The 283,096-nt window shown below is 45.6% G+C and overlaps 12 protein-coding genes, 1 long non-coding RNA gene and 1 pseudogene across 31 annotated transcripts in view; 5 read left to right on the forward strand and 9 right to left on the reverse strand.

The window, feature by feature from the left end:
- PI16 (peptidase inhibitor 16) overlaps positions 1 to 5,210 on the reverse strand; it is an 8,951-nt gene extending 3,741 nt beyond the window's left edge. The window contains exons 1-4 of one of the 2 annotated variants that reach the window (XM_090026302.1): positions 4,654 to 5,210; positions 1,059 to 1,277; positions 369 to 478; positions 1 to 53 (exon numbers count right to left, since the gene is read on the reverse strand). The exon at positions 1 to 53 is cut by the window's left edge and continues 36 nt beyond it. In XM_090026302.1, the coding sequence (XP_089882428.1) occupies positions 1 to 53; positions 369 to 478; positions 1,059 to 1,277; positions 4,654 to 4,809 (538 nt within the window). In that variant the 5' untranslated portion in view covers positions 4,810 to 5,210. The remainder of the gene's footprint in view (positions 54 to 368; positions 479 to 1,058; positions 1,278 to 4,653) is intronic. The other variant, XM_090026300.1, reaches the window with a different exon arrangement.
- A 2,711-nt stretch (positions 5,211 to 7,921) lies between these two features.
- C13H6orf89 (chromosome 13 C6orf89 homolog) lies at positions 7,922 to 39,668 on the reverse strand. Of its 5 annotated transcripts, XM_090026456.1 has the most exons (9): positions 39,577 to 39,654; positions 38,790 to 38,836; positions 35,920 to 36,127; positions 32,317 to 32,482; positions 17,305 to 17,459; positions 16,866 to 17,005; positions 15,401 to 15,515; positions 14,553 to 14,676; positions 7,922 to 13,580 (listed from the first exon to the last, which is right to left on the reverse strand). In XM_090026456.1, exons 3-9 carry the CDS (start codon positions 36,106 to 36,108, stop codon positions 13,495 to 13,497), a joined length of 975 nt encoding a protein of 324 aa, XP_089882582.1. In that variant the 5' UTR covers positions 36,109 to 36,127; positions 38,790 to 38,836; positions 39,577 to 39,654; the 3' UTR covers positions 7,922 to 13,494. The 5 variants fall into 5 exon arrangements, with proteins under 5 accessions (XP_089882582.1, XP_089882581.1, XP_089882583.1 ...); XM_090026455.1 differs by lacking the exon at positions 38,790 to 38,836 and having other exon boundaries at positions 39,577 to 39,668; XM_090026457.1 differs by lacking the exon at positions 39,577 to 39,654 and having other exon boundaries at positions 38,790 to 39,508.
- A 31-nt stretch (positions 39,669 to 39,699) lies between these two features.
- On the forward strand, positions 39,700 to 103,786 carry LOC149853869 (uncharacterized). 3 transcript variants are annotated; one of them, XR_016439030.1, is made up of 3 exons: positions 39,700 to 40,317; positions 41,745 to 41,858; positions 97,524 to 103,786. It is a non-coding gene; the product is annotated as an uncharacterized LOC149853869 (long non-coding RNA). The 3 variants fall into 3 exon arrangements; XR_016439031.1 differs by having other exon boundaries at positions 39,700 to 39,965; XR_016439032.1 differs by lacking the exon at positions 97,524 to 103,786 and adding an exon at positions 42,692 to 43,123.
- Positions 43,962 to 79,122, reverse strand: RAB44 (RAB44, member RAS oncogene family). The gene is made up of 15 exons (XM_090026311.1): positions 78,915 to 79,122; positions 74,481 to 74,708; positions 72,949 to 73,063; positions 71,896 to 72,067; positions 70,554 to 70,700; positions 69,849 to 69,939; positions 62,380 to 62,567; positions 61,905 to 61,953; positions 60,545 to 60,636; positions 51,102 to 59,620; positions 50,043 to 50,124; positions 49,183 to 49,297; positions 47,768 to 47,869; positions 46,584 to 46,660; positions 43,962 to 45,330 (listed from the first exon to the last, which is right to left on the reverse strand). Exons 2-15 carry the CDS (start codon positions 74,682 to 74,684, stop codon positions 45,243 to 45,245), a joined length of 10,041 nt encoding a protein of 3,346 aa, XP_089882437.1. The 5' UTR covers positions 74,685 to 74,708; positions 78,915 to 79,122; the 3' UTR covers positions 43,962 to 45,242.
- Positions 83,566 to 90,764, reverse strand: CDKN1A (cyclin dependent kinase inhibitor 1A). 2 transcript variants are annotated; one of them, XM_090026202.1, is made up of 3 exons: positions 90,636 to 90,764; positions 86,319 to 86,732; positions 83,566 to 85,380 (listed from the first exon to the last, which is right to left on the reverse strand). In XM_090026202.1, exons 1-3 carry the CDS (start codon positions 90,688 to 90,690, stop codon positions 85,331 to 85,333), a joined length of 519 nt encoding a protein of 172 aa, XP_089882328.1. In that variant the 5' UTR covers positions 90,691 to 90,764; the 3' UTR covers positions 83,566 to 85,330. The 2 variants fall into 2 exon arrangements, with proteins under 2 accessions (XP_089882328.1, XP_089882329.1); XM_090026203.1 differs by lacking the exon at positions 90,636 to 90,764 and adding an exon at positions 89,675 to 90,089.
- Positions 103,349 to 109,697, reverse strand: SRSF3 (serine and arginine rich splicing factor 3). Its single transcript, XM_090026459.1, has 6 exons — positions 109,553 to 109,697; positions 108,344 to 108,551; positions 107,416 to 107,550; positions 105,244 to 105,282; positions 104,546 to 104,632; positions 103,349 to 104,246 (listed from the first exon to the last, which is right to left on the reverse strand). The coding sequence occupies exons 2-6, from the start codon at positions 108,547 to 108,549 to the stop codon at positions 104,219 to 104,221; spliced, it is 495 nt and encodes a 164-aa protein (XP_089882585.1). The 5' UTR covers positions 108,550 to 108,551; positions 109,553 to 109,697; the 3' UTR covers positions 103,349 to 104,218.
- Positions 109,698 to 116,097: 6,400 nt separating this feature from the next.
- Positions 116,098 to 124,643, forward strand: LOC149853873 (uncharacterized). Of its 2 annotated transcripts, none has more exons than XM_090025539.1 (3): positions 116,098 to 120,261; positions 121,651 to 121,759; positions 122,977 to 124,643. In XM_090025539.1, exons 2-3 carry the CDS (start codon positions 121,671 to 121,673, stop codon positions 123,386 to 123,388), a joined length of 501 nt encoding a protein of 166 aa, XP_089881665.1. In that variant the 5' UTR covers positions 116,098 to 120,261; positions 121,651 to 121,670; the 3' UTR covers positions 123,389 to 124,643. The 2 variants fall into 2 exon arrangements, with proteins under 2 accessions (XP_089881665.1, XP_089881664.1); XM_090025538.1 differs by having other exon boundaries at positions 121,654 to 121,759.
- A 2,859-nt stretch (positions 124,644 to 127,502) lies between these two features.
- STK38 (serine/threonine kinase 38) lies at positions 127,503 to 151,078 on the forward strand. Of its 3 annotated transcripts, none has more exons than XM_090025924.1 (14): positions 127,503 to 127,643; positions 129,653 to 129,785; positions 132,365 to 132,416; positions 132,568 to 132,690; positions 133,634 to 133,717; positions 136,244 to 136,367; positions 139,517 to 139,671; positions 140,811 to 140,913; positions 143,492 to 143,553; positions 144,319 to 144,436; positions 144,765 to 144,888; positions 146,084 to 146,179; positions 146,500 to 146,594; positions 147,520 to 151,078. In XM_090025924.1, exons 2-14 carry the CDS (start codon positions 129,655 to 129,657, stop codon positions 147,648 to 147,650), a joined length of 1,398 nt encoding a protein of 465 aa, XP_089882050.1. In that variant the 5' UTR covers positions 127,503 to 127,643; positions 129,653 to 129,654; the 3' UTR covers positions 147,651 to 151,078. The 3 variants fall into 3 exon arrangements, with proteins under 3 accessions (XP_089882050.1, XP_089882052.1, XP_089882051.1); XM_090025926.1 differs by having other exon boundaries at positions 147,523 to 151,078; XM_090025925.1 differs by having other exon boundaries at positions 127,504 to 127,643; positions 129,650 to 129,785.
- Positions 151,079 to 154,074: 2,996 nt separating this feature from the next.
- KCTD20 (potassium channel tetramerization domain containing 20) lies at positions 154,075 to 176,933 on the reverse strand. Of its 3 annotated transcripts, XM_090025785.1 has the most exons (9): positions 176,570 to 176,932; positions 176,215 to 176,353; positions 166,067 to 166,266; positions 164,113 to 164,377; positions 163,019 to 163,121; positions 162,509 to 162,629; positions 159,618 to 159,815; positions 157,563 to 157,673; positions 154,075 to 157,275 (listed from the first exon to the last, which is right to left on the reverse strand). In XM_090025785.1, the coding sequence occupies exons 2-9, from the start codon at positions 176,220 to 176,222 to the stop codon at positions 156,983 to 156,985; spliced, it is 1,299 nt and encodes a 432-aa protein (XP_089881911.1). In that variant the 5' UTR covers positions 176,223 to 176,353; positions 176,570 to 176,932; the 3' UTR covers positions 154,075 to 156,982. The 3 variants fall into 3 exon arrangements, with proteins under 3 accessions (XP_089881911.1, XP_089881910.1, XP_089881912.1); XM_090025784.1 differs by lacking the exon at positions 176,215 to 176,353 and having other exon boundaries at positions 176,570 to 176,930; XM_090025786.1 differs by lacking the exons at positions 157,563 to 157,673; positions 176,215 to 176,353 and having other exon boundaries at positions 176,570 to 176,933.
- A 3,034-nt stretch (positions 176,934 to 179,967) lies between these two features.
- On the forward strand, positions 179,968 to 205,155 carry ETV7 (ETS variant transcription factor 7). Of its 6 annotated transcripts, none has more exons than XM_090026103.1 (9): positions 179,968 to 180,335; positions 180,562 to 180,641; positions 192,064 to 192,196; positions 194,130 to 194,294; positions 196,007 to 196,129; positions 196,867 to 197,082; positions 197,904 to 198,046; positions 198,770 to 198,870; positions 199,936 to 205,155. In XM_090026103.1, exons 3-9 carry the CDS (start codon positions 192,073 to 192,075, stop codon positions 200,051 to 200,053), a joined length of 990 nt encoding a protein of 329 aa, XP_089882229.1. In that variant the 5' UTR covers positions 179,968 to 180,335; positions 180,562 to 180,641; positions 192,064 to 192,072; the 3' UTR covers positions 200,054 to 205,155. The 6 variants fall into 6 exon arrangements, with proteins under 6 accessions (XP_089882229.1, XP_089882228.1, XP_089882227.1 ...); XM_090026101.1 differs by lacking the exons at positions 179,968 to 180,335; positions 180,562 to 180,641 and adding exons at positions 189,400 to 189,443; positions 189,784 to 189,861; XM_090026107.1 differs by lacking the exons at positions 179,968 to 180,335; positions 180,562 to 180,641 and adding exons at positions 189,632 to 189,670; positions 189,784 to 189,861.
- A 14,521-nt stretch (positions 205,156 to 219,676) lies between these two features.
- Positions 219,677 to 230,064, forward strand: BNIP5 (BCL2 interacting protein 5). The gene is made up of 6 exons (XM_090026100.1): positions 219,677 to 219,793; positions 222,687 to 223,420; positions 224,619 to 224,753; positions 226,657 to 226,718; positions 227,360 to 227,623; positions 229,901 to 230,064. Exons 2-6 carry the CDS (start codon positions 222,688 to 222,690, stop codon positions 229,943 to 229,945), a joined length of 1,239 nt encoding a protein of 412 aa, XP_089882226.1. The 5' UTR covers positions 219,677 to 219,793; position 222,687; the 3' UTR covers positions 229,946 to 230,064.
- Positions 230,065 to 237,261: 7,197 nt separating this feature from the next.
- On the reverse strand, positions 237,262 to 245,401 carry LOC149853878 (omega-hydroxyceramide transacylase-like). Its single transcript, XM_090026344.1, has 5 exons — positions 245,206 to 245,401; positions 240,248 to 240,480; positions 239,262 to 239,327; positions 238,033 to 238,144; positions 237,262 to 237,434 (listed from the first exon to the last, which is right to left on the reverse strand). Exons 1-5 carry the CDS (start codon positions 245,399 to 245,401, stop codon positions 237,262 to 237,264), a joined length of 780 nt encoding a protein of 259 aa, XP_089882470.1.
- A 2,462-nt stretch (positions 245,402 to 247,863) lies between these two features.
- Positions 247,864 to 251,925, reverse strand: LOC149853879 (omega-hydroxyceramide transacylase-like; annotated as a pseudogene).
- Positions 251,926 to 259,087: 7,162 nt separating this feature from the next.
- LOC149853880 (omega-hydroxyceramide transacylase-like) lies at positions 259,088 to 264,333 on the reverse strand. Its single transcript, XM_090026345.1, has 6 exons — positions 264,138 to 264,333; positions 262,883 to 263,115; positions 261,750 to 261,815; positions 260,888 to 261,094; positions 260,730 to 260,790; positions 259,088 to 259,317 (listed from the first exon to the last, which is right to left on the reverse strand). Exons 1-6 carry the CDS (start codon positions 264,331 to 264,333, stop codon positions 259,088 to 259,090), a joined length of 993 nt encoding a protein of 330 aa, XP_089882471.1.
- Positions 264,334 to 283,096: the final 18,763 nt, after the last annotated feature.

Below are 283,096 nucleotides of genomic sequence, written 5' to 3' on the forward strand. Positions count from 1 at the left end.
ACAAAGAACAGGGGGATCCTTCCCTGTATGGTTTTCGTCCCCTTATGTTACCACTAGAAGCAGAACAGGCAGATAAAAATGAGACTGAGTTTGTAACAACAGAGAGGGTAAAATTCCAACCCCCAGCCCACAACAGTCAGTGGATGTCTATCCATGCAAAGACCCTTAATAAGGATTAGAAATGATCAAAAACGGCAACCACTTTTACTGAACACTTCATCGTCTTATTTGCTGGCCCAGGGATTTCTTCGCCTTGGCTTCCCCCAGTTACTGGATAGCAAAGGCCAAGCTTGGGGGAGGATGTTTAGAGTAAATAGATGCGATCAGTCAAGATACAGTCACAGCTGCTCTTGTGAGTGCAAACTCACGGGGGCTCATAGTTGCAAACCAGCAGGTGCATGTCACGTTCCTCAATGCCCTCCACAGTCTCACAAAAGTGTGCCCCACAGCCGATACGCAAGGTGTTTGCCCAGACCACCTGAAGCAACACGGAAAAAGAGGAGGGTTAGGCCTACTGGCGCAAGGTAAGGAGAGCACACAGGTGAATCAGAAGGAAGGGAGACCACAAGATGAGCCTGCCTGGGCAACCCAGATGCCCCGATCTCTGGTGCTGCTCAGACTCCACAACTGTTTTCTGCACGAGAAGACCCCGTTTGCATAATCAACTGAAGGAAAAACCCAGATCTAAACAGGTCTGGGGACCCAGGCCCCTGTGTCCTGACGCCTGCTCTCATCCCTAATGGTGTGGGCTCAGTTGATACCAAAGTGTTCTGAGTGACCAGAGGGCTGCATTTGAATACATTGGTTGCTTTAAAGGCTCGTCATCCCAAGGGCTCCTATCCACCAGATCTCTAATGAGAATCTGTTCACTATACCCCATAACTATGTCATTTGTGCTTAGCATCGTCCATCTCTCTTCTGTTCTGGTGAGATCCGTATGCTGTGCCCGCTGCCCTGGCATCTGAGACCATTCACTAAGACTCTAGGGGGGATCGAGTCCCAGGGACAGCTCCTGCCCCAACCCCACAAGGGCCCTCAGATGCCCTGAATCCAGGTACCTGGGTGTAGTGGCCACACATGTGCCCCATGGCACACTTGGTGGTGGTGAGGTTGTAGTACTGGTACTCGCCATGCCAGTCCTCCATGGCCAGCTGCAGGTCCAGCTCCTCCATCATGATAAAGAGGTTCTCACCTCGCCGGCCACGGTCTTTGTTGTGGTCCCAGATGCACTTCTCTGCATAGGCCTTGGCAAAGGCGCCTAGGTCTGGGTCCCAGCTCTGAAACAAGCCCGAAGTCACCATCAGGATGTTGGAAGACAGGAATAGGAGTCCTTAGATGGGATCCAGTCACTGGGAGCATGGATTGGGCCCTTGGACACGCACACACTCTTCCACTCATCCCCATCAGCGGCACAAGTAGGGCAGGAGGGGTGGGACCAGTGGAGTCTAGTTGCAGGATTGAGGCCTTTAAAATGCTGTATGCAGGGATTTCCAGATGTGCCTAGAAGCATGCAGTGCCCGCACTCCACTGACATTCACGGGGACCAACATGAATGGGACCTGGGTAAAATCCTGATTGCCAACAGACAACAATCAAATAGCAACAGCCTGACAGGCACTTCCAGCGTTGGCTCCAAAGCATTTCTGGCCAGTCAGGAGATAACCCTGTTGAACAGAGGAGGAAGCTGAGGTACAGAGAAGGGAAGTAGCTTGTTGGGAAGGAGGGCAGCAGTCCCAAGACCTCTGCTTAAACTGGTAACTAGGCTGACTGGGAGGGAGAGGACAAACCAGAGGCAGGCCCAGTTTCATGGCTGTGCAAGGCCCTGCGGTGCATGGGCTGGAGCGGAGATTCAGCCCGACAGCTCCCTGCCAAGAAAGCGCTCCAGTGCCTCCACTGAGAGCAGCGTCTTGCCCAGCTGAGCTCCATCCTGTGAAGCAGGTTACTAGGAAAGAAAGGGAGATGTTTTCATGCAGGGGAGGGATGAAGGGGACCCTGCGAGGCAGCTGCTTGCTCCATTCTCACAGCATTAAAAAGAGGCAGCGGTTTCTCTGAAGTCCAACCAGGAGGCAGGGCATGGCAGGCAGGAACGCTACCCAGGCATGCAAAATGGACTTAGGGGTCTTGCCATCCCATGGCCGAGGAGCGAGCTAGAGGCTGCTGAAAGAAAAGGAAGATGGTAGTCTCCATTTAGGACCAAAAGCACTTGGTAGGGCCACGATCGGGGCCCAGTGGGGAGGGTAGTAACTAGTTGGCATGATGATGCTATAACCCAGTCCCTGTTTCCTATGCATCAGAGCCCAAGCAGAGGAGGGAGGTTTGGAGAAGAGGCACCCACTGTGCTACCCAGATCCCCATCAGATCTTCAGGGCAGGTGGTGGGGTGAAAGAGGGACAGTAGACTGAGGGGGCTCCTTTTTCTTTATGTAGCACAGTCGGGTCTGAGCCAGGCCTGTCAGAAGGAGAAGAGGGGACAGATTTAAAGCATGGGAATGATTGCTCCCCACCGCGTCGGCACAGAGCCGGTCTGTGGTGCTGGCTGCAGACCGGACTTCAGGGCTGTGCTATCCCTCCCTCCCTGTTGCTCGGGGCTCGGTTCCACAGGCAGAAAACTAAACTTCTGCGTTAGTTGCTTCATCCAAAAATATGGTTTTGGCCTGCGCATGCCCATTGAATAGCTATTTCCATGGCAACCAGCTCTGCTGTCCCAAACAGAAGCAGAGGGTGACTTTGGCGGGGGGGGGTTGGCTACAGAAGCAGGTGAACTCAGGCACAGATCTTATTTCTCCAAGGGAAAAAGAGCCGTAAGAATCCAGATGGAGGCAAGCGCCGTGTAGAAACAAGGTATTTATAGGGGACTGCCAGGACTGTTTCTAGGCCAAGTGGCTTACATATACTCCCTGTGCTACAGAAAAAAACTCAGCTACTGACCAGCAGCAGGTCACAAGGATTTTACCCTTACATTTTACAGCACAAATTGCAGGGCTGGCTCGTGCACTGCACAGCCCCCAGTTACATTCAGGCCAGAAACACAACTCGGAGTAAGCCTAGAATCCAGAACAATCAGTTTTTCATCTTAACTAAAATCTCTGCCTCTGCCCTGAAAACTGGCTTGCAACTAGGTTTTTTTTTCAACAAACAGGACTGCATTTAAAGGTCCTTGTTGTTATGCAGATGGGCATCACAAACAATAGAAAACATGCTTCATTAAGCACCTGGCAGGGAAATGATCAACATCACTCTCAGTTGCTCAGGAACCTAAGGCTCATTGTTTCTTAAGTGCCTAAGTCCCTTGTGAAAGGGAGACAGGTCAGGGGACCTGAGCCCTCAGAGGTTTTTAGGCTCCTAACCCCTACTGAGCTCATCCCACTGGGTTAGGTGCCCGAATACGCTTGAGGATGTGGACCCCACAAGCCTACCTTTTCAAAAATGGGATGGGGGTCCTTAAATCATTTGGGGGCTTTTCGAACCTTTATCCCTGAACTACAAGCGGTGAGAAATTAACTTGGGTTTTGTTTGCACACAAAAGCGGAGTTAACTCAGGGTAACTTGGGTGTTGGCAGGATCTAGAAGAGTCAAATTATGATAATGAACCAGCTGCAGGGGGAAAGTGTTGCAGACATCAGCAGCCAGCACCCTCCACCTTCAAAGCCTGGTGCAAGCACTAATTCACCAGTTGCCATTGTCTTAATGGAATCAAGGATTCGGACCCAAGTGGCAGCACCCTCTAGCGGTTAGAGCAGGGGCCTGCAAGACGTACTTCCCGTTCCCCGTTCAATTGCCGCCGTGACTTTCTGTGCACAATTTCAAGCCTGCCTTTGAGACGCAAGCCCCACTCTATGGTTCCTGCTCTACGTTTCACCACAAGTGCTAGCAGGTGGTGGGGCTTGGCTCTCAGTGCCAGTCTCAGATCACAGCAGAGGTCGTAACGATTATACACCCTGTGCAACCCGGGATAAGTGACGTCTTCATGCCTCGGTTTCCCTATTGTGAAACGGGATGATCTTGTTGAGTTGAACCCATGCGTCAGGAGTATTGTGAGAGCGGCACCTAGTATTAAGAAGAACCCACTAGAGACAAAATCAAGTAAGAAATTTGGTGCTTAGGGTTCAGTTTTATATTTCAGTCTCTGGAGAACAGAGTCTATTCATGATCGAAAGCATTTAATAGTGATGTGTGCTGGATTGCACAACGCGCTGCTACCAGATCTCAGGCAGGATTTCATCTCTCCAGCCACTGAATTGAAAGTTCAGTCATTTGCTTCTTGCAATTTCTTTACTGAAGCAATTTCCATTAACTGTGCACCCTACGTAGCTCAGCCAGGCAGTTCTAGTGGAAAAAGAAATGCCATCATGCCCTGGACCTCTAGTTAATTCAATTACATGTGTGAACCCAAAGGCATCTTTAAAATTACATTTTCAAAAGACAAAGGAGACTCTTATTTTAAAAGGAAATTCAGGAAACACCCCCAAATCCCACTGACATCAAATGCTATAGAGAAGATCTCCTTCCATCCCACTGTAATAATATACAAGATTTCGTTTCAACATAGAAGAGACCCTTCATAGCCAGTTGCAAAAGGTTTCTCTTAGCACCATACAGAAGACCATCACTACCCCGGTGCAGGAAGACCCCAAGGTTTCCACGGGACACTTACCAACTTCTGCATGTCTGCAGCAGGTGGGGAGACCTGAGAGCGGTAGAGATTGTGCATCTGCAAAATCATCCTCTCGTCTTCATCACTAAGGGACCCCCAGCTCAGCTCCACGGCCGTGAGCAGCAGCAGAACGCGAGGAAGGTCTGAGCTCAGCATTGTGGCAGTCAGTCTCTGGCTTTAGCAGTCCATGTCTCTGGCAGAGAGATTTAAAGCACTTCCCAAAACAAGGAACACCCAAAGGCTGAGATTAGGGGGAGGAAATTTATCTCTTTATTAGAATACGTTTCAGAGCCACGGGGAACACACCCATTCCATGTAATGTCACTGATGGAAGGGGAATGTTGCTTCAGGGACTGATGAGTAAGCTGTGCCCAGTCCTTGAGACTGACCTTGAGAGTGAAATCCCTTTAATTTCTCCACAATCACAGGAGCTCCCTCTCTTGGTCCTGCCGCTGCTGGTGATTTCAGACCTAAAACATGGCCGTGATCTTACAGGAGACCCTGTGACTATTTACTTCCATGCCCCTTCCAAAAGATACCTGAACACTTTCCAAACAAACCCCAAATGGACACGTAGCACATTGCACCTGCTACCAGCCCACAGCCGCAGCTAGGGAGGAACCAACCAGCCATTGAACAGCAAGCAGAAGCACTGGGTTACGATTCCTAACATCAGACCTGCCAGACAGAGCCTGGCATGGGTCGTGCTCACGATGCACGATGGGATCTGGGTGGGACATTGCAGTTGTCCCCGCTGCTCGTCTCGTCTCCAGAACTCGGCACAGGCTCTATGAGGGAAGGGCCGTGTCTCATGCTACGCTCCGACATCACAAGTGCCCCCATAGCTAATAATAATGAGGTGTCAGCAAAGGGCTCCCCAGATCCCATAACAGCGGAGAGCACATCTTTCTGGAGAGCCTGCCAGGCGGAGAACTCCCGCCCCATCTGCAATCGCTGCACATGTGATTGCGATGCATCCCCATCGCAGCCCCTTCTGCTGCCTTTGGGGAACAACAGGCTCAGGGTCAGGGTACTGCTAACTTTTTCTCATGCTGTAAGTGAATCCCAAGGTCTGCTTATATCCTGTCTGTGCTGTCCTGCGCCCTCTTGCCTCCCCAGCCCCCAATCCACCTCTGCTTCTAATCACAAAGGTACAATGGTTAGCAGAAGACAGCAAGCAGACCCACGTAACAACGGATTACATGGGGGGCACTGGTAGGTTGCTTCAGTCATCGCCTGGTAGACCCGTGTGCCTCATTGCAAGGGGGTTCTGCTCCACTCATCCCCTTGAGCCTTCACACACATTTACACCCGCTTTATTTTACCTACATTTCTCTTTTCACCATCAGGACCTGCTGTATCGTCCTAATTATCCAATCATTTTCTGACCGTGTTTACTTCCTGAATGATGGAGTTGTTTATCACCTTGGGAATTTTCGCTCCACTCCAACATGGTCTAAGTAGCATCTTCCTCTGGATCACAGCATTTTGGGGAGGACCACCCTTACCAATGAAAACAGTTCTGCAGACACACAATTACCGTTTTATGCAAGACTAAAGTATAGCTGCTTTTCTTGCCCTGAACACCCAAGTACGACAGAGTCCTGTCCATTTTGAGCAGAACTATGTCTCAGACAACTCAAACATCCTCTCAGCTTTTTGTGTCCACAGGACACAGTTGAGAAGATGTCTGAACTTAAACAACCCTTTTCCTCTGGGAGTCGCACACCCAAAATGTGGTGCCTGTTTCCTCTCACCTACTGGGGGAGTCACCGCCATGGAGCTAGCTCTTCCTTTACAATAAAGGACCTGGAAACCTGTGGAAACGGCTAGCAAAGCGGAAGAACTGGAGCCATCTCTCTGTGGACCAAGACAGGGGCTTGGGACCACTGCAGAAGTCCCCAACCTGCAAGCAGATCTCTCTAAACCTGGTCTAGAGATAAAGGTTGGAATTAGGAAACTGGTAAGGACCATTTGCATTCTGTGTCTATATAGCACCTAGCACAAAAAGGCGATGGTCGGGGCTCCTAAGTGCTCCTGCCATACAAACAAGTCATTATAATGATGGGAATAGCACATGATGTGCTCATTAGGTAAAATATTAATTGTTGGGGAGGGAGTTGAGTGACTGGGAAAGGGAGATGGGTGAACAAGTGGGAGGCGCAGTACCAGTCAGGATGTCATCAAACAGATCTTGAGCCCCAGATATGCCATCCCATTGGGTCTCCCTGGCTGCAGGATCCTTCGGGATTCAGAACGAGCCCTTCTCCTGTGCACCTGCCCCCAAGCTCAACCAGTGTCCAGCCTACCTAGGCCACGGGCAGTAGGGAAAGTGTCCAAAACTGCCGAATGCTTTGGGACGGCGGGAACCAGAGAAATGATGCCACGTAGCTTCCTATTAACCACAAGGTAAGGATCTTGGGATGTGGCCTCATAAAGGCAGGGAGAAAAGGGGGGAAGACATCCTCATTCTTGTTAAAAAATTCAGACCCTGGAGGGTCTTTCAACACAAACAAGCTTGCTCCCTCCGCCTGCCCAGGTTTGGAGCATGCCAGCTTGCTGCCTTGCCTCCGGGCATCTGTACACGGCTGCAGGTTTGGCAGTGCTGTATGTATGGCCCCAACTGCACGCCCTCAGCAAATGTCAACCTTGTGCAGAGCTAACAGCACAAAATAGCTGGTAATAGTCAAGTGTTCAGCAAAGTCACTCACAGCTGCTGGCAACTCTGAAGCTCTTTGAAGGCAGTTTCTCAACTCTGGGCCCCCGCCCACAATTGTTTTCTTTGGAACCTGTTTCTACAGCATAAAGACATTAAAAAAAAACCAAACGAGGGCCAACCCCTCCACCCATGTGCAGAGAAGCTTGTGTCCAGTCCAGCAGGCTCCGTTAGGTAACGGCATAAGGAATGTGGCTTTTGTTTGTTCAACTGCTCTGCTCCGCGGCGGCGACGTACAGCCCATCTGCATTAACTAGGATATACAACTTGGTTACATAACATGTTATACACTGGCACGTGGGGACATGTGTGAGCCTGACACAGCTTCAGTGCACGGGGGGAGGTGGGTGGGGGACAAAAGACACAAGAAAAACTGGGAGGAGGAGAAGAGAGAGTTGTCAGCCAAGTCTAATCTTTGCTTTGTGCCATTTGCAAAATGAAATTAAAGTGCATTTTTGTTTCGGAGAGGACCTCAAAGGAGGGAACAAATGGAGAAAATAATCCCCAAACAGACAACTGAATCTGCGACACGGGTTTTCTTTAATTGCCGGGGGGGGGGGGGGGGGGGGGGGGAGGAGGGAGTGCCTCAACATTTGTATTTCATTGCAAAAAGTAAAAACATCTTTTTTTATTTGTACATACAAATCTGAGTTACTTACACTTTTTACAGCCCCCCCAGCCAACTATTTACAAAGTTTGCAATATATTAAATTATAACCATCCATAAAATTCTGCATTTGTTGCATATTTACATTAACAGCTACTCAAGTGTACAGATACATAATTCAAAACAGTCTTAATGTATTTTTATATAGATATTTCTATAGATATCTATATCTACAGATACCCATCTGTATCTATCTACAGATATCTATAGAGATATATATAGATATAGCTCTATATATATAGGATTGTTTCCCCAGCACAGCCCTGAGCCTTTGTAATATGTTACAATTAACCATAATATCCCCTATTTCCCCCCTACACAAAGATGATGCTAACAATACACTATCATTTGTTCGAGTCTCAAAAACAAAGGGAAAAAGCCAGTTATCTCCCAGATCTGGCTTAGTACAACAGTAGATCTACACTTTACAAGACTTATGGTCAGCAGCCCTGAAGAGCAAAGTAAGTACGTAGCTTTATGTAGAAAATAGGTGAAGAGAAGAAAGTAGAAGCCTCTGAGAGACTTATTTTCTGGTCATGGGTGCAAGGCTGCTGCAGCTGCTCCATACTTGTGGCCCGAATCTCCCTGCCTTCCACTGAATCACATGGAGCAGAGGGCATTCAGCATGCTGCAAGGAGAGGCGTGATCCTGCAACCCATCTTCACAGTGGCAGGCCACTCACTACAGCACTGCTTGTGAGAAACGGCTGTAGGATCCCCTTTGAACCCAATTTTTTCTTATCATTCACAGCCCTTTTCACTTGATTTTCTCTTCAGCTACTCCATGGCTTTGTCTTTGCTGGAAAAATCAGGGAAAAAAAGGCAGGGGAGGGGAGCAGAGTTTTTACCAGGGTATAACTAATGTGCATTAGGTGTCCTTGTACAATCAAGGCCCTGTAGCTTTGGCATCAAACTAGGAGAAGCCATCAGAGGGGGAAGCACAGCATTAACTGAACCTAGGTAAATCCTATCAAAACTAGAGATGCCTCACCTGCCCTGGGGTTTCATAGCAGGGTCAATGTAAATTAGTTATCCCCCTACATATCAGCAACCACCTGCCCCTTGGCTCCACACCTTATGGGCAATGAGACAGCCTAAGACCTAGTCAACATTGCAGGTGTAGCCAATATCCCATCCCTGGTTCCTTGCTGGAGGGCATCTGCTTTGCAACAGCTGCTGAGAAAGGGGCTAAGTGCAGTGAAAACTATGTGACCTAGTGGGCTCTTCCCCTGGAAAAACTCTCTGGGGTTTTGCAGAGCAAGTTCAAGGCTGAGAGCTGTAAAGCTGCCTGGGGGATTTCCATGTGCAAGCCCTATTAAAAATCATCAGGACTTGGCAGCCCCAGTGCCCTGGGGGAAGCTGGAATATTTCCTGGTGTTGAAAGAATGGACGTAACAAGATTCCTTTTCTCCTGCCTTCGATTATCCTGAGTTCAGAAACCAGGGAGAGAGGGATCATCAGTGTCTCCTGTTATCAGAGGTCGGCCTTAATCCAACCTCTCCAAGATGCTCCCTACTGACTCACCTGGAGCAGGTGATCTTCCCACACTGGCAAGCAAAATATTCTGTGACCCTGGGCCATTAGGGTAATGGGTTAGGGAGTCAGCTTCAGCTGGTGGATTTTCACAGCAGGTCGCAAGCCCCTGGCATTTCAGTGATCACAAGTCGAGGTCCGGGCTGGCATTGAAGCTGGCAGAGAAGTTCAGGAGAGGGGGTGAATCTGCGTGGAAGGTGTTAATAGGCACCTTGAAGAAGCCAGTGAAGGAGAGACAAAACAAGGAAACTTGGTGCGCACAAAGATTGTCTCAAGACACCGGGAAGGAAGGAAACAGGGCCCACAAATACCCAGGTGATGTTTGAGGTGGTAGAAACACACGACAGAATATACAGCATCAATGAGCTGATCCAGCCATGTTCACTGCTAAGGTGGCTCTGTTACCCGAGAGGACGGCCGTTCTGTTACAGCCTCCACAGATTCCTGGGAAACGGCTGGCTGGGACAAGGTTTAAACACATTTTCTGTCAGGTCCTAGGTCACAACCTGCCACAGCCTTTGGAAATGGCTTTCTTGGGTGACTGTGTGAAGTTGTGACCTCAAAACACAAACTCAGCAGGGGAGAGAGGGACTGGACTTGCCTGCAGCCTTTCGCCTCTCTAGCCTGGACAGCACATGTGGTAGCAGGAGCTGACGTTTCACTTTGGCGCACACAATCTCAATCTCAGTATTATTTGAGCAAGAGCTCAAATCCTGACAGCTAAGGCCACATTAAAGAAGTTATGCTGTTTGCCCAGCTGCTCAGGACAAGGATAGGCTTGAAATCTGGCTATAGACCAGGGCTTGGCACTGGTTCACACAGCACCAAATCTGATTCTTAAGTGCGGGGGGGGAAAAGATTAGTAGACTCAGGCCCTCCTGTTCTAGTTCAGCAGTTAATGCTGCCTTTAATTCCTTATAGCTCTCGGAAGAGGACAAGAAAAAAACACTTCAAGTTCAAAAACAAATGATGAACGCTCCAAGGGGAGAGAGGCTGGGACGTATGCAGTGCAATCGCCCAGACACAGATCTGGAAACTCATGCAGAGCCCATAAATTGCACTTGGAAAGTGAATCTGCAATCAGGACAGATTTACCATCTTCTGTCCAACCAGCTGCAAATGCTCTGCTAAGATCTCTCTGTGCCGGGGAGAAGCCATTGGCAGGAAAGCTCTTCTAGCAGGCACACACTGGCTTCAAAATCTACTGCTTGCTAGAGAGCCAGAAACCCGATTGTACTGTTGATCAACTGATCTCCTCTGCTTCCAAAAAGCAACCAGGGAGCTGTACTGACGTGGTCCACAAAACACAGCCATTTCAACCACAACTGAGAACTGTCTCTGCAACTTCCTGCAAGTTACATTCAAGGACACTTAGAAACAACATTATCACTAAACCACCCACACTCTTAACGCCCGGTCCATTATATTCTCTGCACGCATCTCCCATTTAAAACTTTATATAAATGGGACTAGGCACAGAAAAGCCAAGTGACTGCAGTAACCTCGTTAACCTCCGAGCTTGACTTGAGAAGCTGCCAAAATAGAAGTAGCAAGTCACTAGTTCATGTTTCTAGTGCCTGGTCCTGCTGTTATTAAAGTGCAGGGTAAAATTCCCATTAACTTAGTAGAAACCAGAGCTAAAGGGGGGCATCTGTGGATACAGCAATGCATGTAAAATCATTAGGCTAAACCACACCAAAAACCGAAATACTGGAAGTTTTACTAACCTAACTCCAGGTGACACTTTGCTGCCAATTAAGTTGGCCCTTTACAGTGCATGAACATCCCCCTTTATGTTCTGTTCTGCTTATGCTGTGTGTCTGTTTAGGGGCCAACCCTGCAAGCACAGACACACATTAGTCTCACCAGACTCAGTAGCAGTAACTCGAGTGATGCATATGCACAATGTCAGTAGGATCAAACCCTCAGACTGAATATTCTTTGGAGCTGGAGCTGTCTTTCTCTGTGCTGATTACTGAACAGGGATCAAACCAAGGCACTGAACCTGCCTAGGTCTTTTGATCATCGTCGTAACAAATAATAAATAAGTGCACCCTTTGTTTCTCGCCTCTTGCTAAAAACCAGCAAGGGATGGAGAGAAATCTTCCCAGCCTGTTAGTTTAAACAGACCTAAAAATATTTACAAATGAAGAAAGTCTCGCTTCTCCTAACATGATTAACTTGCTTTCAAACGTAAACACCGTAACTCCTCGCATCCTGCATTAACAAGCATGAGTTTATGTCCTGAACCACAGCCCTGGACTCTGACTTCAGTCTGACACATCTGTAAGTGATCTTCCACAGCAGAAACACAGACCCAAAGGATCAGACTTGGGAGGAACCGCTGCACATGCTGAAACCGATCCTCTCTTAAGGCACTGGACAAAGGAGCGCACAAGCAACAGGAAACATGTAGAGGCAGCTTGGAAGGGCTCAGGAAAAATATCAACGGTCATTCTGGAGGGAAATGGAGCATTGAGGTACAGAAGAAGGCAATACAAAAACGACAAGGGAAGAAGGACCTTTCAGATGAAGCAAACCCTAAGAGGCTGCCCTCCTTAAAATCCTGCCTACACTAGCTGGGGAAATTGCATCAGCACTTCCCAAACAAGTGCAGTGCGATACCCAAGCAAAGTCTGTGATTAAGGCTTCCTTGGCCACTGTTAGATTGGAGCCAAATTTTCAAGAGAAGACTATAATGGCTTTAGGCAGCCATCTTAGGACACTTTAAACGGGCTTGGCAGGAGGGTAACTTTTGGTTTTTGGGGGTTTTTTTGAGGATTTTGAGTTCCCAAGTTTGTGAGTCAAAATCTCCCATCACTGAACGGAGGGGTCAAAGCGAGACTGGACCCAGCAGAGGAACTAGTAGGAGAGCGGATCTGATGCAAAGACCTGGCAGGAGAACCTCACGCAGCACTTCCCTGCACCAAAGATGGGCTCCACCCAAAGCCGCCATACCCTCAGAGTCACAACTGCCCCATTCCTGCCAACCATTCTGGACACAGGGAAAATATAGTGACCATTCACTGGCTTCAGCCACTGCTGTTGGGAAAATGCAGAAGAGCGTTCACAGCCAGACAAAAGGAGTCAGTGGCTAGACATTTGGCAGAGGAATGCTGCTGGGTGGCAGCCTCTGAACCCAGGCTGGAAGGCCTGTTTTATCCCTGTGGCACAGAGCCCAAACTGGGTTGGGGGAGAGGGGGGGTTATATTATCATCTTTCTGGGGCACACAGTGATGCATGTTATGAGGGGCAAAAGACAGGGCAGGGTGGCACCTCAGAGACTGGCTCAGAGAGACTTGAGCTTTTGTAGGCAACAATTTACTTGGTCAGATGTAGGCACTTGATGAAGTAGGCTGTCACCTATGAAAGCTCATGTCTCTGAACCAAGCTGCCACCATGACTTCAGGCTAGCATAGGTAACCACCTAAGTGTTATGAGGGGGAAAGCACATGACATTTTTCAGTAACTTGTCTCCGTGGCAAACCAACCCCCTTAGTAGGCCCCAAATTACACCTTTGGGGTGACAACTTTTATTCACAATTTTCTTGCAGTCTGCAGCTTCCTGTGAAATTTCGAAAGCACAGTATTCACAAGTGACACAAGGCAAGTCTCATCCTGAGAAACCCCCGTGCTTGCTCTCAGGGAAACACCTGCAGTGCAAATCCATGGCTTACCTGAGGGTCAGATCATTTCAGCTCTAGTTTCTCCAAGGCATTTCTGAGAAAAGGCAAACACTACCTCAGAAATCAGGAATACAGTTATTTTAAGTGCAAGGTCCCCTGCGTTATAAATGTGTAGGGTTGGCAAACCTGCCTTCTCTGACATTTCAGCTGCACCAGCCTTAGCGTGTTTATACACAGTCTCTTTGTCCCCAGTGCTGCAATGTCCCTGCACTGAAGCAAGCTTCATTACCCCCACAGCTCTTAGCTAGCGGATCCATCGCAAACCACAACAGGTTCTGCTCCTTTGGAGTGAAAGCTCAGTGTCCAGTGCTCCTCGCTAGCATAGCCTTCAGGAAACACAAAGGAAAGGCGGTCTCAGACAGACATACAACTAGACATTGTTTATGCACAAATGTGATGGACATGGGTCTAGGACAGAGTAGGATCAGGGGCCCTGGTTTACAACTCCTTCCCAAAGGCACCTTCTTCAGGCTGTAGCACCACAGCAGGGCACTGATCAGCAATCACTCCGAGGACAAGGAGCCACTTAATGACAAGTGCCATTACCCGCAGCACTTTGCCCATGCTTGTATGGTTTCCACTCCAAGCACTGATGGACCCTGACCTGGACAGACATAAATGCTGAGACAACAGCCATTTGGTGAGTGCAGATAAGAAGTTCCTTTGTGCTCGGGACCTCATATAATCCTGGGAACTTAGTGGGGATTTTAGAAAAGAGGAAAGGATCAGGCCACTGGCCTTGTTTACACATGCCTTCCTCCTCCACCAAAAGACAGCCACCACTGCCAAGCTGCTGAAGCACATGCCTATCCAATCATTTGGGGTGGTCCCCGTGCAGCTTCTCAACAGCTGTGCTGCCAGATTGCCAACTACATTCTGGGAAGGCACCAGTGGCTGAAGGGACTGTGGCAGCCAGAAGACGGTTGAGGGAGTGTCTCTATGCACCTTCAGCCAGCTGCTTTACTTCACTCAGCAGAGCTGGAGTAACTCTGTTGGCAACTGGAGGGCTTTGCCGACGCAGAGGACACTTGGGTGTGGATACGCTCAACGCTGTGCTGGCAGAACTCCAGTGCAGACCAGACCTCAGACACAAAGCTGCATGTACTATCATTAGGAGTCACATGGCTTATGCTCCACAGGGGCTGGGGTTTAACTCTTCTCTTTTGCTATGTGGAAGTGTTGCCTAGTATGTAGAAGCAATTATTTGGTGCTAGAAGCTGATTCTCACTCCTGTCGGAGGTAGTGGGAGTAAGACCGAGCTGGGAAAAGGGGTCTGGAGCTGCAGCACTGATACTCACCAAAATCCCCAGCTTCTAGCTCCACCTTCAGTGGCTTGCAGTGTTCTCTGCACTTGTCAGAAGGCATGATGCTCAAGGTCAACTGGCCATTTCCGACAGCAAACACACTGTGCAGTCTGTGGGTCTACAACACAAGGGAGAGCGAGACATGGAGAGCACTGCATCAGAATTCCTCCTTGTCCTCAAAAAGCCAGAATCCAACTGCAATCTTCTGCAAGGCTGATGTGGGCAGGTGGCTGCTGCACAGACAACTACTACTTATGTGTTTAGCAAAACACAATCACATCAAAGCCCTGACTGCACTGTACGTGTGCTCCTTCACTCACTATTTCTCCAAAATCCAACATCCCAACAGATAAAAAAAAATGGAGAAGGGGGGATAACGTGGGACTCCAAGGGAAAAGAAGACAGAGAACAAGTGGGCAGACAGTGGGACAGTCGGGAATTCCTCTCCCCCAATCTATCACACAAAATGACTATAAGCAGTTGTGCTAAACCAGCACCATAATCTTCTTCAGTAGAAGCTGAGCCTTGTTCCCATTGTTCAGATAAGAAAACTGAGGCCCTCAAGGTCCTACAGCAAGTTGGGGACAGAAACAGGGACAAAACTTAGGTATCCTCACTTGTGTTTCCCAACTTAAACAGTTGGATGGAGTGTCTGCTGCCAACTGCACTACAAGGGAATGACATCAGCTCTGTGCTGAACATAGGTACAAGGCCTTACTCTCTTCATGGCTTAGGTGACACACAAGGATCCCCTGAGGAGTCCCTGCCAGACCTGCAGCCTGTGCAGACAGCGTGCCCGGCACACACATAGGAGGAAAGCATTGCTGCAATGGATTTCTCACCTTATTCTGTAACTCTGGATGGTGGATGAGAAAGCAGCTTTCCAGGGAGACTACCTGGAGGAGGGGCAGCAGGGAGAAAGCAGGAAAGAGTTCCTGGAGAATCTGAGTTTTGTTCCTGGAAAACATTTTAAAGGCTAACATTACTGTAACAGCAAGCACTTACAAGGCTGCATCCTGTGACAGAGTGCTTTACAGACATTCATTCTCCACACCACTGTGGGCTTGGCAGATGCATATTGATCGCCCCACCTTAGACAAGACAACTGGGGCTCAGGCAGGTTAAGAAACTTCTTCATGTGGAGTCACTGTCAGAGCTGGATTAGAACCCACGGCTCCCTGGCTTCTAGCCCTGTGCACTGGTTTCATTTCTCACTGATGGAGCAAGGCACCTTCGAACAGGGGGTAGAGCATGATCATTTGGGAACAAAGGGTTTATTCCTCATTGCAGAGATCTTTGAAGAGTACCTCTTCCTCTCCTTTCCCTTCGCATCTGACATCATTAATCAAACAAAGTCATTACAAAAAAATGTGGAGGTGGCATTTTGTATGACACTAACTGAAACCACATGGATAATGTGCAGAGCATCCAAGTCTATTCATGAGGCCAGAAAATACAGGATAGAGTTAGGGTGAGGCATGTCATTTTTAAATTGCTGCCTGATGGGATGACAGTGTTAATACATCTGTGTCAATATACAGATCATCCACCTGCCATTACCGATGACTGTTAATGAATGCTGCGTCTTCCACTTAAAGAGCCCTGTTTAACCACTGACCAACATACAGAATCCATTGTACCCTTGCTGAGCTTCACCACACTCCTTTGCTCACACCTGCCCTTTTTGAGAAAAGCAGCTTTAAGTATGGCCCCAACCACTCACATAAGTGCCAGGGGGACTTGTACAAAATAGACTGGCCCCGCAGTGACAGGCAAAATGGAAAGATTTAACATACTGTTGCTCTGTGCAGACTGGGACCTTACAGGGCTTTCAAACTGTGCCAAAGCCTTAGACATACTACAAGTTTTAGCACAGATCAAAGAAGGGTCAGCCCCCTTCTATACTTCAAGAACAAACAGTTTCAACTGAAAAAAATGGGGTCCTTTCAAATCTGCTTCTTCCAATTGAGACCAGATGGTCCAAAGAAAGCCCAAGAAGTCATACAAGAATGCCTTGACCTTTAATATGAAGAACAGCCCACACAGACTGCAGAGACCCGCATGCAATTCTCCATCTTGAGCAGAACTGTCCACTTAGATCAAACCAAAGCATTACACATCAGAGCCAATGGTCTCCACAGACTACACCTCTGCTAGGAAGAAGGGAGGTTGCAACTGCCTCTCCTTTCTTCTCCCATCAGATGGAGCTCTCTGGCCCAGGGCAATCATCTGAACTGACCAAAGACTGGGCCCTCCTGGGGTAAAGTGGTGTACAACTTCCACCACTCCAGCTTGCCTTGAACTCACCGAGGGAAGGCAAAAGGGAACTCATCTCTTGGTTGGCAGCTCCAGAGTTCAGCTGCATTTTCTTCTATTGTAACCTCTGCCAATTCTGGGTACTGGGACTGAAAATGCTTCAGCTCTTCGTATGACAGATACTGCCCTGTCTTAAACAAACATAAGAAAAAGATTAAGGGCATGTACCTGGGCTATTTTATCTCCCATTTCCACACCTTGAAGAATACTGACAGCTATGCAGACTGTTATGTTTAACAATGAGGGTTATTAACCACTGAAACAGTTTACTTAGGGAACGAATGGCTTTCTAAAACATATGCTCTAGCTCAAACAGAAGTTATGGATTTGAATAAGGCGTTACTGAGCAGGTTTTTCTGCCTGGTGCTATGCAGGATTTCAGATTAGAGAATCATAACAGTCCCTTCTAGCCTCCAAATACATGCTTTACCTTGATTAGGAGAGGCTGACACTTGTGGAGTTTCTCTGGTAACTGTCCCAGGTCTGTCGTTATCTGGAGACTGTCTACAGCAGAACAGCAAATGCAGTCAGGAGGAACTTTAGAGTCATTATGTCTGCAAGCGAGTCCCCACCAGTCATGGCACTCTGTGGAGATTAAGAAAGAAAGAAGGAACAAGGTTTGTATCATGAGGAACTAAATGGAAAGATACAAGATTTCAGATCACAACCTCACCACCTCCCAGCCCAATATGGTGAGGATTACCAATGTCTTCCAAAGTTTATTACCTATTAACAAGGAATCATCAGGCAAGCTGTGTTAGGGTAACTCGTGTAGCTCTTACTGGCATCTTCTTCCTTGGGCATTATATAAGAAAAAGGGGTGCAGATTTTGGAGGCAGAATCTTGGACGGCAATTACTCTTTGTCAATAAATGTTGGAGGACGGCAGGGTGGATTATGCCCCGGCCGGATGTCAATACTAGGAAGTTAGGGGAAATGCCAGTGACCACTTATTGTGCAACTAACCTGAAATAAATACACAAACTATGGAGCAATTCAAATATTTAACTTAGGAGCCATCTAGATTTATGGAAGGAAGTTGACAGTTAAAAATAGTTTCTTTTCAAGTGTCCTTCCCACTGTCATTAACTCCACCTGTGAATTATTAAAGCTAATTTCCTTTTTACCCCTTAACACTATCTCTGCTTCCTGTCCACCATTCACCATGGGCAGGTTTCCTTTGTACCCTGAGCTGGGTTCCTGCATGTGGTAGCACTGGTGGGTTGGGGCATCAGATGCCTCAGGGGAATGGTTTGGATTTGCACAAGAAACTTGGTGAAATACAAACTTTTACATCTTCAAAATTTCTGCCCGATTCTGTGAATGTTTTGTGCCTATAGCCTGTTCTTGAGCAGTGAGCAGATTCTTTGGTGGAACGAGGTAAGAGTTAAAAGGGGTTTCTGTAAAGCTTTGAATCATCAGACAAAGCACAGTTAATGATTAATGCCATGCTGGCTCCAATGCTCAGAGGCCAGCAGGAGTCCACCCACCAGCTGTAAGTTGCAGGAGCAGGATCTAACCTCATAACAGCCCTACAAACTTGAGCCTTATGCCCCCAAGGCGTCCCAGTGATGTCAACAGCACTGCACATAGGTGCCTGGGTTTGCCCACCCAGATCAGATGGCAAGACTGAATTAAAGCAATGCAGAGCCCACACAGGGCCCCCAGAACCTGCTCCCATGCAACAGTCCCTAGGAGAGGGTACTAGCACACTAAAGTGGAGCAGCTCACATCTGAGGGTTATTTCCAGCTCTTTACCAGACTCAGGGCTTGCCCTCACAAGCTGGTTATTTTGTCCTAAATCAAGTTGCCTCAAGATAAAAGATCTGCATACTCAGAATACACTTCCTTACTATAAAGATGGACGTGGGTTACATTCATAACAAACTTTCAAGATTTTCTTCTGTATTCACAAAGGCTAGAAACATGGTTTTAAATGAAAGTGGAGATGCTGATCTTCTCCTCTGCTGCCAGGAGCCAAAAGCTCAATGTATGGGCATATAGGATCTATGTCTTCCCCTGAACCTGGAATCACAGCCTTCAGCTTGCAGTTCTCAAAACTATCTAGGGGAACTTGAGGGCTAGCAATTAGGCATCTAAGTTCTTTAGGTAGTTTTGCCAATCACAGCCTGAACTCCAAAATGCTAATGTATACCTAAGTCATTAGGTATAATGAGTTATACCAAACAGGCATCGTGCAACAGGAAAGTGGTTTATTTTCCTTACTCCCCAACAGATAGGGATCACCACTGTAGAGGATTATGGTTCATTGATTGATTGATTGAGTGCGAGTATGCGTGCACACGCGCGCGCGTGTGTGTGTCCTTCCACATCCTGTTCAATTCCTCATTACGCATCGACTTGCAAAGCTTGGTTTCATGTACTACTGCTGGGATTCAAACTAAAGAGGACCAGGACATCATTCCTGTTCCTTATGAGAAAAACACAAATAAATAAAAGTGCTGTTTTTAAGAAACAGATATCAACTGCAACATTTTTATTCCAAGCAAAAGGTCAATTCCACTCCAAGCACCCGAACAGTTTTTCAATAGCTTTAAGAAACTGCTGCGGTGTGCTTTTCCCATCCTCCCTACTTACGAGAGAGCAAAAAAGAAAATCTTTGTTTCAGCCACTGTAAGGAGTTGGAATTTGCAAAAAAACAAGCAAAACCCCGCAGTTAGTCAATGATGGGAAACAAAAGCCTGAAAGAGCTCACCAGACTAACCCCAGATAACATTAGTCCAGCAAGAAAACATATCCTAAGACTAGACCGTGGTAATTCACAATCAAGAGAGGGACACTGAGATGATCGTGTCTGGTGAAATTCTCCGAACGTAGGTCTTGCAATTCTATACAGCGACCGGCGTAGCTGTCTGATGCGTGGCCCTACAGACCCGGGCCCGAATTCTCTTTTGAACTAGTGTGAGATGCCTGCATTCTCAAAATCGCTTGATTCAGGAGGTTATTTATTTTCACTGTGAATAACCCATCCAAAGAGCATTCGAGAAGCATTATAAATGGGGCATGAGGGGCTGGTGGAGTTTTAATTAATCTTTTAGATTTATTGTGGAGGTTGGTATCAGAATGTGTGTGACTGGCATGAAAAGTGCGATGGGAGAGGAGGGCTGGGGCTCTATGTGGAAGGAGGGAGTGATGGAGGGAGAATAGATTGTGTGTAGCAGGGAGGATGATGTACGTACAAGCGCACACCGGGGACTGGAGCAGGCGCCTCGCAGTGTATTCCTTTCCTCCTTTTTGATTACACCCCTACATTCCTTTTACATTATCACCCTGCCCAGACACCCTGGGGGACTATTTGGGCTTGCAGTGTAGCATGCTGCGTGTGTGATCAGTTTGTAGATTTAGGAGGGTAAGCTTTCAGAGCAACACAGCCGTTACTACTACGCTACATCCATTTGTATTAAAATGTAATGCTATAGGCATTGCCTTAATTCATTCCTGTACAGCCTGATGACAAGGGAGAGCAGTTGTAGTATCAGTGTGTACAAACACACATTACATTTTGGGGTGCTGGTTCAGTTGTAACTAGCTTCCCCCAGCACCATGTTCACATGGCCTTCTTTTCATAGAATGGCAACCAGCATGCCGTGCCCACCACCTATCATGGTAGGTACATCAGGCCCCTGGGTCCACGACTTAACTCCAAGATCCTACTGTAGAATAGACAAATATATGGGCATTTCCCTTTAAATGTTTCAATGATTAAGTATAAGGGTTTAGGGCCATAATTTCCACTATGTGAAACAAATATTTTTCCTGTTATGATCAGCTTAAAATGACCTCCCCTCCCTTTTGACGTTTTCACAATCTCCAATTTTTGTCTGCCCTTTTGCTACTACAAATAACTGCCTTTAAACCCACAGGTGCATCTGAGTGTGCAAACTGTCAAGTGCTGGTTTGCAGACAGCTGGATTGGAAACTAGAAAAGGGAGTTAATAGGCCTTGGCTCTGCTGTTGCTGTCACAGAATCATACAGAAGTAGGGCTGGAAGGGACTTTCAGGGGTCATCTAGTTCAACTCCCTGCCTGAGACCAGATCATCCCTATCCAAACCATGCTATAGAAATCTGTAATATGTAGAACTATCATCAACCCTGACACCATGCAAGATGTAATACCCTAACCAGCCACAGGTAAAGCAGAGGAACAGCTGGATCTGAATGTCAAGCCCTGCCCCTGTCCCAAGCCAACAAAGCTAGTGGGAGCCTGCTGACACTAACCTGACAGAAAGAGCAGGATCTCCCTCATCAAGACATCCTATTCAGCAAAGGCCCCATGCTGATTAGCAAGAGCAGGCGGTGATGCTCAAGGTAAGTCATCAAGCCCAGGCACCCTGCAAAGCACCTGCTCTCCCCCAAGACTTGGAGAGATGCAGACAACCCTCATTTCCAGTATACTGCTGAAAATGTGTGTGAAGTGGAACTAGCTCATTATACCCCAGATGCTTAAGTGCTGAAGAATTTAAATATTCTAGGTGCATAAAATGTTAAAAGGCTGACACACTTCACTGGCTGACCTCTACACCAGCTTGCCTCAAAGAGCTTCTATGAAATGCACAAGGATCTTGGCAGCAAGACTCGGGGGACAGACAGGCAGATAATGTTTATGGTGTAATCAATGTTATTCCAGTACAAGGAATAGACAGATTACACCAACCCCTAAATCAGGGTTACGCCGTTCAATACAGTAGAGAATTACTCCTGAAATAGTTACAAGTGTCCATCTCATTTGATGAAAGCAAACAGGAAATTACAGACTTCCTCCCCATCTATTAGCGAGGTGCAGTAATAGCTGCCTGCCTATCCCAGGATAACTGGCAGTCTATCCATTCCTGAGCTCCATGTAATTTATACCAGTAGATAAAAAAGTGTACATTACACCAGGGTACAGAGATGTCCATCCCCACACCCCGCCAACAATACTAGTGACCGTTTTCTAAAACCTGTTCCAGAGTCGATGGAAAGATTCCCAGAGACTGCAATGGGCTTCGCATCACATCCTGGCTCTCCAAAGTCACTGACAGTTTCCTTTAGGGCTAAGACATCAGGCAGGCTTAACTGTGAAAACTTAAAGAAGAAAATCCTCACAACCTGGTATACGTTTCCTGCCTCTTCTCCCTGAACAGGGTTGGAGTGGTCAAGGAAGTGTGCAAGCAGCAAGAAGTTTTTGGGAATATATTTTATTGGACCAACTGTATAGTTGGGAGAGATGTTAGACAAGCTTTTGGACACAAGGCCGGGTCCAGATGAGTGCAGACATTTGGTTCCTTGGGGACAAGTAGCAGCGGTGCACCATGCGCTGCAGCTACATGCCCTGGGGAATGTCCGTGCCACGTGCACGTTTGGTACGTGGAGAGTTACCCTGGGGGCAGAGGGGGAGGCCTTAACTGGGGCTCTGGGGGCTTCCCAGGGCTGCAGCAACAGTGATCCTGCTTCAGACCTTCAATGCGTTTAGCTGGTAACCGCGGTGCGGCTCTGGGAAGCCTGGTACTGGTGTTCAGCAGCGCACGTTGCCCGTGTGCTGCTCTGTTGGTTTTTTCCCTATGGGTTTTTTTTTGATCCCTGGATATTTACTCATACCCAAGGAAGAATACTCTGTACCTAAAAGCTTGTCAAACATCTCTCCCAACTGTACAATTGGTCCAATAAAATATATAATCAAAAACCCTTTGCCTCTCTCCCTCTGAAGAAGTCCTAAGTAGACTAGAACGTCTTCACCAGTAAGTGTCCCCAAGTGCACTCGAGGAGCAGTACTGGGAATACTGGAGTCAATAGGGAGATTTGCTGACATCACTGAGCTTTAGATCAGACTTTTAAAGGACTCTTTAGTGCCCTACGCAGAGGTACTCCATTTCCCCAATTGCAATGATCAGTCTGACTGCAAATGTTTCCACTAACTGCCATCCAATGTTGCCTTTTATTTTTATATCCACCGGATATTTAATGCATTGTCAAAAAGCACCAGAACAGTTCTCATCTGGGCGGATCATCAGATTAACATCAGAGATCTGAGTCTGGGCTGAGCGTGACTAATTTTTCCCCAAGACAATTCAAAGGTGAAATCAGATTCAAGGCAGAACTTACAGGCACAGCAGTGACTCATCTAGCCTGCAGCCGCGATAGTCAAATAAGAATTTATAGATTTTTAGGCACAAATGAGATGGAGAAGAAGAAATCACGTAGGTTTAATGCCTGTGTAGAGGTATACATCTGTTTAAATTACAGCCCCTTAAAAACAGCCTTACAGAGAACCCTGGACAAGGGGGAATATTTCAAACAGTCTTTAATAGATACCTTGAGGTTGCTACTAACTCTTATTCACATCTTCAGTCCCTTTCCACATTGGGCTTTTCACTGAAGTCAGTGGAAAGGTTTATTAAGAAAGGGATACAGGTTCTGGCCATAAACTTCAAAGGCCAGAAGACCACTGTGGTCATGCCATTTGATCAAGTAACGCCTGCCAGAATTTCAGTTGTAACTCTTGCAGCGATTCTAAAAAAACGCATTGAAGGTCTGAAGCAGATCTTTTAATAAGACACCCGATCAATCAGCATGCTGCAAAACTACGTCTACGCTGACCGTTAGGGCTGACCCTGAAGATGTCCTCAAGCCTCTGTGCACTGACCAACTATATTCTAAAGCCCAGCACTCGACCCTTGGCCTACCCCAACCCTGGGAGCTGTCCCATACCTCTGCATGCTGAGTTCTGCACCCCTTTCTGTAGCAATTAGCAGCGTATACACATTTTGCAGGGCTCGAGCACAGGAAGCATGCTAGCAGCAATCCCATGATTTTTCATTCTCGCCTTCCAGCCCATCAGCACCTCTCCTCCCCTCTCTATTGCACGGATATGGTCATGCAGTATTTAATCCCATTAACTCTTTATTTACCTCAAGGTCCACCCAGGTGGGAGTTGAGTGCCAACCCTAGCAACCACCACAAAAAATGTGGCTTCTTGATGCACTGTTAATAAGCGAACACACATCTGAGTAAGCATGTAGAACGATCACACCAAAATTCAGGACTCTGGTCACCTCTCTCTCTCTCATACACACGCAGACCTCACCACTGCAGTGCTATTTCTCAGAGCCTGGCAAAACTGCTATGGTTCCGTGCAAGGGTGCTTAACCCCCGGCCCACAGAGCTATGTCATCCAGCCCCATTGTCCGAAAATTTGGTGACAGGGGAGCAGCGGTAGCATTCATTGCTGCTCCCCTGCTGCCAAATGGTCAAAGTCTTTTATAATCAGGCTGCTTTATCTGGGGCAGGCTACTAAGTTAAACAACAGCTTCATTAAGTCAGCTGAAGACCTTGTCTTGGTGTTGCTAGGCACCCCACTTCTGGGCCAAGACTAAGCAAGGCTGAACAAAAAAACCGTCTCTTGGTTCCTTTAACCAGCCCCGACAGCACTTGATTGCATTTGGCTTCTGTTTGACAGACATTGTAGTCTCATCTTCCATCTGCTGTTGCTTCCGAGATGGGACCAAGCAACTGCCATGTTAGATGGTTGCAATTATTCCTACCCCCAAGTAGCTCACTTGCTTTTTATTACTATTTGTTAGTGGTGTTTTTATTGTGCTGTCTCTTCACGTGATGCAAAACAGGATGGGGCTTGCCCACAAAGTGCTTTGGGATCCAGCTAGATGTAAACGAGCTATAAAAAAAAAGGTAAGAAAGAAAAAGGTCCAGGAATCTCCCAGTGCTTTGTAGACATTAATTAACAAATGTAGGCTTGGAGATAAGAAAAGGTTCTCACTCCTGAAAACTAAAACCAGTGAGCTGAAACAACATGTTCAAAATCACCCATGATATGGGCAGGACTGTGGCCAGTATTCTTCCCTAGGTAAAAACACCTACATTGCAATTACTATTTTTCCTCAATCAGGTGAGTAAGCACCTTATTCATGTATAACATCATCTCAAAACAAGAATATGTACTATGCTGCTGTTTGAGACTTTGGATGAGTTCAGAGCAGTCCATAAACACTGCTGTGAATGTTATGGTAGCAGTATTTTTATTCTGGTGGCACCAATCAAGGACCAGGATCCTGATGTGCTAGTCACTATACAGACGCACAGAAAAGATGCTCCTCGCCCTAACACACACAATCCTCTCCCCTCTCTCTCATCCACTACCCCTACTGTTTGGGGTAAGTGGGACTTATTTAAACTTGAAAGAAGAAGCATCTTCAAAGCTGTTTTCATAGCATCAACCATGGGGAAACTGCTTGTCATGGGCAGAATTCACTGCTATGAGCCATCGCCAGCTTGCACATTTTAGTAATGGGGAACGGCTGGTCAAGTAACTGCAGTATGACTTTCACCTTTAGAGAGAGAGAACGGATAATCATTCTGATCCAACTAAAAGTGGAGAAATAAAGTCTCTGACTTAACATGAATAGTGAAATCATTATTCAAGTTAAGAAACGACCCTAATACCCTGAGTAAATCTACACTGACCGATCCGCTGACAGGTGGGCATCTGGTTGGCTGGAAGACCTTTCACGAAACCTGCACCTACAATTATAAGCAGATGCCCTCCAAGGTGAGCGGCACAATTCTGATGCCCAACACAAACAGGATGCCAGCACTGGGCACTTCTGCTACATCTAGGGATCCCAAAATATGTGTTAAGCTTAACGTCCTCAAGAGGTGGGTGTTATGTATAGGTGTGGCACATCTGTGGCTTTCCATGAAAACCTTCGGCAATGAATGCACAAATTGCTGGCTCTGAAGGAAGAGAGAAAATACACACACACACACACACACACTCTGGAGTCTTCAAAATGCAAAAAACAAAGAAAGTTTTCTGCATTCCAGGTTCCCACAATTATCTGGAGCTAGTTTACTGTCAGCAATTTCAAATAAACAAACCACTGCCTGAATGTGAGCCAAAGCAAAGCTGCAAAGCTTTGTATAAAACCCAATCTACACCGCCCTTCCCCACTAAGCCAGACTGACTTTTTTGTCTTTACATGAGCCAACATGTGCATCTGTTATTAGGTCTCAGGTTATACTGCGCAAGGGTTGTTTACAATGAAGTTCAGATCAACTGGCAGCTACAACAGGATTCAGAGGGGACCTTGTGTACAGCCCTATGGTTCCTGCTAATCTCGTCTAATAGCTTATCTTCCTGTTATGAAGCGGCAAAGAAAAAGGGTCCCTATGCAGCAGACGCTTTTTGCTGGGGGTCAAAAGGAAAATCATCACTCTCTCTCTCACCAAGTTGTGGGAGATGGTAGAGAGGAAGGACAATCCAGGGGGTAGAGCAGGACAGTTCGGAGGCCTGGGCCAAGGGAGACTAGGGTTCAAGTCCTGATTCACTTCAGATATGTAGGCAAGTGAACTGAAACTGTATTTCTTAACCAAAGGGCTGCAGAAATGCCTGAGAGGGCAGAAGGGTAGGAGGAAGAGAAAGGCTCACTGCTCTCTCACCCCAGGACATTCCCACAGCACCACAGAAGTCTGTTGCTCCACGACACTAACTCCTTATGTAAGTATTGCTCCTCCTCCTAATCTGGGCAGAATCCCCTTCACATCTGATGCACCAAAAACAGGATTAGGAGGTTATTTTACCGTGATAGCAGCAATGCAGGACTTCCCTCTTATTTCAAGGGAGGCTGCTTTACCATCACATGACACGTAGATACAAGATCTGTTAAAAGGAGTAGCTGGTGGTGAACCTGCTGATAAATGAGTAAAACTAGCCTCCCCATTACTTTGAACACAGATAATAACCCCTGAGATTTTCAATAGCAATTTCCTGAGGCTTAGAATTTGAAACAGGAAAAAAAAAAAGAAAACACTCTTTGGCCGTGTCAAAATAATTCAGGAAAAAAACCTGATGGTTCTTAAGGGAAAAAGAAAGGACTGGAAATAAGCACTGCACTTTACATTTTAGTGTGATGATCAAAATGTAAAGCAGGAAATACATGCCCAGACATAAAGCTGTCATGGCAAACTGGGTGGCTTTGGAGACAGAATGCAGGTGATAGACTCTCACCCTTCCAGTTTACTAGTTCAAATCCAGCCATGGCAAGTTGTGATGGAAAGCTTGTAACACATGAACGGTGTCCGGAGCTCAATGTGAAGTGAGTTTCTAGGGTCTCAGCCCACTTCTCAGAGGTCCATGTCATTAAAATGTTGACCCTAACTAGCCCTCTCGTTGGCAACCTCAGTAGAGTGACCAAGGACAGAGTAGGCCATGGATGAGGGGCTATCCAGTTCCCCTGGGAGTGTTCCCTCCAGGGCAGACATGAGGCTAGTGTGCAGAAAGCAGGTATTGCCATTGCCTGTTCTACATCTCTTTACTGGCAGGAGTTAAGCTATTCAGGGCTGTCAGTCTGCTACTTAAATTCACATTTAAAGAATAGGAATGCCAGAAACATGCATTTATTTTGATGGGAATAGAGGAAAGGATCCAAAGGAGATCCAGCTGGTCAGTCTGTCTAGCTACTTGATATCATATTCTTCATAGTGACATTGGGGCCAAAAAGTCCCTGTGCAAAGCAGCTTTCTGTTTAGAGTACATACATGGCCCCGGTAAAATCTGACCGCCCCACAGCCTTCACCACATTTATCTTCATAACGCTCTTGCAAAACAGGGCAGTGCTCTTCAATATGAGAAGACAGTTTAAGAAACCTGCTCAAGGTGACACAAGAAACCTATTACAGAGCAAGGATCATAAGGCAGTCAAGGTCTGGTCCAGCACCCTACCTACCTACAATCTTTCCCCTTTGAAATGGACTAACCCCCCTCACCCACCATGTACGTAGCTGCCCTTTACCCCGTATGATTTTTTTTTTCTTCACATTATTTGGTCTCAATACAGATAACAAAACAACCCAGGCCCTAGAGCTCTCCTGTCAAGCTCCTGAGAACATGTGCTACATAGGGGTCCTGAGCCAAGTCTACCCAATCGATCCAGCCGTCTTGTGCTGGGCAGACTTCTTCTTTGCTTCACGGGAAGTGCAATGTGACCAAGGGCCGGTACTCGCTCGCTCGCACATTTGCTGTATAAACCCGTTGGCTCAATTAGAGAAAATGCAAAACACATTTCTGCAGAACTTTTACCCAACCAATGGGACTTCAGCTGCCAACACTGGGAAAACATCTTTGAGTAAGTCAGACAGACATAAGTTAAGGAGGGTGAGGACATAACTTGGGACTTGAGGGTGTGGGGTGGTGAGGAAAGGGTACACATGAAAAGGAAACTTAAATTTGCGTCCAGCCCTGCAAACAACCCATCAGGCACTGTCATGTGTCTGTGCACTCAGTCTCATTTTTGGTAGACAAATGCAGACCCTACCATCCTCACAGGCACCATCATGGGTGGCCTCTGTATTGAAATTAAAGGTTACACAGGATAGGAAGTGCTGCTGTGTTTACTACGCTGCTGGAGTTGATGCTGCTCTTCACAGTAATAAACACCGGCATTACTCTGTAATAAACTTACTCTATGGTAATGAGCAGACACATGATCAGCTCACACAACCCAGCTGCTTGATTGCTGGGTGGTAGAAGAACTGGTTTACATTAAGCAAACAGCTGCCCACCAAGGTGAGGGTGACTAGGGATGCAGACACCCAACTAGTACAGAAATGAAGTTTACACTGGTGTACAGTCAGCCCTTGCTTTCTGAAGGTAACTTTATCACAGTGACTCACGGTGGAGTAAAGCTGTGGATTGTAAGTCTGCCCTGTTTTTAACCTAAAGTCAAATTAATCCAAAGTAAACATGTCGTGTCCATGCAGGAGACAGTCATACCTGCCTTGGATCAGTGAAGGACTGCTTTCAGACATCGACATGTGGGATTTGAGCCCGTGTCCAGGCAAGAAGGGCTCTGCATGTCATTAGTAGTCTTCTCGGAAATGAACTCACTCTACCCACCTTTACATTAAAGAAGGAAGCTGGCTTTGCAGAACTGGGCCCTTGTTTGGTTTCTGTCTCTCTTGCTTTCAACATTTTTTTTTTGCTGTCTCTCCACATAACTTCTCCTTTTATACCACTCTGCAGCAAACACCTTATTTTTGCCTTTAAGACCATCATAATTTACAGTCACAAAAACAAGTGGCACAACAAACTCAGCACTATGACCGCTTGCAGGATGCAGGGTGATAAAGTTGGAACAGTGAGAACATGGTGTTTGTCATCAGGACATGTTGCAAGTCTAACCTGTAAGACATCCAACAGCCTTCCAAACCAGAAAACTGGCAGGGAAAAGAACCACTGGCTTATCTGCTGCACCACCAAATTATTATTTCAGTAGCCCAAAGGTGTCAAACACACAGCCCCACAGCCTACTGCCCCGCCACTGCCAGAGCGTATGGTCACTTGGTCTGAGACCACCAGTCCTGCTGCTACTGTTGCTGGCCCCACAGATCCAGCACAGGGTATGGGATGAGTTTGATAGCCCTGGAATAGCACCTAGAGGTCCTAATGAAGAGGTCCACTGTAACAGGCAGTGGACACACCCATACTAAGACACATTGCCAACCTAAACAGCCTGCAAGCAAAAAAGACAAGACAGGCAAAGGGTGGAGATGATTATCCCCAGTTTGAGACAGGGGAACTTGGCCCACGGGAATAAGTGCGTTGCCTGAGATAACACAAGGAAACCATGGCACAGCCAGCAACCAAACCCAGATCCCTTCACCCCACCAAAGCCTACTCCAGTGCATAAAACACTGAGCCTTCCTTCCTCCTTTGCCAGTGCAAAGCCTGCACAGTATGTCCTAGTATGTCAACAAGTCTAGTGATAAATGTTAAGGGAAACTACTTCCACTGCTGTGCTGGGTGATCTCTCAGTTTGACAGCTCTCATGGCATTTCCTCATATGTAGCTTGTATCCCCTCCCATTCTTCAAGTTCGTGCCACGTAATGACCCTAAATGATTCCTCTTCCTTGGCACTAGTATGCTTCAGATTCACACATACTGCTACTCTCCCTCTCCTGGCTGCTCTTCTACTTGTTAAGTCAAGCAATCCATAAGAAATGAGGTTTAAGAGGGCTGCTAGTCATTTCTGTAATGTACTGAAGTTATGAAGCAATAAAAACATCAAATGAAAGGATTTCCCAGACACTGGGGCTCCCTGTGGAAGTGCCTGACAGGAATATTTTAGGTAATGCAGTGGGTTTCCTCTTGGTCAAACCAGGGTAAATGTTATACTTTTTTTTCTCCAGTTTTGGTGCATCCTGGGCTCTGTTTGCAGCCCAGATGCTGACACAGCAGCAGCCTTCACTCCCTGTTATTATGGGTCCTATTTAGATGGTATAGAGATCATGACTAAGACAACAGTGAACTATGTTATTAAAAGAACAACTGAGCAGGAAAGTGGAAGCTGGGAATGTTTAAGTGATCCAGATCCCAGGCAGCAGTGAGTCAGCACCTCTCAGGCAGGGAGGAGTCAGAGCGGGTCCCGCAGCACCGCTCTTCTTGCAGGCCATGAAACTGGGTGCTATGACATTTAAAAAAAAAAAAAGCCTCCAAAAAGGCACCAGTCCCACCATGCTCCAAATCCACAAAGCCACAAGGGTTCACCCCCAATCTTTACTTCCTTCCTCTCCCCACATCTACACTCTGGCTTCTCCCCACCCCAAGTTCCTGAAATCCATAGAGAGTTGGGGCAATGTATAAGAACTGAGCAACCTTCTCTCCCACCTTCACAGACCCAGATATTTCCTATTCCCCTTGGATACTTCCCAACCTCCTCCCATTCAGCCCTCTCTCACATTAAGACTGTGGACCTGAAGCCAATTGCTGTTGACTTCAACAGGAACCAAACTGAAGCTGCTCCTCTTCCTTCAAGACTTTTCACAATCCCAGCAATGGGAAAGGCTCCTCAGTAGCCTTTCCCCACTCGAGAAAACCTGTGATGCACAAGTTGCATGTTTACAAAATACTGTGGCATCTTACTAACTAGATCATTTTAAGCAGAAAGCAGGGTAGTATAAAACTAACTAGGTTCAGAGAGGCATGAGCTTTCATAGGCTACAGCCTATGTCATCATAGCTCACACCTCTCTGAACAAGTTAACCTATAAGGTGCCACGCTGCCATGACTTCTGCCTAACACAACTAACTACTTTTCTCTAGACCATGTTAAAATATTAGAAGTGCAGAATTATCTGCTGTGGACATTTTACCACAGAAAGGAAGAGACATGTTTTATTAGCACCAATGGCATTTTAGTGACTTGTGTACACCACCCCCATCAATACCAAATGTAAATCAGGGCCTCTCCTCTACCCAGGTTTATTATTTTTGGCCCAAGAAATCTTAGTTTGCAAGCCAGGAAGTGAACAAAGGGGATACCCTGATCCACCCAAGTGTGCTTAGATCATAGTGCTCAAGCCAGTGGAACAAAGGGAGACACTCTGAGAAAACACAAGAAGGGAGCTAGCATTTCAACAGTGACCTTTTTAGCTGCCACAGGAAAAGTCAAAGCCTGAACAAGGAACTCTGACACAATGAAGCCCTGAAACTAAATATAAACTAGACTGCAGCAAGGACCTAAGTATTTGTTTTATGCTGGGTGGAGAGATGATCGATATCATGCCACCTTCTTCAACAGAAGAATTAAAAACGTTCGTATCACCATTACCAAAGTCTCAGGAAACAGTTTATCAACATTAGCACAGGAACCCACGCTATTTCCCACCTATTAGTTTGGGTTTGTGTACACCAACCTGCTTCTATTCTGGTAAGAACCCAGCACAAACTTTTCCATTGCTGTTCTTTCTGCCCCAGCATCACCATGGGATCAGGGCTCCAGCTACCCCATGCAAGGAGCTCTAAGTGACTTCAGTGAGAACACTACATGCAAAAACTACAGTGTTCTTCCAGAGTCTGTTCCCAGTGCGTCACTAAGGTAAGCTTCCTTTTTCTAAGTCAATCAGAATCACGTGCTGAAATTTCAAAACTCTTCCCACAACTGGCCTTTGACTCACAAAGTTACCCCCCCCTTCCTTAATCAAGAGTGAAAAGGCAGTATTTACAAAGAAATCTATCACGCTCCTCATTGTCCCCCTATCCTTGGCAACATAGGAGAACTTTACTCAGACGCTTAAAAAAGGGACATTGCTTCTTCAATCTGAACTTTTGTCCCACAGGGTTAAACGCCAGAAAGAGAGAACATGCAAGAAGGGATATGTGATTAAAAAGTAATAGAGAAAAATACACCCCAGTCTGTGCCTGTAAACTGGAAATTGCTTGTGGGTATTTCATTGGGGCTAATTTCATGCTCTAGCTGAAATGAAGGAAGTGATAAGACCAATTTTGGTGTCTCCATAGTAAAACATCTGTTAATTTGGGGGCAAGAGAAAGATTCAACCAGTATACACAGTTAAGTGTTTAACTTAGTGTTCACTGTCTTTCCTGTTTCAACGTATCTGGCATGTTACAGCAAAGAAATTATTTTCTTACTCTCCAGCATGTACTTCTTGGCAATGGGCAAAGACAGGAGCCGGATATGAACGATGAGGGAGCCCCAAGCTTGGGCTCTGGAGAGAGTGGTTTCAGGTGGCAAAGGGGTATATGGCTGGATTATGAAGTACACAATTAGCAAGACTAGCCCCAGGATAAGCAGGCCCTGTGAAAGAAAACAGACATGATTAATTATGCTATTATAAGCAAGCACATCTTCAGGATCACTTAAACAGTGATGCTAGTAACTCAGGGAACTAGAGCTTCTTCATTAATTGGAACTATATGAAAGTGAAACTAATCTACCTTCAAACAAAAATATTGGCAGACAGAAGGTTGTATTTTTAAAACACAACAATAGAGATATCCTATGCCAGGGGGCTGAGAAATATCTGAAAACAGTCCTGACCTGAATTCCTGCTGCCTAGCTAAATAATAAACTTGCATTTCCACAGCACCCCTTAGGCATGGCTTTTTAAAGTGCTTTGCAAACATTATCCAAGCCTCAAAACACTGGGGGAGTAGGCATGAGATACCTCAGCTGTGTTAAGCTCTAAATAAACCAGAGAGATTAGGTGACTTTTTTTAGAAGTCACGGTGAATCAAGAACCCAGCAACGGAAACTGGAATTCCCAATGCTCCGCTCTAACCATGAGACCGCCTGCCTAACTACACAGCATTTGTGCATTTCTAGGAGTGACAAACCTTGCCTCTCTTTGTCAAAAGAGAGTGGTTCAAAGAGAGTTGCAGAAGCAGTATTAAAATATTGCTGCATATAATTTGAATGGGAAATCTCTCATCATAAACATCTTGACCTCACCTATGGAATATTGCCCACAGTCCAGTAATATATTGTACCTATACTGCTGCTTTCAATCAAGGATCTTAAAGCGCTTTCCCAGCTTTAAGCAAAGAATCATAGAAAATGAGGCTTGGAAGGGACCTCAGGTGGTCACACCTAGTCCAACCCCCTGCTCCAAGCAGGATCAGCCCCAACTAGATTATCCCAGCTTTGTCTAGCTGGATCTTAAGAACCTCCAAGGATGGAGATTTCTGGGTTACCTGTTCCAGTGCTTTACTATCCTCTTAGTGAGAGAGTTTTTTCTAATATCCAACTTAAACTTCCCTTCCTGCAACTTCAGACCTTTGCTCCTTCCTTGTTCTGTCCTCTGCCACCACTGAGAAAAGTCTCGCTCCATCTTCTTTGGAACCACCCTTCAGGTAGCTGAAGGCTGCTATTAAACCCCCTCTCAGTCTTCTCTTGTCTAGACTAGATAAGCCCAGTTCCCTCAACCTCTCCTCACAAGTCATGTCCCCTAGCCCCTGAACCATTTTTGTTACCCTTTGCTAGACTCTCTCCAACTTAACCACATCCTTTCTGTAGCGGGGAGCACAAAACTTGACATAGTACTCCAGATGTGGCCTCACCAGTGCCTAATAGAGGGGAATAATCACTTCTCTTGACCTGCTGGCAACATACCTATCAATGCAGCCCAATATGCCATTAGCCTTCTTGGCAACAAGGGCACACTGTTGGCTCATATTCAACTTATTGTCCACTGTAACCCCCAGGTCCTTTTCTGCAGAGCTGCTCCCCAGCCAGTCAGCCCCCAGCCTGTACTGGTGCACGGGATTGTTCTGTCCCAAGTGCAGGACTCTGAACCTTATTGAACCCCATGAGATCCCTTTTGGTCCAGTCCTCCAATTTGTCTAGGTCTCTCTGAATCCTAACCCTACCCTCCAGCATATGTACTACTCCCCACAACTTGGTGTCATCTGATAACTTGCTGAGGGTGCACTCTATGCCATCTTCCAGGTCTTTGATGAAGACACTGAACAAAACTGGCCCTGGGTCTTCCACTCCACTTGATACTGCCTGCCTACTAGACATTAAGCCATTGACTATTACCCTCTGAGTCCAGTGATCCAGCCAGTTTTCTATCCACCTTACAGTCCATTTATCCACCCCATACTTCCTTAGCTTGCCTTCAAGAACGTTGTGGGAGACCGTATCAAAAACCTTGCTAAAGTCAAGGTATATCACATCCACTGATCTCCCCACATCTACAGAGCCAGTCATCTAGTCACAGAAGGCAATCAGGTTGGTCAGGCATGACTTGGTGAATCCATGCTGGCTGTTCCTAATCACCTTTTCCTCCAAGTGCTTAGAAATGGATTCCTTGAGAATGTGATCCATGATTGTTCCAGGGACTGAGATGAGGCTGATGGGTCTGTAGTTCCCTGGATCCCCCTTTTTCCCTTTCTTAAATATGGGCGCTAGATTAACCCTTTTCCAGTCATCCAGGATCTCTCCCAATCCCCATAAGCTTTCAAAAATGATAGCCAGAGGCTCTGCAATCATGTCAACCAACTCCTTTAGCACCCTCAGGTGCATCCCATCCAACCCCATGGATCTGTGTATGTCCAGCTTTTCTAAATAGTCCCTAACCTGGGTTTTTGGGTTTTTTTTTTTTTAACCAGTTGGCTGCTCACCTCCTCCCCAGACTGTGCTGCCTGGTACAGCAGTCTGGAAGCTGACCTTATCTGTGAAGACTTGAGGTGTACTGGGCACTTCAGCCTGCTCTGCATCCTCTGTTACTAGGTTGTTTCCCCCATTCAGTAAGGGACCCACACTTTTCCTCGTCCTCCTCTTGTTACTCACATACTTGTGGAAACCCTTCTTGTTACCCTTTACATCCCTTGCTAACCACAAGTCCAACTGTGCTCTGGCCTTTCTGACTTCATTCCTGCATGACTGAGCAATACTCTTATACTCCTCCCTAGTTGTTTGTCCAAGTTTCCACTTCTTATAAGCTTCTTTTTTGTGATTTAGTTTACTGAAGGAATCCCTGCTAAGCTAAGCTGAGCTGGTCTTCTGCCATACTTGCTAGTCTTCCTGCACATCGGGATGGCTTGTTCCTGCATTCTTAGCAAGGTTTCTTTAAATTACAGCCAGCTGTCTTGGACTCCTCTCCCCCTTAGACTGGCTTCCCAGAGGATCCTACCCATGGGTACCTTGAGCGAGTCAGAGTCTGTTTTTCTGAAGTCCACGTCCTTGCTTTGCTGCTCTCCTTCCCTCCTTTCCTCAAGAGCCTGAAATCAAGGATCCTGGCAGCACACCCATTCCACAGGCTTGAAGACAGATGCAGGGAGCTATAACTTGATATCAGGGATCTGTGACAGAGCCAGGCACAGAACCCAGATCTCTCAATTCTCATTCATGATCTTTGACCCAAGGCTGCCCTTCCTTGCTATTAAATCATGCTGGGACATCAGAGGTTCATTGCAAGTGCTGACAGGGTTGAGTCTTAACCTTGAGAACTAGCCCCACATTCTGTTAAACATTTTAAGGGGAAGCTCATCTTTCAATTCACTGGGACAGAGCCAAAGTGCAGGCAACTTATCTTTTTGTTTAAACATTCTCACTGGGGAATAGGTGCAGGAAGATACAAGTGGCCATTTATAGTAAAATCAGACAGACTCATCAAGAAAATCATGGATAAATACACCATCAGGTAGTGGAAGAACTTCAAGCCCTCCAAAGGTACAGAGGGCAAAAAACACCCGTGTCATCCACCCGTGCATGTGTGAAAGACATTTTACCTTGCAAAGACCCATCAAATGAGGGTACCGTGGGGGTCCCCTTTGTGGCTCATTTTTCTCCAAGAGCTGCTTGACAAACTTCTCGATAGCTTTTTCTGACATTCCACATTGGTATCCAGTCTGTCTCACCAGGTCGATGGTCTCTGATAGCTTGTCATAAATGCTGGGTTCGCTGGCTGAAAGCTCCATGGCTTCCAGGGAACAATCCCTGTGGAAAGAATCAACAGTTAGGACCTCCACCTTTTAAAAGCCTCATGTGGGTAGCCCAAGGTTATCACTTCCAGAAAATCACAAGAGTTTATACCTCAAGGTGAAGAAGGAGGTTTCTTTTCAGCAGAGCTCTAAGGCTTATTGCTGCCAAAGAGCTAGTCTATTCAAACACAGAAGAACTAAATCTGGAAAATTAGCTGCAGCCCTTATCTTCTCAGTTGCTTCTACATCTCCTAGTGACCAGATGAGAAAAGCAGCTCTATCCCCATTGACATTAAAGGACACTAGGCAGATAATAAAGGAAAACAGCTAGGATTTTAAGCTGGTATAAATGGATACCAATTTACTGAAATCAATATATTACATCCAGTTACCTCAGTTGAAAATCTGGCCCTTAAAAGCTCATTGGGAGTTATCACCAACAATACACAAGCCAGAGAGCGTGTGTACTCTTTTCATGGGTTATAGCTTTTGAATCATTCACTTTAACAAGGTTCATCTTTTGTTCAGTACATTCCTTATCCTTCTTGGTTATTTCTAAAAAGACGTGTGAGTGGGAAACTGGGGGGGGGAGGCGGGCGGGGGGGGCGGTGTCAAGATTTGATACTTTAAATGCTTGCAATGTAATGTCAAGGCCAGCTGACTGCTGGGTACCGGCAATGTGAAAGCAAGCTGCAAGCATGAGAGGCTTTTAGTGTTAAGCTTCAAGTTGGCTTCCAGGTTGTTAGCATACAGCAACCCAACACAACTAAGTACCGCACTGAGACACATGTCATAAATACCAGACAGACACAGTATGGCTTTTGCTGGCAACTTATTTCCCCCTGTGCAGTTTCAATGGGGAAGCTTGTGACAACAGATCTGTGTAACATAAGCTATGATTAGCATCAGGATGCGAGGCAGTAAGTTTATTCCTCCACACCCCACCAGTTTCTCATCAGGGAAAATTCTTGCAACTTAAACATGTTATGGTTAGAGAAAGATGCAAGGAAGCAAAAAGGCAGCTGGAATGATGAAAGTCCCATCATTACAGAGATACCAGGAACTAGATGGGACAAATCAGTGGCAAATACCTTGCACTGGTTAGGGAAGAGAATGAATGTGAGATTTTCCCTTACCTCTTGCTTTTGAGCTGTAGATAAAAGGATTTTCCCCAAGCTGAGACAACCAAAAGCCTTTTTAGAGAGAAAATGCAATTACACCCAGCCCCGCATGCAGGCTCCTGACCTGCATGTAAAAATCTAGCCTGCTGCATCCAACCCAAGGCTGAAAATGGAAACTAGAGCAAAAGCAAGGCTGGTGTGCAAACGCTACTCAACAGCAAGCGCAGATCAAGCACACTGCCTGCTAAATTCCTCCTTTGATTCTGCTCAGTCTATTACAGTGAGAAGAGTACACACAGCTATTATACATGAACTCTCTGCACCAGTCTGTCAACACATCCAGTCTGCTAAAAGCACAGATAAGTTTGCTCCCTCAAGGACAGGCTGCCAAAGGGCTGTATAACATACAAACGTAACATCTAATATCAACTCATTTCAATTACACCTCCCCTATCAAAAACAGCAGCAACCATAAATCAAGAAATCATGCTTTCGTGTTAAAATCCTGTAGGCTCTTCAACAATTAACCTGCAAACTAGTTTGTTAGCTTTTGAGATTAACTAGACTCAACAACCCTAATTAGAAATACTAACCAGAGTAACATCAATTAAAAAATAAGAGCAAACCGATGGAATGAGGTATGCACTATGGCTGTACTGCCAGGTTGCTTTCCTTCCCCTCACATTACAACCGCCATCCTTTATCTATTTATGGCCTGATCATGCAGACTCACTGCTAGCCGCACATCTTCCTATCAGAGTCCTACTGTTGAGAAGCAAGCACGCACACCGTCGGATTGAAGACTACAAACTCTCTAAGGCAGGTACCTTTTACAAAACAAGAGAGCACTTGGCACACACAAGACTTCAGAAAATTAGGATGCTTTACCAACTCTCTTATGCACATGATAGAGTGATTCAGGGGTTGGCAATGTTTTTGGGCAGAGTGTCAAAAACACCCACAACCTCAACTTGTAGGATGTTAGTGTGCTGGGGCAGATGGCCGGGGAGCCACCAGGGGCCTGATCCTTGTTGGGGCAGTGCAGCTCCGACCCCTTCCCTGCTGTCTCTTCTGATGCACATGTGCGAAGCAAAATGCCTTTGTGTGCCACACTGGCACCAGTGCCAGGGTCTGCCTACGCCTGCACTGATTCATAAAGTAAGCAAGAGGCAGTAGTGGATTGGTTTTGCACCAACTTTAACGATGGTCTGTTTGCCTGGCTGGATCCTCAATGACAGGCTGGCTAAAGAGACTGAAAAGTTACCTAGCTTCTCAGTAACTCAAGCTTGAGTCTCTCTCATGCAGGACTCCAGGAGTTTGATGCAAAGGTCTGTAACCTCAAGGGCTTATTCTAGCAGCTGCTTACAGCCATTCCACTTACAACAGCCAGAGCAACACGACCACACACAAGCCACTTTCCCCCTTGCCCTAGCAGCAGCAGCAGCAGCTTGCTAGTGCCCAGTGCAATTTCTCTCCAGCCCCATCTGGATTGCTAGACAGCTCTCATAGCCGTGGCACTCGAAGGGAACCCCTTGAATCACAAACACCTCTTTTTACCTCTACAGGCTTGGCCACGTGAAGCCTATGAGATGTACTCCAGGCACCTATAGAAACACAAGGGGAAAAATGAATCTGCTGGAAGATAAAAGCCTTTCCCCATGTGATTATTTTCTTTTTTTGTTTCAGGGGCAAAAAACCCCACCTTTCTAGAAAGCAACTAATCCTTGGCCTGCACATGGGCGCAACGGACCAGTCGCTTAGGAAAGGAGAAACATTTACTCTTTCCCCTTATGCCTGAAGAGGTGTCTACAGATGAATGCTGCAGACACCAAGTCTTCAGTGGCTCAAGCGCTACTTTGAGGGCAGACGGGCTCTTCCTTTTCATGGCTGGACAGCCACGCGTCTGCCATGACTCAGCTGGTGGGGCCTGTCTACATTCATGGTGCCATGCGATCATGCTATAAATGGGTTTTCATGGCTTGGCAACTATTAACTTGGCAGGTGCGCCCCAGTTACACGCATGGAACTATCTGATTGTGCTAAAATGGGTTTTCATGGCTAGACAGCCACGGACTCGGCAGGTGCACCCTGTCTACATTTATAGCGTGACTGGACGGCGCTATGAATGACTTTTCCTGGCCCGACAGCTACGTGGCTGCCCCCACTCGGCAGGTGCGGCCCGTCTACATTCACAGCGCCACCCGACCGCGCTGTAAATGTAACGTGTGCCGGGGGGGTGTCATACAGCCCCGGGGTCGGCACCAGTCGAGGCCTGCGGGGAGGCTGCTCCGCCCTCCTGCCCCCAGGCCCTGCCCCGGCCCGCCCGCGGCCGCCGCCCCCTCACCCATCCACGCCGCACAGCGGCCGCGTCCGCCGCCTCCTCCTGCCCCCGCGGCCGGGCGGGGCGCGGCGCGGCGCGGCGCTTCCTGCTTCCGGGCCCAGGCCCCGCCCCCCGCCGAGCGCCCGGGGCCCGCCTCCCCCCCGTCGCGCCGTGTAGGCAGCTCGCGGCCCGGCTGGGGGAGAGGCGGGGCCCGCCGCGAGTGTCAGTAACGGCAAGGGAGCTGCATTAAAGATAAATACATGCCTAAAAAAACCTCTCAGGCCCCGGACGCGCGTGCACTACACACCGGTGTCATCGCGGGAAAGCTGACGGGGCCCCGCGCCGCGGCGGCAGGACGTTACAGTCGTGTGGAGAGTCGGTCTGAGAGGGTCAGCGCCCCGGGACGTGTTTCTGTGCGTCACATGAGCTTTTACATCGCATCCCCGGGAACTTTTCGGAAGGATTATAGGAGATATGTACATGAATGTGTATGCACACACCCTATAATCCTTACGACGTGTGTGTATGTATATATGCACGTGTCTGTGTATAGCTAGAGACATATGTATGTATAGATACACGTGTGTCTATATATGTATGTATATATACAGGCATACCTCGCTTTATTGCGCTTCGCAGATACTGCGTTTTTTACAAATTGAAGGTTTGTGGCAACCCTGCGTCGAGCAAGTCTATCGGCGCCATTTTTCCAACAGCATTTGCTCACTTCGCATTTTTTAAGCAATAAAGTATTTTTTAATTAAGGTATGTACATTTTTTTTTAGACATAATGCTATTGCACACTTAATAGACTATAGTATAAACATAACTTTTATATGCACTGGGAAACCAAAAAGTTTGTGTGACTCGCCTTATTGCGATATTTGCTTTATTGCGGTGGTCTGGAACCAAACCCGCGATATCTCTGAGGTATGCCTGTACGTGTGTATAGATATGTATGTACGTGTGTGTATGTGTGTATATCTATATGTGTGTGTACACACTTTTCAGAAGGATTATAGGGTGTGTGTATAGATATCTATAGATTGATATCTATATATTCTATCTATATATACACACACACTTTTCAGAAGGATTATAGAGTGTCCTCAGCCCACCTCACCCCGTCCTCATAATTCAGGGGAAGTGTGTATGAAGCTTCTGTCGCCCGCACTCTGCTTTTTGGCAGGTGCAGTCGCCCCACAGCTTTATTGGTCACCAGCCCTCTGGTCAGCACAAACTACTTTTGCTATCCCTATCTATACAGCATCCAGTTTTTATCGCTCCTAGTCTACGTAGCCCCTGAGCTCCCTCCTTGCTGTGATTTGGCAGTGCCCACCAGCTTCCCTTATCTGCTGCTTAAAACTCTCAGGGAATTGGCTACACCTACAAGTTGGAAAATCACAGCCTGCGTGAATCTCTTTTGCTTGTGATTCATGAGGAGGGTACCATAATTGGATCAGCCAGATGAGCCCTTGTGATGAATTACTTCCAGTCCATAATCAAAAATTAATTCTGAGTATATAGCTTTCTGTATAAAAGCACAGCCTGCAATGTCCGTTAATACCACACAAGTGCTAAGGGTGGTAGTCTGGTCGTTCTCTGTCCTATTGATACAAAACCCGGTGCCTTTATGGCCTCTATTTTTCTCTTGAAGAAAAAAACAGAGGCCATAAAAGCGCCAGGTTTCATATCAATAGAGGACAGAGTAGCAGAAAACGGGAATGTCCTCTGTGATGGCCACCCTAACAGGTGCAGAGGGCTGGTACTCACAGATTATTTGGTGTGCCTGCTGGTTAAATCTTTTAAAATTATATGGGATCTGATAGACTGGATGAGAGTTGAGCCTGGCTTTGTGTCTCAGATGGTGGCCAGCACCAGCTGCTTAGAGGAAGATATAAGGATGCTGCAGTGGGTAAACGTCACAATCTGTGTCCCACAGGTCTCATCCTGATTTATCATGGAGATTAGCAGGACCCATAATCATTAAATTAAATGTACTGTAATTTTTTTTTTTTTGCTGCCATTATTGAGGTCTTGGATTAACTCGATAGTCCAGGTATTTATACAATTATCCAATCATTTTTTAAGCTTGTTAAATTCTTTGCCTCAATTTCTGTGGGAGTGAGTTCTACAGTTTATGCTTTGTGAGAGGAAAGTATTTTATTGGTTTTGGATTTCCCTTCTTTTAGGGCCCCCACTTACGACATATGCAGAGAACTCTCTGTGGCCCCAAAGCAGAGCTCTCTGCACTGGCATTCAGGAGATCTCAGTTCCAAGTCACAGCTCTGCTAACAGCCTGCTGGGTAAGTCATGGCACCTCTTTTGTGCCTCAGCTGCACAACCTGTGAAATTGGCACTGTGATATCAAGCTGTTTTGTAATGCTGTTTTGAGTTTTCCAGACGCTATTTTAGAATTAGGCACTATTATTAGTTTGGCTTATATTTAATCAGCAAATGACAAGCTCACGTTAAATGGCAAAAGAGAGAAAATGTGGAAATCTGAGGTTAGATAGCTTTTATGTGATGATTGGTTAAAACATGTCAGGATCTATGCACTCTTTAGTCTGGTTGGGCTTCGCTTTGAAGGCCCGACCAACACAATCCTCTGGCTTTCAGGCACTCAACTACCTTATTCTGGCATTCTAAGATTTTTTGCATTGCTAAGAAATGGAATTTCATGTAGGAAGTTCCTTTATTACTGGTGACATCCCTGTAATAATTCTCCAAACAGTTGAGCATATGCATAACTTTATGCCACTGAGCAGTCCCGTTGGCTTTAATAGGATTACATAGGTATGTAAATGCATGCAAGATTGGGGCATTAAAAGTGAGAGATTTAAAAAAAATGCAACTCACTTGCCATTATTTACAGTCATTACAGACTTAGCATTTCTCTCAGCTGGGCAGTGTAATAAATCTATTTTGTGTTTATTTATAATTGAATGTGCTTTCAGGTTTAGTGCTATCAAGTTTGGGTTGCAAACAAACTACTCTTTAACTGGAATTTATCCCATTGGAACCAATAGGAATAAAATAGAACAGCTGCTTCTTGTCTGCCTTTTCATTAAAAGAAAGAAGAAAAAAGCCTATCTACATTTTGAGTCCAATACAAGTTAACTGTGTGCCATTTTTACAGCTACAACAGTTTGCTTTTGGCTGTTACTGGTGTATTTGCTACCATCTAATGGAAGAACTGAAAAATAGCAACCTTAAATGCTTGCAAGAGGAAATGAAATCAAATAAAAAGTTGCTGACCAGTAATAGGACTGAAGAAAGAAAAAGCGCCATCTTCTGTGCATAGTGCAAACACAATTTAGGATGAGGGAAAGCTCTGGTGGATCGCTTTTAGCTGTGTGTAGCTGCACAGCTCTCCACAGAGTGTAGAATACAAATATGCAGCCTTAAGGGTTCTGTGAATTGAATGGCTGGTCTGTTTTGGTTGATGTATTTATTGAGGACTTGTTGCTTTCATTGCTGAATGGGATTTCAAGTCTATTTAAGTCTACACTGTAGGAGGCAGTGGTAATCTATTATTATATACCTGTAATTTTAAATAAATTAGAATCGTGATTAACCCAAATGTGTCAATGAACTTGTCAGTGAAATCACTAAAACACCAGAGCTCTTAGCATGAAAGATCTGATTCTTAGTCTTCTACCATTTTAATTTTAAAGTTGTGCCATAGCTTGCAAACTGTACTACCTCAGCTATCACTTCTTATGATTTCATATCATTACTTCCTTTCGTGATCTGCCTTTGTCTTCATTTGCTGGTCAGCTCTAGGTGAGATATTTCTGGTCTTGTTCTGTCCTTGAAGTTCTGGTCTGGTTCTGTCACGGTTGTTCTTTCCCAAGGATAAGAAAGCAAACTACTGGGCTTTGAGAACCTGAAGAACTCAGTCCAAGTCACTGGGCAAAGGACAACCCCACTCATACTACTGCCAGAACATTACCTATGGTCAGCGGGGGCTGGTTTATATACCATTTTTGTATCACTGGGCATGTCTACATGTGCATTTATGCCGGCTTAAAGTTACTATGCAGTAAGCAGGAATAGGCCAGTGTCTACATGTGCAGGCATTGAAGTGCATTAATTAGTCTCAAGTCAGTCCACACACACAGCATTACTGTGCAGTAAGACATCTACATGTGCATTGCTGTGCAGTAAGTAATCAGGCATAAATTTGATACCTGCATCATGCAGGTATCAAATTTACACTCAAGTTGGAGCAAGTTGCCATATTTACTGTGTAGTACAGGTGTACACATGTAGCTGAACCCATACTGTGCAGTAATTTTGGTTTCTGCGCAGTAAATGTGCATGTTTAGATGTGCCTGCTGTAAATATATTGGCTGTGTTCCCCAATAGCGACAACAAATGCATGAATCCAATTAATTCCTCCCCACCCAATGTGCAAAGCGGACATCATTCACCGGGTTGGTAGAGTTATGAATAGCACACGTGCTCCAATCAAAAGAGAGAAGTAGAACCAGACTCATATTGAAATACACCTTATTTATGGTGGTGTTGAAATATTACTCGTGACTATCTATCTTCCTTCAGCTGCACAATGAACCCACACCTAGCTAAATCATCTAGGCTGCACCACAATAGAAACATGAAACAGCAATAACAAAAACATACCCATCTGAGCTAGATCATTTCCCACAGTCTCAGGCACTGAAATTGTAACTTCCAGCCCTTCACCGGCCTTTACTTAAAGACATATTTTTAAAAACAAAGATCAACAAGTACAAAACACACTTCACAAATAAAAACAAAGCAAGGGTGTTTATACACGCAGTTTACAACACCTTAATTTCCCTTTCCCTGGCTTGTTATAAAGGCATAAGCCATTGCTTCTTAGAGTGCACTTCATTCAAAATAATTCAGCTGCTCTTCATCCCAAAGTACTTTTATTATTTATCCTGTGATTTCTATCAATTTTTCTGTGCATTTCTTATTGTAGTTTTTAATAGCGATTTTGTACAGAGGAAGTGATCCTTTCTTACTTGCAGGCATAGTATAACATGAAAGGCAGGCAAAAACAAAATTAGATGTACAGGTGAAGAAATTTAAACTGATAGTATACTTTAGAAAGTGCAATTTGAAGAGAAATGACTGTAAAATGAGTTCATGGTCTGCTGTACATTCTCTGTCTATTGATTTGGAATCACATTTTCTCAGTTTACAAATTGAGAGTGAAACTTGCCACCAGACAGAGGGCTAAGCACCATTAACCACTATTCTCCAGCTCCTGGTGATAACACAGGCCTTGTGTTGGCCCTTTGTGCTGAGTTGAATTTCACCCTCAAAGGTTTTTGCTCTTTGCTGATTCCAGTAACTCATCTAAGGCTCTGAAAAATTGGCTAGGTCCTTTGTGCTTTTTGCATCATCAGTTGCAGAGAAGGATCACAGTTTTGATCTCTTAATGAAAGAACTGATGTTTCCTAATTAACACATTAAGCACTTAGATACTCTGGAGATGGGCAATAATAGCAATTGATTAGACATGAATCAGACAGATTCAGAACAGATTGCAGCCCACTCCCTCATAACTGCTTTTGCTCTGCAGTGCCTGAGGGGAAATCAGTAAGGTCAGACACAGAGATGGTGGTTAAGATGAAGCTATTTTTATGCTTTCTGGTTGTAATAGTATGCATAGACCACGGTGGGGATCCTGTTGATTACCTACAACAGCCTCTTTTTTTCTGGGGAGGTGCTGGTACCTCCGCTGCCTCATTTTTTAATCTGTCTTCTTGATCTTTTAGCAACCTAGGATAATAAATACGAAACAAATTAGCCTGTTAATTGTTCAGCATTATTGTCTACATGTGACTTGATACAAGTTGGTCTTTACAATGCGCCCACATGGAGTTAGGTGCCCAAATCCTTTGAACAAGCCAGGCATTGTCATCCATCTCTGAAAATGCTGATAGAGTGTAGGGCTAAGATAGGGGTCAGCAACCCCCAGCACGCGTGCCGAGCATGGCACCCAAGGCCATTTTGCTCGGCACACCACCGCCAGTCCAGGCTCTAAGCAGCTGCTGCCAGCCACGGAGCCCAGGTTGCTCCCAGCAGGCAACTTGGAGGCTGCAAGCAGACTGGGCTCTTTGGGCTGGCTACAGCCGGGAGGCTGCAAACAGCTGCTCCGGGCCCTGGCATGTCGGCACTTTGGTACCTTCCAAGGTAGACGTTGTGGGGTTTTTTGGCACTCCGGCTAAAAAACGTTGCCTACCTCTTGTGCTAAGGTGTTCAAAGGGGCTGAAGAGAGTTGGCTGGAGAATGTGTAAGATATGGCCACTGAGGGAAGGAATTTGGGTGAGAAATCCAACCTAAATCAAACCACATCCAGAACGAATCTGGCCTCCTTGATCAAGCCATAGCAAAATTAGCAGCATCCTGTAGATTGAGGCCTAAGATCAGAGGGGCATGGAACAAAGCATAATATCCAACAGTGGTAGGTACAGTAATGCCTGATTTACAGTTCCCAACTTATCTGAGAGAAGAACAAATAGCTGACGTCTTTGGCACCCTCCCACAGTCCTAATCTATGGTGAGGGGAAGCAGATTGGGCTGGCAACATCTGGAAGATCCACTGGAAGTTTCTAGTAGCCAGTCCTAAAGCTAATGTGGATCTAGGCCCAGTATGCTCTGTTCTACACCACCATCCAATAATTTGTTCTCAGCAGAAGCTACACTATTGCTTCAGAGCTATGATGCTAGATGTTCAAGGTATGTGTTGTGTGCTGCCATTTCATAGACGTGCCCATTCATGATGTTTGATCTCTGAACTTGTAGCCAATTCTTAGCTGGTAAGAATGGGCATAGTCCCAGTTTTGACTGACATCAGCAAGGTATGTGCATGGTGGGGGGGGTGGGAGGGTGCTGAGTTTTCTACAGAATGTGGAGCCAAGCAGCTTTCAGCTGTAGGTGAACTGTCAGCATTCACAAGTTGAAGACGTGTGAAAAGTGTGAGCAGCCCATTCACTTCTGCACAGTTGACAAGCCCAAAGCACACTGCTCACCTGGCTAAGGCAACCATGGATTCACAGACATTGTGGCCTGAGGCAGCACTGCATTCATAGAACGAGAGACGATTTTCCTGAAGGATACAAGAGGCCATGCACAAATTAACTTGCCATATACATCTATTTGATAGTTTCAAACCACAGGTTGGATAGATGTAAAACAACCTGAGCATTTCTCTCTCTCCTATTAAGCATGAAAAGAGAAAGAAGACAGTGCATTTGGAAAGATAACATGATTTAAATGGGACTAAAAAGGCACAGATTTCATGGGCAAAGGACTAATAATTACACAAAGGCAGACGGTGATGGAAATGTAGTTGGAAATGCATGGCCTGGAAGGTGCTGCTGCTACTGTGGAGGAGAATTTATACATGAATAAAAGTCTGTGTCAAGAGCCTATTAGCTTATAGGACAGTTGAGAATACAACTAGCTTCCTCAGCAGCTACAACGCTAGTCTTTCACTGCAGGGAAGAGATGTTTAGCATGAAGCAGACATACATAGAAAGAGGCAGCATGGTTAGACCACTGGACATCGGAGTTTTCAGCTAAAAATTCCCAAATTCTATTTCTGGTTCTGATAGTGACTTGCTCTGCATCCTTGAACCCTTCTGCCCCATTCTGCCCACCTACAAAATGGGGAGAAGGACACTTGCCTGTTCTACGGACTGTCACCAGAAAGAATGCTTGGGACAGCACCCTGACAATATAAAGCAGTAAGTTCCCTGTAAAATATCCTGAACTGGTATTGCTTGAGGTTTCTATTATGCCTCTGGCAGTGAGACAAGCATGATGCCTTACAGTGGGAAGAAGCACAGATTCCTTGTGTCAAGACTTTTACCACCTAGGGCCCCATCTGGGGCTCAAGGTAGGAGCCTCATATTGCAGCTTGTAGAATCAGGGCCTAAGTTAACAATGAGAACAGCAAGAAGCGATAAACGCACAAGCAGGGGAAGGCGACAATATTATATGGTCAGTTCCTGGCAAATGATGAATAATGCATTAAAGGTTTTCTGCTTTGCCACAGCTCCCAGCTGGTCGTAAAATGTTTAGAAACACTCATCCCTTCAGCCATCCTTGCTTAATTATAGCCTTGGGTTTGCTTTATTCTTTTAACCATTAAACTAAGTATGAAGAAGGAATTTAAATTGATGGCAAACTCTTAACAAGCCCACGCACATACCTTTGCCAAGCTTTGACCTTGTTCAGTAGACACTTGTCTGTCTGCAGTACAGTCTATTTTGTTACCAAGTAGAAGGATAACAACCTTATCTTCCGCACCTTCCTGTAAAGGAGGACACATGGGTTGAAATCTTGGCTCCAGAGAAGTCAACAGAATTTTTTTCACTGATTCCAATAGGCCAGTTTCATCCATTGTCTGTTCAAATGATAACTAAGAAACAATGTCTAAATATGTTCAGAAAATGCTTAGCGTGACCCCAGTGTCTTCCATGGATTTAAGCAATAGTATAAATAGATTCATGGTTTTTAAGGCCAGAAGAGGGACCATTAGATCATCTGGTTTAATCTCCTGTATAGCACAGACCAGAGGATTTCACCTAGGTATTCTGCAGGAAGCCAAATAACTTGTTTTACTGAAGTTCATCTTCCAAAAAGGCATCTGGTCTTGATATGAAGATGTCACACCTTGAGAAATTTGTTTCCCTTTTTGGTTTGATCTTAGTAGTATAATACTAACTGTAGAGTTGGCTGAAATTTTTGTTTAAAAAAAAGCTTACCAAAACAATTAATTTATTTCCATTTTTCAGGGTTTAATGCAGAAATGTTTTATTTTTTTGAATTTAGGCCTTGTGTTCAAATAATCTTGAAATTATTTCCCAATTCTTTTTATTTCCCTAACACATTTGTGATAAAGAAAAAATATTGATAACTCTGTTGATAATGTTTTCAATGAACAATATTAGAAACTGGTGTGAAAAAAATAAAAATGACTAAAAGGTTGATTATTTTTGCCAAAAGTAATTATAAACCAAAATGCAATGAAAAAAAATTTGAGACATCCCTACTTGTTCTAATTGTAGCCAGTTCTATACAAAAGTAAGGCTCTGACCCCACTTCACTATTAAAGGCCCTTTTCTTCAGAAGAATAAGGGTATTAACAGTTTAATTCTATAGAGAACACTTACCTCACATCCTCTGTATCTTCTCCAGAAAAAAACAAAGTCAGTTTGGCCCTTAGATTCACCAACCTGTTTTCTACCAGTTCCAATAGTAGCAGTAAATAGATATCTAAAGGCAAAATGTAGCTGATGCTTTTTTAGTATTGTGGTGTGATGCCTACAGTAATGATCAGACACCGAGGAGACAAGGGTTCTATTCCCAGTTCCAGCACTAATCCTCTGGGTAACTTAGGATATTACCTCTCTTTGCCTCAGTTTCCACACTTGTAAAATGGGGATAATGGTAATTTCAGGGGAGCAGTTATGTTGAATGATGGTTGCAATGTGCTTCGTAATCTTCAGGGAGAAGGAACTAATAAAGGGCAAAGACTTACTGGATGAAATCCTGGTTGCTTTGTAGTCAGTGAGACTTCAGAACCGATTTTAATAAAACCAAGATTTCACTCGCTTCACCTACCTGGATACAATTCAGCCAGTACCGCACATCTGCAAAGGAGTATTCTGAAGTGACATCATACATCAATACCACTCCATCAGCTTTTCTGTAGAACTGCTTGGTGATGCTATGATACCTGTTATAAAGCACTCTTAGTTTTTATGCTGCTCTGTGGACATCTTTTGCAACATTTAAGACAGAAAAATGGAAGTTGAAAAAAGCAGCAAACATATTTCATGTAGGACTGTGCAATATCAATTACAGTAGCAAAATAAAAAATGCAAATGTGCATAAATATGCAAATACTCATGTTTGCAAGGTCTTGAAACAAAATTAGATGTTGCAAATTTGGCAATGGTAAAATTTAGGAGTGTCATGTACACATGAACCCTTGAGGCTGTGCATGAACATATAGATTGACAATTTTTTTTTTTATATATGTCTGTCTGTACATGTACCTATATTAATACACATACATGCATGTCTGGGTATGTATGTGTATACAGAAGTACCTGTATAAAATACTTTTATTTATACCACATACATGCACAAACACATATATTATACATATCAGCATGTTTGGGATTAAGTCCTGACCTCTCCGACGTGAACAGGTGTTTGCTTTTATTTCAGTGATGCATAGATTTGGCAGTTAGTACTCATTTGAAGCATCATATTGACAACTCTGTGTTTTATCTGATCCGTCTCCTGTCAGTTGTCTCATGTAAGCATCTATTCTTTTTATGTGCAACTTCCTTCATTCACAGTATCCCATGAGGATATTGTGAATGAAGAGGGTTAAATAACAGGAAATTTATATAAGAAAAGGACATTTTTTTTACCATACGTAACTTTTTCATACATATAGCATTGGACCTTACCTTTCTTGACCAGCCGAGTCCCACAGGCGCAGAGCAAAGCACTTCTCATCCACAAAAAGGTTTTTCACCCGATAATCCAGTCCTAGTACATGCAATGAAGTTATTTGTAAAGCAGCAGAATCCAAATGAAATAGAGTATGCAGGTCTATAAGATCTACAGAGTCCACCAAACTACACACTTTGCCATAGCTATCCAGCTAAAGGTAGGAAGAGATTACTTCCCTTTTCCCCCTTCCCAGCACAAGCTATGCTGACAAGTACTTTTGTTGCCTTTTCTTATATGGTTCTCCAGTGGGTATACCAGCAGAGAGAAAACACCCTTCTGCTGGCATTTGCTGCATCTCCACTAGAGGTCTCTGCCAACATGGCAATAACACAGAGGCTCTTTAGTATGGACAGTCCCTGGGTGCAGAAATCTCAGAGTGAAATTCCCTGGTCTGTGGTGATCACAATGGTTCACCTGCCTTGCAGTTGAATTGTGAGTGGGTTTTAGCAACTGCTTCATTCTATGGTGATAAAACAGGTCCAATCATTAAGATAATACAGGCAGTTTGAGGAAGTGGGTCATTGGAACACAGCCTATAGAACTAGAGCAGACCAGCCATGCCATAATCCTGTTGATAAATTTATCAAGCTCCATTTTAAAACCAGGTAGGATTTTTGTTCTTGCTGGCCCTACTGGAATAGACTTGCTTCCTTTTGTGAACTGGCGCACAAACCCAAATTATTATCCCTCTTCTCAGCATGCCATAATGGGCCAGACATTATATATGAATTATTTATTTAGGCCCCAATCCTGTGGTCTGGTCCAGACTGACGGGACCTCACATGAAGAGCAGCTTCAGGACTTGAGGTTGTTAGAAAAAATACACCTAAATTCAAGGCATATCTATAAAAATCTATTTTAAAATACATAGGGGCTGGTGGTCTCTCACCTGCCTTTCAAGCAGTGTTAGCCACTGCAAGATTAGATCTGGTAGAGCATTTCCTGTGTCCCCATACAGTTTACATCCCATGATGGACAGTATGTGTTCTTATTGGAAGCTGAGAGATTCCTACCTACGGTAGCAGTCAGGCGTGGATTGAAGAAATCATCATGTAGCCGGTACAGAAAGGAAGTTTTGCCAACATTGGAGTCCCCGACAAACAATACATTATAAAGATGGTCTGGATCAGGGCCAGAGTCTTTGATGAAGTCTTTTGCTGGACTCTTTTGGGACTCTCCTGGTTCAGGGCTCGCTGCCTTGTTCACATCAACACTGAGTTCTTGTTTTCTTTCCATTGTATCTTCTTTGGTTTCTTCTGCTTTAGGTTTCCTAGGGCTGTGGGACAGACTCTTAGCCATGTGTGCGTCCCCAAACAGGCTGTCTCTGAGAATCCTTTGTTCAAGGTTAGTCTCAATGTGTTCCATGTGTAGAATCTCCATGAGAGAGGAATAGTTTTGTGGAACCTCCTGTTTCTCTGGCTCTTTATGCTCAAGGGTCATGTTCTCCAGTACCTTTGTTGTGGGAGGATTCTCCTCTGGCACTGCCTGCTCAGAACTAGCAGCTGTCTTCACATCTGGAACAAGCCCATCCTTCTGCATTGGTGCCTGCTTCTGAACTTCCTCTTGTATCGCCTGGTCTGAAACATCAGGAGGCCGCACATCTGGAATGAGAACATCCTCTTGCATCAGTAGTCCTTCCTGAAGCATGCTGGCTTGCAGGGGCGGCTCTGAAGCAGCAGGGGCCTGCACATCTGTGTCAACAATCTTTCCCTGCATGAGATCTAGTGCCTGCACCTCACATGGGGGCAGTACATTTGCATTAGAGGTCTTCCCCAGCATTAATTCTAGTATCTCAGCTTCAGACCAGAGATACGCATCTGCTTCATGCTGAGCTCTGTGCATTATATCTAATAAAGGCTCCTCATCCAAGCACTTCATACCCACACTGATGCTCTCTCCTTGTGCTAGTTCTGGTGCTTCAGCCCTATCCAGGTGCTGCACATGTGCATCAGCACTCTTGCCCTGTGCTGTTTCAAGTTCTTGAGCCTCCTCTGCCCATGGCTCATCTACATCAGCTTCCTCATCCTTCCTCACTTCAAGTATCTTGGTCTTATCCAGGGACCACACCTCTACACCAGTACTCTCCCCTTTCATTGCTCTTAGTACCAGAGCCTCATCTTGGGGCCACAGTTGTGCCATAACAAGACCTCCTTGAGATACTTTTAGTACCTGTGCCTTATCCAGATGCTGCACATCTGCATTGTCTCCCTCTCTCAGGTGCTCTTTGTCTATATCAACTCTCTCTCCCTGCATTGATTCTACTGTTTCTGTCTCAGCCAAGTGTATCATGTCTATAGCCATGTTTTGTCCATCTGTATCAACACCCTCTCCCTGTGCTACTGCTACTAATTGGGCCTCAGCCAGATGTTCCATATCTACCTTAGGACTTCCTGCCTGTGTTGCTTCTAACAGTTGCACTGCCTCCAGGTGCTGCTTATCTGCATCAGCACCCTTGCCATGCATGGCTTTAAGGTCTTGAGGCTCTACCAGGTGCAGCCTCCTCTCATCAACTCCCTCACCCTTCACCACTTCCAGTATCTCAGCCTTATCCAGGGACCACACCTCTGTGTCAGTGGTCTCCCCCTGCATTTGTCCTAGTACCAGAGCCTCATCCTGGGGCCACAGTTGTGCCATAACAAGATCTCCCTGTGATTCTTCTGATACCTGAGCCTTAACCAGGTGCTGCACATTTTTATCATCTCTCTCTCCCTTGGTCACACCTAGTGTTAGAAAGTCATTCAGGTGCTTTTTGTCTGTATCAGCTCTCTCTCCCTGCATTGATCCTGCTGTTTCTGTCTCAGCCAGGTGTGGCATGTCTACATCCCCTCGCTCCCCGGTAGTTATTTCTAGTGACTTATCTGTGTCAGCATGCTCCCCCTGGGTTACTTCTAGGAGCTGAGCCTCATCAAAGATTTGCATACCTGCATCCTCTCTCTCTCTGGGAATAACACCAAACTTTATACCCTCTTCAAGCTGTTGCATAACTGCATGCTCTCTCCCACCTGCTGTTATTTCTACTATCATATCTTCACCCAGATGCTCTGTGTCTGCACCCCTTGTTTCTTGTTGTTCCAGATTTTCATTGTAGGGCAGGATATCTGCTTTCACACCCTCCTGCTGGGCTCCTCTAAATGCCTGTGCCTCTTCCAGGAACTGCACATCTCTTTCTGTGTCTGCAATTTCCTCCTGTGTAACTCGTAATAGTCGTGCCTCACTCAGGGTCTGCACAGCTGCACTAATGCCCTCTCCCAGTGATACTGTCAATGACCAGGCCTCATCCAGATGTTCCAGATCTGCATCAATCTCCTCTCCCTCTTGTACATCTAACATTTGGGCCTTATCCAAACATGGCAGATCTGAATCAGCAGTTTCTCCCTTTGGTATTTCTACTGTCTCAGCCCTATCCAGGTGTTGTCCATCTGTATCAACACCCTCTGCCTGTGGTACTGCCACTAACTTGGCCTCATCCATATGTTCCATGTATACCTTAGAGCTCCCTGCCTGTGTTATGTCTAACATTGCCGCTGCCTCCTGGTGCTGCACATCTTCATCAGTACCCTTACCCTGCAGTGTTTCAGGTTCTTGAGGCTCCATCAGTTGCTGCCTCCCCTCATCACCCTCACCCTTCATCACTTTCACTGTCTCAGCCTTATCCAGGGACCACACCTCTGCACCAGTGATCTCCCCATGCATTGCTTCTAGTAGCAGAGCCTCATTCCGGTCCCACAACTCTGCCATAACAAGATCTCCCTGCGATACTTCTGGTACATGAGCCTTATCCAGATACTGCACATCTGCACCATCTCTCTTTTCCTTTGCCATGCCTAGTGCTACAACTGCATCCAGGTGCTCCGCTTCTATATCAACAGTCTCTCCTGGCATTGCTTCTACTGTCTCTGTCTCATCCTGGTGTGGGATGTCTGTATCCTTTCGCTCCCCTTTCATTACCTCTAGTAACTCAGCCTCATCCAAGTGTTGCACATCTGTCTCAACATGCTCCCCCAGTGATCCTTCTAGGACCTGAGCCTCATCAAGGGCCTGCATCCCTGCATCCTCTGTCTCTCTGGGAATCACGTGAAGCTTGTTAGCTTCTCCCAGCTGTTGCATAACTGCGTGCTCTCTCTCTCCTGTTGTTACTTCTACCATCACAACTTCACCCAGATGCTCTGGGTCCACACCCCTTGTTTCTTTTCGTTCCTGATACTCATTGTAGGGCAGCATATCTGCCGCTACTCTCTCCTCCTGGGCTCCTTTGAATGCCTGCCCCTCCTCCAGGAACTGTGCATCTCTTTCTGCACCTGCACTTTCCTCCTCTATAACTTGTAATAGCTGAGCCTCACTCAGGGTCTGCATAGATGTACTAATGCCCTCTCCCTGTTGTACTGTCAATGACCAGGCCTCATCCAGATGTTCAGTCTCCTTTCTGTCTTGTATGTCTAACATATGGGCCTTATTCAAGGATGGCAGATCTGCATCAGTAATTTTTCTCTTTGGTATTTCTACTGTCTCAGCCATAACCGGGTGTTGCCCACCTCTATCTAAACCATTCCCCTGTGCTACTGCCACTAATTGGGCCTCATCTAGATACTCTATGTCTACCTCACCTCTCTCTGCCTGTGTTACTGCTAACATTTGCATTGCTTCTAGGTGCTCCACGTCTGCATCAGCATGTTTGCCATGCACAGCTTCAAGTTCTGGAGGCTGCGCCAGGTGCTGCCTCCCCTTATCAGCTCCCTTACCCTTCATCACTTCCAGTGTTTCAGCCTTATCCAGGAACCACACCGCTGCACCAATGATCTCCCCCTGCACTGCTCCTAGTACCAGAGCCTCATCCTGGGGCCGCAGTTCTGCTGTAACAAGCTCTCCCTGTGATACATCTGGTACCTGAGCCTTATCTAGATGCTGCACTTCTGCATCATCTCTCTCTCCCTTTGTCACAACCAGTGTCAGAACCTTATCCAGGTGCTCTGTGTCTACATCAACTATCTCTCCTTGCCCTGATTCTACAGCTTCTGTCTCATTCAGGTTTGGTACATCTGCTTTCTCTAGCTCTCCTTTCATTACCTCTAGTGACTCAGCCTCATCCAGGTGTTGCACATCTGTCTCAACATGCTCCCCCAGTGATCCTTCTAGGACCTGAGCCTCATCAAGGGCCTGCATCCCTGCATCCTCTGTCTCTCTAGGAATCATATCAAGGTTTTTAGCTTCTCCCAGCTGTTGCATAACTGCACCCTTTCTCTCTCCTGTTGTTACTTCTACTGTCACAACCTCATCCAGACACTCCCTGTCTGCAACCCCAGTATTGCCCTGTGTTTCTTCTTGTTCCTGGCCCCCATCACAAAGCAGAATATCTGCTTCTAAAGTCTCCTCCTGGGCTCCTCTTAATGCCTGTGCCTCCTCCAGGAACTGCACATCTCTTTCTGTGTCTGCAATTTCCTCCTGTGTAACTCGTAATAGTTGTGCCTCACTCAGGGTCTGCACAGCTGCACTAATGCCCTCTCCCAGTGATACTGTCAATGAAAAGGCCTCATCCTGATGTTCCATATCTGCATCAGTCTCCACTTGTATTTCTAACATTTGGGCCTTATCCGAGCATGACAGATCTGTATCACCAGTTTCTCCCTTTAGTATATCTACTGTCTCAGCCCTATCCAGGTGTTGTCCATCTGTATCAACACCCTCCCCCAGGGCTGCTGCCACTATCTGGGCCTCATCCAGATGTTCCATGTCTACCTCAGGACTCCCTGCCTCTGTTATGTCTGATACTTGCGCTGCCTCCAGGTGCTGCTCATCTGCATCAGTGCCCTTGCCATGCGTGGTTTTAGGGTCTTGAGGCTGCACCAAGTTCTGCCTCCCCATATCTGCTCCCTCACCCTTTTTCACTTCCAGTGTCTCAGCCTTATCCAGGGACTGCACCTCTGCATCAGTGCTCTCCTCCTGCATTGCTCCTTGTACCAGAGCCTCATCTTGGGACCACAGTTCCACCATGACAAGATCTCCCTGGGATACTTTCGGTACATGAGCCTTAACCAGGTGCTGCACATCTTCATCATTTCCCTCTCCCTTTTTCACATCTAGTGCCACAGCCTCATCCAAGAGTTTCTTAGATGCATCAATACTGTCTCCTGGCATTGCTTCTACTGTCTGTGCCTCATCCAGGTGTTGTATGTCTGTCTCAACATACTCCCCCTGTATTACTTCCAGGACCTGAACCTCATGCAGGGCCTGCATAACTGCATCCTCTCTCTCTCTAGGAATCTCATCAGGCTTTTTAGCTTCTTCCAGCTTTTGCACAGATGCATCCTCTCTCTCTACTGTTAGGTCTGCCATCACAACCTCACTTGGAAGCTCCCCGTCTGCACTGCCCATTTTACCTGCTGTTCCTTCTTCTTCCTGATCCTCACTGCAGAGCAGAATATCTGCCCCCACACTCTCCTCCAGGGCTCCTTTTAATGCCTGTGCCTCCTCCAGGGACTGCACATGTCTTTCTGTGTCTGCAGTTTTCTCCTGTGTAACTTTTAATAGCTGAGCCTCAATCAGGGTCTGCTCAGCTATACTAATGCCCTCTGCCAGGGGTACTCTTAATGACCAGGCATCGTCCAAATGTTCCAGATCTGCATCAGTCTTCTTTTCTATTTCTAATATTTGGGCCCTACCTAAGTGTGGCAGATCTGTACCAGCAGTTCCTCCCTTTGGTATTTCTACTGTCTCTGCCCTATCCAGATGTTGTCCATCTATATCAACACCCTCCCCCTGTGCTCCTGTCACTAGCTGGGCCTCATCCAGATGTTCCATATCTACCTCAGCACTTCCTGCCTGTGTTACTTCTAACAGTTGCACTGCCTCCAGGTGCTGCACATCTACATCAGCACCCTTGCCATGTGTGGTTTCAAGGTCTTGAGGCTCCACCAGGTGCTGCGTCCCCTCATCAACTCCCTCACCCTTCATCACTTCCAGCATCTCAGCCTTATCCAGAGACCACACCTCTGTGTCAGTGGTCTCCCCCTGCACTTCTCCTAGTACCAGAGCCTCATCCTGGGGCCACAGTTTTGCTGTAACAAGATCTCCCTGCAATTCTTCTGGTACCTGAATCATAACCAGGTGCTGCACATTTTCATCGTCTCTCTCTCCCTTTGTCATGCCTAGTGTCAGAAAGTCATTCACATGCTCTGTGTCTATATCAACTCTCTCTCCCTGCATTGATCCTACTGCTTCTGTCTCAGTCAAGTGTGGCACATCTACATCCTCTCTTTCTCCTGTCATTGTTTTTAGTGACTCACCTTTGTGAACATGCTCCCCCTGGGTTCTTTCTAGGACCTGAGCCTCATCAAGGATCTGCGTACATGCATCTTCTCTCTCTCTGGGAATCACACCAAGCTTTTTAGCCTCTTCAAGGTGTTGCATAACTGGAAGCTCTCTTCCTCCTGTTGTTACTTCTACCATCACAACTTTACCCAGATGCTTTGGGTCTGCACCCCTTGTTTCTTCTTGTTCCTGATTCTCATTGTAGGGCAGCATATCTGCCACTACTCTCTCCTCTTGGGCTCCTTTTAATGCCTGCCCCTCCTCCAGGGACTGCACATCTCTTTCTGTGTCTGCACTTTCCTCCTGTGTAACTCGTAACAGCTGAGCCTCGCTCAGGGTCTGCATAGCTGCACTAATGCCCTCTCTCTGTGTCAGTGGCCAGGCGTCATCCAGATGTTCCATAACTGCATCAATCTCCTCTCCCTCTCGTACATCTAACATTTGGGCCTTGTCCAAGCATGGCAGATCTGCATCAGTACTTTTTCCTTTTGGCATTTCTACTGTCTCAGCCATATCTATGTTTTGTCCATCTGTATCAACATCCTCTCCCTGTGCTACTGCCACTAACTGGGCTTCATTCAGATGTTCCTTATCTACCTCAGCACTCCCTGCCTGTGTTACTTCTAACATTTGCACTGCCTCCAGGTCCTGCTCATCTGTATCAGCACTCTTGCCATGAGTGGTTTCAAGTCCTTGAGACTCTGCCAGTTGCTGCCTCTCCTCATCAGCTACCTCACTCTTCATCACTTCCAATGTCTCAGCCTTATCCAGGGACCACACCTCTGCACTAGTGATCTCTCCCTGCATTGCTCCTAGTACGAGAGCCTCATCCCGGGACCACAGTTCTGCCATAACAAGATCTCCCTGCAATACTCTTGGTACCTGAACCTTATCCAGATGCTTCCTATCCACATTATTTCTCTCTCCCTTTGTCATACCTAGTGTAAGAATCTCATCCAGGTGCTCCTCGTCTACATCAGCACTCTCTCCTTCCATTGATTCTACAGCCTCTGCCTCATCCCCGTGTGGCACATCTACATCCTCTCTCTCTCCTTTCCTTATTTCTAGTGTCTCAGTCCCATCCGGGAATGGGATCTCTGCATCCTCGCTCCCTCCCTGCAGTGCTTCTATTGCCTCCTCCTCATCCAGTTGTTGCACATTTGCATATCTCTCTCCCTGCATACATTCAACTGTTGCAACCTCACCCATGCCCTCCCTGCCTGCCCCATTTTCTCTCCATAGTCCTTCAAGCTCCTCAGCCCTATCCAGGAGCTGCACATCTGCACTTCCGTTCTCTTCCTGGACTGCTCTTGAGCCCTGTCCCTCCATACTATCACTGTGCCCTGTTCCTATTGCCAGAGCCTCTGCAAGGGGCTGTACTTCTGCATCTGCACTTTGCCCCTGCACTACTTCTAATAGCTGAGCCTCAGTCAGGGTCTCCATTGTTGCATTAAGACCCTCTCCTTGTGGTACTGCCAACCATTGGTCCTCATCCAGATATTTCATCCTTGTACCAACCCTGTCTCCTTGTCTGTCGTCTGCGGTCTCACCCGTATCCAGGTGTTGCACGTCTATGACAGCATGCTCCCCTTGGGTTTCTTCTAGGACCTGTGCCCTAGCAGGATGCTGCAGAGCTGCATCCTCTCTCCCCTCCTTCATTATTTCTAGTGTCTCTGCCTCACCTAGGAGCTGCACATCTGCCTTGGTGCTCACTCCCTGTGTTACTGCCAATGTGTGAATTGGATCGGGCCCTGCTGGCTGAGAAGCACCAGCCTGCTCTGCTTCCTGAGCATGAAGTTCTGCTTGGGATGGTCCCTTGGTCCGAGGCTCTCCTCGTAAGGTGGCCTGATTGGCGAATACTGCCAGTGCCCCCTCCAAGACCTTGGCTTCTGCGTCATTTCTCCACTGTGCCTCCTGTTCTGCCTCTTTTACCTGCTCAGTTCCTTGCCCAGAATCCCCACCTTGTCTGCCCAGCTGTAAAGAACCATCTCTTTGTGGGAGGAGCTCATCTCTCCGTATTTCTGGCCCTCCTTTCAGAGTTGCTATTGCATCATTCAGTTCTCGCAGCAGAGAGCTTTGGCCTGTAAGCTCTTGTGAGAAACACTGTTGTCCCTCCATGAACTCTAAGACAGGATCCTCTTCTATGGAGATCACTCTTTTCCAGGGGCCTGAATCACTCCCAGCAGCAATGGAAATGTTTTCTTCTTCTGGCCCTTTTTGTGGTGCCCTGCAAAGAAGCATAGATGATGGCATGCCATGTGCACAGGAACAATGTGTGCAAACATGCTCCACTGCCTCCAACACCCTTGAGCTGTGCTAGTGCTGTGACAGCCTTGCCATAGTGCTGGTGTGGTAACATAACACAGACAGCACCTGTTTCAAGGGGCTGTTGTTTAACCCTTTGCACATGGGGTGAGACTAAAAAGCATTCAAAACACCTCCAATTAGTGAATCAGTAAAACAAGAGGAAAGTTTGATCCAAATATGAAACAGTGATACAGGATGATCCAGGTCATCAAGCTGAAATAACAGATCTAATTATTTCAGGAGGCCTGAAGAAGGGTGGACAATACCTGACAGCTTGACTGTAACTATACCAATACCAACCATGCTCTTAGTTCAATAAAAGACATCACCCACAAGAATTCTTGCACTTTGTAAAAGGAAGAAAAAGTGGGGGAGAGATTGCATGCAGGAAAGGGGCAGCACCACTGGAACTAGACGGCCAGTGGTGGCCAGCGGAGCAGTAGAACAATGTTCTACTGCTTGGGCTGAAGAAGTAATGCCATTGCCTAATAGCAAACAGAAGAGATGACTGCTCGCTTAGCCGACAGGCTAGACAAGGTAATGCTGAAATTACAAACACACTAATAGACATTCATTGAGCAAAACGCCCCTACAGAGCTGCTCCAAGTAGCAGGGCTATCCAGTCAAGCTGCCCTTCCCACGATGTGCCGAACATGAGCTATGCCTCCCACCAGGTGCTAATCGCATTACAGCGTCCCACTGGGGTTTCAGCAGAGCATAGGAGCAGAGAACCAGCAGTGTAACAGCCTCAGAGACAGAGCAAGGTGCTAACAGGAGGGCAAGGAGTTGTCACTTCTTTGATCCTGCCCCAGACAAACCAGCTGGTCATGTTCCTGGCACTTACAGCTGAGGGGTGCCCTCTGGTTCCTGATGCCTGAGCTGGGATCCAAGCCTGATCCACATTTCAGAGTGGGGCATTTCCTTATTCAGCATTTCCTGAAAAGGAAGAGGGGAAGAGGGATCAATAACGGACTTTCCAAAGAAATACAAGATACCTCTGCCCATATAATGCCAACTTCTTTTTCTCAGAACAGTGAAGTCCCTTATCCCCATTTCTGGTTTATTTCAATTTCAGTTTCCATTTCAGTGAAATTACATCAACATCTTTCCACCAACCGGGCTTCAGAGTGCTTTGCAAATGGATTAGGATTGTCATCCATATTTTACTGATCTGGAAGTTGAAAGGCAGAGGAGGGAAGTGACTCAGGTCAGTGACCTGGGCCCATATCTCACAGCTTGCGGAGTGGGGGCTTAGAGCCATGAGATCATCCCCACACCCTGTGAAGGCTGCACCCATTCTTCACATTGTCCAAGCGTTGTGCTGGTGTCCGGCGTACTAACATTTGTTGCAGGAAGCACATGGCTGGCCGTGGGAACTGTGTGGCTGACTGGATATTGTGCCCTGTGGGCTGATTAAAATTTGACTCACTTCTTTTGTAAGGGGGCTGCCCAAATTTGAGTTGGTCTCCCAGCCTAAATGAGCAAGGAAAAATGGGGCAGATCTGTAGCTGGGGTCAAAGGGAATTGCTCCACTGAAACCAAAAGAGCGCCACTAATTTATTCTAGCTGAAAAGCTGGCTCCAGATGGTTTCTATTCTTTAGCTACAAGCAGCTCCACTGATATCCTCAAGAAACTCTTAAGTCTGATGATATTCCATCTATGCTGCATTGGGGCATCCAGAAGTATTGAGCCTGTGTAGAAACCATGAGCTCTGCTTACCATAGCAAATCTGAATACAATGAGGCTCCAGGACAGACTAAAGGGGAACAGTCCCAGTGACCCTCTGTATCATCTCTGCAGCAGCTCTACCATGCCTGGTCCCCAGTAGTAGCTCAAAAGGGCCATTGCAAGAGGCATAAATGAGAGCAACCTTAGGGCTACTCTGACATACACTGGATCAGATGCTGGTGAATCCAGCCTAGTATGTGACAGCAAAAGGTGACTTAGAAACACAGAAAGATTAAGGTGCAATAAGATTCTAGCACTAGCATACCCCAGAGGGCATTGCTAGAGCTGCGCTTATTGTCTTTTGGAGGTGCTAGGGTCAGTGAAGTTAGGCAACTCCTCTCTGAAGGGATAGCGCCAAAGGGCGGGAAGGCAGTTATATTGCAAGGGAAGGCAAAGATAATGTGAAAGTCTCCCCAGAGTTATGAGAACAGAAGCAATCCCATCACCGCGACCTGTCCCCACTCAGACAAAATACCTGGGAAGGCGAAGGAATCTCAAAGGACATGTCAGCCAGTGGTCTGTCCCTGCAAACAGAAAGAGGCAACAGTGATTTTACAGCTGCTGTGTATGATGCCATACATGTCATGCCTTCACCAAGGTCCCTCAGCTGCAGGATGCTGCTATCCTTACTGAGCACAGTGGGGGATCCCATCAAGGGACAGCTGATGAGATTGAGGTAGAGAAGAAAGGGGTTATTTAAAGAGTGGAAAAAGGCTGTTGTGCAGAAAGTACTGTGTGCATTCAGGCTGGTGACAGGTGGCAGAACTCTGTCCATGGAGCAGGGATGGCCGGGGGAGCAGTAGAGCAAGCTTCCCTCCAGCATAGATCCTGGCTCCTGCCTCACCCTTGACCTGGGGGTTCCTCTCTGGGAGAGAGGCTGACCTTTAGACAACCCAAAGCCTTTTCTCCAGCCTGTGGTGTCCCATAGTGACCACCTGAGGAGTACTTGCCTTGTTTCTTCACTTTGCAGCTGGGATACCCTGCTTTTCATAGCACCCAGGTGCTCTTGGGTCTCTTGGAGCTGCTGGTGGATTTGGTGTAGCTGGGTCTCCAGGTCCTGGTTGGTTTGTTTCAGCTGCTGGTTTTCAGAGCTGGCAGCCTGCTGGTTGGTCTGGAGGCTATGAAATTCAGTCTCAAGCTGTGAGGAGGAAAGAGGTGGTGAATTCAAGGACCCAGAGAGGAGCTGGGGAGGGGGCTGTTAGACTTACCAGCAACACACACAAACCCATGAATAATGAGCTAATCAGATCCTGGGCCTGGGGCTAAGCTTCCTTGTAGGCCAGCTCCAGTGCACTTGTGTGCTCTTCAGAAAATGCACTGCCTTCTGCTTCACACAGGGCTTGAAGCCTGGATCCCAAACTAACGACACAAAGGAGTAGCCCCATCTTCCACCTGCTCCCAGGAGACTGTGCCCTGCTTGGCTAGGATTAGTGGGGCTGACTGATGGCCTGGCTTTGAATCACTACTTTGAAATATCCAGACAACCTAGCATTTTACTCTCCTCAGTAAGATCTTGCCAGTGCAATGGAAGAGTTGTCGTTGTAGAAGGCAGGGTAGATTTTTCACCTTATAGACTAACCAAAGTAGAGATATATACAGCACAAGCTTTCGTGAGTTGGAGCTCACTTCATCAGATGCTGTGAAAAGATGTGCAAAAAGCTGAGTAAAAGGAGGAGAGAGAAAATAGAATCAGCTCCGTCAGCAATTGGCTCTTCATAACTGCAGCCTACTCAGCCTTGGTTCTGGGGGTGGGACTTCCATGAGTGGAACAAGTGAACGAGCATGCAGCAGAGATCTGTGCTATTAGGCAATACACGCTGCATTCACCATCACACCAGATTCCTACCGCCCACTCAAGTCTGCAACACTTCAAAGCACAACAGTTGCCTTTGTCCAGGCGTGCCAGCTAAATCAAGCATCGCAGCAGGTGCTTTGCACTTGGGTGTACCCAACCCACCCAGAAGCAGAACACATGCTACAGGGACAATGTTATCAGCACAACAAAATAAACTCATTGCGTTTGTATACAGCTGAGACATCCAAGCGACAAGCAACAGGTTAATAGGATAAGAGATTCTGTTTTGGCCAGAAACCAGAACCTGTGGGGAAAAAAAGAAGGATGGGGAATAGGATTTGATTGGCAGTGCTAGTTCATGGGAGGCCCAGCTATAAGGTTTGTGGCATGGTATATGAGATGCTTTCAGTGGAGTGATTCAGCTGGCATCGATACAAAGCAGTGCCCAGTCTGGTGCCTGAAGGAGCCTCCCATGGATGCTTCGCCCAGCCACACACCTAAGTATTTCTGCCACTAGGTCCAAGTCCTCCCCACACACAGCTCATTGTTGGGAGGACACAGACCATCTCACCTCCTTTTGGGTCAATACGAGGTTCTGCACTTCCCTCTCCTTGATGGCCAGTGCTCTCTGCATCTCCGTGCTCTGCAAGTGACTTCTAGCCTTGCTCTGGATTCGAGAGAAGACGTTAATGCTAGCTTCTTCAAATGAGCTGCCTGTCCCTTGATGCCACCCAGAGTGACAAATTCTTCCCTTGCTGCACTGCACTCAGGGCTGAGTAGCTAAAGCTGAGGGCAGATGTTCACAGTCTGGCCCATGATTTCAGCTGGAACGTAACACAGCTTCCATTGACCAAACAGAAGGCAGACTACAGACCTTGGCTCCTTCCAGCCTGGAGACCCAGACGAAATGGCTCCAACTGGATGTCCAAGCACACACCGAGGAGCAACTCTGAGCGACACCTTTAGCACTATGAATGACTCGTGACCCACGTGTGTCTGAGGGCAGAGATCAAAACACCCACTAGCAATAGGAACAGAGTATGTCCAGAGTAGGGTTGGGTATTTGACTGGTCATATAAAGTTCAGTCAATTGACCAGTGAAATATCAGTCAAAAATTGTAAAAAATTGCCAATAGGTTTGAATAACAACAGAAAAAGACACATTTTCCATTAGGAAAAGTGTCAAAAAACAACAAAAATCATATTTCTGTCACGAAAACTCTAAAAATGTAGCTTTTTAAAATAAAATTGCTATAATCTTTGACCAGTCAAAAAACATGCAGTCAATTAACAATATTTGGTTGGTCAATTGACTGGCATGCCAGCCCTAATCCAAAGACAGGTACAGCACACCTGCTGGTGCAAAGGACTGAGAAAAAAACTGGCTTGAGCTGGGGCCCTGAAAACAAATTGCCTTCATGAAAGAGAAGAGAAGGGATGGTCCTGCAGACAAAGAACTTGATTGGACAGCTAGACCCCCTGGGATTGAGTCCTGGCCCTGCCTATTTGATCTTGTGCAAGTCACTTAACCTCTTTGGTCACTGGTGAGGAGATAATATCACTTCCTTTTTCCTGCTAGTATGGGTAGCCTGAAAGTTTTCTGAACCAGAAGCATGTCGTCACAAACTTGCAATATTTTGAGAGGTTTATCGAATATCATATGTGTTTTCTTGAGTTGGTTTTATTGATACAGCATGTGTAGTCTCTATGTATAGGTAGCCTCAAGCTGTATTTACCATTATCATTATTATGTCGGTATGAATTGTGGTATTTGATGTGAATGTAATTTTTTTTGTTTCATATTTTGGCCAAGATTATTTAGTTGGGCAGTGTTTCACTTAAGTGTTCCTGACCTATTCACACTTGAGAGAAGTCATTGGTAAGAATAAGCATCCGACATGGGTATGTTTAACGGCCAGTTAAATAGAACTTGTGGACGTGATATCTGGCACTCGAGCCAGGCCCTTCTAGACAGCATTGAATTTATATTTAAATACAGACCTGTAACAATAACACTTGAGAACAGGCTATTCGGGTAAGGACATTTCTCACAGTGGAGAAATTAAGTGAGAGACAGTATCTTCAGGATATTGGATTAGTCATCCTTATGTCTGAAAGGCTGCAAATGTTTCCTGGTCATCATTGGAGCAGGAAAGATTTCTCAGTCACTGGTAAACAATTACACCCCTGGGGGCAGGAAGTTATATGCATAGTATAAGCTCCTTAAGAATGCAATGGATATTGTATGTAAATGGCCAGATAAGAAACCATATGTAAGTCTTGCCACCAGATCAAGTGTTTGCCTTTAGTTTTTTTTGAGCGTAGGGAATGATTTTAGGCCCTCAGCCAGCTGGGTGAGTGAAGCAGGATGATGGGAGAAGTTGCAGGGAGCCCTGGCAGGAAGGACAGAGGCAGAAATTGCTTTCTAATCTCCTACGCTGAGTAGGAGCTGCATTATTAGGTTTAAAAGGCAGGGTAAAATCAGATTATTGTTCTGAAATGTTCTGTCATTTGTTTATTTAAGTATCATTTGCTTTGCTTGTTTATTGTTGTAACATTTTAATTGTATGTGTGTGCTTATTGATATATAGGAACAGGCTACCTAGAGAAATTGTGGAGTGTCCATCCTTGGAAGTTTTCAAGAGCAGGTTAGACAGACACTTGACTGGGCTGGTTTAGTCAGGGATGCTCCTACCTTGAGCAGAGGCCCAAATTAGATGATGTTGGGAGATCCTTTCCAGCTCTACTTTCCTGTGACTGTTTATTATAAGTTCATACAATGCCTTGTACAGTGGACTCCAATCTCAGGTGTCCACAATGGGCACTGCTGGGATACAATCAGCTGAGGAAGCTTTGGCCTTGCGTGTACTATCTCTGGCCTGGGTGAATGAAATCCATGGGTATCCTGTGTGTCAAGCAGACCAAGGAGGCCTGGCCTGAGTCTGTATGTTCTCATTTTTTCTCCAAGAAGAAATCAGCCCCGGTCTAGAAATCCCAAGTTTTCTTCCCACTTCCCAGAACCCAGGTGACAGAGAAACATTGACAAAAATTACATTTATGGTCATAGGTAAGTGTGTGCATGCACACAAGTAACCAAAAAATTGAATCCCACCACTTCCTTCAACCCTATGTTGAACTTGCTTACTCACTGTGACAGCAAAATGTGCATATTTTCCCTAACTAATGACCATGATCTGACAAGTTCACTTTATAAATAGCTTCCCCTCCGCTATGAATTCAGGCACAGCTACTGGGGTAGACAGAAGGGGGAACAGGTATGTGTTTTTAAGGTGTGTGTAGGAATGCTTATGTGGGATATTGTGTGTGTATGTATATTTTTTTCCAAAAAAGTCTGTAAATCTAAGTGAAAAAGGAAGGGAGTGAAGGAGAAAACTTATGGTAGGGAAGACAGCAAAGGCAAGGGCATCCTAGATTTAGAGGTCAGACCTGGAACATGGAGTATGGATGGTTCTGCCAGGATTATTTAATTGATCCCTTATCCAAGCCCTACATGGATCAAGATTCAAAGGTGGCTTTTTATACCAGCTGGGTGAAGAAGCATTTCTGGGACTTGGATGAGAGGGGAAGATGATACATCAGGGAATGCATTCAGACCTTAAAGGGCAAGTAGCCAGGGAAGCCCAGGGTTCAAAATACAGGGGGGGCTTGGAGAAGGTTGAGCCTCCCCCATAAGAGATGAGAGCGCCCCCATAAGAGAGAGATTCATAGATACTAGGGTCAGAAGGGACCTCAACAGATCACTGAGTCCGACCCCCTGCCTAGGCAGGAAAGAGCGCTGGGGTCAGATGCCTCAGCCAGGTGCCTATCCAGCCTTCACTTAAAGACCCCCAAGGTACGGGGGAGAACCACCTCCCTTGGAAGCCCATTCCAAATTTTGGCCACCCTTACCGTGAAGAAGTTTTTCCTGATGTCTAACCTAAATCTGCTCTCTGTCAGTTTGTAACCATTGTTCCTTGTTACCCCAAGAGGCACCCTGATGAACAGAGCATCTCCGATCCCTTGCTGCACCCCCCCTAATGAATTTGTAGGCGGCCACAAGATCACCTCACAGCCTTCTCTTGCAGAGGCTGAAGAGGTCCAGGTCCCTCAGTCTCTCCTCATAGGGGAAACCCATAACCATGCAAGCAGCCCTCCTCTGGACCCTCTCAAGTTTATCTACGTCCTTCTTAAAGTATGGCACCCAAAACTGGACACACTACAGGCAGTCCTCGACTTACAGTGTTTCGAGTTACGGCATTTCGCACTTACAACATTTATACATTGACACCCTGTTTCAACTTTATGACATCAGTTTTGACTTTACAATGCTTGATCTGATGCAACACCACGCCAGCAAACAAGTTTGCTGCGTCGCTCATCTCCCTGGAGAACATTTGTCCAAACTTCCTTGGACACTTTCTTTAAGAAAACAGATGAGACTCCAGAAAAACCTGCAGCTGAGACTCCCAAGAAGAGTCTAGCCACGAACCCTTCAAAAAGTCCAACCAAGAGCCTTTCAAAAAGTCCAGCAAAGTCACCTCAAAGAAGTCCTTCCAAATCAGTATGATTGCTATTTACAATATAAATACATTAATGTAGCTATATTACTCATTTATAATTGATCAACTACAAAATTCTAGGGTATTTTTGGTGAAAATAGGGTATTGGGCCTTGGTTCCGGAACCAATCCCCCTTTATAACATTGTTTCTTATGAGAAAATTGGTTCTGAATTACAGTGTTTTGACTTAAGATGTGGTTTTCAGGAACCAATTGTGTCAAAAGTCTGAAGACTGCCTGTACTCCAACTGCGGTCTGACCAATGCTGCATAGAGGAGAAGTATCACCTCCTTGGATCTATTTGTCATGCATCTGCTGATGCATGATAGCGTGCGGTTAGCTTTGCTGATGATTTCATCACACTGATGACTCACGTTCATCTTGGAGTCCACTATAACTTATATCCCTTTCCACTTCTGTGCTGCTGAGAGGGTCACTTCCCAACCAGTAGGTGTGATGGATATTTTTACGCCTTAGGTGCAGCACTCTGCACCTGTCCTTGTACTGCATCCTATTGTGTTCTGCCCACTTTTCCAACCTGTCCAGGTCTGCCTGCAATCATTCCCTACCCTCTGGAGTGTGCACTTCTCCCCACAATTTCGTATCATCTGCAAGCTTGGATAAAGTGCACTTCACACCCACATCCAAGTCACTGATGAAGACATTGAAGAGTACAGGTCCAAGGACTGAGCCCTGTGGGACCCCACTACCCCCATCCTTTCAGGTCTGTACCAATCCGTCTGCTACCACTCTCTGGGTGTGACCCCCAAGCCAATTTGCCACCAACCGGACTGTGTAATCATCTAAGTCACAGCCTCTTAATTTATTTATGAGAATGGGATGATATACCATATCGAAGGCCTTCCTAAAATCCAAGTAAATGACATTCACCTCTATTCCTGCATCTGAGCATTTTGTGACCTGGTCATAAAATGAAACCAGATTACTCAGGCATGATCTACCTGCTACAAATCCAATCTGGTTGCTCTGCTGCATTTTTTTTTTCCCCCTGGTAGACTCACACAAATATGATCCTTAATCTTTTCAAAGACTTTTCCAAGGATGGAGGTGAGGTTGACTGGCCTATTATTACTCAAGTCCTCCTTCCTCCCCTTCTTGAAAATAGGGACCACGTTGGCCCTTTTCCAGTCCTCCGGGACCTGACCCAAGCACTCAAACAGCTGTGCCAGTGACTCTGCTATGATGAGAAGCCCCCAGCCAACCCCGTACCTTTCTGACCAGCTCAGGCAGCAGCAGTGGCTCCTTCCAGCTGCCACAGCCGCAGACCCCCAAGAGCCTGTGTGTAATATGAACCCTGAGGAAGCCCTAATAGACCAGGCAGGATGTGAAGGTGGATATGGAACAACAAAACTGAGAGGGGAAAAATCCCATCCTTCCTGCTAGGAGTAAAATGGACATTCATATGTGTACAAGACATTGTGAAGACGATGGTGATCAATTGTCCTCCATGTGCACCAGGGGTAGGGCAAGAAAGAACTGGCTGGATCTGAAATGAAGATGACTAGGGTTAGAGCTGCTAGGTACCGGTCACTGAAACAAGCTATTTGAGAAGGAGATTTTCAAGCACAGATTAACAGACTTCAGTTGGAGATGGTCTAGGAAGACTTGATCCTGCCTTAGCATGGGAGAGGGTGAGACACCCCCGTGAGGTCCCTTTTTGGCCCTGTGTCACATAGGCCATCACTGTGAATGACCAGGAAGTGTGCGGTCCAGAGATAAACAGCTGCAGAACTAGCGACTTCCTGTTGCTCATTTGCACCTGGGTGGCTCCTGTACTTCTGTTTGCTTGCTCCTTTCCCCTGGCTGAACACCAGGCAGAAGCAAAGCTGCCAAGCTCCCCATGTCCCACCCTGCAGGCCCAGCTCCTCTGTGGCTCTTTACGGTTCTTCCCAGCCCACCTCCCAGAGGTCAGAGAGGCAGCGAGTTCTGGGTCCAAACGAAGCCTTCCTGCCTGGGAAAGGAGAACCGCCTCTCTCCCCTCACGTGAGCACCCTACCACACATGGGAGTTGGAGGTGATCAGATATGCATGGGACTTGAACCCACCTCATGTTGCAGCTGCTGCTTCTCCTGGTGGATTTGCTGTTCCATTTCTTCATACAGATGCTGCACCTCCCTGTTGCGTTCAGCGACTTGTCTGGCACAGCAAAAGGAGGGACAGCTTGAGCATGGGTCTAATCGCACCAGACTGAGCCCTTTGACCACAGATAATGCTGGGGAAAGGAGACTGATTGATAGCCCTGGAGAGGCTTCTCCCCCAACAGAGCAGGCAGCAGCTAAACAAGTTTCTGCTCCGCATTGCCCTACCCATATGACCTGACCTGCCCAGGCCATTCACAGAAGCAAGAGTGGTGCTGGGCTCATGATACTGGGCCTGATCTGGCACACATCTAACTCATTTGGAGTCCCTCCAGTCAGTGGAGGTTGGCTTATGCTCTGAGCCCTGTGTCTCACTGCTGTGACCACCCTTCTGCAGTGGTGGTTTTGTGATGTGGACCCCTCCCTGCAATTCCTCTGGGCCAACAGAGACCTTGGTGACATTTGGTTTGAACTGGGCTGGATCAGATCATGTAACATGGACATCAAATGCTTCCAGCTGTTAAGCAACCCCCTAAGCCACCCATTGCCCTACAGATGGAAATGATGAAAGCCTCCCTTAGGTCCTTCTCCATCATTCCTATTTTTCACTCATCTCCCTTCTGTAGGGCTAGGTTTGTGAGATCCCCAGCCCAGTCCTGCAGTGTAACTCACTTGGTTAAGGTCAGCTCCAGGGTTGCCTTTTCACTCTTTACTTCCTTAATCCGATTTGTCATCTTGGCCAGGAACTCCTCCAAGTTGCCCACCAAGTGTGGCTCATCCTGACGCAGTTTCACCCACAGCTTCCAAATCTCCGACTGGCTGGAGAGAGAGATATGGATGTATTCAGGTGAGCAGCTTGCAGATTCCAGTGGCCTACTTCCATCTGTTTGCAGTGGAAGGGAGGATCCTTGCCATCTGGTCTCGTTACTGGTTAGACTCGGGGAAAAGCTCTCTGAGAATACTTGTTGTTCCAGAGAGTCTCTGCAGGGCTTGAGACCTTCCCCATAGCAGTCTGAATGCCAGTGAGTCTGTAGGAACATGAATGAAAGGGCTTTTCAAGTAATTCTGGGTTTATAGAGAGGGACAACGAGCTGGGAGTGGGGGTAGGGGTGTTAGGACTCATTGAGAAAAAAAAAAAGTGGGGGAAATTATTTTCTGCCAATTAAAAATAAAAAAAGGAAAATCATTGGTCTCATTCAAAGTTTGTCCTGAACGTATCCAACGTTGACTGAAAGGAAACACAAATTTTTGTACAGTTGAAAAAAAGGGGAAAAGTAAAATGTCAGGCTTTTTGTATGGAACAAAGGTGGTGGCTGAGGAGATGTTTTGGAGTGGAAAGTGTTTTATCAAAAAGCTTTTAGTGGGCCCTAGTGATAGTCTAGGGCAGTGGTCTCCAAACTTTTGATCACGCACCCCTATCGGTAAAACATTTTTGAGCGCACACCCCCAATATATGTACGTTTATATAAATAGAAGTTCTAATATTTTTTTCCCGCACCCCACTTTGGAGACCACTGGTCTAGAGCCTGGGAATGGAAGGGAATGGAAGCATTTCAGAGCACCATGTTAGAAGGAGGCTTGCCGTTCAGTGAGGATTTCTTTGCAAGGCAGGTGGCTAGCTCCACGACCAGCCAACCCTCTAGGAGGTGGACCAGGAAAGACCCTTGAGTTTGCCACAGCCCCAGTGCTAACAGCCATTCTTTAGCTCAAGGAACAGCAACTCATGCCTGATGACTAAAAAGCTCCCTCTCAAAGAAAGGGCCACCAATAAGACTGCAGGCAAGCATAACTTGACTCGCAACTCCTGTGCCTCTGCCCTTGGAGCAGGCATAGGAAGCATGGGGCAAAGGCGTCTTAAAGCTATTCCTTTGCTCCCTACCATCTTGCTCCTGGTGGCCTGTATGGGGGATAGGTCTTGGCCTGGATGTCCCATATAGATTCACAACCCCAACCCAGGCTTGCATGGGTGCCAATCACCGGGCACTACATGAAAACATGGTTGATGGGCTTTTACTCTTCAAAGATGTTCTCTGCATCCAGTTGGTCCATGAAGTCTGTGAAGCATTTCCTTTCCTCACTATCCACATCTTCCAGAGACAGGTCAGCAGACATCATGTGCACCCTCCGGGAAGCTGTTTTCCTCCTCCGATGCTCTCTGGTTGCAGTCTGTGAGCTCAGGAACTGCCCTGCCATTACATAAACAAAGATACTTCAGTGGCCTGGTGGTACAGAACAGTAAAGTCCCAGGCCAAGATTTTCTAAGTTGGGGGCTCAGTGTTAGACTCTGATACAAATACACACCCAAATAAAGTGGTTTTTAGGCTCTCTGAGCACATGCAGCTATTTGATTTTCTGGATACTCAACACCTCTCTTTAGAAGCCTGGGGCTAAGCATCCAGGATGTCATTCCAGGAGGGTGCTAGGAAGGAACTGGACAAGCAAATGTTTGATAAACTAGAATGTCCATGCTACCTTCCCCGTGCGAGAGAGGGAGGAACCAGCCTGAGGAACAACCCCTGGCTTCCTATTGCACTCACAGCTGGACTGGAGTTTATTATTGGAAATGGTGCAGTTTGGAGAGACAGAAGCCTGGGTGGGTAAGCCACGCTGGGCATTACAGATACCTGGGCAGCAGGTGGACAATGCCAGGTAGTCCAGCCACCTGGAGCATGTCAAGCACCTGGAGCAGGAAGAAGGCTGTGCAGCAGCCTGGGCACATGAGGCAGCCTGTGGGCCATTCAGGCCATATGGCAGAGTTGGAGGGCTGTGCTAAGGGAAAAGCCAGTTTTTCTGAAAAAAGAGAAGTGGAAGTGGCAGATATTCTCAGTGGACTAATCAAACCATGCAGCAAGCATTGCCCTGCTACAGTGAATGAATCCACACTCTTCTCTGGGCTGAAAGATCAGGAGAGATGGCCATGTGTTTGCACATACTCTGAAATCACCACACAAGCCTTCATTGTGCTATAAATGTTGGGATGCCCCCTTCCTCACTGGGGCTCTACCACAACTGCTGCGTTTATTCAGTGGCAACACTGACTCCTTGAAGGCAGCAAAGTGGCACCTACGCAGCCCCGTGGTGAATTCCTCTGTTGTTAGAGATCCATTCTTATCAGTATCGAGAGTATCGAAGATGAACTCCAGCTCCTCGGCGCTGCATGGGAGATCCCTCATCTTCAGGTTCTAAAAACAATGCAAATGTCTGAGTGTGACTAACCCCTTGCAGTAGTTGGAGGAGAGGGGAAAGGAGCTGTTCACCCACCAGGAAAACACTTTGCTTAAGCAACAAGGGTAACTTGCCCCAACTTTGCCCTAATCTGTTGTATTTCTTGCACCTGATCCCATCTTCACACAATACAAGTGATGTGACTCCTCTCATTTCTACAGAAGCAGCAACTGGGTCTCAGACAACCTGGGTTTTGCTTCTGTTTCTGCCCCCAGGGGACCTTGGACAGGGCACGTCACTGCTTTGTGCCTGTTTCCCCTTGTTCATTGTGGGCGGTCAGTCTTTCTTAGGGGTAGGTCTGAGCTTCAGGCATCTGCACTGTAGATGTACCCTAGCCACCGTGTACTGGTCAGTCTAGCTGCAGCAGCATGGAACTAATTCACTCTGCTTCTCAGAAGCGTGGCCCACTTTTGTGGCACGGTGAATTTGCCCATACTGAGCCTTTCCCTGGTTGTGGTGCAGAGAGACCCCGTACAGGATCTACAATGCCTCAAACACAGGCAGCATAATACAAAACAACACTCTTGATTTGCACTGCTGAAAGGAGAATCAGATGCACAGAGATCCTATCCACCTACTCCTACCTCCAAACACCCTGCTGGGACTACCAAGTCCTTCCCAACTCACTATGCTGAAAATCGTCTACTCCAGAGACTTGGCAGGATCAGATCCAAAACTTAATAGCAACCTGTGATTTGTGATTTTGCCCTAGTCTAGAAACATCCATGCCAGGTATCTATTAATGTGGACTCGATGATCTAATAAGTCCCTCCCGACCCTAGAAATCTATGATTCACCTCTAGGGAGCAGAGAAGAATGTTCAGACCTGTTTTACAGAGGGGAAAACTGAGGCAGGAAACAACGTGATTTATCAGAACCATGTGGTGAGTCACAGGCAGCCCCATGAGCTGACCACAAGCCAGCCCACCCACTTTTGCTCATGACATGTTTGGTTTGGCTTTTCATTGGGCAATTTTCAGAGCACGGGCTTGATGCTGTGGGGTGAATGGGGCAGAGCTCTTCTGAGCTTCAGACCTTAGAGACTGACTAGCTTCATATTCATCTATTTGCAAATACAGTTATAGTACTTAGCCATGAAATAGCACTTGTCAGCCCTAGGTCTCAGTGTGGTTGATGAAGGGAAGTGAATAGCATTTTCCCATTTTACAAAGCATGAAACCGAGGCACAGTGAGCTGTGACTTCCCCATGGTCACACAGGAGACAAGGGGCAGACTGAGGAGCAGGATCACAGGTCTCCTGAGTGCCATTCCCATGATCTGTCCCCAGGTCTAGTGCTTTTGTCAAGTCCCAGCCCTTGGTTCTAGGAGGCAGAATTCAGCTCACCCAGGGCAATGCTTCAGCCTGCTATTTACCTGCATGTCGGCACGTGCGATGAATCCTTTCTGGTCCTTGTCGCATTCCTGGAAGAAATCCCGGACCTTTTCCATTATTTCGGACGCCACCGGCTCCTCCTCTAGGATCGAGGATTCCTTTGCCTGGTCACTCATGTCTCTTAGTTGCTTCCGTCGGCTGGAACCCAGCCGCCTGCCTTTGGCTGGAGTCCTCTTCCGCTCCATAGCCTTTGAACATACGGCTCAGCCCTTTGAAGAGGGAAATAAGAGGGCACCATGCTCTCCTTCCTCCCCTCAGTGTATCTAAGTAATAGGTTTTTAACTGGGTTAGTTCTCTGGGTCACAGGCCTGTCACACTGAGGAGGTACAGACAGTTTCACTATTCCTAGCCCCTGCTGGGCACATGGCTACATCCCTGCAGCTGACAAACTGACACCTAAAGGAGCTCCCTGTGGCTACATAGGGAATTCACATAAGAGCCAAGAGAATTAGAGATGGACCTCCTACTCCTCAGGCCCAGTGGCTTGGCCCCGACACCATCCTGCTGCTCAGCCAACACAGAGGGAGAGAAAAGCATCCCAAAATTGATCCCTCTGCCCAAACCAAAGCCACTCTCTGGCATTTTTTTTCAAAACACCGGGTGTTAATAGCCACAAGTAAAGGAGTTAAGCCAGGTGTACTGAGGGTTTGAACTGGGAGGGGGCTTGGGTTTGAATGAGCGGAAGCAGCATTGCAGATACCAAGAGTCAAGCCTCAAGCAAAAGCACCTGACAGATACGGTGAATGGCAGCAGATCAGCATCCTGGATTTGAATCACTAAAGGTCTGAACAAGAGGTCCGGTTTGCATTTATACCCACTCCAGCAGCAGACCATGCTGTACAGGAAGCAGTGGCAGGCTGGGGTAAGGGCTCTGTACTAGACTTGCTGCTAGCTTCTGCCATCAGGAGGTGGGTTGCAGGCACCACATTAGAGCTAGTCTTTTCTTCCCAGGGCTCACAAAGGAAGATCCTCGGAGGCAGAGCATAGGTTAAAGTAGTCTTGGGGTAACTCTAGCTTACTTGGCATCGTTGCAGATTACAAGACGCACAAAATGTTTAAAGCCCGTTTTGTTCCCTTATCCCTTATGCTAAGGGCAGGAAAGGCAGGTCCTGGGAATGCTCATGGTCTTACTTCTGCTCTTCCTTTATAAATGGTGTCTGAGGCTGAACTCAGCAGGACAGGGACAGTGCCACTGCAGTGTAAAATGCCTTACTCATTCTGAGCGCCTGATCTGTGATGGGGCCGGGGAGAGAGATCTGGTAAAGGAGATACCATGATCATGATTTTCATCCCTGGTGGCTTTACTTACCTGGCAAGGGAGATCCCCTTCTTCTCAGGCTTGAATGACTTGGTATAGTTCGAGGGTAGAGACCTGTCCCTACTCCCTTGCACTGCAGATGGGCACCTGGGCAAGAGTCTACTAAGGCTTCCCAATGGGAGGATCTCGGCTACACAATTTATGATGATGGGGGATTGCTCTCCAGCTTTCTCTCTAACTTGCTCCTTCAGCCTTTTGGCACAGGGCAAGCAAGATGAGGGAGCATCTGAATGCCAATACCTCTGGGTTTGGGGCCTGCATGTAGGATGCCTGCCATGGATTTTGGAGTATCTGAAGCCTGAGGCTTCAGTAGGACACTTGCTGGTGGTAGCACCACACAGACTTGAACAATTGAAGTGTGCTCAATCAATAGAATTTGGAACTGATTTGGCCCCAGACACAACATTTAAAAAAAGATCCTGTGAATGGCAGCAGCAGATCAGCCTCCTGGATCAGCTTTGACTTTCCTTTTCAAAGGAAACTCAGCCCCCTAGGATAGCAGCAAACTCAAATTTGGGGAACTGAAGCCAAAGGCCATGTGGGTTTCACTGTACTACTCTTACAATTCTACCACCCAACTTGGAATATTTGGCATTTTTCTTAAAGCCTCAGTTCCTGGAGTCCTAGGATTAGCTACAGTCTCTGCTTTTGGTTTTGAAAGTTCACTCCAGGAAAAGAAAATGATAGGCTAGGGTAGGATATATGTTATAAATCATCAGGTATCAGTGAATTTGGGGTTCTCCTGGCAGCAGCTAGGATCAAGTCTGGTGCAGAGCCCTGACCCAGCCATAGGCTATCAGAGGAGCAGGTTGAGATTTCAGTGTAAAAGCAAACCAGGCTTCTTACTAAGCCCTTTAGCAGATCCACTAATTTTTGCTGGTTTTTATTTATAGCACTTTTTAAATCCTTCCCAACAGGCTGCAAAGTTTGGAGTCATCCCAGATGGGGGCTTTTAGGTGCTGCTGGTAAAAACCACGAAGAGAATCCCTTTGAGGCTCCAGTCTGCAGTCTTACGCCTGCATTTCACAGTAAGCCCCAGCTCTGTCTACTCGTCTCTCCCAGGTCCTCCGGCTCCCTTCCCTGCAAGCTCAGAGCACCACTGGGTCTTTAATGCGTGTCCTCACCACACCCCCGTGCAGCAGGGCATGGCTCTTATCCTGATGCTGCAGCTGGGGGACTGAGAAGCAGAGAAGCGAAGGGCTGGATCAACAAAGGGGCCAAGATCCCAGAGGTGGGGGTGTAAATTCACAAACTTGTGCCAGACAACAAAACTCCTAGTCAGTGACTGGGCAAAGTTAGAAACCCTGGGAGTGGCATTCACTACAACCAGTATGGAGAGCAGGGAGATACCCAAACCAGCCAACAAGAGTTGCTGAAAGAAGGGGGGTGTCTGAAAACCAACCTCTCCCCTGGCATTGCCTGTAGTCTTGGGTGAGGCCCCTGGGGGTTCATAGTACAAAACACCTTCCAAACTCAATGCCTGGGGTTTTTGTGTGGGTACATGCAGCCTTTTTAATACAGGAGGAGGTGATGATGAGACGGTGCTTTCCTACTGTATAATTCCTATTATACAGCAACTCCTGTTGTGTAACAGCCCCCTGGCCAGAACATTTGCCCTGTGTTCAATGCCCTACTCACCCTTGGGGGCTTCAAAGCCACATCTTCCCTTACCCCACTCCTGAGAGCACCCTAGCCACCAGCTGTGGCCTACTCTGCTTGGGGACTGCCTCCACTCCTCCACTCTGCAGCCAAGAATGCAAGGTTCACAGGGCCAGAGGGAGGGCAACAGTAAAAAGAAACTGTCTCTGCAGCCCTGTGATAAGAGCTCTCAGCTGGGAAGGGAGAGTCCTGGGTTCTGGTCCTACTCCCAACACACTGTGCCTGCTTTTCATCCAATAACTTTTCATTGCAAAAAATACATAAGCATGAGGTCACACAGGGAGTCTCTTGCAGAGCAGGGAGTTTATCAGGGGTGACCACCAGGATCTGGGGGAACGTCTGTTCACCAGAGCGCCCCAAGGGATGACGAGGTCGAACGGTCACAAACTCCTGCAAGACCGTTTCAGGCTGGACATAAGGAAGAATTTCTTTACTGTCCGAGCCCCCAAGGTCTGGAACAGTCTGCCAGCGGAGGTGGTTCAAGCACCTACATTGAACACCTTCAAGAGTAAATTGGATGCTTATCTTGCTGGGATCCTATGACCCCAGCTGACTTCCTGCCCTTTGGGCAGGGGGCTGGACTCGATGATCTCCCGAGGTCCCTTCCAGCCCTAGTGTCTATGAAATCTATGAACTCTTCCTCTTAAGTGCAGGCCAGCACCCTCACCACTGTCCCCTCTTGCCACCACACATGGCATGAGACTCTTTTCTATTCCATTTAAACAAATGGCATTTCGATATGAACTACAGAGATTAGCCATGACACTGTTTGCGGGGGTGAGAGGGCTGATGAGTAAGCAGAGTTCACTACAGTGTGCTGTAAGGTTAGCAACGGTTACAAGAGGTGCTGATAAGGATCCAGCCTACGCAGGAAGCCAGCAAGCAGACCATTTGAAGCCTCCACTGGGCTTCAAAATAAAGATAACCCAAGTAGGAGCCTTGGGTCCCCATCATATTTCTGCTCTGACTCAACCCATTGGCTTAAGCATAAGGTGACCACATGGGATAATAGGAAGTCTGGGACACTGCCCATCCCCCAGTCCAATCTTACTGGTGCATCCTTGTACCAAGAGCAGGATGGCCTTGTGGCTCGGCTCATCACAGAGCAGAGCCAGTGGGTCCAGCTGAAGGATCCCACCCAGCTGAGATGAATAGGCTGGAGTCTCCTTGATTCTACATGGCCTTGTACTCACAACAGTTCATGCAGATCACAGCCACCTGCACAACCCCCTTAAATATCAGCATCAAAGCATTTCTGCTTCTGCTGCAAATCCAGCCCTGATGATTATACAAAGCCAGGAGTCAAACGATTCTGAAGGAGCAAAAAGGAGCTGTTTCTTCACCTGGAAGCATAGCAGTAACCCTGATGCTCAGGTGTCTGCAGCAGGTCCCAGGCTAAGCCAGCCTCAGGAATAAAAGAGCAGCCCATCTGCCTTACCTTCTAGTAGTGCTTCAGGGAGGGTTTCAGCTTTTCCGGAGCGCAGGGCACCTGCTTGTTGTGTGAGAGGGTTCCCAAGCTCTCAGGGAAGTTAGTGCAGTAAGAATGCAGAGGAGGGATATTGCCGTTACAAGTTATCCGCCCAACTGAGGCCTGAGTCGTCACTGTCTTTCTTGCTTAACTCAGTTTTCCGCGGTCGAGTGAGACCTACCTCCCAGCATTTCCTGTTCTCAGATGCTGCCTTGTAACCTTAACTTGTGAAAACAATATTTAAAGGGACACCATCGCTGTAAAATAGCGAGGTACATGGACAAGTCCCAGCTGCTATGAGGACCAATTAAGAATCCACCTCCTCCCTCAGAACAAGCTACTGGACTTGTAACCATCGGGTCCATTGGTGATAAGCTCTTTGGTCCAGTGACATATTTTAAACAGGCACAGATGCCTTTGGAAGCTATGTAAACAACACGAGTGTCAATGCCCTTAGCCTCCCATGCTAATAACACCCCCATGGCACAGAGACCTGTCTGCGTAATTCTGATCTAGATCCAGAGTTTTGAACTCCTGCAAGCCTCCCATTTCTTTGGATCTTGAGTTTTGGTTCAGTCTCAGTTTGCACATTTTGGATGGACATCGCAAAGGAACCTAAAGGATTCAGGCACTCCAACTCAGGGCATCATTCCCTCCTGCCCCTTTGAAATGCCCACTCTGTTATTCATCCAACTTTTAGAAATCTCACTCGGTATTCACTCTTGGGTTGTTTAGTTATTGTATTTATCGCAAGGGGACAATGCACCTGGACTTGTTGCTTTCTTTCTGCTTTGGTTCTCCTCACTGCCAAAGCCCCATTAGATACAGCATGTCAAAATGGCCTCCTAGATTTCACCAGGGATTTGGGTACCGAGTAGAGTTATTCATTACCTGTAGAGAGGTGCCCAGCATTGATCCTTGCTCACCAAAGCTGAGATTAGCTCTGGTTACACTTGCCTGCTCCCTTCAGGTGCATCATGGGGGGTGAGTGCAAATATCCCCGAGAGCATTCTACATCCCTGCAAACAGATCCTATCTGCCTCCCCATTTAGGAAATCAAAGCCAAGCTCACTTAGAATTACAGGAAGGCTGATACTGTCAACCCCCCTGGGCCTGTGTTTTGAAGTAAAACCTGTTTGGCAAGCACTTGTGTGTTACTATGGGCTAACAATCAGCTGCGGGGAGTTTAACATCAGGACAGCTGTCACAAGTATTGTGGCTTTACAGCTATTAGCAGAACTCAAGGCAAGTGCATTTGGGAGGGGCTGATTTACTAGTGTGAGGGCAACACAGAGTAGGGAAAGTGAATAGAGGAGGAGTTTGATCTTGTTCCTTGCTTCCCGAATAAGAAGCCCTCTCTTGGTATTGTTCATAGAAGGCTACAGGATTTGGGAGGTGATCCCATTAATATGACAGGGCAGGCAGGGCTCATGGTCCACAGAGCCCCCATTTCTTTGAAGCGCATTCTAGCAGCAGCTGCAAGGTGCTTTTTGGCCCTACCAAAGCAAGTGTGTGATCAGTGATGGTGACTGAAACGCGTGAAACAGCGGGGAACCGATGCAACTTCAGTCCTCTGTTTCTATTTGCATGTCTCCTCAGTACGCCGTGGTGAAGTGTATAAACACTGATGCTGGTGGGGAAGGACAAACAACACTTCCCAAACCACTGTTTAGATACTTCCCTGACAGCCACCCTAAATGCTCTTTCACCTGAACTACATTGGTTCACAGAGATTTAGTGTTTTGATGGAGTTTTCCCCTGGGAACTTCTGCTCCTGGGTGGACTGCCTGGACCCAGCAAAGTCATTTCAGGATGAGAGTTTTTCTAACTATTTGAGTTGGTTTAATAAGATATTATATCCACCCAAATAACCTTGTCTGCCTATGTCCTTAGATGAACACTGCTACAATCTACACCGGGGTGGGCAAAATGCAGCCCGCAGGCCACATATGGCCCACTAGGCTATTCTATCCCGCCCATGGGGCCCGTAAAAAATTTAGAAAATTAATATTTATCTGCCCCTGGCTGCCTGTCATGTGGCCTTTGATGGCTTGCCAAAACTCAGTAAGCAGCCCTGCACCCAAAATAATTGCCCGCCCCTGACCTACACCCTAGAAGTGAGGGCACTTGCCCGAGGAAAGATTTAGACCTCATTTTTACACGGTCCATGCACATGCACCCCAATTACTGGGCTATTTGGTGGTAGGAGAGGCAGGGTGTTTTATGCTTTGCACACACACCACACACACACAGGTTCTCCTTTTGTTTCATCCTGCTGCTTTGTGTTTGTGCATTGCTCTCTGAGCAACCCTAGAACTGTGCCCAGCTCATCATCTTGAGAGCAGCACAGATTTCCAGAGCGGTTCATCGGTGACCTGTTTACTTGCTCCATCTCCTTCTCCTACTGGCAGCCTGGAGGGGATTGCAGGGGAGCGGCCATCACTGGAGGGGTTGGCCAGATTGACATAAGAAGCAAGATTAGAAAGGCTAAATCTGTAGAGCTTGGCTCAGCCGCAGCAAAGGGATAGCACAATAACACTGGAAATATCTGCAGGGTGTTAACACCTCCAGGGAGGCATAGAGGTCTAGATTAACAAAGGCAAGGCTCCTGGCTCAGGAGATGCAAGACTTGGTCCTTTACTCCCTTGGAAGCTAGGGAAAGCACCACAGCATTTCTTGGGTGAAAAGGCCCAAGCTATTTTAGAGCAGCAGAGAAAGGGACTTGATGGGTAAGTCAGCTGCAGTCCAGCATAGCTCCACAAGTCACATCTAACAACTGAACCATTCCCAAATGGCCCTGATTGGGAACCCATTCACAGTGTGTGAAGTGCTGCGACTCCCAACACCAGGGGGGTAAGAGCCAGCATGCTTCTCAGCCAGTGAGTGTGGGAAGTGCTTGCACCTATGGCTTTGGGGGTCCTAGGGGATGGGTGGCCTTGGGTTGGGGGCCTTTTCACTTCTGTGTTCTAGTCTCTCCTAAATGTGAGTTCAATAAACTTGAATAGCCCACAAATGACTGAAGCTTGTAGTGTGCTTCACTGCTCTGGGGGGAAAGGGGAAGAATGCTTAGATCCAGGCTGTTGGGTTCCTTGGAGCTGGGGAAGGCACGGGGGACTGGAGTCCAGTAGGGAGTGAGGACACAGCTGGTTGTTAGTGAACAAGCAAGAGAAACAGAGAGATTGGGGTACCAGAGCTGGGTACCACAGCAGGTAATTGCCGCGGAGTGTCAAGGGGAGCGGGGCGCCCAAAAGGAACAATGCAGTATGGGATGGACATGCCTGGAGGACCAACCAGAGCAGGGTCCTAGAACATGGGGCATTCACACCTAACAAGTGAGCCAGTTAAAAAAGTATATTACTTGATTTTCCAGGTGTACTTCTGAACCATTCCTGGTAGCTGTAGCCATTTAAATAGGCTTGTAGGTTGGCCCAGTTCCAGTTTAAACTGTTCTAAGTGGTGGTCCTGTCTGCGCCCTAATGCAAGGGGGGCCAAGCAACCCCCCAGTGGCACAGCGTGTGGCATAGGGAGTCAGGTAGCAGAAAGCAGAGCAGAAGACTAGACAAACGGGATGAGACTGGCAACCAAGGAAGGGGCAAGGCCATCATGTAGCACACTTGTCAAAGAGGTTGGTCTATGCTGCCCCAACCTATGTTGATTTACATGAATGTAAGGGCTGCAAAAGCAGATCCATTTGTGTGAAAGGACACGAGTGGTCAGAGGGTTTTGCTCCAGAGAAATAAGGGTGCAGACAGAAGTGCAGCTCTCCACTGTAACTGAAAACCCTTTGTGGGAGTTACAACATTCCCCCCCAGACCAAACAGAAACTCACTCCTGGTTCTAGGGGGAGGGGAATCTAGCTGCCAGGCTGCAGGCTGCTTCCCCTAGCAATGCCCCCCACCCCCAGCCTGTGCTGTGTTCAGAATGGGAGGGGGAAGGGAGCAGAGGGAGCTCTTCTAAGGGGTCCCCACCTCAGGGGGGCTCCAGGACACCTGTCCCACCCTCCAGCACCAGCTGAAAAAAACCCAGACTGAACTCCCTCTGTTTCCTTTTCCCCTGCTCCATTCTCAAAACCGTGAGAGGTTGGCAGGCTGCACAGACACAAGTTATAGAAGAAGCTCGGTTTTGAAACACTCACGCAATGAGGGGGTGAGGTTTCTGATCGGCCATTTTTGAAGCAGTCTGCAACCATACACTTGTGTTTGGTCACGGCTATAGAGCACTTTATGTGGCCAGATAAGGCAAAAATTGCCTGCATCTAAGTGTCATCTTGCAGCCTCCAGATGTGTGCAACCAAGTCAGCCGTGGAAGACTGAGTTGGGGGGAGGAAAGTGGGGGTGCAAGTGTGACATGGCTGCAGTATACTCAGAGAGTGGCACAATGCAGCTTCCAATAAGAGTCCCTCCCATCTCTAAACACATTTTCTTTGCAACCCTCCCCTGAAAGGGCAGTGCCCATTCCATTTGGGGATTGGGTTAATGATGTATAGGGTAAAGTAGCAACAGAATGCGTAGCAGAGCAAGAAACCCAAGTGTTAAGGGCATGTGGAAATCCAGAAATAAAAATGCATTACTTCCACTAATAAAGGCGTGGAAGCTTATGTTCAACAGAAGACATGAAACAGTTTCAGTTATACACCAAGATGTTTTTAATTCATAAGTTATATTTTAAACCATCTTTTCTAGTTGATTTTGCAATTTATTCGTAAATAAGATCCTATTAGTGCTAAGAGTTTGCCAGCATTACTCTGACACCAAAGTGCATTAAAGATGAGAAGTGGACAAGACTGAGTCCATCCAAGGCAGGGGCTTGCTTTGTCTATGTTCAGCAGTCCAAGGTCAGTAGGATGAGATAAAAGTATCTCAGGATTTCTGACAAGGCTTCAGACCAAATCTCTAACAAAAGCATATGCACAGATGGTCCTGTCCAACACCTGAAGATACCCAGTAGCATAAACTGGATTTTTTTTTCCCAGTTCCAGTTAGACCAGCTAAAGCCAAGTGGTTGTGCTACAGCAAGCCACAACATCACCCTGCTTTCCACTGGAGGAGTTGCTCTGCTTCTATTATGGAAGTCCAGCCTAGCTACTGGGAAACTATATCCTCTGTAGAGCATGTTCTGGGTCAGCCTGTGCTAGAAGCCACTTAGATGTAGCATTAGTGTGTGGGGGAGAGGGGGAGGAAATTATGAAAAGCAAGCCTTCAGGGCCCATTCTGATCTCATACAAGTGTGGAAAGACCAAAGCAGTACATTAGCCTGTTAAAAGGCAAGATGGACCAGCATGCTTGGTGCTGCCTGCCAAGTGGACTCCTCCACCCCTGTCCAGGCTTCCTGCACAACTCACAAAACACTTGCCACTAATACAGAAACAAGACACACTTTAGAGCTACATGATAATTCTCTTGTTAAGTTCAGTTCGGTGTGGAAGTAGTCTGAATGAGGAACAGCACCCGACCTGAGTTACAGGGGAGATGCTAGGAGTCTCTTCCCCATGATGCTCCACCCCAAACTGATTTCAGATCAGCAAGTCAGTGCAGCAGTGGTGTTTGCTGCATAGCCCATGGCCTCTCTTTCCTCCTCAACAGACTATTCTTTTCCTTCTAAGAGCGGTAACCTCCACTGGACTGACACACTGCCACCAAGGCAGACACAGTGCATGCATGGCTTTCTCCTTCCAGTGCAAGTTCAATGCATGTGAAGCTGCTCCACAGCAGTGAGGCTTAATGAGGAGACACAAATAAATGGCTCTAAAGTTGATCCCATGAGCTAGAAGCTGTTGCTCCTTTTAAAGTGAGGTACAGCTACCTAAAGATGAAGATCCCTCTCCACCTTCTTTTTGCATCCTGGGCTCAAGGAAGTGGGCAGGAGGAGAGGGAAGAAGGTGGTTCCAGGAGCTTGAGACTCACGTTCTAGGTGGGAATACTTTCATCTGTCCCTTGTACCCTTTGCTGCACTCCTTATACCATCACACCAGCCTCTGGGGCCCACTCTTCAGCCTCTGTCATCCCCTCTTTTCCACAGTCCCAAGAACTTAACCAAGCATAGTCCAAGTCTAGTTACAATACACATTGCACATGGGTGGGTCACTAGGTACCCAGAACTAAATCATAAATAGGGCACTATAAACACTATACCACTTAAACACACAGATCAAGGAAGAAGCTTATACAGTACAGAGAGAGGATGGAAGCCAAGGCCCATGGGCAGCTTCAGGAAAGTCCCCACACAGATTCAGTCCAACATGAAAGGCAACTCCTCCATGTTCTTTTACAGAGGAGGCTTTTCACAGGGCAACACAGCTCCATTAAAATGTTAGGTGGGGGAAAAAAAAACAGATCCCAGTGATGGTGCCCAAGACAAAGGCACAGACAGTAGCGTTCATTCTGAGCTCAGGGATTTGGCTTGCTGGATGAGATCTTCCGCTTTGAACTGTAGAAATCTACAGGGGAGAAAAAAAGTGGAGACTATTGTATTAATTCTCATTTGATGCAGTTTCAAATCTCAGTCTCATCAAATAAAAGTCGCCTAGAGAAACATTAGGAGCAAGTGTCTGAATTGAAGTACAGCAAGGGTGAGCAGGAGTCCTGCTTCAAGTCATCAGGAAGATCTCAACCGTGTAGAGCAGGATGTCCAGGGTAGGTACAGCTTCACTGGGCAAGAGTGCAGCACTGGGAGCAAGGTCTGGCTCTTGGAGTATCCTGTGCTGCAGCAATAGGAAATTGAAGAGGTCACATTTCCCTCAAGGGGCTGACCCCAGAATCTAAGAGCCATGGTTTTGGCCAGGCAAGACTGACCATCTCCCTGCACACCTACATGACAGGTGTTGTGGGACATTTGGATCAAGATCACTTTGACCCCTGCTGCAGAAACCCATCCCAGTATTAGTCCTTTGTGCCACATTAGGGCTGTCTTCCCCAACTTCACCAAGAGGGAAAGCAGTAGGGGCATCTCGCCTTCCCATGCTCCCACTCCCACCTTGAGGAAGGGAAACTCCAGGGGTTTCTAACCCTCTTCCCTTTCTCAGGTACCGCAGGGAGGGAAGAGTCATCCCACTGCTTGCCTGAAACCAAGGGGAGCAGGGCCCTCCTGCATTCCTGGATTCTCATGCAAGGATGGAGCTGCTTCATGGGAGGGAAGGGAGCTAAACCCATTTCCTTCAGCAGCCCCCACTGGCTGCTCTTTCCCACAGGGCAGGCAAGTTGATCCAGAGCTGCTGCCCTGCCTGGGGAAGACTCCTGAGTGGTCATGAACTTTGCTCCAGCTCCCACAACTCAGAAAGTGCGAAATAAGTAACGCCAACTGTGGCCATTGACGCACCCCTTGCAGGATACTCAGTGGGGTACTCTTATTCAAAAATCACAAGCATCACAGCCTTACCTTTAATGGTGGTCTGTGTGCGTTTCACACGCCTTGGAGAGCTGGCCCGATTAGCCTCAGAGCCCTGTTGTATGGTTTCACCCGAGAAGGGCCGATTAAGGAGATCTTTTGTGGGAATCTTGAGGGTGGAAGTGGTCCAACTCTCCTCTCCAGAGACTTTGGAGTGGCTGCAGAGGTACTCGGAAGACACGTCTGGGAACAGGACCCTCTCCCACTGGAAGGCACCTTCCAGCGGCGTTTCAGTTTCAAAGTCAAAATTCCACTTGTGCTGGGCTTCTTCCAGGCTTTTCCTCATCGAGTCCTGAAAGTCGCTCTGGAGCTGCTCATGATCCACTGGGCCAAAGAGGTTTCTGCAGATCTTCCTGCTGCAGGGGGTCTGCCGGAGGTTGCTCTGTGACAGAGGCATGTTCCCAGCTGAAGGAAAAGGAAGGAGTGCTGTTACAGCAGAAAGCAACATCATACAGATGGACCACAGTTACTGCCTCCTTGTTCCAAGGGGCTGGGGGCTGCCTTGAGCTCCCCGTGCTTGGCTACCTGCTAATATAATCCATAGGAGAGTATCTGGTCCACGTGAAGGCCAAGTCTCCCAGAAGCAAGAGGTACTCCTGGTGCTCACCTGGGAGAATGCTAAAGGTCTTGGCTGCAAGCCCTGTTTTCAGACAAGTGTAGTCAGTTAGACCAACACCGAGTTATTGGTTCATGCCACACTTCTGGCAAGTCTCATCAGCCACCTCTGCCTTATTCCAACAGGAGGCATGGAGTTGCCTCCATCCCAGCCAGTGGAAGGGGCCTGGGAATTAAGTCCCATGGACTGACTGAGCAGTGATTGAACACAGCTTCCGGCCTCCCTCAAAATTGAGATCATAAAAATCCAGAATTGAATCTCAAAATTCATACAAGACTTTTGTCAGCAGATGAGGCAACAGGAAACTTTAGCAGGATTTCTTAAACTCAAGAACCAGACCTCAGTGGCAAGGAAGCTTTGAAGCAAGCTGCAGAGGACAAGCTGCAAGCTTTTCCACGTTGTTAACCTGTTTATCTGTAATAAGCTGTTGGGCAACTACTGACAAAACCTCCATGTGCAGATAGTGGCAATGAGGAACCAGCCTTATAATCCAGAAGCAGGACCCGGACTTCAGGGAAAGTCAAAGCAGCAGCTCTGCCACAGGGGTATAATTTTCCCCTTTCCCTTCCTATGGGCATGCATGGGGTTAATGGCCTCCCTTTGCAGCCTGCAGGTGCTCAAGGAGACTCCTTTGCCTGAGGGCAAGAATTATCTGTACATACAGCATCTGGCACAGCGAGACCTTAAGATTATTCTCATAGGCTTGATGGAAAGGTGTGCCAAGTATCTGGTTACACCAGGGGCAGGCAACTATTTTTGAGGGAGGGCAGTTTGCTGAGTTTTGGTAAGCCATTGAGGGCTGCATGACAGGCAGCCCAGGGCAGATTAATATTAGTTTTCCAAGTTTTTTTTGGTTGTTTTTTTCAGGGGCCCCACAGGCTGGATAGAATCGCCTGGTGGGTTGCATCCAGCCCCCAGGCCACGTTTTGCCCACCCCTGGGTTATACGCATTACTTACCACGGGAATCAGACATGCTAAAGAACACATACCAAGTACATGTCCATGACCAGAAAGAGCTCAAGTCAAATCTCTAAGCAAAAGGGTCTGTGGCCAGCTCTGCAACCCTTACACCCCCGTCACAAAAGAGCCACAAGCTTCCCACATTATTCAATCCCAAGTACCCTGGGAGTTTACACAGGCCCACGTCCAAAGGGCACATCCAGCTTGCACATCTTCACCCTTGACCATTAGTGGTCCAATTGCCACTAGCGTATTGATCCAACCCATCCTGTTCCTGCCTTTCAGCCCCAACTGGAGAAGTTCAGATTAAAAATAGAACTGAAACTTCATATCTCCCGGCCGCTCACACCCTTGTGAACAGCTTCAGGGAATGACATCATGGTGAGTCAGGCAAGTTTCAGCATGTCCAAACAAGCACTGGCAGGTAACTAGGGCTTAGGACAAGTTTGAACTTGATGCTTATAAAAGCAAACAAGATTCCTCCTCCCCTCCAGACAGGCAGAACCGAGCCATACAAGCGCCCAATCCCTAGGTGCCGAACACTGTGTACCTCCCACCGATTTCGACACTAGTGGCAGCTCCTCAGGCAGCGATCTGGCACAACTAGATGTTTAGAGACTCGATGCCTTGTCTTTCCAACACCATCACATGATGGCGGAAGCTACCGAGCGCTAAGGACACCGAGCTGGATGCTCTTCAGTATTAGAACAAGGACATTTAAGTTTCCTTCCTTTTGTCGGACAAGCCTGCAGCTGATGCACGTTATCAGCTGGCCCCAAGGAAGCGCACGGAGCCAAATCTGGTGCACTTCTCTTAAGAAAACCAGCCAAGCATATGACCAGCTCTGCTCACTACAAGCACTGGCAGGGAATAGTCCTGTTCCTACACTTAGCAAGATTTCAGCAGGACAAGAGCAGCATGCTCCATTCAGTTCAAAAGCAAGCCAGCTCGATGATCCTCGGCAGTCATCCCCGCTCCCCCAGTCCTCACCACCCGTCCCCCTCCAGGCAGCCTCTTCTCTCCCTTGCACCAAGCCGGGAAAGAAGACAGTCCTGGTCTGCGCCAGCGAAGCCCACCGCAGCGAGGAGACCGCAAGGAAGCTTTGCAGCTCACCTGGCTGCGTCTCCTTAGCCTGGGACACCCCAGTCGTGCAAGCGTGCCACTTCCAGGCAAGGTGTGCATGGGAGGTGGCAGCTTTACATTCATGAGTCAGTCCGTAGCCCGCGATCTTCGCAGATAGAGGAGGTTCATGGGGCAGGCAGGGCAGGGCAGGGCAGGGAGCAGAAAGCAGAGCAGCAGGGGAGAGGGGATCAGAGCAGCACTTGGGGAAGGACAGGGCTAGTTTTTAGGGTTTTTTAAACCAGGAAGGTCCCCCCTAACCCTAACCCAAACCCAAACCCCTGCTTCGGCCAAAGCGGCCACTTCAGTGCGGCTCCTCGCCCAGCAGGTGGAGCCCGTGCTCAACCCGCGCTCTCACGACGTCATCCCGGGGCTCCTCCGCCGTCACCTGCCCCGCGGGGTGATGTCACGGGGCGCCCCGCGGAATGAGGCCCGCGGCCAGGGGCGTCAGCCCGACATCACAGCGGGGCCCTGCGTCACCACACCGGCGGAGCGGAGCGGTCCGCGCCCGGCCCCGGCCCCGGCCCCGGCCCCGGCCCCCCGCGGCTGCGGCAGGCAGGCAGGCAGCGCCCGGGGCCGGGGTCGTGCCCGTGCCCGTGCCCGTGCCCGTGCCCGCCGCCCCGAGCCGGCAGCCGCTCCCAGCGCGCTCACCTCGCCCTCGCCCTCGCCCTCGTCCTCGCCCGCGCCCGCGCCCCCGCTCCGGCCCCGCTGCCGCCGCGGACTGCCGGCGCCCGGCGCCGCCGCCGTATATGTACAGCGAGGGCGGGCCCAGGCCGGCCCCGCCCGGGGCTGTGTCGGGGCATGCCCCGCCGCCCGGACAGCCGGCTCCCGGCACAGCGCCGCGCCGGGCCGCTCGCGGAGGGAGGCGAGCCAGCGCCGGGGCAGCGAGGGGCTTGCTCGTTAATGCGCCCTGATGACTGCACGCTTAGTTCCGTGCGTGTCTAATGACGTCTTACCGACACGCCCGGTAGTGCCGGCGCGCTTTCTGTGCTGCGTTTGGTGCGGTGCTGACTGCCGCCGCCGCGCGGGAGGCGTTCCCTCGCCGCCAGGCCACTACTGCGCCGTGTCACTAGCCGGGATCCTGGTTTCCCCCGAGTTGCGAAAAAAGAAATCCCCAATTTTCTGTTTAAAAAAGTTAAACCCACAAGCCACGTTTTTTCCGCGATTGACACCAAACGCCATTGATACAGAGATGTATGTTTCGCGGTGTTGCGTTGGAATCGTGCAAAAAGGGGGATTTGGGGGTTACTTTTTTTTAAACTGAAAATTAGGGAGGGGGAGGTTCAACGGGAGAATCCCTGGTTATTAGGCGAATGCACAGTCAGCGTCTCGCATGCACGCGCCCAACCTGAGGGGCCGGTCGCAGGGAGAAGCCTGGTGCCGCCCGCCTTGCCGGGGTCGTCTGATCCCCGCGGTCTTTCCGGGGGCTGGACCCGGTGATCTTTAAGGTCCCTTCCAGCCCCGACCCTCCATGAAACCACAAGGGACCCCCCAGAAACACTTGGCATTACCAGCCTCGAAGGCACACGGCTGTTGCCAAGAAGTCTTTCACTACCTACGTGCTGTTTAGAAAAGGCACCCAAATAAAATCAAGAGCACAGGCTGATCGGACCTGGTGACGTCTTCCACTGGCGCGGGGCCGGTGAAAGCCACGTCTCCTTTACCATGGCACAGCACACCTGGGGACCTCTTTGCCAGGAGATGCTGCGGCAGACCAGAGCAGAGCAGAGCAGTCGACAAGGCAGTTCGTCGTCTCCGCAGAGGGTGGGAAGTCCCACAGCTGGAAGGAAAAGCTGAGAAACGATGGGTCATCTCCAGAGGTATGAGCCGACCAGAGCAGCTAGGCAGGGGGTTTCCCTCTGAGTACGTGACTGCACTGTTGAGGACTGGAGAGGTTTTTTTCACTCATGACTCCAGAATCGAATGCCGGCCTGCGCCACAGACGGGCTGGGCTGCTGGCTGGGGGATCCCACGGCTCTGAGCCAGCCAGACGGGTCTCCTGCTCCCGCGGGACACCAGCTGGGAGCTGCTGCTTTCAGTAGAAGGCGGAAATCTGCCCAACCCCACGCCGTGCGGGCGCCCCTGCTTCTTGTGTTTAATAACCTCACAAATCCTATTCCGCGACCTGTTCCTTCTCCGATTCTGCGGAGTTCACCCCTGGCACAGGGCCCCGTGGAAAACAGCTCCCTTGTTATGCCTGGCCCTCGCACGGCCCAACAGAGCGGGGATGAGCGTGCGGCAGAGGGCACGCATTCTGCGGTGTGCTAATTCGATGCTGCATGGTGCCAGTGAACGCTTCCGGATGAAGGGAGTCAGCAGCACTTGGGTGCGCGTGAACGCATTGCAAGGGAGGACTCTTGGAGCTCAGTGTTGCAGCTGCCAGATAACAGGGTCAGATTTCCCAACGAACTCGGCACTCGCAACTGAGACCGCATCTTCAGGGGTATTCAGACAGCCTTGGCCCTGGAGAGGACGCAGTTGGCTGCCGAGCAGCTTTGCTTCCTAACGTGCCCGGCTCACTGTGGGGCTGTGCTGCTCTCCCTGCCAGCCACTGTGGAAGGGGTTCAAACCTAAAGCGTTTCTGTTTGTCCAGCGTATTGATGCCCTTTACTTCAGTAGCTCCCATTTCTTTTTATAACAAAAAATACCCATGCTGTGAAACCACTGGCAGAGTCCCATTAAATTTGAACTTAGGGCCTTGGCTGACAGAAGCAAAGGCTTTTAACTCTAAGCTACCCAGCTCATGGGAACTTGTTACCTGCTTCTCTGCTGGTATTTGTGGGCACGCTTTCCTGAGTTTATATATAGACAGGCCATTCAGAGGGGCAGAGGTGCCCTATTTTTGCTGTTTGGATGCAGTCACAACTCTAATTTGGCTTTCTCTTGAAATGTTACCATAATCCTCTTACTAACTGATGTTCTTACCATCCAACCCCCCCGTCATCAGTGTGATTATATGTGAAGCTCAGCTTTCTTTTAAAAGAGAGTTTCCCATTATCAAAATTGGTGGGGTGAGAAGCTTGGAAACACAATCCAGAAACAATTAAAAAAAACCCCCGCTTTTATTACTAAGATTTTGAAGTTTGTTTAATGAATGCGATTCTGAGGAGTTTCTAATACCTGAGTTTTGACTTCTTACTGCTGCCAATGTTGTACATGCCCGCTGGATAAAAAAGCAATCTCTACTCTTGAAACCTTTTCACTTACACTCTGTTTATTAGCTCAGAACTTAGTTTCAGCACATATATTTGGCCTCCAGCTGATAACGTGATTGGAGTCACTCCAGATCTGTATGCAAATAAATATGCCTGACACTTAATTATACCAAGTAGTATCTGTTGCACCAGTAAGTCTGAGTCACTTATGCCTCAGCGGCGAGGCTGCGCTCAACTCATACTAGCCAGAGAGACAGTCGTCTCCAGGACAAGTCCAAACATATTTCCTCTAAATCTCAGTTTTGTTCCTTTCCAAGGATTTGGCTATTTGTCATTTGTGACAGGCTCAGAAGCATTCATCATGAGTGGATGGGAATTCCAGTAACACTGAACGGTCAACTAGTGTGCATGTGACGCCGGCGGGAGGGTTAGGGAGGAAGGACTAGTTCAGAGCCTATAAAGTTAAAGCGCGGGATTCAAACACCTTAAGTTTCAGGCGGATTTAAGGCTCTTTGTTCAACCTGCCTATGAGAGGAAAGCTGGAATGTGCATGTGAATCTCTTACTGCTTTACATCTGGGCAAAGTGAGCATCCCAAATTGCAGTTGGAAGGCCAGACTCTCAGCTGATGCAGATCAGGGTGGCTCAGTTTAGGGCAGTGCTCCTAAAGCAGAATGATCTGCCCCTTAGCTGCTGATGAATGACGACACCTGGGGAAAGCAGACACAATCACACCCTATAGATAGGCTCCCACCTGGGCTGCAGCAACAGCCATTTCTCCAATGCACACATCCTACGTTTGAACATTGCAGGGCTGATTTTTTTTTTAAACCTTCAATTCATCATGAATATGCTGGCACCATCTGGCCAGCACTGAGTGTAAAACTCAAACCATCCTCCAATCCCCTTGCAAGGAAACCTCCATCAGTGGGGTTTCACATGTGAGCAAGAACGGCAGCCTGGGGCTCTCATGTAGCAGCAGAGACTAGGAAAGGAGGAAAAGGACACAGCTTTTAGCAAGCTTTCCTTGCCAGAGTTTGCTAAGAGGGTGTGAGAGCCTGTCAGATCGGGACAGTGTTTGACGTGCACTTTGCACAGGTAGAAAGGGCTGTGCAAGGGACAAACCATGATTATTCAGCAAGATTATGAGCATTAGAAACTCTGTACAACAAGCTTAAGATTGCCAAAGATTTTTTTTTTTTTTAATCTCTAATGAGCTCATGAAAAAAAAAAAAAGTAGCAAACGTGAACGCTCTTAATGAAACTCTCATGCTCCAGCAAAAGTCTAAATGAATCCAGTGTTCAGCTGAATGGCGCTTATATCTGAGCACAGGCTGTTTTCCCATCAACTCTTTGAAGTGCCCTATTAAGTGATTTTATACTAATAGGATTTTCCCAGGAAAGAAAGACAAGAATGACAAAACGCTGAATGCTTGATTAACTCTGCCCCTAAAAGAACTTGGATCGTGTTAATTGACTCTTTCCCTGCCATATTCAGGCATTGTTTGCTCCATTTATGAAGGGCACGGTTGATGAGACTCTGGGCCCAGCAGAGTGTAAAGAGAATCCTGCCAAGCACAAATGGTTGGATGAAGCATTCTTTAAAACACGGCCTTTGGGTTACTGGAAATATTGCTGGATCCCGGGAGCCCAGAGCATGAATTGTTTGTTTCATTCACTCCCCTGCGCTCATTTTCATCTGCGGTTGTTGTTGGTGGGCTAGTTTATAGTCATTAACATAATTGCTTCGGGAACTTTCCATGAGCAGCTTGTGGGGCTTTTTTGGGGCTGGCAGAAAAGAGCCTCATTATTGCAGCATGGTGAAACAAGGCAGGTGGAAGTGAGAGCCAATATTTTATTTCCTGATCCCTGTCGCTCTAGTCAGAGAGGAACTTGTGACTATGCAAAAGGCACTGCATCTGCCGAGGGTGTGGCTCGGCGCAGTCGCAGGTTTGTCGATCCTTTGGCCTCCAGGTCATTACCTGTGCTTATCGGATCCAGGCAGGGCAGGTGCTCTGCACCCCGGGCTCTCACTGGGCTCAAGAGGCAGGCACTCAGGAAACTAGGTCTTAAAGCACTGTTGTGAAGCTGGTGCCTCATCCCAGGGTTTGCTCATTGTTTTAAATGGACTGACTCCTAATGAACTCAAGCGTAAGTGAAGAAGGGTCTGGCTCCCAGTCATAGGAAGAGTTCTGCTGTTTGCAAGTCAAAGCGGTGCATCCACTGAAAGACAACAAACGTTTCCTAGAGGGGCTAGATTTCCAGCTATTTAGTTCATTAGTTAGTACTTAGCAGGGTTTTCCAAAGTGCCTGAGCTGGTTTGACATCTCTAAGTGAGAGTCAATGGAGCTGGCTGCCAAACCTGCTTAGGCCCTTTTGTAAATCCAGTCTCTAATCGCCCACACCACATTTGAACTGACAACCTAGTGACAAGGGTACACTTCCTCTTTTGGCTTCAGAGAGAAGAAATCCAGTCCCATCATCCGTCACACATTAAAGAAGTAAACCCCACCTGCTGTACCTCGCCTACATAAGGAAATACATAGGCTCGATACTTTTGGGGCCACTCTGCCCCCATTACTACCCACATAGGATCAGAATAGTAGAGCTGGAATGGACCTCAAGAGGTCATCTAGTCAAGGCAGGATCATCTCTGACTAATCAACCCAGTCAAGCATTTGTACAACCTACTCTTAAAAATATCCAGGGATAGAGAGAGTCCACAACTTCCCTGGGTAGCCTATTACGATGCTTAACCACCCTCTGAGTGAGAGAGTTCTTCCCAATATCCAACTTAAATTTCCATGCTGCAATTTAAGTCTTGGTCCTTGACCTCGTGCAGCCTCAGAGGATAGTCCAGTACTACTTTAAGTAGGACCTTACTTGAACAATCCCTTCGCTTTCACATATGGTCCCTTTGCTTTCACTAGGGAGGCTGTGAATTGGAGCGCATGCCCAGATAGGGAATTGAGGACAGGGGGAGGCAGCCAGCCATGGTTTATCCAGATTTTGCCAAGGCGGAACTAAGTGTACCCAATTATTTCCCCCATGGAGCAGCTTAGTGGAGTTGAATTGGTGTAAGGGAACTTGCAATTTACTTAACTTACTGAAGAAGTAGGACGAGTCAGCATCATCATGGAGCAAGAAGGAACTTGTGCCTTTTGCAGCTGCTTCTGGGTTGCTGCAGTTTCTACCTGGCCCGCTCCTAACTCTGTAGTCTAGCCCAGTGGTGCTACTTGAGATCTACAGTACAGAGAGCAAGAGGATCCAGCCCTTCGTATTTTATACAGGCACAGGCTATCCCTGGGTGAGCTGCTGACTCACACCTGATCATTATTTGTAATGTAAAATTAACCACTGATGAAATGATGCATCTGGGCCCTGCCTGGTTAGATAAAGGTATGAGTAGGTGGAATACAAGTCACTCCACTACTGTTTACAAAACAAGCTCGATGCCTACATGCAAACCTGGCCATAAAACTAAGATGTGTCCAATGCTTGGAGAAATACAGAGCCCAGCACTGGGTTTAAACTTTGTCTTCTATTGCCTTTACCCATTGTAAAGGGGCCTGTTCTTACAAAGGAGCTGTGTACCTCTTGTACGTCACCATAGGGGAGAAGGATCCTTCTCATTGCATGGAGGCAGCAGAATGCAGGACAATTTCATAGGCTGAACAAGATACAATTAACCTGAGTGCAAGGGCTGTTTGACCCACATAAGCTCTGTATCAGGTTTGTACAGAGGAATAATACACAGTTGAGCCTATGGCCCCCTCAAAGTGCCTCACAGAATCAGCACTCCAGGCCACGCTAGAGGAGGATAGCAGTGGGCTGGGAAGGGACGCAGATCTTAGTACTCATTAGCATTGGTATAACTGGCACAGAGGGGATGCCCATGGCTTGAAATGGCATCTGCTGGAGTGGGGTGAACAGTGGTTACCACCTAGGCCCATGACTGGAAGACTAATTTCTTCCTCCCTTTTGCATGCCACCCAAAAACGGCTGGAAGAGCTGGGCTTTAAGAGGGTGGAGTGGCTTTCACCTGTAATGAACTAATGACTTCCTTTATATTAGTATCTCTGAGCACAAATGTAAAACTGTGCCAGAGCCTCAGCTGGTACAAACTGACATGGGCTCATTTCCTTCAAAGTTGCTACGCCAGTTTCCAGTAGCTAGTCAGGAGTCAGTGCAAACATTTTTTTTTCTTTTGGTTTCATTCTTCCACATCTATTCCCAGACTCTTTCCTATAATTATGTATTTGGACTTTAGGCAGGGTGTTGTCAAAGCATAGTATAGATGCTGATCAGGTCATTCAATGATTTCTTTACTAGACCTTTTCCAGGCAGGAAAGTCACTTCCTCTATTTAATACATCTAGAAAATGCAGCCTACAGGGTCAGGCTAAGATTTGAAAGCATCTACTTTCTGGGTGAGGCACTCGCAATGACAGCCCAGAGGAGAACACAGGAGTTCTGGTGAGCCAGTGCCAGGTGTATGCCATTAATTCACATCTCTCCCTGTGATGCAAGGCACCCATCTGCTTGTTTATAACATTTTTCCTTTATCAGTATACATACAGGAAACTGAATACGAGAATAGGAAGCCTAGTTTTACATAAAGAGATAAATTAGGCCATCAGTTACAGCTGTGCAGCCCGCAGTCTATCACAAGCATGCTAACTCTCATCTCATCCCGCAAGCAAAATCCATGGGAATTCTGCCATTGATCTCAAAGGCAGCAGGCTCTGGCACTGCATACATAAGATCCTATTTTTATTAACTCCTGGTGCTTACAGAAGTTGTGAATAAACATTAGATCCAAACATTACAAGCCCTGGTAGCCTTGGAAGTATTTAGGTGGTATAAATGTTATCAGGCTTTGAATGCCACTGTTTTATTAAGGGAACTGCAGACTGTTTAAAGAGCAGAGTGCATGTGAAAACAATGTTACCAGCTGTAATATTTTAATTACAGCTGGTTACAGTAATCTTCCACCCAGTTGGAAAGTGACATCCATGGTGACACGCCATCCCGCCCTGCTACTGCTGCCACACCCTGATACCAGGGCGGCTGCTGACCTATCTCCAAGCGCCGTAGGCATTTCATGTGCAATGAACATCTCTTCTCTGAATAGGACAACTAAACGTAATATTTATAAAAGAAAAACACTCTTTCCTGTTGATTATGCGCCTAGCTGATCATTTTGGCAGTCAGCACAAGGGCTTGCAATCTCTCCAGGCCACATTCTGTTTCTCATTTACAGTCTTCACTTGGGTTGCATGGGTCTGAATAAAAACTGAATTTCTGGGAGCTAATTTTAATGAGATTTTCTTCTGTGTACTACTAGGAATCACTCTGCTGACTGCATCGCCTGCGAAGGCAACCTGGAAGGTCAAAAACAAACGTGATGGGACAAACGGGACACGAATATATGCGAGTGCTCTGAACTGCGGACTATGGAGCACTTGCTGGTTTGCTGACTGCTTGGTGAGACACCTTGGTGTACGAAGGAGGACCTCGCTGCAGCAATAGAAAGAGCCATCACTTATGCGTGATAATGGAAAAATATTTTGTTTATGACAAGGATGCGAGAAGATGAACTCTTCTGACTTCTATGCTGGTGTAAATTTGACACTTACTAGTGGATTATGTCCAGGCAGGAGTCAGAATAAGATCGTCTCATGCAAAGAATGATGGCAGCCAAAATTGCTCTAAGACCAGATCCAGAGCTAACACCAATGGAAATAATGCCATTGATTTCTAAGTGATTTAAGGGCTGAGGATCCTGTGAGGACACCTGCCTTGTCAGGACCTACTTAATAAAATAGCTGTACAAAGCACAAAGGTACATTTTCCCCCAAGGTTTTCTTAATTCTTTATTTGCCTAGAACTGATGTGGATTCAGACTGATTCTAAAACAGGCATATTTGTTTGAACAGCAATCAAATAAACCTAATACCTCGTAATCAATGTCCCTATATGGTAATAGGGGCACATGCTGCTGCTTAACTGGTCTTTCAGATGAAGCACACGGACTGCTTGCATTCAGTAAAGCTGTCAAGGCACTTTTTGCAAAGGTTTGGATGCCTTGGCCTTGGCGCCCTGCTCAAATTCCAAGTTAAGTAAATGCAATACCAGCAGTTTTGATAGGAAAATCTTTTTTTTTTTTTGGTCCCCCAGTTTCTTGTTCAGTATCTCTGTGCTAGATTCAACACTGATGTTTCACCTGAGCTAGCTGCATTTTAATTATAGGTTAAGTTTTCCCTGAGTATAATTGTACCATGGACCTTTGAAATCCTTTATAGCAAATCCAACACAGCACTCAGAACAACAGCTGGTGAGCCACCTTCTCATAATGTATCAGTGTGAGGCATGAATGGACATGTCTTAATTTGAGGTTTTCTAGTCTGAATCTTTGAGAAGCCTGGATTATGATAGCAGTATTTTTTTTATCTACCCTGTGCTGTTGTTAATACTAAACCTCAGTTGGTGGAATCAGTTTTGTCTCAAATATATACCTGTTTTTTATGTTCTTAAATTGTCTGATCTCCCATAGCTTTAGTGCGGGAGCTGGACTACTGTGGAAGCTGTCTGAATGTGTATTTTCCACAAAGGACTGACAGTTCAACTCAGCCATTTTATTTTTTTTATTTCCAATAAAGCTTCCTAGGGATGTTACCTTATAAACTAAGCAGCATTTCACCGAGTCTGGATTTGAACAAGAAACCTCATACGGGCAACAGTGACTCATTAGGATACAGTACACTGCAATTGCATCATTACAAGGAGGGTCGTGCGTTTCAACATGGGTCTGGAAAAAGGAATTAAATCAAATTACCGTGAACAGGAAGGGAGCGTTCAAACATTATAGCAGCTTTCATTACAAGTCTTGATGGCATATAGTGTTCAGGCATTAAATCTCATGGCGATGGGACAGCAGAGAAGGAAAAGGGGATGGTAAGAAATGTGTCTAAAGTGCCACTGAGTACCATCAGTGCTTCCTACTGCTATTTTTATCAGGAGAGGAAACTGAACACTGGGGTATAGATTTTAAAATAAACACGAGTGACAGCACTTTCAAAGACTGGTACAGACAATACAATGTGTCCGGAGCATGGCAGGAGGCAAGCTAAATTGCCCCCAGCTGGCCCTGATTACTTGAGTGATCCTGGCTGTCCATAATCTAACTACACCCAGCTGGTCCAGCTGCACCCCCACCAGGGGTATGGTTGCCTGCTTGTAAGCAACAGCTTTTTCAGAGTCAACAGGCAATTTAAGAGGACAGAGGCCTTTCTGGCCAGCCGTGGGCTCATGACTAGTTCCTTGGGTCCTACTACTTGGTTTTTAGTTTCCTGCGTCCCGCTTGTTGGCTGTCTGACTATAACATTGTTCCTGCCTGCAGACTTTTTGTTTCGGATTCTAGCTTTGGACCCTTATTTCAGACTGCTTTGCTGGCTCTTTTACGTCATCTTCTAGCATTCCCCCATGCTCCTAACTCTGCCATTTAATGCAGTATCTGTGGAACCAAGTCCCACAGGGACAAAGGAGCATCACAACTTTTTCCACCTTTTGCTGAAGTGCTAGATACATTTCTTTGAACTTGCTTCTCTAACATGAATGCAAAATGGTGCACTTAAAAAAAAATAAACCTACCTTAACAAAACACTCCATTACACACACAATTCTCACTCTGGGGAGAGGATGTGAGAAAGCACAAACCACAGGGACAGATGTTAGTCGTCACTGAATATGCTCCTTCCTGAATAGTGCTCAGATAGTTACTGAAATGTGTGGTACAAGAATGTGAACAATTTCAGAACTCTCTGACCTACCTAATAAACTCAGAACAAGTCACATGGGCTATAGGTTGACATAAGAAAAATTTGGACTGGAGATACAACAGAGCTTTTTAGATTGAACTCCATGCAGTTCACAATTGAAAAAGCATCCCATTAGATGGGATATTCTCCATAACGTGTGAAATCAGAAGCTTGCAATGCATTTCCCCTCTCTAGTATTGCTGGAATTTTCATAGATCTATATGTTCACAGAATTATGTTAGATTTTTTTTTTGCCACTGTGCTTGGCAATCAATAGGTTTGGCTGCCAAATCCAAGCCAGGGTCTTGCCCTGGTTACATGTAACCAGCTCTAAATGCAAGCTTTGCTTTAGATCCATATGTCAGCTGCAGCTGTAGAATGGGAATTTTATTCCTTTTCTCACAGCTCTGCATTAATACTTGCCAGTTGATTCCAAAGCTGGAGTTTGTAGCCCTACATCTATGCTTAGCTACCAGATCATTATCCAACTTTTCCATTCCTGGATCACTGATGTAACATCCACAAAGCCACTGTTGGCATATCACCAGGCTTTTTAGAACAATTTGAGACCTTGACAGTGATCCTTGAATGAACGCTAATTTTACACGCAGCTGCCCTCAGCGGATTGGGCCTTAAGAACATTCCCCATCAGAAGTTTGAGACATTTCAGCATAACATTTGAAAATCAATGTTTGACATATGAAGTGCAAGCTTAGTTAAATTGGCTTGAGGAGTGTTGTTTACAGGGGGGGTGTATAAAGCAGTTTCATTCCTGCAAGTCTAGACAGAGCCTGTACAAACCCAGCATCTCTTCTTTAAAAACTTCCTATTAACCAAATGGCAAGTTGACTGACCCAAAACTTGCCTCCAAAGGGCAGAATAAAGACGAGACCAGGAAAATATTGAGGATACTGTGCTATGTATTGCCCAAGTTCACTAATCATTTGATAAGTGGAAAAAAACTGAAAGGCAGTTGGGGGCTGCTTTCCTTTTTTTAATCCACAGAAACTTCCAAAATAACAGGGGAAAGGATGAACAGCCACCAGGGAAATTGCTTCCCAGAAAGTCTCTATCACTGCAGAAGCAATGTGATCTCTTAACTGAGTATGCAGAAGATACTAGAAGCACGCAACTTGTCAACACTTGCATTCATTAATTTTAAACCACAGTTTATTTTTCTGCTTTACATTTAGTATAGCCAATGAACAACCTACTCCACTATAAGACCAAGGAAAAGATTTCCACATACAGCTAATTCCAAAGGGAGTGTGTGGAGCTTTTCTTATTTAATAGGAGGTACACCAAGCTCAGAATCCACAACTGGTTTAAATTCTCACTCTTGGTTCAGTCTGTTATAGTATTGTAAAAATGAGCTGAAAAGCTTACATTGAAGACATGCAGTTACATAAGGAGTAAGAGACCCAAGAACTGTTATCTTAGACATATTCAGCTTTTCCTTAAGTATATGTTTTTCAGCTTTCCACTGGAGAATTTATTAGCTAGAGCCAGTGGACTGATGCAATGGCAGATCCTAGCTAAATAACATCAGATTTGCTTCTGATCATCATGAGTAATGAAAAAAAGAAACAAAATTAAAACTGGAAGTCTGGACATGAGAAAATCCCTAACTTTTGCACTCTTAGTGATGTAGAAAACTTATCATACTTCCTGTAGTACACTACCTCTGGCATATCAGAGAATTGTTCCCCCACCCCTTAAGTTGAACATTTGTTTATACTACTGGAAGATTGCTAGTTCCCCTCCGCACCCCACAAGCTTAGCCAAAAGAGGAATCAACCTGTAACCAGGAAGGCTAATCTCCCAGGGAGCTGTGGGAAAGCTTGGCTATTCCATGCCTGTCAATCCACAAGAGCACAAGGAAGAGGGAGCAGGATGATTAGGAACTATTACTGTCCAGGTCCCATGCAAAGAGGCTGATGGCTGCTTTTCCAGTTTAGATGGATCCAAAAATGCAACATTAAATTTAAAAGGAGAAAATGAAATCTGTACCAAGAGCTGAGTTTCATATCCATAACCCATCCCCTTCTTGCTATCCCTGAAATGATACATGGTGACCTCTGCTGGCTAGGAGATGTATGTGCACATCTGCCAAAAGCACTGACAATTTTCTTGCCATTTTCCAGTTGGCCTTTAAGGTATCATTTCGGAACCAAAAGTTCTAGTTTTTTGTATGTTTTCTAGCTTGAGTATACACCTAGATGAGACTTCTGGGACCTGACCTAAGCGTCAGCCCTAAAATACAGAACTACTGTGTGCTACCACTCTTGAAAGCAGCCTGACCCAATCAAGCTGATGAACTGAGGATCCCAGATCCTATTAAGCTGTACAAGGACTAACTTTACCAGGTGTTTATAAAGTCATAAGCAAGCCCCATTACATCTGAGGGGAAATGCATCATTGGTTTACATTTAACCATATAGTGCAATGTCGTGTATTGTGAATAACTATTTAGTTAATACTACTTGCCTGTATATTCTTTGTGAAACAGAACAGCCCTGGAGTAGCACTGATAACTATTCCTTCACAATTATTTAGTCCAAGCCTCATACAATAGTCCCTGACCACCCCCATACTAAGTATGACAGTGAAGGAAATTAAACCACAAAGCTGTTTAGTATGATTGATTTAATCTAGATATACAAGATCAGAAAATGTGATTTTGCCTATTTTCCTGGATACAGGAAGAAAAGGATCCATTATGAAGTCTGGAACTACTTACATTTGAGCCATGCCAGAAATTTGTTTTCAATGCTGGGGTGCAATCTCCATGCAAGACTTCAGTTTACAGATAGAAGCAATTTTAAAACCTCATTGACAAAATGGAAAGCCAAGTTTAAAGTGAACAGTTTGTTTTAAGCTTATTACCAATGAAATCCTAGGATACAGGAAACAATAAGCTCTCTTTGCTTGTTTTTGGTTTGTTTTTTTAGACAACCATTACTGAAGCCCAACAGCAGGCATAGAATTCAAAGCTGAATCTGCTAGACTGTCTAGTCAGAAGGCTAGTTTGTGTCAGGAAGAGTAGTATTGTAAACCAGCTATAGATTTAGTGACCTCATCACTCGAAGTGTGAAATGTTATGGAGCACAATCAACTATTTCCAAGCAGCAGGTGGTTTCAACTTAACCACACTAATAACCTGCATCTTGCAACTAAACATATTCCATATGGTTAAATTTACTGTTGAAGAGGTATTAAGATGACACGAATGGCTTCAATTTGGACTGTAATACTTTGGAACAGTGTTCTATTTGAGGTGAATTATGCCAAACCATCCAGATTTGAGTGTGTTCTGCATGGAAATGTATGGTAGGTATTCAAAGTTAAATACTTACAACGATTTGTAACCAAAACTTTAATCCCAAGAATCTCACAAAAAACATTTTACAAGTGACATGAAAATTCTTGTACAGTAAAGAAATGTTATTTCTCACACTTACAATGTACCATTACACACTGAAACCATCCACTCCAGTTGTCAGTTTTATTGTATAATTTGGTCTGCTTCAACACTCTGGACTGGATGGTTAGACAATCGTCTATTAAAAGCAGTGCTCTAATCGCAGGAAATACAGAATTTACTGACCCATGGGATTAAAAAACTACATTTCACATAGTGGCAAATAGCTGTTCCAGCTAATACAAAGTTACAACTTAAGGAGCTTTGGATAACACCAACTGGAATTCACTCATTCCCTTAATCTTTTATTGGTTTGCATCTCCATCTCTTCCCCCACCAGGCTGGAAAGCAGACACTTCTTGTTCTGCATAGACTGAATTCAGTTTGGTTAGAAAAAAAATGCTGCAATGAATATTAAAATGTTTTCACTGCAAGTTTCAAAACTTAGATTCCCAGCAAAGAGATTCCAAAATGCACTAGAGACCAGAAACATTCTTCCATCTATGCGGTACAAACCAAGTACCATTCTAAGCAACTAGAAATTATGCATAAGGGTACATTGTAAAGCACTAAGTTTAGTAGTATTACAAATCATATGATCTCTTCAGAACCATATACAGATTCACATCTTTACATCTGTCACCTGTTACAAGATACAAGAAACAAAGCAAGTTTAACAGCTAAAATGTTTTTAAAATGCTCTGAGCTTTGTGAAGTCTCAAACAAAACAGTGTTCTGTACATACTCTTCCTCTTCCTGTCCTCAGATCTGACTTCCTGTACACAGCTTCTCCCGAAAGTCCTATTTCCTCTCATTTGACCTAGAGCGACTAAATAAGATAAATAATGTTAGAGGTGCAACAATGTATTATTTCACCTATACATTTCTGAATTTAATTCTTAAATTAAGCAATTAAGAGTTATGCACTTTAACTATTTTTTACAGATCTCAATTTTAATCTCTTTAACAAGTTTGTAATGAATGATTTGCCTGAAAAACTAGACATATGGCTTTTAACCTGTAAGTGACACAGCATGAATACGCCTCAAAACAATTAGGAAAATTAATGGAATTGAATTATACAAGTCTTGCATTCATACTTCTTTTGGAGACATGTTAAATACTTACCTACGAGACCTGGAAAAGGAACGAGAAGGCTTGTGATTTCTTTCCCGGGACAGCGATCTCTCTCTTCTTCTGTCTCTGGAGAGGGACCTGTAACAAGGATATGACTATCTAGCATCAATACAAAATTACATGGATTATGTTACCATAATACAAGACACTGCTTGATTGTTACTGAGGTACCTAGAAATCCCCAGCCTTTTAACCTTTGCACTACAGGCAGGTTCAATATGAAGCATCAGTAACTTCTTCAAATATAACTATCCTGTATCTCACTATCCAGGAAAAGCAGCACATAAGCCAAGAAACCACGATAATCAAAGAATTTGCAAGGCACATTGTAGATTTCTACTGAAGTGCCTAAGTTTTGGGTTTTTTTCCAGTATGTCAATTCTAATTGGTACCTCCACTCCCACAAAGGAGCAGCTAGTTAAGACTGGAAAAAAGCGAACACTAATGCATTATTTGCCATGTAGGCAATGTTGTTAAAAATGTAATTAAGCTGAAGCAAGCCTATGGCATAATATAAATATTTGAAATATTTCATACCTGCCTAGAACTTGTTACCTTGTATTAGCAGAACTAGTCCAAATATGCCATTTTTAGGCAAATAAAACAGGAATTTACCAAAAAAAAAAAAAAAAAAAAGATACCTCCTAAGGCCTCTCAAATAATGTCTTATTTAATCGATACTTGCTTACCTGCTGCGGCTACGAGAAAAGCTTCTCCTTCGCGGTGATCTAAAAATCAGAAAGGGAAAAGTGAGGCTTTTTTCCTATTTTTTTAGCATTAACGGGGCGAGGCATTTCCCAACTTGTCAAACTCACTGCTGGGCCCAGGGAACGTGCCAAGAAAAATAGGCATCCATCATCCAGTAAAACGCATGGAAAGATTAAGGCAATAAAACAAAGCTCAGTGTGAACAGCACGTTTCCAACCAGAAATTCACTTTAAACTAATGCTTCATAGCAGACTTGTCCAATGTAACGTTTCCATATCAACTAAATCTCTGCCCAGAACACCACACCAAAGTCCCACAAGTGGTTCCAAAAGTAACATAAACCAATGTTTTGGAACCCATGCAAGCCAAAAGGATCCATGACAAGACATAAGAGATACCAAGTGGAAAAAGTGAAAATGCGCTCTGTGTAAATATTGATAATGCCATTAAAGTGCTACATTAGAACTGCATATTTGTGATTGTCATTTTTAAAATGCCAGTGTGTTTAGACTTTAAAAAAAATAACCTTAGCTCGGCCCAGTTCATCCCAAAAAAGTAATTGTTTTAAGTTTTGAAAACTGTTAGTAAAACCATTTAAAGGTGATAGGATTTTCTGCAGGAAAAAGCTAAGTTTGTTAGAGCTTTATTAATTTAGTTTCGCACATCACATGCATATACACTGCCTCTTTACTTTTTGCTCTATTTCAATATGTAAAGTTTCCTTATCACCCTTAAAAGTTTTTCAAGCAACATATGTACGTTACCACTCAATTATGCACAGCCAGCCTTTGATTGAGAAAAGTAATTACTTATAAGCCGCTTACTCCTTATTTTAACCAGCAGTAAACTGTATAAGCAGGAAAAACTTACTAGTTTTTGGTTTCAACAAGCTAGAAATGGTGAGGTGAGGCTGCCGGACTGACTGCCAAGAAGAATTTGCTGAAAAGGTTTTGCCAGATGTTGCGTTGTATTTAGTTGGTTGGCGAAGGGGGTGTTGTGGATTTTTCCTGCTTTTTTGTTAGCCGAAGGCTGCTGCTGTAGTTGTTGTGAAGACATTTGGTAAATAAACAGCTGAGCTGATTGGCCGGGAATGTGTGGGCGGTCGAGGTGGCTGCTGCCGATTTGGTTAAGGTTGGAGAGAAGGCTGAGAGAAAACAGCATGCTCGGGAACCAAAGGGCGGTGCAACCTGACGACTGGCCATGCCTGGGTCATGTGAAACGACACCAGCCAAGCTGAATGGGGCGCGCTGGTCACATGACGCTGAAAGGGCTAGTTGACTGGCTAATGCAGACTCAGAGGGTGGTGAGAAGAGACATGATGGTGACTCTGTAACGGGTTCATTTTTATTAATAGATGGACCAAAAAGCATAAAAAAATGAAAAACAAGCCATCAGTACAACCATCTATTAGCTAACAAATACTCCTATCGTGTTATTTTAAAAAAAAAAAAAAACAGCGAGAGGGATAAGCTTGAAACCTTGCCTTGTGAGGACTTCACTCACCTGCAATAGGTAATTCAGTCCTGTAAAAACCATGCTGTAGATTTGATGGAAGTGCACAGTTATTAACATCCAGACAAGTTAGCCTGGATCCAAGAGTGTGCCCTATTTTAGAACTGGGTTCACAAAACAAGTGACAGATTTGCCACATTTATGTTCTAAATGCTTCAGTCAGAAATTTTAAGTTATATTTAAAATGATTGTTGTACATTTAAAGTAGGCTTTCTTTATGAATAAAGTTGCCTACTTGGCAAGTATTTAATATTGTGCAAAACAAAGTGGAGAATACGTTAGCTTGGAAAAGCCTAGGTTGCTGTATGTAATGTTTGCCATTATGGAGTAAAGGAAAGGACATATCCTAAGTTGAAGTAAGGGCAAGAAAGGGAAAGTGCGACTAGAAGATGAATAGATCTTAGGACGAAAGAGGATAAAATCCAGGAGAGAGGGCGCTGACTATCAACCTGCACACAGTGACCTAAGGACAAAAGCCAACATTCAACACAACTTGTATTCACCTCTTTTTAGAGTGTTTGGAATCTCCAAATTAAGAGCAGATGCATGTTTCCCATCAACATGCTTTAAAAAAAGCCTGCTTCTATGATGCTAAGTGGTAACAATGCCAACAACTATGTATGTACTCTGACCCAGCATACCTGCGGCGAGGAGGAGGACTTCTTCTGCGATAATCATCTCGAGGACGCCTACCCCATGATGGAGGCGGACCACGGTTCCGACTCCGTTTTTCACCGTTGGACAGCTCCACCCTGACGCGGCACCCACACAGGGTTCTGAAATAAACATCAGCACTTATAAAAGCTTATAGGAACAAGTTTGTCTACACACAAAAAACCTAGTAAGATTAAAAACCCATCTGAATCTCTTATTTACATGATGAATATCTGAAAGTCAGATAACTATAGCAGTCTGAAGTTAGAAGGTAGAGTGGCACCTTATAGACTAACTTGTTCTGAGGGATCTGTGCTTCTATAGGCAACAGCCTACAAGATTATGCCCCTGAACAAATCAGTCTTTAAAGGTGCCATCTCCCCTTACCTTCATTTGAAAGCCTTTATAATCTATGCACATCAAATTTGAGCTAGCTGAAATCAAGATACTACCATTTAGGAATATTTCCGAAACTGCATTGTTAACTGTTAAGAGAAATAAAACACTGTTTTACAGACTTTTTAATACTTCAGGATTCAGCTGCATACTAGCTAGCTCTGTAACGCACACTATGTAGTGATCTGTTTTTGAAGCTATTTTAAGATTAGATCCCTGTTGCAAGGATGACAGAAACACAGCTTAGTGTTTTAAAGCATCCAAAGCTTATTTTCCCTAAACTGAAAGTTCCCTTCACTCAAATTAGCAATTAGGTATCAGTTTCATGCCAGATGTGCAAACTGCGAGAAGCTACCTATAGAACAAGATCAATTAAAACATGCACCATAAAAGTTAAGCTCCTATGTTATAAGCTGTTTAATCACAAGATTTCTGCATCCCTAATTGTCTGGTTGCTTTTACCAATACAGGATGTTGAACACAAACTGAGATTTTTAGTTTTAAGTTCAGATATTTTACCTTCCATCTAGCTCTCTTACTGCATCAGCTGCATCTCGTGGATCTTCAAATTCCACGAAAGCAAAGCCAGGAGGGTTTCTTGCCACCCACACACTCCGCAGTGGCCCATAGTAGCCGAAAGCTCGCTCCAATTCAGTTTTGTTGCCATTGTTGCCAAGGTTACCAACATAAACCTTGCAGTCCAGCGGACACGAGTCACGATGCATCACTACAATAAAAACATTTCAGGTCAGGTATTGTTTCTTTCTCTTTGCAGCTATAAAAGTGCAACCGTTACATGCTTGTGGGCAAGGAGAACACTATGTGATCTTACGCAAACTGCGAGCAGACCCTGCTTCACCTACATGCCTGTTAAGTGGGCCCCTACTTCATCCCACTTGCAGCCTTGAAAACATGTGGCATTCTTACACATGCAAGTACCACAGTGGTCGGAGCTGTGAAAAGCACTCAGCGCCGCAACACTTGCAGGTGTACAAGCAGAAAAAACACACATCAGTGCTGAGAAAACAGCAGCAGCACTTATGAAGTGAGGCACCTCCGGTGTGTTTTAGTTCAGAAGTACATTGCTGCTGCTTTCTGTGCACTGATGTCCATTTTGCACACGCCACAGTTTGCCTCTGCTGCCGTGTGGAGCAGACTCGATTGAGCATCCTCTGAAGCGAGGGATCTCCAGTGCATGAGGGGAGGGGAACAAAGTAGCAGACATTTACGCACTGACTAGGTCCCATTTGGAAACGCTCCACTAGCTTCACTGGGAAGCGCAGCGAGCAAGAAAGCCAGACATCCCACCTTCTCCCAGGAATTCACACAGGAATAAGGGAAAGGGCTTAGCAGAGGAGGGAAGCTCAGCTGCCCACCCCAGCCAGCGCTGCGCATGCGCACACGGCCAAACTGGAGTACGAGAGAGGCGCCAATAGGGGGCGCATGCCTCCACTCGTGCGCATGCGCGGAAGCCTCCATTGTTCCCGCGCGTCGAGGGGGGAGGGGCAGGACGGCGCCATCCCCAGCGATAGCAGCGCCCACCAGGCCCGCAGGCCGAGACGCCCTCTAGCCGGGGAGCGCCGGCGCAAAACACCCGCCCCCCGCACTCTTTCTCCCCCCGCGCGGTCGGGTCCCGCCGCCCGCACAAAATGGCGGCAGGCCTTTGTCTGCCGCCGGGCCCGGCGCCTACGTCCGCTCCGCCTGGGGGAGCCCCGAGGAGGGCCTCACCGATTCTGGGGGAGAGCGCGAGAGGGGATCGCGCGCGCGCTGCTACTTCTTCGCCGCCGCCTCGATCCCGCGCGGGTCCACGCTCCCCTCGTCCTCCCTGGACAAAATGGCGGCCGTCGCCTGCCCCGCCCGCCCTTATATAGCTTCGGCCGCGCCCCACGTGACGCCGCGGCGCTCCAATCACGGCGCGCGCTTCGAGTGACGGACGGCGCCGTGGAACCCGCCCAGCCGGGCCTTCCCCCCCACCCAGGCCTGCACCATTCTCCTGTACCTGCACTCCCGCGCGCCTGCCACACGGCTGCCACGAAGGCCAACGTTACTGCATCCAGAAACAGGGCACAGGCCTCACTGACCCAAGCAAACGGGGCAACTAAAACAGCCCAATCAATCTGAAGCAAGTTTTGATTTTTTGGAGGGGGCTGCTCTAACTTTTGGCCTGAAATTAACTTTTCCATCTGGGAAAACGTATATGGCTGTTTGGCTATGTTCTAAATGGACGCCCGGTTCCGCTTGGCGCTTGGGTTTCGTTATAACCCAAGGGAGTCGCCAACTCGGGTCGTTGTAAACGCTCGCGGTCGCCATCTTGGGTTGGTTTCGCTCAATGCTGGGTTTTTCTGGAAACGATCAGGAGCGCTACAAGGGGGGTTGCCTGGACCACCCTCCACCGCTCCTGTGCAAGATGAAGTTTTATTTCTACCTGGGAGCAACGTTACAATCTTTGCATCCTCTTTTGCCTGAGGAAGGGCACAGGAACCTGAAAGCTTGCAAATAAAGCAAATGTTTTTTGCAGTCATTTAGTTGGTCTCATAAAAAGAGCCCGGCTATCCCACACTGACTGCTTTTGCCTTTAGATCAACATGGCTCCAACCTTTATCCCTGAACCACGATGTTCAGCTTTCTTCCCCCTCCTACCCCATCCATAAGATTTAAAAATGTACTTTTTAAATTAAATTGGAGATGCTGATATAACCCTGGGCCTTCAGAAGCTGGTGCCTTACAGAACACCACAAATACTGAGGAAAAATCACAAGAGGAGGGAACTAATTGAATCTCATATCCTTTGGTAGAGATTGTAAAGCATCTTGCCCTCAAAGCAGAAAAGAGAGAGTGGAGGGAGAAAAAGAAGAGAAATCCTAGCCTTCGGCCTACTCTCTGCCCTGTGGAAAGACCTGCAACATCTGTGGATGGCTCTGTGGCTCAAGGATTGGACTCTTAAGTCCCCTTATGACCCACCTGTGGACTGTAATAGAGATCACCCTCAAATTGAGGGTTTGCCAGCGACCTTTGGTAGGCTGTATTATTTCCTTTGCTTTACTACGGGGGCAACTGAGGCAGAGAGAGGTGCAGTGATGCATGCAGATCCTTTAGCCCAGGGGTGGACAAAATGCAGTCCACAGGCCAGATGCGGCCTGCCGGCCATTCTATCCGGCCCGCGGGGCCCCTAAAAAATTCAGAAAATCAATATTTATCTGCCCCCGGCTGCCTGTCATGCAGCCCTCAATGGCTTGCCAAAACTCACTAAGTGGCCCTCCACCTGAAATAACTGTCCGCCCCTGCTTTAGCCCAAGAAAATGTGCTACAGAAAAATGACACTATGCTTGGCAATGTGAATAGAAGCAACACTGACATGGTCCCAATCGTCAGTGACATAGTCCCAATCCTTACACAGCTCAACTACCTAGGGCAGCGGTTCCCAATCTGTGTTATGGGTACCACCAGTGGTAGACAACCTGTCAGTGGTACTTGTTAACAGATTTATTATAATTACATGACAAAAATTTACTTAAGGTTGAACTGAAAAATTCGCTGGTGATACTTGAGGTTGTATCGTTTTAAATTGGCAGTGCGTATTCTGTCAGAGTTTGGGACCCGATGACCTAGGGTGTATAGGAAATCTCCCATCCAAATATAGATCCTACTTAGTTTTTATGAGCTAATGAGAACCCAATCTGCAATAAAAACAGGGCAGGTGATGATCAGAACCGCCTCATGTTCTAAAGCGCTGATTCTCATCTGGGGTGCTGCAGTAACGCCAGGGTGCTGTGAAATCCTTTTAAGGGTGCCACAGGGTGTCACCCAATATTAACACTGTTCAGTCTGCAAATACCTACACATGATTCATTAAATAAACCTAAAGATTACAAATAGGAAACCATAGTTCAAAAACATTCTGACCTGTTTTGGTTTTTCTGAGTTCTTTGCAACAGAAGAATTGCTGTATTATTTTTCAAAAAAAAAGTGAGGTGGAGGGTTGCCACAAGTTTAAAAGATTGAGAACCCGTTTTCTAAAGGTTTCTCAATGGAGGGGGAAATACCACTTGATCCAGCTAGAAGTCTCATGGTCTACATTAATTAGACATTTCTGTCTAATTTATTATATACTGCATTCTTTTGAATGCTCACAGGGCAGCTAGTCTGGATTTTTTTAAGGAACTTTTTCATGTTCCAAGCCAATTCAGCCAAATCAAGTCCAAATTCATGAGTTGGTCCAGAACTATAGTGGCCCTACTATAACCGGCAAACATCCTGCAACCCCACCAGGGGCTTCAGATATTTCCAATGTCTTTGGCAGGCATCCTATGTGCAGGGCTAAACCCAGAGGCTTGGGGTTTGGATGCCCCCAGGTTTTGCTTGCCCTCAGCCATATGGCCGCAGGAGCACGCTAGGGAGGAAACTCCCATTTCCATAAAATGGGCATTAAGCCCCAACACCTTGGTGGGTACTAAACCATGCCAGAAGAACAGTTATTCCCCAGGGGCTTAAGAAAAACTGCCTTCTTGGACCCAGATACAGGGCAGGTATTCTGGATCAATAAGCTGAATATAAGCCAAAAGTGTGCTTTTGTTGCTAAGAAGGCTAATGGCATCCTGGGTTGCATTAGTAGAAGCATAGCCACAGATCAAGGGAAGTGATTATTCCTCTCTACTGGACACTGGGGAGGCCACATCTGGAGTACTGTGTCCCGTTTTGGGCTCCCACTACGGAAAGGATGTGGACAATTTGGAGAGTCCAGTGGAGGGCAATGAAAATGATTAATGGGCTGGGGCACATGACTTATGAGGAGAGGCTGAGGGAACTGAGCTTATTTAGTCTGGAGAAGAGAAGACTGAGAGGGGATTTAATAGGAGATTCAACTACCTGATGGGTGATTATTACAAAGAGGATGACACTAGTCTGTTCTCGGTGGTGGCAGATGACAGAACAAGGAGCAACGGTCTCAAGTTACAGCAAAGGAAGTTTAGGTTGGATATTAGGAAAAACTTTCTCACTAGGAGGGTAGTAAAGACCTGGAACTGGTTACCCAGAGAAGAGGTGGAATCTCCATCCTTGGAGGTTTTTAAAACCTGGCTAGACAAAGCCTTGGCTGGGATGATCTAGTTGGGGCTGGTCCTGCTTTGAGCAGGGGGTTGAACTAGATGTGACCTCTTGAGTCCCTTCCAACCCTCATTTTCTGTGATTCTACAATCTGGTGCGTGGTGAGATTTAGTGGCCCAGTCATGGATCTAGGATTCAGGGAGTTACACTCATACAAAGTAATACCATTTGCAGCTTTGGATTGTTTACTTGGTCCCTGATTTTCAGAAGTACTGAGCATCTAGAAAACTTATTATACTGGAGTTGCTAGTGCTTAGCATCTCTGATAATCTGGTGTCAAAAGGAAGATTATAATATTCCTTTAGCCTGATTTACCACTTCTCTACTTCAATTTTAGACTAAGGGAATTAGTCTGTTAAGGGAAAGCAGACGGGAAGGGTTCTTTCTGGGGCATTATAATAGGATTTGGGGTTAGGTTTCCAGGCCCCAGGATTTAATTATTCACAGGACCCAGAAATTATTTTAGTGTCCTTCCCAACATAATAATTGTATGTGATTCTTTCCTTATTGCTTTTCTGGACCATACAACCATCCCCAAAGCTTCTACTCAGGAGAGCACAGAAAACACCACCAGCCTCTCCCTATGCTGGAAGAAGGGTGCTTGTCCCTGAAAGCTTGCAAAGAGCAATTTTTCAAACTATTCACTTGGTCTAATAAAAGAGATCACATCTACCCAAAGAACCTTGTCTGAGATGTATGCGGGGTGATATAAGTAACTCACAGCCCAAATTGTGGCATCCTCATACAAAAAATGTAGTACTTGGGTTATGTGGTTGGGTGTGGTGGTGTGAGATTCTTTGTAGCCTTAGGGCTTACTGTGAGGTACCTCTGATCTCTCAGTCAGGATGGGGAGGGGAAAGTGGGGGAAAGGAAAGCAGCAATGCAATGCTTTAGCAGTTGCTTCACAATCAACAAAGGGAAATGGACTCTATTTTACCACCCATGTGTGGTCAAACAGTTTCCTCTCAACAGGGCGGGTGTTTTCTGTCTCTCTTGCTCTTCTTTTTTCTATGTGCACTCACTGTAGGATCAACTGCAGAAGTTAAAATCATTTCGTCATCAGTCTTCAAACATACATACAAAACCCCCATGAACCCAGTGGGATTCCTGCCACAGACATGCCAAGAGAAATTTCCCCCAGATGCCAAGAGAAATTGAATCCTCCCTGAAAATAGCATCTTAAGGAATCATTTCTCCCATTAACCCATCTCCTCTCCCTCCTTCCCCAGTAAAAGCCGGATAAAACTTGTGAGGCGTGATAATTTATTTTCCATCAAGGTCAAGTCCAGACTCTGGCAGATCAGGGAGGAGAAGAGAGTGGAAGAAGTAGAAAATGGAAGTTGGAAGAACTGTGATGAATTTGTCTTAAGTGGCAAGACACAGGCAGGCTTCAGGGTTCATAAGATGGGAAGCATGGTCTAGTAGGTAGAATATTAGCTTGGACTTGAGAAAAATTGTTCTGTTCTATGCTCTACCAGACTTTCTATGTGAGCGAATTAAGCATTATTTGCTTAGGCATGGTAAAGGTTGCAAGATGTTCAGATACCACGGTGATGACTGATAAGCACTGCATGGGTACCTAAGACAAAGCAAGATCTGAGCAGTCTTGGTAGTGTTTTTAGACCTCTGCCCTCCAATGAGAAACACAAGTTAACCCATTCTCCCATATGAAACTCCATGATTATAGTGGGCTCTAATAGGGATGTACCTGAGTGCACCTAACTGGTGGGTCTAGACCATATGTGTTTAATGAATCTGGAAGAGAAAGCAAAAGTTTACCAAGTGCTAGTTTAATACTGATAAGAATTGATGCTCTTCTAGAAATATGTGACTCATATCTGAAGTCCATGTTTCTCATAGCAGGACCAAGGGCTAGACTTGCTGTCTTAGGTACTCATGCAATGCTCATCACCATGGTATCTGAGCATCTCAAACCTTTAACGTACTGAAGCAGATAATGCTTGATGTGAAAGGACTCTATGGTTTCTTTCCTATTTGCCCAAGTCTGATATTAACCTGTGACTAACCTATCTTGCTTAGGCTCAACATGCAATGTAATGTTACTTTTTTGGAGAATTTCCACTTCATTTTCTTCTGCTCAGTAGCATTCTCATTGCCTTTTGATTCCCCATTCCGTAACGTTCAAACACTTGCATGTTTCAAACCTTGGTGCACTAAGGTCCAACAGGAGCAGAAGTCCAAGACGGAAAGAAAACCTTAAAACCAAAACAAAATTTGACACAAGAACAAGAAATCATGGCATTCATAACCCAGTTGCAAACCATCAGCTGTTTACTCCTTGCAGGTCCTGTTCCTTCCTCCTGACTTATCTATTTATACCACAGGGAAAAAGCAATCTTTTATTCAATGGGCCTGATGCCATCAGTGCTTACACAGGTGCTTACTTTTTGTACCATGAGTAGTCTTATGGTCCCCTTCAGAGCACATTTGAGTATTTTGTCCACTTCAGTTTTAAAAGTCCTAAATGATGAGCCTTCTATTGCTTCTTTAAGGAGGCTATTTACATCTGTTCTCATATCATTCCTCTACAACCCTTTCCCCCCTTAAACTGGGCCTCCATCCTTTTTTCTTTCCTTTTTCTGTTATGCTCTGTGGCAGCCCTATTCACTTCCTCACACCACCTGGGTCCCTGGGGCCTGGATCACAAAGCAAAACAAAAGAATGGTTCACAGGAGAAACCCTAATTCTCTTTCCCCAGCATACAATGATCCTCATTCAAATGCACTACATTGAAAATAGGTTATTGTGCAGTTAGCGCCCCATCCTATTTGAAGTTTTGCCATTAGCTCTACTGGGAACAAGAGCAGGCCCTAAGCCAATGGAAAACTAAGGCCCTGATGTAAAGACTCTTGGAGTCAAAGATAAGACTCCTTTAATTTTATGCTTTGAAAGAGGCCATAGGTTGGCTGAAACTAGTGGTCCTCCCATCACGTGAGAACTGGTCCTAGCCTAAGTTCTTTAAAAGACTTGCCAGAATAGTAAACTGTCCTCATGGAGATGCAAAACAGGCCTTTCACTAATGTAGTTTATAATATTTTCCAGGAAAATAAACTATACTTTTTATTTTATTCAGCTGCATCTATATTGGAGTTTTTTGCTAGCATACCTATGCCACTTAGGGATGTGTTTTTAACTCTTAATATAGATCAGGCCCAACTCCAAATATATCACCAGGGCAGTTACTGTAAAATTAACTTGTACCCAGACACTCCTTTGTCCTCCCTCACATTCAGATTCAGTTACTAGCTATAGATGTCCATGAACACTTACAATCTGTGTTTCCATTTCCACCTGCGGATAATGTGTATCATTTGTTCCTGGTAGTGGATGGGGTTTGCACTTTGGGTGAATGCACATGGCGGTAAGCAGCCAGCATCATGGAAATGACTTCGGTAATGTTTGTGCACCAGTGGTACAGCTGTGTTAACAGAGAGCTTTATTCATCATTTCAGAAGTGCTGTAAGTGATAAGCAAGAAACCCTGATGGCATCTAAAGTTGGTGATAGTAACAGTGAGTAATTGTTTCTGATGGCATTCCTTTTACAGTAACTTGGTACCAGTACAGCAGTATTAACTTCTCTGGAGCAAATCTAATTTATACCTCTCAAAATGAAGTTGAAAGGAAAAAGTTAGCTTTTGTTGAAAGTGGTGCAGTTATGTGCATTGTGCTGTGTACTTCTGATTTCAGGTATGCCCTTACCTAACCAAGCCAGAAAGCTCAATATAGATAGTGGGAAATCATGCCCTGAATCTTGTTTAATACCACATCTTTGAAAACTGAGTCACAAAGGACATTTTCTGACTTTTGTCCTCTGGTTCTTAAGTGGAAAGTAGTACACAGTGGAGCAGAGTAGCTAGGGCAATGGTCTGTGACCATGACAGAATGCCTCAAGTGCTTATTTAATGGTCATGTTTCAGTTTTCCTGACCTGCCTGCAGTTGCTCAGATGAATGCAATTTTAATTCTTAGGATGAAGATGGTAGTAATTGCACTCGGTGAATATGCCTTAAACAAAGGAGATGATAAAAAGTCAGGGAAGAATTAAACCAGATGTTTTGGACTTGACTTTGGCTAATGCTTATTAGTTTCTGAAGTTGTAACTAGGAAGTTCTGTCTCATGGAGAGATACTTCAGTATAACTTCAGGCTACCATGGAAACTAAAAAAAGAAATAGGCTTTTATTTTAGTGACATCTTTTAAAATTATTTTTTAATTGGTGAGAGGCTTTGTCCTCTTTAACAAGTGGCTCTCACACCAGCAATCAGAACTCAAGTAATGAAGTCAGAAATCCCTGTTTGATTGCTGTGAAACATGGCTCAAAATAAGCTGTTGTGAGCAATATATAAAATGCAATTAGATTTCAGCAATGCTATTAGTAGGAACTAGATGACTTTGTGAACTGGCATGGCTCCTTTTATCATTAAGTTACCAGTTTGCATCCAGCCATGGCTGACAGCAATGGCAATGTATGTTATGTGATGGCTGATCTGAAAGTAATTTGTGGTTCATGTTTCCACTAAGCAGCTGTCTTTTTCTTCAAGCTTTCCAGGGGCCTAGTCCTCAGCAATGACAAATAGTGTTACTTTAGAAAATAAGACTTGCCCCTCTAGAATAGACCGATGGTTTGTCTGAGCATTTAAAGGATAGTTGCCATCATTGCAGCTGGAACTTCTTACCATATCTCACTGGTGCCCTCATTTAGGAGGTCAAAGCCTTCATTCCCTTCTTTCTTCTGTCAGCTGTTGCTTCTAGGGTCCTGAACCAAACTCTTGGAAGTCAGTAGGAGGCTTTTCATTGCCTTCAGTAGGCTCAGGTCAAGCCTTAGGTCAGAAATGGGGACACACTGGCTGCATCTACACGAGACGCTGACTGTGCAGTTGTTACTCTGCAGTCATTTAGTAGTTGCATACCCAAATACTAACCAGTAACCAGCAGTACCGTCCCCACACCATCCCCAGCTTTTTTCAGAAGCTACTGCTAAGTAGCTCATTTCTACTGCACAGTAGCTTGTTACTTCTATGCAGTAGTGTCGTGTCATGCTTCATGCCATGTGACACTACTGAGCAGTAGTAATGAGCTGCTGTGCAGTCAGTGTCTCGTGTGGACATAGCCACTGACAACAGGCACTGTAGGGTGTTGAACACCTTCTAGCAAAGACGTAGGCAATTTTAATACCTAGTTCAATCAATTCAGCTCACTCTCTACCCTCAACAGAACAAAATGACTCTTGAATTTTAAGCATAAATCAAAAGTTCCTAATGCTTTACAGCCAGTACATGTAGTTTGGGAAACAATGGAATCAAATCAGAGCAGACTTCAGACATGAGTTGCAAATACCTAGAAGAGCTTTAATTTTTATCAGCGTTAAATTAGCACTTGGGAAACTTTTGCTTTCTCTTCATTAAATTCATTAAATATATAGGGCCTAGATCCATTGGGTAGGTGCACTCAGGTGCACCCCTGTGTACAGCCCACTATAATCATGGAGTTTCATATGGGAGAGTGGGTTAACTTGTGTTTCTCACTGAAGGACCAAGGTGTAAAAAGACTATCAAGATTACTCAGATTCTGTGCTGAACCAAAGCTCTTTCCTTCTAGCTTCCTTGTTTCTCCATGCTGGGGTGGGGGATCTAACCTTACAGCTGCTCTGCTCTGAATTAAATAGGTGTGGTGGGCCACACAAGGCTATTATGTACCAAAGCACATAGTGTGCCTTCTCATTATCATCCTTCAAGGCCCCCTGTTAAACTGAGGCACAGGAATAGCCATATGAGCATAAAAAACATCACTTCCTCCATGCCATGCAGAACTCTTAACCAGTTGTTTAAACTCTCTTTTCTGTCCCTTTTCCTCTCTTCCAAGAGTGGCATGAGAGGTTTAGAATCTGGTACCTGTTGTTTGATCAAATCACACAGAGACTCAGGCATATGAAGCTGCATTTTCAAATAGCCACTGATTTGGGGTGCTCCACTTATTACCTGCTTAGTGTGAGGCAATTTTAGTCTGATTTCAGGAAGCATACAGTCAGACCTCTTGTGGAAGAATGCCTAGTAGTTAGTGCCTCTTCCTCCCCTCCAGATTTGTGAGAACCAGGTTCAGGTCAAGGTTGTGGCACAGGCCTCTTGTGGGACCTTAGCAAGTCACACTCTTGGCCTCAGCTTTCTCTTCCTAGAAAACGGGATGTAGCACATTCCTACTTCAGAGGGCTGTTGAGGGGATAAAGATGGTGGAGATTGTTAGACGCCTGGATGTTACGATACTTGAAGCTACATAATCCCCTAGATAGATTTATGTCAAATGGTGTAATGGGTGCTTAGTATGTCTGAAAATTGCTAAGCATTTCCCCTGAATGGACAGACTCAATTCACATACAAAACTGCCAACCTTCATTTTGTCATGGGTGTCCAGATTCAGGTAAAACGTCATATGAATGCAGTTTCTGATGCATGTGATGAAATACATACCACATTCACTTGTTTAGCCTCAAAGACTGCCTCAAGGCACATCCAAATGTTGCCTCTTGTCTAATACTCAATGCAGCACCACTTTAATACTTAAATCATCCTTTATTTCGAGAGCTACAGCTTGCCTTTATGGTAATATGAATTTAATGATGTCCTGAGTTTGTTTCCATTTCAACCTGACTTCCAGGATCCCAGATGAATAGATGTGTTTGTTGAACAGCCAGTAGGCCTAAGCAGAGTTCTTGCTGAACACTGATATTCAGTGCTGTTGATCTTTACAAATGTTTCAGATAATTTTTTTTTCTGTGAATAACTGTCCTGCTTTGCTAGCTTTGTGATAAACAGCACCATTACTGATAAACAGCACTATTACTGATCCAGATACCTACTTTAGAAAATCTGTACCATTACTGATAGGACTGGATGGGATGAGATATCTGGAGGTCTTCTCTTTAATCAATGGAATTCCAAATGTTATCATGCAAGGTTAATTATCTTTGGAAATAAAAAGCTGGCAGATTTCATTAACAGCAATACTTTGATTGGACTGGGACAACAGCAAAGGGCTGAGCCGTTTTTCACCTGCTGGAGGTCTCCAGTGAGACAGCAGATTCTCTCGTCCAAGATTTATTATCTTTGGAAGTAGGAAGATTTCACTAACATGCAAGGAAAGGTCTTAGTCACAGAAGGTGCTGTACAGCTCATATCTATTGTTTGTGTGGTGTCTGAGCGGCTATAAAAGAAGCTGAGACATACATGCTCTCATTGCAACTGGACCTTCACTAGAGGACTAGCACTGAGACAGATCTGTGCTGATCAGCCTTTGCCGTGAACTCTATACGATCAACCGTAAGTGTATCATATGTTAATATTATACTTTTTTGTTTTAAAGATACTCCTTTATTGATATGTAGGACTAGGATAGATCATATGCAAAGACATAACACATCTATTACCCACAATGAGGGTAAATAGATCTCATATAGCCTAGAACAGCATAAGATAGATGATTTATAACATATTTAAAAATCATAAACAATAGCCTTTTGTTCTCCAACATATTTTATTTTCAAGTATGTTTTCCATTGACTTTAGTCTAAAATAAGTGAAAAATATATGTAAAGTTGGAGGTTAAGTTCTGCTCTTCAGCTATGTGGTATAGTTTTGCCTAATGTAAGAAAAAAGAAACAAGTGTTTCCAGGCTGGTACTACCAACCTATTACCTAAATAACTAGGAAGGAAACCCATTTTTACAAGCTGTCTAACACAGGCTGAAATGTGTTACCCAAAATACATTTCTAATTGTTTTTCTTTTTGACCAAACTCTTTTGAATCTAAGCTAAATTGATAGCCACCTCCTAAACATATGTAAAAACAGCAAATCTTGTTCTTTCTCATATATATGTATTTATGTTGCCTTTTAAAGTTGTGTTTGCCACAATCAATATAGAAGGCATCTTACTGACTAACCAAAATATGTGTGTATGTGTGTATACACATATACATTACTATACGTACATTCATACATACATATATACATACATATACACACACTATGTGTGTATATGTATGTATGTGTGAGTATATACACACACACACATATATATACATATATATGTATGTATGTGTTACACACATATAGCATATGCTTCTGTGAGCTGAAGCTCATTTCATCAGAGAATTCTTGCTAATTCTCACTTACCTGGTTCAGAACCAAGGTTAGGTCACCCCTGCACTCCTCACTTCCACTCTTCCACCGAAAAAAAATATTTTTAACAGTATAATTCCACTTTTTTAGTGAAGATTTAATACTAGAACTGAGTGGTCTTACATCATTGGCACACTGTGTCAGTCTTGGGTCACAGTTACATTGCTTACAATTCCATTCAAGGGAGGGTTTACAACAGCATGATGAGAACAATAGTTCATGTTCCATATATTTACTGCTAAGAAGAAATGGATGGTCACAGAACCAAATTCCAGAATTCTTACTCCAATCCACTTTCCAAGGAAGTCAGTGGTAAATCTCTTACAACTGAGCTCTTTGCTAAGTTTCTATTCAGTCTTTACTAGGCAAACCTCTGACTGGTTTCAGGTACTGTGATGTGCTGTGCTTGCAAATGTACAGTGTTGGGAACTAAAATGCCTGTGGGTTGAAAATGCACCTGACAGAATGAAATAAATGAAATGAAAGAAAAAAGTTTGGTAATAATGTCAGTCCTTTCTTGTCTTGTTTAGCAGATCCAAAGAAGTTAAAGATGCTTCTGTCCCAGAGATCTCTGCAGATGGTTATATTTCTGGCCATCTTTTTTCTTGCTTGTTTTGCAGCATCTCAAGAAGTGGAAAAGTAAGAACACTTACATTTGTACCAAATATTGTTGGAAAATTGCTTGCACTTGAATTAGCGGATTGAATTGTCCGCTGTCTTGCACATATGTAGTCATTTACTTCCTTGAAAAGTAAAGGTAAAAAGTAATAGTCTCTCTGATGAGCTAACAATTTACAGGCATACCTTGTTTTATTGCGCTTCGCTTTATTGCACTTCGCAGATATTGTGTTTTTTACAAATTGAAGGTTTGTGGCAACCCTGCGTTGAGCAAGTCTATTGGCGCCATTTTTCCATGATGTTAGCATTTTTTAGCAATAAAGTATTTTTTAATTAAAGCATGCACATTTTTTTTAGACGTAATGCTATTGCACACTTAATAGACTACAGTATAATGTAAACATAACTTTTATATGCACTGAGAAACCAAAAAATTCATGTGACTCACTTTATTGCAATATTCGCTTTATTGCGGTGGTCTGGAACCGAACCCGCAATATCTCCGAGGTATGCCTGTATACCTATTTTGTCCTCACTTCACAAAGCAGAGAATCAGGCCCACTGCATTTTATTTTTACTTTTTGTATCATATTAATGAAGTTTAGGTGCCACTATTAAATACCACAAATTAGACAAAGCAAAGACGAATTGACACAAATATGAAGGAAGTCACGAAGAAGAAAGCCAAGAGTATGAACAAGCTGTATGTTTTCAAAAATGGTTCTAATCAGCCTTCCAGATCTGAGTGCTGAGTTAGATAGAAATTTGCAGCTTGAACCTGTTGCTGTAATTGTTGAAATGTAATATTGCTTAGATTTGTATGCAGATATTTAATGTCCCAATTAATAATGTTTGGATTAAAAGTTTTGGTGTGGCTCAGTGCAGAGATAATAGAGCATCATTCTCCTTACATATGCTGCTGACTTAATTTGAGGTATGGTGTTTGTGATATGTTATACACCTATGTAAGCAAAAAACACCCCAAACCATATGAAGTTGAGATCTCAAGTTGGGGATTTGTACATCTGTATTGCTATATATAGATGACTGGACAGTCACGTCACCTCTTTATGCCTCAGTTTTTCCATTTCTGAAAAAGGGCAGGTAATCATATGTACCCGGGTTTCAGAGCACTCTGAGATCTATGGATGAAAATCAGCCAGGATTAAAAAAGGGAGAGCAGACCTGCATGGGTTTCTGCTTCCTACCCTTAACTGAACTTTCCTTTTACGTTTCAGTAAAAGAGCAGTGACAGAACACCAGTACATGCATGATAAAGGGAGGGCGCTTCAAGGGCTCAAGCGCCTGATGTGGCTGTCTAATGTCATGGGTGGTGTGCATACAGCCAGCAGCAGAGATGTTCCGCTTTCAAATGCAATGTGGGATCTGCAAAAGAGCGATGATCTCCCTGGCCTTTATGACAGCATCAGCAATGATGAGACTCCAAATATAGTGAAGCACCTGCTGCTGGGCTTGATGGAGAAGGAACAAACCTTTCCTATGCTGAAGAAAATGGATTTGCTGCAGTATATAAAGAATGCAAAGGGTAGCTGGAACCTGCAGTACCTTCCTGACACATTTCAAGTCAAAGATCCTGGCAGCAAAAGAAGTCCCAGTGCTCAACCAAATAACATTCCCCACTCAATCTGAACCCCTTGCAGTCTGTCCATTGCTTTAGACACGTGATGTTGTTTTGGGGAAATGCTCTAATGCAAAGGTGAACTGCAAAAGAAAAAATAACATTTACTTGTACCCTTTATTATTCCTCGATATTGCACAAAGACAGTCCCGTAAAGGGACAGACCACTATCCTAGCACAAAGCCTGAACAAGTGATTTGTGCTCTGGGGAGGTCTGCAGGAGTCAGAATTTTCCCTTCAACATGATGGGAGCACTCCCTAACTGGTTCTGAAGCTTTGGGGTTTCTTGGGTGGTTTGGTTGGAGAAGCTGTTTATTTATAGATTCCTTGATTCTCAAAGTCCCATACATTTCTATGGGTCTGCTGCTGGACTACCTCCCTGTTGTGTATCAGTTTTGCATCTGCATAGTTGCATTCATGGCCTTTCATAGTCATGAACCAGGCTGCAGCACTAGGCCCAAAGGTTTTTGCTTTATTTTGTTTGTTAAAAATACAAATTCCCATCTGTCAGGTTTTCCTTGAGGATGCTGGCTTTCATAGATTCATAGATTGTAGAGTTGGAAGGGTCCCTGAAGGATCATCGTGTTCGACCCCCTGCCCCAGGCTTTGGTAGGTACAAAAGCTGGAGTTTGAAAGTAACCAGCAGCTCTTCTAGTTGCAGACTCAGATCATTGTCCCACATTAGTTGGTGGGAGGGGAAGGATGCAGATCAGCTCCCAAACTGCATGTTTGATATCATGTTTCAGGATCTCTTAAAGTTTCCCTGAAGCCTCCAAACAAAAAGTTGAGAACAGCTAGAGCGACAAGTATTTTCTGGGGTAAATATAGATTTCATGAGGCCATCCTGATCTATCCCAAAGGAACAATAAATGGCACAAAGAAATTTGAATTTTATTTTGCCATTCACCTTTACTGCCATATTTGCCAATTATGTCTTAAGCAAAGCAACATCCAGTACAAGTGCAAAATAAATATTTTGGATATTATATTTCTCCCATTCATGTTACCAGTCTAGCAACATTTCCATCACCTGTGGATGACATATATTACTTGAATTCTTGAAAACTGGCTGTTGGTAATAGTAGAATTCAGCTGTATGTTCAGAGGGCAAAAGAACATTTTGCATTTAACACAGTGGTACCATTTAAACAACAGTCCTTGCTGTTTCATTAAAATGAAAAGATTTTTCACATGTGGCATAGATATAACTGTTGTACTCAAATAAACTGTAGAACTATAAATAAAATAAAGCAAGATTATCTTTTACTAATATCTCTACATATTTGTGATTAACACAGAATCCCAATGGTTTTCCTTTAAAAATGTACAGAGAAGTATGAGAGAAGTGGATGGCTCAGGGTTGAGACTTGGAATTGATGGGGGCTTCTCAATTCTTGGTTCAGCCCAGGAATGGTAACAATCAAAAGTCATGCTCGGAGACATATGGGAAATTAACTGGTGTTCCCTGTTTGTTTGTTATGCTAACAGCTGTGTTACATTGCCATTTCACAGCGCTTTCTGTTAGAGGATCTCAAATTACTTCTGAAACATTCATCAAACACAGTGAATGTCACAAGATCCCTGTGATGTAGAGGTTTTTAAATCCATTTTGCACACAAGGAAGCTAAGGCTTAAAATAGTGAATGTGTCCAAGCAGTTTGTAAATGTGAGAGCCAAAACATAGGAATCATGACTCCCCCACACAAATCACCAGACTACAATAAAGTCCAGAAACTCTGAATCGCATGTTATAATCACTAGACATATACTTTCCCTCACTTACACATGCCTGGTGGCTTGTATGAAATGAGCTAGCAGATTCCAGTCCCAGTCTACACCTTTCTTACGCTATGGTTGTTTTTGTTGCGTCCCCCTTGGGTTCTGTTTCTGTCACATTCCCAAAGGCCCACCTGGCACAATGACTATTTCCTCTTATCAATACAGTAATCTTGACCTTTATTTATTCAGTCCCTAAAATAGGAAATAGTGATAGAAACCTCATAAAAGTTTTGAGTATAAGACAGACAGTGGGATATTGTGGCCCCGGGGAACTCATCTGTGGGATTTCATCTTTTCAAAGAATTTTCTTAATCTCTTCTCCCTTTTCTTCCACCAATTTTTGTTTCTGTTTACCTCCATCTGCTAACATCAGTAGAACCCATTATCCCAGGTTAACTCCATCAATATTGTTCCAAAGACTGCAGTTGTCCTTCAGGTTGGGAATACCCAGCTCTGCATAGATCAAGAAACCTAGTGAGTCATGATACTTGCTACTCTCAGTATGTTGAGAGTAGAGGCAAAATCTACTCTCAGTGTGTTGGTGTAAGGACACAATGACTCCACTACTTCATGCTGAGATATCCTTGGGCCAGACTCTGCCTAAATGTCACTGCATTGTCTCATGATGTCATACCATAATTATACTGCATGAATGCTTGTTTGTTTTTTTCCTGAAAGCTTCAGCTCTTGCCATTATAGGGATATAGGACTGAAAGGAATCTTCTGTGCCATCAAGTTCAGTGCCCTGTGTTCAAAGGCAACAGTTTACTCCCAAACTCTTAAATACTGTCATCTGAAACCCTTACACACATCAGGCACAAACCAGAAACACCAAGAACAACCTACAGCGTATCACAGGTAAAGCAAGGGTGACATCTGACAGCGTACCACAGGTAAAGCAGGTGTGGCGAGGAAGATTCACAGAAGTTTCGGGCTGGAAGAGACCTCCTTGTGAGATCATCAGGTCCAGCCCCCCTGCTCTAGGCAGGAATGACGGCTGGGGTCAAATAACCCCAGCAAAATGTCCTTAGAAATAAGGCAATATCAAGGTGAAAAATTAGATTCATGGAGAGATGCTGATCTTTTCAGAGTTAAGCCAATAGCAAAATTGCTATCAGAAGTCCAGTTTTACCATCTTCCTTTTAATTTTGCTAAACTAAACCATCTATCTGAAATTTCACATACCAGGACCCCAGCTTCCAATATTTTAAAGAGGCATTTTTCCAGTGTTGCCAACTCTAATATTTCTACTGAGTGCTGTGACGTTTCAATTTGTTAACATCCGCTCTCACAGTCAAGCTTGCGAACTTTATTCTTTTAATGTGCATTTCTAGCCCTCCAGTTTGCACTGATAAACTTGAGGCCCAACTAGGACTTGTCTCCTTCCAGCTGTGCTCATGAAGTAGGCCGCTGCCGACAAAAGCCCATGACTTTCAGCACCAGTTAGTCTCTAGGGTGCCAACCTGTTCTACCCTGTGCTCCACTTCAGAGTAACACAGCTAACGGCTCCCGCGATGTGTGCTATACCCATCGCCTACTGGGGTGTAGGTTGTGGCCGTGTTGGTCTAAGGCAGGGGTGGGCAATTATTTTGGGTGGAGGGCTGCTTACTGAGGTTTTTTTATTAACACATTTGTGATCTTTCAGATTTGGGTACAAATGAGAGTGCAGAGCATCTGATCTAAGATGAGCAGGAGTTTCATGCTTTTCCAGTGTCTGGGTTCTTACAAGTCTTTCACTCCACGCCAGGGGCAGGCAATTATTTTGGGTGGAGGGCCACTTACTGAGTTTTGGCAAGCCATCGAGGGCCGCATGACAGGCAGCCAGGAGCAGATAAATATTGATTTTCTAAATTTTTTAGGGGTCCCATGGGCCTGATAGAATAGCCTTGCAGGCCGCATCCAACCTACAGGCTGCATTTTGCCTGCCCCTGGTCTAAGGACATCGGCAGACAAGGGTTTTTGAATGCATCTGATCTCTTTTAGATAGTTGGAAAAAAATTTGTGTTGGTCTACTAAAAGATCAGATGCACCCACAGACCCTTGTCTGACTGTAACCTCTGGGGATAGGAGGTGACCCCTGCTCTGTGCATGTGCTATTCCTGGTTGGCCCTCATAGGAGACATGATTCATTACATTTTTTTTTAAGAAACTCATGCATTTATCTATGCAAACCCTCCACAGGACGCCAGCCTCCCACGCCTGCTGGGGCTGCCAGGTTAAATCAACCTGAGCGGCCCTGCCCCGCACAGCGCCGCACTTCCGCATCCAGCTCCGGAGACCGGAGGCGCGTGCGCATGCGCGGGGCAGCCCCCCCCCCACCCGGGAAGGGGCCGTCTCCCAGCGGCGCATGCGCGCGGTGCTCGGGTGCTGGGGGCGCTTGTCCCGCGCGGGTCGCCGTCCGTGCCGGCTGCGGGCGCGTGCGGGCCCGGCGCGAGGGGACGCGTCTTCCGTCGTGTGAGGGGCGAGTGCGGCCGCCCTCCCGCTGAGGTAAGTCCCCCCTTTCCCCCCGGCCTCTGCTGTCCTCTGGGGAGCTCTCCGTGTGCCCCGGCCCGGACAGGGCCCTGCCCCCCAGGAGTACTCCCCGGGACAGGGCCCTTGCTCGCGCCCCCCATCCTGTTTTGCCTCCCTTCGTTTTTTTTCCTTTAAAGGAGAATCCCTTGTTAAAGCTTGTTTCATGCATTTTTGCACACCGATTTTTGCACCCCACTTTTGGGTTGCGACCCACAGTCTAGTCCACCCCCCTGCCTGAGGCAGGACCGTCCCTCTCCGAACCGCCCTCTAAACTGTACTGGCGACGACCGCTGACCATCTGTCCCAGGACATCCGCGCGGTCATCCCGATTGAATCGATGTCAGACAGGCAGCCGTGCGCTTGGCCGCTCGCTTCATCCCTGATGGGCAGAGTGCCGCGTGGACGCCCTGATCCCGGGGTGTTTTTGTACCGAGATTGACGCGGTCAAATGCAACCTCTGCCACTGGCCTGTTTGGGGCACGCTCGTTTTCTTGCTTTCTGAAGGTAGCATCTGTCAAGAACGTGGCATTAGCTAACGAGGACTTCTGCCAAATTTGCCATCGGCATCGTTGCAGTTGTATGAGTTACTTGCCTGTCTCCCCTCCCCCCCTTTCTTTTCATGCCTCCTGGCACCTGCTTTTCCCTGGGTGGTTTTTGTACCCTCTTCTCTGGGAAATGGGAACTAGCTGCATAACTAATGAGCAGGATTTAAATGTGCTTACAGCACATGGATACCTGATCTGTCGGCTCTTGTATTGTCCTGTAAGGGGAGAATCTGCCATGACTAACTCATGCAGTGTCACTTGGAGGTGTTGTTTTCTTAAATAAAATGCTTAGCTTCGCAAATACGGCTAACACTTCTCAACAGTGTTCAGGTGGCCTCTTCTCTTCGGGGAAAAAAGATGCACAGAAACGTGTTAGATGTTAAATGGCTCTTTGTAGCAAAGGTGCCCTATTCAAAAAGGCTCTTGGGAAGGTAGCAAATAATGATGTACTACAATCTTGTCAGTGCCAAGTGATATAAATGGGCAAGTATATCTGAATTGTGTCTCTCAGTTCTTCTCCGATTCTGAGTGATACGTACCAGCCACTTGAATGTTGTTCTTGTGGGTTTTATTATCACCAGAAACCCTTAATATAAATACAGTTTTGCATGTTGTATGCTTTGCATTTTATGAAGCGCCATACAACAGGCAAATTGAGGTGATGTAGATCTGTCCTGAATTTGAGCCAGAATATGGAATTGCCTCGCCTTCATGTACGTCTTAATTTTCAGAGAGCATTCAAACCATGGTTTAGGGAAATTAAACTTTCTGGTATCCTTGTTTTAAGTTCAGATGTATTTTAAAACGAATCCATATGGTTTTTGGCAGGCTGTCTTGGGCAAATTTCCATTAAAATGGAAGACAATAAATACAATTAAGGAAAGTTGCTTTCCTTCAGATATTCTACAAGCTCGTTTGTTAACAGCTTGGCTCCTACTACATTTCATAGTAGGGAAGAGCAGCATGTAACAAATCTCAAGGTATCCTCTTATCCTCTTTCTGTACAGGTCAAAGGAAGGAGGGCTCTTGGATTAAGTATCTTGGCAGATTCTATCGTTCTTAGCATTTATAAAAGGCAGTGAGATGTTTTGGGAGTAGTACAAAACATCTGCAATACTGCCTCAAAATGTGGTTTTCAGGCATAATGTTTGTCAAGTTTCCTTCCCTCTTGTTTCAGTTCATTGTTCAAAAACAGGAAGTTTGACATGTACCTTTTAATTTTGTACTATTTTTCCCTGCTCTGTCTCTCTTGCTGATGTTTCCTGGTGACAGATCATTTGTCTAGCTCCTTTAATTATTCTGTTAACGCTTTATATCATATTAATATCTCCACTCAATCTCAATTCTTAGTTCCAACTTCTAATGTAGTGAAACATCTTTACAAATGCACATTCAATTTAAAGCATATTTTGCCTCTCACTCTTTTTCCCTTCCTAGTAGCAATGGCAATGACGGGTCCAACACCCTGCTCATCCATGAGTAACCACACCAAGGAACGAGTTACGATGACAAAAGTGACGTTAGAAAACTTCTATAGCAATCTCATTGCACAGCACGAAGAACGGGAAATGAGGTAAAATCTGTTTTAGGGTGGAGGAGATAAGTGCGTTTCTATAGAAGGGAGAGGATATTATTAGTGGAATTGTTTAATGGGAGCTTCCCTGTAAACATTTATTCTCCTACATTGTGGCTTAAATGCAACTTACTTTAGTATTATCATAACCATGGTGATATTTTAGGGGCTCTGATGAGCAAAGTACTTGCTGAAAGGGCTCAAAATTAAACAGTGCAAAAATGTTTAGCTGGAGAACATTATAAATTAAAACAGAGTATCCTTGCAATTCTGCATATTTTGTCTTAAATCCAGCAGTTTGTTAGACCAGGTTTTATAAAAAAGCCATATGGTTGAGGCTAAATTGAGGAAAAATGGGGGTAAGGCATCTTTTTAAAACTAAATGATATTAAAAAATTCATGTAAGTAGTAAAGAACAACTTCAGCCCCTAAAAATACACCATCTACTTTTGATCTTGATTTTTTTTTTTTTAATTCCCCTTGTAAAACCTTTGTAGCTTTAAGAGATCATAGTGACCAAGTTTCATTTTATGTCATAAAATGTGACTTAAATACTGATAATCAAAGGGTATTAATCTCTTCAGAGGTGCTCAGAAGCCACAGAAAAAGTTTAGCTTGTTTTGTAGCATTTTAAATGTGTATGCAAAAGGAGTCTAAAAAGAGCTGTTAAGTAATGAGTGATGAACTATTCATTAATAATCTTCAGAAATCCTGATCCTCCAAGATGCTGAGTACCCTCAGCTATCATTGGTTGCAGTGGCACGTGTAAAATGCAGCCTTTTGGCAAAAAAGGGTTCTCTAACTATAACTTTCAGAAAGGCTGAGGATTCCCTCACTTGTAATTTAATGACAGAAAAAGCTAACTTAATCATTATGAAATGCTCAATGACAAAAGTAAAACAGGTACTGACCCCCCCCCCCCGGAAATATTGAGGTAATAAAGGCTGGGTTATCTATGAGCTTTTTAGTGCCAGTAATGAATAATTTTTAGATTCAGTCTAAATCAGGAGTTTCAGTGGCTTTGCTCACATTTCATGTGTGATTCCTTCTGCTTTGTGTTATCTACCCTACTTCCAAAGCCTTGCTATAAAGCGGCCTTCTCTCTGTAAGATGAAGATTTGTGTGCATACACATTCATTAGATTTGCATTGTGAACGTGATTATTTATGATTGCACACTTAAATCTGAATTCCATGTCCTATCAGAATGAGATGGAAGGAAAAACTCACCTTTGGGTATAAAGTAGAACTGCGTCAACACTGTTTGATCTATGAGTTACTTCATGTGAACTGCCTGTATGTGAAGGATGGTAGGCAAATAACGGGAAAGCAGTTTCAGTAGGGGTGATATAGACATGTTGGCCTAAAATGTTATCATAACTCAGCAGTTTCTTAGTGGTACTGGAAGCAGGAGGAGGATCTTGCAAAGAATGACTTGCAAAAAATGACAGAAGTTCTTTATTGAATCAACAGTATACGCACTGAAAAATTCATAAAGAAATTTGCAATGTGCTTTGTTCTGGGAACTCTCCTTGGCATCTGTAATGTCTAAATCTGAACAAAAGTAGGCTACAGCCTCCTTTGCCCTGAGAAGTCAGGTGGAATTCAAGTTGTAAATGCATATGAATACAGTAAGGTGGGGAGAATCACTAATACCAATTCAGGCAGGATGCATTCCACCTCCCTAGTATCTCAGCATCTTGCAAAAATAAATGAATTTATCCTTTCTGGTAGGGAATCTATTTTATGCCTTTTATTGATGGCAAACTGCAGCACGGAGAAGGCAAGACCCAGATCCATGAAGGAGTTTAGGTTCTGAACTCCTTTTTAAATCGGTGAGGGACCGATTTAAGTAACTTTGTGTAGTTGAGGAGGGTAACTTCTTTCTCAATAATAAACCAAATCTAGGCCTAAGTGTGTTCCTCATGTGATGCAAGAAATCATTGGCAGAGCTAGAAATTGAGCTCATACCTCTGGAATCTTGGTTAAGGATAACCATAGATCACCTTTGATAAATTAAGGTATGTGAAATTTCAGATAGATGGTTTAGTTTAGCAAAATCAGAGGGAAGATGGTGAAATTGGACTTCTGATAGTAATTTTGCTATTGGCTTAACTCTGAAAAGCATCTGTAAATCTATTTTTTTCACTTTGATATTGCCTTATTTCAAGGGACATTTTTTGGAGACTGGACGCACACCTTGCTGGAGTTATTTGACTCCGGGTGACTTTCCTGCTCAGAGCGGGGGGGGCTGGACTTGATGATCTCGCAAGGTCCCTTCCAGCCCTAAACTTCTGTGAGTCTGTGAATGTGCAATAGACGTCAGTTGTCTACACATCTGTAATCTATATAAATACACCCTTTTATGTATGAATGGGTAAACTGAAGCAGAGAGGTTGGAATTTCATGATTGGTTTGATGCTGGGTAAGTTAGGAACAGAACATGAGGATCCAGACTTCCAAACTCTTAGCTTTTTGTTCAAGATAACACTCCCATGTTAAAAGTATATGTGCTTTTTTTTTTTTTTTTAGCATTGTTGAAGAACTGAACATTCCTTATAATTGTGTTTCCTGTTTCAGACAAAAGAAACTAGAACAGTTGATGGATGAGGAAGGTTTAAAGGATGAAGAGGTAATGACTTCAAGAAAACAAGCTTTCTGATCGAGAACTAATGATTATAGTAGTTTTAATTTGTTTATGAAGATCGGTGGGGGTGTTCACGGAAGAAACTTAGACTAACCATGTGACTCTCATTCTCTTTCTCTTTGTAAACAAAATCTAGAAGAGACTTAGGAGATCAGCACATGCCCAAAAGGAAACCGAGTTCCTTCGCCTAAAGAGAACAAGGCTCGGCTTGGAAGATTTTGAGTCTTTAAAAGTAATAGGCAGAGGAGCATTTGGAGAGGTAAAAACAGGAAAAACATGACTGCTGTATAAAAGTACTAGCATAATAAGGACTAGAATGCATTGAAAGGCCTTAAATCAGTATACGCAGTTTGAAGGCAAATGACATGAAAATAGCTGCTGATGGTTTAGAATTTGACATGCATTGAGTCTGCTTTTATGCCATTTTTAAGTCGGTGCTTATGTATATTTTAAAAGCATATAATTCTAGTAATGGTTGACAAACCTGTATGTTAAAGTTCTATCTACAGAAGAGGTAGATAGATAGCAGCCTGCCAGGTTCTTCATGTGGTATTGCTGAAATACCTTAACCCTAGATTTGTAGGGCTAGTGTGGAGGGTGCAATGATAGCTGAGGGGCTAGTTATACTGCACTTAAATGCTGGAGAAAATTGCCTGCCAAACAGCATTTAGACCATCCAGTTCATTTCATATAGGCTGCCAAATGCCATCAGAAGGAATCAGCCTTATTACAATGATCTGTTGTCCTAGAACTAGTGTGCTCTGTATTTCATTACCGTACCATGAGCCATCAGATGCTCTTTTCTGCATCTGATGCTACTTTTCAAAACAAAACTGAACCGTTTGTTTTACGGGTATAGGTCATAGCCGTGTTTATCTAAGGACACAGGCAGTCAAGGTTTTTTGGGTAAATCTGATATCTTGTATTAGACCAATTCAGATAGTTGGAAAAATCCTTCTTTGCAAGCGTTTGGGTACGAATACTCTTTGAAAGATATTTGTACCTGGAAGCTTGCGAAGAAGGATTTTTTTTCAACTGTTTGAGTTGGTCTAATACAAGATATTGGATTTGCCCAAAGAACTTTGTCTCTGTTGAGCATTTAGTACTCGGAATGCTCTGAAAACAACACTGGGGAGGGGGCAGGAGGAAGTTTCCATAGGAAGGATATATTCGTGTCTTTTTTTTTTTTTCACAACGTATAGGTACGGCTTGTCCAGAAGAAAGACACAGGGCACGTGTATGCAATGAAAATACTACGCAAGGCGGACATGCTTGAAAAAGAGCAGGTGAATGATATTATTAAGTAGTGTTGCATTTTTCCTCCTTCAAATCTTTTTCTGTTCCATTTGTAAATTTTAATTACTGCATGACAATAGTGGGTCTAAATTTAAGGGGTAATTGCAATATAGTTTTGCAAGCTAAAAATTGTGTTCATTTTCTTCTTCTAACACTGCCACCCTCACAGACTTTTCAGGTTACACTGGAGATTTGAATGCCCAGTTTTCCCTAGGCTGCCTTTGAACATTTTAGCCTTTTGATTTAAACTTTACAGCTTGTCCAAGTCTCCCCCCACCTCATTTTCATCTTTAAAAAATTCTGATAATGTTTATGGGGATGTGGGGGAAGTAAATAATTATAATGTTGGTGATTGATTATATAGATGTACTAATATCTGTATTTATTAAAATATACATGTACTTAGTTTAGATTTGTTTATATGCTTAAAACAACTTAAGCTGTCATTTAATGGATGCTACAATTGTATTAGCTTTTCCCAAAAAGCATTTCATTCTGATGTGGAATAAGACTGGAAATTGGGCTTTAAAGTAACGGTTTCCCCACTTTGAAGGGGACATAGGAGTAACTGTAACTTAGTATAGTGAGGTAGCAGAAGGCAGAGTAGAAATGCACATGATAGACTAACTATAAGCTTTCATGATCAAGAGCTTACTTCCTGATTATAACAGATTATATTCTTTTTTACTACATCCTGTGATACTGCACATCTCTCTTTACCATCAAGTGTGTGAGCACATCGATAAAATCTTCAGATTAAGCCGGAAGTCAGTCCTTGTTCAGCACCAACAGCAAATTCTCCTTGTGGGCTCAGTGCTAGGAACATTACCATAAATTGCCAGTAAGGCCAGTGGTCATGTGTTGACCTTCTTGCTCAGTTACTCATGTGGGTAGTTCCATTGGAGTCGGTGGAACTAGTCACATAAGTAGCAAGAATAAATGAGCTGTTCAGGGTAGTTCAGTGTTAACAGGTGAAGAGTCTGTGCTTTTCTGCTATACCTTTTTCTAAAAGCAATTGTAGACCAGACATTAAAAGGATGCACTCAGGTTAGAAAGTTACTTTTCCCTCTGTTTTAACTATGAGTTACAATTAACACAGGAAATTACCATAACTGAAAGAGATTGAAAGGGTGGGGAATCTTACTCTTGTTTACTTCTGTGCTTTCAGTGAGACTAGTCTTCTTTCCCCTCCCGCAAGTAGTATTTTTTTTTTCTGTTTCTTTCATACCCAGATCAGAAAGTTTGTTTCATTTTTTAAAATGAGGAAAGGTTAGGATGAAAATTGTCCAGGAATCTGGAGATACTTTATTCCATGTTAAAATGATTAGATTTCAATATGATGTTGTTCCAAGATTTTTTTTTTAAAGACAAAATGTTTAAACTTCATTTTTTTTTTAATACAATTCTAGTTAAAGATGCTTTTAGCATGGGTTGGTTGTGGTTATGCAGGCTTGCTAAACTGTTAGGAATCATTTTAGCTGGACTCACATTTTAGAGCTCAAAACAAAGTTCCTTAGCTTGGATGAGTGCTAAATTATAGACCTGAGTTTTTCCCCCTTTTTTTCTAGTTAAAGGAGTCATAGCTAGTGTCTTATGTAAGTACTGTCTATAGAACCATTCTAACCTAAATCACCCTGTGGCTTATCTGCACAGGGAAGCTTTCTGGCACAGCTCATCTAATGTAATTTTACTTCTTTAAGTCTTACTGATATAACTCCTTGTGTAGACACTCATGCAATACAAACAGCACAAGAATTTATGATAACAGCAGTATTTTTTCCTATTAAGTCAGGGTCTTATTTAATTCCAGAAACATTTGCATATCTAAAACAATCCACAAAGAGAACTCTTAAGTATTCCAGTGTCATTGGAGCATCATTGAGGCTAATAGATATTTTGCACCTGAAAAACTTTCTGTAATTCTTAAAGGAAAATCCTCCTGTAGATTTCTCGCAATGGAAGTCTTAGAATAGAAATAGTTTGCAAATCTGTGTGCTGAGGAGTCAGCCAGTGGTCTAAGGTAGGGGTTCCCAACCCCCAGGCCGGTTGGCTTGACTGCCAGTCCGGAAGTGACTGCCATACTGCGGACTGGCAGCCAACCCCCTTTTTCTTTTTTTTTTTTTTCCCCATACTGAGTATATAAAAGGGTTGGCTGCCTGCCCACAGTATGCTGATCACTTCCAGTCAACAGTTTGTTCGTCCACAACATAAAAAAGGTTGGGAACCCCTGGTCTAAGGAATTCAGTAAGTATCTTAAAAAAGAAAGTGGATGAATGGCAGTGGCCTATATTCAAGGATTCTGGCTCTTTCTTTTAAGCTTGATGCAGTATTTTCTACCTAAAAATATTGAGGTGCAATGATGTTTCAATTTCTGCTGTTGGAAATTTGACAGTTTTTTGGTGGGGGGTTGGTATTTTGCATTTTCTCTTTTGGAATAATTTACTTTTGTGTGGAGAGAAAAAAATTCATCAGATAAAATGTAAGGCTTATAACTAATTGAATTCATGCATTTCCAGGTGGGCCATATCCGTGCAGAACGGGATATTCTAGTGGAAGCAGACAGTTTGTGGGTTGTGAAAATGTTCTATAGTTTTCAAGATAAGCTGAACCTCTACCTTATCATGGAGTTTCTGCCTGGAGGTAATTAGTTGAGAACAAAAGGTCACTTTGACTTTTGTTCTTTGTCTCTTCTTCCTCAATAACCAACCTTGTCTGTCTTTGTTACTGATATTTGTACATGTAACTGCTGCCTATCTTGGGCTATATTGTGTAAGGAACTGAGCCGTTCTTAAGGCCTCCTGGCTTTGGGGAATTGATCTACTTGGTACCTTGAAGGACCTGGCCCATGGTTATGGGTTTATTCTCTGTGTGCCCTCTTTCACAATTGTGCTAGCTGCAGATGTTTGAGAACTGGGTCAAACATCTGCTAATTCTTAGACTTTTACATCTAACAACTATTAGAATCATAATGTACTTTCTGTTTTCTAACCTTTTGCTTTTAGTAGGCTGGCAGCAGCAATAACCATTAGGGGATCTTCTTTTGGGAACTGAGAATAGGTTGACTTTTTAAAAAGTCAAAATTACTATAGTGTACAGAGTATGTGAATGTTCGAGTCTTGCAAGTTTTCATTCTAATGATGTATTACGTGATTACTAAAAAAGAAAGCTTTCTGACTTGACATTGTGCCATAACACAGTTTGTTCTAGATAAGAATTCTGTAACCACAAATGTTTATGTAAGATTCAGATTCATAGATTGCGAGGCTGGAAGGGACCTCAGAAGATCATCAGGTCCAGCCCCCTACACTAGGCAGGAAAGACAGCTGGGGCCAGGTGACTGCCCAGTCTCCTCTTGAAGATTTCTAGGGTAGCCGATTGCACCACCTCTAGAGGGAGCTTATTCCACAGTCTGGACACCCTAACTGTGAAGAAGTTTTTCCTAATGTTGAGCCTGAAATGGTCTTCTAGGAGTTTGTGGCTATTACTCCTGGTTTTTCCCAAGGGTGCCCTGGTGAATAATTGTTCACTGAGCCCTTCATGTACTGCATATGCAATTGTAAGTGGCTGTCCGCTTTGGTTTGAGGGGCATTTCTCTGTACACAACTGAACTTTATGGTAATTGAGTGGTGTGTGTCTAGGACAGCTGTAATACAATTTTCTAATTTGATGGGAGTGAAATATGGAAGAAGCTTACTAAATTGCAGTTGCAAAAACTGTACGATGTGACTGGATGCATCTACACAAGATGCTGTTGTGCAGTAGCAACAAGCTACTGCGTAATAGTGTTGGCCGTAGTAGTAGAATGAGCTACTGTGCAGTAGTGTCTGAAAAAAAGCCATGAGGGGACGGTACTGCGAAGTCATTTAGTCAATTGCTTATGCAATGACGGCACGGTAACAACTGTGCAGTCTGCTGCTTGTGTACATGTGGCCACAGTGTGTAATCTCTCCAGTAATTCCTTTTCTTCTGGCGAAGCAGTAGCTGACTGTTGCAAGGTTTCCTATATCTGTTACTCTTATGTCATCTGATATGGTATCTGATGTTGATGAAAACTAAACTAAATGAATCCAAATATCATAGGACTATAAAAGGTTAAAGTTGAAAGGGACCTCAGAGGTCACATCCAGTTCAACCCCCTACTCAAAGCAGGACCAGCCCCAGCTAGATCATCCCAGCCAAAGTATTTGTCTAGCTGGGTTTTGAAACCCCCTAGAATGGAGCTTCCACCACCTCTCTGGCTAAGCGCCTGTCCCAGTGCTTTACTACCTAACTGATGGATGAATGATATTCTTCCTAATATCTAACTTAAACTTCCCTTGCTGCAAGGGAATGGTTGCTTGTTCTGTCATGTGCCACCACTGAGAATAGCCTAGCTCCATCTTCTTTCGAACCCTCCTTTAGTCTCTTCTCTTTTAAGTCTCTTCTCAGTCTCCTCTTCTCTAGACTAAAGAAGCCCAGTTCCCTTAGTCTATCTTCATAAGTCCTATCCCCCGCCTCCAAACCATTTTGTTGTCCTCTGCTGGACTCCAATTTGTCCATGTCCTTTTTGTAGTGGGGGGCCCCAAAACTGAACGCAATACTCCAGATGTGAACTTGTTTTGACATACCTCTTAAATTTCCATAACTGATTAATTCTCCAAATGTAGTATTTAGCAGATGGTCTCTCGGTGATTAATGCAAACTATTTGGCATCTGTTGCGTTCATTTCTTTTTAATTGGATGTCTTCATACGTTAAAAAATTGCTGCTTAAAACTTTTTGCTAAGTACAGAGGGTCGAAAAGGCTAAGGCTGAATCGATTCAATCTTCTCAGGTTAGTCTCAGCTGGGTAGACTGAACTGATAAGGAACTGAACAGACATTCACTTTTGATTCTGGGAATGCAGCCAGATGCCTGCAGTGGTCCAGGCCAGGGAGCTCTAGAGCATGCCTCCCTGCTTGCTGGAACAGACAGCTTGGGCCAGGCTAGCCTGCCCACCCCACAAAGGGGGTTGGGGCATGTTTGGGGAGGTGGAAAGCATGCTGGGGGGCTGAGGGTTACCTTGAATCTGGAGGAGATCTGGGACAGAACTTCAGTAAACCGATTTAACCTAAATCAGTTGAGTCCATCTACATCCCTCCAGGCTTATCTTAAACCAGTTTCGGCCATTTTGAAAGTGGTTTATGTGCACTGACCTTCTGTTGTGTTCAAGATATGAACTGGTTTCCAGCCACTTATACTGGTTTGTGTAATTTCTGTCCCTAGGTTTATGTCACTAAACCAATTTCTAACTCTTATTTGCTGTTGAGGCCAGTTGATGGCCTGTGGTCACTGTATTTTTTTTGACTGTCATGTGGAAGAAAAGCTGGGTGATAACTATGTTATGTTAAAGAGAGAACCTGTATTAACTAGCTTTTAAATTATTTATTTGCATTGTGCTGAGGTCTCGCATCAGGTCAGCATTGGACTGTACTTGTATACAGGTAGTTTTGGCCTCTGCCCCAAATTCTCTGAAGCCTGTTAAGCTTTATATTCATTGTCTCATTGCTAAATGCTTTTAACTAAAGAGATGACTGAGTTTGAATATAAATATGCAAATGACTACTACTCGTGTGTTACCAGATGCATTTCTTGAGTCCTTGAATTTGTATTACTTGGATTGCATTTGCTTCTTTGTAAACTCAGCCTAAATTTAATGAAAAGGAAAATAGTGGCATTAGTTTAATGGTATATATCTTCAAAATTAGTAGGAAGCTAGAGCTGAATCTGTTTATATTTACTTTATGCTAATTGGTGGTGGGCTTTTTTTAGGTGATATGATGACACTGCTGATGAAAAAAGATACCCTAACAGAAGAAGAGACTCAGTTTTATATAGCGGAGACTGTACTGGCCATTGACTCCATCCATCAGCTGGGCTTTATCCATCGGGATATAAAGCCAGACAACCTTCTCTTGGACAGTAAGGTACAAAATATTAACTACTAGATGATGTTTGGGTAGCAGTAAAGAGACTGTAAATCTTAATCTCCCTCTTAAATTCAATATGCAGTACTGTGATATAGGGTACTACCACTTAATCTCTTCAAGGTCACGCAAAATTGATGTTTTACTTCCCCCAAGCACATTAAAGATAATGACAGAAGTCGGCTCAGCCTCGAGTTCTCAGTACCTTATTTTGAGTGATTCTCTGTGGCAGTTATTTTGAACTATTTTTGGTTATTCTGAGTACAGTTTTAAAGCACGCTTTCAGTTTCGTTTCTCCCTCCTTAGTCCAATATACTTCCTTTATGATCTGACATCTGCTGGGCCACTGCTTGCCAAATATTGAGTAGTGCGATTTACATTTAAATGTGGAGTTGTAACTGATCCGTTAGCTTTTCACTCTTGCTAGATCTTATCTCTGGTAGAACCAGGGCATCTTTCTTCAGGGTGGTCAGGTTACTCGGTTACTTCTAGGTGTTTGCAGCAGGTAATACCTGGGGAGTTTGGGTATTTCAACACCCTCCTATTGCTAAGTAAAACTAAGTATTTAATTTGTGTGGAAGGAGTTTACCAGCAATAAATATTTACTGCCTAGTTAATTCTAAAACAAGGTAAAACTAATTAATATTTGGTATTGAACGTAGCCTCGTGGGCATAAGGGAGTGCGTATACATCTACAAAGTCAGGATTTAGATTTTTAGAAAATATTTGCAATGCTTTCTACTTGTGGCGGACTTTTGAATCTATTATGGAGTACCATAACACGTAACCCCTTCATTTTTGTGGCACAGGAGGGACTAGAACTTCCTTTGGAGACTGCCGTTTGTTTTATTAAACAGCATGATGCCTTCCTTCAAGGTATTATGGGTCTAATCCTGCAAGATGCAAGGTGCCCTTGGCGCACTCAGGAGTAAATGGTCAATAGGACTGTGACCAGGCATTGACTTGTCTGCTATGTATTATTATTATTAAGCTGTTTCAACATCTTCAGTTATACTAGAACAGGACATAGTACATAAGCCAAGAAGAATTTTGGCATCTGAAATAATTGGAAAGAAACAGCTTTGTTCTTTGGATCTGTGTCTTAAATTGTTTCTACATTTTTGGGTCTCCATCTCCAGGGTCATGTGAAGCTATCAGATTTTGGTCTGTGCACTGGACTGAAGAAGGCTCACAGAACAGAATTCTACAGAAACCTGAACCACAGTCTTCCTAGTGACTTCAGTAAGTTCTCTGAAATGAGTACCAGTATTTTATATTCTTTCATCCTATGATGATTGACTTCTATTGCAAAATACCGCAGGTGTGTAGAACCTTGTTGTGGATTAGAAGGTGACTAGTGAATTGGGTAGACTGCAAAAACAAACCTGGCTACTGTGTTCTCCCAAACCTTGGTGATCAGTAGTAGAAGGAAAAAGATGCTAGTTACCTTTATTTTGCGTTACTTAGACTTTGCTGTTCTGTATGATGGCTCATTGCATTTAATGCACCCTGATTTAAATCACCAGGGTAAGAAGAGTCGAAGATACCTTGATTGGAATGAATGAGTCTAATCTTGTTTTGCATTTGTACTGATTCCCCTAAAAAGGTTGCATTTCATTAGTTTGTAACTGTTAAGATGTTGACTAGCAAACGGTGCCTTCAGTGCTAAATTTAGTACTTTTTTTCTGCTAACCAGAAGGATGCAAGTAAATAGATACTTATTTACACATTTCTATAGTTTAACATATGTTTAGTCATATTCTTAATTTTTTTGTATATTAGATTAATATCTTACGTCTTGTGTCAAGCTGCTGTCGGACAGAAATTAGACTCTGGTTAAGATCGTGAAACACAGCATTTTGAAAGTTGTTTTAATTTACTGAGGATGTTTAAATATGTTAGCTCTATGAGAGAGATTACCAAACCATGCTTTGTTGAACAAAGCAGCTAGTTCTAAATGAAAGGTAGCATGTAATATAATTGTTTCCGGTGCTCATCTCCTTTAAGACGTTAGACCTGATAGATCTTAGGCTCTCATGTTTACTTTTATAGATTGGAAGAGGAAAATGAGGTTTTCCTGCTTTTTTTCCAACTCTGAGTTGGTTTCTCCACTTTTAGTTCAGTTCAATAATTAGGTCAAAGTGAAAGAAGAAGAAATAAAATTCTTCTCTGCCCTTGCAGAAGAGGTTACAGCTGTCAAATGCTATTTTATCATTTTGGCTTTAGGTGTTTAGCCAGTGACTTCCCCCAGCTCAGTAGAGGTTTTTTTTTGCCTGCCTTTTAGACCTCAGCAGTGAGCATGTACTGCTTGAATAATTAATATAAATGATTTGAGTAGATTACCATAAACTGTTTTTAAGGCATAAGCATATTATAGCTTCAAATTTTAACTTTATGTTGGTTTATTTTTAAAAAAGAAACATTATTTAAATTTACTTTTTTTTCTTTTATTTTACCTACCTGCGTACCTATGTACCTGCATGCCGGGGTAATAGGGCAAACCCTGCCATGCCTCATTTGAGTGATGGCTTAACTTTTGGAATATGTGTTCTTACACATCAGCCTTTCAAATAGGTTTTCATCTCAAGAAGGGCTGCAGCATGGCAGCTGAGCAAACGGTTCGTCATTGTGGCTGTAGTTACTAGATAGTTACATGTGTTGTTTAAAGTAGGGAAGGCTGATGCTTTCCGTTCTGTCTCCATGGTGTGGAAGCTTTAACTGGACCTTCAGTGTGTTAATTCCTGGGGCTTTAATCTAAACAGATCCTCCTGATTTTAGGCCCTGAATCCTACTTTAATGTTTATGAACAGTAGTCAGTCTTGACTATATCAAAACACTTTAATTCAAGTGATCAGGACAGTTGTGTGACTTTGGCTGCCATCCAGTTCCAACTGAAAGGGAGCACCCATTCCAAAAAGTTCACCCGTACAGGTAGTATTGACTGGCTCTTTGATAATCTGTTTTTCACTTCTCAGCTGTAGAAGCTGAACACCTTTCACCTCTGCAGGTAGTGCCTTCAGATCAGGGTTGAGGTGTGCTAGAAAGACTGGTAATACGTCTTTCTTGCTACTTTATCTGCTTTCATTTCTGTGGATAGTGAAGCCTTTGTTCTCTTGGGCTCTGAGTCTGACTTCTCACTTGAATTTTATTTGCAACAAGTATATCTGAGGGAAAGGGTTGTCCTGTATTGGGTCTCTTGCTGCTGTCGTGCTCTGCAGCTTCAGCACTTGCACCGTAAAATTACTGTACATTTGGCTATACCCAATATATATTACTTTTATAGAAGGCGTTTTTCAAAGCACTTGAGATCTTAGTATCCAATTTGGGCTGTCCTCTGTGTCTGTATGGCAATTACAAAACCTTGAAATGTCAATTTTTTATGTAGTTCTATGAAAGGACTGGATCTTTTTGGAAATTTACAGGAGTGAGACTGAAGGATGGATTTTGAGCGTATGTTGTTGTAAAGCTTATGTTGTGCTTGGGATTTATTGCAGATTTATGGGGGTATAACTGAGCTCAGAATTTATCTTTGTTTTAAAAATGCCTTCACTCCCTGAAGAGAGTATTTTGATTGTGGAATTAATGCTTCTGAAAGCTGGGTTTCTTATGGAAGGGCCAGTTGCATGCTGAGCACAACAGCTAGAATGCTGCAGTGTGGGGCACTTGGGAGTCGAAATGATAGGATCTGCAAGCTGTTGATGAGCTAGGAGTAACTCTACCTGTCTGTTGGACTTTGAGGATATATGACTTGGGCAGAAATTGGAGGAGGAGGAAAAAAAATTAAGCAGTAGTGACATTCATGTGTCCTGGTCTCCTTTAGCTTTCCAGAACATGAATTCTAAAAGGAAAGCAGAAACTTGGAAGAGAAATAGACGTCAGTTGGTAAGTACAGTTCATCTGGCTGGAAAGACACAGCTGTGAGCTCTGAAATGGAAACAACTTGGCTTTTTAATATTAAATATGGTTGTCATTAACCCAGTAGTGCATTTTAAAACTCTTTAAGCCATACTTGGAAGGTGTGTGTGTATAATGCACTTAACTTAGTGAATCCCCTGGCTTGATGGTTTTATGGTGCCACTATGGCTAAAAATAGCAAAGTTCTTGGCCACTTTCGACATAACATTGCCTTTTGGGAACCTGCTATCCCAACCTGAGACTGATGCTTCCTGAGAAATGGGGGGATGGGTGGACCAGCACTGTTGTTTGCATCCTCCTGCATGTAGTGGTGACTATCAAGAAGAATTAATGAAAAAGAGCATGTGTTCATATGTAGCTGAAACTATCAGAAAAAACCCAGAGGAGGAATTTCCAGCTGTTTGTGTTCAGTGGCAATGCAAATGTTAGAGATGGACGTAAGCCATGCCTTCAGGTCTGAGCAAGGCTTTCCTGTGACCACCTTAGAATTTGTCCCATTCCAGGGGAAACAAGGGCTGTTAGGCTCCAAGGCTTCTAATGTCGAAGGCAAATAAAAGCATTAATATCTTCACACATCTAAAATAAATGGCCACAAACAGCTTTGCTTTGCAGATTCCTGTATAGATATTCCTTTTGGAAAGACCCTTATGTCTTTTTTTTGTTTAGCATAAATACCCATTGTTGTAGAAAAGAAATCTCCAAAAGTATGTAACTGAAACCATTCATTTTCAGGCCTTTTCCACAGTGGGTACTCCAGATTACATTGCTCCTGAAGTATTTATGCAGACAGGATACAACAAGCTTTGTGACTGGTGGTCGCTTGGAGTCATTATGTATGAGATGTTAATTGGTAAGAAGCAATGTCTGGTCTGCTAATAACTACTTTTCCGCGTGGCTTTGGTTATGTATTTTGTTACGTTAGACATTTAGAGCTTTTAGAATCTAGGCTTCTTAGCACACGTACGTTGGAGGATCTAGGGCTCCATGCACACTTTCACATTAAGCAATTTTACTTTCTGCTGTTCACCTTCACTTTACTCGAAATTTTTATCTCGTAAATATCCCATGTGCGGTCACTGGGTCTGTCCTCCTGCACACCTTCCTGAGTATAGATTTCAGTAGCCACAAACCATTCTTTACCTTGCAGGACAGCAATTCCTCTCTCTCTCCGTCTCCAGGTTATCCTCCTTTCTGTTCTGAGACCCCTCAAGAAACATACAAGAAGGTGATGAACTGGAAAGAGACTCTCACCTTTCCTCCAGAAGTTCCAATATCTGATAAAGCCAAGGATCTTATTCTAAGGTACCAGCCAGGCAGTAGTTATCACATGACTAGCTTAACCAATACTATTTATTAAATATTACTAACTCCTTATCTCACCTGAATGTATGAAAGACTTATAACACGCCTAATAGAGAGGGTCTGTGCTTAAAGCTGTTGCTTAATTCAAGGAGATGTGTTTTTTATGGTTTTATAACAATTGGCAAACAGCAACCAAACTTCTCCTCAAGTTCATAACTGTTACTGGCTTTCTTCAGTTTGCATCTCTTAAAGGATTACATTATTGAAACTCCTTCGTAAAGTAAGGATGTTTCATATGTCCAAAATGCTACAAGATTCATACTCCCAATGCCTTAATTCTATTTTCTGCATCTCTGAATTTTGCAGAAACTTGACTTTTATAATTCTAAGAAATAAAGAATGAGGATAATTTAACTGCCTGTATATAGACCACTTTCTCTTTGCAATGGCAAAGGATGTTTCTGAAACAGGCAAGGTTCTTACTTAATTTGAATTGTTGGTTTTTCATCAAGTGTTTTTGAAACATTTGCGAGTGGTGGGACAGTTATAGGTGATCCAGATAAGCTCATGTCTCAAAATGGGATTTGCCCACTGTGCTTTTACACACTGCCTTTATGAAGGACATGATAATTCTCTTTCGCTCTTTGCCAACATTCATGTTTTCTGTGAGAGCCATTCACCAACACCAAGATGTTCCTTCCTGATCTAGATCAAGATAGATGTATGCAATAAAATTTGGACAGAGTTTAGGGAATATACATTCTGTCCTACAAACTTCCCGGAAATGCTTTTCTTCAGACTTGGCTGTGGGGTGCAGCTGATAGTGTATTTAGAGCATAGTTTATGCACAAGTTCTACTGTGCGCCAGGTTGTTTGTGAAAGACTATGCAGTTGCTTGCCTCTGTCATAATCACATACCTAACGTTTCTAATAATTTTTAATCTATGATCAATACTTAGTAATAGTTGTACAGTTTGTTGGTGTACTGTTGCCCTCTACTGGCCTACATTTTATTAAAACTTAAATAGCCTACACTTCCATCTCAGCTTTTACGTTCCTTAGAGTTTGTATTTTGCTTTTAACGTGAGAACTCTTATAATTAAGTATCTCTAATTATAACTTCTTAAATATAGATAAATGCCTTGCATTTTCTAAACGGAACACTTCACTATTTTCACGATTCCTTTTTATACAGGTTTTGCTGTGAATGGGAGCACAGAATTGGTGCACCTGGTGTTGAGGAAATCAAAACTAACCTTTTCTTTGAAGGGGTTGATTGGGAACATATCAGGTAAGATATTGCTGGGCAGTATCCTTTCAGAAATCTTAGTCCTTGTTTAACTTTCTGGCCGGTAATCTAATCACAGTAGACTTGTTGCCAGTATTCCTTTATTGGTTTAAAAAAAACCCAAAAAACAGTGCTAACTCAGATGTACAGGGAAGTAGGTCTTTGTAATAACCAAGCATGGGAGAGAGAAGTGGAATACAGAACTTGATCTGAAATTCCCTGAAATTTGGGCCTTGTTCTTGAGACCCTCCCAAAATGTAGTGTATTCATTGCCTGCCATGTGTTGCCTTAAAATCTAATACTGAGTGTGTTGTTTTTGGCAGAGAGAGGCCTGCTGCAATACCTATAGAAATTAAAAGCATTGATGACACCTCAAACTTCGATGAATTTCCAGAATCTGATATCCTTAAGCCAACAGGTAAATACCTGACTGCAGCCTGTAGTTACCTATTATATACAATAATATAGTGTTTCCTGTTGAAGTTAGATGTGCAAAAATGGCTTAAACTAGCAAGTTTATGGTAAGAATGCTTTTAATACTTACAGATGATTCTAAATGGTAACTTATGAGCTCAGTCCTGCCAGTTGCTCCATGCACTGGACTTTGAGTAAACTGTAGCCAGTAACAGGGATAGACCTTGAAAAGTTGGTGGAAGGATTCATTATGTCTAATTACGGGAATCTGTATGAAGCAAGGCCTTGTGGAAGCAGGCTTTTTTTACTGTAATATCTAGATAGAGGTGGTGTTAAGGAGAACTTCGGACTTAAACCCACAAACGAAAGGAAAACTTGTATTTATCAGACTTATCTTCCTTGTGTAATATGTATTGTGGCAGTGTTACAGCCAAAAGTCCCTTATGGTGGTGACACTGATGCCCTTGCCTGCTTTTTTTTTATATATATATATGAGACACTTCACAATTATACACACCCAAAATCATGATTGTCCCTATGCTGTTACTAATGACTGTTTGTAAATGTGTAGGTGGAATCTGGTGGTCCTCTGGGCACGTGAGGGTGAGGTTTAACATATGCAGATTTACCATGTGGTAGATTTAATGTTGTCATTGGAGTGGGTCTGCTTTAATCAAAGACTGCTTGACAAAACATTTTTGAATGACCATTGGTAGATCTTTTAGAGCGTTTTAGTGAGTGGTTTTTAAAAACCCCATAGACTCCAGTGCTTCTCTTGGATTGCAGCTAAGGAATAGAACTGGGCAACAGCATTTTTTTCAACTTGGGGATGTGATGGGTTTTTAAAGACAGTTGTGTCTAATATTCTGTAGAATAAGTACCATTTAATGTCTGAAGAAATTAAATCCTTTATCTCCTTGTCTCTTAAGTAGCCACAAGTAATCATCCAGAGACTGACTACAAGAATAAAGACTGGGTTTTCATCAATTACACGTACAAACGTTTTGAGGGCCTGACAGCCCGAGGAGCGATACCATCCTATATGAAAGCAGGAAAGTAGTGTCTTGACCTGGGACTATTTCTGAGCCTTGGATTTTACTTCTCTGTACTGAGATTGTACCCTTCAAAGAAAACCTTACCTGGGGGCTAGAGCTCTTGGAAAAGATGTTCAGCTCAGTATATTGCACACCATTGTTGTTAACCTGGATTTCTTTTTCTGCTCCATTGAAAAGTCTACAAAACGCTCTCACCACCTCTGCTGCAAACAACATTTTGCTGCTTCTGGAGAGAGTGACTCTGATTTCGTGTTTGGTTCCTTACCAGATTGTTCAGTCCATCAGAGACAGAGAGAGAGCACGAGAGCGAGCCTTTCTGTTGTGACACCACGAAGCTTATGGCATTTACACAGGCTGTTTTAGCAGTCCTCCATTGTGTGACATACTTAACTTGCCAATTCTGCCAGCAGTGTTTCTCTCATGGTTAAGAGCTGTAGTACAGAGGAACTAAAGCAATAATTAAAGCTTAAGGTAGACAACTCCAGTAAATCACCGTGTAGTATAATGACAAAACTTGTATTGCCTTAACCTTAGTTTGTAGTTCTGTTTTTTATAGTGCTTCTCAGAAGCATCTTCAATAGCATTTTTCAGCTCTTTCTCAATTGCCTCAAGTTGTGGTGCACTTTACTTTTGGTACTAAGACAGAGACAGTGACCCTCAATCCATTAATTTTTTTTAGAACTATGAATTTGTGTAAGGCTTTGCTTTTTCTGAGCAGTGACAGGAGAAACAGTCTACTCGTCTTTGGTACAGCCTATCCATGGAAACGAGCTGAATCTTCAACTGCTGTGAGGAAGAAGCATACATGTAATCAATGTGGGTAATAGAAGAGATTAGTGAACCATAGGAAGTAACAGGAGCAGGCCTTGAGTAACAGGTGGGATGGGGAGAAAGGAAGCATATCCATTTATTTTGAACATTGCTATACATTCCTATGTACAATAGGACAAACCTTGGGGCTTCCTGTTATTGCTGCTGTCCTCTCTTCACAGCTTCTAATATCTGCCTAGTCTTGGTCAGCTTCAAAGATAAGGATGATGATGTAAACTTTTGTGGCCTTTAAGCTGTTAGCAGGATGTAACAGCAGTGTCTAGGCAGCAGTGAGTTATGGCAGAAAGCATCAAATTCTTCCAGGTGTTCATTTAAAAATCCTTGTCCAGTGACCTCCCCTTTCCATTTGTGTGTTGTTTCTGTACCATGGCTGAAGTCTTGCAGGGAGATGACCTCTTACCCCACATCATCAGAAAGTCCTAGTACATGGAACCTAATCCCCCTCTTTTACTATTGTAGTTTATGGAAGCACATTCCTTTATGATCAGGATGCTCTCTGTGAGAGCCCCAAAGTGCCTTCCCTTGCCTAAACACCTCTCGGAGCTCTCTAACTTGATCAGACTCATTTGGGAGATTCTGCATCAATGAGCACTCTTTTTTGCACCAGTTTGGGAGCTGTTGTTGCACTCATGGTATGCAAAATGAATTTATAGGTCCACAGCTGTGTGGAGCTGTTTTTTAATTTGTCAAAGCATTTAAATTAATGAAGTTGTTTTTTTAAGTACATATCAACTTAAACTGTTGAAATTCCTGTTGCATCCTATTTTTGGTGCTGAATGCTAGCATATAATAACTCCCATGTTTAGAAGGTAGAGCAATGCCTCAGGGTATTCCAAGGGCTATTGGCTGTATTGTATCCTAGGTTTTTAGACTAGCAAAAGGAAGATAATGGGATTTTGATGTAGCTTTTTTTTTTTTTATGAGAGCATTGTGGAATATTCCCAGAATAGTCTTTTTAATTGAAGTGCCACAGAGTAAATGTTGAATGGAGGGTGGATCTGAATGCAGGTGTTGTGCTTGACGGAAATGCTAGTTAAGACTGTGGTGACATCTTGTTAACATCCTCTGTCTAAAAACTTTAACTATTAAAGCTTTCCAGAATGCTGCACACTCTGATTTTCCTACTTTGCTGTAGTAGGAATTGTCTCATTCCATTGCCATAAGCAGGTTAAATAAAGTTGGGTTCTGCAGATCCTGAAGTCAGGAGTTGTTTTTACTCGGGCAATGGCATTTTGTCGACAATGGGAATATTCATGTCGGTTGAGGTTCTCATAAGTAAAGGTTTGTAGGATCAGACTGTTTAGCCAGTTCTTTCTTTTCCTGCCCTTGACAGGTTTTTTTTTTTTTTTTTTTTTTTTACTAATTGATGCTTACGTCTCAGATGTGGAAGTTGCTGTGTCCTATTATAATCCATTTTCCTTTAATCCTCATTTCAAAATATGTAGCTAAAGGCCAAGTACAGACATTTGGGGAGGTTAAGTTGGGTTCAAAATGGCCACCTGATTTAAACTTAGCTGATTCCTGTGCTGACCTTACACTTAGACCTGGTCTCAGGGACCAGCAGTCAGTCTGAACCTGTAACTGCACAAGTTCCATGCATACAAACTGGTCTAAAAATTGCAGAACCCATTTTAAGATAAACTTGGATCTATGCAGTATCAAACTCGCTTAATTTAGGTCAAACCGGTGCATGGGACTTCTGTATGCTTTCCCCAAGTAGCTCCAAGGCCAGAAAAGCCCAGCCCTGGGGTTGCTCTTTTCACTGCCCCCCCCCCCCCCCAATTGAACAGCCAGCCCTCTCAGCCACTGTCCTACAAGCCACTTGGGGTAAAATTGCTTTTATCAGTGTTAGCTGCTGCTGGAGCTGATCAAGGAAGTCCTGGTGGGAGGTAGGGCAGGAGGCACGGGGATATAGGTTTGCTTGTGGGGGAGTGGACCCCACCCCACCCACAGGTCATGCCTGTCACTCCCACCCCTTGTGGGTCACGGCTCCCCCCCGCAACTACCCCCACTAGTGTTCCCCCCCCAATCCTGACTTAATTGACACTGGACAGCCATTTTGAATGAATTTAACCTCCCCCGAATGCCCCTGGATGTCTACTTAGCCTAAGTGGTATGTGCAAATGAACTACTTAACGAAGGGGAGCGAGGCTTTGCTGCACATCGGCTTCTCCATGGTAACTGTCCATGTGGATGCTCTTACCTCCCTGTAGGTGAAAACTAAACTGGTGTAGCTCTACCTTCTGTGAACTAGGAGCGTCATGGCTTAGCTCCTTTTACTGTGGGGTAAAGCATGCATGTGGACAGTTATTGCAAAGAAGCTGATCCACAGTGAGTTCCTGTTCTCTAGCTGCCTGCACATACTCATAAACAGTTGGAAAGGTAAGAGCTGTTACCAGTTTCTTATTTAAGCCTTTTTATTGCAATCTTATTTAAGCCTTTTTATTGCAATTCCTAACAGCTGCTTTGCCTATGTTAAAACTTTTAAGTTGAAAACCCTCCTGAGCTGTTACAAGTTTGAGAGTAAAAGATATTGAAACAGTAGTTGTATTAGAAGCCCTTTCATTGAAGGGACTAGTGTATTTTTTTTTTTTATTTTTTTTTATATATACCAAAGACAAGGGAGAATCTGTACATCTTGAGCTCATGCTGATTTGCTGTGAAAATCACTATACAGTACTGTGTATTAGCTATCTCTTGTGTATATTTAATTTCTGAATGTGTTTTGAAACCATATACAGTTTGTGTTTTATTGCTTTTGAAATTAAAGATGGATTTTTTCCAAAGCACTAGGGGTAGTTCAGCCACCCGACTTCTGTAGGCTTTTAATAGCAGTTTGGTGCCTTTGAAAATCTTCCCCCTAACACTGTACCTGTTGGTCATCCCCTTCCAGTAACAGGTTTTCCCTTAAAGATACCTACATACATTTGTTTTCTACTACATGTGGTTTCTTAGCGACACTAGAGGGGGGGAAAGTGTGTTATTTCCAGGATCCATGCATTACTGCTATCAAAATAAGAGTTTTTATGTTTGCTAGCCAAAGTTTTTTTGTTTTTTTTTTTTAATAACTTGTTACTGACTTTGTATATTCTCTTACTAGCTGCTAAACTGAAGTCATTACCAATGCCTTCTAGCTTTTTTACCCCCCCTTTTTTCTTTTAAGTTGCAGACATGAGTCTTGCATGAGGCAATCTCCTTTTTTTTTCCCCAACTAGACGTTCAGCAGTAATTCCAGTCTTGTAATATCCTAATGGGAGTGAACATGAGTTATACTGCTAATTTCTCTTTGTATCAGGCCGAACACCAAATTGCACTTAGACGTCACTTATCACTGTGCACTGACTCTGCCTTAAATTGTCAGTCGAAAGTGTTGTGTAGATACTGAAATGTGTTACAAAAACCCAACTGTAAAATTTGGCAAACTTGTTCCGCGTGCTGCTGGGGCCTCAGCAAAGGGCTCCTCAACTTTGTATGGGATGAACTTTTACATTCTGTTGAACTGTGTAAATAAAAAGAAAACTCCTCTTCAATAAACATTAGTTTTGTTAACGTGCGTGGGGTCTTTTTATAAACTGAAATTCCTCTTGCAGATCTCTGAGATTTTATCACAGAAAGTGTTGTTATTGTTTTAAATTAGGACCCTCAGCAGAGCTCTGTTCAACTTGGGCACATTTCAGTTTGCTTTAGAGGCTGAAGAATCCACATCTAATTTTACAGATCACTCAACAACTCCTTAATCCACTGCAGCTGGCTCGGTTGGACTATGGGGCGACAGAAAACACTGACTGTGAAGGGAATGAGATGCCGTAGGTGAAAAAGATGGTTTGAATGGAGTCAGAGTGCTGAAGCATATGCGTGTGGGCAAAGGATAAACAGTATTTCTGCTTTAACCTGCTTAAGCTAAAGGCTGTATTGCATGAATATGTCATTTCTTGATCTTGGCAGTTTGCAGCTGCTGTCCCTGTATGAGGGCACAATCTGATGCTTGTAACAAACCTTGCTTGAAGGATTGTAGGGGAGAGGGGGGGAAGTAAAGTTTTGTGGATGCTTTGAGAAATAATATAGTGTTACTGAGTTTTAGATTCTGGGCTGAGTCTCCAGCTGGCACAAATCAACATTAGCTCTGCTTTTTGCAGCAGAGCACTGCCAGCTCCTACCAGCTGAGCACTGTTACTATGATATCTGGGATCCTGGTTTTCTCTGTTTTAAAAATGGCAAAATCCACAATTAAAATGAAACATCGTTCTATATCTATATATAGATGTAGATATTGTAACTATATCAATAAAACATTGTGTTCAACTGAACAGTGTGTGTGTGTGTCTGTGTGTGTGTGTGTGTGTGCGCGCATCAGTTGAATACAATGTTTTATTAATATAGTTTTAAAGTAGTTTGGAAGCCTACCACTGCCTCAATCACTATAATAAAATAAATTCTAAATACCTATAATTTTGGGGGTTTTTATCATGGAAAATCAGAGCTCCCCCTGCCACCTTTGCTCACCAGGATGCAGGTCCAGTCCAGCTGTGGTTGAGAGCCACTTACCCCTGCAACTTGCCAGTTTTTGAATATTGGCAAATGGTTAGACTCCAAATTCATTTATCAAAACCTTTTAATGAGACTTTCAGTGGTTGACATTTCCTTGCAGAAGTTTCCATAACTGGCATCAACTTTACCTCTTCATTCCCCTTTAGCCTACACTTAGGAATGTATGTCTGGGCCAGTCTTTGGCACAGAGACAGAGCATGAGTGTTTGACTTCCCCGATGCCAGCTAGCAGATCAGAGCTTTCTCATTGGAGCGGTTTGATTAACATCAGCTGAGCTCCGAGTAGGATGGTATTGAGTACTTTGTGAACTTCAGCCAGAAGGTGCTATGAAACAGTAAAGCTTTTTTGAGATCCTGGTTCATAACTCGGTGCTAAACACACTGGTGCTGTGTTCGCTTTGAGTTCTGTGGCATTTTTTGATTGTAGATGAATATATGCACATTTTTCTAACCTAAAGGGAGGAGGAGAAATTAAAATCGTATCTACAAGCTTTTTGAAGCTCTTTAGGCTTCTCTTTCGCATTGCTCCAGAAATGTTGACTGTTGCTATTCTTGCATCTTTTTGTGAGCATCACATACTCCTCTTACTCTTGTTGAGTATTTGATAACTCACTTGGAGAAAGGAACCTTGTCCTTTGTTACATGAACACAATGACCAACAGACTGTGGTCTTCATCTTTTTGTGGGTCCTCTAATCATTGTAGTGCCTAGGGCTATCTCTGGATTTAGGTGAAAAGGGCAGGGTGTGTGAATGTCACTTTTCCTATTCTGTGGAAATACTGTGAGAAATCTGTGCTTCCTTGTCTCAAATGATTTTTACCCAGCTTGGTGCACAGCCAGAACATCCTTTTCTTGGAGCTGTCCAGCCTAATGTCTCTGGGAGGGAGACGTGCCAGGAAGGAAGCATAAGACCAGAGCTGTGGCACTGGAATATGTACAGAGAGGATCAGAAAATAAAATGGGAATCCCTTTTAGGTGCAACATTTGAACAGCTATCATTCACCATCCTTTACAGCACTCTTTCTGTTCAATAAAGGAAATGCCAGCAGCATTACATTTTAACACTTTATTATAGAAGTGAAACCGTACAACTGTAGGGTCTTGTAAACACCACAAGTAACATCAAACTAAGTAAAAAGTAACATAAGACCATTGCCTTGTACCTGAATGATGGATAACAGTAAAAAAAAAAAAAGTGAATGGAGATATTTAAAAAACTCTTCAGTTGAGTTTGCTCTAGAATAATAATAGTAATAAAAAAATCCCAGTTATCCTTAATTAGCTACAAAACTAGATAAAACTACTTTTGGGGGGTTAGCAAAGTGGTGGATGTAAACTGTTTTGTCACTGAATGTGTCCCCAGTGCATCCAAGGTGGTTCGACTGTATGAGCTGTTAAAGGATTCACATGAGGTGCTGGGTGCCCTCAACTCCCCAAATATCCAATGCTATGAGAAGCTCAAGGCCTGTGCACTGATGTTGGTGACAGTACAAGACACTGAGCGGCACCTGAAGCCTTGCAGTGGACAAGGAGACTTTAGGGGTATTCAGTGTCCTGCAGGTTCAGGCCCTTAACATACAAAGAAATGTAAACTCAAATATCAAGCCAGCTACTCAATATTACACATTAATTAAACATCTAAAGTGATGCAGTAATAAATACACAACATAATGCTCATGGGCAGCTTGCAAGCCCCGTATGTTGGTGAGTAATCATCCCACAAGGTCTACTTGTGTCACCAGTATAAGGAAGGGATCCAAACTGGCCTTAAGCCAGGAAGATTGCCGTTCCATGTAGTCTTCCAATACAATACAAAGAAACAGAAATAATGGAAAGTGTGGTGTGTGTATCATCTGCCTGCAAATGCTTAAGGACACTTCTTTGTCCTGCTCTGAGAGGATTTAGAAGCAGATTTTCAAAAGTGTCTAATGGCATCTGAGCTCCTCAATTCCTTCTACTTTCAGTGCTTGAAAATCTGCTTCTCACAGGCACTTACAGGAAGAGGAAAGGTTTTGTTACGCTTCTGAAACCAGGAACAAACCTCTGCGGAAAAGAAGCTATTTTAGGGATGGTTAAACTCGGATACAAATGGAAACTAGAGCCACTAGCAGGTTCTGTTTTTTGTGTTTTTTTGGCCTACAGCAGCATTCACAAGTCTAAGATATTTTGTACTTATTGTCACTTTTATATATGTGAGGAAAGAAAAAACATTCCTATAGCAGCAAAAAAAAGTCTTTGGTAAGAGCCTAGTTTACAGGTAGAAAATAATGAAAGGCTGCTTGGAAGAATGCCTGTTTCTCACTCGTGGGGAGTGGAGAAGCAGCATTGCTGAAAACAGGTGCTTAGTTGGGTGTTTCAGGGCTGATTCTGAGACCCCTTCCTCCAACTATAAACACAGAAATCAAACAGCCGCTGTGCTCGGAGTTTCCATCCAAACTGGCTGCAGCTGCATTTTTTTTTGCTCCTTTTACAAGAGGAAATGAAGAGCCTGTGTTGCCTTTGCACCAGGATGGGAGCTACAGCTATTGTGAACGTGGAATACGTCTGCACTGATTGCAGCATAACGCAGGCTGTCCTTAACCTAGCAGGAAAACTATGGCAGCCCTTGCTAGACTCCATGCTAAATTACCCTGGTGAGAAGCCAGGCAAACTAACCCCTGCTGAATTATGGGCTGCTGTGGTCAAGTCACATCTGGAACCCATGCCTGCTAGTTGAAACCTAGCTTGGCTATCTGTGTGCAGATACCCTCCTGGATTCAACATGGTCTGGGTCTCAAACACAACCTACTGCAATGAGCCAAAGGCAGGAGAAGTTATTTATACTATTTTTCCCAGGTGCACAGCTACTCTTTACAAGGCTGTTCTTACTGTAGTAATACCAGATCTGCTAATGTTATTCTACCCTACATCCTTTACAGGTCAGACAGAATAAAGTCATGCCATTGCTTTCAAACTGGAGGGACGTAGCCAGCCCTGCAAGCTACAAAGCAGCCCAAATTCTACCGTCAGCTGCTCCTGGGGAGTTCACGTTGCCTTCAGGATCCCCGTTGAACGTACATCTGAGGTTGGTGCGTGAGCCTGATGCAACTGATCGTTGAATCATTTTACTGTCTGCACGGCTGTACGGGGAGTTGCCTTCTCTGCTTTTTTTTCTTAATGTGGGGATTCGGGAAGAATCTACGGCTCTCTAGGGTGCAAAGATATCTCTGATAGGCGACTTAGTGACATTCGCTCCTTTGGTAAGACATCATCGAGCTTTATTTCCACTCTGTGATATCTGCTACTCTCATTGAGATCAACAGAAATAAAGTCTTCCCTTAATAAAGAGTGATTCTGTCTTCAGGAGAACTGTAAGCGAGCAGTTGCAGGTGAACATCCGGAGGCCTCTTGGAACACTAGCTCCATCGTTCTCAAGTACAGTAGTATACATTCTGGATGCAAAACCTGTTGGTAGTACACAGTGTTACACAGTCAGTCACAAGTGTGCTATATTTGTACTTGTTGTACGGAAGGGTGGAATCGGTCTTGCTCTGATGTTTGGTCCTCTTGCAACTGATTATCGTTATAGCAGTGGGAAGCATCTAAAATTGAAACAGCTTTTTAATATTCATGGAATTGCCTCTCTCCAAACAAGAGGCTTCTAACACTTCTGTTCTTCTTTCACAGGTCTAGGTGAGGATTCAACCTCCATCTCTCTCTAGGTACTCCCAAAGCTGTCAGCAGTGGAGGAAAGAACACCATCTCTTCCTTTTCAAGGAGACATTGCTTGCAATCCTGCCTTTCGACTGAGGGAACATAGCTCGTTATTCACATACTTGTCATAGTACACCATAATATAAGCAATTATAAGGAGGAAGCACCTTGCAAGGTGGCGTGTTCCACATCCTGGGATGAAACGAAGCTGAGGAGTCCCCAGGTGCCAGAGAACAACTGGAAGGGGACTTGACCCTGAGCCAGTACTAATCGGGAAGATCATTAGCAGCCACATGAGAGAAAGGTGCATTTAACCTATCCAGTTCATCCACCTGGGGTGGGTGATGCAATAAAATTTCCTGGTCTTCAGAAGCATCATCACCCACAGCAACCAGGTTCGTTAGAGATTTGCTTCTCACGCACTGGAAGTCGACATGGCGGCTCTTTCCTTCTTCCTTCTCCCAAGACATCTGGATGAATGGGCGCTGCACATAGTTGTAGATAACTTCTGAGCGGCCTCCTGGCCTCCTTTTCACCTTCTCTTTACATGTGGGATAACCTGAAACATAATAAGCTTGTCAAAATCCACCTCTCTGAGCAGTGCTGCCACCCTACGGACCGCAGTGAGTCCCTGCAAGACTACTGGCAGGGTGAGATCTCGCCTCCAGCGCTCTGTAGACAGAGGCTCATATTCCATATTTAGTCACGGTGGGACGTGAGCCAGGCTCACCGTACAAAGCATCTGACTGTAGGTTCCCATAGACAACGTGTTCCCAGCAAGGGGGCTGGGGTCTAAGAGCATTTGCTGGATTGTTTGTGCTTGCTTTGTTTAGGATTTGTTTTTACCTTCAATGCCAATTCGAATATTTTTCAGCCCACGCTCTTTTAACACGGCCTTTGCAACATCACGGTTTTCAATATACTTGAAGAATCTGTACAGCTTGGAACTGTAAAGGACTTGAGAAACAAAATGGATAATTCAGTATAAGAAATGCATCACTTTCTAGCACTCAGCATTAGTTTACCTGTTGAAATATTCAGCCTCTGGCAACTCCTAGCAAGCTGGGTGTTGACAATGTTGGCCTTAGCTTTTCAGAATTGGTTTTTATTACCTATGAACATACCTCATCAAGGATTTTTGGCTTCTCTGATGTAAGTAGTAATACAAGTTACATAATTTGGGGAAAATGGGTCTGAGAATAGTTGTACAGGTTAAGTGGAAAGTCATGTAACTAGTACCCATCTAGCATTGGATGGGTTTATCACATATATTACTTACTCTTTGGGCTGAAAGGTGAGAAGAGCAAAGCAAATGAATAAACCAGTGCAAGTTACTGTGCATATGTGATTGCTCTTTACCATTGGTTTTACCCCCAGTATGTAAGATAAGCTTACGTGATGCAGCTTCATAGTTGAGGGACTCTGTCTTTCACTGTGAAAAATCCCCCAATATACTGTAGTTTGGTTTAAGCTAAGATCCCTATGCATGGTTTTAGTAATCACTCCTCCTTAGTGTTGCCAAATATTAGAGTTATGTTATTTTTAAGCAAATGCTTTCTCTTTTCCCCTCACAGCCCATCTGCTGTGCACAGTGGAGGCTGCTTAATGCTCAGTTGTGATTCTCAGTCTGAGACGGAGCAGCCATTTCCGTGGTATCAAGCTATGATGCCACTGACAAAAGATTATAAGCACTCAGCAGAAGAGACTGATCCATGAGGTGCTGATTTCAATGGGAGCTGAAGAGTGCCAAGCAAATGTAAGACGCATAGGTAAGGAAGGAAGCTCTTATTCCACTGCATTTATGAGCACTGTTGTGCAGTCCTTTCACAGGCAAAACTCCAATTAATACTGACAAAAGCTTTGCTTAGACTAGGGGTATATATCATAGCATTGGAAGAAGAGGAAAAATTATTTTCTTCCACCCAAGCTTTACATCATGTCAGCAGCATGACTGGATATTAATGAAAAAGAAGGCTTGAAAATCAATTGACATAATTTTTGGATAAAATATCAGACTTCACAGCAATCCACTTCCTCAGCTACTGAAACGTCAACAGAAAGAATCAGGCAGCCTAAAAAAAACCCAGTGTGGTTCCAAGTCTTTGCATTGTCCAGCCAAAAGGGGTTACAAGCCCCACAGAAATTCAACTACAGTACTTGGTAGGCCTGTGTGAAGCAGCTACTATTTGCTTTGGATTCAGATTTGGCCGATTCAGGGGACAGTGATTAGATTCGGCAATTCGAATCACGGGCCCAATTCGATGCGGTCAACATCCCTCCTGAAGTGAGGCGCCCAGAACTGGACGCAGTACTCCAGCTGCGGCCTGACCAGTGCCGCATAGAGGGGGAGGATCACCTCCTTGGACCTGCTCGAGATGCATCTGTGGATGCAGGACAAGGTGCAGTTGGCCTTCCTGACTGCGTCCTCACATTGTCGGCCCATGTTCATCTTGGAGTCTATAATGACCCCAAGATCCTTTTCTGCCTCTGTGCTGATGAGAAGGGAGTTCCCCAGCCTTTGAATCAATTTGGACCTTTAAATTGGTACCCTGATTCGATTCGGATACGGAGATTCAGCTGCCAAATCGGGCCGAATCTCCTCCGAATTGAATTACCACCTGAAACTTCATGCAGCCCTAGTACTTGGTTTTGGATGTACAAAAAGACTGGAAACTGCTGATCTGCTCCAGCTGACTTTAGTGGGAGATGCCCATGTTTGCATTTCTGAAGATGAGGTCCCTGCTGTGTTTTCAATATGCAGTTTCTCATCTAAAACAAACCCACATGCAGGGAAACCTCCTTCCCCCTTCGTCACAGACAGTTCTTCAGAAAGCCATTCACTGGCAACAGTCTTTCTCCTAACACAGCGTGTGGTTTTTGGAACCAATTGCCTGTTCTTACTTTGTGAATATTCCTCTCCCATTGGAGGTGGGTGGTCTTCATCCCAGTCCACGGTGTCTTCATCTGTCAATACTACAATGTGGCATTCACGTTCTCCTTTCTTGGCACTGTCCACCATGATAGGCAGAATTAACTCTTCCAGGAAGCTATCAAACTGCTTGTGAGCGCCATCATTGGAGAGTTCATGCAACAAAGCACCTAGGTGGAGGTAAGTCAAATCAAAATCCTTCACAGAGCTAGAAGAACTTAGCAATTTATTTATGTTTTATGCCAAGCTGATGCTGTCAAGCTAAAATGGGACCTGTGCTTTGGCAGGTTTCAGATGCATCTTATGGAATCAAATAAAAACACTTGCCTTCCTCTAGCACCGTGGTTCTCAACCAGGGTGCCATGGATCCTTTGAAGGGTGTTGGGATGTGTGAGGAATTAAGTGAAGTGTGAGAAGATAAGCAGATAAATGCAACCTCAGTCTTGTCCCTGCCTGGCCAGTCCCATACTTCTAATGCCCAATTCCTCTGCAAGCAGTGAGCACTGTGGTGTATAAATTAGTTGTTTTTTTTTAAATGGGGTGCCACTACATTCACAAAAGCTATGGAGGGGAGCACAAGTCCAAAGTGTTGGAGAGCCATTTCCCAAGCACTTTGTCTGATGCTCTTGAATACCTGATGAACATGAGTGAATCCAGCCTCAGAAACTCCCTGCAAAGTAAATATTTTCCCCACTTTGCAGATGTGAAACTGCAAATGGGGAGCTGGGGGGAGAAAGGGTGGGAATCAACATCATGTGTCAGAAATATGAGGCTCTTAGTGAAAATTTCTATTTAGGAACCCAAGAGCTTCTAGCGTAATTGCCACAGGTCCTGGGCATACACAACTCTAATCCTCCTGGTGGCAATGAATATTTAGGCCACTTATAAATATACCTACTCAATACGGTTAGGACAGACTCCTGTTACCTTTGGTGCGCCAAAATGGCACTTACCCAGCTGTGTTAGTGGTTTATGACAACCGCTGCTTGTGATCCTGTTACTCCTGCCATGTGGATATGTGAGCATGTGTACTAGGCACATGCACCAAGTTATGCACTGGCCAGGCAGGACCATGGCTATACACACACACGTATTTGGTGCAAGTCCTAAGAACAGCCACACTGCATCAGGCCAAGGGTTTATGTAGCCCAGTCTCCTGTCTTTGACACTGGCAGAAGTGAAGGCTACACAGGAAGAGCACCAAACCGGGTATCTGTAGAGTGATCTATCCCCCATTTCAATTCCCTCTCTGGCATCCACCATTTATTGGCTTAGCAAAGTCAGAGGAAACATCTCTAACCAGTCTGTGCAATAACCATCAATCGATCTATTATCCATGAATATATCCAGTCCCTTTTTGGACCTAGCCATGGTATTTGCCTCCACCACAACCTGTGGCAAGAAGCCAGGGGGACAGTCTTAGGGTACTCGCCCAAGAAGCAGGAAACTCAGGTTCTAGGCCCTTCTTACACAGAGGGGGCTTGAAGTTGGATCCCTCCAGTTTCCCAGCACAGTGCTCAAACCACCAGGGCACAGGTGAGGCATCAGTCAAGTCCCTTCCTCTGGATGGTAAGCCATGGCCACTTGCATTTAATATTCATTGGGGGAAATGGATGGAAAGCAGTGTAGGGGGAGTTTCTGCCTCAGTGAGAAGCAAGGGCTCAGGCTGGAACCTAGAGCCTGTTTCCAGGCAGAGCACCATGAGCCGCAGCCCTCTTTAGCCTGTTCTCTTCCTCCTGGCCCCAAATATCTCCCTTTCTTGGTTCCCCAGGGGTCCAACTTCAAACACCACACTGGAGAAGGGCCCAGGTAATATCTGACCTGTGGCATGGGAGCCAGAGCACTGTGCTGAGTCCTGCTTCCTGGGCAACTACCCTAAGCATCCTGCTACAGGAGCTAAAACAGAGGAGGAACCTCTTTTGTCCTACTCTTGACCCAGTGATTTGCACATGTACCTTGCGTGTGCGTATGTAGCCACATACCTGCCTGGCCAGAGCCTAGGTACAACCCAGTAGTACGCTTCTGTGTCCACAAGGAATGAGTAATGGGAGAATAAAAGAATCACAAAACGTAAGTGTGAAAAACACCACTTCTGCATCAGGAAAACTGGCACTGAAGTGCACAAAGGGTAACAATGCCACCCACGCAGCAGGAACTTCCTTTGCAGCACCTGCGCTTGAGAAGTCTGGACCAAGTGGCTTGTCCATGCTCACAGAACAAGTCGCTAGGAAATCAAAGAATAGAAGCTGCAAGTTCCCCTCCCTCTCTCTAGCCCCACCACCACCTTGCTAGTTCATTGATCATGTACTTAACTGTAGGCTATATCTACAACAAGAGTGCCCCTCCAAAGGCCATATGCACCTCTGATCACTTCCTTAACAACCTGTCTCTATCCTCCAGCTGGCAGCATTAGCCAACCTAAAAATAAGATAAGCTTTAACTTGGATGAAATGCAAATGTTAAGATCATTACAAGGAACATTTTTAAGAGCCCAGATCCAGTCAATGCAGTAAAAAGCATAATGGATTATTATGAATTCTTAATGTAAACTTAATCTGTGCATCACTTCCAGCAATAGCCTGTCAGCGTGTCAACTCTGCAGTCGTTCCATTTTTGCTTTGAGTTGTGAACGCTGCGAAGACTAAGAGCTTGGGTTTTGCAGGACATTAAAGCTCTGTCCCTGGTTCAGCAAAGCAATTAAGAACAGCCTTAGCTTTAAGCATGCAAATAGTCCCAGGGGAGTAAACAGCACTGATCAGATGCTTAACATACAACACTTCATAACGAGCTTTGCCCAGTCAGGGCCAGACTGCTGCTCAGCACATTTCAGGTCCGAGCCCCACCGGACAGGGCTCTCACTTACTGAGGTCTTGACATTTGATCGTGTTAAAGTCAAAGTTGATACAGAGGTAATCGCAAGTGTCTCTGAGATCAGGGATAGATATCCCATCTGGACAGTTAATGGTTCCAGTTTTGTAGTAATCCTGCAAATAAAAGAAGGAAAAAGATGGTGTTTGGAAATGTTTTAGAAAAGTCTATTTCTTGTTGTGTCAGCCAGTGCTCATGTGCAACGTCCTAAGATATGAGAAAAACAGGTGAATGAAGCAGTTTTGCCACATTAAAAAGAATTATTCAGGCCATTTACATAGGCAGAAATGGGGTGAGAGCAGAGCCGAGAAGCGCAAACGGTGTCAGTGAGGCAAGAGAGCCGGCAACACAAGAAGCAAAAAGATTCCACGTTGATTCATGTGAGAGAGGGGAAATGATCAGCTGTAATCACAACGTAAGATTTTTGAAGCGAGTGGATGGGAAGGAAGCTCTGCTTTGCAAGCATTACAAAGGGTTGTTTCTACTGCTAGACATGTCTCCTCACCAGGACTGTATGAAACACTGTGGAGCTGATTCCTTCTGCAATTTCATATTCTCCCTTTTCATTTGGCCGCGTGAAGTTATATTCTCTTCCTGGTCCAAACATTCTGGAATATAGGTGCACAACACATGTACAAGCGCATTCAATAAAGCCATAATACAAGCCCTCACCAGGGCACGGCTATAACTCTTATAGTGCAGGCGATGGCTGGTAATCCCATACTTCGGGACTTTTGCTGCTCACCAGTTGGGGCTAGGAAGAACTTTTTCTCTCCCTGTGCACCCCATGAATGCTACTTGTTTCTGGGGCTTTTTCTACCTCCATCCAAAGCCATGCGATGTTAGCCACATCTAAGGCTGAGGTTTTTGACTGGGGTGTGTTGCTGATGGTACCCAAAGGTCCCTGGCTATGGTCAAGATGTTTTTTCCCCACTGATCAGATCGGTTTGAACTGTGGGGCTTTTTGGCCTTCCTCTCTTGCATAGGTCATATGAAGGACAAAGGCTTAGTTTGTCAGCAGCTTGGCAGTAATCGTCCATGTGCTTGCTCTTACCCCCCACTAAATGAAAGCTAAACCACAGCACTTCAGGGGAGGTGAGGGGTTACCATAAGTTTTGCTTTCATTTACCATGGGGTAAGAGCATGCACGGCGGCAATTATTGAAGAGCTGCAGATGACCCATATAGTTTTTTGGTGCCTGCAAGTGTGAACACTTCCAATGGAGGAGAATGCAAGTGGCAGCTGGATATGCATCTGCAGATCCTACAGCAGTGCAGGGGGTCCCTCATCATCTTCTCCTAGCCTGTGACTCTAGAATCTCTGCTACCTTATCCAAAAAACAGAGCCCTGGTTGCACAGCACCCCTGGATGCTGCTTCAGCGTTGGTTCAGATAGAAAACCACTGTCAGCTGCTTACTAGCCTTCCTTCCCCTCTATCTATGTGTCTCCCAGCCAACGTCCATGCCAGCTCTGAGCCGGCTTGATCCTGCTTAGCTGGTGCAAACTGACAGGATCAGAGCACAAGCTATGAAGTTCAGTTCCTTTGCAGAAAGGGCCCAAACCATTTGAAACCTCTTGAAAGTTACTAAAATCACCTACCTTGCCAGCATGGTGTCTGGATGAGCTGTGAAAATCTGTGGATTCACAACAAATCGAGTGCCGTCTACAACTAGAGTCACTTTTTCGGGGGCCTGCATCTGTAAATTGTTGGAGCCTGCAGTGCTGCTCCCGTACCATTCTTGAGAAGTGAAATGTTCTGGCTGTCTTTTACTGCCGTCCTGGAAATTAGAGCCACTTGCGTCCTCAGGAACGGCTAACAGGTTACTGACCTGGAGACTTGCTGGGTGAGACGCATACTTGAAATCTGCCAAACAGAGACAAACAAATATTGTGACAGTGAAACCTTATTTGCTGGACAGCCTCCCTGAATATTAAGCATGGCAACTCAGTAGGAACACTTTGGGGCAGGTAGGAAGTAGGAGATGCTGGTCTAGATGGACGTGGTGGTGGCTCAAAAGAAAGTCCGAGTACGGAAAAGCACCTGGCAATACACTGGGTGCGTCTACACGAGATGCCTTAACATGCAGTGGACTGCTCCACTGAGCATCAGCGTGTCACGGCAAAAACCAGGCTAATGCGCAGTAGAATTAGTTTACTCTGCATTAAGCACCACAAAAAGTCCACCTTTGCTACTGCATGTTATCACAGCTATTGCGCCTTTATCTAGTACCTCACATAAGAGGTACTAAACTTAATGCGCAGTAGCAAAGGCACACTGATGAATGATGTGTAGACGCACCCTATAACACTGAACCGTAACTTCATTGGGCCTGATTCTGTTGGATTCAGATCCAAGCTTCCCGGAGCCCTCAATCCAACTCCATTTCACATTGCTTAAGTGAACAGAATCAAGGACTGAAGAAATTAGAAGGGGGATAGGAGAAACTATATCAGCTGGGTCCCATCTTTAACAGTCATTCAGAGGAACCAACACAGACTTTTGCTGGCTTAACAAGAGAGGTGGAGCAGAATTATACCATGCATGTTTGAGGATGGTTTGAGATGTCACTGGGGATAGCGCATGCTGAGAAAGGGCAGTCTCCTGCACAGGTCTCATTCAGTTGCTCTCTCATGGCATGAAAGGTAAAGGTACAGCATAAATCCAGCAGCTGGCACCAGTGGCTCCTTCAGTGGTGGGGAGAGTAGAGAGGACAGTTCACTGATTAAGAGGACAGAGTTTTTATGGTCTTGTGGACCGTAAAAGGACCCTCACATGACTGTTCCCAGGGAACATTATATGTCCAAGGCCCAGCCTTGTGAGGAAAGGCACTGAACAAGGGAGGCTTCTGTTAAGAATGGTACAGAATAGGTTTGGCAAATGAACAAGGCTGGTTTCAATCAAAGGCTGCTTCTACACTGAGATACACTACACGTACATGAGATGCAAGTGCTTGTTCAGCAAGAGTATAAAGGCTTGGAGAAACAAATAATTAGAGTGGAAATATTTGCCACTAGTAAGAAATATTTGGGGACAAATGCAAAATATGGGGCTGACTTTGTGAGAGGCTGAATACCCTCAGCAGTAGGTGAAGTCAAATTAGGTGTTGAGAGCACACGGCATCTTACAGCCATTATTTTATAAGTATTAACTGAGGCAGGGAGTGCTCATTTTTAATGAGGGTTATATTCTTAAATATATTACATTGGGCATGTATATATGACTGCCAGGCAGACAACAAAGGCTGGGGGCTCCTTTGGTGAAATCTAGTGAATCCCCTGTTGGGTTTGAAGAGGGGAACTCGTCAATGCTGCAAGACGTTGGCACAGTCCTTCTCTCTCTCATACTGGCCTGGGTAACATGCCGACGGTCAGTTATTTGCACTCTCAAAGTAAAAAGACATGCATTTTGTATACCCCAGAGTGGAGGACATTTAGAAAATGCAGCTTTTAAAAACTCAATGTGCCTTCTGGATTTGTTTAGAAAACAAAGGCCCTGCAAAGCCAACACTCTCCAAGTTAGATGTTATAAAGTCAATGCACTCATCATCCTTACCATCATTCCTGGGACCTGCAAAAGTGCTAGGACTTTGGCTGTCTAGGATCAGGCTACTTTCCTCTAGCTCATGGACTGGAATGGTGATGCTTTCTGCAGGGTGACTGCACTCCTGACTTGGCTGGTTGGTGCCCCCAGCACAGTTAATATTCATGCTGGATCTCCGTGACGCAAGCTGACCGCGTTTCCTCAGAGAGGTACTATAAGAGAGAATCACATTAGTGTTAGAAGAAACCTCAGACCTCAGTTCAACTCATCTCTACCTATGGGTGAATCTAGAGCTTATGGAAGCCCATGGGAATCTTCTCCGTGTCTTCAGAGCTCTTCAGATGAGTCCCCCAGAGCAGATATATATCCTCTCATCCACCCACGGTATTTCAGATCTTGCATGGGTGGTGTCTCCATGACCTTCCCTGGTAGATGTTCTGTTGTAGAAGTTAGGAAGCTTGTCCTGAACCTACTCTATCTTCTGATTAACCTTTTTTGATCGTTGGCCAGGGTCCCAACTCTCTCTACTTCGGCATCCCCTTCCCTAACCAAGTTCCCTTTCACTGCCAGACATTTCTTATCCCATTCCTACCAGCGTGAGCTTCCTGCTCCCTGCCTTTTCCCTAGTCATAGTTTCATAGTTTCATAGTAGCTAGAGTCGGAAGGGACCTAGGTAGATCATCTAGTCCGACCCCCTGCCTTGGCAGGAAAGAGCACCGGGGTCAGATGACCCCGGCAAGGTGCTCATCTAACTTCCTTTTAAAAATCCCCAGGCTAGGAGCCTGCACCACTTCCCCTGGAAGCCGGTTCCAGGCCCTAGCCGCCCTGACTGTGAAGTAGCGCCTCCTAATATCTAATCTAAACTTACCCTCCGCCAGCTTGTGACCGTTATTCCTGGTCACTCCTGGCAGCGCACGGGGGAACAGGGACTCCCCCAATACCTGCTGATCCCCCCTGACCAGTCTGACGTGTCTTCTGCACACTGGTGCCTAGTCTGGATGGATGCCTCCAAATCTGTCACTGTAGGGAAGAAAGGCACTGGGGGAGTACAGGCTGTAGGGGCTGCATGACAGAGGAGGAGAGACACCTGGAGATCCAGTGTTGGGAAGTCTCAATAGCTTCAAACGCTCCCTCCTATAAGCATGGCGTCTCCCCCAAATACTTTAAAACCCTCCTGTAGCTTCCATCATGAAACAGAGAGTGCCATTGAAGGGATTCTCTCCCTTCCTAAAGTTATTTCCTCACAATGTCACATGGTGTTAAATCATCCAACCCCAAGTTCCCACGGCTAAGTTCCTTTAAACCTCCGCACATCAGGCAGTCCAACCCCTTTAAAGTTCTCCCGTTTCCTCTCTTCTTTCTACATTGCTCTTACATTCTTCAGCTGTTTTGCCCTCTTCTTTGTTGGCACCTTCATCCATGCAAAGCCCCAAAGAAAAAACAATCAGTCTTCTTTACTTTGTGCTTTAGTTTACCCTTTGCTCCTTCCACTACCTCCTTCCTTCCCCCCTATGCCGACGGCCTTGCTAATGGAGTTTGCATAATTTCCTGTGCCAGAATAATTATTCAACATATAATTTTTGTTTGAATCCAGCTCCAGGTTCTGTAAAGCCTGACGTAACATTTACAAGGCTACAGAAAAGGTGAATAAACAATGTTAGATAATAAAACAATAAATGGTCATCAGGGAGTTTTTCAGTCATGTCATGCCAAGGCTAATGGCCGTAAGGAGCAATCCAGAGTGTTAAGATTATCCTTACTGTAACTGCAAGTGCTGCATTCCTAATTAAAATTAACAATTAATTCTTTTCTAAAACACGTGCTAATTTAGCCATGTTTTTATTTCTGAATAGTTTTAGAAAAAGACTTGATCGCACATACCTTGCCGGGATCGTTTGATCTCAGCAGTATTCCTGCCCAGAACAGGGGAGTTGGACTCGATGTTCTTTCAAGGTCCCTCCCAGCCCTTTGTTTCTATGATGTGAATTTCCATGATCAAAGTCAAGCAATGCTCTTCCCATCTGTTTTGGCCCGTGTTATGTACTGTATATGTATGCTACAGAGACCTCGGAGCCACACAGAATCTCCCTAGAGCAAGGTGAATCAGAGACCTTATTCATAAAGGCACGTCATAAAAGAAAAGGATGTTACCACATGCCTAGAAGCTACGGTGAAATTGAATCTGACCCAGATATTACAACTTCAGCTGCTGAATGTACTTTTCATAAGCAACTGGCTTTGACACTTTTATTCCTCAATTTTTCTGTTTAATGATGCAGCACTGGTGAAAGGCACTGGACAGAGAGCCCTGGAGACAGCAGGAGATGCATACCCCTCGATCCTGGGGCTCTTATGGGCACTGGGCCTGGTTTTTCCCATTGCAATTAAGAGTGATCAACCCTCCTGAAAATCAGGTTTGCTATGAGTAATGCTAACTGGTGCTTCCACTAGGGCAATGCAATCCCGTTCTGTCACCTCCTCACAGGCATGGCTGAATCCCAGCTTTGGTGCATTAAACATAAACAGACGTAAGAGTCAGAGCTGTAGACCATGATTACATTTGGGCAGCACAGCAAAGCCTAGTAACCAGTCGTTTAACGTGATGATCCCATTATGATGAATTCAATCCTATATGGAAATGGATTCTTAAGACCACATAAAAAGGCTATATTCAAATCTGTCCAGCTCCCTTTCACGCCTAAGATCAAGGTGAGCTACCTTAGTCCTTACCATGGCGGTAATGAACATATAATAATAATTTACACTTTTCATCTTCAAAGCTTTTTACAGATATTTAGAGGATTCGTTCATTAACAACCTTGTAAAGTGCTGTGCAGAATGTTTTTTAAATGAGAGAAAATGGAGGCAAAGAATAAGGACATTTTTTTTTTAATTAGACATTGAATTTGAGTGCCCAGCTTCAAATGGCTTGGGTGGAGGTTTTGATTTTCAGAGGGTCTACAAGTCCCACTGACTTCAACTCTCTTCTTAGGCACTGAGCACTTCTGGAAAAAAACCCAAAAAACCCAAAAAACCAGGCCCTGGGTGTCAAGGTGAGCCTCCAAATTTGGTCACAGCTTTGGGAAAACAAGCCTGACTTTCAAGACTAAGTCCAGGCCAGAGGCAAAATGAAAAGTCAGATCTGTCTCCCAACATTGTGTTTCATTCGGTTGGGAACATTCAGGCACAAGAAACAGGCAACAGAAAAAAGTCTTACAATATTAAAGAATGAATCCAACACCATGAGAAAAACCAGGCTGGTAACAAGGTTGGAAGGTGCAAGAGGATCTGTTGTGATTTATTGAGGAACGAGGTTGTGAGATGGTACAAGGGCAGCTCTACAGGGTACATGGACCCGCTGTTTTTAAATGGAGTATTAATGAGTATATTCATAATAAACATCTAGCAAAAAAGTTCATATTTAATACCATGCTATGAATATATAAAGAGGCAAGGATTTTTGTGGCTGATCTCTTTTATTGGATCAACTGTATGGCTGGGAGGGCTACAGATAAGCTTTCCAGTACTATGTGATCTGAGCAGATCCAGACAGGCATGGGTGAACTGGGTGACTGCCTGGACGGAAAGGGAGCCCGAAAATGGTAATTTTTTTTTCCTGTTGTACGATTATTATTATCATTATCTCTGATGAAGTGGGGCTCGATGCTAAAAGTGTGCCCGGGACCACCAGGAGTCTGGGTACAGTAATGGACCTGAGGAAGGGTACCTCATCTTTGAAAGCTTGCCTATATCCCTCCCACAAAAATCCTCGCCTTTCACACGTTTCCTGGGTCATCATGGCTACAACACCACCCCTACACTACCATGAGTAGGTAAACTAATTAAAAAAGAAGAAAAGGAACAGGGCAGGCTTGGCAATAATAGCTCCTGTTTTTATGGAGATATTAAATCCTTAGTTCCTATCCCCATACACACTTGATCATTTAGATGTCTATTAAAACAACGACGGCAACAACACCAACGGTTGCTACTACAAATCGGTAGCTTACATCATTAGGTTTACAAAATCCAGTATTAATGGAAATGATCTCATGAATTAAAATGAGCAATTTTCATTAATTTTCATTAATATTCTAAAACTTTTGCTCCGATGCTTAACAACACACATGGGTGCGTTGTGCTTTGGCCTGACAGCAGAAACGTTAAAAGGGCCTGAAGACCATATAACCAGGCAGCTAGTCTAACTTCATCATGCACGTTGGTTGGGATCAGCGAAAAAGGAAGCAATCACAAACAGTACAGAGTGAATCAGGTGTTTTACATTTTTCCAATCTTATACTAATCTCGAGCATAAACTAGGTGGCCTACATAAAAACCCAAATTACTTATTTTTGAGGTGACGGCATCCCTCTAAATCCACACAGACGTTCCCATGCAGAACGATGCTGGGAACCATGAGTAAGCAGGAAACGTGCAGTCAGAATAGGTGTGCGCCTGACCTAGTTCTCTGGCCTATACTAATGTGGGACAAGAATGTAAGCCCAGTGTAATTGCATGCTTTTCAAAAGGTTTATCGCCAGCTTTAATGTCCTGAGAATGTGCCAAAGGACTCTCTTTCAAAATGAAAGGAAGCAAAATGCTTAGTGATGCCTTAACGATCCCAGCAGAGTCAGTAAAAAGGAGCTCTCCCATGTGGCTAAGATAAATAATGAAAAACATTTCCTGTACATAGCGAAGAGCGCATGGGAAGAAGCAGTACTGAGACTAGTTCTGGTTAATCTGTAGCTATATATAGGAAGGAAGAAAGCAGTGCACGTGATGGAGTTGGCTTCAGATGTAATGCCAGGGCGATGCCAGGCACAAGGGCATCTCCGAATATGCTATGGGGGTCCAAAGAGGGTGGGAAGGGTGCGACCGTACCCCCTCCACACTGCCCTGCAGAGCTACCTGCCCCTATGGGTGAGAGGCGATCTAGCACATGATGTATCTGCTGTCCCCGTGAGCTGGAGCGCTATGGGAAGAAGCCAGCCTCACGCATGTGGTGTTCACGTTAGGAGTCTCCCCGAGCCTGTGGCTTCAGCCCAGGGTTGTCTTTACGTAGTGTACCTGGTGCTGAATGGGAGAGGGCAGTGGGATTTGGCATTCCCAAAGAGTGGAGGCACGTGACACCAGCACCAACGCCTTCTGCCTTCTTCTGTAGCGTGGGACGTGGTTAACTTCTAGGAACATCTAGGCATGTGCCGCTTGACTTTCCCTGGCACTGCAGGGGCCTGAGGTGCTGACAGCGCTGTTGATCTCTCCCATGCACACTGTAGCTTGATAGTTTCAGTCTTTTTTTTTTTGTTTTTGCAGCCTGTTGGAGGTGTTTTGTGACTCGTGGCATGGGGCGCAGAGTCCTTTCGACTTCCCTGGAGTTAACATCCATTGGGTGGTTCCCTGCTAGTGCAAGGAACTGGACTTGATGTCCCAGACGGGCCTTTTCCAGTCCTGCGTGGTGGGTGCACAATCTTCTGGGATTCAGAAAGGCAAAGGCTCAAGAAGGGATATATCCGTCAGCCAAACACAAGACCCGAGGAGGACAGGGAGGAGATAGCGAGATGCTGGCACTTTAAAACGGGGACCTGGCAGCAGCAAAAAGCAAACGATGCCCCTATGCAGAATGGCAATTTTAGGGGGCTTCAGTGAAGACCAGGGAGGTTCATGGATTAGACACTAGATAGCACCAAGTGTGGCAGAGCATGAGCACCACTGGCTGATTTAAGTGCCCCCATTCAGATTTCCAGGTGTTCCCAATGACTTATTGACTAGGGGAATCACAGGCAACGAAACGCTTGTCCTCCCTCGCAACACACAGCCTTCCCCTCGGTTGTCCTGGTCCGTGCTTCAATCAACTGCTAACCCAGCAACTACTGTTTACTAGGGTTTATTTGCATGCATTGAGTCAACAGCTTTTTCCTAAAGAAAAGGGGCAATTCAGGAACGTAGTGAAGACAGGACACCAAAACTGTGCAAGAGAAAAGGTTGTATTTGCAACTTGCTGGCAGCCCAGTTTAGTTTCCCCCAAACTGTCTGTCTAAAAATGAGCATATATTGGCCATGCTTGCTTCTACCCTGAGAGAGGGATTAGACTAAAATGGCTTGTCAGACAAGTACATGCACAATAGGAATTTGTGCTTCATCAGATTTATCCTCTCCTACGGTGGCTGCGGGGAGGTTACCCAGAATACAAGCAAAATCTGATCACAAGGAAGGCAAAAGGTGGTCACTCCAGAGCCCCTGGAAAGGAAGGCCAGATCGGAGACCTAGTTCTCATCTCAATCAAGTAAACGAGGAGTATTTGAATGCTGGTTAGACAAACACTTGTCTGGGATGTTTTAGACTGGGATGATCCTGCCTGGAGCAGGGGTTGGACTAGGGATCCCTGCTAGTCCTACTTTTCTATGAATTCCCCCAAAGCTGGTGGAGTTAAACTGGTATAAACTGAGATGAGAACCAGCTCTCCCTGGAGATTTGGCCGGTTAGGCCTAAAAGAAGTGGAGCAGGAGGCAGCAGTAGTAGGAGAACTTCACATGACTGCATTTGATCTCGGCTTGTAACTTGGGTATGCCTAGAGCGATAATAAAAAGATTTAGCTCGAACAGATGCCAAGGGGTATTAGCAGGTGTGGGAGAAAGGGAAGCCTGAAACCTTGTGCCTGCTTTTGCTCCTCCTGAGTTTCCCTTTTGATGTGCTTTCTCATGGAGAGGATCATTAGATGGATGTTCACTCCATACACAGGAAAGCTGTATCAGCAAACCAAATCTTTGCAGCAAGTTGGATTGAACTGATGAAGAGGGAAACAAGCCGCTTTCCCGTTTGTCATACATAAAAGTTGAGCCGAACGAACACCGATCTATGAAATCCTTTACCATTTGAAAGACAAGGGAGGCCATGGTTGTGTTGGAGGCCAGCACTGTATAGCATTTATTGGAGCAGAGAGTTATTTGTCCTGCAGCAATGACACAGTAAGCAATGCAGGGAGCACATTGATTGTCTGCATGCCATAAATAAGCAGAGCTATCATTAAACAGAGAAAACTAATCTCCTCTCGCATGTATACAGCCGGCATAACTGTTATGGGTTGGAATCTCCTGTTATTAAAATGTCTGCGCAAATGAGAACGTGGATGTTTTGTCTCCCACATGTGTCAGGCCTGCGTCTATCGTTGCCTTATTTGTGATTTGTCATAAATACTTTATGTACAGCTATTTCCAATATTTGCTATTTTAAAAAAAATGCTGCTGCTTTGCAAAACTTTAAAAACCATGCAGGTGCATGAGACAGGCTTCTGCAGTTTGCCCGGCACCTAACACAGCCCTGGTCCGTGTCTAGAGCCGTTCTGGACACCGCACATTCACCAGTTGTACAGTAATCTCCCCACCACGCTTTGATTCACAATTTTGAACTGATAAATGGTTCTCTAATTGTGACTCAGGGGAGCGTTTTGAAGGAAGTTAATTTGCTTTGTGAAATATAATGGCTGTAGCTCCGGCTTTTACGGTTTGCTCAGGATTTCCTGATGCTAACCAACTCTTCAAAGTCTTAAACCCTAAGGAAATCATCAGACAGAAAAATCTGTTAATACTACAGTACTCAGAAGCACGTGCATTCAAAACTAAGAGCAATGCCACGGTCTTAACGTCGCCGGTCATTGCTGGGGCCGGCACATTTATTTTATATGTTGCCTAGCTTTTGACAGAGGGATTTTTCACCTGGTGAGGCATTGAGGGCAAGTACCGTACTTCACATGAAGCGATCCCTGAGCCCGTCCAAGCAGAAGAGCAGACCCAGTGCCATTTATTTATTTTCTCCAATGGTTATTTAATGCAAAATGTATAAAGAGTCCCAGGAGCGAGGATCTGAAACGCAGGCTCACTCCACCTTAGGGGAGGGCCCCCATCGCTGGGTTGCATTTGGATCCCCTTTTGCTTAGTCTCCTTTTAGCCCCTGTTGGCTTCCAGGTTTCAGCAAGAGGAGGGGAGAGTGCCCTGAACTCAGCCGAGAGCCCTGTGGCTTGAACGCTTTCATGGCAAGTGGGAGATGTGGGTTGTAGCCCCTCCAGCTGAGCTGGGCCTCCCATCCCCTGCATGCAAGCTCTAACTGCTAATGGGACTGGGGACATGGTGGGCTTCCCCTCACCTGGGTGCAATGCAAGTCCATGGCTTTGGGCGAAGGGGGTCAGGCTGTGCATTCTGCCTGAACAGAAGTGTTGTTTCAGACAAAATTTAAGACATGCACCCATGGGTTTCCTATGCGTGGGTCCCTGCATCCCTCACCCTGTTGCAACATCTGTGCTGAATCTCAACCCCAATGTGCTCAAGCCACTCCATTCAAAGCATCGGGATTTAGCAATAGCACAACTCGGGTGCCTCTTGCAGAGCCCCGCACCAGTCCATTTTTAGGCGGTCAGCCCATGGTACCCCCCACTCCTGCCCAGGCTGCTGAAACTCCTAGATACACCTCTCGGATTTAGGACTTCTCACTGGGGTTTTTGAATTACACCCCGGGCACGTGTCTGTATTTTATGCAAGATGATTCACAGCTTTGCCTCAACTAGGTCCCTTTTCAAATCTGGGCCCAGGTGTCTAAAATGTGGGTGCTGCAGTGAGTAATTTGGAAATGCCCAAGCCACTGGCAAATCTGGCCCCACAGCAAGCAAAGGGAAGCAGCTCAAGTATAATTTAATATTGCTGTGCCTTCTTTGGTATGGTTTTGTGTTACATGCTAGATGGCACATTCCAGGTTGTTTCTGCTACAGCTGCGAGCACAGCCAGGTGGTATATTTAAAGGAAGCATTTTTACAATATAGAGCAGCCGACACGTTGCAAAGCGGCTCTCCTCTGTTCTGCAAGAGCTCCGTCAATGTACAGCGGATTCATTTTTCCGTCTGTGTTAGAATTACAGATGGAAAAACTGTCCACCCGGCCTGATGCAATTCATCAGCAAGTCCCAAAACCTCTGGCAGCAGAATTTCCACTTTAAAGTCTGATGAAATGCCTGATTGTTTTAGCCTATTCTGTGCATAGTGCTTTACTGTTAGCAACGTTTATAACATTACTCATTTATTCGAGTCCGAACAGAAATCCACTGTTTCTACAAATGTAACTTGAAGCTACAGTCTGGAATACAGCCTTTCTGGTTTAACATTGCACATCTCCACCTTGACTGCAAGTCCAGGCTTTGCCAATTTAATCTCTAACATTTTTAAAAACCAGCTAGCCCGCAGATAGTTTACGAACAAAACTTTAGTTGCTGTTCACGGGAGGTGCCATCATCAAGACGACACACAGATCCCTGAGAACAGATTCTTGGGTTATTTCTTGCTAACGCATGCTTGGGCAGCAAATGAAAGCACCATGAAACCGAATGGGCATTTATTTAATTTGAGAGCTCATTCTACTTTCTCACTCACCCTAATCTTTTCTAGAAAGAAATAGATCACACCAGAATGGATATTGCCCGACTGGACTAGGTCACAGCTCATTTAGGTGTCAGATAATGGACTTACTGAAAACCTCAGAGGAAGGCAAAATTCCTCCCTATTGCTTCAGGCTAACATCCTGCCAGAGACACTTTCCTCTCCAAAACAGCTAACAACGATGGCCTCCTGGCGTCCCTCCCCACCCTAATTTTCTACGAGGATTCCTAGTGATGGGGAGTGAAGTCCGTTCCCACTGCCGAAGTTATTTGGGTTATCAGTCCATTGACAAATGCTCGCTCTCACATCTAGCCCTCATGCATAACATCTAAATATTACAGTAACAGGAGCTTCACAAATGCTTGCAAGGACTAAGCAAGTGTATTCAGCCAACACTTTAAATACAGTTGACCTTATCACTTTCGAAAGACCGTGCCTCCTTTCCAGGCAGAAGGGCAAAGGGTACATTAATGGGGTCATCTAAGGGAGAAGGCCGATGACAGATGAGCCGCTCCAAATATAAGACCTTCTGCCTGCCTCTAGGGACAGGAAAACAAATGTTGCCCTCATTAGTATACATGCTGCCGTGGTATAAATGAGTACTGATTTCAGCTCCGGGACTTTTATGAGCGCTACTATGCTTTATCTGTACTAGATGAACTGACCCAGCCTTCCAAAGGAGCGAAGGGACAATAAGCCGCATGCGGTCCTGGGTCCCCTGCCCCATCCATTTACAACAGACCTGTTCATTCAGGCCCATAGCCAGAAAGAAAGTTACACTTCCATGCAGTTTAAAAACAACACTGCATCTCCGACTCTCTTCTTTCCCGACTCATCGTGCTTCTGCTTGTATTGCAGTCGACCCCAACAGCTTCAGCCACCTGACAAAGAATTAGACTGTAAACTCTCCTCCCAAGCATTTTGTGGAAAGCATCAAAAATGGCTATTTCTGAAAAGGCTCAGGCCAGATCCGGTCCAACAGCAGCATTTCAAAGTGTTAAATAATAGGAAGTCAGCCACTTTCTCAGCTGGAGCTCTGCAGCACCCAATGCAACCCCCTGTTTTGAGAGACAAACACAAAAGACCCCGCTACTTACTGTCGGCTCATATGTTCGTAGAGTCGTGCTCACGCCGCAATCCTGAAATCTGCCTATAATAGCGGGAGAAAGCCAAGTCGCAGAGACACTTCGGAGTTTAAACTGTTTGTGCTGCAGCTGTCCCTCCGCCCCCAAGACCCAGATGTCTGATTCATGTAAATATTTCAGCTTAAAAGTCCTCTGCCAGCATGTCCCGGAGACAGCGGACGCCGCTGTTTGCATATGCAAGGCTGTATGCAAAAAACCCCCCAGCATTATTTCAAATTGTGGTGTATTCAAACAGCTTTCTGCTGCCTTTTTCTTTTCGTAGCAGCCTGTTAGGAGAGATGCAGCTTTATTTCCCTCTTACAGATACAAAATTCCCACGTTAAGGAACTGCGGGATACATTTCGAAAGGCCTGAATTATAGGGTCATGTGCAAAAACACACACGTGACGGTGTTCGTTTTCATTTATTGCAACCTTTTGGATCAGGGACCTAATCTCCACACACCGTTATTGGGGATGAGTTAGGCATTTTCATGAGCAAATGACCTTTTAGGCACTTGGTTGACAACGTGCAGCGTCATGGGACTGGACTGATGTAGTTGTGATGGACCAGGAAATATATGAGAATGAAACATTTTTCTGAAGGGGGTGATATCATTTATTGAACTGACGACCGCGTAGCTCGGGGCGAGATTCGCTAAGCTTCCAGGCACAAAATGGATCAAGAACTGAGCAAGGGCATTTTGTATGCAAAAGCATGCCTATCATCTCTTCCAACTGTACCGCTGGTCCAGTAAAATATATCGTATTACCACAAACCTATTGCTTCTCTCAATCTCCATACGCTAATACTGTACATTTGATTTAAGTGCATAACCACGGGACTGAAAAAGGCTACGCAGTTACTGAAATTTAATATAAGCGCTGCACAAGCTGCACAACCCTGGAGTATTAAGAGGTCTGAAATGACAAGCACCTGCCAATTTCAAGGCTCTTAAGAGTCACTTTCAGGGCTGCTGTTACTCAGGGAAATGAGTTATTGCACGTACCTGGTGCCGCTGGGCCCAAATCCACGCACACAACGGCAGCACTCCCAGGCAGCGCTGCAGGGGTATTACTGCATGGTACTGTATTCTGCTGCAAATGAGACCCTTAATCAATAGGTCCTTAGATGGTTTCCTATATGATGCATGCTCGGATGGCTCAGAAGTAGCCAAATGCAAATGTCATTCCAGAAAACAGAACTTGTACTACTAAGTACATTTGCTTTTTAGTATAACTATTACAAAGTAGGGGGAGATATGTGAAAGAGCCTTTAGTCTCATTCGTTTCAACCGACTTGGTCAGTTTTAATTCTGAATACAGCACTAAGCAGACATTAGGTAAGATTCCTCTGCCTTTAATTGCTTCTCCTAACGCACACAAAGCCAAGCTGCCTGTCATGAGAGGCTGTGGTCAAACAGGGAGTGAGGACACGTTTGGTTGTTGGTTAGCTTTTATTGAACAAGCGGTGCAAGGGCACTCGTTAATCAGAAGTGCCAACAAAAGGGAAAGAAGGGAACAATAGACCTGGAGAGCAGCCAGCGGCTGTGGTGGGGGTGGGTAGGTGGGGGGTGGTGCAGCGTGGGATCTTTGGAGGACTAATTCAACTCATGTCACAGAAAGCTTGGTGTGTCCACATGCTAATAGTGAACTGGAACTCATTGAACCAGTTTAAAATAGTATTTGATTTTCCAGGTACATGTTTGAACGACTCCAGATTTTCCAGGTACCCGTTTGAACCACTCCAGGCTGTTTTGAACTGGTTTAAATTGGCTGCTCTCTATCTGCTTCAGGTTTAAACTGCATTTAAACGGTTTTAAGTGCCGTATGCGGCCATGCCCTGAGTTCACTAAGTGCCTCCTCCCAGTCCAAAGTGTGCACCGGGGCCAGATTGTATGTCGCTTACCCAATTAGCACTTCTGTAGCCTCAGAGCTGCTATTTTTGGCACTCACATGCAGTCTGCAACCCTATGCTGAGCACAGTGTGGACGCACGAGCTCCCGCAAGACTCCTGAGCATGCGTCTTGGAGCTGTTTTCTGGCCGGGTGGTTATGCGGTGCCGCACACTCACCCAGCTACATATGCAAGTCCTGAAATTGTAGCCAGGCAAAAACCCCATGACTAGCATGTGTTAGATGCCACAGAAGAAGGGGCCCTCCCATGTTTTAACTCAAGAGCCTCATGGTCAGGGCTCTCATTTAGGTCCTAGATCCCCGCCCTGCAATGGACTTGAACCTAACATCTTCTTCCCAGTATAGAGCTTGAACCATACAGACTGTCCAAGCCCCTGGGGAAATATGTGAGGCCAAGGAAAGCACAAGCTGGCGACTGACTCAGGTCCAGCCTGGACCGTTACTCAAGGGACAGAAGCTCCCCATTTTCTCCAGTGACTATCAAATGCAAGGCGCAGTGGCTCAGCTACATGAGGAGGGCTGGAGAAGGGACTGAATAATGACCTGGGAGTTAGAGCCGTGCACTGGGAAGCAGAAGAGGAGTGTGCTGCGGTGACTAATTCAGAAATGCCCAAGCCACTAGTAGATCCGGCCCCACAGCAAGCAAAGGGAAGCAGCTCAAGTATACGTTAACATTGCTGTGCCTTCTTTGGCATTGTTTTGTGTTACATGCTAGATGGCACATGCCAGGTTGTTTCTGCTACAGCTGCGAGCACAACCAGGTGGTATATTTAAAGGAAGCATTTTTACAATATAGAGCAGCCGACATGTTGCAAAGCGGCTCTCCTCTGTTCTGCAAGAGCTCCGTCAATGTACAGCGGATTCATTTTTCCGTCTGTGTTAGAATTACAGATGGAAAAACTGTCTACCCGGCCTGATGCAATTCATCAGGGAGCTGAGAACTGAGGTCTCCCACTTCCTGGGAGCCTTAACCAGTAGGCTACTGGGTGAAAATATTGGGGAGCCCTCACCCTCATTCACCTACGGGGCATTTCCAGCAGGTGTGCATCTCACCAAAGAGTGAAAAGTCCCACCTACGTAGCTGGGAAAGTGCTGTTTGGCTCTGTAAAGTGAAACAGGATCTGAACCTTTAGATGGGAAGAGTTAAAAACCTGTAAATTTACACCCTACCTTACTAAACAGTAACTCCCCTTTGTTGACAAACCCTCAAGGAAACCCAGAACTGATGCACCGACAACACATTAAAATATTAAAATCGATTTTCTTGCATTTGTTACATAAGACAATAGTTAAAGAACTTTTCTTTTTTAAAGTCGTGATTTATTTTTGGTTTCCCAAAACATCTGCAAAGTACAGATTCAGCTCACAATAGTTACTCACCCAGGCTCTTATTCTAAAAAGGCTATGAACAATTTCAAACTCCACCTTCTCTCTCTGGAAGGAATCCCAGGGACTAAATGCTAACTCATTCCGCCCAGCTCATCTGCTACCGTGTTAACTGCCACTGCTTTTTTAACCAATGACATGACAGTAACTAAAATCAAAAGTGCAAAGTAGTTGCACTAAGTTAGTGCTCCTATTAACTGCAGAAAATCCCTTCTCAAAACTGAGCATAGTCAGCTCCTAAGAAAAGCCGGGAAATTACATACTGTTTACATGAAATGCTGTTTCAATCAAAAGCTTCCTAGCTTGAAACATGTGCAGGACATCTAGGCTGCAGAGAAGAAGCTGTGTTTCAACACACGGGGATATACCTGAGCTAGCTCTAATCTAGCTAGCTGGTACTGTCAGCACTGAGGATGAAATGACGTGCTACCTGCCAGAGTAAGTCCTTAACTTGCACTTCAGCTGGCCTATATGAACTGTGCTATGGCATATGGACTGCAATTATTGTCTGTGCTGGCTAGATTAAAGCTTTCTTAGATACCCAGCCTGCAATTCCACCTTCTGATTACAGTGTACTTGCTATCTTTCTAATGAGGTGGGAAAGTTGGTACGCGGAGGAATCATGGAGTTACTAAAGGGGTGTGTGTGTGTGTGTGCCTTCTAGGAACGACGTACCGAGAGGTCTGAGTCCTTCTTGGCACAGATGATCCAGCCCCGTGACAGCTGCGCAGAGCAAAACCAAAGGTAAATTCCCCTTTTTTAAAAAAACAACAGGGTAGCAGGGACAAACGGAGCAAGTGTGTGACCTTGTTTACATGGTGTGACTTTAAGAGTTTTAGTTACAGGGACAGCTGCTCCAGGGAAACACGTTTTTTATCTTTTTTGAGACCAGCACCTTGGCTGGGGTAAATCTTCCTACTGCCAATCAATGCTCCCGCACCACTTTCCCGCTGCTTGTGATCAGAGTGTTTACAACAGCCAAGTCTCTGGCTCCAGGTTTCATAATCACTAAAGTTTACCCGAGTTCGTGGGCAGGATGCCTCCTGTGCTGTTTACGAGGCTGGACGAACATTTTGTGCATATGGATAAATACTGTGCTTTCTAAGAATATTTCAATTCTATGAATTCTGTTCCCTCTCAGATAAATATTTGGTGCGTGCAATGGGTTTCAACCACAATCCACGGGGAAAATGCATCCAGATTTTGTGGGAATCCACAAAGACCGAGAAACCTGCCAAAACACACAAAACTGACACCTCCGCCAACATTATAAATAGGCGCTTGTGTGAAGTGCATGCATGTGGGTGCCGGTATGGTTTTGTAATACTCTTGCTCTTGAAATCTGAAAAGTTGCTAAACTCAAGCGCACTCTGGAAGACAAAACAGTCCATTCACGCTCATTTTCAGTTTGTTTGGCTTGGCAAGCGTTCCCAGGTTGTCCAGGCTTTAGTTGAAATGAGGGTCTGTTATGGGAGTGGTTACCTCAAGGGGGCATGACAAGAGGAAATCTAGGATTTTTAGGAAACCAGGAGCTGCAAAACAGCTTTCCTTCAAAGGAAATTCTGCTCAATAATTGAGTGAGTTCACATCTAAGCTGCGACGCCTATTTTCATGGACAAGATTATTTCGCTCGGGAGCCTGGATGGCTCAGACAAGTAGAAACAGACACAGGAAACCTCTTCATTCTTAAATTTGGGGTTTTAATCCAATCGAGGCTGGAAGTGACCAAAAACTGTTGACATCTAATGGCTGTTTTCTGACTATGAAGTGAGCTTGATGTGCTTAGTAGAGCTCACAATAGGACATGTGTCCACAGCGCAAAAGCCACCGCCACTAGCCAACCTATTTATCAGCAGGCAAACCAAGGCCTAAATGGACAGAAAGTCCATCAATCCTCTCACCACTAGCACAGGGTGGCCTTTTTTCACCCAGAGCCTGTATTGTAGGGGAGGTGGGAGATTCATAGATTCACAGATGTTAGATGCTTATAAGATCATTGGGTCCAGCCCCCTGCACCGGGGCAGGAAAGACCACTGGGATCAGGTGACCCCAACAAGGTGGGTGTCGAGACGCTTTTTGAAGATCAGCAGGGTGGGTGACTGTGGCACCTCTAGACCCTCGGCACTCGACGTGTAAAGAAGTTTTTCCTTATGTCCAATCTGAAGTGATCTTCAAGCAGCTTGTGCCCACTGTTTCTTGTCTTCCCCTGGGGTGCCTTGGTGAACAGATGCTCCCCCAGGCTCTGATGTGCGCCTCTTCTATACTTAAAGGCTGCCACCAAGTCCCCTTTAAGTCTTCTCTTCCCCAGGCTGAACAGTCCCAAGTTTTTCAGCCCCTCCTCATATGACCTGCTCTCCAGACCTCTAATCATGTGCGTGGCCCTCCTTTGGACTCTCTCGAGCTTCTCCGCATCCCTTCTGAAGTGTGGCGCCCTGAACTGGATGTGCTACTCCAGCTGTGGTCTCACCAACGCCGAGTAGAGCAGGAGGATGACATCCTTAGCCTTACTCGAGATGCATGCCAGTGTTTGATTAGCTCTGCCAGCTCCGGCATTGCTTTGATGACTCATGTTCATTGTGTGCTCTATCACAACCCCCAGGTCTTGTTCAGTTGTGGTGCTGGCAGGTGTAGCACCGCTGAGCCTCTCAGTGTGTTGTGGATTAGTTCTCCCCAGATGGAGCACTTTACATTTCTCCATATTAAATGTCATCAGGTTGAGATCTGCCCACCTTGTGAGCCTGCCTAGGTCAGCATGTACTGCCAGCCTATCTTCAAGCGTGACCACACTCCCCCAGAATTTGGTGTCATCTGCAAACTTTGCCAGTTCACTTTTAATACCTGAATCCAAATAATTGATGAACATGTTGAAAAGCACTGGTCCAAATACTGAACCTGGAGGGATGCCACTGGTCACCTTCCCCCATGCTGACTCAGTTCTGTCTATCAATACTTTCTGGGTCCTATCTCTGAACCAGTTACCTACCCACCAGACTGTAAAGTAGTCGAGGCCGCATTTTCCCAATTTTACCACTGAGGACATCATGGGGGACTCAGCTGAAGGCCTTTTTGAAGTCCAAGTATATGACACCAACCTCATTTCCCCCGTTCAGTGGCGAGTTACCTGATCGTAGAAGGAAATGAGGTTGGTCAGGTGTGACCCGCCCATAACGAAGTCATGTTGGCTGTCCTTTAGAGGAAGCCATGGTGACTGCCTTCTGTTAGCTTATCGATAATGGATTCATTGATAATTTTTTTCCAGGATTTTACCAGGGTGTGAGGGAGCTCGTGTAGCACGTGCCAAGGTGCCACCTGTTTTGTTGATAAGGCTGGATTGGTGAATGGCAAGTCACTTTTGTGCCTTCCAGAAGCACTGATTTACCAAGCCATTTTTAAACTGGTAATTTCTAATCCTATTGGAGATGGCTGGCATTCAATGAAAGGTAACATCAAGTGGCCCAGGGCCTCATGGCAAGAGGCAGAATGTAATTTATTCCCTGCATTAATGATGTTTGGAGCTTGAGAGAACTTAACAGCCGCATACCATTAACATCAAAGCTGTTTTCCTAGAAATGGCTTGAAACAAGAGTTTCAAACCACTTTGGAAGAGCTTAAAGTTAGTGCATGGCTAGGTATGTCAGAACCAGCTTTACAAACTGCGGCACGCAGGGCAGAGGTCGAATCGAACACAGCTTTGGCAACTGTTTTCATAGGCTGCCCTGGGCCTGTACTTGAGTGGGTGGCATATAAACCTAATAAATAAATATATGCTTGTATTGATTTAGTTTTGGCATACGGGCTTGCAAGCATACTAAGTGGAACTTTTAAGAGATCGTATGCTCGCTCCCCTTGACTCTAAACAGCAGATGGTAGCTACTTCCCATCTACCTGCAAGTGGCCAGTGTGGAATAAAGAATAAGGTGGAAACACTAAGAAAATGAGAGAGATCGCTGGGAGGTCCAAGAATAACAGAAGTGAGGTTAAACGATAGACAAGCCATAGCAAGTTCCCAAACCCTTTATGCTGATGGCGTTGATCTGAAAATATAAATCCTCAAGTGGCAAAAGAAATGCACACTTCTCACTTTTGATGACCTGGTGAAGCCGAAGCAGGCTGTTCCCCAAACTGTGTACTTTCGTAACGTCTCAAAAGACATAAATGCAGATTGCAGCAAAGCCCTTTTCTCAGACTCCCCTCAGCAAGGTGAGACTCAACATGTCTACAGAAATGGTACCAAACATGGCAAGACACCTAGGGAAGACCAAATTCACAAACAGATTGGCTAAAAGAAAACGCTTGCTCGATCCTCATCTCAAAATACAGTTTTCAAGCCCAGGGAATGGAGGTCATTGCAGCACGTAAATCAGTAAGATGCAAGGAAATTAGACCCACGGTCTTCTAAGGTGGAACAGGGTCAAGGTTTCTAACTCTTCTCATAGCCTCCCACTTTTTAAGAATTATTTTTATAATGGTTTTGACTAGTCTATTTATGCCCGCAGGGAGGATGAAGCTGACCAGCAGTCCTCCTGTCTCTCCTTAGAAAACAGTTCCAAACTATTAAAAAATATTAAAAAAATCCCGCAGTGCATAAACATTCACGTGGAGCAAACACCAGTGCGTTGCTAACGCTTGCCTCTCATCCTGGCTGAATTTCTAGCAGTACCAGAAATATGGGCTGTTCTGGGGCCTCAGGCTATTATTTAAACCTTTATTAGTGAATGTTAAAAATCATAGTTATTTACGTTGCTTTATAGAGTTGAAAGAGAATATAGGACCTACACGGTAGCTACAGGGGTACATATTAGTACATGTGTACACAGTCTAAGACATACACTTATTACACTCTGGGGTATTTCTGCTGAAGTTAAATGGGTTTTTTACAGAGCTTGGAGTCGCTGCCAACAGAGAAGATACAAGCTTTTATGCTAGGAGTGCCCATATATTTTAAACCTCAGACAAACTGAAAATGTCAGCTTGGGGATGGATTGGAAAAAGAGTGGGGAGAAATGATTTTTCTAAAAACATGAAACAAGTAGTTGTCCACTGAGTTGCTTTTATTTTTTTAATGCAGAGTATCAGGAGTGAAGCAATGTTATTGAGAGTAAGCGCTTACTTTAACTCTGTGTAAACACAGCTTACTAACTACAGGAACAGCCGGGCTAAGCTTTTTCTGGTGCTGATTAAATAAAGTTTCTTGCCTTATTTTGGTAAAGGTTTTTCTCTCTCTAACACAGGGGTGGGCAATTATTTCAGGTGGAGGGCTGCTGACTGAGTTTCGGCAAGCCATTGAGGGCTGCACAACAGTCAGCCCAGGGCAGATGAATATTAATTTTCTAAATTTTTAGGGGCCCGCGGGCTGGATAGAACGGCCTGGCGAGCCTCATCCGGCCCCCGGGCTGCATTTTGCCCACCCCTGCTCTAACATCAGCCTTGAAACTGGAAATTCCTAATCATTTTACATCATGCAGTTAGTTTGAAAGTTGCTATGCACTTAACATACCAAATGACTAATATTTGTTACAACACGAGGATTAGGTAACACGTTGGGACTGGCACTGGGTTATGCAGTTAAGAGGGTTATGCCCTTATGTGATATAGTGGAGTATCCCAGCACTTAAAGTTATACCAGAGGACCAGCCCAGCCTTGTAGAGACACTTGTCTCTATTTAAGCCTCACTTAATTACAGCCTAGCTACAACCTGTGCCTAATCGTATTTAGAAACCCCTGTAATGGGTGGATACAGTGCCAAACAGCAGTCCCCACAGCCTTTGGCGCACATTTTAACTAAGGTCCCAAATCAACCCATGCTGATTCATCTATGCCAGTGGGGCCAACCTTTCTGTGCCACAAATTAGCCCCGTGCCCTCCCCCAGTGCCAGTCTGATCCCTTCCCCTTACTTGATCTGCTGCTTTGCTTTCTACTCCATGTCCTGTGTCCCCTGCCCTATCTGCCCCCCTGTTGCCTGTCTCCTCCCCAGTCTGCTGCAGGCCACACACAGAGGCAGTGGTACCACTGGTGGCACTTGAGTCCACCACAAGTTGGTCAACCAGACCTACACCGCTCCCAATGCCTGGCAGACTCCAGGCTTCCCCACGGCGGGCCCAGTGTCTCCTATAACAGTGTTTCCCAACCTGTGGGTTGCAACTCAAAAGTGGGTGGCAAGAATATATGAAAGGGCTGTGAACAAACTTAAAAAATTATTCTCCTTTAAAGGAGAAAAATGTGGGAAACCGTGGCTTTTCCATAACAGGCTGGCAGAGATCCAGCCTGGAAGGGACTTGTTGGGGCCCCCTGCCCCACACACTGGGGGCAGCGGGTCGGGAGTGAGGGGCACTGGGTCAGGACTGGCCATTGATGTTTACAAATGGGTCCTGGTAGAAAAAAGGTTGAGAACCGCTGAGCTATAGCAGTACAGTTCCCAACAGCAAGCTCAGCCTGAATCACTTCTGGATTTATGTTATCAGCTGCTGGCAGAAAGGGCTTTAAGGGGAAGACGCTGGCAGGAGGAAGAGGCCGCTGGACAGGTTGTCCATCACCAGGGATCCTGGTTTCTCTAATAAAAAAATCCCCAATTTTTGGATTAAGAAAACTAACCCCAAATCCATATTTTTTCCTCATCAAAATGAAACACCACTGTATATGAAAGGGACCCGGGGATAATAATACACCACGGTCTGAATATGAGCCGGCAGCGCGATGCTGTAGCCAGTAGGGCAAATAATACTCTGACGTGCACCAATCGATGCATCTCCAGCAAAACCAAGGTGCTTCTCCCCCTGTAGTCAGCACTGGCGAGACCGCAGCTGGAGTACTGCGTCCAGTTCTGGGCGCTGCACTTTAACAAGGATGTGGACAAGCTCATAAACGACAGAGGCTGGGGGAGGTGGCAAGCGGTGACTGCCTGCAAGTGTCACTGGCAGCATCAGCGGCGCTGCTCTCAGGGGGTGCAGTGCCAATCTCAGGGGGTGCATGTGCACCCGGGTGCACTCCCTATGCGTCGCCAATGGGCAAGCTTGAGAGAGTCCAGAGAAGAGCCACCCGTATGGTCAGAGCCTGACACTGCAAGTCACACAAGGAGAGGCTGAGGGATCTGGGACTCTTCAGCCTACAGAAGAGGGGACCTGGTAGTACGTCACTGCTACATCAGGGGTGTACATCAAGAGGTCAGTGAGCAACTCTTCACCAGGGCATCCGTGGGGAAAACCAGGAGCAATGGCCACAAACTCCTGGAAGATCAATTCAAGCTCAACATTAGGAAAATCTCCTTCACAGTTAGGGTGTCCAGACTGTGGCATAAGCTCCTTCCAGAGGTGGTGCAATCACCTACCCTGGAAATCTTCAAGCACCTTGCTGGGGGCACCTGACCCCTGTTATCTCTCCTGCTTGGTGCAGGGGGCTGGACACGATGATCTTCTGAGGTCCCTTCCAGCCCCTAACAAACTATGAATCTATATCTTCTCCGCCTCTTGAAGGCTCAGATCCAGCGTAGTGGCTGCTTAACCTGGCAAGGGAAATACCATGTATCTGTGTCCATGAAGGCAATTTTCCTGAACTGCCTGGCAGGAGAACGGCTCTCCCGGCTGGTTCGGTGCCTGCTGAGGTGCAGCAGCTTTAAGCCCAGTTTATGGAAACGGGAGTCTCCTCCCCTGCTTGCTCCAAGAGCCTTATGGCCGAGGCAAGCAAAACTCAGGGGCATCTGAACCCCACACCTCCAGGCCTGCACATAGGATGCCTGCCGATAGTTTTGGAAACATCTGAAGCCCCAGGGGTGGGTGGAGGGCGTCTGCCGGTTGTAGGGATACTTATGGTTCTGGACCGACTCACTGGTTTGGACTTGACTTGGCTGGGAACATGGAACACTTTGTTAAACATAAATAGATAAATTGGAAACATCTGACGCCCCGGTGCGGGTGGAGGACGTTTGCCACTTCTGCTTCTGGACTCCCCAGTGTGGAATTAGTTTTGGCCTCAGATACAGATTAAATAAATAAAAAACACACACACACATTTACATACATATACATATCCACGATCCGCTGGCTGGGAAATTGGCTCCGTGGTCGGACCCAGAGGGTTGTAATTGATGGCAGTCACTCATCGTGGTGCCCTGTGACCAGTGGGGTCCCTCAAGGCTCTGTCCTGGGACCCATACTGTTCAACATCTTCATTAATGATGTGGACATTGGAGTCAGAAGCGAACTGGCCAAGTTTGCCGATGACACCAAACTTTGGGGCAAAGCATCCATGCCAGAAGATAGGCGGGTGATCCAGGCTGACCTGAACAAGCTCAGCAAATGGGCAGACAAGAACCTGATGGTGTTTAACACTGAAAAATGCAAGGTTCTCCACCTTGGGAAGAAAAACCTGCAGCACCCTTATAGGCTCGGCAGTGCTACGCTGGCAGCACTACAGAAGAAAGAGACTTGGGGGTCATCATTGACCACAAGATGAACATGAGCCTCCAATGCGATGCTGTGGCTAGTAAAGCGACCAAAACGCTGGCGTGCATCCATAGATGCTTCTCGAGCAAATCCTGGGACGTCATTCTCCCCTTGTACTTGGCCCTGGTGAGGCCGCAGCTGGAGTACTGCGTCCAGTTTTGGGCTCCACAATTCAAAAAGGATGTGGAGAAGCTTGAGAGAGTGCAGAGGAGAGCCACGCGCATGATCAGAGGTCAGGAAAACAGATCTTATGATGACAGGCTGAGAGCCATGGGACTCTTTAGCCTGGAAAAGCGCAGGCTCAGGGGGGATCTGATGGCCACCTGTAAGTTTATCAGGGGTGACCACCAGGATCTGGGGGAACGTCTGTTCACCAGAGCGCCCCAAGGGATGACGAGGTCGAACAGTCACAAACTCCTGCGAGACCGTTCCAGGTTGGACATAAGGAAGAATTTCTTTACTGTCCGAGCCCCCGAGGTCTGGAACAGCCTGCCAGCGGAGGTGGTTCCAGCGCCTACATTGAACACCTTCAAGAGCAAATGGGATGCTTATCTTGCTGGGATCCTCTGACCCCAGCTGACTTCCTGCCCTTTGGGCGGGGGGCTGGACTCGATGATCTCCCGAGGTCCCTTCCAGCCCTGATGTCTACGAAATCTATATGTACCCACTTATATACATACACACACATATGCACGCCCACACTTGTATACCTATACGCACTCGTGCATATGCACACACATGTGCACACACACACACAAATATTACTGGTGTTTCATTTTAATCATGGAAAAACGTGGCTGCGGGTTCCTTTTTTAAACCTGAACCCGGGGGATTTGCCCTCCTCGTCCCGCGCGGGGGAGCCCGGAGGGCAGCGCGGGCTGTGCCGCCGCCGCCGCCGCCCAACGCCCCCCGCGCTCCCCCCCGCGGGCCGGGGCCGGGGCCGGGGCCGGGGCCGGCGGAGGCTGCCCCGGGCCGAGCTGCGGCCGCCGTCGCGGACCCGCCTCGTTCCGTCTTCGTTTCCCGGAAGGGCCGCCCCGCCCCCGCCCCGCCCCGCCCCGCGGCGCCCGGAGCAGGCGGCGCAGCGAGCCCCGCCACCTGCCATGCAGGTAAGAGCCGCGCCGAGCCCCGCCCGCGCCCCGCGCCCCGCGCCCCCGCAGCCTCCCCCGGCCCCGGCCCCGGCCGGCCGTCCACGCGGGGCCGTGAGAAGTGAGGAAATGCAGCGCTACCCAGAGGGTTTCCGTGGCAGGCGGGCGCGGGAGGGCAGAAGAAACCTGGAAGGGGAGAATCCCGCTTTCTTCCCTCGCAACGAGCTCTGCCATCGGGCAGCCCCCAGGTAGACCCTGCCGCTGAGCCAGGGGGAGAAAAATAAACCACGAAGCGCCTTTTCTGAAAAGAAATGTATAAGATACATACTGCTAACTCCTTTCACTTTTATTTTTCCCGTAGTTTGTTGCTCAGAGTGAATCTGAAACATACTATAAAGAGGGAGTTACGAGTTCAAACCCGGACTGTCTCCTAAAAAAAGTTCGTATCTTTTTTCACAGCAGATTTTCCTGGTTTTTGCAAAGCCGAGTCGGTATAAATCAGTGGTGATGTTCCTACCAATAAAAGCGGTCACAGTAGAACTTTTCCTGGGGGGGAAAAAACTTTGGAGATGAATTTTGGAATGATCCAATGACCGGTTAAATCATTTTTGCCACGTTCCTTTTTAGCGTGACCAGATTGAGGCAAGGAGCTAAAGACCTATGCACCTGTGTAGGCTACTAGTCTTCCCACTTCACAACTCACAGCCATGCTGCCAAGTCTTATGTGTATCCTAGTGAAAATGTAAACCATTGCTTGCCTCTCATGAACACTATTCAAAATGCTGAGCCCAGGAGAGATGGGCAGAGCACATACAATATTCACATTGCTGGTGGCTCTCGCATGATGCTCCATTTACTTTAGCTGAAACCAGGCTTTGATCTCCGGCATGGGCTCCATAGGTGCAATCTATATGGTCTGTGTTTCAGGGATGTATTTGGTTAGCCGTGTTGGTCTGAGACCAAAAGAAATGCAAGAACTCTTGATGATGAGAACAGAGATGATCCCTTTTATTAGCTCGACGAAGAAATCACAGTATCTATCTATGTATCTATGTCTTTTGTTGTTGTTGCGATTCTTAGTTGGGCTTATAAAAGGGATCATCTCTGAACCAGGAGTTTTGGAGTTCTGCGTTTCAGATATATTGTCCTGAAGAAATGTATGTGGTTTTCCACAACCCTGGACGCAGCAACATGGGTTTCAGCAGAGCCGATCAACAACGCGGCGCTCCTGGGGTCCCCAGCGGGCTTGTGCCACGAGACCAAGCGCATGCACAAGAAAGCCCAGGCTGTTTCATGCTCACTGCTGTTGTTACCTGTACTAGCTAGACAAAAAAGCTAGCTCAGGAATATGTTGGTACATGCTACGCCTTCGTTCCGCTGTGCAGACTTACCTGCGCCTGCAAGTTCTCCATTGGAAATGGGAGTAGTTGTTGCTTCACATGAGTGCAGCGGGGGTAGGTCCGAGATACAGTGATGTGATCAGAGATTTTGATGACAGGTAGTGTGAAGGACAGGAACTTCCATTTGTGCTGCAATCACCAAGGAGGCAACTTTACACAGATAGTAATAGAAGCGCTCCTCATTATAGTATTGGGGCATCTCAGCCACTAGCAGAATTTACCTTCCCAGCACTCTGAGGCAGGAAAGGCCTATCCTTAATTTTTGTGGCTAGAGAACTGGGGAACAAGGGTGAGCAAACTGATCACAGAGGAAGCTTGCAGCTGGCATGGGAACTGCACTTGCATCTCTTGAACCTGCATCTCTGGAGGATTAGACTCATGCCCTGCCCGCATCATGATGTCTCCTAGGTGGAGGAGTAGGTACAGCCCCGTTCCCTGGAAGTGCTCCAGAAACAAAGATCAGTTCTCCCATGTCTGGGGGGCAAGCATGGTGGCTGTGTTTAGGAGAGGAGCTGGAGCACCACCCCTGATCCTGCTGGAAAGTGTAGGGAGAAATGAAGTGGGTAATGTAATTTGGAAAGTGTAGGGAGAAATGAAGTGGGTAATGTAATTATCCAAGAATGACTTCTGGTTGGTACGCCCGATAAAATCTCGTACCATGCTGCCCTGGTAGAAAATGAAAGGGAATCGTTAACCAACACCTGTGGTTAGCACTTCAGCTTTATGCCTTGGCGTCAGAGTGGTACTTCCAGGAACACAAAGCTCTTTGTATCATCGTGTTGGGGAACTGGTTGCACTTTTGACGCAGAAGGACGAACACCCTGACCTGAGTAATCAACACAACTTCCTGCAATGGGCTTTCCCTCAGCGCTGCCTTCTAACTACCAATCAGACTGGGACTTCTTGTAAATGGATAATGCTACTGTTTGTGCTTTGCTCCAAATCCATGCCCTCGACAGGCAGCCCTTGGCTGCACATGTGGAGATGTCTCGGTAGCAAAGCGAAGGTGTGATTGTAGCCTGGGTAGGCATCCCTGGGCGTACATATCCAGGATCCATAGTAAGGCGATGGTCTGGTTGCTAACTCAGGTCACTTCGTATTTACCAGTGCTGTTACGTGGACTGTGAAGATCAATGCTAGCGCTTCTGTGCCTACCTGCGATACAATCACGCTGTCATTTTGCTTCATAAACCTCCTCTGCAGGACTGGTTCTTATTTGCTATTTTGATCTGTTTCCCCAGGGTGAAGTGATGGTTGATTCTTCTTCAATCCCAGTACCAGCAGCTAACATGCCACTGCAGTCGCAGCCCAGATGTGTGACCTCGCTGCAGCCCATCACGGAGGGAGAAATCTTCAAGTTGCCAGGCAGGCTCAGTGAGTAGACGGTGCAATGCTGACAGCCTTGCAGATTTTCTTGTACTTAGGTGGTACTTTATACCTCTTCAAAGCATTGTGCATACGCTTCTTCCTTGGATTTCTTGGGCATATTTTAACAAACCACTTCCTGTCCTTGCCTTGGCAGGACACTGACAGTGCCCTCGTCCCACGGCTTTACCTTGAGCAAGCCGAAGCGTGTTGATGTTTAGGGCATTATGCCTGGAAGGTGTGCACGAGGGTTGTTTGTGCGATTCTGAGAACATGTTGGACTAACACTTGCTTAGGATGGTTTAGACAGGAATGATCCTACCTGGAGCAGGACTCTGGAGTAGATGTGACCTGAGGTTGCTTCCAGCCTTACTTTTCTATGATTCTAACAGCCAACCGCATCTTGGTGTACATTGTTCAGTGCTGTACTGTAGGCCTCTGCCACTTGCACTAAAGGGGTAATTCCAGCAACAGATAATAGTACTAGGCTGTTCCCCTTTAGCTGACTAGTCCAGAGCAAGGGAAACGAGCCACATTATCCTTGCATGCGTTGCACAAACATGAATGGGCTGATTAATTTTCTCAGCACAGCTTAGAAGTGGGTCAGTATTGATCAATACTGTATCTTCATTTTACTGATTAGAAAAGCAACTCTCTCAAGGCTACAGAAGGCATCAGTTTAACATATAAGGTTAATGCGCTGGGGGTTTCTGAGTTTGTTTTAGGAGCTCTTTCAGATGAAGCATTTCTTTGCTCAAAGGCTTTTTGGTATCCTGGTTTTGAAGTCACGTCCCAGGAAATTTCTAACTGCATAGAGGAGAAACAGTCTGCTCCAGCTGATTAGAAGCCAGGACTGCTCCTGGCACTAACTAGCAGTTTGCTCCTAGAGCAAAGCACTTCACTTCTTTTTAGTCGGTAGGCTTGATGGCTACCACTTTAGCCAAGATTGGGGCTTGAATCAGGGCTTTTAGAACTGAATTCATGAACCCGAGCTCTCATCCGGTGTCTGCTGGGCCCAGATGGGAGCACAGATGTAGCTATATGATGATGAAAAAGAAGGTGGTGGCACTGTTGTGCCTGTTAACACAAATATCCATGGGTTAAAGAAAAACAACCCTTGGAGTTTATATAAAGAGATTTTCAAGCCTAAGCTTGTGATAGTATATTAATTAGCCAGAAAAAGGATGATACATTTGACAGCTGGTTGGATTTGTGGATTATTTCATGTTTTACAAGAAAAAATAATGTCATTTAATATGGAGTTAATGCTACTGACAGATGCTTTCGAATTTTTTTTTTCAACCCATGCACTGCTGAGAATATATTATAGACAAGTGCATGTGCCAGTGCCTGTGGCAGGTTGTGATGCAGGACTCCTGGACTCTAAATCTGTTTCTGGGGAAGGTTGTGGTCTAGTGGCTGTACTGGGCAACAGTGAGTCAGGAGTCATAGCTGTGGGAGGGAGTGTAGTCTGGTGATGAGAATCAGGGACTAGTTAGGGGTCCTCTGCTGCTTTCCCAGATCTGTCTTTGATTTGTCTGTAGCCTTGGACAAATCATTTCACGTCCCCACCTTTACATGGGGCTAATCCCACTTCCTTGCCTCACAGGAGCATGAAGATTCAGCGATGGCTGTCGGAGGCTTTGGGATTAGTTGGTACTAATTATGACCAATGGCTGGGATTTTCAGACAGGTGTAAAAGAATTAGGCATGCAGCTCCCATTGAGACTGGGCACCTCATTTCCTTAGACTGCATGGGCAATCCCAGCCAGAGGTACAAGAACAAGCCACAGACCAGTATTTCTTCTGTTTATTTTCTCATCGCTTTTTGACTCACTTCAATGATCAATCTGGTCTTTTAGAAGGGAAATGTGCTGATGGAGAAGGCAGGTGTATCCTCTTGTCCCCTTTTATTTCAAAGACTGTTCTCTGCTGGTTTCAGGAATCCAGCCCTCGCTCTGGAGCAAAGATGATGTGATCCATTGGTTAAGGTGGGCCGAGAAAGAATATTCCCTCCGGCCAGCAGATGAAAGCAAGTTTGAGATGAATGGAAAAGCTCTCTGCATTCTCACCAAGGATGATTTCAGATACAGGGCTCCTAGCTCAGGTTAGAGGAAACGAATGAGAGATTTAATAGCCTGGCTCCCCTGTGCTGTGCCGTGTGTCCAGTGGGCTATGATTCAAGGGGCTTGGGTGCAGCTCTGTCAGGGACTTGCTGAATGACCCAAGTCAATCACTTCCCCTCCCACCTGTCCTAGTGAGAGCCCTGTTTGGCTGATGTTATATGACTGCGTCCACGCTAATGGTTTCTGCCAGCATGACTGTGCATCTTTCCAAGAGCTCTACCGGCAGAAGTCTGCAAATTAGACATGGACTAAAAGAGCAAGACAGGTGAGGGCAGAATAATTATCACCTCCCTTATGCATGGAGCCAGTGTAGACTCTATGGAGCAGTGATAACCTCTGGGCCCATGCAATCTAGCACAATGCAATCTAGCATTATTCAGTCTCATTTGGAGCATCCTGATGCTAGAGGAAGATGGATAATAGTATCAGAAAGCATCAAGATCCTGCCACAGGGAGAAGGGGTGATGGTGCTGGGAGCATTCCCATGGCTCGCTTCCCAACTCAGTGTTCATTCAAGCCAGGCAGAATTGTAGAAATCGGTAAACTAGATCAGGCACACAGTGCATTCAGTCAGTCTCCTGCCTAGGGCAGCATCCAGCACTACCGCTTCTGGGGAAAGGAGTCAGATTCTCGCAGTGGGGAGTTGTGGGATAACCTGCCTGCAGACGGAGGTCTATCCTAACCACGGTCAACTTAAATGACCAGCTGTCCTAGGTCTTGTGGCCTCGTGTCTCGACATTCTCTTTGAAAAGGAGCATTTGTCTTCAGTTTGAAGAATCAGTCCCAGATCAACTCCAGCCTATAGTACCACCTCCAAACCAGAGCGGTGTCTGCATTTATTGCTCTGCCTCCCGGCACAGCTGATTTTCTTGGATACAATGCCACACTGAAACAGCTGTGTGAAGTGCAGCTATAAGTGGTGCAGATAACTTCTGGTTCTGGAGGTCTACGAAGTGTCTAGGGCCATGTCCTGGATTTGCTTCCACAAGGCTGTTCTTTTGGTTTAGCTCACACCCCAGTGCAAGAGGGCTTCCCATCCAATACACATCTGTATGAGTGTCCACTCCTCAGCCCATGCTCTATTACACACATAACCATATTTCCCTGCAGTTTCAATCAGGTTCAAGAAGCCTCTTCATTCCCAGGGCTAAAGGAATATTGGAAAGTGGACAAACACTCTTAGAAACGGCCATTGAGTTCCACCCCAGAGGTGGTTGCAATTTAAGGGGTGTGATTTGTGCTTGGATTTGTTGGAGGTTTGAAGTTCGTTGGGATGCAAGGTGCTGGGCATGAAATAAATAGATCAATGGGGGAGATAAGCTGGGATTATGTTGCAGCAAGTGGAAAAACCTCCTTCATTTGAAAGTTGTAGCTCCTTTCTTATTGTTCGCTTTACAGTAGCACCTCATAGGTAGCATCAAAGTTGAGCAACATTTTGCTTGGTCCCTGAATCTGAATGTAGTCAGATACCAGGTTATCCTCTTCAACTGGGGCTCTTTCACAAAAGTCTTGCTTCTAAACTAGGATTGGGCAGCAGTTCCCCCATGGTTTTGGATAACACGAGGCTGAAGAACTGTTGTCAGCTTCCCTTGGGTAGTCCGTTGAGTGGGTCTCCTCTTTCTTTGGGCTGTGGTGACTGAGAACATGGCCAGACCTCAGTCCAGGGGTGCTCATTTTCTTTCTCCCCACACAGGCGACGTTTTATACGAGTTACTCCAGTACATCAAAATCCAGCGGCGAGCCCTTGTGTGCAGCCCATTGTTTAATTCACCCTTTCGGGATGCAAAACACATGGATATGCACAGCACTGTGGGAGGTATGATGCCCATTTATAAGCATTTGAATGGGTAGGTGAGGTCTGGAAACCAACCCAGGAGACGTCTCACTGGCGCATTTGTGTTTAAGGTGATCATGCCTCATGTTCTGGGCACCAGACTTAAATAACTGGAGACAGACTCAGGCTCTCCTCTCTCCCTGGTCTGCACTGCTGATCTGACACTCCTTTCCCTCTCTCCCCTAGTGACCCATCCGTGTGTCCTGTCCCAGTTAGCAGCTCCGTAATGTCCCTCATTGCTCCTACAGTTCCCTCTGCTGTTCCATCCCAAAGAGTTCCCCTTCCCTGGGAAAACCTAGTGGTCTTGATCCTCTACTCACAACCACTAGAATCAGTGCGGTTATGCTGGCATCAGTGACAAGAGGCTCAAGTGCTTTCATCATCTTCCTGGAGCCAACACTGGATTTAGCAAGGGTGGGCAAAATGTGGCCTGGGGGCCAGATGTGGCCCGCCAGGCCATTCTATCTGGCCTGCGGGGCCACTAAAAAATGTAGAAAACTAATATTTATCTGCCCCGGGCTGCCTGTCATGCGGCCCTCGATGGCTTGCCGAAACTCAGTAAGTGGCCCTCTGCCCAAAATAATTGCCTGCTCCTGGGATATAGGCTTTACCCAACAAACGCATCCTGGTTTGTCTGTTCTCTCTCTGTTGCTTAAACATGGATAAAAAAATGTAGAGGGCCTTTTTTGGAAATAACGTTGCCTTGGGCTTCCTTGCAGGTATGAACTGCAGGTTAGAAGCCTCCCCAGGAAGGGTCTCTTCATTGCTAACGACATGTCCAAGCCACAGAGAACAGCCCAGGTCTCCCAGAAAGGCCATCTTCAGAGAGGAGCCACTTAATCTCTCTCATCATGGCTCAGAAGTCAGCTGTAGGCCAGAGGTCATCTGTTCTTTTCCTGCTCCCCCACCAGCCCCAGTTGATGGTAAAATTGCAGGTGAGCATGAAGTCCTGTGGTGTGGAAAGCAGCTCTGCCTGAGAAATGAAACTCCTGGGCGGGGGGAGGTAAACATGGGGGTACTGGCTAGAGATGTCAGTGGAAACTTGACATCTGTTCATTGAAAACTCCTTGGTGAGTCTGGTTCTACATCCACCTTTCAAAGTCTGTCATGCATGGAGAACAGCCGTAGGGGACTTTCTTGAAGACTCCATCATCTTTCCCCAACACAGAGATGGGCCCTCTTAGGACTCTTTGCCCCCAAAGCACAGCATTTTCAATAGAAAAGAACTTTTATTTTACACCAAGGAAAGCAACAAGGAAGACCCAAAGTAAGATCTCTGGGAGAGAGCACAATGCACGTGTCTTTGATGTGATGCAGTGCTCTGCAGAGGGAAATGGCAGCTGTCTGAACCTCTGGGGGTTACAGTTGACCCCTGGACCTCTGATTTTGAAAGCATTAGCCTCTACCATGTGAGCTAAAGTCTGGTTCTGCTGGCTATGTTGGCAAACTCATCAACCTTTTCCCAGATCAGGACAGAGCTCTCTGTTGAGCAGCTATGTGTTATATACTCCCTCTGGCCAAGCATACATGTTTCAGGCTTCAAAAGTTCAGTGTGGGTGCCTCCATGCCTTAGTTTCCCCATTGCAAGTTACGGATATAGATATTGATACCCTTTCTAAAGCACACTGAGATCTACTGATTTAATGATAAGAGGTCGGTGTTATTGTTACTAACACACACTGCCTGCTGCTTGGCTCTGGTTTGTGGGGACACGTTCTGATGAAAGCTGAATGCCTTCCTCTGTGTTCCTGTGCAGACTGCAGGTTACTCTGGGACTATGTCTATCAGCTGCTGTCTGACAGCCGGTACGAACCATACATCAAATGGGAAGATAAGGAAGCCAAGATCTTTCGGGTTGTCGATCCTAATGGACTTGCCAAGCTCTGGGGGAACCATAAGGTATGTCTGGGTCAGCATAGCTCTGTCATCCCTGGACTCGTGGGAGCCCATGTTCTTAACTGGGCAGCACAATGCTCTCTTTATGGTGTATTCTGTGACCAGCTTTGAACTGAAATAAATGGGAGTTGAAGGGATTCAGCCCCTGGTGAAATCAGTCAATAAATTCTTCCTTGCTAAAAGAAAGGCTGAGAGGAATCGGAAAGTATGCCTATATTAAAGAGAGCCCCAAAATAATGGGGCAAGTGCAGACATTCCAGCAGTACCAGATAGAAACTACTGCACTATAACCTCTCTAGGCCGGGGATTGTCTTTTTCTCCTGTGTCCACAGTCCCTGGCTTGGTCTGTGGCTAGGGCTCCCAGGTACTAGAACGATGATGATGATGAAGAACAGTGCTAAGTCTACCAATGTCTTGGTGGACTGTAAAGCTTTCCTTAAAAACTGTCCCACAACAATTGTTTCTCAAGCTCTGAGCATTCACAAGGACCTGGTAACTGCATGTGCCTCTATGTTTTTGATGCAAGTTGGGTTATGTTATGTTGTCCATCATGCTTCTCTTTGATTTAACTGGTAAGCCTGGCTTCTGATTGGCTGGTTTCATTGGCACTCTCCTGTTCAGGACGTCCAGTATCTCTGCGTGACACTGTTTAAAGGTTCACGTCATAGCTCAAGACCAACTTGACTGAGCATGCTTTAAGAAGGCCTCTGTCTTTTATCTTCACAGAACCGCATGAACATGACATATGAAAAAATGTCTAGAGCCTTAAGGCATTATTACAAACTCAACATCATCAAAAAGGAACCAGGCCAAAAGCTGTTATTCAGGTGAGAGAACTCAGGTGGCACAAATGACCTCACAAGGGAGATTTGGCCAGGACAGAGGAAAGTTAGTATCAGCTTCCAGACGTTCTGCACCTTGTCCTGAGCTTCACCTCATTACTTCTGAAACCTCCTCAGATGTGCAGAATAAAATGACGGTCTTGGTTATACTGTCTTGTATCTGAATTAGCTCTGCTGGAGCAGATGGAATTGGGCTGGATTTATACTGCTGCAACTGAGATCCGGTAGTATAAGTAGGGGTGGGCAAACGAGGTGTCAGCCCCACGTAGCAGACTTAGAGGGGACACAAGATTGATGGCTGTTGCCACTGGACTTAGGGTACAAAAACAGAGGCTTAGACTGATCTCTGCTGAGCTCAGAACCCAGTTCGCAGGCCTGACTCAGGTCCTATGCACATCTGAATCCCAGTGAAGTCCAATGCATGTATCTGAAAGCACAAGTCAGTAGTCAGAATGGGGCTGGGTTTTGCAAAGCCAACACGATGGCAGTTGTTTTATTTATCTGTTTTCCTGAAAAGACAAAACCCGGGCTGGGTTCAGCTGAGGGTCTGTTTTGCACAAATTGCAAAAGCCTCCAGGTCTTGGATAAGTGGTTCAGGTTTTGATCCCTATGGATCCCAGTCCCACGGGCTCAGCCCTGCAAAGAACCACCACCCCTTTGAAACAGCAAAAGCAATGAGCCCCATGCAGATACAAGCAAGGTGTAAAGCAGGGGTGAGCAATTATTTTGGGCGGAGATCCACATACTGAGTTTTGGCAAGCCATCGAGGGCCGCATGACAGGCAGCCGGGGCAGATAAATATTAATTTTCTAAATATTTTAGGGGCCCTGCGGGTCGGACAGAATGGCCTGGCGGGTCACATCTGGCCCACAGGCCACATTTTGCCCACCCGTGGTGTAAAGTGCTGAGTATCTTCTGGGAGGAGCTCAGCTTTGTACAGCTTCTTCCAAAACCCACTGAAATCAATGGAAAGACTGCACTGGGCTTCGGAACAGGTCCCTACCTGGCCTCACTCATTCTGCGGCACATTGGTTTTTTTTTTAATTCCAGATTTTTGAAAACACCTGGGGAAATAATACATGAGAAATCCAGCAAGCTGGAACAGCTGGAAAGTGAGGAACAGGAGGGACTGGATTTCAAGGAGGATGTGGTGGAGGTATCACCCTAAGGACTGTATGGCACCGTGTCTACAATGTGGAAACACGCAGCATCAGAGAGATGCTGTGAGTCACTGTGAAGAACCTGGGATGCTCTGCTGTCTCAGGAAGAAGTAACTGCCTTTCTCTCCCTGGGTTGCAGTTAAAGGCTTCAAACATTTTCTGTTCAAAGACTAAAATGTGGAACTTTGGCAGCAAGAGTTTATTCCCAGAAACTTGTGCAGGCCATTGAAAGTGAGATGAATCTGCGGGCTGACCTTTTACTTGCTAATGTTTTCCCACAGGTTATTTTGTGTATTTGTCTGTTTTTTAAAATGATCACATTTGGTACTTTATGGCCGAGGCTCTGTTGTTGAGATTCAAGATGGCTGGTAACCGTGACCCTAATTCAGGACAGCACGGCTCTTAAGCATCTGCTTAACTCTGCTCTTTACGCTTCAAGTTAAGCAAACTCTTCCATACCTTGCTAAATCAGTCACAGCTTATGTGAAGATTTTTGTGTGGTTTCAGGGCGGAGGGGTTCTTTAAGCTGAATGTTGCCAATTAATTTCACTGTGTATGGAGCAATAATAATACTGGTTATGCTTAGCTGAATATGAAGACATGTGACAAAAACAAAATACCAAACTGAGTTGTGATAGAAATAGTGAAGGGCTCCAGGTCTTCCGGTTATTTACACAGGGGATGACAGAAGACGAGGCCCCTGCCTCACGAGACCAAGTGATTGATTAACATCCTTAGCTGATGTAAACTCTGCTCATACCAGCAGAGGCTCTGGCCAGTAGAAACCTTCCCCTTGGGGTTCGACTACAAAGATACAACATTCCCAACAGGCTGAATTCACACTAAATGAGCAGTGGAAATAACCAGCCTCATTCTCCTTTCATGCAATTCAGCCCTGTGCAGAGGATTGAAAGCTTAGTGGGTGCATATACTGGCTCTCTTCCACTACTGTAAATGGTGGATAGCTGTGGTTTCACCGAAGCAAGTGAAGAATCAGGTTCATTAACCACAGGGGATTCAGAGCCGGGTGATCAGACTCCATTGTCCAAGGTAAGCGAAATGCAACTAAACTAAAAAACAGCAGCGGTCAGCTTAGGTTTTGTAAGTTCATTTTCTCGTTTAAATAACCTCAGGTGTTGTTCAGAAAATAATCTAGCAAATGCACATTCGGGTTTTTAAATCTGACAATATCCCATTTTTGCCTAACAACATTATCAGATCCCCTGCAGTAGTTCTGACTTGCTCATAGTCCATGCATTGCTGGCAAAAGGGGTAAGATGGTCACAACTCATGCCTTCTCAGTTTAGTGGTAGAATAGGAACAATTGCAGGCTTTTCTGTACTTCATCGTGGCTTGGGAGAGTGTGCAGTCAGAAATAGGTCATCACCTACAAAAGTTTATACCTCTCTGACCCAGTTTCTAAGGTGTCACCCTGCCCTGCCTTCTTCCAGCTTACTCATCATTAGGATTTCAGTGGGAACAAGATTATGCCTAAATAATACATTCTCGAAGCTATTCTCATTTTAGGAGAGGAAACCTTGTCTATTGGTTAAAGCAAAGAAGTGCAAAGTCAGGAGGTGTGCGTGCACAATTGCTCTACTGTGATGGAGACATATTACAACCACTGTGTGGCTTCATGTATAACCCACCACAGAGCCTACCTGTTCTTGAGTCTTGCCCCTCTAGTCTTTGCTAGTGTGTGTGGAGGACCAGGACTGCGTGACCACTCCCCAATTGCCAGTTTTGTGCCTTTGAGCAAGTCGCTACCACTGAGCCTCAGCTTTTTCATGTGTGAATTGGACACAGTGGGCGCGTCTACATGTTCATTAATGTGAAGTAACTGCTGCGCATTAAATTTAGTACTTGCAAAAGGAAGTACAAAAATGTGCAGTAGGCTGTCCTACTTGCATTAGTGCAATTGCACACTTTTTTGTGACGATTAATGCACAGTAGACTGTGCATAGCCTAATAGCATGGTTTTTGCCTGACGCTGTAATGCTTAGTTAATCAGCCTACTGCGTATTAAGGGTCTCTTGTAGACACACCCAGAACCATCTTTCTACAGGGGTATAGTGAAAGTCCTAAAACCATTAGGCCTAAGAATACCTATGCCTATAAGCCAGTGATTTTCAACCAGGGTTCGGCAATACCTTGGGTTGCACTGAGATCCTTTCAAGGGTGAAATGTTAGCACTGTTAGGTGTGCAAACATGTTTCACAAGACAAACCCAGGGATTTCACATAGGAATACGTGGTGTTCAGTGATTGTAAGGCCAGAAGGGAACTTGGAAGATCATCAGGTCCAGCCCCTTGCACCAAGCAGGAAAATGTTAATGTTAAAAACGTCCTGACCTGTTCTGGTCTGTCTGAGTTCTTTGCACCAGAAGAGTTAGTTGCTCTAGTATTTATTTCTGTAATCAAAAATAGAGTGAAAACTAAGAGCTGGCATTTTTCAAGGGGCACCCTGAATTTACTGAGGAGTGCCTTGAGTCTAACAACATTGAGGTCCGCTGCTATAAATGCTCCCAGTTAATTCAAAGTGCCAGCAAGTTATTTTGATTGATTTAGCTGAGGATCCGACCCATTGCTTGGAAAGTTATTTGTGTGCATAAATGTTCTCAGGATTGGGGCCTACCCCATTAGCAGTCAAATGCATGCGTGCTCAAATTTCCAGTGCTAAATTTAGGCACACTTACCACCAAAGACTGTCACTCATAGCTCCAAAGTGTTCAGAGACTCTCTAGATTGGAAAGTCCTAGAAAAACTGCAAAACTACTTTTGTCAGCCTCTGCAAGAAACCACAAAGCTTCCAAGAATGAGGACTAAGCATTCACAGGGTACATCTGTTTGCAAGACTGGACCATAATAACCACACACCACCAAGAGGGGAGGGTGTTTTTCTAACCACTGGAAGTTTACAGGACAGATTTTACTATGATCATTTAACGTTTTGTTTTTTTTTTGAATAAGGTGATTGAAAAGGCCTTACAAATTAGTGCACAGTACACATTAAGCTGATGAAATATCCTACTGGAAGAGCTGTCATGAGCTCTGTGTGAATCATTATGCTCCTTTGCATAATGCTGCCTGGGTCCCAAAGGTATTTCTTGAGGCTGTGTCTTCAAGGGGTGCAAGGCAGAACGGGAGATGACTTGTGAAATTTCAGTTTGTGGTTTTTCTTTAGATAAAAAAAAATAAAAATGAAATCGTGGAGGTGTTTTTGGCATACGCTTTATATATATTTTCAGAGTATATATATGTTGTGCAAGGTGCCTAAATATAGTATCTTGGCTTTGGCATAGGCCCTTTGGAGCTGCTCAGAACTGGTGGGCTTAGACCAATGATTCTCAACCAGGGTGCTGGGGTACCCTGGGATGTCACAAGATCCTTTGAAGGGTGCCACGAGGTATGAAGAGATAAGTAACTGAGAGAGGAGACAAGCAGATAAGCCACTCTCAGGCTTGTCCCAGCTAAACGATTCCTCATGCCTTAACCAGGCCCTGTGTAAGAAGGTAATATATAAATTAGTTTTTGAAACTGGGTGTCACTCAGTTCACAAACATTATGGAGGGGGCCTCAAGTCCGATGAGGGGCACCTTGAGTCAAGTGAAGGGTGCTTCAAGTCCAAAAGGTTGAGAACCACTGGCTCAGACTCCACCAACTGTCCCGGTGTTGGCGGTCCTAGGCACTCAGACACTGTGATGGTAACTGGTGCAACAGCAGAGATAGAGGAGCAAAATTCAAGCACCCACTGGCTGTACTCAGCCAAAGCAGGGCAGAACTAAGAGCCCAGCTCCAGAGCTGCTGCAATGCCTGCACCTCCACTGCGACCAATTTACATGAGGTAAGGATCTGTCCCAGCGGGGTAATTCCTCCTTGCTTTCATGGGTGGGATGTCAGTACAGTTGTTTTGGAGTAAAAGTGGTGTAAGCTCACCTCTGAAATCAAGCCCAAGCACTTCAAGAAAATAAAGCTACAGCCACAGTTGAATTTCCCCTTTTGTTCTCGGAAGTTGTCACTTAGCCTGGCTGTACTCCCTGCTCGGAGGCATTTGGGGATGGAGAGTTGATGAAGCTGAAGCTTAAGGGGTCAGTGGTTAATAACACAACCCCTCAATGATAACCCTGAGAGCTTAACTCGCAGCATAGTAAAATAAACACTGGACCCAGTTTTCTCAGCTCTCTGGAGTGAGACAGGACCTGACATGTTCTCCATAAACACCGATCTGGGAGTTTCACTTCCAGAAAACTAACTGTGTGTAAACACCCTGGCTAAAGCCTCCTGTTAACGAGAAGGAAATGAAAAGGCTGAGATGTCCCTGGAGTATATTCACACCACTGGTTTATGCGGGCTGAGAATCACGCTTGAAACTTTTTGCAGCAGAGGAAAGAGAAGAGCCGCAGGGACATTTGGATCTAGCTCTTGGCAACCTGGACTAGGAATTCAATTCACACTGCCCGGCTGGCTCAGCATGGGGCCAGTGTCCTGCAGGGATGCCCAGGCTTTGGGGTGAATGGAGCCTTACAAAAGAAGAAGGGGGAAGGTTTTTGTTCTTTAGGGTTGAAATCCACCCATTTGCAGAGGGTTAATACTAGGCCAATGCAGTGCTTAAATGCAATTTTGAAGGCTCTAATGGGATTTAATAAAACCCTACATGCCATTAGAGGGCTATCACCCTTAGCTCAGGGACCTGTCCCAGGTTCCCTAATCTAGTGTATTAATAGTAATGTAAAAGAGAAACTGTTTGCATACCCTGCCTGTAATTTCAAGGAGATGCATGAATCCTTCCTTCACCTCCTAAAGCAAATCATCTACTGTGCTGGGCACCTGCTGCAGCTCACTCCAGGTGTAGGGGGTATTTTGGAAGCATGTTTCATTAAGCACTTTTGAGGATCCTTTGTGATGGTAGGTGCTTAGGTGATAATGACTCTTCTGCAGAGCCAGGGCTAGGTTTAATGGCTTTCAGTTTCTATAGGGGTTTTCTTTAGATAGAGATTTCCCTTCCTTGCCTGCATAGCTGTTGGCTGACATTGACCACATCATTAAGGAGCTTTTTCTCCGTCTTTAGCTACTTCTGCTTTGTGTGAAATGATTTGAGGTCTGGTGCATGATCACTTTGTTGTTTTATTTACAAATAAAGGACATTTAATACAGAAAATTCATGAATGTATTAGACCCTTATTAAATGCTCCTTATTCCTTTTGAGCTGGCACACCAGCTGGGCCAGATGTTGGTATGGGAAATGTATGTCTGGGTCAAAGGGAGAGAGGCGAGTAACAGGCTTCCCAAAGGAGCTGGTGCTGAAGTGATGGGGTGCCATAGGTCGTTCTACTGAAGTCTGTGATTACATTGATTTACCCCAGCAGAGGACTGGGCCCCTGAGATGGCAGTCTAGGGATATGGGCACACTTAGACTGATTTAAATGCAGTTTAAACCTGAAGTGGGTAGACATACAAGCCTGTTAAGCTGGTTTAAAGCTACCTGGAATGGTTCAAAATTGTACGCAGAACATGAAGTGCTATTTTGAACTGGCTCCCCACAAACTGATTCAATGTCATATGTGGACATTAAGCATGCCGTGACATAGGTCTGGTCGGTCCTTTGGACACTGCACTGCGTTCCTCCTCCCCTACCCACTCCTTACTGCAGCGGCTGGCTGGTTTTGAATGCAGCTGGTATTCTCTTGCTCCCCTTTTCTCCCTTGTTTTGGTATTTGTTCTCATCCCTTGTTCTGCTTGCTCAGTAAAAGCTATCTAGCAGCCAGCTGTGTCCTTGCTCCTCTCTCTGCCACTGCCCCTCATCATGACTCTCCCAGCCACTGGATCCAAGCACTCCCCTCTCACTCCCTACTCCAGCCACCCCAAATCAGGTGAGTGCACTGTAGATTTTGGTTAACTGCAGGCTACTGAAGTTTACTGAATTCACGTTCAGGGAAGAAGGGAAAGTAGAGAAGGCCAAAGCAGAGGTGTAAGCATCTTCCCTTCCCATATCTACTGGGAGGAATGCTGGTCTGGAGGGTCGCTCCTGCCCCTTGGTTGTTGAAGCAACATTTCACACCTAGTCCGTGAGATTTGGAAACAGCTTTTTAAGTGTGGCGCACCTGGGATAAGCACGCTAACACTGGTTCAATTGAGGCAATGTTAGCAACACTGCGGTATTTTCAGCCATTTCTCTTTGTACAGAGGAACCTCCAGAACAGATGTCTGGGTTGGGGGTGGCTTGCTGATGGGCATTTTGCACCCTCAATATATTAAGGGAGTGCTTTGAGCTATCAGGGCCTGCCTTTCACTCACCTGGAACTCATTGTAGGAATAAATACCTCCACCCCTGCTCTCCCTGACATAAGCAAGCAGTGAGCCATCTGGAAAAGGTAAAGAGCCCCCTTACACTCCTGGGTGGAAGGTAAAGGGGTTAGATCAGAGATCGTCTTGCCTTAACTGGGACACTCACATCAGCAGCTCCCTTGGCGTGAGTCCCCAGCCACAAATCCTGCACTTCCAGCGTGTTTACTTGTAGCAGGCATCAACATCACATGAGATGGCAGCTGGCTTGTTTATCTGTCCTCAGCTCACCATGACTAAGGCTCACATCTGACTATGGGTTAGACTGGGGATTTCCTCTCCCATTTGGGGAGCTGCCAAAGGCATTCTTTCCTCCTTACACGGAGCAGTTTCAAGATCTGATCTGTTTTGTTGTTTGGCTTGCTCTTTATTTGTCTTCCAATAAGTGACAAGGAAAGAGCCCTTCAGAGGTGAGTGAACTCCCACTGGTTCAACTGCCAGGACTGAGGCAGCATCCTGGTCAATGTGGATGACATGCATTGATGCCTGCCCTTTCCAGAAGTGAATGCTTGGCTCCTGTGGTACATATCCATTCATTGCTCTTTTATGGCCTGCGTGCCAAGGTTAATGTTTCTTGGTTTGCTTCCCATCAAAAGATGAGAAGTGAGCATTTATAGGAATAAGTGAGGACTTATAGGAAGTGTCAGCTCAGGTTCATGTGCAGGCCATTCAAACTGGCTCCCAACAAAGTCAGTGAGCAGGCCGGGAGTGGAGAGACCATAAACTGGCAGCTTGCTTGGAAGGCAAGCTTATCCCCCTTTATGAAACAAAACGCAATTGCTAGTTGCTGCTGAGGTGGGTGATGCAGAAGTGTATGAAAGGCAGTGATTGCAACCGTATTTTGTGTCTGGAATGGGTACTTTAGACTGGAATTGGCTTTTCAGGAGGTTATTCTGGGTAGGGTTTAAAAGGGGAAAAAACCCCCAATAACTAAGCCCCTTAAATATTCTGATCAAACCTTGAAATATCACAAGTCAAATTTCTGTGCCAGTGTGCCCACAGCTGCAGGAGGGGTGCCTAATGCATCGTTCTGCTCGCTAGGCTTGGCTTTCTGGCTTAATTTTTTTTTTTTTTTTTTTTTACATCTGCCACGATGGACTGTGTCTAGAAGCTCTTGGCACAGGCCTCTTCACTGCAGGGGCATGTTTGGACTGAGAACTCAGCTCACGGACGACAGTGGGAGCTTAATGCACCAAGTATACCCCTGAAAAATGGGAGCTTAATGCACCTCAGCTCAACTAAAACTCTGCTCTAGTGCTGCTTTGAGTTGAATTCAGTTTAGCTTGTGATATCTGCTTTAAAAAAAAAAAAAAGGCGCAAGTTTTCTGTGGAAACCCCCTATTTTCTGTTCAGCTGCACTCTACACACCATTTCCCAATCCTCTGAGCTAGCCAGCCCCCACTACAACATGCCCTTGTGCTACCCGGCATTTATAGGACCTGGTCATGCTATTCCTCAGTGATGTAGAGCTCATGCTGGATGGCAGGGTTATCTGTGAAGTTCCTCCTGGCACTGGAGGGTGACACGCAGACAACGCCGGACAGTTTCCAGTCGATACTAGATACCGATTCATCAATATGTGCTAAAAATACATAAAGGGGAACGGATTGTACTTTCCCTCGAGGAACAGCCAGGGGACAGGAAACCATAATCCGGGAGGTTAACACTAACAGAGCTAAGGGAACTAGTCGCACTTTGCTGGACTCTTTCTGCTGAAAGCTGGATTCAGGAGAAGACCCAGAGAAATGGCCTCAGACAAACTAACTTGGGTAATGGAAGAAGTATAGCTGTCTCAGCATGACATACTACCATACAGCCAGCTTCTCAGCAGAGCTAGCTGAACTAATACAGCTACAGTGCTTCTGGCACCCAAGCTGGTTACAAGTTCCCACATAATTTTGTTTTTGATCGGCTCCTGATGCTTTTGGGGAGGGGGGGCAGTGTGCATTTCTTTGCAGATAACACAGACAGCTGGAGCAGAGGAAAGCTGCTCTCCCCCACGCAGACTGTAGCAGAGAGCAGGACTTTCAGGAGCAGCAGGACCAGCCATGGGTATTGTGCTGCCAGTGTGAAGGAGAGCTGATGTCTTGTTAATCCTGTGTGCTCCGGCTGAACTTCACTGGAGGCCCAAGGTTTAAACTGGGGAGTTGTACCTGAGAGTGTCTTTGATTCATTTGGTACAGAGTGTGTTTGTTCATTGCTCCCTGCCTTCGACAATTCAATTATTGATACCCTGTTCTGATATTAACCTCATTCATATGTTGGCTCTTCTGTGAATAATAAATCGTGTAAATAGTTAGACTGTATGCCCTCCAGTGTGTGGGGAAAGCACCCCATGGAGAGGTGGCCCCAGCCTTAGGGGCCAGGAGGTTGACCGAGCTATTTGACATCCCAGGACCTGAATCCGGACATGGCCGCTGGTAGCACTGTGGCTAGGGTCACACTAGTGATCTCCTTCATGAACCTTTTGAGGATGAAAAGTGCTGTATGAGAGGCCTTTTGTTTAATCAGAACTGGACCTTGCCAGCAACTGATATAAAAGGAGCCACTTGGAGCACACAACTGGAAGTTTTGTTGGTGCTACAAAATGGAAGAGTTAGGTTACATATGCTGGAGCGCCACATACAATACCTGTCCTCTATTTAAGTACAGACAGCTGTCTCCTGTAACATTGCCAAACACTTCCTGATGACTGCTCAGTACCCTCCCCATCTCACCCCATCACCTTAGTTACACTGCTGAGGTCCAGAGCCAGCTCTGGGATCTACTGGGATGTCTCTAGCTTTCTCCTGTGAATGTGTCACAATGCCCAGTTCCACAATAACAGGTGCAGAGAGAGAATCACAATCTGATATTTCAAATGAAGGCCCCTGACTGATCCCTTAATAAGCCTGTGATTCAATATGTGGTATTGAATGATGGTGATTATTAAAATATATTTTTTTCAGAGATGTAATGACTATATAGACACTGAAGTATCGTCTTTATTAACCATGTTTATTATAGCAAGGTCTTGTCTATTATACCTTTTTACTTGATTGCTTTTATAATGTGCTTGGAAATACATTTCTCTGAAAGGCGTAATATAAAGTCTACCATTATTATGAATGCTCATTAAGTAGGCTTTTATGCATAATCAACTTGTACTTAAATACACTAAATAATAATGTTCCATGACTAGGTTCTGGACAAAAATGGTGGAAATGTTTCTTGCTTTTTGCTTTTCTTTTTTCCCAGTTTAGCTGGGGCAAGAATTGATCTGTTTGCTTTGCCTCAGCTGCGTGTGAAGTCCCTACTGGAGGGGCTGGCTTCTTATCTGCATCTCTGCTATACTGGGTCACTTTGAGCACATGTGCTCATGTCTTAACAAATGTCTTGGCTAATTATCCGCCTGATCTTGTTTCTCTGTGTAATACAAGGAGGAGAGGGCGGGGGTGTGATTAATGAGCATTTAGTCTTAGGGTATAATAGAGTAACAGAAGCTAGTCTTAAATGGGCATATCTACACACGTGCTTTAATAGTCTATTCTACTGCACATTAAAGCATCACATCAAAAATTATGCAAATACATTAATATTAGCAAAAAGCATGTCAAAAAACTGTGTTAATTAGTCAAAAAGCTGTGCTAATGCACTAATATGCAGTAAAATAAGCTACTGTGCATTAAGCACCACTAAAAACAGCAGGTGCTTTCACTACTTCACATTAGGGCAGCCTAATGCGCATTTATTTAGTACGTCACATTAGAGGTACTTAATTTAATGTGCGGTAGCAATAGTGCATTAATGAACATGTAGGCATGCCCAGTGAGACATAAATGACTCTTAGAAGACAAGAACATAGGAGGCACTGTAATAGTTCATCAGACCGGGGGCCCATCTAATCCAATGTCTTTTCTCTAACTTTGGTCAACACCAGCTCCATCAGAGGAAGATGAAAATCCACGTAAGAGAGATGCACGAGCTATTCTGTCTTAGAAATGGTTAAATCCTGTTTTCACTGCACAAGGCTAAATGGCATGTATGCAGCCATGTCATTTTGCTCTGGGCCACTTAGGCAGATAAAGTGAAATAGGATTTAGCCTTGAATGTTTGACTGGTGCCCTGTAGCCAGATGGTTCATATTGTTCACAGTGTTTTATCCAGTCCAATGTAAGTGCTGATGTTTTCATTGCTCACATGAATCCTTTTTTGTATTCTGCTGAGCACCTGTGGCTGCAACTGCCTCCACCCAGAGGAAACTGTGTTTCAGGAGTGAAAGTAACTGCGGGATCTCTGCTGCCTCCCAAAGCCTGGATCCTAATTGCCTGAATGCAAAGAGCAACTCATTTGCATCCCTTGGCAAATACCCTGGTTGTGGAAATTAGAGAGGAATTTCTGACACCTGCCAATGGGTGACTCCATGAGATCACATTCTGGGTAGCAAAATAAGCGCAGAAAATGCGCAGGTGTGAAAAACAGGTATAGCTAAGTATAGTTGGACCCTGATGCTGCCGTGAACAATGCATTGGAGTTCCCTGCACCTGGGTCTGGGTTTTTCCTGGTGGCAGCTCTAGCAGATTAGATTGCAGGATTGCGACTGAATTTAAATTTTGGTACAACTACCTTGAAACCAGGAGAGCAGGTGATGGTGTTAATACTGCTTAAGAATGAATGCATTTACAAATATCCTGAGAACCGTTACCTCCATATTGACCTCCTGCTAAAAAATGTAGCCTCTTATTTAAGTGCCTGATACAATGCCCACTATAACCGATGGACACCAGTCCAAACACAACATGCTGGAATGTGTTAATTGTTGTCTTTGAGCCATGGGCAGCTGGTGCTTTTTGACTCGGGGGTCCCCCACGCGGCCGATGGCACTCGCCAAAAGTGGCCATGCTGCTTATGGAAGTCCCGCGGCCACTTTTGCTGGTGGCCCCGCTCCCCGACTGGTGCTCGCAGGGAGGGCACCAGCACTCCCGCCTGCCTGTCACCTAAACGGGGTGTGAGGTCTGACAGGGGGTGCACCAGTGCTCTCAGGGCGTGCACGTGCACCCCCTACACATTGCCAATGCTTTGTGGCCAGAAGATCACAGAATCACAGACCCTGGTGAAATGCTGGGTATTCTAACCATTAACTACCTTCTTTCAGTCTAAATGGAAGGATGCATTCAAGTTTCCCATTATGCAGTGAGAGCTGGAAACAGTAGGAAACCATGCAGCACGAGCCGCACCAGGCCCAGCAGTGCCGGGCAGGGGAGGCTGCATTGGAGGCAGGTCCATGCTGACCCTGGCTCCTGCCTGTTGTTCCCGGGATCCTGCCATTCCTCCTGCACAGAAAGGGGCTGAGGCCGAGCTGGGCTCTGTGTCCTGACCCCACAGGGCAGTGGTGTGATCAGAGAGGGGCTCAGGATCGGGCCCCAGGGGCTCCTGTTTAACCAGGCCCCCCCCGGACCAGGGCTGTCCCTGTGCCCGCTCCACACGGAGAACCACGGAGAACGCGCCCAGAGTTCAGGGTCCAAGGTTGTCTTGGGCTGGGAAGACCCCGGGGCCAGGCCAGTGCAAAGGTGCCCACAGCCCCAGCACTCAGCACCTTGTCTGTGGGCGGGGGGGGGGAGGAGACCCCTGGTTACCATGGCCACATGATGGTCCTGCCTGGTGACATCACAATCCCAAGCCTCCATGTCAGTTACCAGCTCCTCCCAGTGCTCTCGTGACCCGCCAGAGCCAGTCGCCCCTTGTCCTCGCTCCTCTTCCTCGTCTTTCCTCGTCCCCAGACTTAGTTGTTTAGCTGTTAGTTAGTTACTTAGTTCGTTAGTGTGTTAGTTCAGTACATTAGTTTAGTTCATTTGTTAGTTTAGTACATTAGCTTAGTTCATTAGTTTGTTAGTTAAGTTAGTTTAGTACATTAGTTTAGTTTGATAGTTTAGTTTATAAGTTTAGTTTGCTAGTTAATTATCTCATTAATTAGTTAGTTCCTTAGTTTGTTGATTAGTTAGTGTCTTAGGTAGTGTATTGATTAGTCAGTTCGTTAGTTGTTTAGGCAGTAGTTGGGTAGGTAGGTAGGGAGGGGTCGGCACGTCGGGCGCGTGCGCTGGCTGGAGCCGTGAGTGCCCTTTCTCGCTCCGCCGTGGGGGCAGCCCTGGGGACACGGCACGGGCCGGTCGCAGGGACTTCTGGGCGATGTGGCAGGTTGGCGGCAGGGGCCCAGGTCGTGCGGGGGCCCAGCCCTCGGCCCCACGCCTCGCCCCTGCCTCCTCCTTCCCTCAGCTCAGGGCCGTGTTTCTCTGCAGATGCTGCGGCGCGAGGAGCTGCCCCCCGTGCGCCTGCGCCCCAGCACCCTGGGTGAGACCGGGCACGTGCCCCCGTGGGAGCAATGGGGGCTGGGCAGCAGGGGAGGCTTCATGGCCGCGTGGCCTCCCCTCCCGGCAGGGCTCCCCTGGCAGGCCAAGCCCACGCTGTCCCAGGTCCAGTGTGCACAGCCCCAGCTCCGTGCCTCCCCGCCCCGGCTGTCACCCCCTACTCTTCAGCAGCAAGTTCCCGGGGAAGGGGAACAGGACTGGCCCCCGTGGGCTCCTCACTCTGGGGCCATGTTCTTGCCCTTCAGCCCCTGCCCTGGCCCTGGCCCTCCCTGGGAGTCTCCCCTGGCAATGGCCCTGCTGCCCTCTGCCCCCCTGCACGGTGGGGCCCACACGGGCTCTGGGACCCCCATGCTCACAGTGGTGCTCAGTCCCCACAGCCTGATGCACAGCCCTCTTCCCCCCTCAGCACCATGTGCCACACTGGAGGCGGACAGGTGGGCAAGGGACAAACTGCCCCCAATTAAGGCTTCCCCGTGTGTGCCCTCCTTGGGGGAAGGTGCGGAGAGGAGGGACCCTGTACCTGGTGAGTTTGGGGACAGCCTGAGCTGGGGGGGGCTTGCAGAGTTGCATGGGGAGGGGGCATGGTCTCAGCATGAGGCCCCCCTCTCCCTCCTCAGCCTCCATTCCCAAGGGGCTGAGCCGGTCCAGCACCTCCCAGCCCACCCGCAGATTTTCCACCCCTCCAGTCATCTGTTTGGAGCCAGGTGACCCCTCCCCAGCCTTACGGCCCCTCATCCCCTTGTCCCCTGTGACTCACCCCCTGCCAGGGGCATTTGTATCGCAGGCAATCAGCCACCCCTGGGGTCTCTCCCAGACCTGCTCCCTGAAGGGACTGCCACCCGACCCCCGGGGAGGAAGGCCCTGCCCTCGTGGCACGCAGGACTGCTGGCAGCTGTCCCCATGCGTGTGTCCCGGAGGGGCTGGTCGCCCTGCGCCCTGGCAGCAGCGTGGGCCCAGCTGACGCGCGGCCCCTTGTCTCCCCTCAGGACCACGACCGGGAGCAGGCGCAGGAGCAGCGGTGGGGGCAGGCGGAGGGGCGGGCGAGTCCGTCTCAGCTGTGCCGGGCAGCACTGCCAGGGCCCAGAGGTGGCTGCACCCCCCCACTGCCGTGAGTCTTTCCCCTGCCCAGGGGCTGTGGGAGATGGGGTAGGGGTGGATCTGGGGGTCAGGCGTCTCTCACCAGGTGCCCCGTGACCCTTCCAGCCCCATGCTTCACAAGACACCCTGCGGGAGAGTCTCCCTGTCCTGCCACCTCCACGGGCCCTCCAAGAATAGGGGAGGGGGTCGGGGGCTCATCCCCCGATCACAGGCACAGTCCTTCCCAAATCTGTGTGTGAGGGGACCTGGGATCTTCAGCTGAGAGGTGGGGACGCCCCTGAGACAGGTGGGAACACCCAACCCCAGGGATCCCCCGGGCGCTGGTCTAGGAGCCCTGCCCGCTCCCAGGGCTGTGGGGGGGCCAACCCTGCACCCGGGCCAGGAAATGGGGAATTCGCTGCCCAAGGCAGTCCATCTTCCCAGCTGCTCTTTGCTTCCCCAGGAGGAGAAACCCCGCGGCGGGCAGCGCCGGCACCAGGTGAGAGGGACCGAGCCGGGCTGGGGGCTGTGAGGAGCCCAAGTGGGCTGGGTGATGGCTGCATGGAGGGGTGGCCCAGAGGGACAAGCCGGGGGCTGGGCTGGGGGATGAAGGGCGAACGCAGGGCCAGAGGGACAGATGGTGGCAAGAGCTGGCTGCGTGCACAGACACACAGGCCGTGGTGTGAGACCTCTCCAACCCACACTGTTTTGATAGCTGGAGCTGGAGGTGACGGCGCTGAGGGCCCAGCTGGCCCAGCAGGAGCGGGACGCGGCGGTCCTCCTGTCCCGGTAGGTGTGGGGCCGGGCAGGGGGCTGACTGTTCCTGGTGTGCGGTGCAGGGGTCGGGGCACAAGCCCACGGCCCATCCCTGCTCCTGCGCGTATCTGTCCTCGGGGAAGGGTGGTTTCTGGGACGGCGCCGTCAGTCTCTCTGAGCCCGCAAATGTGTTGTGTCTTCACAGTGCTCGGCAAAGGGAGGAGCTGCTCCTGGTGAGCTGACGTGGGGCAGAAGCCGGCAGGGCCGTGGGGCAGGGGAGGGAAGAGGCGGAGGCCAAGCTTGGCCAGGCAGGGTAAAATCCCAGGAGATGTGAAAGCGGGGAACAGAGTCCTGACACGTTGTGTGTGGGGAGAGGTAGGGGCTGATGGGTGCCCAGGGATGTACTGCTGTTGGGTGCAGAGGCCTGATACGCTTGGTGCGGCCATGGGCCTGGTGTGATGGGCCCAAGTGGAAGACCTAAAGTGTGAGAATGCGTCCCTGGTGGTGGCCCTCCAGGCCCAGGGGGCGCAGGGCCTGGCTGGGGATGACAGCCCCATGGAGGTGAGCCGCTCTGCATGCCCCTCCCCAGGGGGTGCATGTGTGCCTGTGTGTGTGCAGGGCAAGGCTGTCCCCTGCTGTGCCAGGCCCTACTGTAGAGGGCACAGGGGGGTGCCCTGGCTCTGTGGGAAGTGGGCTTGTGTGTGCAGTGATGGGCACCATGTGAGTTTTGTGGATGTCACAGTGTGGGACCGGTGGGGTGACGTGTGTGGTGCAGTGACCTCCACTGGTTTGGGGGCTGCTGTCCCCCAGCTTCCCCACCATACTCGGTCAGGTGCTAGCTGTTTGCCAGGGGGCTGGTTTTCTGCTTGCTGCCAAGTTGCTTTTTCATGTCCAACAGCTTCCCATGCATGTGGCAGACCAGTGCTGGCCACCCTGGAGGGGGTAAGTGGGGGACAGGGAGGGGAGGGTGAGGTGCGGGGCTCTTCTGGGTAGCTTGCAGGCTCTGGCACAGGTTATGGGATGTTGCACATGGTGCTTTGTGCAGGTAGGAGAGTTGCCCCTTGTCTGGTGCTGGTGGGGATGAATTCAGTCCAGGACCCATTTGTGACCAGTTCCTTTTTGTGCTATCAGGCGCACTAGCCCTCGCCACGTGGAGGACTCGGGGACCCAGACTGACCTGCCCTCTACCTTGGAGGCCAGCACCCAGACAGAGGGCTCTGGGCAGGAGCATGCCAGCACCCAGACCAGAGCCCTCTGTCTGGAGGAGGTGGGCTGTCAGATTGACCTTTGGCTATGATAGACACCGGCACACAGACCAAGGCTTGTCGGTGTCAGAGAGTGGCTGGACACAGGGAGAGGTATGGTGCTTTTCATACTGTTAGTTTGTGGCCCCAGGATACAAGGTGGATGGGAACTAACTGGGTGATGATCTGGGCCCTTTCTGCCTCCAGGCAGGTCAGGATGACCCAGGATGCCTATTCCATAGGGTGCCAGTCCCTCACCTCTTTGGCCTCTGGGTCCTAGGCTCAGGCAGTGTTGGGACCACAACTTGGGAGGGGATTGCCCCCAGGCTGTATGAAGTCTCAGGGGGCTGTGGGGAGGGGTAAGTGGCGGGCTTGTGCAACAAGAGGGGATGGCCTGGGAGAGCTTGCCAGCCCTGTGGGGATAAGATGGGGACAGGGAGAGGAGGCGAAGGTGATCCCACTGGGGCCTGTGGGGGACTTGGGATGTCGTGCACAGTGTCCCACCTGCAGGGTAGGCTGGAGGCACTGGTAGCAGCGGTGTTTTCAGGTAGGGGAGTACTTCCTTCATAGAGGCTGTTGGATTTGAATTCGGTGCATGATCCATCTCTGACCAGTTGCTTGTTGTGCAATCAGGAGCAAATCCCCCTCCAAGGGGATTGAGGAGGGGACCCAGACTACCACGCCCCTCTCCAAGGAGGCCAGCACCCAGGCAGAGGGCCCTGAGCACCTTGACATCTCCACTCAGACAGTGGCTCTCTGCCTGGCTAACACTGGGTGCCAGATGAACCCCCTTCAGGAGATGGAGTCCAGGAGCAAGACAGATCATGGTCTGAAAAAGACAGGACCAGAGGAAAGGTATGTTGCTTTTCCTAGTTCATTTCATTGAGTTTTGTTTTGGTATTTAAGGAAATGTTTCATGTTCCAAGACAAATCTAGTCCAAATCCATGAGTGAGTCCAGAAGCATAAGTTGCCCTACACCCGGGAAGCATGATATTTTTCCTAGTGTTAGGTTGTGAGCGTGGGGTCAGTGAGGGGAGCTGAGGGAGGGCTGGAGCCAGGACCCTGTTCCTGGTCCCGGGAAGGGTCTCGCAGGTTGGGAGAAGGACGGGTCGAGGACCAGCACCCCTGGGTTCCTTCGCAGCTCTGAAGGCCTTGGGAGGGAAGAGGTGAGTGAAGGGGAACTGACTAGTGTGTCTTCAGGAAATGCCTTGCCCACAACTCCTTCCAGCGCCCTGGGTGTAGGTGGGGCAGGGCTGGGCAGGGGCGCTGCAGGCCTGGGGGCTGTGTGCTGGGAGCCGTCCCTGTTGTGTATATTGAGACCGCAGCCAGGAGCCAGACCTAGGTGCAGTCAGCACAGAGGGAGTAAGAGAGATGGGTGTGGGAGGGCGCCCAGGGCCAGTCCTTGGTACGGAGCAGGGATGGAGAGTGGCATGGGCTATTGGAAGGGGCAGGGCCTGGGGGTTTGGGGTGTGTGCAAGGTGACTGATGTCTCTACCTTCCACCCCCAGTGCTGACACTGCGGCAGAGGGGAGGAGGAGAAGGGGGCGAGCAGCATGGAGGTGAGTGCCCCCCTGAACCTTGATGGGTCCCAGGTCTGAAGGACTGTCCCCTCATTCCACATGATGATAGGGTGCCTCCTGCCTCTAGGCTGGTCAGGATAACCTGTCCTGCCTCTCTTCTAGGGCCCCAGTGCCCTGTATGGACCGGCTATCTCCTGGGGTGGACCCCATTGTCCAGCTCTGGGCCTGAGGACCCTGCTGCCATGGGTTCACTCTGGGGCTTGGGGCGCCAAGCTTCTGGCTCAGGTGTGAGGCCGGTTGGGGACAGAAAGCCCCACTCAGGCACGTGTGAGAGCCATGTCCTGGTCACTGCTGGGGAGACTCTCCTTTATCCTGTGGCTGTTCCCTGGGGGTGAGCAGAGGGCCGAGATTAACGCTGCCCCACTCGCACTGGTTTCTTCTTGCCTGGCCTGGAACCCACCCTGATCGTGCCCTGACTCTGCCCCTTCTGCCACAGGTTCAACCTTGCCTGGATATTGCCCTGCTGCTTTGCCCTCAGGCGGTGAAGGCTGCGACTGCTCCCCTGTCTATCCACCCTTGTCCTCCCCTCCCCCCATCCTCCCCTCTCTAATTCGGGATGGGTCCACGCGATGACAGCGTTGGTGCCTCTAGCTCTCTGAGAACGTAAGTGCTTTCTCATTGCTTCTAGGTTTTTGCTGTCTCTTCCTTTGAGGATCAGCACCAGGAGCTCCTGTTTAACCTTCGACAGGAGTCAGGAGCAGACAAATATATATTTGTGAAATTTTTTAGGTGTGCCAGTAGCCGGATAAAATGGCTTGGTGGGCTGCAGTTGTCTTGCAGGCTGTATTTTGCCCGCATCCGAACCAGACCATGAGCTGCTTAGGAGGGTGAACCAAAGCTGAGGCCTGCTTCTCTCTAGTTCTGCTAGCAAAGGTTTGAGGTCCTGCATACTCAAAGCTCCTATGAATTTGCAAAAACGACCACTCTGCTGGGAGATACTCCATCTCTGCTGAGTGGAGCAAGATGTCTACTGGTGCTACCTCTTCACTTTGTGCTGGCTGCCACGATCCCTTTAGCAACTGGTGCCTCCCCAGGGTGCACGTCATACTCTGGTGGCACTGCTAATGAGTGCAGCTGCCAGAAGATGTGGGTAGTGTTTGTATGGCACTGGAGTTGGTCATTGAAGGCAGGGGCGCGTACACTAGGCGCAAGCCTTACTGGGACTGTTTAAACCACACAGGGCCTGGGGGTTTTTTTGTTTGCAGCAGCATGAATGAGGAAAAAGCCAAAAGACAGGTGAGAGGAACGGGTTGGGGGCTAACCTGGCCCTGGGAAGAAACTTGGAGACAGACCAGCTGAAAGTCCCAGTGCTTGTTGGAAAGGCAGGCTTGGAATTCTGAGAAGGGAACTTCCTTCTCAGAAAGTCCAACAGGGCTCTGTGTCATCCTAGATAGAAAAGTTGTGGGTTGTATCTAGGATGTCCACCCTACTTGGGTGGGAAAGTCCTGGAATGGAAACCTTGAGTCCCAGTCTTGGGCTGCATGACTCCAGGACAGCATTTGTCCCAGATTCACAGCATTTGCAGTGATCTACAGGAAATGGGCAGGTTCCCCGTTGCAGACTGGCAGCATTCCAGCCTGCAAGGGGTGCTGGGAATAGGACTCAGAGGGTGCCACATGCTTGCACACATGCATGTGGTCAGGATCACAGCCAGGTGGCCTGGAGAGTAGCTTCCTGCAGGTAAATCTATGGTAGGGAGGAGGTATGTGGGTGTGGGTTTGTGGACAGGTCAAGGTCCCCATGGTGAGGGCAGGAGTGGGGCAGGGAATGGGGGCACTGCCTAGCCAGGGTGGTGCATGGGGCCAGGGTGTGGAGCAGCATGGAGCCATGGACAGCTTGTCCAGGGGGTGAAGGGCATGCGGGGGGGGATGTGGGGAGGGGCGGGAGCAGGGGAAGTCAGGCCAGTGTCCTGCCTTTCCCTTTTGAAAAGATGGTCACCCTGAAAGGTATCATCTATTACTTTTCCTCATGGAAATAACCTATCAAGGCACATATGTAGGCAAAGAAACCTGAACGAACAAAGGTCACATGCTGTTAGATTATCTGGGTTTCAAAGTCCAGCAACTATTCTCAATTGCTGTTTATGAGACTTTCCATTTTCCTGCTGCTGTTAAAAACCAGGAAACTTTCTTATGTTGAAACTCACGAGCGTTTGCAGGCCAAATATGGCTTTTCCCACCCATGACGTACCTGCACAGAGGAGGAGCTAGCTGAGATAGCAGCTGGGGGTGCTATTGACTGCTCTGCTGTGTGACTGGCTGCTAAAAATAGACCTACCTCAGCTTGTGACAGGCTCTGGAATAAAAGCGATCTTCCGATTCCTGGGACTCCTAAAATCATTAGTGCTTTGTGGCTACAACATTCGTCTGAACTAGGCCCAGAAAAGCAGAATTACTGGTGGAAAGGTAACTGAAATATATTTCAGTAAGTGATTATTTGTCCTCAGCAGGCCAGAATCAATAGAAGCTAAATGAATACGCCTTGGGGTTGAATATGTGGTTGGAATAAACATTCCTAGGATTGCTCGATGATTTCAGAGTTGCCCATGAAGGGTATAGCTTGCATAGCTGATATAAAGAAATTTTTGCAGGCTTGGGGTGGGCTGGCCCTGATGTCGCTTAGGTTGGTCTAGCACCATCAGCTTGAGTTGGAATCATTCCGGGTTTGCACCTGTGAGGGCTGACTCATGTCTTTATTTCAGCAGTGGGTTATCTGTAAGGCAGCTGCAGTGGCTGTGATTTGAGTTTGTGTGTGGCCACACCTTTCATTTCTGCCAGAGGAAGCATTCTTCATTAATCCTCCTCGGGGTGGAATTGATTTCGTAGGCAGTGAGAGCAAGCACAAAACCTGTGTAATAGTTAAGACCTGCCTGTCACTTCAAAAAAGGGTTTATGTGGGATTTGAGTGGTACTGGGGCTTTGCAATCGATCTCTGTGCAGGGCTGAACTTCACCTTCTGGTGGTGTTAATGAGGAATGACTGCTTTTAAAGCAATGCAGTTGGATAGCAATGTGGCTGGGGCATGCCTATGCTGTCAAAGGACCAGGCTCAGGGGTGCTATCATGAAACATGGTGGATCCAATCTGTGCATGCTACACTGTGCCATGTGTGTCATGATAATCCAGGTGTTTCATGGGTGCTTAATGCAGTTGTTCTCAACCATTCAGACTGAAGGAATGCTTTGTTAGACTCCAGAAAAAACTCTTGTGCTAGGGGCGATCCAGGTATCTGTAGGGAAATGCCAGCTCTTCACTTTCACTCATTTCTTGGCTACGAAAAAATAATAAAGCAATTCTTCTCTTGCAAAGAACTAGGAAAGCCCATAACAGGTCAGAATGGTTTAAACCCTAGGAATTCTTATTTGAAATCTCTGGGAAAAAAATGGGCCTCTGGTTTATCCCAAGTCTGATTGTTTTGGGTTTTGGCCAGCATCAAAATGCAGCCAAAGTAGCAATTTGTTCAAATTAGCTGTGTTCATCCTGAGAAAAAGGTGTTATCTTGGATACTTCACAGGTAGTTAAAGTGGGACAATGGGCTTGTCTGTAGGATCCCAGGATAAAAGGCTTTGATTAAAAATCCAACCACTGTTTTTACCTTCTGGGTTTATCTTTTTTGCATAACTAATGGTGCTAAAATCCACCTGGTGGTACCCTTGAAAGCATCTCAAGGTACCCTGGCTGAAAATCACTGGCTTAATGACAGATTAACAAAGCTCTTGAGTCAGAGGTGATATCTTTTATTAGACCAACTAAACAGCAGCAAAAAATATTCTTTCTTTGCAAGCTTTCGGGTACAAACACCCTTCTTCGGGCTGAGGAGAACTCAAAGATTGCAAAAGTTCTCCTAGGTAGAAAAGAAATTTTATTATGACAGGGGAAGTAGAGTGTGGACGTTTAGTCCTCCGGGTACCTCAGAGTCCTTTTGTGACAGGGTTGCTCTGTGATGTGCAGATTAGGCAGGTTTCTCCCCTGGCTTAATGGCACACACTCAGTTGCATGGAGGCACCTCTATTATGTGGAGCAGGTGTATGCATTCTTCCTATGCCTGAAGAAGGGTGATTATGCAAAAAGCAGAGCTTGCAAAAAGCTTGTTTCCAACTACTCAGTTGCTCTAATAAAAGAGATCACATCTACCCAAAGAACCTTGTCTGTTTATGTCCTTAGACCAGCACGGCTACAACCAAGAACCCAGGAGCATGGAGTGGGTGTGACATGCTTCACTGCAGTGTCTTTAAAAGTACAGATGTGCCCTGGGCAGCAAGAGAAAAAAACCCACCAGGCTGTGTGTTTTTTGATTTGCAGTATTTCATGGTCAGTTCTTCTCGTAAACATACAAAAAAGGGGCAGTAGCACCTGGAGTGGATTGGCTGGTTGAATAACAATCCTTGTCCCCGTCCTAAAAACGAGCACTAAAAAAGTAAGAGAGGGCAGACATGGGGACTGTGTGATTCACCACATCCCCAGCCCTCAGGAGAAGGGAGGAACTCGTTCACAATGGCCCGCTCTGTCCTTTCTCCTTTGGCTAAATCTACCAGTGAAGATGGTTGTGAGTTTTGTTATGCTGCTGACACCTCTCTGCCAGGAAGCAGGGAAAGAGATGGTTCACTTAAGTGAACAGCTGGGAAAATCTTTTGATCAAGTAACACCGCTGGCAGGAATTGAAAGCACTTGGCTTGTCTGGTAAATGGTTGGTACAGTGTCTGGTTTGCAAGGGCCCTCACTTTTTTCCAGGAGAGAGATCCAAGGAGCCACTGGGGTTGGAAAGCCACTTAGTTCACCCTTGGGACTGAATGACTCCCTGTAGGTTGATTTTACTTTAACTTTGGTAGTGTACGACTGATTAGACCTTAATATAACATCATTTGGATTATATGCTTGTAAATCTACTGTGACCTGAATAGCATTCTGGCTTGTGATTCTTCCCATGTGCCTCCTGGGACCTGCTTTTGGGATGGAAATTGGCTAGAGCTGAAAAACTCAAAAGCTGCTTGCTAAGCCCTGTGCCCTGCTGCAGTCCCTTGGGTCACTTTTCCTTTCTATCGATGAATTATCTATATCCCAGCTTTTGTGTCAAAGCTTCCCAAAAACAAGCCCCATGCATGACGAGATAAGAGTCTGTCTGAGTAATAATACTGAAGATGGTTGATCATTTTCCAAGGGCAGAAATAGTCTCAGAGGATCAGTGTCACCTGGACTTTAGTGGAGCCCTGCTGATTCAGACAAGGGCAAAATCTGTTCCACGGAGTCTTTATCCATTTGTGTGGGTTGCTTAAAATATCCTTTTTGCCCCCTTTATGTAGTATGCAAGCCATGGAAGCCCGGAGGGTTCTGCTGGAAACAGAGAGAAACCCCAGGAGGAAGATCCTGTCTCTGGACAGACAGGATGCAAAGAGAGTGTTGGAACTGTATGTCAAACGCACCCTGAGCAACTGCGAGGACTGCTGTGCTGCTAAGGAAAGACTGCAGGAAGGCAGTGGAGGACAAGTAAAGAAGACGGCCCAGCTCCAAAGGTCAGCGAGTGACTTCTGCAGGTACTCAAGCTTCAGAGGCATTCGGAGGAAAAGCCAGGCAGACAAAGCCAAGGCACAACAGCCAGAAGATGCTGGCAGCAAGAAGAACAAGCAGGTAGCTTGTGGGAGCACTACAGAGGATGAGCAGAAGCCAAAGGGGAAAAGCTCAAAGAGTGTGCCTGAGGGGAAAAGTCAGTATTCGGGGATCAAGACTTTTCTGAATTTCCTCTTCCGGAGAAACACAGATGAGCACAGAGAGAAATCATGTAGGAAGAAAAAGGATAAAGATGCTGACAAGCAGCAGGTGCTTTTGGAAGCTGAAGAGGTTAAGAGATCCAGAACAGACTTGAGTTCATCAACGCAGTCTCGTAAGGCCAATAAAATGAGAACCAGCTTCAGGAAAGCTTTCTCCTTTAAGAAACATGTCACTGAGGAGGAAAAGGGGGAAGGGTTGGAAGCAGGAGCTAAAGCAAAGAAGTCCAACCTTCTTTCCCTGGAGGACAGTCAGAAGCTATCCGTGCCAGGTGAGCACATATAATATTTGTGTGATGAGGTACTCATGTGTTCCCGGGGGAGGAATGATGTGGCTAGAAGCAGAATTTACAATGGGGTTATAGAGGCCTGAAGCCTTGTCCACACTAGAAAGGATTTGCTGGGAAAGCCAGTGTAGTGGTGTAGCTTTTTTTGGCAACCCCCACATTAGAGCCATAATTTAGGGCTTTCAAGGGTCTGTGCCTAAATTATAGAGCCTGTCCCAACATCCTATGCTAGCCTAGCTATATCAGCTGGTGAATGCCAGCCTAGTGAAAAGGGAACCAGCAGGAAAGCATTTTTCTAGGTGTGTAGCTGCCCCACAGCGCTGAAGGACATAAGCTAAATTGACAAAGGTATCCCATAGCCGGGGTATGGCTGACCTAGCTATGTTCGCTAGGAGGTGTGACTTTTTCATGCTTCTAGCTGACTTAGCCACATCAGAAGTATTGGTGTAGTCTTTTCCTAACATGCTATATACCAGTTTCCTGAATGGATATTCTGTCTTTGCTAAAGGACTCGTTCCATAGGGTTATCTGCATCTACACAAAGGCTTTGTGCCAGCATAGAAGTGTCACAAAGAATCACGCCCAGACCAACATTCTTATTTTAGTAAAAGTTGGGATAAGATCTGGCTTCACCTCCATTCACTTTCAAGGGTCTGTGCCTCGTCTAGATGAAGTTACTTTTTTTTTTTTTGTGGGAATAGTTTAACTGGTCTAGAACTGGAAATAAGCAGTGCTGGTTTCAGGCTCTTTTCTAACCTGTATCATTGCAACCAGCCATTTCCTGGTATATAACTGAAAACCACACCCCCAGCCTACAGAGTTTTACTTGTAAAACTTCTCCAATAGATTAGCTATTAGTTTCAGGCACGTCAGTTAACTGCTTTTCTCCTGGTTGTGACTTATTCTACTTAAAAACTAGCAAGATGGTTTTGGGAAGGATTTGGTAAAGTTTCAGTACAATTTGGGAAGGCTCCATGGATATATATCTGTCTAGGGCTGTTTCTCTAGCAGTAACCGCAGTTTGAGAAGCACAGTGTAATGTTTGTTATTACCTCATACTAATTCAGGTGGGTATAAGCACGGTGCAAACACTGGCTGGAAATCTGGCATTAAGGAGCATGTGAAGTTTCCTTTTTAATCAACTGGATCACACAGATGACGAACCTTATCTTCCTTTTTTCAGACACAGAACAACATGATCAGTACTGTGCACAGGTTTCTGAAGAGATAGAACTGATCATCCAGAGCAATGAATCTAAGGGGAAGAAAGGACACAGTTACCACGAGCCACCAAAACCTGTTAGCGCTAATGAAGCCGGTGAGTATCATCCTATTTGGCAATACTTATATTAACAGGTCACTCTTGATCCACGCATGGAGAACTCAGTGGTTGAGATTATCCATGTGCAGAAAGCACACAGCCTGTGTACCACATAGTCCTTGCCACGGCCTATTTTAAGGATTTAAATGAAATTAAAGGCATGGACAAATGACATACAGTAGTGCAATTAATGCAGGGGTGGGCAAAATGTGGCCCATGGGCCGGATGTGGCCCACCAGGCCATTCTATCCAGCTTGCAGGGCCCCTAAAAAATTTAGAAAATGAATATTTGTCTGTCCCTGGCTGCCTGTCATTTGGCCCTTGATGGCTTGCCAAAACTCATTAAGCGGCCCTCTGCCCAAAATAATTGCTTGCCCCTAATTTAATTTCACAAATGTGTTTAAAAAAAAAGTAGCAGACAGATAATGCACACCTCTAAACTGGGAAAACTTTGTCTGGCCTGCTGTAGAATTGTCCCTCGGAATCGAGGATAAAACCACTTTGGATTATGCTTGTCTGTGTTGCATTGGGGTAGCAATTTCCTAAAGGCAAGCTAAACACCACCTCTTTCCCTGACCCTCTGGGGCAAGGTGTTTTAATAGTTGTTATTACTGTGTAAGCTACACTGGGATAGCTACCCCTCTCTGTCCCAGATCCTAGAGCATATGTCAATATAGAAACCCAATACGCATTATACTGGGATACGGGATCATTTGTTCATGCCATAGGTATAACATGGGTAGACTGTCAACATTAGGAAATGACTCTGGGACCTGTAGATCTAAAAGCAGGAGCTTCTATTGCTAGAGCTGTGCTGGCAGAGGTTGCAGAAAGGTTCAACCTCAGTACATGGCCAAATCATCACAACAGGGCACAGAATGCCAGTTGGTTTGGGCTTTATTAATGTTACATGCTCTTGGGAGGTTCATATTGCAATTGCTAGTGCATGCTAAAGAGAGTGCTAAAGACATCCTCACTGCTGCTGTTGCTGATTCATAGATTCACAGAAGTTTAGGGCTGGAAGGGGCCTTGTGAGACTTGTCCACACTGGTGGCTCATATTCATTTTATGGTCAGTTATGACCCCTAGGTCCCTTTTGGACATGGTGCCAGCTAGCGTAGCACCAGATTCCTGCTATTCTGCTGGCATGGGTGCGTGGGATAGCCAATCTTTGTATTGGTTGGTAGAGGTACTCATTGGGTGCGTCTACACAAGACGCTACTGTGCAGTCATTACTGCGCTTTTATTTAGTACTTACATTAGCAAGTACTAAATAACACTGGCAAATGTCTTTTAGGTGATTCTACTGCACAATAGCCTGATAATACTACACAGAAGCATATTGGCACTGTCCGTGCTGTGGTGTGCTACAGTGCAGTATTTTTTGGCTGCTGCACTGTAGCACGAGTCAGTGTCTCGTCTAGATGTGCCCACTGTGTGGCTCTTTGTCCGAGGTAGCGCTTACAACACCTGTAGGTATCTGTGAACATGCTACTGCTTCTGAGCTGACAGACCTGGTACTTTGTGGGGAATCTCTCAAAGATATTACAAGCAGAGAAGGACACAAAGCCTCACTGTTTTAGCACTAGTTTCCCATGTCACGGGACAGCAGTGATAAAGTTACCCGTCCTAATCTGAGCACCAAGCGTGTGGCACTGAGCCTGTGGTGCGGTGATTTAACAGCTATGCTGGGAAGTGAGAAATGTCCTGGTTCAGCCTTCCTGGGAGGGCTAGAAGGCTTCTCAAGTAAGCACCCTAGCCACTTGGCTGTGGGACATCAGAGAGACACCTTTTTTCTGATTCATATGGAACTTGAAGCTTCAAATTGCTAAGGCAGACAGACTGGGATTTGAAGAAAAGGCTAGAAATTCTGGAAGTAATTCCATTTATCTTTTTGCAGAGGAAGCCATAAGAAGAATTGTTTCCTTCCTTGAGAGTGCTGGAGATGACTGGGATAAGAAGGTGAGGATGTGGCTTTCTTCCAGTGGTTGGCTGGTAGCATATAGATGGTTTTAACCAAATTCTGAAGGTGACTACACCAGTTGACATAGTGCACAGGTGCCACAAAAACTGAGACTCGCATTAAGGTCTCTGCTCTCACTCCATTCCTGCTCTCTGAACCTGTGCCCCATCAATCTTTTTCCCACATCTGAGTGACCTACTGCACATGCCAATGAAGGCTCAGGTCGCTGAAAGTCTTAGGTTTTTAAGTCATGTTACATCAGTATGTTTCAAGGTTCTCAAAGCTTTTTCTTGTGTGGAAGGCAAATCCATAAGCCAATGAAGCAGCACAAAGATGACTGTTGATTTCAGCGGGTTTCAGATAAGATCTCGGTTGACATGGGAGAGTCAAAATGTTTGTTAAGTCCAAAGGAAATCTAGCAGAATTTATTTTTGTGCAGTAGTCTGGACTTAACAGCTTGTAAGTGGTTCATTTGCCTTGGGTTGACAGAGGTGAATTCCAGCCAGAGAGATAAGGGAGATTTTGTCTTGGAAATGGACAGAGATAGATAGAGAGTTTTCCTGGGTGAGTGCATTGCTGAGGTTGATGGTTATGTACAGAGTGGTTGAATATGTGTCTTACTGTCTCACTTCTTACACAGATAAGAGAAGATGTCGGACTCAGTACATTCTTCACTAACATCTCCTATAGCTCCTTCAAGCACTTAGCTGATGTCTACGTCAACAATGAAGTGACAGCCAGTGTGCCTGATAGGCATCCTGAAGAAGTGCAGTTTGCATTTGCTGTGCACCTGACTGCCAAGGTAGCAGGCATCTGTAACCATACAGTGAACAGGATCATGGGCTTTGGAAACCAGTACCTCCAGGACTCTTTTGCAGAGTTTTCCTACAACAGGAATCTCAAGGTAAGGGAGGAGAAACAAGTCTGTGGTGACAGCACATCTAGATAGATACCTCAGGTCATGTAAACTGGAGGAGCTTCCATAGACACCAGTTGATGCTGGCTGAGCATCTAGTTACACCATGGTGTATGCTACTGTCACACCTATTGCTCCAGCCGAGATCAGGGACCTATTGTATGAAGTGATAGGGGTTTAACAGCCCTTGCAGCAGCAGAATGCTGACCATCATTGTCCCTTTGCTTTACCTTTGGCAGGTTAGTGTGCTATGCCTAGTAGTTGTTTGACCAGATTGATTTGTATAGTTTCAGAAATAGGTTAGACAAGGATTTGTAAGGGATGGTGTGGATAGGGATGACCCTGCCTCAGGCTGGGGCTGGACTAGATGGCCATCAGAGGTCCTTTCCAGCCCTTCCTTTTTACAATTCTGTGCAGGCACATAGTAAAATATAGACTTTTCCTAGAGATTGGATCTGAATTATGATTTCCTGACTCTTCTTGTAGTTTCTGAAGCCTAAGGCTATCATTTCTTTCCCTCTCCTCTTATTTCGTACCCCCATCCCATAAAAGCTCTGACATACTGGTATCATTCAGTCCAATCAGTGGCCGATATCTAGAGCTCTTAATTTTTTTTCTGCATAAAAATATCTGGGTTCTTTTTCTTCAAGCCTTTTGAGCCAAAATGTTGAGGCTTTATCAGAAAATAGAAAAGCTGTCAGTTTTCAGCACCACAAAGCTTTTTGGTTTTTATGTTAAAACCTGAATATTTTTTACCCATATGGGTTTTTTCTCCATAAAAAATTCATTCTTGACCAACCTTTTTATTTTCTAAACAGTCTTTATGTATTAAGCATTCATGGTTGTGTATTATTAGGCCTATAAAAGGCATCACAGCTGGACAAACTAGCCATTAAAGATGACTGTGAAGGAGATACACACAGATTAATTTCTCATAAACCACTTGATTCATATGGATATTATCCTTCTGATTATTGACACACTGAGTCATGAGCTTTTGGGTTTTATTTTCACAGCAAAATGCATTGGCAAGGGGGTATCTGGTTTGCGTGTGTATGACTCTTGTGTCTTCTGCTCTGTAAACAGCAGCAATATGAAGAGATTACGCGAGCACTGTTATGTCCCAGCTAACTGCATTTATAACTATATATAAGCATGTGAGGCCCTGCAACACACACTGCAACTTTGGTTTTCTGGCAGCTTGTAAATATAGAACTTAGTGGGTGCTACAAGAAAAGCTGCAAACTATTTAGAGGAATACTAGTCTATTTTTATGCACTACTATGCTGAATTTAATGTCAATTATATAGCAAAAATAGCCTGAATGTGGGACATTTGCACTTCTTGGCCCTGGCAAACTGGGCTGAGATGGGAGGTTGGAAGTTTAAAGCAGCAAAAAGACTAAGCCCATCACTGGGCTGCTGTGGGTTTAATAGAGTAAAACCTGCTCCTGGCTGCTGGCAGGAGGTGGAAAGCAGAAGCAGTGTGTTGCACTGTGTGGGGCATAGGATTCTGGGAGCAGATGTATGGGGTGTGATTTCTGTTTTTTAGTGGTTGCCATCAGCTAGCATCTGAAGAGTTTTAAGGAGTAAAGAGTAGAGGCAGGGCTAGTGAATCATCATGTCCTCCTGAGAAGCCAGGGGAAGCCATTTGGAGCAGTGAGGTTACAGAAACAGCTATGAAACATTTCAGCAGCAGGTGTGTGGTGGGTTCTCTCTATATCTGGCCCCTGTAGATCTTCTCAGGGCAGAGCTTGGTTTTCGTAGTAGTGTGATGAGGGAAAATGATGGTCTTGATCTGTCATGCTGGATTAGGTCATCTAATGTAGTACCCTGTTTCTGAACTGCTGCAGAAAGCAGAAACCCTCCTGGATGTAGTGATGGGATAATCTTGACTCTGGGACAGGGGCAGGCAGTTATTTTGGGCAGAAGGCCAGCTACTGAGTTTTGGTAAGCCACCAAGGCCTGCATGACAGGCAGTCAGGGGCAGAAAAATATTAATTTTCTACATTTTTTAGGGGTTCCGTGGGCTGGATAGAATGGCTTGGTGGGCCACATACGGCCTGTGGACTGCATTTTGCTCACCCCTGCTCTAGGACAGATTTCCTTGTAACCCCCAGGACTTATAAATTAGCTTGGGCCAGTAGGGTTTGCAGCAATTCTGATACCTGCTTCAGAATACACCAGGGCATGTGCTTATCCATGATGTAGTACACACTCAGATATGGATGGGATCCTCACTGGTATTTTACTTCTGTCTCAACAGGACAGGGAAATGTTCAGAGTCAACAGCTGTGAAGGTCCAGACTGAGCATTATTACCTGTGAGGGCACTTTCTGAACCAACGCTGATGCCTGTGGTATCTTCAAACTCAGCACTGCCTCTGTGAAGGACACAAATATGCTGATGGTGTGTGGTGGTGAGGGGGGAGGGAACATCTGGAACAGATATACTCCTGTTTTTTGTATAATTTTGTGAATAATGGATTAAAAAGCCTTGGACAAAATGTATAACGTGTGTGTAGCTATGTAATATCTATAGGATAAATAGCAAGTATATAATATATTCAATGTATATGCAGTATCTAATACAAATATTACCTAATTCTGTTCTATATTAACCACATCTCTATGTATTATAGCTCAGTTTTAGGAACCAGTTTAACCCAGGGGTATTACTGGTATTTATTTTACTTGCTCTATGGTCCAAAAGCCCCAGTTTTGAAAAGAGCTTAAGCACATACTTAACTTTAAGCACAGGTCCTTAAGTTCTCTCCTCATTTAGGAAGTTTAACTGAATTGGCCTCCAGTCCCACTGGTATATCTTCTGTTTATCATAATTAATAACACACTTTTGGAAAAGGCCATAAACCTCCATATCCTGGGGCCATTCTCTGACAATTAGCAGTCAAGATGATTCTGTGAGGGATGTGTATTCCCACATTTGCTACTGTGAGTTTCCAACACCTTCTGAATGACTCAGCATCCATTCAGGGATATTCTCACTGTCAGCAATGGAAAGGGGCAAAGGAAGGGGATGTAAATTAAATTACAGGTCAAATGAATTGTGCTTTAATACAGCTACTGTATCGTCTGCAATATCTTCTATACTACATGCAAAGCAGGCTAATCAGGCAGGCAGGCAGGCAAACAGATGAATGGTAGTACCTGTGGTGCTATTCTGTGTTTATAGCTGCCTTCCTTCTCAGCAGAAGGATGTTTATTGGAAAGAGATGGTTGACCTGATGGCAACACCTGATGCCTAACACTGACCACTTATTCCCTCCGTTCCAAAGATTTTAACCCCTTAAGTCCCAGCAGGTTGCAAGACCAAAGGGAGTGGGCAAACTGAATCATGCATGTTTTTCATAAAAATAATACAGAAATTCCCCACGCAAGCCAACATTCATCCCTAGTATAAACTCCATGGAAAGAAACCGCGATTGATTAAAGATTACTGGAGATACAGACACCATTCCCTTAATTCTTGTGATTCTCATTCAGGAAAATAGAATCCACATATGACTTCTTCTATATATAAAAATGTTGACAGTTGTGAGTGTCAAAAAAAGAGAAAAATCACACTTGTGTATCAACAGAAACCACAATGTAAGTGCAGTTACAAGAGCAAAAAGGGTTCAATGGTATATCTTGTACTGTTTAAAACTATCATATTGTTCTATTTATAAATAGGCCATAAATTCCCTCTTAAAGAACCATAAAGATGACAGTTGACTTGGATGCAGGATCAACCTATAATAAGAACAATAGTTTATATGAAAACAAATATTTCGCTGGTATAAACTCTCTCGCCACTAGGGGGGTATATAGCTTAATAGGTACAGCAATACTGGCAAAGCTTTTCAGACGCAAACAAGCCACACACATGCATGTTTGTGCCTTCAAATTCTCTTTATGCACAGATAATACTGCAGTAGGTTCGAAGTAGCCAGGGAATGTGATAGGGAGGTAGGAGTTACATGCTGCACATGATATTGGGCTGATAATGGGGAATGTTTCATCACGCAAATTATAGAGGAAAGGGGATTTCAGGCTGGGGAGTGGGAAAAGGGATCAATTAAGTTGTGGTCTCTTCCCTGTTTGCTCCGGGTGTAGGGTAACTCTGCACTTGCACAGGGACTGTGGCAAGGACACCATTGCTCCCCTGGTCCTCACTCAGACAAAGTGCCCACTGACGGTGATAGGAGGATTTCCTTAATTAGTATGATGGGCCAGATCCTGACATCTTTGCCCTCTTTCTTGATACCTTATTCCATGAGTAGTACCAGTAGCCTTTTTCCTAGATAAGGTCTGACTAGGGAAGGTAGGATTTTCTCTCTGCCTAACAGTATGAATATGAGCCGGCAGTGCGATGCTGTAGCCAGTAGGGCAAATAATACTTTGACGTGCATCAATCGATGTATCTCCAGCAAAACCAAGGAGGTGATTCTTCCACTCTACTCAGCACTGGTGAGACCGCAGCTGGAGTACTGTGTCCAGTTCTGGGCACCACACTTTAACAAGGACATGGACAAGCTTGAGAGAGTCCAAAGAAGAGCCACCTGTATGAGCAGAGTCTTGCACAGCAAGGCATACAAGGAAAGGCTGAAGGATCTGGGACTCTTCAGCCTGGATCAAGAAGGCTGAGAGGGGACCTGGTATCAGTTTACTGCTACACTAGGGGAGTACATCAGGGGCTTGGTAAGCAACTGTTCCCCAGGGCACCCAAGGGGGAAACTAGGAGTAATGGCTACAAATTCCAGAATATCGATTCAGACTCAACATTAGGAAAAACTTTTTCACAGTTAGGGTGGCCAGACTGTGGAATAAGCTCCCTCCAGAGGTGGTACAATCACCTACCCTAGAAATCTTCAAGAGGAGACTAGATAGTCAAACCTTGTTGGGGTCACCTGACCTTCAGTTATCTTTCCTGCTTGGTGCAAGGGGCTGGACCTGATGATCTTCCAAGGTCCCTTCTGGCATTACAGTCTATGGGTCTATGAACACTTATGTTTCTCATTGAGTTTGCTTAGTGCCCTAGCCTCATTGGCTGGATCCAGACATGCAGGTCCGTGCAGTTTGTGGTGCCACAAACCTCTTTCCAGCACCACAAATTGCATGAGTTTCACTTTAATCTGGGCATGATGTTAATTTGCAGCACCAGGGCAAAATTTGCTACTGGGATTTCCTGGTAGCAAAAAAAAAGAAAAGAAAATCCTGATTAAAAAAGTGGTGCAAACTATGCATGCCCTGGGACAAACAGACAAACACTGGGGCAATGGGTGCCTTGAGATGAGGGAGCAGGCAGTCCTGGACTAGCTGCCCCTCTGGCTCTGAGTGCCTCAGCATGGGGGCTCTGTTGCAGAGCCCTTGCTCTGAGGCATGTGGAGATGGGGGAGCAGCCAGCCCTGGGCTGGCTGTTCCCCTGTCTTGAAGCACACTGTGCCCCAGTCAGCTGCTCCATGGCTGGCTGGGTTGTAGCATGCCTCAGTGTGGGGACTCCATGTGCTTCAGTATGGGGGCTTTGCAGTGGAGCACCTAGCCCAGGGCTGCTTGTTCCCTTGTCTTGTGGCACCCTGCTCCCCCAGCTAGCCAGGGAGTGGCTGGCTGGGGGTACAGGGTGCCCCAGCACTGGGACTCCACAGCATATAGAGATGGACCCCTTGGCTGCCTGCTCCCGTCTCCATGTGCCACTCCCTGGCTGGCTGGGGCACAGGGGTTCCTGCAGACGTGCAGCAAGGCTGCTCCAACATGCTGTAAATCCAGTCTGTCAATCTAGAGTGTGGAAGTTAATGCACTCCAGCAGCCTCTGGAGCAGGGGTGGGCAATTATTTTGGGCAGAGGGCCGCTTACTGAGTTTCAGCAAGCCATCGAGGGCTGCATGACAGGCAGCCCAAGACAGATTAATATTGCTTTTCTAAATTTTTTAGGGGCCCTGCAGGCCGGATAGAATGGCCTGGCGAGCCACATCCGGCCTCCAGGCCATATTTTGCCCATCCCTGCTCTGGAGTCACGTGTATCAGCATCCCCATGCCAGAAAATGGTGGCAGGGCGCTTTAAACTAAAGCCTGTTCAATGAGCTTTCGTTCAAAGTGCCCCACCACCTTTTTTTGGTGTGGGGATGCTGATACATGTGACACTTGAGCACTTTTACTTAGCACGGCTCACTAATTAAAGTGCCCCCCTGCCTCTCTGAGCATGTTTATAAATGCCCAGACTGCCTCAATGCAGGGGCTAGCCCTGCACTAAGGTACCCTGTGCCCCAACCAGCTCCCCGCCTCCAGCAGCACATGGAGCAGTGGAACAATGTATCTTGCTGCAAATGGCATGGGCAGGGGTGGGCACTGCAGCACAAAGTAGCAGCACAAATTTGTGTTGTTGCTATTTGTGCTGTTGCAAATGCATGTCCCTGCTCATGTGGACCTGGCCTTTATGATCATTTTGGGCTTCCATGGTTATTTCTAAAGGCACGGAGCAATAATCTGAGACTCAGGAGAGTGGGGTTCATTTCTGGCTCTGGTACTAGTTTGCTGCATGACTGTGGGCAAGTCACTGCTCTATGCTTCAGTTCCTCCCTCTGGGAAATGGAAATAATGGTACAGGCTTCTTCTGTAAAGTGTTTTGAGATCTCTGGATGAAAACGTTGTCTTTGAGCTTTGCAGATGAAAGGCACATTATAAAAGCATATATGATCGTTATTTCATTTCAGGCTATTGCAGAATCAGAAGGTTATTGTGGTAGTTTAGGTACAACCAAGTCTTGCTATGACTGATTACTAGCCCTTGGGGTTTTTTTTATTTGAACAGGACTCAGAGCCTACAGGGTATTTTCCTAAGCTAGCAATCTATGTTAAACATGATGCAGAATGAGATGGTATCAAGTAAATTACTATAGGACCAGGAGGGAGGATCATGTGCTGCAAGGTGATGGGGTTATTTGCTTTGCTTTGTACACAGTGGGGTTTTGTTCTTCATGGGATGACATACTCCGTCTGTGCAGTCAGGACTTTCCCTTCCATGCAAATGAACATTTGAATAACAAAGTGTCTCTCCCATTCCCGTCCACTGTGGTTTCTCTGATATCATGTACCAGAGGCCTGGGTTCACAATATGTACATCAAAAGCCAGATTCTATTCTACTTACTAGGCAACAAAGGGGATTAAAGCATCTATTCAATTCCATTCTACTTGAGTCACTGAAAAACTCTTAATAAAGAAAGGTGAGGTGGTCCTCCTCCTCCTCACTGCTCTGTTGTGACTCCATCTATGGTGGCGTGACAATGGATATGGATGCCTATTTGTTTTTGCTTTGTGCCATGATGAAAATGTTTCTGGTGTCACAACGGTGATGAAAGGCAATGATTGTTTCCATCATGTGTGGCTCTGACAAAAGGTAGTAATAATTTGTGCCACTTTATTGTTGATGTCTATTTGCTGGAGCTACCCACACTCTCCAACTGCCCCAGGCAGGAGCTCTCAGGGCATGGGGGGTTCAATCCTGCATACCCTGGAATTCCCATACAGGATCAGGTGCCTCAAGCCTTGAGAGCACCTGCTCAGCTTTCCCTGATTCCAGAAATGTGCCTCAGGGATCTCTGGGGTATGTCTCTAGACGCGGGGAAAGTTGGGGTTCCCTGCTTACAAAGAAGCATCCTGGAGATTGAGAAGTTGTGTCTCTGGAAGTGGGGAACACTTGGCCCATTGTCCCACAAGATCAATGGGTGGGACAACAGGTGATGTTTGTTTCACCTAATGAAGGAGATCAGCTGAGCTGTGATGCATCCCGAGATGTGGTCAGCAGCAGGGCAGGTGTGCTCACCTGGATACACCTGCCCTGGTCAGTGAGACAGCAGGTGCTGCCCTCTGCCTTCCCATTCCCTGTGCTACCTGCGCTGGGGAGCACCCCTCAGCTTCACTGCACCTGCATCAAAGGTGGCAAAGAGAGAAGAGCCAGGCTTTGACTTTTCATTTCCAAGGCATGGATGCAGTGCTAGAGTTGTGGCATGAACTGCCAGGAGAATGCAGAGCCAGGCCTCTTTTGGGGGACCTGGACAGTCAGCCTCCCTCTTTGGGGAGGGCGGAGCATCAGAAATGATGCAAGTCTGACATAGGCATGTGCAGGCTTTGGGTTTGTTGTAACAGATTCTTCCCCATTCGTTTAAGAAGGAAGGTGTCATCAGGGAAGATCCATTTTTGTGTGACACTTGGGTCTTGACTGGGTCCATTGCCTTTGAAACTATACATTGGGAGAAGCCAGCAGTGTTGTCTTGTCTTTCATTCTGCAGGGTAGAAAAAAAGGAGTTAGACATGCTTAAAAGAAAAGGACCAATTCTTGACACATCCTTCATTTCACTCCACTTTGCTTCTAAAGTCCTGAGGTAGATAACCTACATCAGGGTCAGGGTCAGGGCTCAGCAGCCATGACCCTTGTCTGGGGCTTTAGGCCATGACGGCTAGATTCAGCAAAGCATTGCAAAGTGGATGTAGGAAGAATCCACACTTCAGCCTCATCCCGGGCCCCACACAAGTATAAGGCTGAACAGGTTCTCCAAATAATTAAATATAGAAGGAAAAGGTGACACCAGGGGCCCAATGTGGAAAGTCTTTCATCTTGAAATGTTAAATCCTATTGCCTTTCATGAATATTAGTGGCAAATTCTTTTAACCAGTAAGTACCACCATCCCCCCTCAGGCTCAATTTTACTTTGCCAGCAGTGGGAACAAAGAAGGGTGCATGCGCAGACTGAAAGAGATGCTAAAAATAAAAGGCCCCGTTACCCCTACATTTTTTATTTGATTGCGCTCTGCGGCAAAAAGGAGATTGGAATAAACATTAAACTCTGAAATCTGAAATGCTGTAATGCCTGATGCACCAATGTTTTATTTTGGGACTACAATTATTTTGTGCAAGATGATGGAGAAGTAGAAAAAGTTGGTTATAACATGGCTCACGTTGGTTTCATTTAAATCTATTAAGAACAGGTTGAATATAAGCACTGATAAGCTATGCATCAAATGAGAGAAGTGTCCATACCAAATGCAGCCTGATCTAACTAAAATGGTGTACATTCATGTACAGGCAAGGCTGGAAATGCAGAGGGATGAAGTAAGCTGATAGAGGTCTGAGGGCTTGTGAGTGGAAAGAGCATTAACATTAGAAGTGTGTGTTCTCTAGCAGTTATGAAAAATCAGGAAAAAATTGTATCCGCTAAGCCCCAGTGAAAATTAATTTCTCTATCTTGATAAGCTAGAACAATTTAAAAATTGATTGTCCTTTTGGCTAGAAAGCAAAAAAATATTGTCTGGAAAGCAATGTTGACCCCATTGTTTCCTTTCAAGCACAAAGTGTGTAATAGGGGTCTTTGGCTTCAAGCACATACTAGATCAGGAAAATCAAGTATAAAGAGGCAATGACCCCAAGAGAATATTTCCAAGGCTGCCCTAATGAATTTGGGAGCACAATGACCCTGACCTTCGCAGGGACTTGTGCTCATGTGGATCCTAATGTCACTGTTACTTCACTAGCAATAACTAGAGGGAAAAAACCAATGTAGATTATTCTCTACCTTGGTCCCAGCATAGGGGCAGCTGCTGTATTTTATCCTCTTTTCCATTCTCCACCCCATTCATCACTCCATGCTGTCTGGTGAGGTCCTTGTAAGCTGCATCAGTGGAAGTGAGGATCCTTGTTGATGGGTTCTGGTTTCAAGACCTCCACTAGGCTGGGACAAACCTTTCTTACAGGACTCACTGGCTAATGGGAGTGTCACGCTCTTGGCAAGATAATCTATACCGCACTCTCCTTTTGGAAAAGAAAAGGGAAAGATTTAATTCTCACAAATACTTAGAGCTGTGTAATAACCAGTGTTAACGAAGAGAATTTCTGGAGTTGAATGGACTACTTTGAGATGGGGAAGGGAAGGGCCATAATGGCATCTGAATGTCATGTAATAGGATCAGTGATGGTCATGGCTGAGTGCTAGAGGTGAGAGTTGGCAGCAGTCCTGACTAGCAGTGGGCAACCAATGCAGTTTTGGCTCCAAGTCAGCTGTAAGATGCAGAGACTTTTATGAACTAAACTTCCTGTCCATCCTCCCTCAGGGAATATCATCTCTTCTCTGTCCCCACTCAGCGCAGTACTTACTGTTTCTTTCCAAGTAGAAGCCGGCATCATGATACCCTTGTAAAAAGAACGCATGCACTGCCTACCGAGAAAAGATGTCAGCCTTGTAAACAATGCTTGTTGTACCCACACAGCAGAAGGTAAGCCTGAGGTTGCATCGACTCCTGATGGCTACTCACCAGATGGCCGGGTGGAAAAAAACAATGGAATACCCTGTGGATGTTTTCTAGTTGTATCTGAAATTGCTGCTGAAAACTGTAAAAACTGAAGAAATTGCCTGGCTTATCCCTTGGACAGATGTCATTGTCCAATCCAAGAGCCGACACTATAATCATGGTCTTTGTGTAGAACGAAGGCTCTGGGCTACTGAAGTTTCCGTCAATATAACGCTAGAAAAAAACAGGCACAATATTTGTGTTAGGTAACAGCTCACAGATCTGTGTGAAGCAGTGAGTGGATAATGTTTGTGCATGGGTCCAAAGTAGGCCTGGGTCTTTATAATGCCCCCCATTCCCACACTGAGAGTCAGCTTCTAGCACTGAGGGATCTTCTGTAGGGTTGGGAATACAAGTTACCCCACTCAAGTGAGTGCCCTCACTACCTGCCATGGATATGTGCCCTTTTCTCTAGTTTTGTCTCTCTCCCTGTCTCTCTCTGGCTCTCAGAACAAGCCAGGCCTCTGTTAGAAGCTGCTCTACAAACTTTCACTGGCAATTTTGCTCTGCTGTTTTTGCTCTGCCAAAATACCCAGCTTTTCTCAGTCATTGGCCAGCACCTCTGACAATCGCATTTTCTTCGGGTTTTGCTGGAGACCAACGCTGTTGTGCATTCCAGACAGCCACTGCCTCATCTTGCTCCCCTCTGGCCTTAGGACTCCCATCCTCGGGTAGGCCTCTCAGTCTCGGGTAGCCAACTAAGGTCCAGCAAGCAGTGAGGTGCTTGTGCAGCTCTGCAAGTCTTCTTTCCTTCCCTGTTGCACCTTCCCCCACATTCCCTTCCCATCTAACTGATTGTCCACCAGCTAGCTGTGTCCAAGATACCAAGGTCTCTGAGGGAGGTACTTTCCTTCTACTCTTTCTCCCTACAGGGGAACCAACTGTTTCATTTGGGCATGCAACTCGAGGGAAGGGGCTGCTTTAAGATTTTCCCCCCATATCTACACAACATAACTATGCCCTGGTTATCCATTTTGCCATCCGGATGTCATTCTGCTCTGGAAGACTGTAAGGACAGGCTTGGACACCAAGTGTGGTGGGAGTTGGATCCCCATGGGAAAGGTTTTGGAGATGGAGGGACCTGTGGTAGCAGGAGGGAGCACCCTTAACAGTAATTAACTAAAATCCTGACCCATGCTCACAGGCTCCTCTGCCTCTGCTGGAAATCGGATGAGGAAGAACTATGGGGAGTGTTTAAGGGTCAGACTCCTGATTTTTGTTATCTGTGTTGATCACAAAAGCCACCGGCAGCAGCTGAGAGGTTCCCCAGGTCTCAGCCAAGAATACTCACCACACCCTGGAAAGAAGGAGGGATGTACCCATTATAGACAGGAATGAAGCAGCTGCAGGTCACTGCCTGTGGGGAAAGGAGGCACAGAGAGATAATGGAGCAGGGCTCTCTTTAAACCTAGGGATGAGGAGTTCTCCCTGCACCTGGGTCATGCTGTTTGGGGTATTTGGAGCAGAGGTCCGGCCATGCCAGGTTCCGTGTGCCAGGCCAATGTAACTACCACCCGGTCCTAAATATATGGAGAGGGGTAGTGGTGCCCAGTGGCCTGGCTGCCAGGCCAGAGGGTGGTGTGGATGAGAAATCCCACCAGCTCCGCTACGGCATCTGAACAGAGTGTTGCAGCCCTTGTAGGACAAAGATAGATCCCGATGCAAGTTCAGCTGCCAGGGGTTCGGGAGGGTTTCAGATAGAGTGAATGCAAATCCACGCGCTGCTCCCAAACCTACCTCCGATGGCAGCAGAAGTGCCAGTTAGGCCTAGAGGCGCAGCCTCTGGCACCCAGGGCACTGCTCACGCCACTTAGAGAGTGGCATGTGTGATTTATGAAAGAGTTTATTCTGCACACTGCCTCTGTTTTGCCCATGCAAGGTCGAGCTGACAAGCCTTTGGGCTGTAATCTTCTCTGTGGGGTCTGAGCTCACTGGGGACAGCTCAGGAAATGCCCCCTCTCCTGCTCCTGAAGGTGCTGCTCCCCTTGCAACTGCTCTGTTCCCCTTGTGCTTGGCTGGGTTCTGTTAATCCATCATAAGCCACAACCACTGCCATCCTGCCTGATGCCAGGAGCTGACCTGGCTACTTCTCAGGCTGAAAACATTCATATGTGCAGTATGAGCTAAACAGTGTGAACCCCATCTTTAAGAGCTACAGCAGGCACGGGGTGTCTGTCTGTGGATCGGGACTTGCCAATACCACCCACCTACTACCACTGAGCTCATCGACTCTGTGACCTCTTAGTGTAACACCAGCACTGAGACAGCTGCTCTCACCTGAACGAGCTCCTCCTTTGACCTGAAGTCTGACACCACGACGTTCTGTCTGTCTGATACACGAGTGAGGATAATGTGCAGCCTCCCTGAAGCCAGCTGGTGGGCATTTTCTGGGAGGGTTTTGTATAGCAACTTCTCTATGTTTCGAAGTACATCGATATTTGGAGATATAGGGCCAAGAAGGACACTTCTGACCTCTTTCACAATTGCGCAGTAGTACTCAAACGCTACATCTAGGGGGAAAAAGTGACCGTGTTCAGTAGATTGTATAATGACGTGGTGTGCAGGGCGGTCTCAAGGCGGTTAATTTTTAAATGAAATCTTCATATTTTCCCAAGCAGCAAGCAACTGTCACCACCTGAGATCCTGCTCCTGCCTTTGTTTCCAGGTCATTTGCTAGGATCCTGCTAGGATCTGCCTGCCCAGAGGGGTTTTCCATCTGTTGACCCCTCTGTAAAATCCTACGAAATACAAACTTTCATTCCTACCCAGGAGAACTTTTCCAATCTTTTCTCCAATGCCTGGTGAAGGGGGTTTGTGCCTGAAAACTTGCAAGGAAAGGATTGGCCATTAAAACTTGCAATTCAAGATTTTTATTTTTGCTGTTGTTGCAAAACTCTTGTTGGTCTAATAAAAGAGATCATCTCTACAACAAGTCCCGATTGCCAAAAGTTAGTGATGTTTTGGGGAGTATGAGACGTGTACCTGAAAACAGAAGGCGCTCTGCTCCCCTTGCTTAATCTGGGGATTGAAAACCACTCCAGGCAGCCTCGGTGTGACACCAGCTTCATTTGGGGGGTCCTAAGTTAAAAGTCAGGGAGCCATTGAGCAAGGACAGCAGGTTCAGAGGTGGCGCTGGATTCTCCGAGGAGCAAAGTGTGCTGATCCCTTTTGAGAATCTGGCCTCCATGGCGGGTGTTGAGCACCTGAAGATCTGGTCCTGAGCTCTTTTTCCAACCAGGCCCTGTTCATTTACTAGCGAGTGGGTGCATCATGTACCAGACGTCAGATATTATATGCAATACCCTGCTGGGTTTTTTTCTGTAGGTGGAGGGGAAGGAGGAATGTTTCATATCTCCCTCAGAGGCATGGAAGGAGCCGGAAAAAAAACCAATCTCATCCTGATCTAATGTGGGGATTCCCTGAAGACAATTATTTTATTATCTCTTTAGTTATTAATTATTTACTTAGGTCTGAGGCATTGTGGTCATGAGATGCTGGTGCAGGGGCCCAGAGGCGCTGAGGGGACAGCTCTCCCTCCATTTTGTGTGTGGCTGAGCAGGCAGCTTTCCCTCCATCTGAGAGGCCCTCTCAGTGCCTCTTACTGAGGGGCTTGTTACCTCAGAAGAAGCCGCATCCAGGATTTACTTAATTACAGAAGTCATCTTTAATGAGGTACCATAACTCTGTTATATTTTTACCAAAGGCCAAGTGTAAATCTTTTAACAGTTAGTAGATCGCTTTCTGTTTACTAAATGTTGACGGGCTCAAGGGGTTGATTATATAGGAACTCTGGGTGCCTACGCCTGTGCCCGATGCCTGCTCCCAGGCGTGCTAATTAGCATCAAAGCAGACTCGATTAATCCAACAAACGCAATGAAAATGCCCACAGCGTCTCATGTATTCAGCACCCCACACTTCAAAATGGTTCCCCTGCCACACTTCAGAATGGTGCCCCCGCCACACTTCAAAATGGTGCCCCCGCATACATGAGATGCTGAGCCTTCCAGCAGACTCGACTTCATGTTGATTGTTTTTCATTGATAATTGACTAAATTATAGTTTATTTCTTATTATAAATACATGACCTATACATTATCTATTCATTATAAATGATTAATCAAGTCTGCTGGAAGGCACGGCGGCTCGTGTATACAGCATCCCCGTACTACAAAATGGTGGCGGGGTCGCCATTTTGAAGTGTGGGACGCTGGATACATGAGATGCTGTGGGCCCTTTCATTGAGTTTGTTCGATTAATCGAGTCCGCTTTGATGCTAATTAGCACGCTTCGGAGCAGGCATTGGGTACAGGTGTGGGACGCTGAATACATGTGACACCGAAGGGGCTTTAATTAAAGCGGCTCCCAAGAGCCGCTCTTATTAAAGCACCCTCTCCCCACATCCCACAGTACCTGTAAAGACGCCCTTTTATTTGTATCAACACAGGCACTCAGCAAAGTATATTCTAGTATATGATGTTATATTGCCACTTTCTTTTCTGCTTTTGTTAGTGGATTTTAATATCTTTGACAAGTAGTAAAATTAATACACAGATGATGCTGCAATAACAATCTAATAGTTTTAACTATTTAGTATGTGGGGTGGGGAGTTTGGTTGTGTTAGTAAAAGCCATCAGGGAACTGAATGTACCAAAGTAGTGTGATAGTATTTTGGGGGGGTTTGGGGTCTTATTTTGTTCGTTTTTTTCTTTTTTCTGTTATGGTCCCTCTTTGCTTGGTCACTTCATTCAATATACCATGGGCGACTGGTGCCTCCTGAGTCTGGGGGGTGGGCACCAGATCACCAGCTGGGGGGTGAGGGTCCCCTAGAAGCCAAATTCAAGTATCTGCTCTTAATTTTACAAATATTTGGTTTTGGTGAGAAATTCACAAATTGGATATCAATTTTATGCAGGTCTCCTTTCACAGCAGTATCCACTAATGGTGTGATATCACCTTCATTTTTCTGGGCAAGAAACATATGTGTCAGGGATGTCATATTTCTCTACCCTTACTCAATTTAGCATTGGAGCCTCTGGCAGCTGCTATTAGGTAATCAATTCACATTGAAGGGATAAAGATTCTTGATCAAATATATAAATCAGTGTGTAATATCTCACTGCTGTTGAAAAACCCAGGTAATTTATTATTTCATGTGGTAGCTCTGTTTGAGTTGTTTGGCCAGTTATCAGGCCTTAAAGCTAATTGGGAGAAATCCTATTTTATGAATGTGTCAAAGAGACCAGATCCATTCAAATGTTTCCATTCTCAGCTACGGAACTGTAAGGAACTATAAGGTAATAGATAATTTAGGAATACAGATTAGATGCTCTAATCTTTACAACATGGCATAACTAAATATCAATACAATCTTAACTAATATTAAAAAGATATGGAAAACACTTCCAATATCATTAATGAGAAGAATAGAAATAATCAAAATGAATGTCCTTCCCGACCCCAGAAATAGCTATGTACTCAGTTTATTGGCCTTGAAAGTACCTGCATTTGTTTTTAAGTGTATTAATAAAATTATATTCAACCTCATGTGTAATTTAAAAGACAAGAGTGGTTTAAAATGGCATGGTGTCATGTTGGAGTGGGTGTCTCAGACTTCTATTTATATTATCTGGCTTTTCGTGTGAGGGTGCTTAAATATTGGATGGATTAAACTATTTCAGGGGACAAACCTATATGGTTGCACATAGAAGGGAAGTTAGCTTCCAAGCTTGGAGCATTATACTCATTTCCATTTCTTAAGAGTTTACCTGGACCTCTGAAATTAAACATTGGATTTAAGTCTTCATGGAGTGCATTGCAGAAAATGAAAGCCTTAACATCTTCTGATTTAACAAAATCTCACTTTATTCCTTTATGGGGGCACTCTCAATTGAAGTTTAAAGATAATAAATGAATCTCAAATATCTGGGAAAAAAAGGATATAGCTACAATAAAATCTATCATTAAGGATGGTAGTCTTGCATCTTTTGCTTATATGTGTGATAAGTTCCAGTTCTATAATAAACAGGAGATATTCTACAAAAACTGCTTAACTGAATAAGGGAATATATGCAATAATGTATCACATACAAATTTGGAACGATGTGTGTTGTATTCCAAGGATAAACCTCACTTTGTTGGTAATACATACAAATGGTTTAATACATTATTATATCCAGCAGATATTATTATTAAAGGTAAATGGGAAAATAGTTGAGAAAGGGCATAGTATCTGGAAATCACTTTTTAAACATCTAAGTCATTGCTTTTAAGATTTTTTCAGGACAAGATATTAAATAGGTTTTATTGGACTCCAGAAAGGTGATTTAAAGCAGGGCTCACTTAGGATGACTATTGCTGGGGATGTCGAAACCAGGTTGGGTCTCAGTCACATGTTATTCTTTTGTCCTAAAATTACTATTTTTGATTTAGCATGTATAGCACTTTATAAGATACTTAAAATTAACATGGTACCATCACTAGATCTATGCATATTAAGGATTATGGATTCATTACCATTGTCTATGCCCATAAAAAAAAATATATAGTTTTGCATTCTTATTGTATTTTACTTATTAGTTTATCATTTACTTTTTTGATTTTACTATTTTTGTTATAATAAAAAAAATTAATAATGTTATAATTACCAAAAAAAGGTTACCAGGAGATGTGGTGTGTTTTTTTTTAGTTGTCGAAGACTTTAAATGGAGAATGTGATACTTTCTAAAATATAGGATCAAACACATTTTGGCTGTCAGACAAGCCTGTCAGACATCCATGTGTCTAATAGAGTTCACTCATGCAGTTTGGACAGCAACCCCCAGCACTGTCAAATGTGGGTGTGCAAAAAGGGTTACATTCAGCCATGCTTTCTACTCAGGTGCCATTGATAAATGTCAGTAAATTATAGAAGAAGTTATAGGTATGTTATAAATTCAAACAGCATCTGTTGTAAGCCATGGGAATGATCAACTTGTTAGACACCATGCCAATTAATAAACCATATATTATAACATCTATGGCACCACTGTATGTATTAACTATTACTGGATATTTATACATAACTATAACTATGTATCATCATCTTAATAGAAAGTGTGACTATTGCTGTTTCTATGCTGACCAAGTCATTTTCATATTTCTAAATGAACACAACAATCAGTATTTCCAGACCAGTCCATCAATACTTCTTTAAAAAGCACAGTAAGACACAGTAAATTTAACCAGGGCTTTCTTACCCAGCTCACATCCACAAGTCACTAGTGAGGCCACAATGGACCCAGATGATGATCCACAGATTTTGGTTGCTGATCTCAGTATCTCAGGTGCCAGTTCCTTCAGAGCTTTCACCACTCCCAGCTCATAAACTATTAGGAATCCACAGCCTTTAAAAAAGAGAGAGCAAGGCTTGTGCTTTGGACTCTCTTCTGCCATCTTTGGTTGTGTTGTGAGTTCAAAGCAGCAGGGTGCCAACAGACTGGAGTGAGGAGTTTGGAGATGTTGGCTATTGCTGATCAGTGTGCAACCGGGACACACAAGGTGCTTGGGAGGTTGTGCTCCAGTCTTCACAACCAGCTGCTGCTCTGATTTTAGTATGTGAGCTGTGAGCATCTTAAAAGCCAAGGTTGTGGTCAGAGTTAGGTGGAGTTAGGACACATAGTCAAAGATTAATATGTCCATATTAACTGGGTGTGAAGCAGTGGCACAGACCATGCTCTCCAGAGCTGATATTACCTTTGTAGGTGATTTCTTCAGTTAACAATTGTCACTGTATGTAAGGGACAGGAATTGACTGGCTTAGAAGGGCCTTCCTGTTCTATGTTTTGGTATCCCTACTCAGTTCCTACTGAAAATGATGGAGGTGTACTAATGAGTGCAGTGGCAGCATCCTTCTACCAGTACTGAAGGCTTGTGAACGCCGTACTCATGCTTTCATGACTTTTTCTCAGGTGACTCCTTGTCTAGAGTAAGTAAGGATGTTGAAAAACCTGTGTCAGTAGCTTAAGAAAGTCTAGGACAGGAAAAGCTGTTCTTAGCATTGGTAGCTTACAGGTCAATTCCAACTACACCAGGTTATTCCACCTTACTTCCAAAAGTTTAAATAGGGTAAAGAGGTTCACTCCATAGATAAGAAAGCAAAAATAATAAATAAATACATAAAAGGAAAATACTTTTTGTGTAATGTATGATTCAGTAAGGATCCTTCCTCAGTTAGAAAACTTCATTTGTGTAGGGGCTGGTCTGACTGAAATCTTTATGTGAAAAGACGGTGAAAGACACTGCTGAAACTGGACAAGAGCAGAAATAACTGGATGGGTTGGCATTGACCTGGAAGGTGTGGGCAGTGGAGTCTCACAAGGCTCAGTCCTTGGATTGGTGCTGTTCAATGTGTTCATCAGTGACTTGGATGAGGGTGTAGAAAGCACTCTGTACAAATTTGCAGATGATAACAAATTAAGAAGTAAAGTTAACACACCAGAGGGGAGGGAATGAATCCAATTAGATCTGGACAGGTTGGAAAAATGGGCAGAAGAGAATAATGGGCGGATGCATTCAATAAGGTCAGATCAAGGTGCTGCACCTAGGAAGATGGAATCATCAGCGCACTTACAGGCTGGGGGAGGACCTTCTCAGCAGCATGGCAGCAAAAAGGGAACTTGGAGTCATTGTTGACACCAAGATGAACGTGAGTTGTAAATGTGATGAAATGATCAGTAAAGCTAACCACACTTTATAATGCATTAGCAGGTGCATGACAAACAGGTCCAAAGAGGTGATACTTCCCCTTTATGTGGCATGCGTCAGACCACAGTTGGAGTATTGCATCCAGTTTTGGACACCACACTTCAAGAGTGATGTGGACAACCTTGAGAGGCTTCAGAGGAGGGCCACTCGTATGGTTAGGGGCCTGCAGGCAAAAACCTATGAGAAGAGATTGAGGGCCCTGGATCTCTTCAGCCTCCACAAGAGAAGGCTGGGAGGTGATCTTGTGGCTACCTACAAAATTCATCGGGGAGGACAGCATGGAATAGGAGATGCCCTGTTTACCAGGACACCCCTTGGAGTAACTAGGAACAATGGCCACAAACTGACGGAGAGCTGGCCCCAGCCTCTAGCTCCCCCTGGCTAAAGATCTGGGAGGAGCTGGGCAGGATCAATTTGCCCCAAGTGGCCCAATTTGCCCCACACCAAAATGCATGTTTAGGCATGTGTGCTGAGGCACAAATTTGTGCAGCTGCTTTTTGAGCTGCTGCAAGCACACGTGCTTGCATGTGTGGATGCACCCCATGGATTGAATGCTCTGCAGATGGGCCCTGGAGGGGTCAGGGAGACACTACACTCTAGGGAGTAGCCTCATTAGCCTTTTTCTAAACCTCCACATTTCGCTTGCAAGCTCTGAATTACAAGCAGTTTTGCTGGGCAATCTCTACAAGGTGCCCCAGACTCCCAGCCTCACTGCATCAGTCTGCATTGCCACTCATGAAGTTGACTAAGTTTGTGGGTTCAGACTGGGCTAGATGTACACCTCCAGGCTCAGCTGATTGTCATTTGTTTGGGTAAGTCACTGCCCCCAACTAGCTGAGTATTTACAACAGGCCCAGGGATGCAATGCTTCCTGTAGGCTCTGATTGGCTGGGCAGCTCCAGGCTCCTCTTATAAAGGGGGCTGCTGATGTAGTCCTGCTGCTTGGAAGAAGTCCTGTGTAGAGGCAGAGGGGACCCCTTGATGTGCCACAACTCTGCACCTCATCACCCTGCCCAAACTTCACTCCCTGCTGCAGAGTGAGTTCATAGCAACCTGGGGAAGCTGATGGGGTAGCGGGTCCTGCAGAACACCCTCATCTAGCATGACCATCCGTGGGGAGAGCTGTCATTCTGTCATTGTTGTAAGTTGTGTCACTGGAACTGAGCACCCTTGTTGGTGGGTTCTGGTGTAAAGACTTCATTGGTGTGGGACAGGCCTTTATTATGGGACTCACTGGTCAGGTAATCAATACCAAAGTCTCCTATTGGAAAGGACAATAGAAGGATGCATTTCTCACAGATATTAAGGTGTGGGTAATAACCAGTGTTACCTTGGAAGTTTTCATCTTGGTGAGATGGAGGGAGAGGATGTAACTGGAGCTCATGACCAAGACATACCGCTTATAGGTTTTTCTGAGTCTCTGAGCTTCCGGGCCCCTTGTCATTTATGTCTCAAGCAAAACCAAGACCGGGGTGGCTAAGAACCACATTCTGCATTTATCTGAACCACAAAGAACTGGAAAGGGACTAACTGAGGTGGGATGAATCACTAGGAGCATGAAGAAGGGACGGGCAACTATTAGATTTGTAATGTAGGTGGCTGGTGGTTTACTGCTAGACAGCAGGGTTGGGAGCAGCCCTCTTGGGCAGTGGACAAGCAAAACTTTTTTGGGCTGCAAATCAATTACAAAATGCAGAGGCTTTTATGAATTAAACCTCCTATCTTGCCTCCCTCCAGAAATATCAACTTTTCTCTATCCCCTCTCAGTGCAGTACTTACCATTTTTTTCTAAATAGAAGCCAGCATCATGATGCCCATGTAAAAGGAAATCATGCAACACCTACCGAGAAAAGATGTCAGGATTGAAAATAGCACTCATTCCAGCTGCAGGAATGATATGTACTCATTCAGGACATGCAGGAAAATAGCACTCATTCCAGCTGTAGGAGGCAGTTCTGGAGTTCTGTAGGCTCCTCACCAGGGGGTTAGGTGGAAACAAGGTAAAGAAGGGTCTGCGGATATTTTTTAGTGATAACTGTAAGTCCTGCTGCATGATGTGGATACTGAAGAAAGTGGTTGGATGATTCCTCAGGCAGATGGCATTGTCAAATGCAGTCCCAGTCACTGTAATCATGGTCTGTGTATAGAATGAAGGCTCTCAGTTACTGAAGGCTCCATCAATATAGTGCTAGAAAAAAACCCAAAAAACAAGAACAAGATTTGTGTTAGGTCACATCTAACAGCAGTGTGTGAGGCATTCACAGAATTATAGAAAAACAGAGCAGGAATGTTCCTCAGGAGGGCATTTAGTCCAGCCATGTACTCATTGTCTAAACCATTCCAGGCAAGGTTTGATCTAACCTGCTCTTAAACACTTCCAAGGAGAGAGTTTCCACAACCATTCTTGGTAACCTGTTCCAATGCTGGACCAACCCTACAGTGAGATACTTCTTCCTAATAACCAACCTAATTTTTTTGTGATGTAATTTAAAACTGCGTTTCTTCTTGTCTTTTCCCCTTTGGCCACAGCGAAGAGTCTAACTTTGGTCTCTTTATAACCACCTTTTAGGTTTTTCAAGACTATTGTCAAGTAGGGGGCTTCAAACGCATCAAAGCCCTTCTTAACCATGGTGCCATTACACAATTCATTCTGTCCTGTAAGGCTGTAAGGAAACCCTTGGACACCGGTGTGGTGGGAGTTGGATCCCCAGGAGAAAGGTCTTGGAGATGGAGAGACCCATGGTAGCAGGAGGGAGCCTCCTTGGAGGTAATTAACTAAAACCCTGACCTGTGCTCACAGGCTCCTGCCCCTGCTGGAAATCAGATGAGGAGGAACTATGGGGAGGGCTTAAGGGTCAGACTCCCTATTTGTTCATTTGTGTTGATTACAAGAGCCACTTGCAGCAGCCAAGAGCATTTCCCAAGTATCAGCCAAGGATACTCACCACACCCTGGAAAGAGGGAGGGATGTACCCATTATAGACAGGAATGAAGCAGCTGCAGGTCACTATTTGTGGGGAAAGGAAGCACGGAGAGATACATGAGCAGGGCTTTCTTTTAAACCTGGGGATGAGGAGTGCTCCCTGGAGTTGGATCATGAGGTTTGAGGTATTTAGATCTGCACTCAGGGTCAGGCTGAGCAGAGGTCTGGCCATGCTATGTTCCATGTGCCAGGGGTGCAGTCTAGTATAACCATCACTCAGTCCTAAATGTGTGGAAAGGAGTAGCAGTGGTGCCTGGTAGCCTGACTGCCAGACCGGAGGACTGTGCATCTGGGTAATCCAGCCAGCTCCCCAGTGGCATCTGAGCAAAGTGTTGCAACTCTTGTCAGAACAGAGATAGATCCTGATGCAAATTCAGCTGCTGGAGTTTTGTTGGATGATTCTCAATAGAGTGAAAAAAAATCCAGGTCCTGCTTGGGAACCTGCCTCAAATGGCAGCAGAAGTGCCAGTTATGGCTAGAGGCACAGCCCCTCATACCCAGGGCACTGGTAACATGGTTTGGAGAGTAGCATGTGTAATTAATGAAAGGGTTAATTCTTTCTGCTGCCTCCATTTTGCCAGTGAGGGGTCAAGCTGACAAGCCTTTGGCTTGAAACCTTCTATGTGGGTAAATAAGCCCAGTTGCCTTTGACTCTTATCATACATCATGTACCCTAACCATTTTTGTTGCCCTTTCCTGTACTGTCTCCAATTTGTCTGCATCCTTTCTGTAGTGATGGGCCTAAAACTGGACACAGTACTCCAGATGTGGCCTCACCAGTGCTGAGTGGAGGGGAAGAATCGCTTCCCTTGATCTGCTGGCGATACGCCCATTAACACAGTCTAGTATGCCATTAGCCTTCTTTGCAACCGGTGCATCATGTTGGCTCATTTTCAGCTTTTTCTCCACTGTAACCCCCAGGTCCTGGCTTCTGCTCTCCTTGGAATTCTTCTTTTATCTCTGTACTCAACTGCGATCTTGTTTCACGTGCAAGGGAACCTCATCTTATCTTGGTACTCACCTGTTGCTAATTGACTTTGGATATGACCATGAACTGCAACCAATTGGAGGGCTTGGTGGCAACTTGGTGGGGCTACTCGTGGTGGGGTAGCTCCTATAAAATACTGCAACATTGCAAGCTCCAGAACAACAGGAATTTAGGGTGCCTCAAACCCCTAGCCCCCACTGCCTTGTGGGTACTTCTTGGTTGGAGAAAGGCAAAGGGGCATCACCTTGACAGAAATGTGCCCTCATTGAGGCATTAGGCCATCAGCAACTGCTTTAATCTATTGCTCTCTGGCAGAAGCTGCAACCATTGGGGTATTGAACGTTCAGACTCAGTTTGGTCTTTGGACTGTGACTTAATGGTGTAAAGGGGGGTGGTAGGTTTTTGGCAGCCTGTGCTCTTCCATACGTTTGGGATCTGTTAATCCAACATAGGCCATGACTGCTCTTTTTGCCTGACACCAGGGACTGACCTGGCTACTTCCCATGCTGAAAACATTAGTATGTCCAATGTGAGATAAACAGTTAAAGGGTCTTTGGGGATCAGGGCTTGCATTATACCTCACATTACAGCAGTACACTTCCCCTTATATATCTGTGAAGAAACTCCTTGGACTCTCAGTTACTTTTACTCCAAACTCAGCGCTCAGAAAGCTGCTGTTACCTGGATTATCTCCTCCTTTGAGCTGAATTCTGATACCACAACCACAAGAAAAATGTGCAGTCTCTCTGAAGCCAGATGGTGAGTGTTATCTGGCAGACGTTTTTCTAACTCCTTCTGTATATTCTTGGATTCATCTGTTATTTGGATATAAGTATCTGAGGATTGAGCCCTGCATATTTTTTACTGCTTTATTCATGTAAAAATCTACTCCATCTAGAATTAAAAAGTGATGATGCTTAACAGGCTGTGTTTTCACATTTCCAAATAAACACTCCAGTCACTACTTTTAGATCTGTCCACTGACTTCCCTTTAAAAGGCTCAATATGATGCATAGTATATTACACCAGGTGTTTCTTACCTGTTGCACAACCATAGGTGGCTAATGTGGCTAAAAGTGCCCCTGAGGATGTCCCATAGATCTTAGATGCTGATCTCAGTATCTCAGGTGCCAGTTCCTGTAGAGCTTTCATCGCTCCAATTTGATAAAATATCAGGAATTCACAGCCTTCAGAAAATAGAGAAAGGTGCATGGGGGCATGCTTTGGATTCTCTTCTACCATCTTTAGTTGTGCTGTGAGTTTGTGGCAGCAGGGCACAAGCTGACCGGGAGCGAGGGGCTTGGTGGTGATAATCAGTTTCAGTCAGAGTGTAGCAGGGGCACAAAGGTGCACTCAGGAGGCGTGCTCCTGTCTTCACAACAGGCTGCTGCCCCGAGTTTGGCCTGAAAATCCCCTTGAGCTGTGAACGTCCTGGAAGTTTTGGGCAGGGTTAGGTGGAGTTAGAACGTGTAGTGTTTGTACCTTGTACCTGGTTCACTTGAACAAGTTGCAAGTGCTGGTACAAGTCGTTCTATTTTGGACTGTCATTTCCTTTATAAATGTGTTCTTACTCATGCATATCCCACCAAGTATGCGGCAGCCTGTGCAGTCACAGCCTCCACTTGTTCACAATGCACATGGCAATTAGGATCTCTCTATGTCTTGTATACAGTACTAGAGCTTGAGAAGTAGGCCCTAGGTACTAATAGTTACCACCAGAGTGGATGAATTAAAGAACACATATGCTCAATGTGAAATTAGAAGGGACCTAGTTACAGGTAATCTTGAACATTAGCTGACAAGAGTTGAAAGATAGAATTTTTCCAGTGAACTCTTTAACAGCCAGTGTCCTTATCTCCCTTGCTGTGATCTGTCCTTGAGTCTTTAGAATATAGTTCCTTATAAGTGTGGGTGAGGGTTCCAGGTGACAATATGGGTGCTTCCTTTGGTTAGGCATTGTCCTCAGAGGCTGGACTTGCTAGCTCATTTGTTCTCTTCCAGTCCAATGTTCTGATGTCCCTTGTCTTCTCCCACTGAAACTGATGGAGTTCTACTAACTCATGACTGCGGTGGGGGCACCCTTCCACAAGCACCAAATGCTTTTGACCTCCCCACACATGCTTTCCAGAGACCTTCTGCCAGATGGCTCCTTGTCCTGATCAAATGGATTTAGATTTCATAGATTTCATAGACATTCGGGCTGGAAGGGACCCCAAAGGATTGCTGAGTCCAGCCCCCTGCCCCAGGGGCAGGAAGTCAGCAGGGATCATAGGATCCCAGCAAGATAAACATCCAAATGTGTCTTGAAGGCATTCAAAGTGGGTGCTTGAACCACCTCCGGTGGCAGTCTATTCCAAACCTCGGGATCTTGAACAGTAAAGCAGTTGTTCCTTATGTCCAGCCTGAATCGGTCGCAGTGGAGTTTGTGACCATTCGATCTTGTCATCCCTTGGGGTGCTCTGGTGAACAGATGTTCCCCCAGATCCTGGTGAACACCCCTCATGAACTTATAGGTGGCCATCAGATTGCCCCTGAGTCTGCGCTTTTCCAGGCTAAAGAGTCCCATGGCTCTCAGCCTGTCATCATAAGGTCTGTTTTCCTGACCTCTGATCATGTGCGTGGCTCTCCTCTGCACTCTCTCAAGCTTCTCCACATCCTTTTTGAATTGTGGAGCCCAAAACTGGATGCAGTACTCCAGCTGTGGCCTCACCAAGGCTGAGTCCAACTGGAGAATGACGTCCCGGGATTTGCTTGGGAAGCATCTATGGATGCAAGCCAGCATTTTGCTCGCTTTACTAGTCGCAGCATCACATTGAAGGCTCATGTTCATTTTGTGGTCAATCATGACCCCCAAGTCCCTTTCATCTGTAGTGCTAACCAGTGTAGCACTGCCGAGCCTATAAGCATGCCATGGGTTTTTCCTCCCAAGGTGGAGAACCTTGCATTTTTTGGTGTTAAACACCATCAGGTTCTCATCTGCTCATTTCATGAGCCTGTCAAGATCTGCCTGGATCTCCCTCCTGTCCTCAGGTGTGGATGCTTTACCCCAGTGTTTGGTGTTGTCGGTGAACTTGGCCAGCCTGCTTCTGACACCAATGTCTACATCATTGATGAAGATGTTTAAAAGTATAGGCCCTAGGACAGAGCCTTGAGGGACCCCACTGGTCACAACGCACCAAGATGATTGGCTCCCATCAGCCACCACCCTCTGAGTCCTACCGCAGAGCCAGTTCCCCAGCTAGCAGATCGTGGTGAGGTCAAGGCCACAGTTAGCCAGTTTTGCCAAGAGGTGATCATGGGATACCAGATCGAAGGCTTTTTTAAAGTCAAGGTATATGACATCAATCTCTTCCCCCTTGTCCAGGTGATAGGTTACCTGGTCATAAAAGGAAATGAGATTTGTCAAGCAAGACCTGCCTGCAACAAACCTATGCTGGGTATCCCTGAAGATATTGCTGTCAGCTAGTCTGTTAAGGATGATCTCTTTTATAATCATTTCCAAGACATTCCCCAGGATAGAAGTCAGGCTGATGAGCCTGTAGTCTGCTGGATCCACTTTTCTTCCTTTCTTGAAGATAGGCACCACATTGGCCTTCTTCCAGTCTTCGAGCACTTCACCAGAACTCCAGGAGTTCTCAAAGATCTGTGCCAGGGGCTGAGCTATGATGCTTGGAGAGGCTGAGAAACCTATTCCAACTGCTTAAGTGATGTTATGAGAGGAGCACAGGTTCTGCCTCTCAGTGGGGGTATCTACACATGCATTAATGCACCATTGTTACTACGCAATAAATTTAGTACTTATAACAACAGGTAGTAAATACGCAGTAACCAGTGCAGTAGCACCAGCACATGGTCTATTAGTGATGCTCAGCATGGTGAACTAAGTGTACTGTGTATTAGTGCATTAGCATGGCTTTTGCCATGACATGCTAATGTGCAGTAGAATTAGTCTGGTGAGCATTTAGCATGTCATGTAGACATACCCAGAATGTATCAGTCCAGAGCTGAGCCAGCTAGGGCCCTGCTTGGTGTTGTTACTTCCAAGGGCTGGTTAGGTCTTTCCACAATGTGGTTCAAATAAGCATGCAGCTATCCAGTGAGTTTAAAACTTAGTGGGGTGAGGTGGATTGCTTTTGAATGTTGAGGATTTGAGGGATGTTGTTTTGCTGCTCCTTCGTCTTTGAAGATTCAGTTCCATTTCTATCATTTTTGTCTTGTATTTTAAGCTACTCTGTGCCTTTTTTGGGGAGGAAATGTAGGAATCAAAGAAATAAATTCATGCTCTCATTTGGGTAATCAAGCTGGCTGTTGACTGCAGTGATAGTACAGGGTTAAACACAAATCCAAAGCGTGCTTTTATGCCATCTTTCTGATATCTTGTAAGTATTTATGCATTAGAGAAGCCCTTTTACCAATCATATTGCTGATCTGCAACAATTATGTTCCTGATCATCAACTAAGAACATATCTTTGGTGTCATGCATCTTTCAGTTGCTATTTTATTAATGTATTCACAACATTCCCTCGTTCCTTTTGTACTTACTGTACCAGGCTCATTTGAACTGCGCTGCATGCTTCCCTTGTCTGTTTTAAACCTGGAATGATTCTGGCTACCTCTGGATGTTCTTGAATAGGTTTCAAATGTTTTGATGCTTCCTGTTGTCTTCCAAAGAGCTTTAGACCTGTAACCTTTTAACTCCTACTGCTCCTATCCTGCCTTGTGGCCTGTGTATGGGAGAGCAGACACACCATAGACTCTTACCCTATGGATAACTACCCATCCCCCTCTGCTTATAATGGGGCCATTTATGGGCCCACTGTATGTATAGAATGGCTCTTAAATATTGGTCATCTTCATTGCACTTACCAGCACCCTCCATTTTATATGGTTACAAGGATGTACTAGAATTCCTCCCATAGTATAATGCCAGGGGAGGATTAAAGAGTGAGTTTGCACTATTATACTTTCTCCCCCCCACCCCATGGGGACTAACTGCCTCATTTAAAAAATAGGGAGACATCTGTGCATTTCTGGATGTGATACTACTTCATTGGGTCCCTCCAATAGATGCACTGGGAGGGCAGCATACCTCTTCTGGACCATTCCACTCCAGCCGCATGACACTTGGGGTCCTGCTCACTTCCCAGAGGCACTTTGCAGCAGCTGCAGAAAGCTCTGCCTAGACAACATCCCACAAGTCCTGGATAGTGTGGACTATAAGCCACAAGAAGCCCCTTCAGGACTCCCATGTGTTAGTGACCAGGCACCACACACACAATGTGCATGTGATGGTGGTCAACACTGTCCATCTTGCATTCCTTGAGGGTGTGACCAGGTTCTCCTCATCCAACAATAATGCCTCCTTGACGGCCAAGTCAGCCTTCCTTTGGCAGCTCCTCTGTGGGGAGGCTGCATCCAAGTGGCTGAGAAAAAGCGACTCTGTCCCTCACCAGGGCTGCCCCATCCCTGAAGCTGGGATCCATTGGGTACTTCAGATTTCTGAATATGTCCCCTATGGTATCAACTGCGGGGCAGACAAGTCACCATTTTCCTCTAGGAGAGGGTTGGGGTGAAATAGGATCACCCAGCAGAGGGGCACTAGCACCTCCCTAGTCGTATAATAAGGACACCTGCTCATGCAGTGCTGGATTTAGAATTGCCCCTAAAGACTGGCCAAAGAGTGAGACTAAACCACAAGCTACACTTTGGTCTTCTACCAGGTGAAATGGGTTTCAGCCCTAGGTGTCGTCCTGCTCTCCCCTCCTTTCGCCCAAAAACAAAACCCCAGATACCACAGCCTAAGTCATGTGGGTCATATCTTCATCTGACAAGTTACAAAATAAAAGTAATTAAGCAAATGTATTAACTATGTGTTTGCTTTCCCATGTAACTTAGAGGTGATGAGGTATAGGATGCTTGAGATGAAGCTGAGTGAAAGTTAACCAAGTTAAGATGTTTCTGAGCTTTTGGATCTTGTGCCTTGTAACAGTGTGAGTGCTGGTCATGATGTTTTCATGCGTGTGTGAGGAAACTTCTTGACAGGGATGATCCTGCCTTGAGCAGGGGCTTGGACTAGATGTGACTTCTTGATGTCCCTCCCACATCTGTTGTTCTGTGATTCTGTTATTTTATTCAACACGCGGCTTTCCTTTATTCCCAGGCAACTTACAGCAGGGTTGTGTGATAGGAACTGGCCTGCTTTGACTATTGTAATCAAAATCAGTTCCTGTCACTGAATTTGAGCTGCTCCCAGCAGCACATGAAAGGCTGTGACTCATTTCTGCAGCTTACACTTTGTTTTGTCTCCAGAGCCTCTGTCTTGGGGCAGATTGCAAGCCCTGCGTAGGGCTTGGCAGGGGAATGGCTTCTTGGGTTCTTAAAGATACCAGCTGCTCTGGGTTCAGGTTGGAGAAGGCAGGTAGAGGATATGTGCTGTTCCCTGTGGGGCTCCAGGCAGGTTGTGATGGTTGTTGGGTCTGGATTTTGGATCCAGAGGCCTTGTTCAAGAGGGAGACCCACCCTCAGACTGACCATGACCTTTCCATTCGATAACAGGCAAATTTATTGATACACAGTGATAACAGAAAAGGAGAAATACAAACAGTTGAGCAATTCTATATTCTATCAAATCCTAGGGCTGTCATCAGAGTCAAAGTTCATCTGACCAGGTTGTAGTCTTTATTCTCAGGCTCTCTTTCAGGTATCAGATGTCAGCATGTCAGCAGTATGTAGGTGGGATGCCGAGGCTAACACTCCCCCTCAGTGGGGTGGATGAAACAGGTTGGCGGTGTGCCCTCTGTCCATGGTGGCTTCAGGCACCCTTCCTTGGGGGAGAGGGAGGAGGACCCCTCTCGGGGAGAATCATGGGGAGGGACCTTTTCTTACTCTCAAAGCTCTGTTTTTGTGTTCTCCTTCCCTCCTGATGACACATGATGACTCTGCATCCATGGTTATCACTGGATGGTTGTCATGCATCCATGTCCTGTGTTATCAGCATGTTCCAAGCTCATCACATGTACATATACAAATTTGGTCTTTCCAGACCTTCTCCTAATGTAGTCTATTCCCCCAAAACCAGGACTCAGGCCCCGCTGCTCTGGGGTCTTGTTAGCTGGTGCCACCTTATTTCGTGCTATTTCGTACATGTTCCGTCTGTTTTCCAGACTATGTGTCCTTCTTGGCTTTGTTGTGTTAGACACCTGTCTGCTTCCAAGGCTGTGAGAAGCTGTGTGACTGTGTTACCCAGACTCTTAGAAATCAGTTAAGCCCTGCTGCCCATCCTGAACCATTCTAATGCAGATATATATAGATATTCCTATAAGAGAATTCCCGGAAAACAAACCTTTAAATACCATTTTCTAAGGCAACCTTCCCTTCCTTGAAGGTTCATGCTTTCACAACATAAATGGAACATAATCACTGGAATCATCTGAAATGTTCCTGAGATTTGTGGGGAGGACCTCCACCAGTCATCCCAGGAAAAGTATGATGCCGTTCATGTTCGGGGCTCCAGAGGGCTGGATAATCCCCAAAAGGATAACAACAAAACAACCCAGCCGTCTCAATCTTTGACGTGGCTGAGCTCCTTTAATGGACTGTGCTCCATAGGCGAGAGGAGATTGGATTAAAAGATAAAATCTGAAATCTGAAATGCAGGTTTGGCACATGCACCAATGTTTCATTTTGGGGTGAATAATATTTTATGCAAGATGATGGAAAACTAGAAAATCTTGGTTACAACCTGGCTAACATTGGTTTCATTTAAATGTATTAAGATGCAGTTGAATATAAGTGCAGATAAGCAAGGCATCAGATGAGAGAAGTGTCCATGCTGCTTGCACACCTGTCTAACTAAAATGCCGTACATTCATATTCAGGAAAGGCTGGAGATGCAGAGAGATGAAGTAAGCTCATAGAGGGCCAAGGGCTTGTGAGTAGAAAGAGCATTTACATTAGAAGTGTGTGTTCCCTAGAAGTTATGAAAAATCAGGAACAAATTGTATCCGCTAAACCCTAGTGAAGATTTATTTCTCTGTCTTTATAAGCTAGAAAGGTTAAAAAAATTATGTCCAAGCGTTTGTAAGCAAAAAGAGCATTAACAATAGAAGTGTGTGCGCCAATGGACATAGTTTGGACAGGTCTGCTGACCCCAATGTCTCCTTTCAAACATAAGGTGTGTAATAGGGGGCTGTGGCTTCAAGCACATTCTTGATCAGGAAAATCAGGTGTGAAGAAGCAATGATCCCAAGAGAACATTGCCAAGGCTGCCCTAATGAATTTGGGAGCACATACTGACCCTGACCTTCACTGGGACTTGTGCTCACGTGGATCCTAATGTTGCTGTTACTTGATTGTCAAGAACCAGAGGAATAAAAGTGATTTTGATTATCCTCTATCTTGGTCTCAGCATAGGGGCAACTGCTGTGTTTTCTCCTCTGTTTCATTCTCTGCCCTGCTCATGGCTTCATGCTGTCTGGTGAGGTCCTTGTAAGCTGCATCAGTGGAAGTGAGGATCCTTGTTGATGGGTTCTGGTTCCAAGACCCTCCACTGGTCTGGGACAAGCATTTCTTATGGGACTCACTGGCTAATGGGAGTGTTATGTTCCTGGCAAGATAATCTATACCAAACTCTCCTATTAGAAAGGAGAATAGAAAGAGTCAGTCCTCACAAATACTCAGAGCTGTGTGATAACCAACTGTAACTCAGGAGACTAATACATACCCTTGGACCCTGGACACACATTCTTGTTGTAGTGTTACGAAGTGTGTAGCTTTATAAAAAAACATACCACCATGGGGTGTGCAAATGTTCACAGCTCCCTGGCTGAAGTGTGCCAAATTCACCAAAAAGGCCCACTCTCCAATATTGTGTTAGAGATCAATAGGGGTGTGTGAAGTGGGCCCTATTCAATTTGGATTTGGATTCGGCCTGAATCAGGGACAGTGATTTGATTTGTTCATTTGGATCACTATCCCTGATTCGATTTGGCGGAATCCGAATCTGAAGATTCGATGCTGATTCAGACACAGACATGGCTTTAAAAGTTTTTTCTACATACCCTGAAGTAGCAGGAGTGGCTCCTGATTGTTGTGATGTGGGGATGCATGGAACATCCCACAGGAGTCTGGGGGGCGCTCCACCTGCTTGGCGGCAAACCTGGAAGTAGGCCAGAAGTAATTCCAGTCCGCTTCTGGGTCTGCCGGGGAGGGAGAGTGGGTTGCCTCCCTGGCTCAGCGATCAGCCACAGGAGGACCCCAGGGACCCACCCCTCCAGACCTAGATGGCACCAGTCACCCAACTGGAGGGATGCAGGGTTCCCCTCTGCATGCTGCTTCTTGTCAACTTCTGAGTATGCTGCTGAGCATACTGGGGAGCCCCCCATGATCCTATGGGACACTCCATGCATCCCAGCATTGCAGCAGTCACAAGCCCATGTTACCTAGAGGTATGGAGAATAAACATTTAAAGCCGTCTGTGTCCAAATCTCTGAATCTTTCCAGATCTCTCTGAAGCAATTCAGAGGGTTCTGATTCAATTTGGAGAACTTAAAGGGTCAATGATAATAAGCTGATAGAGAATAGGTTTAGGTTAGAGATCAGAAGGCAATTTTTTAGTTAGGGTGGCCAAAATTTGGAACCAACTCCCCAGGGAGGTGGTTCTCTCCCCTAGCTTGGGCAAATTCAAGAGAAGGTTGGATGATCACCTGTCTGGGGTCTTGCGAACCCAGATTCATTCCTGCCTATGGCAGGGGGTCAGGCTAGATGATCTGTTCAGGTGCCTCCTGACCCTAGCTACTATGAAGCTATTGTGAAACTATGGGTCCTCTGATTCGATTTGGATTCAGAGATTTGGCCACCTAACTGGGCCGTATCTCCACTGAATTGAATCAGGGATTGAAGCTTTGCACAGCCCCAGTGGGCAACCAATGCAGTTTTGGCTCCTAGTCAGTTGTAAGATGCAGGGACTTTTATGAACTAAAATTCTTGTCTGGCCACCCTCAGGGAATATCATCTCTTCTCTGTCCCCACTCAGTGCAGTACTTACTATTTCTTTCCAAGTAGAAGCCGGCGTCATGATACCCTCGTAAAAAGAACTCATGCAGCACCTACTGAGAAAAGATGTCAGGCTTGTAAACAATGCTTGTTGTACCCACACAGCAGACGGTAATTCTAGGGTTATATCAATTTCTGATTGCTACTCACCAGACGACTGGGTGGAAAAAGACAACAGACCATCCTTTTTAAGTTTTCTGGTGACATTTGAAATAGCTGCTGCAACATGTACACACTGAGGTAAGTGCCTGGATTATCCCTTGGGCAGATGTCATTATCAAATGCAAACCCAGACACTGTAATCATGGACCTGTGGAACGAAGCCTCTGGGTTAGTGAGGGCTCCATCAATATAGCACTGGAAAAAAAAAAGACACAATACCTGTGTTAGGTAATGGCTATCAGTCATTGACCAGCACCTCTGACAATCTCATTTTCTTTGGGTTTTGTTGGAGACCAACGCTGTTGTGCATTCCAGACAGCCATTGTCTCATCTTGCACTCTTCTGGCCTTAGGACTCCCATCCTTGGGTAGGCCTCTCAATCTCGGGTAGCCAACTAAGGTCCAGCAAGCAGTGACGTGCTTGTGCAGCTCTGCAAGTCTTCTTTCCTTCCCTGTTGCATCTTCCCCCACGTTCTCTTCCCATCTAACTGACTGTCCACCAGCTGTGTCCAAGATACCAAGGTCTCTGAGGGAGGTACTTTCCTTCTACTCTTTCTCCCTACAGGGGAACCAACTGTTTCATTTGGGCACCAAGTGTGGTGGGAGTTGGATCCCCATGGGAAAGGTCTTGGAGATGGAGGGACCTGTGGTAGCATGTGGGAGCCCGCTTGGCAGTAATTAACTAGAATCCTGACCCGTGCCCATAGACTCTTGCCTCTGCTGGAAATCGGATGAGGAAGAACTATGGGGAGGGCTTAAGGGTCAGTGTCCCGATTTGTTTATCTCTGTTGATAACAAAAGCCATTGGCAGCAGATGAGAGGTTCCCCAGGTCTCATCCAAGGATACTCACCACACCCTGGAAAGAGGGAGGGATGTACCCATTATAGACAGGAATGAAGCAGCTGCAGGTCACTGCCTGTGGGGAAAGGAAGCACAGAGAGATATAGGAACATGGTTTGGAGAGTAGCATGTGTAATTCATGAGCGGGTTAATTCTGCATGCTCCCTCCAATTTGCCAGTGATGGGTCAAGCTGACAACCCTTTGGCTTGAAACCTTCTATGTTGGGGTTGGAGCTCAGTGGGGGAAGCTCATTGGGAACCTGCTCCTGAATCATAGAATCATAGAGAATGAGGGTTGGGAGGGACCTCAGGAGGTCACATCTAGTCCACCCCCTGCTCAAAGCAAGAGCCGCCCCAACTATATCATCCCAGCCAAGGCTTTTTATGGATGGTTGTTATAAAGCTGGAAGGATGGAGATCCCACCATGTCTCTGGGCAGCCTGCCCACTGTAACCCCCAGGTCCTGGCTGCTGTTCTCCTTGGAATTTCTCTTTTACCTCTGTACTCAACTGTGATCTTGTCCCATGTGTAGGGGAACCTCATCTTATCTTGGTACTCACCTGTTGCTAATTGACTCTGGATAGGACCATGATCTGCAATCGCCTGAAGAGCTTGGTGGCAACATGGTGGGGCTACTCGTGGTGGGGTAGCTCCTATAAAATACTACAACATTGCAAGCCCCAAAGTTAGGTGAATTTAGGGTGCCTCAAACCCCTGACCCTCACTGCCTTGTGGGTACTTCTTGGTTGGAGAAGGGCTAAGGGATGACACCGTGAGAACAACAGCTTTAATCTATTGCTCTCTGGCAGAAGCTACAACCATTGTGTCAGTTAACATTTGGGACTTGGCTTGGCCCTTGGACTCTGACTTCAAAGGGTAAAGAGGGAATAGTAGGTGTAGGTCAGCCTCCACTGTTCCATAAGCCATGGCCACTGTCCTGCTTGACACCAAAGACTGACCTTGCTACTTCCAGTGCTCAAAACATTAGTATGTCCAAAATGAGATAAACTGTCCAAGGGTCTTTGTGGATTAAGGCTTGCATTATACCTCTCATTACACCAGTATAATTCCCTTTATACCTCTGTGAAGGAGCTTCTCAGACTCTCAATTCCTTTTACTCCAAACTCAGAAAGCAGCTTTTACCTGAATGATCTCCTCCTTGGAGCTGAACTCTGATACCACAGCACTTTGGATACTTGATACTTGAGTAAGAAAAATGTGCAGCCTCCCTGAAGCCAGCTGGTGAGCATTATCTGGAAGACATTTTTCTAATGCCTTCTGTATATTCAGGATTATTTTATTATTTGGATACAGGTACCCGAGGATTGAACCCTCCATATTTTTCACAGTTTCAGTCATGTAACCAACCACTGCATCTAGAAGGAAAAAGTGACCATGCTTAGCAGACCATGCAGTCATATGGGAGCAAGTTTTGCCTTTATGTCTGTGTGTACCAAAGACAGAGAGTCTGTGATACGTGAATAAATCATTTGTATTGGAAACCACAACAGCAGTCATTGGTGTTAGGCCTGCTACATTTGGCTGCACTGGTTACTATGAAGAAGGTTCCTGGGTTAAGGGTCAGGGTGCTGCTAAGCCTGGACAGAAGATTCAGAGGTGGGGCTGGATTCATTGAGGAGCTCAGTTCCTTTGGATGGTGAGCATTTTTGAGAAGATGGCCTTGATGGTGGGTGCTGAGAGCACCTGAAGATCTGGTCCAGAGATCTTTGGACAAGCTGGTCCCTGCCCAACTATCCCTGCCTGTTTTCTACCGAGTGGGCATTGTTTACGGAGTTTATGGTAGTTCCATCCCTTTGGAGAAGCGGAGTGCAGTAGATATTGTCTTGGCTCTGAGAAGGTGGGAAACAGAAGAGCCTAGAACAAGAGCTGGAGAATGTGGCTGGTATGTAGAAATGTAGGGAGCTCAGTGTATTTGAGGTTTGGTTAGGAAGGTTAAAAAATGATTTTACCGAAGTCGGTAAGTAACAGAGCAGGGGCAAGAAACTTGACATTCTGGGGGATGATGAAGGCTTTTATTACAGCAGATGAAGTCCAATGGCTGCGTATTAAAGCAACAAAACCTATATGCCTTTGGGTTTATCAGCTGGTAGATGCCACAGGAATTAATTAACTTATTCTCTCATCTCCAACGCTACAGGATACTATTACTGTAACACTACATAGTATCGCTAGCACTATTAATGGATATCTACTATTATACATAACTAGAACTGTGGCACCTTAGTAGAAAGTGCGACCATTGCTGTTTCTAGGCTGCTTGGGTTCTGTTTTCCTATTTCCTAATGAATGCTCTAGTCAGTACTCTTAGACCTGTCCATTGACTTTCCTTTAAAAAGCACAGTACAACACAGAGTAAATTCAACCAGGCATTTCTTACCTATTTCACACCCACAAGTCACTAATGTGGCTATAAGTGCCCCGGAGGATGTCCCATAGATCTTGGATGCTGATCTCAGTATCTCAGGTGCCAGTTCCTGTAGAGCTTTCATCACTCCCATTTGATAAAACATCAGGAATCCACAGCCTTTAAAAAAAATAGAGAAAGGTGCGTGCTTTGCATCCTCTTCTGCCATCTTCAGTCGTGCTATGAGTTTGTGGCAGCAGGGTACAAGCTGGCTAGGAGCGCAGGGCTTGGTGGTGCTAATCACTTTGTATCAGAGTGTAGCAGAGGCACAGAAGTGTGCTCAGGAGGTATGCTCCTGTCCTCACAACAGACTGCTGCCCTGAGTTTGGTCTGAAAATTCCCTTGAGCTGTGAATGTCCTAAAATGCCCATTGTGGGCAGGCTTAGGTGGAGTTGGGACATGTAGTGTTTGTACCTGGTTCATTTAAGCCAGGTGTAAATTCTGTTACATAGATGTTTCTTCACTCATGAATATCCCAGCCTGTATGGCGCAACCTGTGCAGTCACAGCCTCTTCTTGTTGGCAATACGGATGGCAATTCAGATCTCTTTATGGCTCTTATGGCAGAAAAGATTTCCAGGATAGGATTTTTCTAGCAAACTCTAATGGCCTGTGTCCTCATCTCCCTTGCCTTGACCTATTATTCTAGGGTGTTCAGATATAGTTTCTTGTAAGTGTGGGTGAGGGTTTCAGGTGACAATATGGGGGTTTCCTTTGCTTAAGGATTGTCTTTGAAAGCAGAGGACAGGACCCCCTCTCACCACTCGTTCAGTGCCAAGAGCTCTGGATTTAGTTGCTGGCCACGTTCACGGGGAGCTCTTCCCACTTCCTCTGCTTTTCTCTGTCCTGGATTCACTATTAGTTCTTGTGCACCATGCCGGAGTGTGAGGGTTGGGCCTTGCATACTGATTATCCCTGTGAGGGTGGATGGAATGGCTGAGTTCAATAATGTATGCGCTCATGAGGAAACTGCAAGGAGACTAGTTATAAATAATGGCTGATCATTACCAGGCAAGACTTTAAAGATGCCAGTTTCCAATGCATTCACTGCTGCTAGTCCCTTCATCTCCTTTGCTTTTACCTGTGGCATGGCATTAGGTGTTCTTGTTCAGATAGTGTTCCTTTTATTTGTGGGTGAGGGGTTAAAGTGGTGATATGGGGGATTCACAATGTGCATGAATGGATTGATGGCCAAGGAGCCCCTCTTCTAGTCCTATGCTCTGATGTCCTTACTCAGGTCCCATTGAAATGGATGGAGTTCTACTGATGAGTGTATTGGAAGCACCCTTCCACCAGCACCGAATCCTTGCGGACACCCAAGTGACACTTTCATTACAGTGTCTGTCAGATAAATCCTTGTCTTGACTGTTGAACAGAGATGCTGAAAAATGTATGCCAAGAGGTCAACGAATTCTAGGACAGGAAGGGTCTTCTCAGCTTTGGAAATTTACAGGGCAATTCCAACCGCACCAGGTAAGACCAGTTTAGCTCCAAATGACCAAGGTTTAAACAGGTTCAGTGTGATGATAGAAAAGCAGATAAGGAAGAGAATTGCCTCTGTGACCAGTATGGTCCAGTTAAACACATTGCCTCAGCTGCAAAACCTCATGTCTGCATGGGCAGATCTGACTGTGAAAACTATTTGGAAAGATATTGGTGACAATGAAACCTGAACAGGGTAGAAATGAGAGTTGTATAAAGATGAATAACACATCTAGAAGTATGGGCAAGATAATCCTTGTGATTGTGACACAGGGAAATTTCAAAAGAGTTGTCTCTTAGGGGCAGGAACTTTCACTGAGCATTGATACAGAGCCAGACTGATTACGACAGTGGTTCTCAACCTTTTTTGTATCAGGTCCCATTTGTAAACATTGATGGCCAGTCCTGACCCACTGCCCCCTCACCCCCCAGATCCAGCCCCACAGTGTGTGGGGCAAGGAGTGGGTGTGTGGGATGTGTCTGTGTGTGTGGGGCAGGGGGACAAGCAGCTCCAAGCAGATCCTTGCAATCTGGACTTCTGCCAGTTTGCAAGTGAAATGCCTCAGTTTCCCATGTTTTTCTCCTTTAAAGGAGAATCCATTTTTAAAGTTTGTTGATCCATTTTAAATTTTCTTTGTAACCCTTTCATATGTTCTTGTAACCCATTTTTGGGTTGCGACCCATGGGTTGAGAAACACTGGATTAGGCATTGTTCTGAAAAGGGACTGTCAGTGACACTGCAATGTACAGAGCAACACCAAAGCTCACCTCATCTCTTCCTCCTTATGAGGATGTTGGTTTTGGGGCAGGCACCCACCTGGAAGGCTACATCTTTGCCATAATTAAGAGATGGAGCTGGAGGATATATTTGGATTCATTTCAATGTCTTGGATTGGACAATTTTATCATTGGCTCTAGGGAGCTAGTGTTTTATTAATAAGATATGCTAAAACAAAGTTAGGAAAAAACAGGATTTGTTTTTCTGAAAAAAATACTTCCAACTCTGTCTTTGTTCTCATGCTTCCATGCTAAAGGTAAAAGGCACATCCTTGACACCAGCTTGACAAATCCACTCCCTCCTACTTGCCATATTCCCTGGATCAAAGCATGGAAGCATGAGAACAATGAGAGAGTTGGAAGCATTTTTTTCAGAAAGACAAATCCTTTTTTTCCTAACTTTGTTTTATCATATCTTATTAATTGAGCCAGGGAATTTGGCAAGTAGGAGGGAGTGGATTTATCAAGCTGGTGTCAAGGATGTGCCTTTTACCTATCACTATAGAAATCCACCATAATTAAGGCAAGGTTTGAGCCTCTGGAAAGCTTCTCTTGGCAATGAGTCCATGAACCTTTCTTCAGAGTCTGGTAGCATTATTGTCAGGAGTCTCTGTCTCCTTGGAGCATGCAGTATGAACAGAGGGTGCCAGGGGCAGGAGTTTAAAGTAGGTGGGAGCACAATTCCAGTTCATAACCTGGAATTGAAGCTATGACTCGTTCACATGATATTTTCCCCTGTGCAAACCCTGCCTCATGCATGACACAGATTGAATGGATTGAATGGTACTTGTAGGTCTTGTGAGCACACCCCTCTTGACCATCTTGGCTGGCTGATGCATTGCCACATGGCAGCTCAAAGCTTGACGACCCTGGCCCTGGAAAGTGAGAAAGTGACCTTCCTCAAGTTGTGTTGTGTGCTCTGCACATCTGAGAGACCCAAGCCTGAGCAGTAAGAAATAAGTGACTCCAGGCAGAACTATCAGATCACTGGGTTCACCTTCAGGTTGCATATTGCTGCTTTTGGGCCCATGACAGAAGTGCTGACTGGCAGAAACAGTGAGTTCTGAGGACCTGGGAGAGGGACTGGTGGCAGCAGTACTTTTGGTCAAGCAAGGGCATCTTCCTTGATGTCTGTGCTGAGATGGTTGCTAACCTGTTACAGAATCCAGGGCTTTCCAGGATCAAGGTTCATTGACTCAAAAGTTTCATGAGCCATTTACTGAAAGGTGACAGTACATGAAGTGGTTTTAATGTGAAGGGATACCAGAATGTTTAGGATGAAGAGAGAGGCTGTTTTGTGTTGAATGGGACTTGGATGAAGAGAACTGAGCTTTGAGTGAGTGCATGGTCAGAGGAGGTTCAGTTTGGAGAAAGTCAATTTGAAGATGATGGAAAGGTGATTCAAGGAGAGTGGACTGTGGAGGAATGGCTGGAGCAGGAATTTTGGATGAGTGAGCAGTTAGGTGAATCATAGAAAATGAGGGTTGGGAGGGACCTCAGGAGGTCACTCCAAGTCCTACCCCCTGCTCAAAGCAGGACCAGCCTCAGCTAGATCATCCCAGCCAAAGCTTGGTCTAGCCAGGTCTTAACAGCCTCCAAGGATGGAGAGTCCAACACCTCTCTGGGTACCCTGTTCCAGTGTTTTACTACCCTCCTAGTGAAAGAATTCTTCCTAATATCTAACCTAAACTTCCCTTGCTGCAACTTGAGACTTTTGCTCCTTGTGTAGTCATCTGCCATCACTGAGGACAGTCTAGCTCCATCCTTTGGTTTGATCAACCACAATGAGTATGTTGTTAGACCACTTCAGCTCTACCTCTTCTCTCAGAGTGTGGGCTGAGGTTGGAGTTGGGAAAGTTGCAGTTCTAAGTAAATGGTATAAGGCTGTTGTATAACTAGGCACAAGCTTTGGCAGATGACAGTATAGAGATGCACTATCTCACAGAGAAGCAGAAGTACTGTCTATAAAGTGAAGTAGCCAAATTGGGCTATCTACTTCACTATGTAGAGAATGAGAGCCATGCTGGGGTATTATGGTACCACAAAGGTACATCTTAAAATTTCAACCAAAAAATATAAGGGGGCTTTGATATATCTGTTTTTTAAGAACCATGCTTCAGAGGGACCAAATCAAAAGTACTTCTGCAAGCTGAACAAACTGGTGAAAAAGATTATTAAAATGGTACTGGCAATTAATGTGATCTCTAAGCATCAAGGTTCCATTGTCTCCATCTTGTCTGTGAGTCCCAACATGCCCCAAATTGGTGCAAACACTGTTATTAGATCTCCCAGAATATCTGCCAAAGAGCACTCACCAACCCTCCACAGGAAGGAAGGATCCATCCATACAGGCCAGGAATAAAGCAGTTGCAGATCACTGCTGAAGAAGAGGAGAAGAGTAAAGACATTTTGCAGTGAAAAAGATGGGACTGATGCTATTTTGTGCTTTGCATTCCTTGTTTCACAGACTGGGAAACTGAGGCACAGAGTGGAGGTGTTTTGGCTAAGGTCATTCAGTGGTTCAGTGGTAGAGCTAAGAAGAGGGCCTTGCCTTTGTGGCTCAGTCAGTTCTTTCTCCACTAACCCAATATTGGGGTTATGGTTCTGGACTGGCTCCATGACAAGGAACAAGTATATATGGAAAAATTCAGCTGTCCTGATAAATGCAGTTACTCTTATTACTTTTGTTCTAAAACATAACAAAAATCAAGCCTAAATGACCTCTTCCCTTGAGCAGAACTCAAAATCAGTGACTTCCTGCCTGTCTGCCACTCCTGTGAGGCTAATGTGAAGCCTCTCTGAAGCCAGATGGTGACAGTTTTCTGCTAGGTTTTTGTGCAACTCCTTCAATATCTGAAGGTCATTGAAACCTGGAGTGAAGGAGCCAAGGGTTCATTTTTTGCTTTCCTTCAGCATCTTGCAAGTAACTTCTTTACAAACATATAGGGGGATAAAAAAAAAGAAAAAGTAACCATTACAATCGATTCTTGAAGGTTTGATCTCTGCTTATGGGGCCCAGTCAAGTCAAAGGAAATTATGCACATGTATCTGACAGGTGGTTTGTTCTTTTGGGGCTTTCTACTTAATTCAAGGGCAGACCTGCAAGTGTTTTCTGCTTCTGGGTGATAAGCGCCCACCTTGAGACATCTTTTTCCTGTTGTAGTCTAAAACCTCCTCTGGTTTCTTTCTGGTAGTATTACACACCCAGCAAGAGACAGTCTGTGCCCCAGTTCCCATCTAAGTACCCAAGTCATCTTAGTACAGTTATATGAATCAGTTGCCCCTCCTTTGCCCTTTCTTTTCATTAATGGTCACAGGGCAGAGTCTTAGATCTGGCCATAAAGTAATACAAGTACTCTTCAGTAATGTCTTTGAGCAGAGGCAATTGAAGGTCCTCAGAAAGCTGGGTAGAGGATACTTGTGCAAACATTATAATGGGGTACAAAAGAGTGCTCTGTCCCTTTAACAGGAAACAATCTGCTCTTTTGAGAGTGCTCAGCTGCAGGGTATTTAGATCAGGAGGGTGTGACTCACTGGGAGTTTAAAACCCCAGGAGAGAAAGCAGAAAGCCTCTAAGGAGTGAGGGAACAACATGAGTAGAAGGCAAGCTATAATCAGAACAAGCTTGTTATCAAAGTGGGGCCAGGTTGCTGTGCTGGGGTTAGAGTCAAGGGGCTGTCCTGGTGCCTGAGATGTGGGGAGAGGAGTTTGGGGGCTATGGCTTGCTTGTTTTCTGCTCAAAGCCAGTGCTTTAGTTGAGGGGTTCCTCAGAGGGCAAAACCTGTCTGCAGAAGCCACCAGGCTAGGCAGCCTGCATACATGGGGGTGATTAGACTGTGCTCAGCCTTGCACAACAGTGGGAGGGATCTCAAGGTCTTTGTCCTGCTAGGATGTGGTGTCAATGGCACCAAGCATGTAGAAAGTAGCATAGTTTTTCTGCAGGAAGCAGCTGGTGGTGAATTCATGCTGACTTGGTAAGGAGGGAGCAGCCTCTGAATTCCATCTGGGAGGTTTGGGAGTCAGGTGTGACAGAGCAGGAGGTACTAGGATAGCAGGCAAATGCATCCCTTTGGGAAGTGCCTCCAAGTAGCCAAACTTGGGCGCACAGCTTGGCCCTATGATTCAGCCTGTTATCACCAATGCAAACAAACCAAGAAAGGGATGCGCTTGGATTAAATCCACTTAACCAGATTCTGCCAGAGCCCACTGCTGCCTTTCTGCTTTTGCTCTAGATGGAGACTCCCACATCTATGAGAAATGACCCAGGCAGGCTGAGGTCAGGTGCCTGGTTTTAAATCCTTTCCTGGTGCTCTTTTATGAATTGAAGCTGGCCAGGAAGCAGGGTTGCCAGGATAAGAGACTGGATAGGCCACGGTGGGGCTGTGAACTAGCCCAAGAATCCTCAAGGCACCATAATTCATAGATTTCATAGACATTTGGGCTGGAAGGGGCCCTGGAGGATCATTGAGTCCTGCCCCAGGGGCAGGAAGTCAGCAGGGTTCATAGGATCCAAGCAAGATCCTATGATCCCTGTTGACTTCCTGCCCCTGGAGAGACAGGGAAAATGGCTGAGGACGGGTACTTGGTACCCAAAAGTTTGTCTAGCTCTCTTCCCAACTATACAGTAAAAAGATCACCTGCAAAAAAATCTTCCTCCTTGCATTGGCAAAAAAAGCATGTTGTTTTAAAGCTGCCTGGGCACTTCTTCTTGCATTCAGGGCCCTCTGTTTTTCCATCATTAGTTCAACCCACTTGCTGCAGCTACTCTCAGATCCCACCCTGCCTTCCTAGACCAGGCCAGTCCCTATAGAAGGAAGGGTCTCTGAAGCCTAGATGAAGATGAGGATTACTATTGAAAGCCAGCTCCCAACCCTACCTAAGGACTGAATCTCCTAATTGCAGGTTAAAAGCAACCACTTTCCTTCCCAGACATGGTATGTGGTCCAAAGATGGGTTAGGAAACGTTGAAGCAAGCAGATGTAGACTAGCTGGATTACAAGTTACTTTCATACACTTTTTGGATGTGGTCCCAAGTCTTCATTGTCCGATGAGGTCATATGTTCTTGTAACCCACTTTTGGGTTGTGACCCGTGGGTTGAGAGACACTGGATTAGGGCATTGTTCTGAAAAGGGACTGTCAGTGCCACTGCAATATACAGAGCATCACCAATGCTCACCTCATCTTTTCCTCCTTGTGAGGATGTTGGTTCTAGGGCAGGCACCCACCTGGAAGGCTGCATCTTTGCCATAATTAAGAGACAGAGCTGGAGGACTAGTTGGGTTACAAGCTACTTTCATACACTGTTTGGATGTGGGCCCAAGTCTTCCTTGTCTGATGAGTTGCAGGAGTGCAGTGTGCTGTAACCTGTCCCCATGACAGGGCTGGTTTTACTCATGATTACCCTGAAGTGTTCAAGGGATACCATGACATCTACTGTGTTCTTACTGAAAAACTGGATACTTTACTCAGCAGCAATAGGTGAAAGGTCTGTCCCAAGCCTAGGCAGCCATCAGGCTGGTGTGGTTAAGGAATGCTAGTTTTTGTGACCAATGATGTGTGAGGGATTGGCATGGCTGCCCAGTATAACATCCATGCCTTTGCCTCCCAAGGCTAAAGGCCAGATAGATACCTGTTTACAGGTAGGCAGGAGGGGCCAGGGTTTGTCATGATGCCAGAGCAAGAAATTCTCATGCCTTTGGATTTGCACTTGCATGCCCTGACAAGCCATCACACTCCAAATAATACTAGAATTGCTTTAATTGTGGCAAATGATCCACCCACATCTAGTCTGACATTGCAAGATGAAGGGCCACTGTGTCTAGACCCTGGACATCAAAAGGTGGGTGTTCTACCACTTCACACAACCCCACCTGGGAGTATAATACAAGGCTTCAAACAAGGGAACATTTTAGAGCAAGGCTTGGGGACTTAAATGAAAGTATGATCCATTATCCTGGATAGATACAGAGCCAGGGTAGAGATGTATTTAACAGACAAAGTAAATCGAGAGATGCATACGTTTTCATGAGCCCAAGCTTATCTGATGAAAGCTTCTGCCTGACTTGAGACTAACATGGCTAATTACTTCTCTTGAAATGTATAGTCAGAGATGGTCACTGCCCCACTAAAGCTTGTGCGCTAAAGAGAAAGGAGAAAATGAAAATTAACCCCATTTTGGAGACTAGGCCTGACATACAGAGAAGCTGAGATGGAAGTATCTGGAGGGCTCAGGCCCACTGCACTGTTAGTATTCAGCAGGAGTTCATGCCAAACTCCCCTGAAAATCTTAGCCCCAAGAGCTACGAAAGCAGCTCATAGCAGAGCTGAGAATTCAGCCCAGTTGTCCTGATCTCAGTCCACCCTGTTAACCACAAACAATCCCTCTCCTCTGTTTTCACCAAGTACACTACATTTAGACTAAAACCAGCACCTAGACCTCCATAAAAGCTGGACTGTCAATTGAGGGAAGTGAAAGTATTGCAGCTGCAAAGAGCATGTTATGTATGACTCCAGGGGTAAAGTAGCATCACCATTTGATCTGTGACCTGTTTGTTGCATAGCTAATATATATATTAGTTCAAACTTAACTCATATATGTGGGGGCATTTGTTACTCTTCCCTTGCACTGTGCTAATTAGTAGAGGTACCACACCCTTCATATCCCAGTAAATTGTTGGCTCCTGGTGATGCTCCAACTAATACAATGCTAACTATTTTAATGAGATGGGCTGAAGAAGCCAACACGTTCATTATTCTATATATCTCTATTGCATCTCCTCTTTAGCCTAAATTTACCCTAGTCTCTATAATTGCTGTTAATACAGAGGCACCTCCATCCATTACCTAATTTTTGGCATGTCTTCTATTTTTCCCTGATCTTCCTAAAAATGGGATTATCATTGCAGAACAAATTATTCCATATGTGGGTGAAGCATTGTACTGTCCTCATTATTTATATTCTACTCCACTCTTTTCATGTGTTAATAATGTTTGAGTACCATTTAGAAGATGTTTTCGTTGACCGGTACATAATAAAGTCAGGCTGTCTTTCTGTAATGATTACAGTTAGTTTTAAGACCAACCATGTGTACAAGTAGTTTGAATAATTCCTTACTTATTATTTGTATGATTATAGTGCCCAGGACTCCAGTCAGGCATCTTCAGTGTGCTATGTTGTGTTTGGGGCCTGAATTCAGCCAACAAAACCACAACAGTTCCTTATTTTTCCTCCAATGACAGCATAGGTCTGCTCTAGCTGGGAAAGCTGTCTTGCTTAAATCAAGGAAAGACTAAATTAGGAGATACTAAATAAATAGGGATCTTCCTCAAAGACTGCTTGCAAGTTCAAGTAAACAATGTCAGCCACTTCTCCATCATCTCTTCCTACACTGAAAAGTTATGGGTAGGTTAAGAGATTAGAGGCATGGTTTTCTTTTGCAGAAGCAGTAGTGGCTAGGATGGACCATTCCAGAACCATCAAGATGTTTTAGCATTTTATTTGTAACGATCATCTGATCCAATTTGATTAACTCTGAAATAAGTTTTTATAAACTGTAATTCCCAGAATTGCCCCTTCACATTTTTAAAGATGGGTGTGGCATTGACTACCTGTTTCTTTGACACCCCATGATCAGCAGTCTCCCTTTTTATATTTTGTGAAAAGAGGATCTTAATCTTACGTCTAGAACATCCTTTGGGATAGAAGGTGAAGCCATCTGTGCAAATTATTTGGTAATATTCTATATAATCTCTTGTTTGCCCAGAACAAGGAACTTGGTGCAGAAGATCGTGTCTTTGGGTAGTTTGTGGAGAATAGCTTCTATGCTGGATGCTCCCACCCACTTCTATCAACAAGAAATACCACGTTCTGCCCTTACAGTTTAGCATGGTGCCTGAATTTAGTAACTAGCTTCTTTTTCCTCCATTTAAAAGTGATCAGAATTGTGGGAAATAAGTCATTTGTATGAAATAGAAATAGAATATCCATCATTTATTTTTATAAATATCAGCAAATTTAGGCAGGTATTACTTGACAATTTAATTGCTGCCTATGGAAAATGGATGTTTAAATAGTTATTTGAGGGTCTCCAAACTGGAATATATGGAAGCAAAAAAGAAACATTAAGCAGAACATGAGCGAGTCACAAAAACCTTTCATATCATAGTTCTCTTATTCAAGATTTTTCTGGCTGCTATTCTGATGTGTAATGCAAGATATGATATGCTCCCCTGTTGTCAGATATGTAAATGAATCAGGTCCTCATCTCAAGAAGAGGAATGGACATGATCTGAAGAAGAGGTTGAGGTTGATTTTACTTGAAGTGGTGCAACTGCATGGACTTCACTGGATTTATTTCTGGTTTACATCGGTGTAAATGGTGCTGTCGGTTCCAAGAACCTGTTAAGTCCTACTACAATGCAGTTCAAGGAAGCAGCTAGTTGGTAGTGAGTATACACTCACTGAAGCCTCTGTTCAGGTGATCAGACTGGCTAGCAGCAGGAACTGCATTTCTATTGCACCCTGTTTGTCCATTAGAAGAGCTTACATCAAGCACATATTATATCTTAAATTTGCTGATTAATGATCTTTATAATTGCTGATGAAGCAAGCCCTCTGCTTATGAAAGCTAATGTTATAAACCTTGGATTTAGTTAATCTGTAACATGGGTGGGCAAAATACTGCCCACGGGCTGGATCTGGCCTGTCAATTGATTTTTATCCAGCCCATGGGTGTGGCACCATGTGGCAGGCCCTGGGCAAACTAGACTTGGGCCTCAGCCTCTGTTGGCAGGTAGCATAGGTGGCAGCTCTGGCCTTCACTGGTGCTGTGGATACAGTCAGCAGGTGCTGGCTCTGGCCTCCGCATGGGGAAGGGTGGGGGTGACAGGCTCAAATAATCATCCACCCTGGTCTATAAAGTGCAAATATACCCTGCTTTCTGCCTGACTTCAGACTAACACAGCTAACTACCACTCTCTCTTTATAACATTGCTATGCATTTCATACCTACTGTACCAGGCTTGGCTGTGCCTACAAAATCCCAGTAAGAAGCCTTAGTTCTGCTTTAGGCCTCAGCATGAGTGAATTTTTTTCTGAGTAAGCAATGCTGTTTTAATTTGCTAGGAGCAGAGCTATTGTGCAAATTTTGTTTTTCATTATTTTAAAAATGCAGGGTAAGTGCTTGATTACAGAAGTCATTGGATCAGTTAATTTCATGATTAGGTAACCCTTCTGCTAGGCCCTAAGCGGCAATAACGTGGGCCTGGCTCAAATTTATGGGTTTCACATACATTTTCCATCTTGACTCAACACCTCACCTAGAATCCTGGGAAAATACATTTTCCCTGGGTGTTTCAAATTGAACAAGCTTCTCTCCTCGCAAGCCACAGTAAACTAAAACAGGTTTACTAAAGGAGAGGGTTGACAACCACACAACTTTTAAAAAGAAAACTTTAGCCTTTAAATAATAGCCGAACCCCAAAACAACAGCTTATCATAGGCACCACTATCAGAGTTCTTTTTCAGTTTGTGGAGGGTGAATTTGGTGGGTAGTAAGATTGGTGTAGCTGTTCTGTCTCTTTGGATGCTGCAATTAAATTACCCCTTAGAGAGCGGTGCTAGTCCTGCAGCAGGGGCTTCTTTTGGTCTGCTACAGAATACACCCAGGGGAACTTTTTCTGCCTAGCCCAGGGAGTCTTACCCAGAGCTACTGTCCAGGGGCTGTACCACTTATGCTAGCCAAAAGCTGCAGGTGCTTGGTAGGAAGGCCTGCACCAGAGGTCCATACTGCTCCTTGTTGTTGCTTTTATCTACCAGGGTTGCCATCAAAGTGACACGTGCTTCTTACTACTGAGGTCACTGCCATTGTTCCTCACCACAGCTGGGTGTTACCCCTGGGGATTGCAAGCCCTCCTTTTTAGAGCCTGATTTGTCCAACAGCAGTGTCAGCTGTGAAATATGTGAAGGTATTGGATGGACTCATTAGAATCTAAACTAATTTTTTTGTTGTTGAATTTCCTGATTGCAACTAATGCATAGCTTTACTTAATGTTCCTAATATATTCAGTGCTGGCCCACATGGTACCACTCTTTCCCACATCTGTGGTTGGAATCATTTAATTTTGGAATACCCCTGGTCAAATAAAATAACTGGTGATGAGGATGGGATCCCATGAGCAGGGCATGCATTAAAGCAAGCAGAAGAATCTGCTTTAACTGTGAATACCTGAAATCAGTTGGGACTGGAATGACTATCTATACGGGAACAACTGGAGCTTATGACAACACCCTGGAAGATATAGAGCAGCTGGAGCAGTTTTTTTGAAGTAAATGAGATTCCCCCATGGAAATATGTAACTACAGTGCTGAATTTGGGAGGAAAAACATTTAGTTTACTGTGCACTCTGCTTACCTGAGAGAAACCAGGAAGCAAATTCTTTAATAAATTAGTAATAATAATCCTAGAGCACCTGGCACTCAAGCTGTTGAACTATGCAGAAAGAACACAACCTGTTTGCTATGCAACTACTGTTCCTTCACAAGAAGTAAGGAACAGCATAATATCCTTGGTTCTGTATTTCATGTATCTCTTGGAAAGAAAAAAAATTCAGTGTTATAGAAGGGGGATCTTTTCGAAGCATGCAGTGGGGCTGTGCACTATAGCTGGCCCGCTACACTTCTCATTGCTTTACAGGTGTGAAGGGAGGAACTAGGCCACAGAAGAGCCTACACAGGTTCTTAACTGAGAGTTGCAAACTGCAGTCAAGGATCTTGGTACAGTAGGAAGCAACTTGGACATACATCATTCTGTTCTGCATATGGTGATATGATAGTTATAGTTGCTGGGCCAGGACAAGGCTGCAGGTTCGTGAACCTTGCTTCAATAGATTGCTGACGAAAACAAAGCCCAATAACTTTATATATGGTGTGCAAGGACCTCCCAGGGCAGTGGTATAGACTAGCCCTTAGAGGCCCCAGTTGAAACTGGAGTCCTATTGTGCTACTAGATATAAACATAGTGAAATGCTGGAAGAGCCCAACAGATTCAGTAGATTAGAGATAGAAAAGCAATGAAGTTTTGCATGGAGGGATGGGGCTAAGAGAAGCTACACTTTTGGGTTGAATGGGACTTAGATGAACAGGGTTGGGATTTAAATGAGCGGATAGTAAGAACTGATTAGTAGATGAGCTATTTGGCAAGATGTGTATGGAGTCTGGATTGGGAGCTCCTCCACCCCTACACTCCTGCCAGAGGGCTCCATAAGGTTCTTTGGTCACACTGGACCTGGGCTCCAGTTGCCACATCAATCGCCCATCGATTCTCATGCCTGCCTTGGGGCATTTTATTAATACGTCCCATAACTCATACCTGGGATCCCCAGTAGTTTATCTAGTATGAAAATAGACATGTGGGTGGTCTAGCTGCTTCTCACCCTCTTCTACCATGTGTCTTCATCCATTGTCCAAGAGCTTCTCCCATCACTTCTGGCATCCTTTTATCTCTGCCCTGGGGGGCGTCCAGCCAGTCAGCATCAGGACTCACCTCCCAGCTGTGGCTCATGCCCCCTGTGGGAAGAGAGCCCATCTGAAGTGAGTCAGGGCCAGGACTCTTCTCATTTGGGCACCTGCTGAGATACTCCCAGCCAGGGCCTTTCCCTGGCAGCTGCTGTTTCTTGGTTGGGAATTCTGGTGTGCAGCATCCAGGCAGTGTCTCACAGTGCTGCGTTCAGTGCTTTGGCTGCATTGTCCCAAGCCAACGGGGCTTTTTGCCAGACCACAGATAAGGGAGAGGGGGCAAGTGGAGTGTTCTCATTTCCCAATCCTGTCACCCTGCTACACTGCTTTATTAACTTCATGAATCCATGCTAAAGAGTTTAGCAAGCTAGCAAGATTACTTCAATGCTTTTGTTAATACATCTAGCTTGTCAGCTTCTTCCAATCCCTACGGCAAAATTAACAATGTGGTGATGATGCTTTGAAAACATAGGGAAACCGGAATTAAATTGATACATCAAAAATCATCCCTCTGATGCAGTGCACAAGTGTTACTTGTGTCTTAACTAAACAGAACATTTCATTCTAGATCATAAACAAAGACCAGCATCTTTCCTGCCCAGAGCAGGGGGCCTAGACCCAATGATCTCATGAGGTGCCTTCCAAGCCCTAAACTTCTGTGAATCTAATGCCATAGTATTACCACTCTGCTCCTTTCTCAGCTTTTGTCTCAGGTCTGCTGTGGAGTTCACATGTTCAGACTTGTAATTCTGGTAACCTGAGCACGGTAAAATGAGGCAAGAGAGGAAAGTACATAGTTAGACAGGAAAGGCTTGCCAAAGAAGAAACTTCAAGGAAACTTTGTGCACAACTGCTGCCTGGCACACAAGCAAAGTGAGGAGGTTCCTATCATGAGGGCAGTGCAGAGAGGCATGAACAAGGAAGGAAAGAGTGAGAATAGATAAAACAGGGATCCTGACAAGAGACGGTATTACAGAAGAAGAACATTTTCAGAAACTATTTCCAGCCCTCTAGAGACACTCTTCTGTCAAGTGCTGGACCCAGTGGGCTGGGAGAAACAAATAATAGCATGGGGTTTTCCATCTTAATGTGTGAGACACTTCAAAGTAATATTACTAGTCCATGCAGACCTTATTCATGTCTTAACCTTTGCCTGTCAACATTAAAACAGGACTAGCAAGCTCAAAAGCGAAGGGAGGCAGTGCAGCTGTCCCAATAGTTGAAGAAGGGTATTACTGTTCCAATCTCCATTGTTTCCCTTATAGGGGAAATTGGATCAGCTAGTGCATAGCACCCATACACCGAAGGTGTGCTCATATGCCTAAGAGCACTGATCTTGTCCCTTTTGCTTGGCTCGTTCCTAGCCGCGATCAATTAGGCAGAGAACAAGGGAGTGTCGGCAAGATGATTTATTTCTCTGCAGAGGGGTTACTCAGTGCCCAGAAGACAAAGCTCCCCCGAACTGAGTTCAGTAGCACCTTTTATACCAACGGGTCATACATATGCAAATATAGGTATACATAGGCATATATGTGCGTGTATCTTTGGAAATTTCCACTCACCTTGGGTTTTTGCACTTGAGGTCACAAGGTCACTACAAAACAAGCTCTAACTGGTTCAAACTGGTGGTGACCATCTTGCGCACATGTTTTCATGCACGTGGCTCCTCCACAAACCCTCATAACAACTTTTCCCTTACAATTCCCCCCTTTCAGCCTTGAGTGTAAGCTCAGTGGCTGATATTAGAGGCTGCCATTCCTGGGCATACATGACATGTCTGTTTTGCATTGTACTCAAAAACAACTTTTTTACGTAAGCAATAATACAAGATGCAAACATACACACTATAATAATCACAACAAGTATAGAGAACAAGGGGGTTAATAAGGAACTTAACCAACCACTAACAGTCCATCCTAATGAGATAGTTAAACTGCTAAACCAATTATTGCTAGCCAAGGCTGCCCTATCAACATTTGTGGCCACAGATTTAATTTTCTGTATTTGTTGCTCGAGTGGAATAGAAACATTGGGGATAGCTATGCAGCAATAATCCTTCGACAAGTTAAGGTATTGACATAGACCACCTTTGCGGATAAGCAGGGTATCTAGGGCCAATCGATTCTGCAAAGACATCTGTGAAGTAGCCTGTAATTGCTTGTTAACTAGGCTGAAACTATCTGCAGTAGCATTGGCAAGGATTGAAACCTGTTCAGCAACTTCAGCTATTGCTACCCGAGCCTTGCTAATTCCTATGCCTCATAAAAACAACCTTTCGAATCCCCATTCTAATTTCTTTTTTACTCGTTCACCGTAAGTGAGTTGGCTTCAGGCTTCGTTAGAAAACCGAGGTATTTGTACTTCTCGGCGGTTCCTTCTCCAAAGGGTTATGGGAGGTGATATACCAGTGTATATTAACAGTGGGCAGAAGATTACAACTTCTAGAGTGCATTGGACATTACTTAAGATTGCGGGTAATACTGTTTGGAGTGTTCCATCAGTACATGTCCACAAAAATCCTGGTGGAGCTGGGGTGCTAACCTCACTACAGGGGATCGGTTTAGTTGTGTCTCTGCCTGCGTGGAGGTGCCAATTAAACAAGAAACTGGGATAGTCGTGATACATCTTGTCGGCCCATTGGTTAGTTTGGTTAAAACCGAGGCTACTGTTATGACAAGCTAGACCTTGTAAGTGTGTGCGTAAGGCTGGGAAATAGAAGTTGAGACTATGGTGAATCCAGGGTTCTTTTCCAGCAACCTTGACTGCCGTGTGAGTTGTCAGCAGAACCTAAAAGGGCCCATCCCAGCGTGGTGCCAAGCAGTTCTGTCATTGTTTCTCAATCCAAACCCAATCGCCGGGTTTATAAGGGTGAAGGTTAGCATCAAGGGGTACTGGTTGTACTAGTGCCACGGACCTGTGAAGAGAACTGAGAGAATGCTGTAATGGTAAGACATAATCAGTTAGTTTTTCATGTTCCCTCAGCAGACTTACATGTGGACTTTGCCAGTCTTTATACAATGGTTGGGGGGGTGACCAAACAACAACTCATATGGCGACAGATTGAGGGGTTTACGTGGCCTTGTCCTAAGAGCAAATAACACAATAGGCAAAGCTTCAGGCCATTTTAATTTGGTCTCAGCACAGATCTTTCCTAAAAGGGTTTTCAAGGATAGGTTTAACCTTTCTACCTGACCTGAAGATTGCGGGTGATAAGGGGTGTGAAATTGTGTTTGGAGTCCTAATACCTTATACACCTCCTGCAATATCTTTTCAGTGAAATGCGAGCCTCGATCTGACTCGATAACTTCGGGGAGTCCAAATCTTGGCACAGTATCTCTGAGGAGGGCTTTAACTACAGCTGAGGCATCTGCTCACGAGGCAGGGAAAGCTTCTGGCCATCCAGTGAGCTGATCAATTATTACTAGGCAATGTCTGTAATGGAGAGCTTTTGGCAAGTCTATGTAGTCAATTTGTAGTCTCTGAAATGGCAAGTAAGCCCATGGTCTCCCCACTTTGTGAGGGCTTTTCTTTGTTGAGTGGTTGTGCGCTTGACACGTAGGGCAAGAATTTACAATTCTGGCGGTCTCTACATAAATGCCGGGAGCAAACCAGTCGCAGAGCACACTGTGTGCTAGGTTTTCTGTTCCTGAGTGGTTCAGGTGATGGACTCGTTGCGCAAGTGTACAGAGAATAGCTCGAGGGACGATGGGGCGTCCATCAGGTACTCTCCAGATACCATCTGCTCCTTTTGCACCCTCGTATTTGGTTTTCCAGACTTGGACCTCTGCTGGCTGAAGATGCTGGTAGATGGAAGAGGGGTCAGAGTGACGCATAAGAGACGGGAGTCATGGTCATTGGGAACGGGCTGAATGGCCGCTGCTTTTGCTGCTGCATCAGCCATGTTATTCCTGACGGCAAATTCAGTGTTGTCTTTAGAGTGACCTAGACAGTGGACAACAGCAATTTCGTTGGGAAGCAAGATAGCATTCAGAAGATTTTTAACTTCTGTGGCATAAGCAATTAAGTGTCCATTTGAGGTGGGGAATCCTCGCTGCTTCCACAGTTGACTGATTGTATGACAAATGCCAAACGCATATCGGGAATCGGTAAAAATGGTCACTGAGCAGTTTTTGGTAAGCTCTTCGTAAAGCAATAAGTTCTGCAGCTTGAGCACTGGTACCTGGCGCAAGAGGCTTGGCTTCCCAAACCCACTGCATAGTAGCTACTGCGTACCCTGCATGCCTAATGCCCTTAATGACTGATGATGACCCATCGGTGAAGAGAACATAGTCTGGGTTAGGCAAGGGCTGCTCCTTTAGATCACTCCGGGGCTTTTTGGTGAATTCAGTTATTTTGCAGCAGTCATGATGTGGTTGTCCTTCATATGCCTTTGGCAAAAGGGTGGCTGGGTTAAGTTGTGCGCATCGCTGTATGGTGATGTTCTCAAATGTTAACAGGAGGACTTCATATTGGTTGAGCCTTTGGTTTGAGAAATGTTGAGTGTTATGTTGGAGAGGGAGGGCCTTGACTGAGTGTGGCACTCTCACGATAAGCTGATGCCCTAAAACTAGATCTTGGGCCCGCAGCACCAACGTCGCGGCGGCGGCAACGGAGCGAAAGCACGCAACAGCTCCCTGGGCGACAGGATCTAGCTGAACTGAATAGTACGCCACTGGATGAGGCCGATCTCCCCAGGGCTGTGTCAGTACTCCAGAAGCAACTCCTCTGTTTTCGTGAACGTATAGGACAAAAGGCTTAGTATAGTCAGAGAGGCCTAAAGCCGGTGCAGTCATGAGGGCATGCTTTATTTGATGAAAGGCTTGCTCTTTATCTTTAGACCAGTGAACGGGGTCCTCGGCTTCATTTGCAGTTGCTTGAACTAGAGGATGAACTATTTCTCCAAAGGCCAGGATCCAAGGTCTGCAGAATCCTGCCATGCCTAAGAGTGCGCGGATTTGCGTTTCAGTCTGGGGTCGTGGAAGGTCTTGAATACTCTATGCTGTTTGAAGCTAGCACGAGGTCATCTACATAAACAATTAAAGATACTTTATGCCCTTGGCTCGAGAGGGCAGAGGGCTCACAAGCATCTGGGTGATAGTTCTGCACACAAATCCACAACAGTATAGCAGGTTGCTGTGGCTGGGATGGTCTTATGTGA

This window comes from Crocodylus siamensis, chromosome 13 (assembly GCF_052110815.1).
Source record: "Crocodylus siamensis isolate JL-2025a chromosome 13, ASM5211081v1, whole genome shotgun sequence".
Classification (NCBI taxonomy): Eukaryota; Metazoa; Chordata; order Crocodylia; family Crocodylidae; genus Crocodylus; species Crocodylus siamensis.

What these genes read in the sequence shown, in the direction of transcription:
- C13H6orf89 (XM_090026454.1), bottom strand. Translation starts at nt 37,384, where the DNA reads ATGCAGCAGGCTAGATTTTTACATGCAGGTCAGGAGCCTGCATGCGGG. An exon ending in GTCAGCCTCTCCTAATCAAG is followed by an intron (nt 17,006 to 17,304) that starts GTAAAGCATGTA and finishes TGTTTGTTTAAG; the next exon opens with ACAGGGCAGTATCTGTCATA. An exon ending in GCTAGAAGCTGGGGATTTTG is followed by an intron (nt 13,581 to 14,552) that starts GTGAGTATCAGT and finishes TGTTTCCTGAAG; the next exon opens with GCTATGCTAGCGAGGAGCAC.
- RAB44 (XM_090026311.1), bottom strand. Translation starts at nt 74,684, where the DNA reads ATGGAGCGGAAGAGGACTCCAGCCAAAGGCAGGCGGCTGGGTTCCAGC. An exon ending in GGAATTCACCACGGGGCTGC is followed by an intron (nt 72,068 to 72,948) that starts GTAGGTGCCACT and finishes ATGTAATGGCAG; the next exon opens with GGCAGTTCCTGAGCTCACAG. An exon ending in ACTGGCTGAATTGTATCCAG is followed by an intron (nt 47,870 to 49,182) that starts GTAGGTGAAGCG and finishes CCTCCTTTACAG; the next exon opens with GAAGGTGCGGAAGATAAGGT.
- CDKN1A (XM_090026202.1), bottom strand. Translation starts at nt 90,690, where the DNA reads ATGGTAAAGGAGACGTGGCTTTCACCGGCCCCGCGCCAGTGGAAGACG. An exon ending in CCAGTGGAAGACGTCACCAG is followed by an intron (nt 86,733 to 90,635) that starts GTCCGATCAGCC and finishes CTTTTCCTTCAG; the next exon opens with CTGGGAACATGCCTCTGTCA. An exon ending in CACACAGACCACCATTAAAG is followed by an intron (nt 85,381 to 86,318) that starts GTAAGGCTGTGA and finishes TCTCCCCTGTAG; the next exon opens with ATTTCTACAGTTCAAAGCGG.
- SRSF3 (XM_090026459.1), bottom strand. Translation starts at nt 108,549, where the DNA reads ATGCATCGTGACTCGTGTCCGCTGGACTGCAAGGTTTATGTTGGTAAC. An exon ending in AGTCCTCCTCCTCGCCGCAG is followed by an intron (nt 105,283 to 107,415) that starts GTATGCTGGGTC and finishes TCTGATTTTTAG; the next exon opens with ATCACCGCGAAGGAGAAGCT. An exon ending in TTTTCTCGTAGCCGCAGCAG is followed by an intron (nt 104,633 to 105,243) that starts GTAAGCAAGTAT and finishes TCCTTGTTACAG; the next exon opens with GTCCCTCTCCAGAGACAGAA.
- LOC149853873 (XM_090025539.1), top strand. Translation starts at nt 121,671, where the DNA reads ATGCTTCTGTCCCAGAGATCTCTGCAGATGGTTATATTTCTGGCCATC. An exon ending in GCATCTCAAGAAGTGGAAAA is followed by an intron (nt 121,760 to 122,976) that starts GTAAGAACACTT and finishes TTTACGTTTCAG; the next exon opens with TAAAAGAGCAGTGACAGAAC.
- STK38 (XM_090025924.1), top strand. Translation starts at nt 129,655, where the DNA reads ATGGCAATGACGGGTCCAACACCCTGCTCATCCATGAGTAACCACACC. An exon ending in CACGAAGAACGGGAAATGAG is followed by an intron (nt 129,786 to 132,364) that starts GTAAAATCTGTT and finishes TTCCTGTTTCAG; the next exon opens with ACAAAAGAAACTAGAACAGT. An exon ending in GCCAAGGATCTTATTCTAAG is followed by an intron (nt 144,889 to 146,083) that starts GTACCAGCCAGG and finishes CTTTTTATACAG; the next exon opens with GTTTTGCTGTGAATGGGAGC.
- KCTD20 (XM_090025784.1), bottom strand. An exon ending in GATCAAATGTCAAGACCTCA is followed by an intron (nt 159,816 to 162,508) that starts GTAAGTGAGAGC and finishes ACCTCCACCTAG; the next exon opens with GTGCTTTGTTGCATGAACTC. An exon ending in GGGAGAGGAATATTCACAAA is followed by an intron (nt 157,674 to 159,617) that starts GTAAGAACAGGC and finishes TTGTTTCTCAAG; the next exon opens with TCCTTTACAGTTCCAAGCTG.
- ETV7 (XM_090026101.1), top strand. An exon ending in CAAGTTGCCAGGCAGGCTCA is followed by an intron (nt 192,197 to 194,129) that starts GTGAGTAGACGG and finishes TGCTGGTTTCAG; the next exon opens with GAATCCAGCCCTCGCTCTGG. An exon ending in AGTTGATGGTAAAATTGCAG is followed by an intron (nt 197,083 to 197,903) that starts GTGAGCATGAAG and finishes GTTCCTGTGCAG; the next exon opens with ACTGCAGGTTACTCTGGGAC.
- BNIP5 (XM_090026100.1), top strand. Translation starts at nt 222,688, where the DNA reads ATGCAAGCCATGGAAGCCCGGAGGGTTCTGCTGGAAACAGAGAGAAAC. An exon ending in GAGATGACTGGGATAAGAAG is followed by an intron (nt 226,719 to 227,359) that starts GTGAGGATGTGG and finishes CTTCTTACACAG; the next exon opens with ATAAGAGAAGATGTCGGACT. An exon ending in CCTACAACAGGAATCTCAAG is followed by an intron (nt 227,624 to 229,900) that starts GTAAGGGAGGAG and finishes CTGTCTCAACAG; the next exon opens with GACAGGGAAATGTTCAGAGT.
- LOC149853878 (XM_090026344.1), bottom strand. Translation starts at nt 245,401, where the DNA reads ATGGCAGAAGAGAGTCCAAAGCACAAGCCTTGCTCTCTCTTTTTTAAA. An exon ending in CAAAGGAGGAGCTCGTTCAG is followed by an intron (nt 239,328 to 240,247) that starts GTGAGAGCAGCT and finishes CTTTCCCCACAG; the next exon opens with GCAGTGACCTGCAGCTGCTT. An exon ending in CTCCTTCTTTCCAGGGTGTG is followed by an intron (nt 238,145 to 239,261) that starts GTGAGTATTCTT and finishes GTTTTTTTCTAG; the next exon opens with CGTTATATTGACGGAAACTT.
- LOC149853880 (XM_090026345.1), bottom strand. Translation starts at nt 264,333, where the DNA reads ATGGCAGAAGAGGATGCAAAGCACGCACCTTTCTCTATTTTTTTTAAA. An exon ending in GACTTGTGGGTGTGAAATAG is followed by an intron (nt 263,116 to 264,137) that starts GTAAGAAATGCC and finishes TTTTCCTTCTAG; the next exon opens with ATGCAGTGGTTGGTTACATG. An exon ending in CTTCTACTTGGAAAGAAATA is followed by an intron (nt 259,318 to 260,729) that starts GTAAGTACTGCA and finishes CCTTTCTAATAG; the next exon opens with GAGAGTTTGGTATAGATTAT.